Source organism: Erythrolamprus reginae, chromosome 2, assembly GCF_031021105.1.
Source record: "Erythrolamprus reginae isolate rEryReg1 chromosome 2, rEryReg1.hap1, whole genome shotgun sequence".
Taxonomy (NCBI): Eukaryota; Metazoa; Chordata; class Lepidosauria; order Squamata; family Dipsadidae; genus Erythrolamprus; species Erythrolamprus reginae.
In genome coordinates this window covers 226,478,134-226,766,491 of record NC_091951.1, presented here as the reverse complement: position 1 = coordinate 226,766,491, position 288,358 = coordinate 226,478,134, and the positions used below count along the sequence as shown (strand labels likewise).

At 41.7% G+C, this 288,358-nt stretch overlaps 6 protein-coding genes and 1 long non-coding RNA gene across 12 annotated transcripts; 3 read left to right on the top strand and 4 right to left on the bottom strand.

Moving 5' to 3' along the window:
• Positions 1-54,768: 54,768 nt before the first annotated feature.
• Positions 54,769-61,180, top strand: LOC139162100 (uncharacterized). The gene is made up of 4 exons (XR_011558228.1): positions 54,769-54,915; positions 55,231-55,271; positions 59,886-59,998; positions 61,014-61,180. It is a non-coding gene; the product is annotated as an uncharacterized lncRNA (long non-coding RNA).
• Positions 61,181-104,467: 43,287 nt separating this feature from the next.
• HOPX (HOP homeobox) lies at positions 104,468-144,964 on the top strand. Its single transcript, XM_070736181.1, has 3 exons — positions 104,468-104,520; positions 141,944-142,116; positions 144,707-144,964. The coding sequence occupies exons 2-3, from the start codon at positions 141,979-141,981 to the stop codon at positions 144,782-144,784; spliced, it is 216 nt and encodes a 71-aa protein (XP_070592282.1). The 5' UTR covers positions 104,468-104,520; positions 141,944-141,978; the 3' UTR covers positions 144,785-144,964.
• A 9,025-nt stretch (positions 144,965-153,989) lies between these two features.
• Positions 153,990-196,753, bottom strand: SPMAP2L (sperm microtubule associated protein 2 like). 5 transcript variants are annotated; one of them, XM_070742123.1, is made up of 9 exons: positions 191,999-196,753; positions 188,983-189,013; positions 186,140-186,193; positions 174,652-174,777; positions 173,618-173,755; positions 170,561-170,681; positions 161,068-161,199; positions 157,492-157,667; positions 153,990-154,164 (listed from the first exon to the last, which is right to left on the bottom strand). In XM_070742123.1, exons 1-9 carry the CDS (start codon positions 192,015-192,017, stop codon positions 154,050-154,052), a joined length of 912 nt encoding a protein of 303 aa, XP_070598224.1. In that variant the 5' UTR covers positions 192,018-196,753; the 3' UTR covers positions 153,990-154,049. The 5 variants fall into 5 exon arrangements, with proteins under 5 accessions (XP_070598224.1, XP_070598223.1, XP_070598228.1 ...); XM_070742126.1 differs by lacking the exon at positions 153,990-154,164 and adding an exon at positions 155,623-156,063; XM_070742122.1 differs by lacking the exons at positions 188,983-189,013; positions 191,999-196,753 and adding an exon at positions 186,484-186,692.
• Positions 196,754-196,848: 95 nt separating this feature from the next.
• ARL9 (ARF like GTPase 9) lies at positions 196,849-210,888 on the bottom strand. Of its 2 annotated transcripts, none has more exons than XM_070742128.1 (4): positions 210,598-210,888; positions 203,726-203,894; positions 202,570-202,745; positions 196,849-197,308 (listed from the first exon to the last, which is right to left on the bottom strand). In XM_070742128.1, exons 1-4 carry the CDS (start codon positions 210,790-210,792, stop codon positions 197,129-197,131), a joined length of 720 nt encoding a protein of 239 aa, XP_070598229.1. In that variant the 5' UTR covers positions 210,793-210,888; the 3' UTR covers positions 196,849-197,128. The 2 variants fall into 2 exon arrangements, with proteins under 2 accessions (XP_070598229.1, XP_070598230.1); XM_070742129.1 differs by having other exon boundaries at positions 210,613-210,888.
• A 1,858-nt stretch (positions 210,889-212,746) lies between these two features.
• SRP72 (signal recognition particle 72) lies at positions 212,747-233,156 on the bottom strand. The gene is made up of 19 exons (XM_070742121.1): positions 232,891-233,156; positions 231,375-231,495; positions 229,966-230,089; positions 228,967-229,110; positions 226,759-226,870; positions 225,823-225,854; positions 224,668-224,792; positions 224,523-224,580; positions 224,209-224,340; positions 222,945-223,073; positions 221,859-221,931; positions 220,689-220,753; positions 219,979-220,074; positions 217,767-217,870; positions 216,036-216,113; positions 215,696-215,833; positions 215,444-215,481; positions 214,120-214,279; positions 212,747-213,021 (listed from the first exon to the last, which is right to left on the bottom strand). Exons 1-19 carry the CDS (start codon positions 233,021-233,023, stop codon positions 212,841-212,843), a joined length of 2,043 nt encoding a protein of 680 aa, XP_070598222.1. The 5' UTR covers positions 233,024-233,156; the 3' UTR covers positions 212,747-212,840.
• A 3,285-nt stretch (positions 233,157-236,441) lies between these two features.
• LEPROTL1 (leptin receptor overlapping transcript like 1) lies at positions 236,442-245,535 on the bottom strand. The gene is made up of 4 exons (XM_070742120.1): positions 245,375-245,535; positions 241,357-241,432; positions 240,079-240,265; positions 236,442-239,108 (listed from the first exon to the last, which is right to left on the bottom strand). Exons 1-4 carry the CDS (start codon positions 245,388-245,390, stop codon positions 238,992-238,994), a joined length of 396 nt encoding a protein of 131 aa, XP_070598221.1. The 5' UTR covers positions 245,391-245,535; the 3' UTR covers positions 236,442-238,991.
• A 6,375-nt stretch (positions 245,536-251,910) lies between these two features.
• Positions 251,911-265,358, top strand: SARAF (store-operated calcium entry associated regulatory factor). Its single transcript, XM_070742119.1, has 7 exons — positions 251,911-252,158; positions 254,507-254,685; positions 255,108-255,489; positions 256,039-256,138; positions 258,592-258,728; positions 263,936-264,710; positions 264,945-265,358. Exons 1-6 carry the CDS (start codon positions 252,074-252,076, stop codon positions 263,959-263,961), a joined length of 909 nt encoding a protein of 302 aa, XP_070598220.1. The 5' UTR covers positions 251,911-252,073; the 3' UTR covers positions 263,962-264,710; positions 264,945-265,358.
• Positions 265,359-288,358: the final 23,000 nt, after the last annotated feature.

The following is a 288,358-nucleotide window of genomic DNA, read 5'->3' as shown; positions in this document are numbered from 1 at the left end:
AATGGCAACTAAACAAACAACAATTAGATCAAAAGAGATCTCCATTCACAATCCCTGAGCTAATATTATCAGTCAGTTCATTTCAAAAATAACATTCCTCACAACTAAGTTTCCAAGAAATTTTAGCTAGTAGTCACTTTATTCCTCAAATAAATCCCCCTTGATTAAGCTTTGGGGAAATCTGAGCTATACTTCGAATAACTAAAAAAAAAGAAAAAAGATTTCAACCCCTCTCCCTCATTGTTAATAATATTTCATTGGGGAAGTGACGGGATTAAAGGGGTAGAAAGGCCCATGCCTTTCATTTGGGTTAGGTGACAATAAGTTTTCAACAGTCTCCACAACAGAGGAGAAATAACAGATGCTCTTTTCACCTAAGTCTTCCACCTAATCTTTGCATATGTCTTAAAATCAGCTGTAGCAAGGAGGATCAGCTGGAAAGAGGATCAATAGAGGGATTTGGAAGAAAAATTATAAGATGATAAGCCTGTACTTTGATTTGCTAAAATGTGACCCGTTTTTTAAAAAAGTAAAATTGGTTCTATTCAGGAGCTTAAGAATTGGATGCCTAGATTTGATGCTTAGAATACTTTATTCTCTAATAACGTACATTTAGCCACGCCTCTAGTTTTCCTAGTTCATTTCTATACAGCTGACTGAGAGCACCCGCCTTCTCTTACATATATGGTCTCCTCCTCTGTCTATTCCTGTGATGGCAAAGCTATGGAGCGCATGCCACAGGTGGCACACAGAGCCATAGCTGAGGGCACATGAGGCCCTCCATGAACTGACAAACTGGAAGTTCATTTATCTGAACTTCTAGTTTGTCCATTGGGTGCATGGGGTGGTGATGGTGGGGCACAATTAGAAAAAGGTTCGCCATCACTGATCTATTTCATGTCAATGCTGCACACTGCATATCCTTTGGCACAAAGATCTATCTTTTTCTGGAAATGTTAAGTCATGGATGATCGAATATAGTTTGTTTAATAAGCCACAATTACTGGCTCATCATATCAGTTGGGTCTTTCAGATTTCGCAACATTCACTGACAAGCAAGAGCTCTCTAGGCAAGAGATTTTCCCTATCAGAATTAACAGGTCTCAATTTTAAGAAAAATGAGCTACAAAATATTAGATTCCATGCTTTTTAAAAATAACTAATCTAATCTGTTTAGCATACCTAAGTCCCTGGAGAAGGGTGGCATACAAGTCTAATAAATAATAATAATAATAATAATAATAATACCTCCCAATGCTTACTTCTGACATATTTTCAATATTGTATATCTTTACTAGGCCAGCATATGCATTCTTGGTCTACTTTTCCTAGCTAATGCCTTTCAGATGTTTTAAACTTTACTCAAATGAAGAAGTTTTTAAAATGGAATGAATGAAAAAATAAATGCTGTTAGCTGGTTAACTATCTCAGCTATTGTATACATTTATTTTTGGATTAAAAAAATAACTGTTTACAGTTTTAGAATTATATGCCATCCAGAGTCACTTGCCAGAGAGAGATATCTGTAGAAATAAAATAAGTAAATAAATTTAGAGGTCAAACTTATTAAAATGTGGATAATCAAGAGAGGGAACCGCATAGTCTTACAAAATTCCTCATCCGTGATTGGCAGAAAGTGCTCTAATAAGTCATCCGATTTGAAGATAATCTTGTCAACACTACTGGCCATCATCTGTGCCATGTCGATATCCATAATGGTGTCCACAGCAGTCCTCGCTGAACACAACGTTACTTCCACGCTCTCCGCGGCAGCTTCGATGCTTATATCTAGCATGGTATCCATAATGTCCTTTACTTCAGTTAATTTGGTATAAATAGATTCAATGGCATTTGTCATGATCTGGCAGTGAAAATCCAAAAATAGAACAGTGAAGAATGATAAAAATCGACAGAATTAAGCTCCAGCACGTATATACTGTAACTTCCTCTCTAAATTTGGGTTACTGTGTTTCCCCGAAAATAAGACCCTGTCTTATATTGTTTTGAACCCTGAAATAAGCGTTTGGCCTTATTGCCAATCACTCAAAAGCCCGACTATCAGGGGATGTCTTATTTTGGGGGAAACAGGGTATGTGTCATTTTTGCATCCAATTAGAATTTTATTTGTTCAGTTTGCTTTTAGTGCAGCAATTACCTTTAAAAACCAACAATAACAAATATACAGATAGTCCTCAACCTACAACCACAATTGAGCCCAAATTTCCATTAGCTAAGCAAGGCAGTTAAGTGAGTTTTGTCCCATTTTACATCTTTTGCCATAAAAGTTAAGCAAATTATGTAGTTGTTAAGTGAAACTGACAATGACATTGTCAGATGTCAGCTGGTTAGATTAGAAATTGTGATCACACAAGACACAGACAGTGTAACTGTCATCTATACATGCCAATTGCCAAACACCCAAATTTTGATCATGCAATCATGGGGATGTTGTAATGGTCATTAAGTGTGAAAACCACTTAAGCTATTTTTTCAGTGCCATTAACTTGGAATGGTCACTAAATGAATAGTTGTTAAGTAGAGGACTATCTGTGCACAAACCAAATTTATCTATCTATCTATCTATCTATCTATCTATCTATCTATCTATCTATCTATCTCTATCTATCTATCTATCTATCTATCTATCTATCTATCTATCTATCTATCTATCTATCTATCTATCTATCTATCTATCTATCTATTGGATTTGTATGCCGCCCCTCTCCGTAGACTCGCGGCGGCTAACAACAATGATAAAAACAGCATGTAACAATCCAATTAATAAAACAACTAAAATGTACTCTGGTCCAATGTTTCTCAGCACATCTTTGTGAGCTTAAAAACAGTACAATGTAAGAATGTATACTGCTAAAAAAATAATAATGGGAACACTCAAACAACACACCCTAGATGAATGAAATATTCTCACTGACTACTTTGTTCTGTACAAAGTTGAATGTGCACAACAGCATGTGAAATTGTCAGTGTTGCTTCCTAAGTGGACAGTTTGATTTCACAGAGGTTTGATTTACTTAGAGTTATATTGTGTTGTTTAAGTGTTCCCTTTATTTTTTTGAGCAGTGTATTTAAGCAGTACAAAAGTTTTCCTCTGCATTTTGTTAAGTTCTTTGATAGTTTTACTGTGATTAAACTAGGAGTCTATGGGCCTGCAGCTCTTTATAAATCTATGAAATAGATTAGAAAACCCAGGCTGGGTTCTATCCTTGTTACACACAGTTTGATCCTTAAATGGTATCCTTGCTTCTTCAATGTTTGTTCATTTACCTGGTGATCATCTGCAATTCTTGTAGGGATTAACTCTGCTCCAGGAGAAGACATGATGATAATAATAATGAGAACAAGCGGGCAGCACTATAGAGAGACAAGATCCAATACAGTTACCACAGTAATATAGCAAATTACATTACACACAATTTTAGCAGCTTTTGCAGGAGGAGGAAGGCCAATTAAATAAGCAAACAAATAAACCCTACTCTATACCTCTAATTAAGAAGTATTTATTCCAAAGCTGATCTATTTTCACCACAAGAACATCTGGAGATCTCAGATTTAGCTTCAGCTTTAGTGGTGAGGTCAAAAGATTCCTCACCATGAATACAGTAGAACCTCGACATATGAGCTGCTCTATATACGAGCATTTCGAGATGCGAGCTAGGAGGGGAGGGATATTTCTGTTCTACTTACGAGCCCAAATTCGGGATATGAGCGCTCACCGCCTGTCCCTGTCAGCGGCCCAGCCACCTTCACCCGCCCGGACAACCGCCAGAGGGGCTCCTCTGAAGGGGCGCACGGGGAAGGGCTTGAGCCGCCGCCTTCTCCCTTCCCCTTGGGAGCGCTGCACCTCTTGTCTGCCCGGCCTGAGAGGCACGAAACTGCTGCTTATGCCGGGCAGCCCGCCTGGAACGCCAGCAATGCCGCCGGGCCGAGTCGTGGAGGGAGGGGGGGGGACGAACTTCGATCGTTCAGACATCGGCTGTACCAGAAAGAATGGAAAATTGGCAGCCAAGCTCTGCCTAGGCAAAGTTTTTAAAAGCGCCGTTGCACGCAAGCTCTCTTCCCAGGATCGAGGCACGGAGCTTAGTTGGGATCCGGGTCCGTGTTCTAATATCATCCTCCTAAGCTTAACCCCCCAGCGGCGATTAAGATCCGAGCAATCAAGTCTCCCTCTCGGAGCTAAAATCCTCCCGGCTCCTGGAGGGCTTTTTCCTCCCACACCCACCTGCTTTTAAGGGCAGGATTTTGCTCTCCCTTCAGGGGAACGGCAAAAAGCCCGACTTTTCTCAAACCGACTCGCCTCTCTGGGACAGCTTCATTTGGAGCGCGCTGGGCCACGAAAAGGAGGCAAAGCCAAAACCTCAGGAAGCGCTGGAAGTTGAAGGCAAGGGGTGCGAGTGGGCTCAGGACCCCTGCCTGATCCCACACTTTCCACCCGCAAAGATCAGCCTAGAGGCTTCGCCCTTCCTGTCCACTCCCCCGGGAAAGAAAAAGCAGCCTGGCTCCCTTTTCCCTGGCCCTTATCTTCACAGCTCAGGCAGCGCTGGACTCCCCGCAGCCGCAGCCGCCACTACCGCCGCCTCAGCCCTTGGCATGACCGGAGAGCTACTACAAGGAGGCGCCTCCCAGGCCCGACTCAACCCCGGGCCCCCGTGCGCCCCTCCAGAGGAGCCCCATCCCGGGCGGAGCGGCCTGAGGGGTCCGATGCAGCGTTGCCTCCTTCTGCACCCCGTCCCCGCTCGGCAATCGGCCCGGCGGCATTGCTGGCATTCCAGGCGGGCCGCCCGGCATAAGCAGCGGTTTCGTGCCTCACGCATTAATCGCTTTTCCATTGTTTCCTATGGGAAACAATGTTTCGTCATACGAGCTTTTCGACTTACGAGCCTCCTTCCGGCACCAATTAAATTCGTAAGTCGAGGTTCTACTGTATTTGATTCCATACATTTAGCTTACTGTAATGTGATTTGTTTGGTTTAGGCCAGCAGTCCCCAAACTACGGCCCGCTGAGGCCATTTATCTGGCCCGCGGGTGAATCTGTCGCCTGGAGAAACCCCCGTGGGCTCTGAGCCCCGCTCGGCTTCTCCGGCTGTGTCTGGGGACCACGCCAATGTCCCCTGTAATGTGTGCTGCCATGCACACAAAAACAACCCCCCGTGAAGTCTTTTCCAAGGCCGCACTGGGGAGCTGGGCATTGGAGTTGGGGTGGGGAGTGACAAGGAAAGTGCAGGGAAGTTTTGCACCAGTGAAGGTTCGCACGCGCCTATGTGCGCGAGCTCCCCATTCCACTGCCAGCCTGCCATGCACCTGGGGGGGTGGGGAGGCTGAGCACTCCACCGCGAACTTCAAAGAGGCTCAGCGGCTCCCTCTCCTTCCCCACATCCTGACTAGCAAATGATCAAGTATAGATAGTTCACAGCAGTAGTATCGTTATCATTTCAAAGTAGGTCGGTAAGTAAAGCAAATCGTAAATCTTAATAATCTTAATAATTTTATATATTCAAGTAATAGCAGGAAAAGAAATTAAAGGTTGTATTAGCCTATGTAAATATGTAATTATAAGTATGACTAAATATGAATTTAACTTAACTAAGTGAAATATATAAGTGAGAATATTTATATAATACAATACAGTTAATTACTATTATTTAGCTCAGTTAAATTCATCCAGAGTTGTAAAATAGTTATCATCACTAGCTGGAAATTTTGAAAAGCATAAAATAAACTTATTTATTTGTATAGTAAATAATTATTTAGTACTAATTAATTTTTTACTTCTAGATGTTTATATATTTTAAAAATATTTCATTAAGCAAAAAAGAAAAGAAATATTTCATTAGACAAAGGAAAAGGAGAAGAAATCTAGTAGAAAATATATAGTTACTGTGATTGGTATTGTCACAGTTCTTTCACTTTACAGTTCATTGATTCCTTTGTAATACAATATTTTTTTTTATTAAAGATGAGTTGATAGAAGGCAAGGTTTTCCTCTGGCTATCCTGAAATCGTTAACACAGTCAGAAAGAGGATTTGATGTATATATATATATACATATTATTTTTAAAGTTTGCTTCTTTAACTGAGCAAAGTTTGAATCTGTTCCTTTAAACAAATATAGTTGTCACAGTCAATGTTCGAGGGATCAATCCAAGAGAAAAAAACAAATCCTGATGAATCCTGATGAATATTTCGCACCTCTCCGTTCTGTACAATCGTCTCGCCAGTATAAGTATAGGAATCTCCAGCCGGGAGTCCCTCAGGCCGCCATATAGCTCCTGATTTTAAGTGCACGATCTTCTTTCAGGAAATTCCTGATCCGCCGTCTCGGGCCACTGCCCGAAAAGAAAACCGGCTAAGAGAGCTCCCCACTGGTCAGATACCTCCTCATGTATTCTGTGGTCAAAGAAGGACCGACCGAACACCTCAATAGTGGAGGAATAACCGGAGCTCTCCTCCTCACCGTCCATTCGGCTCCGCAGCTGGCTCCACCCCTCTGCTCGCGTTGAAGAGCTCAGGATGCTGCAAAGTTAATAAGTATATTGATAAGAATTAAGTTGTTGCATGAAGCTGCAAAAGTACCTACACTGGTTTGCATTTTCTGTTTTGATCCAGCATACAGTCGTCAGCCAATGGGCATCACGTAGCACCAGGGGTGGGCCATCATTCCTGTCCCTACCAAAAATGCCCAACCCAAGCCATGCCACACTGTGAGCTGCCAGCCCAGCCCTTACCTTGCTCCGGTGTGTGACAACCTGCAGGGGGGCTGAGAGCATGGCCTGGGGACCAGGCCGGGTGGCCCCGAGCTCCGGCCACGTGGCCTGCTCTGTGCTGTCCTGTGCCACAGGCATCTCTCTCCTGCGGTGTGTGAGAGCAGGCATGTGGCTGGAAGTCAGGCAGGCTGCTTTCGCCAGCTGCCACTCTAGGCGCCGCTGTGAGATTCTGGATGCTGCGCATGTGCAGCAACCGTAATCTCGTGCACAGACGTTCTTCCGGCAGCAAAAATTCTACGCACGCATGGAAGCAAAACCCCAATGATTTTAGCTGCCAGAATCGCTTAGGTTGTGCGTGCATGTCACATGCAAGACCGGCGGCAATGGAGCGAGACTACGCGCTCTATTGCCGCTGCTAGAATAGCGTTTCCACCCATTCTGGGTCCTGGCCATCCCTGCGTAGCCCAGTCTCCTAGAGTTCCACATTCCCTGCAGGCTTTTCACAGCCACCTATCAACTCACCTCTGGAGGTTCATGGAGATTATTCTTCCTCCTTCTGTTGCAGCTCCTGGGGAAGGAAGGAAAGGCTGTTATTAGTACCAGTTTGCTCTTTCTGTACTTGCCCTCTGCTCTTCCCACGTCGCATATTCGACTCCTTCCTATCTGAGGGGCTCATCTTCTGGCATTGTTTTGATGCTTTTCTTGGGGTTTTCTTACTAAGGATACTGGAGAAGGCTGCCATTTCCTTCTCCAGTAGACCACATTGTGCCACCATCCCCCACTAGGACCTGTCTGATTGGGTGGCCCTGCACAGCATAGCTCATTGCTTCATTGAGCTTCGCAAGGCAAAACATTGATCCCTGAAGAGGGTAAAAGGGGTAAAATACATACCTCTAATTCCTGGAGGAGACGCTCGAAGCTGTCTATGCTGTCCTACTCCAGGCTGCCCAAATCGGCCAAACTGTCCTGAGAATCCTGTGGACGACAATGATCCCATTCTCCATTAAGAACACCAGTCCCTGCTGATTTGTGGCAAAGGAGCCATTGCACCAGAGCTTGGGGGCATGTGGCTAACCTAAGTACCTTCTCCCAAGGGCCGGGTGTCCTCCTGCTCCGCTGCCCAGAGCGCTCCAGCAGGAGAACTAACTAGGGGGACTCCACCCCTCCCCAACTGAGAAGACTTTGTCTTACTTACCCAAGGGCTGGAGGATCCCAACAATGAGGCCAGGTCCAGGCTGCTCCCTGACCTCACTTCAGCTGACATTGAATCCTGCAAATGAAGATACTGTTATGTTTGCATGCTGTTATGAAGAGAGATCCCTGATTGGATCAGACACAGATCCCTGATTGGATCAGACACAGATCCCTGATTGGATCAGACACAGATCCCTGATTGGATCAAACACAGCCAATAGGAGCCCGCAGGCTAACCAATAGGAAGCCTGCAAAGACTACCAATCAGGAGCTTCAGCACGAGGACTGGATACAATGCCACCAATCCCAGCGCTGGCAACAAAGTATATAAGTGTGGGTTTTTGCCAGGGTTTCTCAATCTCTCGCTAGATTCTTTCCAGCCTGCGAGCTGGGCTCTCTGGATGCTCCTGCTGATCAAATAAAGAGCTGTTGTCACTTTCCTTTTGCCTCTGCCTCTGATTTAACAGTGGTGACGAGGGGCTTCGAACCTCCGCGGAAGAACCAGAGATGGCTACACCGATACCCCACGCTCTACCTTTCTTCAACCCTGAAGAGGACACCTGGACAGCATACATGTCCAAATTTCGACTCTTCCTTCAAGCAAACAACCTCGACGATGCCACAGACAACAGAAAACGAGCGATCTTCCTCCTCTACTGCGGCCCCATGGTCTACAACCTGGCCACCACGCTTGCAGACCAAGAATCCATAGAGGACATCTCCTGGGCAGCGCTACAAGAGAAACTCGCAACCCATTTCCAACCAACAACTCCTGTCCGCCTCAGCCGCCACCAATTCTCTCTGCTAAAACAGGCTGAAGGCGAATCCATAAATGACTTTGTCACCCGACTGCGTGCCCTGCTAACAAAATGCAAGTACAAAGAACCAGAGGAACACCTGGTGGACCGTTTAATCTTCGGGATGAGCAACCTAGCCTTACAAAAAAAGTACCTCATCGAAGATGAAACGTCCTTACAAGACATCATGAAAGCTGTCAAAGTAAGCTTTCTGCATCCCAGTAAGATTGAGAAAGGACAGGGTGCATCAGGCCCTATGGGCCAACAGCAAGCCTTAAGGTTAGGGCGATGCCTTCAGTCCTGATGGGAGGGGGAGAAAGTTTTTGCAAGCCTTAAGCTTAGAAGGATATCTACCATAATTTCTCCCCCTCCCATCAGGAGTCAAGGCATCGCCCTAACCCTAACGCTCACCCTCTGCCCCCCTGCCAAAGGTTTCTTACTTCCGAGGGCTCTCGACCCCAGATGGTATGGATCGTCACTCTGGGGGAAGAAAACAAAGGGGACAAAGATCAAAAGCAGCCATGGCCCATTTTGCAAAAGTGGCCATGTGGAGGCTCCCAGAGCCCTTCCAGCTGGCCTGCCAAGGGGTTTGGCCTGCCAGTGGGACTGCCCTCTATCACCTGTCCTTTGACACAAGCAGCAGCAGCAGCAGAAGCAGAGACGCCTCCCCTCTGCACGTTTTTTTACCTACCCTGAACCCTGGCTGTTTTGTCCATCTTGTGGCTCCTGAAATGAGAATGCAAATTTCTTGGCAGGATGTTTGCCATTACAGTGGGGGAGTGGGTCTTACCAGTGGCCTTACCAGTTCCTCAATGGACTCCACAATAGGGGAGAGCCCTGGACTCCAGCTTCTGGGGATCTCCATCCTGGGGAGAGAACGAAGGGCCTGAGTCATTCTTCTGTTAGCCAAAGTAGAGGCAGAGGGTAGAGATGCCTCCCCTCTTGTAAACTTTACTCCTAGCCACCTTCTTGGGGGCTTCAGAGTCCCTCGGATGAGAGGACACTCACCCCATGAAGGGCAGGTCCCTGCCGGACTTTATTCCATTTGGGGTCCTGGCAGCCCCAGCCATCAATACCTGCAAGTAAAAAAAATCCAAAGAGCTCTTCTTCTGTTTTCTTGTTGGCAAATTCCCCCCAGTGGGATTTCCACCCTTCCCCCACCCAGATTTGAGGAATGGCCACCCACTGGCCACGTTGCAAAAGCGTACTTACCTCAGGAAGTGTCTTTTTTCCTCCTCCTTCAGTCCTGCCCAAAAGAAGAAGGTGGCATGTCAAAAACATCCATCTCTAGCTGAGCCTCTCCTTTCTCAGCCTGGCCTGTCAGCCTGCCCATCATTTTGCCCCTGAAGGCCCCTCTGCATGAAAGCCATTTTGGGGAGAGGATCTTACAGACTCTGCAGACCTCCAGTGGTGCCTAGGGATGGGCATCAACCACCACGGGGTGGAACGCCGTTCTACCAGTAAAAATGAATCTGCGTGCACGTCTTCAGCTGACCAGCAGCAGTCACTTCTGGGATTACGGATCCGGTAATCCTGGAACTGACTTTATATTTTTTCCATTTAATTTAATTTTTACTTTTTAAAAATATGTGTGAGCTTGCTCTGGGAGTGATTGATGAGCCAGCAGTTAGCTGTTTTGCTGGTTCTCCAATCAACCTGCGCATTTCGTCTCTCCCTATATAGAGAGTGGAGGTCTCACAGAATCATCTATGAGGAAGCTTTGATTGTGGTGGTTCCTATCTTAGCTTGCCTTGCTTCAGATTCTTCTGTGGCTCCCCTGTGGCCTTGGCTTTCCCATTTTTACGAAACTTTATTTTTACAGTTTCGAGGATTTTGAGCTCGAGGACGCTGGATGCCAGTAGGTAATCGTGGGCCTTTGGATGGGTGTGTGAGGGGGATGGCTGTTGCTTTGCCATTCTCTGCAGCTGGAAAACTCCCTCATTGTCCAGGTTTACTGCCTTATAAATAAAGCCCATTCAAACGGAGATGCTGCCATTGTCCAAGTTTAGTTCCCTCCTGACCCTCCTCTGCCACCGCCGGTCTCCTACAGCCGCTCATGGACAACTGCGCTCGGCGAGCCGCCGGGGATTTGGAACCACCAGGGATTTGGTGGCGCCTTTTAAATAAAGTAAATAAAGTCCTGATTTTCCCTTCTCTCAACTGCCCAGAGTGAATAAAACGTTTCGCTTCTCAGGGTGCTGGGACGAGGATTCTTCTCCTACTGCCCAGAGAAACGTAATACTGTATTTGGTTTACTAATAGTCTGACAATTGCATTAATAGGAAGACAAAAGTACCTGGTTCTAGAGCTCCCAGGGCACTTTCCCCCCCCCATTATCTTTCATGGGAGGGAAATTTTAAAAAAAACGATTAGGAAGGGAAAGATAATGTGCTCCTTGTATTCTGATTCGCATAAGCCTATGAAACTTGTCTGTCACAAATAATTCATTTCATCCCTCCCTGAAACCCAACCTTCATCAGTTTGAAGAAATCATATAGAACAGTGATGGCAAACCTTTTTTCCCTTGGGTGCCAAAAGTGCATGCAAAAAAACACTATCGCACCTGTGTGAGTGCCCACACCCATAATTCACTGCCTGGTGAGTTCGGACATTGCCTTCCCTGCCCCCCTGGAGGCCCTTTGGAGGCCCATTTCCCAACTTCTGGTGGGCCCGGTAGGCCCGTTTTTTACCCTCCCCAGGTTCCAGATTCTTTCCCGGAGCCTGGGGAGGGCAATTTTGCCCTAACCCATTCCCTTCTGAAGCCGTCCAGAAGCCAAAAATGTCCTCCCAGAGCCTCCGTATGAGGCAAAAATCAGCTGGCCGATGCGCACATGTGTGCTGGAGCTGAGCTAGGGCAAGGGCTCGTGTGCCAGCAGATATGGCTCTGTGTGCCACCTGTGCCACCTGTGCCATAAGTTCGCCATCACTGGTATAGAATGTTTGAAATGAGATAATACAGCTTTTATCCCTGACATGAGCGAGAGAGGAAAATATTTTTTAAAAAAATTCTGTAAAATTGGTAACTGTTTGCATGTTCTTTAAGAATGATTACCTCAGTAGCTTTTGTATTGTGTACATTTGTGTGTGTGTGTGTTTGTGTGTGATCTGAATAAAATTGAGCAGAACAGCAAACTAGATGTGCTTGGAAATATACTTTTTTCCATCTCTTTGCCAATCAGATATTTAACAATTGCTACTAATCCATTTGAACACTTTGAAATATTCAATTTTTCTAGTTTTTTCTTACAATGCTTATAAACTCTTAGTTCTCTTTATAATTCGTAGAACTATTTCTTTTTTTAATGGTAATTTCATTTAATGGTAATTTCATTTAAGATTACAATTTACAACAAAGTAACACTTTACAAAGTAATGTATCTGTAGAGGAACAAACTCTTAAAGTTAATTTCTAGGTACATTGTTCAAAATATTTTTAGTATGTGCAATGTTAAAATATTTTGCTTCATTCTATATTTATAATTTGAGGGTGAGTGATTTTTTATAATTGTAATATTTCATCTATTTTCCTTTAATGCCCAAATTTTAGACTTTTTAATTTTTTAATTTTTTAAATAATTCAAAATTATATTTTCCTATGAGAATGGGTCTTTATAATTAACTCCAAAATGTTATTTCAAATTTATCTGAACCCATAGCCATTTGAAACTTTTTAAAATCAAAAATTTAATTACTCTTTCGCTATTTATTCCTTAATTTTTGTCCTTAGTAACTTCTTTCGATAAAGATTGAAGGAAAGTTCTTCAGTTCTGTAAAACATATTGATTCAAAGATTCCTAACAACTGAAAAACTCTTAACAGGGAATTTTGAAAAGTGATTAAAAAGAAAGTACACAAACTCAAGTGTCGTTTCAAAGGTGCTGACTCTGGTTTGATCAAGATGGTTATTCCCTCATCTCCCAGAGCTCTAAACTTACAGATCATTGGAGTGGCCAACTGTTCAAGACCATCAGTGGAGACCAGCAGGATGTTCGTCTTCCTTTTATAAGTGGCTTGTTTATTGTTTTGTGTACTTATGTTATTCTTAAGTAAGTGCACAAAATAATTACCTTTTTATATGTATCTGTGGAACCTCGTGGGATGGCCCAGCTAGGTCTGAAGACAAGACGGGACTCGGTTCCTGTTCGATCCTTGGTGACTCCAACTCTTCAGAGATGTCCCCCGTTTCCCTTGGAGTAGAAATTATCTCTCAGCATTTAGGTTCCATAAACCTTTCCATGTGTTGTCCCACAAAATCCCACCATGCTTAGGGTTTAAGGAGAAGGGGGAGGTGGTACCTGGCAATCTCTTCTTCTTCTCCTACACAGCAACAAATCCTTTGGAAAAATTTCCAAATTCTCTGTGAAGAAAAATAGACATGTTAGAAGAGTTGGGAAGCATGAACTTCCTCCCCTACTGCGAGATTCCTCCCATTTGAGATACCCACACTTACCCTGCAGCACTTTCTGAAAGAGCAAGAGAGAAAGAGAGAAAGAAAGAAAAAGAAACAAAAGAAAGAAAGAAGGAAGGAAAGAAAGAAGGAAAGAAGGAAAGAGAAAAGAAAGAAAGAAAGAGAATGAATGAGAAATGAAAATAGAGAGGGGAATGAAAGAAATGGAAGGAGGGAAGGAAGGAGAGAAAGGAAGAGAAAGAAAAAAAGAATGAAAGAGCAAGAGAGAAAGAGGAGAAATGAAAGAAATGGAAGGCGGGAAGGAAGGAGAGAAAGCAAGAGAAAGAAAGAAAGCAAGAGAAAGAAAAAAAGAATGAAAGAGCAAGAGAGAAAGAGAGAAAGAAAGAAAAAGAAACAAAAGAAAGAAAGAAGGAAAGAAAGAAGGAAAGAAAGAAAGAGAAAAGAAAGAAAGAGAATGAATGAGAAATAAAAATAGAGAGGGGGAATGAAAGAAATGGAAGGAGGGAAGGAAGGAGAGGCTCACTGAGAGGATGCATGAAAAGAGGGATCTTGCCTCCCCGTCGCGCCTCACCCTTCCCACCCGGCCGGCCGCGTGCACTTACTTGCTCCCAGCGCCAGCAGCAGGAAGGTGAGCGAGTAAGCTAGCGCCCGCCCAAAAGAAGCCATCGAAACCGCGGAAGCGCCGCCAGTGGATCTCCGGGCTGAACGAAGCGCCCTCCATCCCGGGAGACCCCGGTGCCTGGACGGCTTCCCTGCTCGAGGGGGGGGAGGCGAAACAGGCCTAAGGGAGTCCGAGGTGTCCCAAATAGCCACTCCGCCCCGACTGCCTTTTCCCCATAGCAATCTGGGTTGGGGAGTTTTTGGCGGGCGCCGCCCCCCCCCCCCATTTTCCAAATTCCCCGGGCCCGTGACGCCACTCCTAGTAGTACCGCCCTATCGGCGGCCCTGGCAAGAGGTAAACAATGGCCATTCTCTATGCCTACAGAAGGAGGGCAGCTCACCTGGGTCTAGGGGTGGCCAGTGGCTGACTCTTTTGGTGACCGTTGGCCTCTGCATTTCCTGTGGGTAGTTGTCTGTTCATGAACAACAGAGAAGCACCATCATTGTGGCACAAAGCACAGAGGGCATCATGGCATCCTAGGGCGGAAGTGACTTTTAGTCCAATTCTCTCTCTCCACTTATTTTATGAGTTATGGAGGCTGCGTATCCCTATCTCTATGGTTACATAATCGCAGTTGGATGCTCGGCGATTGCCTTACATTTGTCACTGTTTGCATCCTTCTGGAATCCATGTGATGCCTCAATTTAGGACTGCAACAACTTACAACTGTAATTCTGGCTTCGATTGCAGTCTTAAGTTGAGGACTACTGTTACTGATAATGTGACTTCACATTAGAGAGATTCTGTACTGAAATACATTCACTGCCCTAATATATATATAGACAGTTTGTTCCTCAGGAATGGGCTTGGTAGTAGCAAATATATTCTATTTTAAATTTCCAAATATACGCTAGGAACAAAATAAAAATAAAAATAGACACCCAATTCAAAGTAACCAGTTTCCCAACTTGTACAAAGTCAGATACAATGAAATATGAAACTACATGCTTCACAGAAACTGAACAATTTCTGAGTTTCTTCTAGATCTAATTTTGCATTTTTAGTTCTAAAATATCCATTGTTTCATGTAGTTATAGGGTTTTTTTTTTCCTGCAATGGGAGAATTCAAAATATTGGAAACAGGAGTAGGACAAGCAGTCATTGGGGTTAATTTTTAGAGTTCATTTAGTGACTGTTGAAAGTTACAATGGCACTGAAAATAGAAATTTTTGACCAATTTTCAAACTTATGACCTTTGTAGCAATCCCTTGATCATGTAATCAAATTCAGATGTTTGGCAATTGGTTCATACTTATGACCACTGCTGTGTCCCAAGGTCATATAAAGCCCTTCATGGCATAGGACCAGATTATCTCCAAGACCGCCTTCTGCCACATGAATCCCAGCGACCAGTGAGGTCCCACAGAGTTGGCCTCCTTAGGGTCCCGTTAACCAAACAATGTCAGCTGGCGGGACCTAGAGGAAGAGCCTTCTCTGTGGAAGCCCCGACCCTCTGGAATCAGCTCCCCCCAGAGATTCTCACTACCCCCACCCTCCTTGCCTTCCAAAAGAGCTTTAAAACTCATCTTTCCCACCAGGCTTGAGACTTTTAGATCTTCCCCCTGATCAATGAATGTTTCAAGTATGAGTGTTGAATGATTGGTTTGATAGGTTTTACTTTCTTTTAATATAATTTAATGGTTGTTTTTAATGTAGTATTAATTGGATTTATATGATTGTTCTGTTTTTTGTATATGCTGTGAGCTGCCCCGAGTCCTCAGAGAGGGGCGGCATACAAATCCAAATAAATAAACAAACAAACAAACAAATAAATAAATAAATCTGATCATCTATTGCAACAGTTTGAAAAGCAAAATCAATGCAGAAGCCAAATTCATTTAACAACCATGTTAATTACTTATCACCTACAGTTAACAACAATGACAAAAAAAGGTAGTAAAATGGGGCAAAACTCACTTAACAGATGTCTCACTGAACAGCTTAAAGTTTGGGATCAATCCTGGTTGTAAATCGAGAACCATTTTATAGCCCACGGACCGGCACTGACCAATCCGGTTTTGTGACATTATCGTAATGGCACCAGCGAGTGGCTACCGGTTCTTGTGAACCAGTCCGAATAGTTGGCGATAAAATACCAAGGCAAAACAAGGCAAGGCAACAAGAAGAAATGGTTACACCGGATATTTCCATTTGGGAGGAAATGTTATTTATTTAGCCTGCTGTATGTCATATACATGGCAAATACATGGACATTCTACTTTTTTGAGTCTCCGGAGAGGGGCGGCATACAAATCCAATCAATCAATCAATCAATCAATCAATCAATAAAATTAAATTAAATTAAATTAAATTAAATTAAATTAAATAAATAAATGTGAGAATTATCTCTAGAATCTAGGCATCTAAGGCCTAGATACAAAACACTCTTATTAGAATACTAAACTTCCGACCTTTTGGACAGCGGACCTTGCCAGAAAAGCAAAAATGTACAAAAACATGTTTACATCCTGTATGAGAGATGAAGAAATCCTATTTTTTAGGCTAAGAAACATTCATAAAGGCAGGACAACAACTTGCTGGATTAATCTAGAGAGTTCCGAGGAACTATGATGAAATTGGATGCAAGACAACTCCATATATGGACAGGAAGAAGGGGGTGTAAACCAGACATGAAAATTCTATATAAGATGATTCTTAAAGTTAGGTACTTTACCTTTTGAGGTTCACGGGCATTTTTCCCGTGACTTCTTTTGGTCCCTGTATGATACTGTATGATCATGCTGGCATCTTTAATATCTTTATGTTATGATTGATATATGTTTCTATGATATATATACATCATGTGGTTAATAAAGTTTTTTAGCTTTTATTCTCTTGGTCTGGAAGATTTTTCTCTGGGGATGATTCTTTGTTGGATCTCTGATGGGAGAGGCTTTTATTTTGGATTTGGTGGTTTTTTCTAGGTAGGTGGTAGGTTCTGTGTTTAGACGTTTGTAGGCAGGGTTTTGTAGTAGGATGGATAGTTTTTCCTTGTAGTCTGATGTGTTCATCACAACTGTGGAGTGTCCTTTGTCTGCTGAGAGGATGATTATATTGTTGTCTTTCTTCAAATTGATAAGTGCATTTTGTTCTTCTTTTTGTAAGTTGCTTCTGGGTGGTTTATTATTTATTTTATTTATTTATTTATTAGATTTGTATGCCGCCCATCTCCGTAGACTCGGGGCGGCTCACAACATACAATAGAACAATTCGCAACAAATCTAATAAATTTTTTAAAAAATGAAAAAAACCCCCCATTATTCACAGAGACATACCATACATAAATTGTATAGGCCCAGGGGAGGCGGGAATACCTCAATTCCCCCATGCCTGATGGCAGAGGTGAGTTTTAAGGAGTTTACGGAAGGCAAGGAGGCTGGGGGCAGTTCTAATCTCGGGGGAGCTGGTTCCAGAGAGTCGGGGCCACCACAGAGAAGGCTCTTCCCCTGGGACCCACCAGACGACATTGTTTAGTCGACGGGACCTGGAGAAGGCCAACTCTGTGGGACCTTATTGGTCACTGGGATTTGTGCTGCAGAAGGTGGTCCCGGAGATATTCTGGTCTGATGCCATGAAGGGCTTTATAGGTCATAACCAACACTTTGAATTGTGACTGGAAATTGATCAGCAACCAATGCAGACTGCGGAGTGTTGGTGTAACATGGACATACCTGGGGAAGCCCATGATTGCTCTCGCAGCTGCATTCTGCACGATCTGAAGTTTCTGAACACTTTTCAAAGGTAACCCCATGTAGAGAGTGTTACAGTAGTTGAATGTCGAGGTGATGAGGGCATGAGTGACTGAGCACTGAATCCCGCTCCAAATAGGGCCATAACTGGTGCACCAGGCGAACCTGGGCGAACGTCCCCCCTCGCCACAGCTGAAAGATGGTTCTCTAATGTGAGCAGTGGATCGAGGACGCCCAAGTTGTGGACCCTCTATGAGGGGGTCAATAATCCCCCCCAGGGTTATGGATGGACAGATGGAATTGTCCTTGGAAGGCAGAACCCACAGCCACTCCGTCTTATCCGGGTTGAGCTTGAGTCTGTTGACACCCATCCAGACCCCAACAGCCTCCAGGCACCGGCACATCACTTCCACTGCTTCGTTAACTGGACATGGGGTGGAGATGTACAGATGGCTATCATCTGCATACTGATGATACCTCACCCCATGCCTCTAGATGATCTCACCCAGCGGTTTCATGTAGATATTGAATAGCAGGGGGGGGAGGACCGACCCCTGAGGCACCCAAAAAGGAATAACCTCGAGGTCGACCTCTGACCCCCCACTAACACCGACTGTGACCAACCGGAGAGGTAGGAGGAGAACCACTGAAGAACAGTACCTCCCACTCCCAACCCCTCCAGCCGGCGCAGAAGGATACCATGGTCAATGGTATTGAAAGCTGCTGAGAGGTCAAGAAATACTAGGACAGAGGACAAGCCCCTGTCCCAGGCCCGCCAGAGATCATCCATCAACGTAACCAAAGCAGTTTCCGTGTTGTAGCTGAGCCTTAATCCTGACTGCTGAGAGCCTAGATAATCGGCTTCTTCCAAGGATCGTTGGAGTTGGAGCGCCACCACCTTTTCAACAACCTTCCCCATAAAGGGAAGGTTGGACACTGGTCGATAGTAGTTAAGAATGGCTGGGTCCAGGGAAGGCTTCTTGAGGAGGGGGTGCACAAGTGCCTCTTTATAGGGATCCGGAAAGGACCCCCTCCCCAAAGAAGCATTGACAATCTCCTGGACCCAGCTCTGTGTCACCTCCCTACTGGCAGAGACCAGCCAGGAGGGACACGGATCCAGTAAGCAGGTGGTGGAACTCACAGCTCCAGTGGCCTTGTCCACTTCATCAGATGTCACCAGATCAAACTCTTCCCAGACAGGTGGACAAGTATGGGCCCCAGTCACCTCGATTGACTTATTGTCAGTCGACTCTGTTATCTCTGTTATTCTCTGTTTGCTGGAGCAGAGAATATTGGTGACTTCAAGTCTGATTTTGTTGGCTTCATCTGGCTTGATTTTATTTAGGGTAGCTTCAACTCCACATATGATGTTTTCAGTGGGGATGAGTTTGGGGGCTATTGCAAAATTGAATCCTTTTGACAGGACACTGGTTTCTGCAGTGGTGAGGATCCTGTCTGATATGTTATGTACTGTTTTTGTCATAAGTTGTTGTGGAGGGATGGGTTTCTGCTGTTTTTCTAGTTTGTGGAGTTTCTTGTTATGTGTGTCTGTCTTGTACTGGGTTTCTGTTTCAGCTCTCCAGATTGATATTTGTTTGAATTTGTCCCAGAGTATTGGGTGCATTTTGTTGCTGAGTTTAAGGTGAAGAGAGAGTAGACTTTTGTTGATTTCGTCCAGTATGAATCTTTTCTTGTGGAGTTCATTTCTAATTATGGCTAATTCAGTTCTTTTTAGGATCCTCTCAGTGGCTGGGTTTTTTGGATGGAATTTTAGTTGGAAGTATTTGGGAATTATTCTTTTGTCCCTGCAGTTGTGTAGGACTGTGAGATCACATAAGATGGAGGCTTTTCTGACTTCAAGTTTTTCATAGGTCCCAGTCAGCAGGAAAGTATCCTCCCCATAGAGGTAAGATATTTGTTTTCGTAGATTTTCACGGGTATATGTATGTAGATTGTTCTGAGTTCGGGTTTTGCCCCGTGTAATATTTTGAATGTCTATGCGACATTTCGGTGAAATCACATTCACCATCATCATGCTGAAGTTGTAAGCTTCGTGCATAGTTTGTTTGCAACTACCATTTGTTCCTTATATACATACATACATACATACATACATACATACATACATACCTACATACTTCTATGCCGCCCAGTCTCAAAGGGACTGCTGCTCAGACACTATACTTTTCCGCCCACACCGAAAAAAAATTAGAGGGAACATTGATTATAAGATAAATTTATATTGTCAATACAACATTCTTTCAGAGATACTTAATATATACAATCAATTAATTATGATTCTTCAAATATGTGAAATTACAATTCATCAAAAGTACAAAACTTTGAAACATTACCATCAACAGAAGGGAGAAAAGATAATAAAAATTACAATAAAAAGAGAACAACTGACTAGCAAATGATCAAGTATAGATAGTTCACAGCAGTAGTATCGTTATCATTTAAAAGTAGGTCGGTAAGTAAAGCAAATCGTAAATCTTAATAATCTTAATAATTTTATATATTCAAGTAATTCAAGTAATTTTATATATTCAAGTAATAGCAGAAAAAGAAATTAAAGGTAGTATTAGCCTATGTAAATATGTAATTATAAGTATGACTAAATATGAATTTAACTTAACTAAGTGAAACATATAAGTGAGAATATTTATATAATACAATACAGTTAATTACTATTACTTAACTCAGTTAAATTCATCCAGAGTTGTAAAAAAGTTATCATCACTAGCTAGAAATTTTGAAAAGCATAAAATAAACTTATTTATTTGTATAGTAAATAATTATTTAGTACTAATTAATTTTTTACTTCTAGATGTTTATATATTTTAAAGATATTTCATTAAGCAAAAAAGAAAAGAAATATTTCATTAGACAAAGGAAAAGGAGAAGAAATCTAGTAGAAAATATATAGTTACTGTGATTGGTATTGTCACAGTTCTTTCACTTTACAGTTCATTGATTCCTTTGTAATACAATATTTTTTTTTATTAAAGATGAGTTGATAGAAGGCAAGGTTTTCCTCTGGCTATCCTGAAATCGTTAACACAGTCAGAAAGAGGATTTGATGTATATATATATATACATATTATTTTTAAAGTTTGTTTCTTTAATTGAGCACAGTCAGCTTCTTTAACTGAGCAAAGTTTGAATCTGTTCCTTTAAACAAGTATAGTTGTCACAGTCAATGTTCGAGGGATCAATCCAAGAGAAAAAAAACAAATCCTGATGAATCCTGATGAATATTTCGCACCTCTCCATTCTGTACAGTCGTCTCGCCAGTATAAGTATAGGAATCTCCAGCCGGGAGTCCCTCAGGCCGCCATATAGCTCCTGATTTTAAGTGCACGATCTTCTTTCGGGAAATTCCTGATCCGCCGTCTCGGGCCGCTGCCTGAAAAGAAAACTGGCTAACAGGGCTCCCCACTTGTCAGATACCTCCTCATGTAGTCTGTGGTCGAAGAAGGACCGACCGAACACCTCAAAAGTGGAGGAATAACCGGAGCTCTCCTCCTCACCGTCCATTCGGCTCCACAGCTGTCTCCGACCCCGCTCGCGTTGAGGCATGTTGCAGAGCTCAGGATGCTGCAAAGTTAATAAGTATATTGATAAGAATTAAGTTGTTGCATGATGCTTCAAAAGTATCTACACTGGTTTGCATTTCCTGTTTTGATCCAGCATACAGTCGTCAGCCAATGGGCATCACGTAGCACCAGGGGTGGGCCATCATTTCTGTCCCTACCAAAAATGCCCAACCCAAGCCATGCCACACTGAGCTGCCAGCCCAGCCCTTACCTTGCTCCGGTGTGTGACAACCTGCAGGGGGGCTGAGAGCATGGCCTGGGGACCAGGCCAGGTGGCCCCGAGCTCCGGCCACGTGGCCTGCTCTGTGCTGTCGTGTGCCACAGGCATCTCCTGTGGTGTGTGAGAGCAGGCATGTGGCTGGAGGTCAGGCAGGCTGCTTTTGCCAGCTGCCGCTCTAGGCGCCGCTGTGAGATTCTGGATGCTGCGCATGTGCAGCAACCGTAATCTCGTGCACAGACGTTCTTCCGGCAGCAAAAATTCTACGCACGCATGGAAGCAAAACCCCAATGATTTTAGCTGCCAGAATCGCTTAGGTTGTGCGTGCATGTCACATGCAAGACCGGCGGCAATGGAGCGAGTCTACGCGCTCTATTGCCGCTGCTAGAATAGCGTTTCCACCCATTCTGGGTCCTGGCCATCCCTGCGTAGCCCAGTCTCCTAGAGTTCCACATTCCCTGCAGGCTTTTCACAGCCACCTATCAACTCACCTCTGGAGGTTCATGGAGATTATTCTTCCTCCTTCTGTTGCAGCTCCTGGGGAAGGAAGGAAAGGCTGTTTTAGTACCAGTTTGCTCTTTCTGTACTTGCCCTCTGCTCTTCCCACGTCGCATATTCGACTCCTTCCTATCTGAGGGGCTCATCTTCTGGCATTGTTTTGATGCTTTTCTTGGGGTTTTCTTACTAAGGATACTGGAGAAGGCTGCCATTTCCTTCTCCAGTAGACCACATTGTGCCACCATCCCCCACTAGGAGCTGTCTGATTGGGTGGCCCTGCACAGCATAGCTCATTGCTTCATTGAGCTTCGCAAGGCAAAACATTGATCCCTGAAGAGGGTAAAAGGGGTAAAATACATACCTCTAATTCCTGGAGGAGGCGCTCCAAGCTGTCCGGGGTGTCCTCCTCCAGGCTGGCCAAAGCAGCCAAACTGTCCTGGGAAGAATCCTGCGGACGACAATGATCACATTCTCCATTAAGGACACCAGTCCCTGCTGATTTGTGGGAAAAGAGCCATTGCACCAGAACTTGGGGGCATGTGGCTAACCTAAGTACCTTCTCCCAAGGGCCTGGTGTCCCCCTGCTCCACTGCCCAGAGCGCTCCAGCACAGCTCATTCAGGTGAGAAGAACTAACTAGGGGGACTCCACCCCTCCCCAACTGAGAAGACTTTGTCTTACTTACCCAAGGGCTGGAGGATTCCTCCAATGAGGCCAGGTCCAGGCTGCTCCCTGACCTCATTTCAGTTGACATCGAATCCTGCAAATGAAGATACGGAGGCTAAATGCTAAGCTTTCTGCATCCCAGTAAGATTGAGAAAGGAGAGGGTGCATCAGGCCCTATGGGCCAACAGCAAGCCTTAAGGTTAGGGAGATGCCTTCAGTCCTGATGGGAGGGGGAGAAAGCTTTTGCAAGCCTTAAGCTTAGGAGGATATCTACCATAATTTCTCCCCCTCCCATCAGGAGTCAAGGCATCGCCGAAACCCTAACGCTCACCCTCTGCCCCCCTGCCAAAGGTTTCTTACCTCCGAGGGCTCTCGACCCCAGATGGTATGGATCGTCACTCTGGGGGAAGAAAACAAAGGGGACAAAGATCAAAAGCAGCCATGGCCCATTTTGCAAAAGTGGCCATGTGGAGGCTCCCAGAGCCCTTCCAGCTGGCCTGCCAAGGGGTTTGGCCTGCCAGTGGGGCTGCCCTGTGTCACCTGTCCTTTGACACAAGCAGCAGCAGCAGAAGCAGAGACCCCTCCCCTCTGCACGTTTTTTCACCTACCCTGAACCCTGGCTGCTTTGTCCATCCTGTGGGTCCTGAAATGAGAAGGCAAATATATCTATTGGCATAATTTCTTGGCAGGATGTCTGCCATTACAGTGGGGAGGGGGTCTTACCAGTGGCCTTACCAGTTCCTCAATGGACTCCACAATAGGGGAGAGCCCTGGAGTCCACCTGCTGGGGATATCCATCCTGGGGAGAGAACGAAGGGCCTGAGTCATTCTTCCATTGGCCAAAGTAGAGGCAGAGGGTAGAGATGCCTCCCCTCTTGTAAACTTTACTCCTAGCCACCTTCTTGGGGGCTTCAGAGTCCCTCGGCTGAGAGAACACTCACCCCACGAAGGGCAGGTCCCTGCCGGACTTTAATCCATTTGGGGTCCTGGCAGCCCCAGCCATCGACACCTGCAAGTAAAAAAAATCCAAAGAGCTCTTCTTCAGTTTTCTAGGCTGGCCTAGTTCCCCCCAGTGGGATTTCTACCCTTCCCCCACCCAGATTTGAGGAATGGCCACCCACTGGCCACGTTGCGGTACCGTACTTACCCCAGGAAATATGTTATCTCCTCCTCCTTCAGTCCTGCCCAAAAGAAGAAGGTGGCATGTCAAAAACATCCATCTCTAGCTGAGCCTCTCTTTCTCAGCCTGGCCTGTCAGCCTGCCCATCTTTTTGCCCCTGAAGGCCCCTCTGCACAGAAAGTCATTTTGGGGAGAGGATCTTACAGACTCTGCAGACCTCCAGTGGTGCCTAGGGATGGGCATCAACCACCACGGGGTGGAACGCCGTTCTACCAGTAAAAATGAATCTGCGTGCACGGCTTCAGCTGACCAGCAGCAGTCACTTCTGGGATTACGGATCCGGTAATCCTGGAAGTGACTTTACATTTTTAAATTTTAATTTAATGTTTATTTTTTTCAAAAAAAGATATCGACATGCTCTGGGAGTGATTGACGAGCCAGCAGTTTGCTGTTTTGCTGGTTCTACAATCAACCTGCCCACTTCGTCTCTCCCTATATAGAGAGTGGAGGTCTCACAGAATCGTCTATGGGGAAGCTTTGATTGTGGTGGTTCCTATCTTAGCTTGCCTTGCTTCAGATTCTTCTGTGGCTGCCCTTGTGGCCTTGGCTTGCCCCTTTTTACGAAACTTTATTTTTACAGTTTCGAGGATTTCGAACTCGAGGAGCACTGGAGGCCAGTAAGTAATCGTGGGCCTTTGTATGGGCGTGTGAGGGGGATGGCTATTGCTTTGCAATTCTCTGCAGCTGGAAAACTCCCTCATTGTCCAGGTTTACTGTCTTATAAATAAAGTACAGGCTGGAGTGGGAGCGCTGGAGGTGATCGCTTCTTTTCCGCAGTTGTCCATGAGCGGCAGAGAATTGCAAAGCCACAGCCATCCCCCTCACAGGCCCATCCAAACAGAGATGCTGCCATTGTCCAAGTTTAGTTCCCTCCTGACCCTCGTCTGCCACCGCCGCTCTCCTACAGCCGCTCATGGACAACTGCGCTTGGCGAGCCGCCGGGCATTTGGAACCACCAGGGATTTGGTGGCGCCTTTTAAATAAAGTAAATAAAGTCCTTATTTTCCTTTCTCTCGACTGCCCAGAGTGAATAAAATGTTTCGCTTCTCAGGGTGCTGGGAGGAGGATTCTTCTCCCACTGCCCAGAGAAAGGGATGAAGAAAGGAAAGGCTTTATTCTCTCTGGGTGGCTCAGAGCGAATAAAGCGTTTCGCTTCTCTGGGCACGTGGACAAAGAAGCTTCTCCCACCGCCCAGAGAAAGGAAAGGCTTTATTCACTCTGGGCAGTACAGAGCGAATAAAGTCCAGGCTACAGGCTGCTTTGTGCATGCCCAACAGCGAGGAAGCAAGCAGCAGGGAGAAAGGGAAGGGCTAGGCAGGAAACATAATATTGAATTTGGTTTACTTATTGTCTGACAATTGCATTAATAGGAAGACAAAAGTACCCGGTTCTAGAGCTCCCAGGGCACTTTCCTCCCCCCCCCATTATCTTTCATGGGAGGGATTTTTAAAAAAAAAAAAACTATTAGGAAGGAAAAGATAATGTGCTCCTTGTATTCTGATTAGCATAAGCCTATGAAACTTGTCTGTCAGAAATAATTCATTTCATCCCTTCCTGAAACCCAAACTTCATCAGTTTGAAGAAATCATATAGAACAGTGATGGCAAACCACAAAATCCATATGTCACCATGGGGCCTGGGTTGTTTCCATTCACAAATGGGATTTTGGAGGGGCAGGCCTAGACTCCTGGTAAGGAGTGCATGTCCCTTTCCTCCACTTGTTTTTCCCAACATGTAACTTTGGTTTTCATCCTGACCATCTGCCCCCTCACGCAATGCCCTTAGAACAGTGGTTCCCAACCTTTCTTTGACCATATCCCACCTAAGCATCTCTAAAATTGTGACCCCCCCTGACATATAATTGTTACTATTCAAAAGTGAACTCCTCAGCCAAAGAAAGCCTAAAAGGCCATTAACTTGGTTTAAACAAGGTTCCAATCGCTCCCATTAAAAATCAAATTGCCCCCCTGTAGGGCGTGGGCCCCACGTTGGGAACCATGGCCTTAGTAAAAATTTTGGCTGCCCTATCCTGGTGTTGTCCCACCATGGACAGGGTTTAAGGAGAATGGGGAGGTGGTACCTGGCAAGCTCTTCATTGCCTCCTCCTACACAACAGCAAAAGCTCTGGAAAAGTTTCCAAACTCTCTGTGAAAAAAAATAGACATGTTAGAAGAGTTGGGAAGCATGAACTTCCTCCCCTACTGCCAGATTCCTCCCATTTGAGATATCAACACTTACCCTGCAGTACTTTCTCACCGCCATCCTTAGATTTCACCCAGTGAGAATGCTCTGGGGAGGGGCTTGGTTTAAACAAGGTTCCAATCGCTCCCATTAAAAATCAAATTGCCCCCCTGTAGGGCGTGGGCCCCACGTTGGGAACCATGGCCTTAGTAAAAATTTTGGCTGCCCTATCCTGGTGTTGTCCCACCATGGACAGGGTTTAAGGAGAAGGGGGAGGTGGTACCTGGGAATGACTCCCTCTTCTCCTGTGCAGCAGCAAAATCTCCGGAAAAATTTCCAAATTCTCTGTGAAGAAAAATAGACATGTTAGAAGAGTTGGGAAGCATGAACTTCCTCCCCTACTGCCAGATTCCTCGCATTTGAGATACCCACACTTACCCTCCAGCACTTTCTCACCGCCATCCTTAGATTTCACCCAGTGAGAATGCTCTGGGGAGGGGCTTGGTTTAAACAAGATTCCAATCACTCCCATTAAAAATCAAATTGCCCCCCTGTAGGGCTTGGGCCCCACGTTGGGAACCATGGCCTTAGTAAAAATTTTGGCTGCCCTATCCTGGTGTTGTCCCACCATGGACAGGGTTTAAGGAGAAGGGGGAGGTGGTACCTGGCAAGCTCTTCTTTTTCTCCTCCTACACAACAACAAATCGTTTGGAAAAATTTCCAAACTCTCTGTGAAAAAAAATAGACATGTTAGAAGAGTTGGGAAGCACGAACTTCCTCCCCTACTGCCAGATTCCTCCCATTTGAGATATCAACACTTACCCTGCAGTACTTTCTCACTGCCATTCTCCTACTTCCCCCAGTCAGAATGCTCTGGGCAGGGGCTTGGTTTAAACAAGATTCCAATCACTCCCATTAAAAATCAAATTGCCCCCCTGTAGGGCTTGGGCCCCACGTTGGGAACCATGGCCTTAGTAAAAATTTTGGCTGCCCTATACTGGTAGTGTCCCACCATGGACAGGGTTTAAGGAGAAGGGGGAGGTGGTACCTGGGAATGTCTTCCTGTTTTCTGGCACAGCAGAAAAGTATTTGGAAATATTTCCAAATTCTCTGTGAAATAAAATAGACATGTTAAAAGAGTTGGGAAGCATGAACTTCCTCCCCTACTGCGAGATTCCTCCCATTTGAGATACCCACACTTACCCTGCAGCACTTCCTGACTGCCATTCTCCTACTTACCCCAGTCAGAATGCTCTGGGGAGGGGCTTTTCAGGGCAACTGACAATCTCGTTCCCTTGGCAACAGGTAATCAATAGCCATTGTCTATGCCTACAGAAGGAGGGCAGCTCACCTGGGTCTAGGGTTGGTCAGTGGCTGACTCTTTTGGTGACCTTTGGCCTCTGCATTTCCTGTGGGTAGTTGTCTGTTCATGAACAACAGAGAAGCACCATCATTGTGGCACAAAGCACAAGGGCATCATGGCATCCTAGGGCGGAATCGACTTTTAGTCCAACTCTCTCTCTCCACTTATATTATGAGTTATGGCGGCTGCGTATCCCTACCTCTATGGTTAGATAATCGCAATTGGATGCTCGGCAATTGCCTTACATTTGTCACTGTGATGCCTCGATTTAGGACTGCAACAACTTACAATTGTAATTCTGGCTTCAATTGCAGTCTTAAGTTGAGGACTACTGTTACTGATAATGTGACTACACATTAGAGAGATGCTGTACTGAAATATCTTCTAAATAATTTTTGAAGCATTCACTGCCCTAAAATATATATAGACAGTTCTTCTTTCCCCAGGAATGGGCTAGGTAGTAGCAAATATATTCTATTTTAAATTTCCAAATATACACTAGGAATAGAATAAAAATAAAAATAGACACCCAGTTCAAAGTAACCAGTTTCACAACTTGTACAAAGTCAGATACAATGAAATATGAAACCACACGCTTCACGGAAACTGAACAATTTCTGACTTTCTTCTAAATCTAATTTTGCATTTTTAGTTCTAAAATATCCATTGTTTCATGTAGCTATAGGGTGTTTTTTTTCCTGCAATGGGAGAATTCAAAATATTGGAAACAGGATTAGGACAAGCAGTCATTGGGGTTAATTTAGAGTTCATTTAGTGACTGTTGAAAGTTAGAATGGCACTGAAAATAGGAACTTATGACCACTTTTCAAACTTATGACCTTTGTAGCAATCCCTTGATCATGTAATCAAATTCAGATGTTTGGCAATTGGTTCATACTTATGACCACTGTTGTGTCCCAAGGTCATATAAAGCCCTTCATGGCATAGGACCAGATTATCTCCGAGACTGCCTTCTGCCGCATGAATCCCAGCGACCGGTGAGGTCCCACAGAGTTGGCCTCCTTAGGATCTCGTTAACCAAACAATGTTGGCTGCGGGACCTAGGGGAAGAGCCTTCTCTGTGTGAGCCCCGACCCTCTGGAACCATCTCCCCCAGAGATTCGCACTGCCTCCACCCTCCTTGCCTTCCGAAAGAGCTTAAAATCTCATCTTTCCCGCCAGGCTTGGGACTTTTAGATCTTCCCCCTGATCAATGAATGTTTCAAGTATGAGTGTTGAATGATTGGTTTGATAGGTTTTACTTTCTTTTAACAGAATTTAATGGTTGTTTTTAATGTAGTATTAATTGGATATATATGATTGTTCTGTTTTTTTAATATATGCTGTGAGCGGCCCGTGTCCTCGGAGAGGGGCGGCATGCAAACCCAATTAATTAATTAATTAATTAAATAAATAAATAAATCTGATCATTTTGAAAAGCAAAATCAGTGCAGTAGCCAAATTCATTTAATGACCATGTTAATAACTTATCACCTACAATTAACAAAAATGACCAAAAAAAGGTAGCAAAATGGTGGATTGATGGACTGATTTATATGTATTGCCTTTTTGGTTTTATACCGTAGTTGGGAAGGATGCATTTTTGTTATACTCATGTTCATTTCTATAGAAATGAAAAATTAGAGCAGCTGCACAGTGGAGTTGTTCCTTCTGCAGTACTCCTCTGACACACACAACACATGCACGCACACATTCAGATACATATTTATATATATATACTTTACACATGCAGCCAATTGGGTGACTTTGGATGAGCCACTCTTTCTCATGCCTAGGAGCAGGTAGAGGTAAACCACTTCCAAAATCCTTCAAGCCAGGTAACCTGCAGGGACTAGTCTAGGAAGTAGCCGGGAGTCAACATTGACTTGAAGGATCCAATATATAACCAATATATTTGTGTGTGTGTATGTCTATACAGGTAGTCCTCAATTTACAACAGTTCATTTAGTGACTGGTCAAAGTTACAACAACAACAACACTGAAAAAAAGTGACTTAGGATATGACTCTTTTTTCACGCACACTTGGCCACTGCAGGATCTCCACAATCATATGATCAAAATTCAGACGCTTGGCAACTAGCTGATATTTATGATGGCTGCAGTGTCCCATCCTCATGTTTGCAACTTTATAAGAAGAAAAGTCAATTGGGAAGACCGATTCACTTAGCAACCCTATTTACTAACAACTCCCATAATTCACTTAACAACTATGGCAAGAAAGGTCATAAAATGGGGCAAAAATCACTTCACCGTCTCATTTAGCAACAGAAATGCTGGGCTCAATTTGGTCATAGGTTGAGGTCAACATGTATTGACTTTGTGTCTAAGGTGGGGCTAGAACTCACAGTCTCCCGATTTCTAGCCCAACGCCTTAATCATGACACTAATCTGCTTACCATTCTATTGAACAGGGAATCCAGTGCGGGAAATCCTTCCTCAGCTTTGATTTCCCTGATTCTATTCACGCTTGGCCCTGCACATCTAGAGCCAGATTGGAAAAACGTGGGAGATGTGGTGGGAGCCTGGGAAACGTCAGCTGATCCGCTAGCTTCCTCAGGACCAGCGCAGCGAGACTCTCTTAGGCCTCCCATAGAACGGCTCAAATGCAGGTGGCCTTTACTTTGGGGGAGGGGGATCGTTGTTTAAAATCTTCTGACTCAGCAACCGTTTGAAGGGATGACGTTGCTGAACACGGGGGATTTTACAAGCCACAACCAATGGGCCCCGATTGGTTGTGGTTCTCACAATCCCCCAGGGATCACGTGAACATGATTGGGACCCTTGGCAATTGGTGATGCATTTTAAAAACATTTAAACCTTCTTGCTACTAAACTCTTAAAATTACATGCTTAAATCCATCCATGTATGTGGACCTATTTCTTGGGGAGGGCTCATCGCTGGGAGAGAAGAGAGCATATTGAGTGCATTTGATGCAAACCATGATTTTTATTTACAATCCCTGTTGATTACCGGTTCAATGTGTGCCTATTTTATAAGGGCCACTTGTGTTTGTGCCAACGATGTTAATACCTTGCTCTCAATCACCTGGAATCAATCATTTTGCTGAGTCTTGACCATCAAGTTTCGGCTGTGGCCAGGGGGACCTTTGTCCAGATTCGCCTGGTTCACTAGTTGTGGCCATTCTTGGACTAGGAGGTTCTGTGTACAGTCGCTCAGGCCCTCATCGCCTCCCCTCTCGATTACTGCAATTCACTCTGTGTGGGGCTACCCTTGAAAAGTGTTCGGAGACTGCAAATAGTCCAGAATGCAGCCGCAAGCTGCTCTGGCTTCCTATTAGTCTCCAGGCACAATTCAAGGTGTTGGTTATTACCTATAAAGCCAGGGCAAGGCTATCCACGGGACCTCCTCCTGCCACATACCCCCCAGAAACCAATAAGAGCACACAGAGTTGGCCTCCTCCAGGTCTTGTCGACTAAACAATGTAGGTAGCCTTCTTTGTGGCTGCTCCAGCTCTATGGAACCAATTATCCCCCGAGGTCCGTACTGCTCCCACCCTACTGGCCTTTCCCAAAGCACAAAGACTGGACTTTGCCAGCAGGCCTGGGGGCCATGAATTGTCCATCTTTCATGGCCAAATTTTATTTTATGAATGGTGTGCATGCATAAGATTGATTGGTTTTTATGTAAATGGGTTTTATCGGGGTTAGTTTTTTAGAGATCGTATTTGATTTCTTTTTATTGCTTATATCTTTTTGTATTGTATTATATTATGCGGAGAGGGGCGGCATACAAATCTAATTAATAATAATAATAATAATAATAATAATAATAATAATAATAATAAGTTGTTATTGTTGTTGTTGTTGTTGTTGTAAGCCATCCTGAGTCCTTCGGGATTGGGTGGCATAGAGGTCAAATAAATAAATTTTTTCCTATTAAGGATTCAAATTGACTTCCAGCTGAACTTTTAATCCTAAATGATGCTATCATGATCACAAATTGCCTCATAGTACAGAGTCATAATCACAAAGTTCTTCCACTATTGCCTGTGGTGTTGAAGTTAGAAATAAAGTGTTCCTGTTCAGAACTTTGTCTCGCCTCCATTCCTGTCAGCCCGGGTGCCTCTGATTTAACACCAGGGTATTAGGATATCTAGGTCAATGTTTCCCAACCTTGGCAACTTGAAGATATTTGGACTTCAACTCCCAGAATTCCCCAGCCAGAAAATGCTGGCTGGGGAATCCTGGGAGTTGAAGTCCAGATATCTTCAAGTTGCCAAGGTTGGGAAACACTGATCTAGGTATTCTTCCAAGTATTAACATTTTGTAATGAACAACTGAAGGCCATTATTGCTGAAGTTAGAGGCTACCAAAGGCCATCTTTCACTTTGCTCATCACAACGAAATAGTCCAGTAGTCCTTGCTTAATGACTGGCTCATGCAGTGACCATTCAAAATTACTTTTTGACCAAGCCTTACATTTATAACCACTGGACCATCCCGCAGTCATGTAGTCACCATTTGTGTGTTTCAGAACTATCTTAGAAATAGTGGAAATAAATGGTAAATCAGTTTTTTTTAATTTAGGTAGCTGCTCATACTTAGCTATTCCATTGCTTTGTTTAACAACCAAAGTAAGATAATAATCCCCGTGGAGATGTGATTTTCTACTTAGCAACTACTTCACTTAGCAACTGAGTTCTCAATCCCAATGGTGGTTGCTAAGTGAGGCCGACCTGTAACCATATTTCATGAAGCCATAAAAATCTTTACAACTAAGTCAATAGCTATCTATGAAATGGGATAGACAGTTGACATTATCATTTAAAATAATCAAAACTTACAGAGACAGTTCAACTCTCTACAGGTATTGCACTGAACGCCTTACTGTCTCTGCTGGTATGTGAACTAATTCTTCTGGATATTCAATATGTAAGTCAGTCAGTTGAAATTCTGAATTAAATTACATTTCTGTACCATAATCTGGCCTCTCTGACCTCATCCACATGGAAGGAAGGAAGTCTGTTTGATCTAGAACATTACAGTTATCTAGTTCAGTTCATTGACCATTTCAGGAGGAGCATTTACTGTGGCCCAATATAATCTCCTGCTTTCCTTCCTTTTAGAAGGAATATTTCAAACTGTTCCAGTCCAAAAATGTCTTTCTCCATGCTCCCTCGAGAGAACGGAGTCAGTTTCACAAGTCTTCTTACAGGTCCTGTTTAGATGACATGGTGCATTGAATTAATTATTCTTTTCCTGATCCACAGTTGCGTAAAGTCAGCTGAGGACTTTACTCATTTCTTTCTTTTTAGCTTACAGCTCAAGAACATTTGACGAATTTCTTGCAATTGTTGCTTGCAGGTTTATTCATTGTTTAGTTAGAACTCATCTTTTATAAGTTGATTAGTCTTTTCTCCCTTTCTTTTTACGTTCTTTACATGTTCCTTCTGTAAATTGCATTTAAAACCATTCTAATTCTTTTAATTTTCTCTTTTCCTTCTTAACTTTGCTGATTAAATTGAAATGTATTGTATTGTCTTATTTAATACTTGTTCTGACCACAAATAAATGCCCTGTAGCTGAATAGCCCTCCACCCTTCCTAAGGCCTTCACATGTTTAGTCACACGCAAAAATGCATTTTCTCCCATATGGGGGAAAAGGAGAAAGTATGAATAATCAATGCTTTCTTCTTCCCATCTTTGCCTCTCCAATTTCTTTTCTTGCATGCTTAAAACATTTTCCAGATCTGTTACTAACTCTGATTAATCAGATCATGACTCTAGGGTTAATTCACAGGTCCAGCTGATTAACCAACCACCCAACCAGCAGAAACACTCCATGAATCATTGAGTAAAATTCTGTTACTACGTGTCTTATCCCTTTAGAAAAGCCCTCTTAAAAAACAGTGCTAATTACAATATATAAAGGATACCACTTGGAACTGCAGTGAAATATTAATTTTCTTTCTGGAATAAAGCTGAACACTGCTCACTTAACATTAAGCTCCGTATTTGCATGCTGTTATTTGATGCTATTTTGGGGAGGTTCTTGCAAAACCAAAAGTCACTTTCCTTTTCTTTCTTTTTAAAACTCTGCTGAAAATGAAGAGCATGCTATTTTGAAAGTAGGCAGCCCACTTTGCAAATTTTTGGCAGACGTGACGTACCTAGCGTCCAATATCTAATTTCTTCAGAATTGAGCACGCAACAACATTTATTTATTTATAGAATGTATGTGGCTAGCCAGCCCGTATACATGGCTCTGGCTAACAATAGTTAAAAACTGAATAAAAACAAGGTATTCAATGATTTAAAGCCAGAAAGGTAAGGATTTAATGTTTGCCTTCCCATTAATTAAAGCAGCTGATCAGCACCAGGGTCAGTTCCAAAACAACTGATAGTGATGCTGCCAGAAGCCTTACTGTTCTGTATAGTGATTGAAAATGATTGTGGGCAGTAAGTATGGCAGAGTCAGGACAAAAGGATTTTGCAATGCTCTCTCTCTCCTTCTCCCCCCATTTAGAGAAAACATTTTCTAGACCTACAAATGTGACAGACAGACAGCAACTCTTTTTAAGGGGACCTAGTTCTTTGGCTGAGGAATGGGATTAACACAAAACACATCAAGCGTGTTGGACTGCCATTTGTCCGAAATGGTGTAGGGAATCCTGCTTGAGGGAGGGCAGTTGGATTAGATCAGGTGTAGGCAAAATTGCCTCTTCTATGACTTGTGGACTTCAACTCCCAGAATTACTCAGCCAAACTTCCCCAGGCCTATACTGTTTATGTATGGTATGTTGTATGCATGTTTTTTAAATTATGGGTTTTTAGTTTTTTTAATTATTAGATTTGTATTATATATTGTTTTCTATTGCTGTTGTGAGCCGCCCCGAGTCTACGGAGAGGGGCGGCATACAAATTTAATAAATAAATTTAATAAATAAAATAATGCTAGCTCAGGAATTCTGGGAGTTGAAGTCCACATGTCATAGAAGAGCCAACTTTGCCTACCCCGGACTAGATGACCTACAAGGTGCCTTCCAAGATAGATAGATAGATAGATAGATAGATAGATAGATAGATAGATAGATAGATAGATAGATAGATAGATAGAGAGGTAGATAGGTAGATAAGTAGATAGATGATAGATAGATGATACATAGATAGATGGATAGATAGATAGATGATACATAGATAGATAGATAGATAGATAGATGATAGATAGATGATAGATAGATAGATGATAGATAGATAGATAGATAGATAGATAGATAGATAGATAGATAGATAGATAAATGTTGTGCAGCTGAGAAGCATGACAAACATTGAATATATTAGTAGTATCATAGCAGGAGCTATATTTGAACAAATCTCACAATATTGCAGGGCATATCTTTATTAAATGTCTAACGTCACAATGTATTTTGGATTATGTACCACATGCAAGATACAATATTGCTAGAGCTACTTTATCAATTAGACAAAATTCTAACATCTTTCCCCTACCCAATTACTCCATAATTGAATTACTCTGTGCCAAACCCCCTCTTCCTTTCGGACTGTGAGTTGTTCTTTGATGCATGTTAGCAAAAACAAACTCCTCAGAGTCAGGAAGGTATTTATGGCATGCCTCATGGGCCCGGTGAAATAAATTCCTAATTACTACACTGTGCTTTTCAATGAAAGCTGGTTTATTATTTGCACTACATGGACAGCCAATTCATTATCAGTTGCTATAGCGACTGTTGCCATGTGCCATAAATCTTCCCAGGATTAATGATTTATCTTCTATGGCTTCAGCTTTTCCCAGCCTGATGCTCCTCAGATATGGTTCCCCCCACCCTACCAGCCCCAGCACTGATGGGAGATGTAGTCCACTGCACTTGGAAAAGGTTGTAAAGGACCAGTGTACCTGAATTAACATATGAATATATATGAACCTAAGGCTTCACTTGAGTGAATCAGATAAAATCTCTATATAGCCCAGCCATTCAAATATTAAACAGGGCAAGAGGAAGATAAACACCTTCCTTGATTATCTCTCTCACCTGCCTCTGAATATTGGAGATCTATTTAACTCCCATTTTCACTCTCCACGATTTTGCTTATCTTTTTAAAAAATCTGCTTTGTCTGGAGTCCAGCCTATATCTTTTAGTAGTTTAATTCATTGATTTATAATAATAACAGAGTTGGAAGGGACCTTGGAGGTCTTCTAGTCCAACCCCCTACTTAGGCAGGAAACCCTACACTACTTCAAACAGATGGTTATCCAACATCTGATTAAAAACTTCCAGTGTTGGGGCATTCACAATTTCTGGAGGAAAGCTGTTCCACTGATCCACCATTCTGACTATCAGAAAATTTCTCCTTAATTCTAAGTTACTTCTCTCCTTTTTTAGTTTCCCCCCATTGCTTCTTGTTCTACCCCCTTTGTGGCAACCCCTGAAATACTGGAACACTGCTATCATGTCTCCTCTGGTTTTTCTTTTCATTAAACTAGCCATGCCCAGTTCCTGCAACCATTCTTCATATGTTTTAGCCTCCAGTCCCCTAATCATCTTTGTTGCTCTTCTCTGCACTTTTTCTAGTCTCAATATCCTTTTTGCATCGTGGCAACTAAAGCTCAATGCAGTATTCCAAGTGTAGTCTTATCAAGGTCTTATAAACTGGTATTAACACATCACCTGATTTTGATTCTATTCCTCTGTTTATGCAGCCTAGAACTGTGTTGGCTTTTTCGGCAGCCGCTGCACACTGCTGGCTCATATTTAAATGATTGTCCACTATGACTCCAAGATCCCTCTCACAGTTACTACTGTTGAGCAATGTACCACATATAATGTACCTGTGTGTTTTGTTTTTCTTGCCTAAATGTAGAACCTTACTTTTTTCACCATTGAATTTCATTGTGTTAAATAGCGCCCATTGCTCAAGTTTGTCAGGATCCTTCAAGTATTTTGCACCTATCTTCTGGAGTGTTGGCTATTCCTGCCAGTTTAGTTTCATCTGCAAATTTGATAAGTTCCCCATCTATCCCCCTTGTTTGTTTGTTTGTTTGTTTGTTTGTTTGTTCGTTCATGTCAGTATTTTAATATCCATTTCCATGCCCTAAAAAACAGTTTACAAAAAGAAAGAGAATACACATTAAGGCTGGAGGAATGGGGTGATTTTGTCCTCGGGTATGGCCCCATCAATACAAGAGCTCTTATTTAAATAGTAAAATGTTTTTCCTGGTTAGCTGTTGTAAAAGGGCCATCAGTTGCAGTTTCTATTCACACCAATCAGGTTTTGCCTAATCTGTACTTGTACCTTTGAGCTTTCCTGCCTTTTGTCCACATTAAATTTCATGTTGTTGGATAGGGGCCATTGTTCAAGTCAAGATCTTTTTGGATCCTGAGCTTGTTTTCTGGGGTGTTGGCTATCCCTGCCAGTTTAGTGGCATCTGCAAATTTGATGGGTTCCCCTTCTAATCCCTCATCTAAGTCATTTATTAAGATATTGAAGAGTACTGGGCCTAAGACAGGACCTTGTGGTATCCCACTGCTTACTCCCCTCCATATAGATTACCATTAAGGGCTACTCATAGAGTATGGTTTGTCAGCCAGTTACAAATCCATCTAGTAGTGATGCTGTCTATCTCACTTTTTCCTAGTTTACCAAGAAGTAGGTTGTGGTCTACTTTGTTGAATGCCTTGCTGAAGTCCAAGTATGCTACCGGTATGTCCACAGCAAATTTACCATATTACATGTACTTGTGAATGGCTCCTTTTTCTTTCCATTTCCATTTCATGGCTGACAAATAATGATAAGGGGAATGAGGAAAACTGTTCCGTACTAATGGATCAAAGGAGATGAAAAGCATTGCTGTTATAAATATTTGAATATTGTTGGGTTTTTTAGGAAGAAAACTTCAAGGGAAAATAACTATTTCATGGGCTAATTTAGAGTTTATCTATCCTTACTCAGTACAGAATCAACTAGACCAGGGGTAGGCAAAGTTGGCTCTTCTATAACATGTGGACTTCAACTCCCAGAATTCCTGAGCCAATCATGCTAGCTTAGGAATTCTGGGAGTTGAAGTCCACATGTCATAGAACAGCCAACTTTGCCTACCCCTGCACTAGACTATCTTGGATTCACCCTGTGTCCTGAGGGGAAAAAATGTTTTCCTGTGGGGAAACCTTTACTTTAAGGCAGGATCCGTGAGTTGTAATATCACAATTGTGTTAAAACATCAAGGAGGACAGATTTTACACTGCTATAATTATGGCAGGATAAAGCAAGAAAATCCTACAAGTTTCCTATTGTACCTAATGGGATAGAATAAATAATACTGAGCTAGAGGTACCAATGGAAAGAATCAGCATAAGGTTGGTTTTTATGCTGCTAATTAAACTTAGACCAAATGCCAGAGGTTGATAAACCTTTTTCATACTGTTAATAGACGTGGGCTGACCCTCAGATGAGAAGCACTTCCCAAATCATTCAGGGAAAGTCATGGAGCCAGGCCATAAAAATACTTCATGAAACAGAAAAAGAGGAATTTGTCAAAAGAAACTTCTCAGAGCTGGTGACCTATTTCAGAACGGTGAATAATCTGCTTCAGCAGAGGAAAAGAGGGGGACATCAATTTATTCCTCAGGCAAGCTCCAGTTCTCTCCTCTGAGTCATTCAGAAAATTACTTACCAAAAAAAAAAATCTCTACGTGGGTTAGATATTTTTTCCTTTACATGGAATTTTAAGTACTATTCCCACGCTGATAAAACATTTTGAGAAAGGGAGCTCTTGTCTCTAGGACCTTCTCCTCAAGAGCCACGAGAAAGGCCAAATTCATGTCTGAGGAAATGCGAAAAGAAATGAGACTCCTACCTCTTTTTCCCCATTTATTTATAAGTGGCTTGAGCAGATGGTGAACTTCAGCCTCCGTTTGAAACCCTGACTATAAGAACAACATACCGGTCTGCTAGCTAAAGTGCAAAGTCAAAAGTAAGATCAGCCACAGGGAAATATGACTCAGGAAGAGGATGGGGCGAGTGGGAGCACCAGGAAGTAACTTAGAAGGCTTAGGGACTAGCTTGTCCCTTGTGGCTCCTAAGCTTTGAGTCATTTGTCATTCTCAGTTTTGGTTCGCAGCTGCTGTGATAAAGCCCAGAAATAGCATTCAAAACAACATTCTAAAATGCTCCTACCAACCCATTCCGGAATCCACAATACCCCACTCAAAGTAATGCAGTCCAGAGTACAGGAAACACTGTAGGCTTCTTTGATTTTTGCCTGCAGCTTTGTCTCCGTATCTGGGTGAGATCATCCAGGGGCATGGGGTGAGGTATCATCAGTACGCAGATGATACCCAGCTTTACATCTCCACCCCATGTCCAGTCAGCGAAGCAGTGGAAGTGATGTGCCGGTGCCTGGAGGCTGTTGGGGTCTGGATGGGTGTCAACAGACTCAAACTCAACCCTGATAAGATGGAGTGGCTGTGGGTTTTACCTCCCAAGGACAATTCCATCTGTCCGTCCATCACCCGGGGGGGGGAATTATTGACCCCCTCAGAGAGGATTCGCAACTTGGGCGTCCTCTGTGATCCACAGCTAACATTAGAAAACCACTTTTCAGCTGTGGCGAGGGGGGCGTTTGCCCAGGTTCGTCTGGTGTACTGGTTGCGGCCCTATTTGGACCGGGAGTCACTGCTCACAGTCACTCATGCCCTCATCACCTCGAGGTTCGACTACTGTAACAGCTCTCTACATGGGTCTACCTTTGAAGGGTTTTCGGAAACTTCAGATCGTGCAAAATGCAGCTGCGGGAGCAATCATGGGCTTACCTAGGTATGCCCATGTTACACCAACACTCCGCAGTCTGCATTGGTTGCTGATCAGTTTCCGGTCATAATTCAAAGTGTTGGTCATGACCTATAAAGCCCTTCATGGCATCGGGCCAGAATATCTCTGGGACCACCTTCTGCTGCATGAATCCCAGCGACCGGTTAGGTCCCACAGATTTGGCCTTCTCCGGGTCCTGTCGACTAAACAATGTCGTCTGGTGGGACCCAGGGGAAGAGCCTTCTCTGTGGTGGCCCCGACCCTCTGGAACCAGCTCCCCGTGGAGATTAGAAATGCCCCCACCCTCCTTGCCTTTCGTAAACTTCTTAAAACCCACCTCTGCCGCCAGGCATGGGGAAACTGAGACATTTCCCCCGGGCCTATACAGTTTATGCATGGTATGTTTGTGTGTATGTTTCTTTTTAAATAAGGGGTTTTTAGTGACTTTTAATTATTAGATTTGTTATATATTGTGCTATTACTGTTGTGAGCCACCCCGAGTCTACGGAGAGGGGCGGCATACAAATCTAATAAATAATAATATTAATAATAATAATAATAATAATTCTTTTTAATATGTTTGTGAGTGACATAGGGGAAGGTTTGGTAGGGAAAGTTTGCCTATTTGCCGATGACTCTAAAGTGTGCAATAGGGTTGATATTCCTGGAGGGGTCTGTAATATGGTAAATGATTTAGCTTTACTAGATAAATGGTCAAAGCAATGGAAACTGCAGTTTAATGTTTCCAAATGTAAAATAATGCACTTGGGGAAAAGGAATCCTCAGTCTGAGTATTGTATTGGCAGTTCTGTGTTAGCAAATACTTCAAAAGAAAAGGATTTAGGGGTAATGATTTCTGACAGTCTCAAAATGGGTGAACAGTGCAGTCAGGCGGTAGGGAAAGCAAGTAGGATGCTTGGCTGCATAGCTAGAGGTATAACAAGCAGGAAGAGGGAGATTATGATCCCGCTATATAGAATGCTGGTGAGACCACATTTGGAATACTGTGTTCAGTTCTGGAGACCTCACCTACAAAAAGATATTGACAAAATTGAACGGGTCCAAAGACGGGCTACAAGAATGGTGGAAGGTCTTAAGCATAAAACGTATCAGGAAAGACTTAATGAACTCAATCTGTATAGTCTGGAGGACAGAAGGAAAAGGGGGGACATGATCGAAACATTTAAATATATTAAAGGGTTAAATAAGGTTCAGGAGGGAAGTGTTTTTAATAGGAAAGTGAACACAAGAACAAGGGGACACAATCTGAAGTTAGTTGGGGGAAAGATCAAAAGCAACGTGAGAAAATATTATTTCACTGAAAGAGTAGTAGATCCTTGGAACAAACTTCCAGCAGACGTGGTAGATAAATCCACAGTAACTGAATTTAAACATGCCTGGGATAAACATATATCCATTGTAAGATAAAATACAGGAAATAGTATAAGGGCAGACTAGATGGACCATGAGGTCTTTTTCTGCCGTCAGACTTCTATGTTTCTATGTTTCTAATAATAATAATAATAATCTGGCTTTGCATGCCTGATCTTTTTTTTTTTGGCTACTTCTCCAGCTTGATCAACACACATGAAATAGATACGAAACTGATGCAAGAAAGAGAAAATAAGCCGTTTTTGAAGCCAAAGGACAAAACGTGTATTATAATGAGAAGAAACATAACAGAATAGGATTATTATAAGAGCCATTTATTCTACCAGACAGAGATTTTAATTCATTACTTCACTCAGAAATTAATTCCAGATATGCACATATAAAAATATTATTTAAATATACCTTTGACACCAGTGAAAAGACAGTACCTTCTGCAGAGCCACAGCAAAGGTATGGCAGATGTTGGCTTACCTTTAGGCAAAATGAAACGTTTAACTGTAAAGTTAATTTAAATGTAAAGCAAAGAAGCTTTATTTGATCACAAATGGAAACGGAGATTCAATTACTATGCCATCCCCTAGCACAGAACTGGCAAATTGTTTCTTTATAATCTGAACTAACTAATAATAACATATCAGGAGAAAAATGGGGGGGGGGGGGCGATTAGAGCCTGGCAAATAAGGAAGAAAGACATTGCAATCCATAAGAGGAATTGATCTTCAGAGGCCAAAGCTAAGAGTGACAGATCAAATTACCAGGAATCAAGACATGAAATTCTATGATCCAGAACTGGCTAAGGACAGCTTCAACGCTCCCTCAAATTGTCTTTTAAACTGTGACAATATGCCATAGCAAGTTTGAACAAATCCCAGCGACTGATAAGGTCCCACAGAGTTGGCCTTCTCCGGGTCCCGTCGACTAAACGATGTCGTTTGGCTGACCCCAGGGGAAGAGCCTTCTCTGTGGCGACCCCGGCCCTCTGGAATCAACTCCCTGTGGAGATTAGAACTGCCCCCACCCTCCTTGTCTTTCGTAAATTACTCAAGACCCACCTATATCGCCAGGCATGGGGGAACTGAGACACCTTCCCCAGGCTTTTATATTTTATGTTTGGTATGTATGTGTTGTTTGGTTTTAAATGATAGGGTTTTATATGCTTTCTTTTTTAATATTAGATTTGTTCCACTGTAACATTGTTTTTATTATTGTTGTGAGCCGCCCCGAGTCTTCGAAGAGGGGCAACATACAAATCTAATTAATAATAATAATAATAATAATAATAATAATAATAATAATAATAATAATAATAATTATTATTATTATTATTATTATTATTATTATTATTATTATTAATGAAAACCTTGATTGATTAAATGGCCAGAATCCAACACTTTCAGGTTATGAAACCAGAGTCAACGCAAAACTTTGTATGTTAATTGAGTGAAGGGCGCATACAGTGATCCCTCGATTTTCGCGATCTCGATCTTCGCGAAACGCTATATCGCGATTTTTCCCACCCGATGACGTCACTCTCTTCCTTCCTTTCTCATCTTTCTTTCTCTTTCTCTATCTTGCTTCTTCCTCTCTCACACTCTCTTCCTCCCTCTCTCATCTCTTTCTTTCCTTCTCTCTCTTTCTCTATCTCTCCCCCTCTTGCTGGCGGGCGGCGGGCGAGCGGGCGGGCGAGCGGGGGCATCAGCGAGGAGCCGGGGTTTCCCCTTTGCGTGGGCGGCGGGGAAACCCTGATCTTTCCCCGCCGCCCACGCAAAGGGGAAAGCCCGATTCGGCTCCTCGCTGCTGCCGCCGAGCAGATCAGCTGCTGGGCGGCCGCAGCAGCAGCGAGCAGACGAAGATCCGGGTTTCCCCGCCGCCCACGCAAAGGGGAAAGCCCGATTCGGCTCCTCGCTGCTGCTGCCGAGCCGATCAGCTGCTGGGCGGCGGCAGCAGCAGCGAGCAGACGAAGATCCAGGTTTCCCCGCCGCCCACGCAAACTCCACCATCTGCGCATGCGCGGCCATGGAAAAAGGGCGCGCATGCGCAGATGGTGTTTTTACTTCCGCAACCCTACATCGCGAAAAATCGATTATCGCGAGGGGTCTTGGAACGGAACCCTCGCGATAATCGAGGGATCACTGTATAGGCCTATGTGTGTAAGACCTCCTCATAGGTTACAATTTTATTTCCTACTCTTTGCCTGATACTTTTCTTGTTACCTTTTATATACCAGGGAATGATTCTAGAATTATTAAGGCACTAGCTTTGGCTAATGAATCCATTCAATTGTTGCATTGTACAGATATGTTGTTGCTTTTATATTCTGTATTGTTTGTGCCTCCTGGGACAAAGATTGTGGGAAGACAGAGAAAAGGTTGTGGGTGCTTTTCTCTTGCCAAGATGGTATGCTTTGCCCGCTGATCTTACCTCCTCCATACATGACATACTGTTTCCTTCTCCATGGCAAGGCCTTAGATAGCAGTGTGAGATTAGCTATTCCCGAACTGAGAGAGGAAAAATAACCATTATGGCTGTTTTCTCCAATGTAAATCACAGCCTGAAATATGCTTTCCTTGTTAAAGGAACTGACAAGAATAAAAGAACCTGGGGATATTTGTTCATTGTGTTTCAGTCAATGTGGTTAACATTCCATCTTCCTCCCATAACCTCAATACAGCATATAGGTGAACCGTCACAATCGCCCCCTCTAAATGTTATCATTACCTGCTAATCTGTGTGGTGGTTTACGCAGAGATTGGCAATTGACCCAAAGACACAGAAGAAATTAAGTGAATTTGAAATTGAAATTTGAAATTAAACCTTCCTTATCTTAACCTAGCATTGATCAGCTCCATCACACTAGCTCTAATAATAGTTCTAATATAGTAATGCTTTCTGGCCTACCTGGATGCCTGGCAAATAAGGAAGATAGAGATTGCAAGCCAGAAGAAGTTCTTATTTTCAAAGACCAAAGATAAGTGACCAAATTTTTACTTCAGTAAAGTAGGACACCATTGACTGGGGGGGGGGGGGGGTGACTGAAAAATCTCTTCAGATTTTTACCTCAGATGAGATCCTGTTGCGCTCAGCAGCTATTTGAAACCTTCATTTTTTTTCTTTCCCCACCTCTCCACTTTGCTGCCCGGGCTGAAGGGGATGGGTCATTTTGCCTCCGCCAGTTGGATGAAGCTCTTTCCTTCACAGCAGCTGATCAGCTGCTGCCTTCTCTCCCTCACCCAAAGGCCCCTAGCTCTTCGCCCCAGCCCTTTCGTCACAAAAATACACATTCAGCCACAGCCTTTTGGCCACATGGGACACTTCGCCACCATCCAATCAGAACGGTTGTTACAAAATGCTACTTTTGGAAGGAAAGAATGGGACAGTTTGCTCTTTTATACACACACACACACGTTGAATGATAGAGATGGAAGGGACCTCAGTGGCCATCTAGTCTGACCCCCTTCTCATTCAGGAGACTTACAGAATGATAGAGAGGGAAGTTACCTCAGTGGCCATCTAGTCTGACCCCCCTTCTCATTCAGGAGACTTAAAGAATGATAGAGAGGGAAGGTCCCTCAGTGGCCATCTAGTCTGACCCCCCTTCTCATTCAGGAGACTTAAAGAATGATAGAGAGGGAAGGGACCTTAGTGGCCATCTAGTCTGACCCCCCTTCTCATTCAGGAGACTTAAAGAATGATAGAGGGGGAAGGGACCTCAGTGGCCATCTAGTCTGACCTCCATTCTCATTCAGGAGACTTGCAGAATGATAGAGAGGGAAGGGACCTCAATGGCCATCTAGTCTGACCCCCCTTCTCATTCAGGAGACTTGCAGAATGATAGAGGGGGAAGTGACCTCAGTGGCCATCTAGTCTGACCCCCCCTTCTCATTCAGGAGACTTGCAGAATGATAGAGAGGGAAGGGACCTCAGTGGCCATCTAGTCTGACCCCCCTTCTCATTCGGGAGACGGGCTGAAGGAAGCTTTGTTCCGTGCACTGCAGCTCGGTTTGTTGTTCTTCGTGGCTTCCAAGTTTTTTCCCGACGCTGGTGAGTAGAATCTGCCAGGGGGAAAACTTGGAAACTGCATCCTTCTGGCTCCAAAGTAATCTCCAGCCAGCATTCAAGCCACCGACTGGTATTTCTTTGAAAAATAGGGACTTTTTAAGAACGCTGTGGGACACAGGACAAATAGCTTAAAATTGGGACTGTCCCACCAAAATCGGGAAGTCTGGTCACCTTAGCAAAAGGGCAAGGAGGAAACTGATTTTCAGTGGCACAAGGGAGACCCTTGAAAAAAATGAATCAGTCCTGTGCTATATGTAACAGAATAGAAGTTGGAGTAGTTTATAGGCAGTCCTTGACTTATGTCCACAATTGAGCCCAATATTTCATTTGCTAAGTGCGACATTTGTTAAGTGGGTTTCGCCCCAATTTACATTTTCTTGCCACAGTTGTTAAGTTAGTAACATGTTTGTTAAGTTAATCTGGCTTCCCCCTTGACTTCGCTTGCTAGAAGGTCACAAAAGGAGATCACATGACCCCAGGACATTGCAACCGTCATGAATATGAGTCCGTAACCAAGTGTCCAAGTTTTGATCAGGTGACCATGGGGATGCTGCAATGCAGTGTGGGAAATGGTCATAATAAGTCACTTTTTTCAATGGGCATTGAATGGACGTTATGACTTTGATTGGTGGCTAACCAAAACTAAGAAAAAGGAGCCGGGGTGCTGCAGCAGGTAGAGTACTGTACTGCAGGCCACTGAAGCTGACTGTAGATCTGTAGGTCAGTGGTTCAAATCTCACTACTGGCTCAAGGTTGACTCATCCTTCCATCCTTCCAAGGTGGGTAAAATGACCCGGATTGTGGGGGGCAATATGCTGGCTCTGTTAAAAAGTGCTATTGTTAACATGTTGTAAGCCGCCCTGAGTCTAAAGAGAAGGGCAGCATAAAAATTGAATAAATAAAATAAATAAAACTGTTGTATGTTGAGGATACCTGTATTTTCCTACTTTGGAGGAAGGAACACGTCTCCAATTCCTGGAGGCAAACTATGAACCACCTCTGGCCCAGGAAGCCTCTTGTGGTTTGTTCAGCTGTAAGGTCAGGATGCATCACCGACTTTACAGGTAAAGATCTTTAATAGATACAGCACTTATGAGCCTCCAAGCATCTAGGAGTGATGCATAAAGGCTCAGCGGGTTCAATATTGCCTTGGTGTATTTCAGCTCATAGTTACTACTGGGCAGCACAGTACTCGAATGGAGTTGTGGATGTGATACAGTAGTTGATCATGCAAAATAACCTAAAGGTGTAAAAATTCAGCTGTCTTCTCTGGATTTGGATCAGACCATTTTTTTTTTTGCCATGGCTGGAGATTAAAATATTAAGGAATTAGTCTACATAACCTGTTTTGTTTCACTGGACATACAGTACTTTCCCAAGGATGGTAAAACAAGTTTTACACTGGTATTTCTCTCACAGTATACTAGGGTGCCCTAAAAGATACTATCAGTATTTTGAATGCAGAATAAGAGAGAGTCATAGTTCAAGTAGCCTGAAGAATTATAGCCTGTAGCCTGAAGCCCTGCCAAAGAGTTAGGCTACAACACCCATAATTCCCAGCCAGTATGGTTTTGTTCAGTTTGTCTGGAAGATAGCAGGCTGGTGCAGGCTTGCTGCAAGATGTGAAGTGGGTTTGTCAGGGCTTTCCGAAGCAGTGGAAGGGATGTGCCGGTGCCTGGAGGCTGTTAGGGTCTGGATGGGTGTCAACAGGCTCAAACTCAGCCGGATAAGACGGAGTGACTGTGGGTTTTGCCTCCCAGGGACAATTCCATCTGTCCGTCCATCACCCTGGGGGGGGGGGGGAATTATTGACCCCCTCAGAGAGGGTCCGCAACTTGGGCATCCTCCTCGATCCACAGCTCACATTAGAGAACCATCTTTCAGCTGTGGCGAGGGGGGCGTTTGCCCAGGTTCGCCTGGTGCACCAGTTGCGGCCCTACCTGGACCAGGAGTCACTGCTCACAGTCACTCATGCCCTCATCACCTCAAGATTCGACTACTGTAATGCTCTCTACATGGGGCTACCCCTGAAAAGTGTTTGGAAACTTCAGATCGTGCAGAATGCAGCTGCGAGAGCAATCATGGGCTTTCCCAAATATGCCCATGTTACACCAACACTCCGCAGTCTGCATTGGTTGCCGATCAATTTCCGGTCACAATTCAAAGTGTTGGTTATGACCTATAAAGCCCTTCATGGCACCGGACCAGATTATCTCAGGGACCGCCTTCTGCCGCACGAATCCCAGCAACCAGTTAGGTCCCACAGAGTTGGCCTTCTCCGGGTCCTGTCGATTAAACAATGTCGTTTGGCGGGCCCCAGGGGAAGAGCCTTATCTGTGGCGGCCCTGACCCTCTGAAACCAGCTCCCTCCAGAGATTAGAACTGCCCCCACCCTCCCTGCCTTTCGTAAACTTCTTAAAACCCATCTTTGCCATCAGGCATGGGGGAATTGAGATATCTCCCCCGGGCCTATATAATTTAAGTATGGTATGTCTGTGTGTATGTCTGCATTAATAACGGGGATTTTAATGTTTTCTTTTTTAATCGTTTAAATTATTAGATTTGTTATGAACTGTTTTCTGTGCCTCAAGTCTATGGCATACAAATCTAATAAATAAATAAATAAATATCTTCAAAACAGATGCAGTAGAGTTCTGATCCTATCATTACAGTTGCCAATTTGACTTTTGGATCATGTCCTGCAGAACCAAACTTCCTTCCTTCCTTCCTTCCTTCCTTCCTTCCTTCCTTCCTTCCTTCCTTCCTTCCTTCCTTCCTTCCTTCCTTCCCTCCCTCCCTCCCTCCCTCCCTCCCATCTAATTTCTGGGGCACTACAATCCTCCTATCATCAATTTTGTTACCCTTTGGCGAACTCTAGTGGTTAAAACTAGAAGTCAAGCTGACTGGTGCTTGAAGCCTATCAAAAACTGAATGACCAATTAATCAGCTTTTATGGTCTTGGCAGAGTGGGCTTTAGAGATTTACTGGCTGGGCTAAATCAGTAACAGGTCCAATCATTTGTCCAAATCAAAGTGCAAACAAATAATGTCTCCCTTGATTCAATCCTGTTGAATGCTTATCCATGAGGTTTATTTGGTAGATAATACAGAAGTAATCTTGCGGACTCAAGATGCTGAACAACAATAAAAACCCCATAACAAAAACATTCATCTTGCAATCATACAACAGTCAGATTGGAACAAGGTGTCAGTGCCCAACGGTCTTCCCAGGCCTGCCGGCAAACCTGTTTTTAGGGCCTTTCGAAAGGCCAGGAGAGTGAACGGTACTAATCTCCAGGATAAGCTGGTTCCAGAGTGCTGGAGCCACCACAGAGAAGGCCCTCCGCATGGTCCTGCCAGCCGATATTGTTTGGCTAAGGGGACCCAGAGGTGGCCGACTCTGTGGGATTTGATCTGTCGCTGGGTTCCTCATAGAACAGTTTTATTATGAGATATCATCTGGCGCAAACTGGTGAAAAGCCAACTGGAGTTTCCCATACTTTCCACCACATTAAATGTAAGAGTTTCCTGTTTTCTCAAAACAATAAGTCACATTGTCTAATCTGGATACTTACTGGCTGCTTGGTGACTTCTCTCCTCCTCCTCCTCTGGCCAGCCCCATCTATCTCTACTTCCCCCTTCAACTCCAGCTGTATCAACCTGAAGCCACGAGAAAAGAAACCCCCATAGAAACAGACCCCCGCCGCCACCACCAAAAAAGGACACAGCCACGTCAGCTTCAGGCTTGACACTGTGTTACTAACTTAACGGCAGTGATTCGTTTAACAACTTGTCAAGAAAGATTGCAAAATGGAGCAAAATTCATTTAACAACTATTTTGCTTAGCAACAGAAATTTGGGGCTCATCTGTGGTCATAAGTTGAGGACTACCAGTAGATATAATTTTTAGTTCTAGAAGATGCAGTGGGTTAAATTTGTGTCAATTTAGCTTACAATTGCTGGATCTTATCAAATTTCAGAGTACTTTTTCAACAGGAAGGCTCTCCTTTTATGTTTACTAATTAAATATCCCTAATGAAATTACTCCAATTTATCACTGATGATCCCCATTTCATTGTGAGCAGGTATGTTCAGTTGTTATATCTCTTGCTTGCGATCATCTCTCAGACCTTTAACTGATGATTACTACTCATCTTAGAGATCCAGAACAGCCAGTTCTTGACATCCATAGACATGATTTAAAATAAAAATCGATGCCCTATGAAAAGAAAACAAATTGTTTTAAAATGAGAGAGATCTAATCTAAGTATTTTAAAAGTTATTTTTAAAAATCATGCAGCTGAATTTGAACTCAAAGCTCAAGCCTTATTGACTCCCTGCCTCCTCCTTTAGGCCTTCCACAAACAGAACTCTACATCCAGGAGTTCAATCAAATTTTCATCCTGAAGAGTACATTCAACTGTCCATCCTCTAGGCCAGTGTTTCCCAACCTTGGAAACTTGAAGATATTTGGACTTCAACTCCCAGAATTACCCAGCCAGCAATTGAAATCCAGATATCTTCAAGTTGCTAAGGTTGGGAAGCACTACTCTATAGGCTAGTGTATGAAAACATCTGCATAGCAGTATACATACATAAAGAAGTTTAGCCAAACTTCAGGAAAGACACATTCTCTACATATAGGTAGTCCTTGACTTATGATCACAATTGAGCCCAAAATTTATGTTGCAAAGTGAAGCATTTTAAGTGAATTTGTCCCATTTTATGACTTTCCTTGCCACAGTTGTTAAGCGAATCATTGCATTTGTTCAGTGAATCTGGTTTCTCCATTGACTTGGTTTGTCAGAGGTTTGCAAAAGGAGATCACATAATCCAGAGACACTGCAACCATCATAAATATGAGTCAGTTGCCAAGCATCTGAATTTTGATCAGGGGTATGCTACAACACTTGTAAGTGCGAAAAAGTCTCTTAAGTCACTTTTTTTCCAATGCTGTTGTAACTTTGAGCGGTCGCTAAATGCACTGTTGTAAGTTGAGGACTACCTGTACTACATCTCACACAGCAGTGCAAAATACAAACAGAGCAGTGTGGTCCTAGGATCTCTGGGAGTCCTCCAAGACCCTCCCAGGAGTCTGTAAAACAATATATTGTTTGCCAGTGCATGTTGAAAAATAAGACAATATTAAAATCCCAACAAATAATTGTGAAAAGTGGTAGTAGCAGCAAATGCATCCATTTTAATTTTTAATGTGGTAAATACCAATTAATAAAACTCATACAAATAAAAACTGTTTTGGGGTCATCCATAATTTGTAAAAGTGAGACAGGGTCCCGAGAGAAAAAAGTTTACGAAACCAGTATGGTTTCTAAAGTCTATGTTTATAAATGCTGCAAATAAGTTGGAGTGCCAAGTGGGGAGAGTTAGAAACCAAATATTTGTCTATATAATTTTAGTTGATCATATACGGTATATATTATATTTAGTGTCCTGTGAATTTTGTTGCATGGGTATACTCTGTATACACATACAATGACAATAAAGTATTTATTTATTATTTATTTATATTTCCCCTCTACTTAATCTTTTTATCCTTTGTTTAGCATTAACAAATAACAATACAATGGAGGTTTTGGCAGAAAGTTCCAAGATTTCTATTATTTTTATATCATAATAAGTCAATGCACGTTGTCTGGTATGGTTAATCTTTTATTAATGTTAAATTGCACATCGATTGTGTAAGTTTGGTAACTTGTCTACATTGATATATCTTTTCATTTAAAGTAAGTGAATAAGAAACACCTGTCAACTGTAGCCTTCTCCTATCAGCCTAGGGAAGAAAAGTCATACATTTGCAAAAATAAAATAAATTAAAATAACAAAAAGACCCAAATTTAAAGATTAGAGATGTCAACCTTCAGTAACTAGGGCAAGAACATTTCAAACTCCCAGGATAGTCTGCTGCTGTGAAAACTTTAATCCTTTAACAAAGGAATTACAAAAAGGAAATTATAGCATAAAATTAAAAAAGAATTTAACACGGAAGTCCAATTTGATTTATTTAGGTTTGCATTGTTTCCTGTCCAACAGCAGGTGCTTATTACCTGAGCAATGCTTAATTGCATTCTATAGATGTAAATAATGACTCTTACAACTTGTTTCTTTGCTTCTCTGAGGTTCTTTCTCATGAAAATACAATTGTTTCCCTACGTCTTATGTACCAGTGGATGACAACAGCTGCCCATGGTTTTTATTTATTAATTGGATTTGTATGCCGCCCCTCTCCATGGACTTTTGCATATATTTGAAGCAAGTCCTCAGCAGGCATGAGATCTGTGACCTGCCATAAGCTGGATAATTATAATTCCCAGCAGTCCCACCAAGCTTGGGCTAGAAACCTCCAAGATCCCCTCCAATCCTGATTCCATGAAATTTGGTGGGATTAATGGCCCAGCGAAATAAGCTGTCTGCAAGAAATCCTCTGAGGGTTTCTGCCCAAAATGGTTGGAATCGGGAGTGAATAGGTAACCACACGATGGAAATTAACCTTGATCATTTTATCGCCTAGATAAGTGCTGGATTTGGAACTCTCCAGACAAGTGTAAACAATTGATCAGGAATGACATTTTTATCTTCTCCCCCATCCAACTCCACCCCAAAAATATACCAAAACAGTGAAACTTGTACAGCTGTCTCATTCACACTGACTGTTTACTAAAGTTTCTTAGATCTCCTGTGATCTTTTCCTGCTGGCAGTCGAGGCCACATGCCAATGAAATGTAAACTGAAATTTATTTACCGACTTTATTAAAGAAATAGCCATATGGAATTCAGAAATAGGCTAAGCAGTGGGATGCATACCTCATTGGCAGAGTATAAAAGTCACAGTGACTGTATTTCTAAGCTGCTGAAGCTGCCAGTCCATACTATCCTTCCAATTTAGTCTGTATCTCCAATCCAACTGATCAACCTATTTTGATCTATTACCAATTTTAATCCGAGGTTGGTGATGTTACCATTCCGTCTGGTGCAACTGCAGAAAATCAGGTCACGTAAGCCTTGCAGCAGTGGTGAAATCTACTTACCATCCCTACTGGTTCGGAAGTGCACACTTTTTCACCCTTTGTGCATGCACAGGCTTTGCACATAGGGTTAAAAAGAAAGAAAATAGTGATGTCCGGGTGGGGGGGCCGAGCCTCGCGGCTCTCTGGTTCTCCAAACCACTGGCAGCGGCTGCTACCAATACACCTGAATTGGGCCAAACTGGTAGCATTTTACCCCTGCCTTGCGGTATTCTGAATAATCAAATTATCACAGGTAATCCCCACTTGGTTAAAGACCTTGGTATACCAATAAAAAAAGATCTAAGTGCCAAAGCCCACTGCAACAACACAGCCAAGAAGGCTTCAAGAGTTGTAAACCTAATCCTACGTAGCTTCTGCTCTGGCAATCTCACACTACTTACCAGAGCTTACAAAACTTTTGCCAGACCTATCCTCGAATACAGCTCATCTGTTTGGAACCCATATCGCATCTCAGACGTTAACACCCTTGAAAATGTCTAAAGATACTTCACCAGAAGAGCCCTTCACTCCTCCACTCAAAACAGAATACCCTATGAGACTAGACTTTCAATCCTGGGCCTAGAAAGCCTAGAACTAAGACGCCTTAAACAAGATCTAAGTATTGCCAACAAGATCATATGCTGCAACGTCCTGCCTGTTGGCGACTACTTCAGCTTCAACCACAACAACACAAGAGCACACAACAGATTTAAACTTAATATTAATCGCTCCAAACTTGACTGTAAAAAATATGACTTCAGTAACCGAGTTGTCGAAGCGTGGAACTCATTACCGGACTCCACAGTGTCATCCCCAAACCCCCAACACTTTACCCTTAGATTATCCACGGTTGACCTATCCAGATTCCTAAGGGGCGAGTACAAGTGCACTAGAGTGCCTTCCAACCCGTCCTATTGCTCTCCTATATCTCCTATACCTTTCCTCTATTCCTATATCTCTTCTTCTATTCTTTCATTGATATGTTTTTACTATACCTTCTTTTCTATTATTTCTTAGATATATTTTACTATGAGTATCTCCTCTATAACCTTCATCATGTATTTTACTATGTGTATATAGATATATACTCACTAAAACCCTCATTGTGTATTGGACAAAATAAATAAATAAATAAAAAATAAAAACCCAGCCTTAGCTTAGACACTGAGGTCTCCTATGTCCCTTGAAAAACTATACAGATAGTGTCAGGCCGAAGCCATAATTTGAGTTGGACACTTTTGGCCTGCCACATATTACAATGTAGAACGTATTAGTGCTGTGAGAATTTGGCAGGTGTTAGATGTTGCATGCAGAATTGTAGCCACAGCAAATTCCTTCTAGATGCTCAAGGTCATCTTTTGTTCAGCACCTGCCCAGAAGTTGATTGGAGGATTGGACACGTTGGCAGAACCGGACTGGGCTCTGTGATGAACTTGTGGGTGTGGGAACAAGGGGAAGAACTTTAAAATGTGTGTAGAAACCCATGGGACTTCGGGTTTCTCCCAGATGTGCCAACATGGCTCTGCTAATAAATTGGAACTTGGAGGAAGGCCATGCCTCAAGCTCTGATTTAATTTTGGATGCTATTTGGAACGCTGATAGATAGTCCCCAGTTTATTTAGCGATTGTTCAAAGTTACAATGGACTGAAAAAAGTGACTTATGACATTTTTTTTCACACTGATGATCATTGCTGCATCTGCTTGGTCACATGATATATATTCAGATGTTTGACAATTGGCTCACATTTATGACGGTTGCAATGTCCCGTGGTCAGGTGAATCCCTTTTTGTGTCCTTCTGATAAGCAAAGTCAATGGGGAAACAAGGTTCACTTAGCAGCTGTGTTATTAATTTAAGAACTGCAGTGATTTACTTAACAAACATGGTGAGAAAAGCAAAACTCACTTAATAAATTTCTCAAACAACAAAAAGTTTGGGTTTAATTGTGTTCCTAAGTTAAGGACTACCTGTAGTGAAAACCTCATGAACTAGTTTTCTGTTCCGCTGGGTGCAAAGCTGGAATTTCCCCCATCCACCCATTTGCAACACAGGCACAGGAAGGTGTGGTAGGTGCTTTTGGAGGAAAAAAACTCCCATTATTTCGACATTTGATCAGCCCGGTTTGAATTTGTATAGCCATTTCTGTCCTTTGAAAATGAACTCCAGCATTCTTGGATAATGATATACGTCACTGGAATCATTGGGACTTTCTCTAGTAACACTTTATAAATCCTTAATAAGACCACACCTGGAGTATTGCAACCAGTTTTGGTCACCATATTACAAAAAAAGATGTTGATACTTTGGAGGAAATTTCCCGGAGACTAAAACAGATGAAGAACGGTTGCAGGATTTGGGTTTGGCTAGTCTAAAGGAAAGAAAAACTACTGGTTACATGATTTCAGTAATTCAGCATTTGAGGGGCTGCTACAAAGAAGAGGGAGCCAGTATATTTTCCAAAGCATCCGAAGGCAGGACAAGAAGCAATGGATGGAAACTAACCAAGGAGAGAAGCAAACTGGAATTAAAGAGAAACTTCTTTACAGTGAGAATTTATCAGTGGAGAAGTTTGCCTCTAATAATTGTGGGTGCCCCAGCATTGGAGGCTTTTAAGAAGAGCATAGACCAGTGATGGCAAACCTATGCCACAGGTGGCACGTGGAGCCATATCTGCTGGCACACGAGCTGTTGCCCTAGCTTAATTCCCACATGCACGTGTGTGCCAGCCAGCTAATTTTTGGCTCAGACAGAGGCTCTGGGAGGGCGTTTTTGGCTTCCAGAGAGCCTCTGGAGAGGATGGGGGAGGATGTTTTGACCCTCCTCTGGCGCCAGAGAAGCCTTTGGAGCCTGGGGAGGGAAAAACAAGAACTTATTGGGCCCAGCAGAAGTTGGGAAACAGGCCGTTTCCGTCCCGCAGAGGGCCTCCAGGGGGTGAGAGAAACTGTTTCACCCTCCTCAGGCATTGAATTATGGGTGTGGGCACTCATGTGTGCACAATAGCGCATGCACACACTCTTTTGGCACCTGAAGAAAATAAGGTTCGCCACCACTGGTATAGGCGATCACTTATCTAATTTGATATAGGTTCTCCTCCTTGGGCAGGGGGCTGGACTAGAAGATCTCCAAGGTCCCTTCCAGCTTATTCTATTCTATTCTATATTTCTACACTCCCCTTTCCTACTATACTTTAATCCTACCCTACCCTTGCAACTCGACAGCACATTGAACCACTGGTATTAGGTCCCCCCCCACAGGCAACTCACTGCGCACGCGCACAGAAGCGGCCAGGCGCTCGGCCGAGCAGGTGGGCGGAACCGTCGTTGTGCCGACGGCAGGGGGCGTGGCCTCTGCCAGCGCACGCTAATAATCGGAGCGGCGAGCGCCTTTCGCCAATTTCTCTCTCTCTTCCCCCCCATCATGAAGAAGCTGATGGTGCGGCTGCTGTGGGCGCTGGCAGGTACCTCCGCGAGTCCCTTTCCCTCCACGCGGGGAAGCGGAGTGGCCGGCCGCTCTGCTTCTAGCGAACCCCGGCCGCGTTTGAAACGCTTTCATCCCTTTGCGCTTCCCGCGATGCTTTCCTTTGCATCGGAGGTCGCTGTCCGAGGACACGGCGGGGAAATCCTCGTCGGTGCTCTCCATGTGGGTCAATTGGCAACCCCGAGTTGGGGGGGGGGGGAGGCTCCAGGGTAATCACGGCAAATATATTGTGAGAAACTCTGGTCTCCCCTAGTAACCTCTCCATCCTTTTCCCTCCTCTCCATTCGCACCCGAGGACTCCTGTTGATGCTTTCTCTGGCGACAAGTAGCACGGAGGTGAGTGTTGAGAAGAGTCCAAGGAGTAAGCAAGCTTCTTCTCGTCTCAGGGTTACTTTGTAATTTTATTTATTTATATTTATTTATTTTTGTCAAGTACATATTGGTAGCATACATAGATATAACACTGTTTATATACAAGCTTGTATACTATACCGCTGGGGTGATGTAGGCTGGTGTAGGGTCTCCTGCTAGAGCAAGGGGGTTGACTAGGTCAGTGTTCCTTCCGAGGTGGGTAAAATGAGGACCCGGATTGTGGGGGCAATATGCTGGCTCTGTTAAAAAGTGCTATTGCTAACATGTTGTAAGCCTCCCTGAGTCTAAGCAGAAGGGCAGCATAAAAAATTGAATAAATAAACAAATAAATTATATTTAATCAATTTTCTTTGAATGAAAAATATTAAAACATCTGATTATTTCAAATCGTGAATTCTGTGGGTTCTCCTCCACACGAGAGTCTGGGCAATTGCTCTTCTTCTTCTTCTCCCCATGTCTGGCTTGAAGGTCTGAGATGTTTGCAGGAATAATGATGGCCTTAACTTCGGGAAAGGATATCGCGCTTAAATGAAAGCCATAGATTAGATGAGATGGCTTTGAATCAATTTCATACAAATCTAGATTCAAGTTGCTTCCAATCGTGAGAAGAGAAGCTGCAGCTGCTCAACCCTGAAGAAAACTACCATTTGCAAAATCAGCTGGTGGGGGAAGCAAGGAATTTAGTAATAACAAATGTGGCTTTTCATACTCATTCCCTGTTTCCAAATAGTGTCATTCTGTAGGCACAATTATAGCAATGAATTAATTTTGCATGATGCAGAAGGGAAAGGAATATGTTTGAATGTGATGATGTCATAACAACTATTACAAAAGACCTCTTATTAGATAAAGAGGCTCATATTAGTGGGTAACCCTGGGCACTTCAAAAGTAAATCTAAAGTACTGCTGAGGTATGTTTTTCTTTGCAAGAACTAGGAATTAAATCAGAAGTTCCATCTTGCTAGAATATGTTACTGTGTTGTGCAAGAATTACAGAGCATTCCCCTGTTTACTCATTACTAAACCTTGTTCAACAAATAATTTTTCCAAGAAAAAAAAAATATAATCAAGAAATTGCTATTACTGATTTCTTTCCATGAGATGTCTGTGCAGCTCTTTCTCATGTAACTACCACCACCCTCACAACAAAAAAGACAGAAAACCAGTGATTAAAATTCTACAAACTTCTGTTCATTTCAAAAATTCTAATTACTGTATTTTTCAGAGTACAAGACGCACCTTTTTCCACCAAAAAATACATTTTGTTAAATGTATTAGATTTGTTTACATTGTTGTTATTGTTGTGAGCCGCTCCGAGTCTCTGGAGAGGGGCGGCATACAAATCTAATAAATGAAATTAAATTTAAAAAGAGGGTGAAAATCTGGGTGCGTCTTATACTTCAAATGTAGCCCCGCCCACACACTCCGCGTGTTGCATTTTTGGGTAGTTCCAGGTGGCGGGGATTCTCACTTCCACATGGAGCCTGATTCCCGAAGCATCCTGGGAAAGTGCATTGAAAGCCGGGCTTCCTCTCAGAAAATCCCAATAGAGAGGCAGCATATCAGTCCTCCTGGACCTGTCATTTCATAAACATGCTACTGGGCTACTGGCCAAAAACAGAGGGGAATCTGCCCCTGGTATCTCTTTCCTTCAGATCCTCGCATTTCAGGCACCTTTTCTGCAATCGAGAGGGGAATCTGCCACCTGAAAACGCTCCCGTTTAAACGGCTCTCAATGCAGGCTCCATCTAAGGCAGTGTTTTTCAACCAGCACTAGTGTGCCGCGAGGACATGGTCAGGTGTGCCGCGAAGGTCAGAGAGAAAGAAAGCAAGTGAGAGAGAAAGAAAGAGAAGAAAGCAAGAGAGAGAGAGAAAGAAGAAAGCAAGAGAGAGAAAGAGCGGACCGAGAGAGAAAGAGAACAAGAGAGAGAAAGAAAGCAAGAGAGAGAAAGAAAGCAAGAGAGAGAAAGAGAACAAGAGAGAGAGAGAAAGAGGGAGGGAAGGAGAGAGAAAGGACATAGAGGGAGGGAGGGAGAGAGAGAGAGAGAGAAAGAGCAAAAAAGAGAGGAAGGAAGAGAAAGAAAGAGGGATGGGGAGAGAGAGAAAGAAGAGAAGGAAGGGAGAGAAAGAGGGAGAGAGAAATAGAGCGAAAGGGAGGAAGAGAGAGAGATTTTTTTTGTCCAAACTTTTTTTAGCCCACCCCACCCCGCTCAATGTGCCCCAGGGTTTCATAAATGTAAAAAAATGTGCCGCGGCTCAAAAAAGGTTGAAAATCACTGATCTAAGGCAACCAAGCCGTAAGTTGCCAAGGTTGTGAAACACTGGACTAGATGACCTGCAAGGTCCCTTCCAACTCTAATAATAAAATTTTAAAAATACATGATATGGTACTAATAAGAGGGAAACATTAGGACAGGGATGGTAGGCACGCTGGTCTACTTATGCACACCCCTTATTGACATGAGGTCAACAGTGGATAAGTCTAAGGGTAAAGTTTGCAAATTTGAAAAGTTCATCAAAAAGTTAATTTTGAAGTTAGGGTTGCTGTTTCTTTTTCAACCTGCGGGAAACCCAAGGGTGGGGGGGGGGGGTTGCTGTTTGATCTACCTGGGTGGCAATGGACAGGCTTTTTGTGCTCGGACCTATCAGGGAGTCAAAATAGAAGTCAGAGCTCAGATGAGAAGCTTCCCTCTTTTGGACCAGAAAGTTGTGTCCCCATAATTAGGACCTTCACGGAACTACTGGTGGAAAGCTCTTCATCTGAGAAAGGAAATCATCTGTTTACTTTATGCCCAAAGGTGATGTTGACGTTCTGGGCTATTTTTATAAAAACAAACCTGATTAAGCAAAAAATTAGATATTTAACATATTTATGTATGTATGTATTTATTTATTTATTTTATTTAACTTCGTGCGAGGCATTCGATGTAAAAGTTCACTGTGAAATTATTAACAAAGAACTATATTAGAAGGTTATTAACAAGAGTGATAAAATTCCTTTTATCACAGCTGAGAGTAAGCATGAACGAAAATGTTTCTGGTGTATGTTAGCTGCACAGAAGGGGGGGGGGGAACACATTTTGGAGATAAAACCTAACAGAAATAAAAAGCATTTTAGGCAGTGTGTTTCGTCCTTTAAAATGAATGCTTAGCCCTCCGCACACCAATCTTCAAGTTTTAATTGTCATATGGAGTTGTGCATTTTGCTGCGAAGATTACTGGGTTAGAAAATTATGGTTTGCCATGAAGGGCAGATATATGGCATGTTTTCGCTATGCTTGGCTGTAGAGGTAGTATTCTATATAAATATTAGACTTCAAGCTTGCATTACCAACTAGTTTTTGTTTAGAATCTCATCCAAACAAGACACAAGGTTTGGACTTTCTAGTTTTCTCCTTTTTTTCCTCTCTGTTTTCTTCAACATAAAATTTTATTCTTCAACATAAAATTTTAAAATATCATTTGATGAAATGTTAATTAGAAATCTAAGATGATCATTTCACTGAAATACAAGAAAAAAATGTAAAAAGAAGGAAAAATGTGATTTTCATAGCCAAAGTATAGGGAATTGAATAATGAAGGGGAAGTTGTTTGCCCAGTTCTTAACTTCTTACACTCATAAAGGAATTTTATCATTGTTAATAACCTTCTAATATAGTTCTTTTCTTAATAATTTCACAGTGAACTTTTACATTGAATGGCTCTCGAGCATTTTAATATGTTAAATATCTATTTTGTTTTTACTTAATCAGGTTTGTTTTATAGAAATGTCACTAGTTAAATGTGTTATTTATTTATATCTATCCCATTTCTGTTATTTTTATAAATAACTCGCAGAGATGAACATATTTGATACTCCTTCCTCCTATTTCTCACCCTGAACAACAACCTTGTGAGGTGGGTTTGGGTTGAGAGTGGGATTGATTTGCCCAAACTCACCAGGCTTTGGGGTCTAAGGCAGAGCTAGAACTCACAGTTTTCCTGCTTTCTGAAGTTCTTTTATTTCAGCGATTGTATTTCAAAAGCTTGTACAAGATTGTATTTGAAAGACTTTTTACCAGAAGTGAGTGGGTTATAATTATAGTAAATGAAATGTATTTCCAAAGTGTATATTTTAATTGATGCTTTTTTTCCTCAATGGGAGAATCTAAAATATTTTACACTGCAAGTAAAATACCCACTTATTTCAATTTATTGCAAAAGTGTCAGATTGTATGAATTAAAAACCAATGAATATATTTTAAAGAATGACATATATCAGCTTCATTTAAATAACATGAATCTGTTCTATTTTAAACAAGTTGAACACAAAGGTGTTAGACTTCTTTGAACTTTTAAAGATGTTTTAAAGGGGATTTGCAATCTGAACTGGATGAAATGGATGAAATTCTTTGTGATATAACATTTCTTTTAAATCTTTTTTTAAGTCTTCACATATTGAACTAATAGATTCCATCACTAAAGTGTCCAGATCTGGATCAAATATAATACACTAATTAGATTGTGAAATGTTGACAGTATTTGCTGTGTTTAAAATATGAAATGGAGTAATATATTGGTATATCTGTCTACTTTCAGCCCCAGTGTAACTTGTACCTTCTGCCTGGATTGCCCAAGGAATTTTAATCCAATTTGTGGAACTGATGGAGAAAACATATGCAAATGAAATGTATGCTTTGTATGATGAACAGGTAATTTGAAATTAGAAGATACCTTAATTCTCTATGTAAGGTGGCATGAGCTTTATATAATTCACTTGAAACATTGGTTTTAATTACTTACTTCATCTCAGCTTCCTATCTCTCAGCCCCTCTGAAAACCTATTGAGAAATGAATTATTCTTCCAATCTGGAAGAATATAACATCTGACCAACACTTATAGACAGGAGAGAGTCACAATATTGTGAAACCAGCTATTTCTTGGATAGTATTCAGCATTGGCTGTTTCCAAGAGTTAGACAGTAGGATCACACACTTATTAGGTAATTTATATTAATTTCCAATCTGGTTTCTGCAATTCTAACTCCAGTGTTTCCATAGATTGTTGATCCCACTTGTCAAATTTATTCTGTTTTCCACATTCCCTCATAGTCTTTTCTGCTCCATAATTTTTGAACTGATTGAGCAATATAGTCACAGAAACAATTATGAAAGCACCTAACCTAAAGCACTTTTAAGAACAAATACAAATCTAATTTGAGGAGGGGGGGAATAATTGCCTTTTTTTTTTTGCTTTCTGAGGGAACATATAGAATATAGCAAAAATTTGATTGGAAAGCTAGTTTTATCTCCTATGAAGAGCCTATTCACATTCTCCTAATAGCAATGAAAGAAGAGAGATAACCACAGTAATACTTCTTTGCACTACCTACTCCAATACATGCTAGCCAGAGGTGGGTTCCTCCTGTTTTGGACTAGTTCTATAGAACCAGTAATGGGAATTTCTCTCCGCTCGCCGAACTGGGAGTGATGGCCACTTAGACACAACACCGAACTGGCTCACTTGGTGACACCGCCATCTTGTTTTTTTGCTTCTTCACACGCGCAGAAGCTATTTTTTGCTTATGCTTATGTGCAGAAGCTGAGCTTTCAGTACGGCGCATGCGTAGTTCACACCCATGGGAGGAAGCGAATCAGCAGGGAGGTAAATTAGAACCCACCCTGATAACCCAACAATTTATGTTTGATTTTTTTTTCCTCTTACAGAGAAAAGGACAAGGACATACAAATTGCCTATAGGAGTTCCTGTTCCTGAGAGGCGGCTCAAGGAACAGAAAAAGAAAACCCATAATCTGCTGACAAGTTGAAACAATCCTTACTGTTAAATGTGCCTTTAAAAGCTGTTAAAATAAATGCAAGCTTCCATGCTTTTATCCAGCTTTCCGCATCTGCTTACTTCAAATGTTTCGTTGAAAGAACTTTTTAAAAAAAATTTGTGCTGAGTTTTTGTTTTTAAGATTTCAACTTCATTTTTCAAAGAAATCATTCTCAAACAACAGAAGGAATAAGTACTGTACGATCAGTGGTGGGCTACGAGCCGGAACGCTAAATTGTGCTCGTTGCTGTGGCTTGTAAATTCTTCCGGGGCCAGTGCGATTTTGCTGCTGCACCTGTGGAGGCAGCAAAATAGTGCATGGAGTCGCAGGTGTGCCCATGTTTCGGTGAGGGTTTTTTTGCTTTCGTGCATGCTGAAAACACGGGCGCACCTGCGGCTCCATGCATGATTTTTGCTACCAAGGAGTGCCAAAAGACCAAAAGGCACTGCCTTTCAGGAACAATATCATAACAAGATGAAAAACTAAAACCGTTCCATTTCTGATCGGAGAAGGAGCAAATTCTCATTGCTACAAAGTACCGTACATTTGGGTCTAAGTATTGATTTCCTCAGTCTGAGAAAATTTAAAGTCCACAGATGCAGCAGCAAAATTGAGCTAGCCCTGCAAGAACTTAATAAGCCGCAGCGACGAGTGCAATTTAGCATTTTGGCCACATAGAGCCATATTGCTCAGACTTCTCATTACTTTGATAAATAATACATTCATAAACAATATGAAGTGAACCCTAGGAGACAGTGCCAGGGACCTCATAGCACCAGAAACCTCAGAAAACAGAGACTTCCCCCCTTTAAGAAAAATCAAGAAGCAACAGTTGAAAGAAAAGCATAGAGCAGCCCTGCTAACAGTTGACAATAGAAATACTTAAGTAGACCCATTAAGATAAGAGGAATCAGGCTAAAAACTCACCTGGAACTCCCCCTGTTTTCTTTCCTGGCAGAATTAACCCCCAGGATAGGGAAGACAGGAACAGGATTAACCGATTAAAGCAGGAAGACAGGATGGGGCAATCACTTTAACTAGAGGCATCCAAACCCATCAAAATGCAGGAGCTTCAAAGGGGAATTAAGAATAAAAGGCTTAGAGTCACACTTCCGAGTTTGCTTGCAACCCAGGAACCTTTGAGCTGTGTCACTACTCTTTTTGCCTTCCTGAATTATTGCCTCCCTTTTCTGGCACCTGCTTCCATGTCTATTTCTTCTCAGCATCGGTGACTGCAACCAAGGAAATTTCTTCCAACAATTGCCTGACCATTAACCCAAAATATTGTACACTGCTCAACACTGCTCATTATAAACTACTGTGGGGTTTTTTTCTCTACACTGTTGCTCAATAACACTGGTTTCTCTCCCTTTATAATAAATCCTTAGGTTTTGTATAGAGTTCACAATCGTACAATTTTTCAAGCTATACGATAACATCCAAAGCTATTTCAAATATACATCCCTTCCATTGTTTTAATATTCAATAGTAAAAATGTGTATATTTTCCAATATTTTTTCCCTAACAAAATAAAATTGTTTAAATTAATTAAAGGTGTACATTTTAATATCATCCAATAAACATGAACAATTAAGGAATTTATTTTACCTGAAATACTTATATATGATCATAGAACCGTACAGCTCATATCGAATAGAATAGAATAGAATTCTTCATTGGCCAAGCGTGATTGGACACACAAGGAATTTGTCTTGGTGCATATGCTCTCAGTGTACATAAAAGAAAAAGACAACATTTGTCAAGAATCATGTGGTACAACACTTAATGATTATCATAGGGGTCACATAAGCAATGAGGAAACAATATTAATAAAAATCTTAGGATACAAGCAACAAGTTACAGTCATACAGTCCTAAGTGGGAGGAAAAGGATAATAGCAATGATGAGAAAAACTAGTAGAAATTGAAGCGCAGACTTTTAAAAAGTTGACAGTGTTGAGGGAATTATTTGTTTATTAGAGTGATGGCGTTTGGGGAAAAACTGTTATTGTGTCTAGTTGTCTTGGTGTGCAGTGCTCTGTAGCAATGTTTTGAGAGTAGGAGTTGAAATAATTTGTGTCCAGGATGCGAGGGGTCTTTTTGACTCGTGCAGTATACAGATCCTCAATGGAAGGCCGGTTGGCAGCAATTGTTTTTTCACAGTTTTGATTATCCTCTGAAGTCTGTGTCGGTCTTGTTGGGTTGCAGAACCAAACCAGACAGTTTTAGAGGTGCAGATGACAGACACCGTTCCCTGAAAGCTTTGTGCGTGCATGCGCGGGCCCCCCAAAATACCCCCCCACACCCTTTTTCACGGCTGCGTGCTCCCCATCCCCCTGCCAGCCCGCCGGGGGGGCGGGGGGCGGGGAGGCACCGGCAGCAGAAGGGAAGGGAGCCGCGGCCGCCCCTGCCTCCCCACAGTGCCTCCGGCCCCCTCGGCCTTTTGGTGCTGCCTCCCGCCCGATCCGCCCCCTCTGCTCCTCCGCCACCTCCTGCCTTTGGGCACGGCTCCTCCCGCACCCGGAACACACACCCTGCCCGTCTCACAGTCCCTTTGCCGAGAGCACTTTTGTCGCAGGCTCTCAGCAAGGGGGTTGCAGGAGAGGTGGGGCAGGCGTTCTCTCAGCGGAGGCCAGCGAAGGTGATATTCAATGTCGGGGGCGCGCGGGTGGTTGCGCACGCTCCCTATCTCCATACCAGCCCACTCGGAACATTAAAAATAAGAAAAATCTTAGCCGGCGAAGGCTTTTCTTATTTTGAATGTTCTGAGTGGGCTGGTATGGAGATAGGGAGCGCGCGCAACCGCCCGCACGCCCCCGACATTGAATATCACCTTCGCCAGCCTCCGCTGAGAAGAACGGAGAGAGAATGAGAGTGAATGAGAGCAACAGACAGCAAGATAGAGAGAAAGTGAGAAAGAGAGAGAGAGAGAAGTGGGGAGAAAGAGATAGCAAGAGAGAGAACAAGAGAGAGAAAGTGTGAGAAAGAAAACAAGAAAGAGAGAGAGAGAGAAAGAGAGAAAGAAAGAAAACAAGAAAGAAAGAGAAAAAGAGAGAGAGCAAGAGGGGGAGAGAGAGAAAGAGAGAACGAAAGAGAGATGAGAGAGGAAGGAAGAGAGACAGAGGAAGAAAGCAAGAGAGAGAGAGAAAGCAAGAGAGAGAAGAGTGGAAGGAAGAGATAGAGAGAAATGATAGAAAAAAAGGGGAGAAAAGAGAAATGAGAAAATGATTGAGGCAGAGAATGACAGGAAAGAGAGAAACAGAGAGAGAAGTGACTTGATTTAAAGCATATGGTAAAAGCACTTAAATAATAACAGAGAAAAAAAACCCAGCCCCCTCACCTGTTTTTATTAATAGTTATGTTTTTGGTTTTGCTGGTTGATTTAGTTTTAATAGTAATGGATTTTGGGGTTTTTTAATTATTAATTTCTTTTAATAAAAAAGAAGGGATTTTTTTCTTATTTGTTTGTTTGTTTGTTTGTTTGTTTGTTCGATCGTTCGTTCGTTCGTTCGTTCGTTCATTCATTCATTCATTCATTCATTCATTCATTCATTCATTCATTTATTCTATGCCACCCAGTCCCAAAGGGACTGTCGCTCAGACACTATACTTTTCGCCCACACCGGAAAAAAATTAGAGGGTACATTGATGACAGACTCAATTATTACTCTGTAGAACTGTATCAGCAGCTCCTTGGGCAGTTTGAGCTTCCTGAGTTGGCGCAGAAAGAACATTCTTTGTTGTGCTTTTTTGTAGCTACAACTTATTACATATTCTTTAATGTCTCAAATCATTGGTTGTTAATATGGGATATTTCAAAGCTTCACAGATTGGCCTCAATTTATGTCTAATTGGGACGGTGGTAAATCTGGTTGAAAGTCAAGGCACACAGAAAACAGGAAGTAATTTTCTGCTTTTTTTCATGGTGGTGGATAAGCAAATACTGTGGTCATTAGGTCTAATTTGAATGGAACCAGAAAACATTCAAAAAACCCCACAAATAGCAGAATGCAGTTACATGACTGCAGAATGCTCAATGGGTACACTAAAGCTGAGCTGCCTGACATGAAGTCATCTGATGGGCTCTATGTCACCATTTATGTTACCTGGGGGTGCTTAATGGACTGTAAAGTACCTGTTCCATGTCTGTTGTAACTTTGAATGGTCATAGAATAGCCGGTTAATACCGGTAGTAACTATCAGATAGTTACTATTACTGATAGTAATTCATGAGTTATTAGCAACAAGTAGGAAATATAACATGGTTTTAATTGAACCCATATGCTAAATTCTTGTACTTACCTGTTTGAACTCTCAAGCTAACCCCAAGTATGCATTATACTGCAAAGTACAATGATCAAAGTTAGCTAAAATTGACTAACTTAAATAATGTGTAAAAAATATTTCAGGACCTGTAAAGAATTCTGTTTCTGTGGAATTGAACTTTCTCCACTGCACTGGGAAGGAGAGTCCAACATGGGTAATTACCAATCCTATTGGTAGAGACTGAGTTAATTTAAATATTTAAATGCGAGGTAGTCACCGCCCCTTAGCAGCCCCCAATACCTCAGTTTTAAAAACTCAGTCTAAGTGTAGAGACTTGAGTTTTGTTCCTCTGTAAAGAGTGAATAGTTTTAAGAGTTAAAATAAGAATTCTGTAAATAAAATAACCTGTTTAATGTTGTTTTTTCTTCTATTCCTGCAGATTACAGAATGAAGAAGAGGATTCTTGAAGGGGTCTCTGTCCTCCGTGGACACCACCCCCACCGTTATTCTCCCCGGGCTTCCCTTCCCTCAGCGGGTACCATGCCAATCGGGGAGCGACCCAGCCTGAGGTCACTGGCCTCAGTGGCCAAACCTGGCTGGCAGCCGAAGGTGAGGGGGTCCGTCCCCCTCACTGGGAGGCTTGTGAGAGGACTTCGCGGCGAAAAAAAGGTCTTGGCGAGGCGCCAGCGCCTCTCAGCTGTTCGGCGGCGAGGAATAAAGCCGCCGCCGCCGTGCCGCCGCCGGAATCGCCGCCTCCGGGAGCCTTGAAAGCCGCTGTGTTCGGCGAAGAAGGCCTTAAATGGAAGGACGGTGGGCTCTTCCCTCCAGTGGGGTCTCTGATAAGCCCCGAGGGGAATGGTTATGTTCGCGGGCCGCCATTTTGGGCGATTTTTCCCGCGCCCGCCATTGCTGTCAGGAGATATTTCTGCAGCCAATCAGCAGGCGGAGTGCAGGCTACAGGGCGCATGTGTGGCCTTTATGAGGTGATTAGTCACCATTTTGGAGAGAGTTCTTTGTAAGGAGAACGTTCTTTCTGTGACTCTCGAGGCCTTGTATTGCTTTAACTACTGTCAATTGTAAGTAGCATGGATAAAATGCCTGAAAAAGTATCTTCCCCCAGCACAGTGCCCAAGGATAAGGGCAAGCCAAAGCCCAAAGAAAAATCCAAGCCTTCATCTTCATCCCTTAAAGAGGCAGAGAGAAGGATTATGGCACTAGAGCAGAGGCTGGAGGCAGCCATCCTGACACCTAGGATTGCCTCGCCTCTCCCTGCGCAGTTGATGTTCCAGGCCAGGGATTTACAAGCTCCCCAGTTGGGTACAGTGGAGGCCTTATCAGAGAGGGATTGGTCCCCAGAAAGGCAGACTCCATTTCTGCCTCAACCTGTTTATTCTGCATCAGGCCTTAGTCAACCTAGGCCTGCTTCTGCTTCTGCTGCACATGCCTTTAAAAGTGGGCCTACAGCAACCTTTACTCCCACTGCAGCTGGACTCAGAGTAAACCCTGATACCTGGCAACAGATGTCTCCAGCCTTGCAGGAGCTTGTTACAGATGCTTATTCACAGGGGATGGCAACAAGAGTGCAGGATTCACGCCCTGGTCCATCCAGAAACCCTTGGTCAGTACCGCCCCTCTCGGGTATGGGGTCCTGGGTAGAGGAACCTCCCCAGTTGGAAGACACCGAGAAGGAGTATGACTTTTCTGATGACGAGACCGCTCCTGAGGCACCAGTTGTAGCAGGTCTCTTCAAGGCATCCTTCTTTAAGGTGTTGCTTCATAAGGCTAAACAAACAGCGGACCTGCCAGGTCCTAGCAAAACTACAGATTCCGTTGAGGACCCTAAACCATCTACAGTCCTCTTTAAAGAACCCCAGCCTGAGACTGACCATGTGCCATCTTCAGACATCTTCATACGAGGCATTAAGCGCCCCTGGCTTACTCCAGCAGCTGCTCAGGGACCTTCAGTCATGGAGCGTAAATTCTACACGCTGGATGACGATATGGAGAAGTTATTGGAGTTTCCGCCCATTGATCAGCCTGTAATGACTCTAATTTCAAAGGCTTTAGTTCCTTCTGAGACTGGCGACAGCCTAAAGCCAGAAGATAGAAAGGCGGAGATTTTATTGCGTAAGTCTCACTTAATGGCCAGTTGGGGGTTTCGGGCAGCTGCGGCGGCCTCTTTTTTCAACCGGGCCTCTATAATATGGCTACAAGAGGTTCAGGCCCGTCTAGGCCCAGATGATGGCCGTTTAAGACAGGACATCAGTAAGCTGTTAGCGGCAGCTGAATTTTCCGCCGATGCCACACTGCATGCAGCGAAGTTTTCGGCTCGGGGGATGGCGACCTCTCTGGCTTCCAGGCGACTCCTTTGGCTGAGGAACTGGCCAGCGGACCTCAAGTCCAAGTGGAACCTGGCTTCCTCCCCCTACCAAGGAGAGAAATTGTTTGGGGAGTCGCTGGATCCGGTCCTAATTGAAGATAAGGACAAACGGAAGTCCCTTCCCAGAGCGTACAGGCGGCAAGAGCGTCGTACTAATCCTTATAATCGTCGCCAGCCATTTCACTGGGATTCCTCCTCGTCGGTGGGTCAGAACGTCAGGCCATTTCAGCAGGGCCAGTATGGACAGTCATCCTTTCGAGGTGACCGTGCACCATTTCAAGACCGACCAAGGGGGTATCAGCAGGCTAGGCGGCCCTTCAGGGGAGACCAACGGGGCTTCAAACGCAACTCCAAGTGACTTTCATTCGCTAGCGCCCATAGGAGGCAAACTACAACTTTTCAGTGCCTCCTGGAGAAGTATCTCCACCGACAAGTGGGCGATAGCCACAATTGCTCAAGGGTTGCGTCTGGAGTTTCTTCAGCCCCCACCTCAACGTTATGTCCAGTGTCCATCGACCCGCGATCCGTTGAAAAATCTTCATTTGCAGCGGGAAATAGAGCATCTTTTGCACATCAAGGCGATAGAGAGAGTGCCCGAGCATGCCAAAGGAACAGGCTTTTATTCCATCGTTTTCCTTGTACCAAAAGCATCAGGAGGGTTCCGTATGATCCTCAATTTGAAATCTCTCAATGTCTTCATCCGGTATCGGAGATTTCGGATGCACTCTCTCCAGTCGATTCTCGCCTCTATTCGTCATCACGACTTTCTTTCGTCAATAGACCTGAAAGATGCTTACCTGCACATTCCTGTTTGGCCGGCTCATCGTCGTTTTCTCAGGTTCTGCCTCAACGGTACGCACTACCAGTACCGGGCAATGCCGTTCGGCCTGTCATCTGCGCCTCGGACATTTACAAAGCTGATGGACATATTGACGGCGCATGTCAGGGCCCGGTCTGTGCGGGTGATGGCATACTTGGACGACATCATTGTGATGTCCAAGTCACTGCCTCGAGCGCAGCAGGACTTGGCTCTCACACGGGAGGTCCTGGAGAGCCTCGGCTATACCATCAACGAGGCGAAGAGTCATCTTGTGCCTTCTACCAGCATCCAGCATCTGGGGTCTATTATAAATACCACCCAGGACACGGTCTCTTTGACACCGGAAAGGCTTCTCAAGATTCGGCGACTGGTCAGCGATCTGTGTCGACAACATCAGGTGTCGCTGGCCATGTTGTCCAAAGTACTCGGGACTCTGGTATCAGCTATTGGAATCGTGCCATGGGCTCGACATCACATCAGGAGGCTCCAGTGGTTCCTACTCCCGTACCAAAAGGTCAAGGTCAGTCATTCTCACCGGCAGGTGAGGATTCCAGCAAGCGTGAAGCAATCACTGAGATGGTGGTTGTCCCCAGCCTTGTTTCGGGGCTCCCCCCTCCACAGTCACGACCATCTGGTTCTGACCACGGACGCGAGTCTGTCGGGTTGGGGGGCTCACATGGGTCCCCATATGGCTCAGGGTTTATGGTCCCAGGACGACCTAGCTCCTATCAATATCAACTTTCTGGAGCTCAGGGCAGTGTTTCTGGCACTTCAGGCCTTTTCCTTCTGGGTTCAGGGCAGAGACATACTGGTTCTAACAGACAATGTAGCGACCAGGGCCCATCTCAATCATCAAGGGGGCACGAAGTCACAGCGTCTAATGCTCGAGACTACTGCTCTCTTCGATTGGGCCGAACGTCATCTGGCTTCATTGAGAGCGGAGCACATTGCGGGGACCAGCAACGTGCAGGCGGACTGGCTGAGCAGGGCGACCATCGATCCCTCGGAATGGAGACTCGCTCCGGCTCTTTTCAACAGCATAGTCCGCCGCTTCGGGGTACCATCAGTGGATCTATTTGCAACCCCGGACAACGCCCAATTGCCCAGGTTTTATTCCCGGTTCGCAACGCCAGGTGCGGAAGGGGTCAACGCACTGTTGTCTCCCTGGCCCAAAGGTCTCCTTTACGCTTTTCCACCTACATGCCTGATTCAAAGAACGTTGGACAAGATGGTGCAAGAAGGAGCGGAGTTGATATTGATGGCTCCCCATTGGCCGAGACGCCCTTGGTTTGCCGACCTGACAGCCTTTTCGGTGTCCTCCCCGTGGAGGATTCCAGACTGCGAAATATCGTTATGCCAGGGGTCAGTGTGTCATCCGAACCCGCAGTGGTTCCAGCTGACCGCCTGGCACTTGAGAGGCTCAGGTTGAGGAACCAGTGTATCCCGGACAATGTGGTTGATACCATGCAGGCTGCCCGTCGACCGTCTACGGTGCGGATTTACCAAGCTACATGGGCAGCCTTTTGTAGGTTTTGTTTAGAACAGCGTGCTAACCCTCAAGAAGCTTCGGTCATTTTGGTGTTACAGTTCCTGCAAGCAGGTGTTGACAGAGGTCTAGCGCCAAATACCTTGAAAAGACAAATAGCGGCTCTTGCAACCATTGTACATGTACCGTTTTCCCGTTCACTAGCTCAACACCCTTGGATACGGGAATTTGTTAAAGGAGCTGTCAACTCCCATTCACCTCCGGTACATAGGTTCCCGACCTGGGATTTGGCTCTCGTACTGAAAGCTCTGACTGCACCTCCCTTTGAGCCGCTCAGGTCTATTTCACTTCGACTGCTGACAATTAAGACTGCATTTCTTGTGGCGATCACTTCTGCGCGCCGAGTATCAGAATTGTCGGCTTTGTCTACTCGGTCAGATTTGTGTGTGTTCCACTCGGACAGAGTGGTACTGAGGCTGGATCCGGCCTTTATCCCCAAGGTCAATTCTGGGTTTCACAGATCGCAGGAGTTGGTCCTTCCTGATTTTTGTACTCATGGTCAACATCCGTTGGAGTTGAGGTGGCACAAGGTAGATGTTAGGAGGGCCTTAAAGATTTATATCAGGAGGACTGATCAGTTCAGGAAAACTGACAGGATGTTTGTATCATTTGCTCAAGGATCTATGGGTCTAGGGGTCTCATCTAAATCTATCAGTCGCTGGCTTAAGGATTGTATTGCAGAAGCGTACAAAGCTAGGTCTCAATCGCCTCCGGCGGGCATAACTGCGCATTCCACCAGAAGTGCGGCTGCGTCTGCCGCATGGAATACCCAAGCATCTATTGAAGACATTTGCAAGGCAGCGACTTGGGCTTCGCCTACAACCTTCATCCGTCATTATAGACTGGACTCGGTTGCTTCGGCTGAAGCTTCCTTTGGGAGGCGTGTGTTGCAGAGGGTTTGTTCCTCTCCGTCGACCGTGGCACAGCCTTTTCCCTCCCAAGGGATGTGAACTTTGGTATATCCCATGTTGGACTCTCCTTCCCAGTGCAGTGGAGAAGAACCGTTGTACATACCTGAACGGTCTTCTCGATGCACTGGAAGGAGAGTCCAAACCCACCCGGCGTAGTTGCCAGGTCGCCGGAGTATTTGGGTTGCGAGGTTTATAAGTTGATTGTTATATGGTTGAAGTTCAATAAATTGTGTTACCTCTATACTGTCTTCGTTTTTAAAACTGAGGTATTGGGGGCTGCTAAGGGGCGGTGACTACCTCGCATTTAAATATTTAAATTAACTCAGTCTCTACCAATAGGATTGGTAATTACCCATGTTGGACTCTCCTTCCAGTGCATCGAGAAGACCGTTCAGGTATGTACAACGGTTCTTCCACCCTGTTCAGACTAACTTTATTCACAAACCTGTGGCCATTTGCCATGTTGTCATGGTCACATGATTGTGATTTTTTGATACCGCCTGCAAGCTTCCCACAAACAAAGTTAATGGTGAAGCCAGGAGGAAGTTTGAAGCTGTTCCTGCTCCCACTGCTTTTTTGCCTACTTGTGGACATTCTCTTTAGCATAAAACTAAATACTGACTTTGATGAAGTTCATTTGCCACTACAATTATTTTCTCTATTTAGGATACATATTCTTCTTGGACCATCTCCCGATTCCTAAGAGGTCAGTAAGGGGCGTGCATAAGTGCACCAGCATGCCTACCACCCCTGTCCTAAAAGAGAGAAACTCTTATTAGTATCATGTATATAAACATTGTTATATCTTTGTAAACTAATAATAAATAAAATAAAATAACATAACATATAAAATAAAATAATAAAATAAAATATAAAATAAAATAAAATAATCATAGGACTATTCAGCATTGGACTAAAATAATGTCCACTCTGGTTACATGTGATTGCACCAATTTTCTCTCAAAAGGAGTCACCTATAGTTCACCTATAGTGAAATTTTCTTCATTATCAAATTTTGGAAGCAATGTGTACAAATTCTCAATGTTCTGTGGGCAAATTTGTTAAAACCAAAGCTGTTTAATTTTTATAACAAGTTGGCTTTAATTTTACAGCATCTGCTTAAAGTTTGAAACAGTCCATATATATATGATTCCATCACCAGGGGACGCCCTTTCTTTAATAAAATTAAGCAGAGTGAACAGGTAATGTATAATCCCAAATCCAAGAAGCCTCAATTTTTCCAGTCACCGCCCTCATGTTTTCACAGCTGTTGTTTTTAAAAAATCATTTATATTTGACCTTGCAGTCCCCAATACCATTATGTCAGTTTCGTATGATACAAATTAAAGTGAAAGAAAGTTTGCAGTGTACTTGCAAAATAGCAAATGGAGCATTTGTGAACATAAAGTATCTAAAATAAAATGGAATATAATTTACCAGTCTGAAATAGGATATTAATCAACTTCTGTTTTACAGTTTTAATATGGTTGCAAACAGTGATTATACTTAGAGGGCAAATCAAATGGAGCTGAAAAAAGACTGAGCTATAACAACATAGAGTGGAACCTCTGGTGGAGATGGAGGTAGAGGGAAGGGAGTGTAAAGATATGAGATAAAACAGACTGATAAATAGAGGCATATACAGGTGCAAAAATAGGACATTGATTTATGATAGACCGGATAAAAATGTATAATTATGTATGTTTTCATGTGTTTATTGGTATATGCATAGATGTGTACATGGAATTGTGGGGAAAAAAATTAAAAGAAAAATCTCTGGTCACAAACTCTTCTGGCCACGACCAAATCTGGTTGCGACCAAAGTTATGGAATGAATTATGGTCATTACCAAAGGTTCTAATTTAATTTAATTTAATTTATTGTATTTATATTTCATTTAATTTATAGTATTTAATTTAATTTAATTTATTTAATCTATGCCACTCAACTGCCGAAGGACTCTGGGCATCTTATTTATTCATTCATTCATTCATTCATTCATTCATTCATTCATTTATTTGATTGTATGTATGATTAATTGATTGATTTATTTGTATGCTGCCCCTGTTCGCAGACTCGGGGCAGCTAACAACAACAATAAAACAACATGAAACAAATCTAATATTAAAAATGACTAAAAACCCTTATTAAAACCAAACACACATACAAACATACCATGCATAAATTGCATAGGCCTGAGAGCGGGAAGGAATATCTCAGTTCCCCCATGCCTGACGACAAAGGTGGGTTTTAAGGAGTTTACGAAAGGCAAGGAGGGTGGGGGCAATTCTAATCTCTGGGGGGAGCTGGTTCCAGAGTGTTGGGGCCGCCACAGAGAAGGCTCTTCCCCTGGGTCCCGCCAACTGACATTGTTTGGTCGACGGGACCCGGAGAAGGCCAACTCTGTGGGACCTAATCGGTTGCCGGGATTCGTGCGGCAGAAGGTGGTTACAAAAGGATATAGAAAATACATTTAAAAGCATCATAAAAGATTAAAACAGTTAAAATGTTATATACATACATCTCATTCAGGCCAGACCTTGCAATTGCGAGATCAAGAGCCCCAAGCCAGGTCTTCAATGCTTTCCGGAAGGCCAATAGAATGGTGCAATCTAGGTCTCAGGGGGTAGTTGGTTCCAGAGAGCCGGGGCAGCCCAGAGAAGGCCCTTCCCTGCAGGCCCGCCATCCAACACTGTTTAACTGACGGGACCTGGTGAAGACCAACTCCATGGGATCTTACTGGTTGTTGGGAATTTATTTACTCTACCATATTTGTCAAGTATTTGACATCAAATAATTCCAGCTACCTGATCCACCCAAAGCCAACATTTTCCCACTTGGTATCTTCCAGATGTGTTATACTGTTAGTATAATAAATGGTAGCTGAGAATTCTAGGAATTGTAACTTAACTCAGAGGTGTTTTTTTTTTTTTAAAGGCAACTGGGCTTTGTTTTTCCTTGAAGACATTTTGCTACTCGTCCAAGAAGCTTCTTCAGTTCTGATGAAGAATCGAAGAAGCCTCTTGTACGAGAAATGAAACGTCTTCAAAGGAAAAACAAAACCCACTTGCCATTAGAAAAAGTACTTTTGGGACAACCATGAGCTGGGTGACCGAGAATCTTCATCGACAATTATAGCTTAATACACCTTACCAACAAATGGTGGAAATCGGTGATAACAATGCAAAATGTATAATGCTAGAAGCAAAATGTAAGCTTAAAAAATGCAGAAATCAAGAGATGAGCCCCACCAGTGATTAATCCTCAACTTCCAGAATTTCCTCCGCATCTTCAAGTTGCCAAGGTTGAGAAACGGAATGAAGCACATGAAAAAGCACAAAGAGATAGAATGTACAAGAGATGCAGACATATACAATAGCTTTCCCCCACTTGTATCATCATATACAAATATGCCCTATGAGGAAATTATTTTTATTCAGTCACCATGATCATGTCTTTGCCATGTCTGTAGACCAGAAATGTGCTGACTTTTTTTTTAGCTGTATCACCCCAACTGAAAATTTAATAATATATAAAATATATATTTGTGTGGAAATGGACAAAATTACTAACTCAATTAAGGGAAATAAAATCAACGAATCAAAAAGAACATGGCAAAAATGTCATGAATTGATTCAAAAGAGAATATAGAAATAATATAATAACAAGTAACAGTGCAATTGAAACGAACTACAGATACCTTGTAAATATTTTTATTTATCACTTAGGAATTGTAATAAATATTAGACAATAAATGTACTACTGAATGTAATAGGTTAAAAAATAATGTAACTCACTAACAAAGATGGTTTATGATCTGTAAAATGGAACAAAATGTGATTTGAATATTCTTCATTGTGAAAATTTAATAAAGAAACTTTTAAAAAAAATATTGCTTCATCCTTAAAATGTTACCAGCTGTGTGAAGGCTGAATTCAAAATTGGCAAGAGGATGAATTGGAGTATTGTTAACGAAGCCCTGCCCTTTTTTAAAAAAACATGCATTTGGTGAGGTTTGCATCATGATACCTCATCCAGCATTTTATCAATTTGGTCCTTGCCAAATACTGTGGCAAAACAAGGGAAAGAGGTGACCAACTTTCCCACTGGCTTGTGAGGAAAGCATGGAGTCTCATGGGAAGAAAAGAAAAAAAGGAATATGCATTTGATAAACTCAGAAATCCTAATTTAGTTTACTGTCATTGCACCTCGAACCATCTAAATGCCATCTTCAGTGTATATTATAGTTGTAAAAATAAAACACAAATACACATCTTTCACATTCTGTACAATTGAATTGAAACCCGATCTTGCATCAATATTGCGCTATACAGTAGAAATAATTGAAAGGGATTGTGGTTTGGTGTGGTGTGTTTTGGGATGTTTTTCTTTTCTTTAACTCTAGTCAACTATGGTTAAGACAAAATGGAATGTAAAACAGGACACCAGAAGGGGCATTGAGAGAGAGCCCTGTGTTCAGATCCACTCTACATCTGCTAGCAGTGGTTTTTCAACCTGGGGGTTGGGACCCCTTTGGGGGTCGAATGACTGTTTCACAGGGGTCGCCTAAGACCATGGGAAAAGACAAATTTCCCATGGTGTTAGGAACTAAAGCTTCTATTCTGGCACCTTAGAACATATTTTTACAATCCGACCAATCAGGGGTTTACAGTGGGGGTGTCCCTCTGACCTTCCTGCAAATCAGCTTAAAGCTCTGTTGGGAGAATTGGCGCTAGACTTATGGTTGGGTGTCACCACAACATGAGGAACTCTATTAAGGGGTAGAAAGGTTGAGAACCACTGTGCTATAGCATTGTGATTGGTAGATCCCCACCCCAAAAGCTAGAAAAATAGCAAAACTAGAGGAATCAGCCAATCACATTGCTTATTATGTCTGTGTATGCAAACTCTGGACAGTACCATTTGGCAGTGAGTCAAAACAACAGCATGAGTAATGAGCAGGGATCAGCAATGGCTGCTGTGGATTTTGTACGAGGAAGTTTTCTGCTGACTGAAGAAAGACTGGAGAGCATTTTAACTGGAGAGTTTTTTAACTCAGCAATGGGGAAAAAAGCATTAGTGGGGGAATGACGCAAAGGCTGAGAGTGAACCCATATTACTATTTATCAAAGTGAAGTGTTGTGTTTGTACAATCCTATTTTAAACTGATTGCATGTTCTGCCAAGTAGTGAGCATAAATTTTGTTGGTTGACTACAAGGGGAGCCATAATTATTTTTCATAAAAATAATTCAAAACCATTTGGTTCTCAAACATAAAATGATTGACTGGAACTGTACATGGGTACTTAGCCATCTGATTGACCATGTTTGTGTAGGGATTGTACCCAACTTTTGTGAATCTTAGGTTTTCCCCCTCTTGTTCACTTTGGTTGATGATGAATTTTAATTTAGGGTAATTTGAGTTTCCCACTTTGCTCAGAGTTCACTATATTTATAAGATGGATGAATATCTGGTTGGGCTTCAAATCACACCCATCACGTCTATAAGCGCCGCTACCATCAACTTCTCTGTGTCCTGAAGACTTGTCAGACCTGTTTGGGATTTTTAATTTTGTTTTCTTTTGGGGTTGGTCTGTTTCACTTTCAAATTGTTTGGCATTCAGCCATCAAAGTTCAGAACTAAATGAAATGATCTCATAAAATGACAAACAACAATCAGGCATAGAAATACAATATATGTTAAGCAGGGGTGGGTTCCACTTACATTCCCTACTGGTTCGCAGTGCGGTGAAAGTGTGCATTTTGCATGCACGCTCAAGCGAAGCAAGCACCCCCCCTCCAAAATTACATCATACAAAACACATAGAAGTGTTGTGGTTAGCTCTGGCCCAGCTCCTGCCCCATGGAATGTGCAGGTGGATGTGGGGAAAACATCCACATGCCGCAGACCTGTTTTGCTCCCGATGGAATCTGCCGACGAAGCCTCCTCTGACCAAGGAAGCGTGAGTGACAGGGAAGAGAGGAGTTTGGCAGACGGCCCAGGAGGAGATCAATCATCTGTATCATCCTTGGATTCTGAACAAAAATTAATGATACATCCACGCATGCGTAGAGTGATGCATAGGAGACAACAACTGAAGGATTATTACAAGAGAAAATGAGGCCACCTGTGGTTGGGTGGGGCTGCTGTAATTAGTGCTACAGATAAAAGTGCAACCTGGTGTTTTAGCCTCATGGCAGTTTATCTGATTCATTGTTTCGTCAAGATCGTGGTTTTTGTGCTGTTCAAGATTTTGTGGGGACTCTCTGGACTTTAGAATTGGACTCAATTTCCCAGTTATTGGGTGAGCAATTGGATTGCATTTCACCTGTGCCTTGTGGGTACCAGAAAATCCCTTTGACATTTAAAAAGGGAGCTGTATCTGTTTTTCTGTTTATAAAAACGTTTGGGTTTTCCTTTTATCGTGTGGAGTGTGTCTTCCTGGACTAATTACCCTGTAATTACAGGCGGTTGAAACATGCCGGCAGAACAAGAAGTGACCCTCTATGCATGCACAGAAGGTTTTTTTGCAAGCTGGGGTGACTGGAAGACTGGTTCGGAAGTGTGGACCACCAGTCATTGCTGCCAATTCAGTGAGTGACAGTAAATTTCCGCTACCAGTTCTAAAGCAGTGTTTCCCAACCGGTGTGCCGCGGCACACTGGTGTGCCGCGAGACATGGTCAGGTGTGCCGTGAAGAAATAAGCTCAGCTTCTGGTCTCGCAACTTTGCGAAGAGAAAAAAGTTGTGAGACCGGAAGCTGAGCTTGCTTCTTTGCGCCTTCCAAGTTTTCCAGCAGCTGCGGCGCCCCGCCCGGCTGGAGCTTCCCTGTCAGCAGGTGAGCTTTGGGGCTTGGTGGGAGGGCAGCGGCAGCGGGAGGGCGGCGCGCAGCGGGAGGATGATGGCGGCGGCGGCAGCGGGCAGGAGCCATGCTGTGGGGCGGTGGCAGGGTGGTCCCTCTCTCTCTCCCCCTCTCTTGCTTTCTCTTTCTCTCCCCCCCTCTCCCTCTCTCTTTCTCCCAGTAGCCGTGGGGCGACGTCAGGGTGATCAGCTGTGAGGTGGAGCTACGGAACAGAGGAACAGAGGCACCGACGGCGGCGGCTGGAAATGCTGGAATTGCGTGGCTGGCACTTGCCTGCTGGCTGGACCAGAATGGAGGCTCAAGCCCCACGTCCATGCCCAGCGCAACGCCAGAAATGTACGGCGTCTAGCCACCGCCGTCTGTGCCTCCGTTCTGGAGCTCCGCTTCACAGCTGATCACCCTGCCGTCGCCCCACGGCTACTGGGAGAAAGAGAGAGGGAGAGAGGGGGGAGAGAAAGAGAAAGCAAGAGAGGGAGAGAGAGAAAGAGAGAGGAAGAGAGGGGGAGAGAAAGAGAGAGAAAGATATAGCAAGAGAGGGAGAGAGAGAAAGAGAGGGAGAGAGGGGGGATAGAAAGAGAGAGAAAGAGATAGCAAGAGAGGGAGAGAGAGGAGAGAGGGAGAGAGGGGGGAGAGAAAGAGATAGCAAGAGAGGGAGAGAGAGAGGGAGAGAGGGGGGGAGAGAGAAAGAGATAGCAAGAGAGGGAGAGAGAGAAAGAGAGATGGAGAGAGGGGGGAGAGAAAGAAGGAGAGAGAGGAGGTAGAGAAAGAGAGAAAGCAAAAGAGAGAGAGAGAAAGAGGGGGGAAGGAGGGTGAGGGAAAGACAGAGAGAGGGAAGGAGGGCAAAAAAGAGAGGAGGGAAGGGAGAAACAAAGAGAGATGGAGAGAGAGGGGAAAGAAACAGGAGGGAAGGGAGAGAGAGAGAGAAAGAGGGAGAGAGAAAAATAGAGCAAAAGGGAGGAAGAGAGATATTTTTTGTCCAAACTTTTTTTTACACACACACACCCGCCCCCCGCCCCCGCTCAATGTTCCCCAGGATTTTGTAAATGTGAATAATGTGCCGCGGCTCAAAAAAGGTTGGGAAACACTGTTCTAAAGAACCGGTCTGAATTGGCAGCTTTCCACCACTGGGGCTAAGGCATGATTTTATGGGATTGGGAAAATAATAAGCTACATTCTTTTGTACATTCGATTAATCTATCTGTCACTATAGAAGAGTACTTGTTTTTCCTCCCACCTAATGGGAAAATTAATGGGCAGAAGCTGTTGCAGGCAGCAAGCCAGGCTAGAATGTTTGCGCTGGATGAACACTAGGCAAGGCACTGGTGCAAACCCTCCCCATGAGGCAGGAACATCAGCATGACTCCTGGTAATAGGCTGAGACTGCTGAAGCAAGAAGGATTATCTGTACCATGTCTGAGCTATGGATGGTCACTAGTTGGCAGCAAAGAGGTGCATCTAATGTAACCTTTGCTTCTATCCATGGGAATCTGGGGTTTTGCAGACTGGGTGTAGCAGCCTTAATCTTGAACCAATTGCAAACTTCCTCTTTTTTAGCTTCTGTTCCCACGTGACTGAAAATGCAGATAAAATAGGCAGGGACAGAGCATTTGTTGGGCAAAGAAGAGATAAACATCCAAAACGTGATAGACACCCTACCCTACCTCCTTTCATGTATTTTTGTAAAGTATTCTTTATTTTTTTTTAAGATAAAAAGTTTAAGATTAAGAAAAGATTAAGAGCTTTCCCCCCCTTTTTCTTTTCTTTTTTAAAATTTCTCAACCAAATGTTCTTCTCTCATATCTTTGGCCCAAGGAAGCATGCATACACAAAAACCCATTAATACTGAAGACTGACTGATGATTTGATTTGATTTGATTTGATTTGATTTGATTTATAACTCGCCCAACTCCAAATGGACTCTTATATCATCCCATAAGAGACCTACATACCAGAGCTGGGTTCTTCCCGGTTTGGACCAGTTCACCCAAACCAGTAGCAACCTGCTAGTGATGTCATGATGATATCATGGAACTGTTTTGGTTGGAGCCGTTCCATGGAGGTCACCATCATTTTTAGTTTTAAAAAATAAAAATACAAATAAAATAAATATTTTTTCATTAAAAAAAATTCTTTTGGCCTTTCCCCCCCTCTGCGCATGCGCAGAAACTGAGTTTCCAGCACTTTGTATGCATCTCCATCTTGTTTTTGGCTGTTTTTTAAATAAAAAATGCCACTGCACATGTGCGCGTGCTTTGTTTGCGCACGCCCACAAGGCACAGCCATGCGCCGCAGGAGAAAGCGAACCAGCTGCAAGGTAAGTTAGAACCCACCCCTGCTATATACTGTATACTTATATTTATCTAGAGCTCTTTCATGGTGTCTGTGATTACAAGAATGGCCTGATAAGAGTCTATAACCCCAACCAGAGCCCATTGGTTCATATTACGATCTGACCAATCATAAGTCACTTTTTTCAGTACCATTATAACTTAGTTACTAAACAAATTGTAATTCAAGAATTTGTATTTGTTGTAAGTCAAGAACTACCTGTATACAATCACTCAGTATATTAAACAGTAAGAGTTAAGAGTTGTATCCCTTCTTTGTTGAGTGTGCTATTGCTAGCAAATTCAGACCTTCCTTTACAACCCACTAAGAAGCTCAGCTACTGCCTTGGTGTATGTGGTAAAGTTAAGAATGTGGAAGGAAATCTGAGTTCCCAGATGATCTTCTGTGCTAGATTAGTACCAAGAATGGAGCTCAGGTTCTTCCCAAGTTAATGGAGCTGAGAAAAGTGTCTGAGGTTGACTGCTTAAGCTTGCCAACACATGCCCTCCTGAAAAAATAAACGTATGAGTACTCTGAGAAATGATCCTCTAGCGACTCATTTTTACCCTCAAGGCAGGCTCCCATTTTTACAACTCCTCAGGAATTAGTTAAGCATGGTTACAAATCTTCAGGGATTACAAGTCTTGGAGTTGACATTCACATGGCTTACTTAGACAGTTCCTGCCCAGAATTTATTACATAAATACTTTGCAGCTGGTATTAATGTCATACAATTCCCCCCCCACACACACCCAGTTTTTTGCCCTATCATTGGCATATAATAACTGGCTATATTTTATAATGTTTGAAGAGTGTTCGGAAACTTCAGATCGTGCAAACTGCAGCTGCGAGAGCAATCATGGGCTTCCCAAGGTATGCCCATGTCACACCAACACTCCGCAGTCGGCATTGGTTGCCGATCAGTTTATGACCTATAAAACCCTTCATGGCATCGGACCAGAATATCTCTGAGTCCACCTTCTGCCGCACGAATCCCAGCGACCAGTCAGGTCCCACAGAGTTGGCCTTCTCCAGGTCCCGTTGACTAAACAATGTCGTTTGGCGGGTCCCAGGGGAAGAGCCTTCTCTGTGGCGGCCCCAACCCTCTGGAACCAGCTCCCCCCTGAGATTAGAACTGCCCCCACCCTCCTTGTCTTTTGCAAACGCCTTAAAACCCATCTCTGCTGTCAGGCATGGGGGAACTGATTCCCCTGGGCTGTTCCGTTTAATGCATGGTATGTTTGGGATGTATGATTGTTTTTATATTAAGGTTTTTTAAACTGTTTTTTATAATTGGATTTGTACTGCGTTTTATTGTTGTGAGCCGCTCGAAGTCTTCGGAGAGGAGCGGCATACAAATCGAATAAATAAACAAATAAACAAACAAACAAACAAACAATAGTAATAGCAATAATAATAATAATAATAATAATAATAATAATAATAATAATAATAATAATAATAATAATAATGTTGTGTTAGAGGCATAAAAGCATCCAGAAGCTCCAGTAATGTCATTCGGTCTTATTAAGCTACTGAAATATAATATAGTATAGAGTTAGTAGGATTTTCATCTGCTTTCTTTAAAATGGTTGTGTCCCCTTTAAGGGAGAACTCTTGTATTATTCTATTATAGTTTAATATCAGAGTGGTTTACAAGCACTGATTTTCATCTGCATTTGGTTCCTCATTCGTCTCTTGGTGTTGCATTTAAACTGATCCCACCCTCATCCTTAAAGAGCAATAATAGGATAGTACGAATGTTAATTGTGGCTCTGTGTGGTCATTTTTAAAAGTGCTGGCTGGGTTAACAAAAGAGTAAATCCAAGATTATAGAAAATGACAAGAGGACCACCCAATTGGAGCAACAATTGCTGAGCAAGAGATTTATTTTTTAGATTATATAAAAGCATTTTATGTTCAGTGTCAAATATTAAAATCTACTTCTTAAATTCTGAGATTGTTTTATATATAGCATATTCCTTTTGTTCTTCACTTTACAAATTGCTTTAATGTGCATTACAACTGCATGAGAAATAAACATATCCAGAGGATAAGTTTATTTTTTAAAAATACAGACGGGATTAATAAGAGCCAACATGCAGTGTGTTGTGATTAAGATGTTGGACTAGGAAAGCCAAATCCCAGATTCTAATTCTTTCTTACAGGTGCACAAGTCAGTTGGTTGACCCTCAACCAGTCACTCTTTCTTAGCATAGTGTCAAGCACTGCAAACAACAATGTCGCTTGGCGGGACCCAGGGGAAGAGCCTTCTCTGTGGCAGCCCCGGCCCTGTGGAACCAACTCCCCCCAGAGATTAGAATTGCCCCCACCCTCCTTGCCTTTCATAAGCTGCTTAAAACCCACCTCTGCCGCCAGGCATGGGGGAACTGAGATACACTTCCCCCTAGGCCTTTAAAATTTTATGCATGGTATGTCTATATGTATGATTGGTTTTTATATAATAGGTTTTTAACTGTTTTTAGTATTGGATTATTGTTATATACTGTTTTATTACTGTTGTTAGCCGCCCCGAGTCTGCGGAGAGGGGCAGCATACAAATCCAATAAACAAATAAATAAATAAATTTGAAAAATATTCCTTGCCACATTGTGCGTTGGTAGCTTTAGTGGGAAAACTAGCTCAAACAAATGCACAAGTAAGGGCACACCACAGCCATGCAGGACAAACATTAAGAAAAACAGAAAACAAGACAGGCAAGGTTAAAATGAGTCATCACTCTCAAATTGTCAATCAGAAGAACAAACCATCGGAAGAAGGAAAGTATGGACTTTCAGCGAACAACGTCGATAAATCTTTTAGGAACTAATGAAGAAGAAAAGCTAATATTTTCCACAAATAAATGGACAATAAGTATTCACACTGCAGTGGTCACATGCCAAGGAATTGTATAACATAATGCCAAACAAAACATTACAGGTAGCACTTTACTTATGGCTGCAACTAGAGGTGGGCTGCTAAGGTGGAACAGTAATATCTCCGGGACCGCCTTCTGCCGCACGAATCCCAGCGACGGGTTAGGTCCCACAGAGTTGGCCTTCTCCGGGTCCCGTCGACAAAACAATGTCGCCTGGCGGGGCCCAGGGGAAGAGCCTTCTCTGTGGCGGCCCTGACCCTCTGGAATCAACTCTCCACAAAGATTAGGACTGCCTTCACCCTCCTTGCCTTTTGCAAACTCCTTAAAACCCACCTCTGTCGTCAGGCATGGGGAAATTGATTCCCCTAGGCCATTTCTGCTTTATGTATGGTTTGTATGAGATGTATGATTGTTTTTACATTAAGGGTTTTAAATCATTTTTAATCATTGGATTTATACTATTCTGTTGTTGTGAGCCGCTCCGAGCCTCCGGAGAGGGGCGGCATACAAATCTAATAAACAAACAAACAAACAAACAAACAAATAAATAAAAACAATAATAGATAGATAGATAGATAGATAGATAGATAGATAGATAGATAGATAGATAGATAGATAGATAGATAGATAGATAGATAGATAGATAAATGTGTGCTCGGCCCCGTGGCTCTGAGTGCTAGTGGAGTCCAGTGCAATTATGCTACTACACCTGGGCAGGTAACAAAATCACGCATGGACACATAGGCGCCCAGGTGCAGTAGCAGGATTGTGCTGGACTCCGCTAGCACTCAGAGGCACGGGGGCGAGCACACTCCCCCCCACACTCCCCCGTTCCACCTTAGCAGCCCACCTCCGACTGCAACCAAGCTCCAAATTTTCATAATAAGCAAGGTGGCGATTAAATGGGTTTTGCCCCATTTCACAACCATTTTTGTTACGGTTGTTGGTTGTGAATCTGGCCTGCAGCTGTTATGTGAATCATGCAGTCACTAAGCAAATATGGCTTCCCCAACTGGCTTTATTTGTTAGAAGTTAGCTGAGAAGGTTACACATGATCCCGGAACAGTACAACTGTCACAAATACTGTATATGCCAGTTGTTTAGTGTCTGAATATTTATCTTGTGGCCATAGGATTCGGCAAAGGCTTTAAGCATGAAAAATGGTCATGAAGGCATTTTTTTCAGTGCCTTATAACTTTGAACTGTCCCTAAATGAATGGTTATAAGTCGAGGACTACCTGTACTATCAATTTCAAGGCAGGTGCAGGTCAGCACCTGAATCTTCTACATCCCCAGGGAAAGCTCCAGCCACTTGGCCACGCGAGTGGAATTGTATCCCCCGTGACTGGTTTATCTCAAGATGCTCACTGTAGTGAAGCCTCACTAGCATGTTTGGCTTGTGGTGCTGCAAAGAATGTTCTCCACTGCACTGGGAAGGAGAGTCCAACATGGGTAATTACCAATCCTATTGGTAGAGACTGAGTTAATTTAAATATTTAAATACGAGGTAGTCACCGCCCCTTAGCAGCCCCCAATACCTCAGTTTTAAAAACTCAGTCTAAGAGTAGAGACTTGAGTTTGTTCCTCTACAAAAAGTAGTATTGATTATTGAATAAATAACCTGTTTAATGTTGTTTTTCTTCTCTTCCTTTCTACAGGTGACCAGATTGAAGAGGAATGTTGTGGAAGGGGTCTCTGTCCTCCGTGGACACCACCCCCACCGTTCTCCTCCCCGGGTTTCCCTTCCCTCAGCGGGTACAATTCTGAACGGGGAGCAACCCAGCCTGGGGTCACTGGCCTCAGTGGCCAAACCTGGCTGGCGGCCGAAGGTGAGGGGGTCCGTCCCCCTCACTGGGAGGCTTGTGGAGCGGCTTCTTTATGAGCTGAAAAGACTTGGCGCGGCGCCAGCGCCTCTCAGCTGTTCGGCGTTGAAAGAAGAAAGCCGCCACCGCCGCGCCGCCGCCGTGATCGCCGTCCCCGGGAGCCTTGAAAGCCGCTTTGCTCGGCGAAGAAGGCATTAAAAGGAAGGATGGTGGGTTCTTTCCCTCCAGTGGGGTCACTGATAAACCCTGAAGGGAATAGGCGGCGAGATCGCGGGGCCGCCATTTTGGGCGTCATTTCCCGCGCCCGCCATTGCTGTCAGGAGATGGTTGTTGCTGTCCAATCCGCAGGCGGAGTTCAGGCTGCAGGGCGCATGCGTGGCTTTCTGAGGTGATTAGTCACCATTTTGTGAGAGTTCCTTGTAAAGGATACGTCTTTTCCGTGACTCTCAAGGCCTTTGTTGCTCAATTTAACAACTGTCAATTGTAAGTAGCCATGGAGGATAAAATGCCTGAAAAAGTATCCTCCCCCTGCGTGGTGCCCAAGGATAAGGGCAAGCCAAAGCCCAAAGACAAATCCAAGCCTTCATCTTCATCCCTTAAAGAGGCAGAGAGAAGGATTAAGGCATTAGAGCAGAGGCTGGAGGCAGCCATTCTGACACCTAGAATTGCCTCGCCTCTCCCTGCGCAGTTGGTGTTCCAGGCCAGGGATTTACAAGCTCCTCATTCTGGGTTGGGACCAGCGGAGACCTTGTCAGAGAGGGATTGGTCCCCAGAAAGGCAGAGCCCATTCCTGTCTCAAGCTGTTCATTCAGCCTCAGGCCTCAATCAACCTAGGCCTGCTTCTGCTTCTGCTGCTCATTCCTTTAAAAGTGGGCCTACAGCAACCTTTACTCCCACTGCAGCTGGACTCAGAGTGAATCCTGACACCTGGCAACAGATGTCTCCAGCTTTACAGGAGCTTGTTACTGACGCTTATTCGCAGGGGATGGCAACAAGGGTGCAGAGCACGCAACACCCTTATCCAACAAGAAATCCTTGGTCAGTACCGCCCCTCTTGGGTATGGAGTCCTGGGTTGAAGAGCCTTCCCAGCTAGAGGACACTGAGAAAGAATATGATTTCTCAGATGACGAGACCGCTCCTGAACAACCAGTTGTGGCTGGTCTCTTCAAGACATCCTATTTTAAGGTTCTACTTCATAAGGCAAAGCAAACGGTGGATTTGCCAGGCCCTACTAAAGCTACAGATTCCACTGAGGATCCTAAACCATCTACAGTGCTCTTTAAAGAACCCCAGCCCGAGACTGACCATGTGCCATCTTCAGAGATCTTTAGACAAAGTATTAAGCGCCCCTGGCAGACTCCAGCAGCAGCTCAGGGACCTTCGGTCATGGAGAGGAAATTCTACACTCTGGATGAGGATATGGAGAAGCTGTTGGAGTTTCCGCCCATTGATCAGCCTGTAATGACTCTGATTTCAAAGGCTTTAGTTCCCTCTGAGACTGGCGATAGCTTAAAGCCAGAGGATAGGAAGGCGGAGATTTTATTGCGTAAGTCGCACCAAATGGCCAGTTGGGGGTTTCGGGCAGCTGCGGCTGCTTCCTTTTTCAATCGGGCCTCCATAATGTGGCTGCAAGAGGTGCAGGCCCGTCTAGGCCCAGAGGATGGCCGTTTAAGACAGGACATCAGTAAGCTATTAGCGGCAGCAGAATTCTCTGCCGATGCTACCCTGCATGCAGCGAAGTTTTCGGCTCGGGGGATGGCAACTTCACTGGCTTCCAGACGACTCCTTTGGCTGAGGAACTGGCTGGCGGACCTCAAGTCCAAATGGAACCTGGCTTTCTCCCCGTACCAAGGAGAAAAATTGTTTGGGGAAGCGTTGGATCCGGTCCTCATTGAGGACAAGGACAAACGGAAGTCCCTTCCCAGAGCGTACAGACGACAGGAGCGTCGGGCTAACCCCTATAATCGTCGCCAGCCATTTCGCTGGGACTCCTCGTCGGTGGGTCAGAATGTCAGGCCATTTCAACAAGGCCAGTATGGTCAGTCAGGCTTTCGGAGTGACCGTGCGGCCTTTCAAGACCGACCGAGGGGGTATCAACAGGCGAGACGGCCCTTCAGGGGAAACCAAAGGGGCTTCAAACGCAACTCCAAGTGACTTGCCTTCGCTAACGCCCATAGGAGGCAAACTACAACTTTTCAGTGCCTCCTGGAGAAGTATCTCCACCGACAAATGGGCGATAGCCACAATTTCTCACGGGTTGCGTCTGGAGTTTCTTCAGCCCCCACCACAACGGTTTGTTCATTGTCCATTAACACGAGATCTGTTGAAAAACCATCATTTGCAGCAGGAAATAGCCCATCTTTTGGAAATCAAGGCGATAGAGAGGGTGCCCGAGCATGCCAAGGGCACGGGGTTTATTCCATCGTTTTCCTTGTGCCAAAGGCATCCGGAGGGTTCCGCATGATCCTAAATCTAAGATCCCTGAATGTCTTCATCCGGTATCGGAGATTTCGAATGCACTCTCTCCAATCGATTCTCGCCTCTATTCGTCATCACGACTTTCTTACGTCAATAGACCTGAAAGACGCTTACCTGCATGTTCCTGTTTGGCCGGCCCATCGTCGCTTTCTCAGGTTCTGCCTAAACGGTACTCACTACCAGTACCGGGTGATGCCGTTCGGCCTGTCCTCTGCGCCTCGGACATTTACAAAGCTGATGGACATCTTGACGGCGCATATCAGGGCCCAGTCTGTGCAGGTGATGGCATACTTGGACGACATCATCGTTATGTCCAAGTCACTGCCCCAGGCACAACAGGATTTGACTCTTACACGGCAGGTCCTGGAGCGCCATGGCTATACCATCAACGAGGAAAAGAGTCATCTTTTTCCTTCTACCAGCATCCAGCATCTGGGGTCTATTATAAATACCACCCAGGACACGGTATCTTTGACACCGGAAAGGCTCCTCAACATTCGGCGACTGGTCAGCAATCTGTGTCGACAACATCAAGTATCACTGGCCATGTTGTCCAGGGTACTCGGGACTCTCATATCATCTATAGGAATCGTACCATGGGCTCGACATCACATCAGGAGTCTCCAGTGGTTCCTACGTCCGTACCAAAAGAACAAGGTCAGCCATTCTCACCGGCAGGTGAGGATTCCAGCATGCGTCAAACAATCACTGAGATGGTGGTTGTCCCCAGCCTTGTTTCGGGGTTCCCCTCTCCACAGTCACGAATGCTTGGTTCTGACTACGGATGCGAGCCTGTCGGGTTGGGGGGCTCACATGGGTCCTCATATGGCTCAAGGTCTATGGTCCCAGGACGACCTAACTCCTATCAATATCAACTTTCTGGAGCTCAGGGCAGTGTTTCTGGCACTTCGAGCCTTTACTTTCTGGGTTCAGGGCAGGGACATACTGGTCCTAACAGACAATGTAGCGACCAGGGCCCACCTCAATCATCAAGGGGGCATGAAGTCACAGCGTCTCATGCTCGAGACTACGGCTCTCTTCGATTGGGCCGAACTTCATCTGGCTTCATTGACGGCGGAGCACATTGCGGGGACCAGCAACGTGCAGGCGGACTGGTTGAGCAGGGCGACCCTAGATCCTTCAGAATGGCGACTCGCCCCGGCTCTTTTCAACAGCATAGTCCGCCGCTTCGGGGTTCCATCAGTGGATCTATTTGCAACCCTGGACAATGCCCAATTGCCCAGGTTCTATTCACGGTTCACAACACCAGGCGTGGAAAAGGTCAACGCTCTGTTGTCTCCCTGGCCCAAAGGTCTGCTTTACGCATTTCCACCAACATGCCTGATTCAAAGAACATTGGACAAGATGGTGCAAGAAGGAGCAGAATTGATATTGATGGCTCCCCATTGGCCGAGACGCCCTTGGTTTGCCGACCTGTCAGCCCTTTCTGTGTCTCCCCCGTGGAGGATTCCAGATTGCGAAATATCGTTGAGCCAGGGGTCAGTTTGCCATCCGAACCCTCAATGGTTCCAGCTGACCGCCTGGCACTTGAGAGGCTCAGGTTGAGAAACCAATGTATACCGGACAATGTTGTTTCTACTATGCAGGCTGCTCGTCGTCCGTCTACTGTACGGATTTACCAGGCTACATGGGCGGCTTTTTGTAAGTTTTGCTTAGAGCAGCGTTCTAACCCTCAACAAGCTTCGGTTATTCTGGTGTTACAGTTCCTGCAAGCAGGTGTTGATAGAGGTCTGGCGCCAAATACCTTGAAAAGGCAAATAGCTGCTCTCGCGACCATTGTACAGGTGCCTCAATCTCGTTCACTAGCACAACACCCTTGGATACGGGATTTTGTTAAAGGAGCAGTCAACTCTCACTCACCTCAGATACATAGGTTCCCGACTTGGGACTTGTCTCTCGTGTTGAAAGCTCTTACTGCACCTCCTTTTGAGCCGCTAAGGTCTATTCCACTTCGACTGCTGACAATTAAAACTGCATTTCTTGTGGCGATCACATCAGCGCACCGAGTGTCCGAATTGTCGGCTTTATCTACTCGATCGGAATTGTGCGTCTTCCACTCGGACAGAGTGGTGCTGAGACTGGACCCGGCCTTTATACCCAAGGTCAACTCTGCATTTCATAGATCACAGGAATTGGTCCTTCCTGACTTTTGCACTCATGGTCAACATCCTTTGGAGTTGAGGTGGCACAAGGTGGATGTTAGGAGGGCCTTAAAGATTTATATCAGAAGGACTGCTCAGTTTAGGAAAACTGACAGGATGTTTGTGTCATTTGCTCAAAGATCTATGGGACTTGGGGTCTCATCTAAATCCATTAGTCGCTGGCTTAGGGATTGTATTGCGGAAGCATACAAAGCTAGGTCTCAATCGCCTCCGGCTGGCATAACTGCACATTCCACCAGAAGTGCGTCTGCGTCTGCAGCGTGGAATACCCAAGCATCTATTGAGGATATTTGCAAGGCAGCGACTTGGGCTTCGCCTACAACCTTCATCCGTCATTATAAACTTGACTCCGTTGCTTCGGCTGAAGCTTCCTTTGGAAGGCGTGTGTTGCAGAGGGTGTGTTCCTCTCCGTCGACCGTGGCACAGCTTTTTCCCTCCCAAGGGATGTGAACTTTGGTATATCCCATGTTGGACTCTCCTTCCCAGTGCAGTGGAGAAGAACCGTTGTACATACCTGAACGGTCTTCTCGATGCACTGGAAGGAGAGTCCAAACCCACCCGGCGTAGTTGCCAGGTCGCCGGAGTAATTGGGTTTGCGAGGTTTAAAAGTTAATTGTTATATGGTTAAAGTTCAATAAATTGTGTTTCCTCTATACTGTCTTCGTTTTTAAAACTGAGGTATTGGGGGCTGCTAAGGGGCGGTGACTACCTCATATTTAAATATTTAAATTAACTCAGTCTCTACCAATAGGATTGGTAATTACCCATGTTGGACTCTCCTTCCAGTGCATCGAGAAGACCGTTCAGGTATGTACAACGGTTCTTTTGGTTGGCATGTTGCTAAGAGGGAGCAATGCGAAGGTATCAAGCCTTCGGAACGGAAGGCCTAAGATTGACACTGGTATTTGGTTCTTTTAGACCCAGCTGGGTGAGGTTTTGACCCTGCTGGTGAGGCTTATATTAGAAGGGGTTTGTTTTTGCTACACAAAGAGGATTAGTTCTGGCTCTGTAATATTGGCAGAAAGGGAACAGTCTCTATGCCTGCCAGGATGATAGAAAGAGCAAATCGGCCATTTTAGGGGCTTGTTTAGAAATGAAATAGTCAGCCCAGAACTAACTAAGATGTCCTGATTTGGGCTTACAAACTTAGCCTTGTTTGATCAGTCTACCACAAAGCACAGTTATTTCAGCCATAAGTCTCTCCAATTCAATCTAAGTACAGGATTGTTCTGAAGATAAACCACTGGGGAGTTCCTCCCAATTCAGACAAGATTGCCCGAACCGGTAGCAACCCACTGGTGATGTCACTGAACTGGATCGGCTGGTGTTGGTCCATGGGCACTACCATCTTTTTGTGAATTTTTTTTTACCGTTTTGAAGGTTTTTCCTGTTCTGCTGCTTGTAAAAGGGCCCTCCTGCCCACCCCTGGATTTAAACTGACCTATATTCCTTCACCCGAAGCACAGCTGATCGGCTCCCCAGCTGTGTTTCGGGAGGATTCCAGCTACTGAGCATGTGTGGAAACCAAATTATACGAAGGAACGCGCAAAACGTCACAAACGTGGCAAATAAACCTACCAATAAGTGCTTTACCTTCAGTTCCTTGAAATTGACCGACATGTTTTAGTACAACTGGCTAGAAATTCTGGGAGCTGGATTCTGGGAGCTGGATTTGATGAATGCCACTCTAAGAGAAGCTGAAATAAATAAAAAGTAGAAAAAATCATCTTCAGCTGACTGTAGGCAACACAAGAATAATTTTATTGGCTTACCTTTCATAGCTCTTTTTGAGGCTGTCTTAAGAAAAGTCTAACTAAATTGCAACACCACCTACCACAGACAAAAACATGCAATAATTACCATGCTAATTATGATAAAAAGATACGTAAGATGTTCATTTTTCTCAATGATATTATTTGATACAATACGACAGGAATCATGTTCTTGAACACTCCACCATAAAACTTCCATTTCTATAGATACAATATGATCCAGCAGTTTTCTTTGTACATTAAAGAAACGTTAACATTTCAAGGAAGAGGACTAAAATAACTCTTTTCTTTGACTTGTCACATTTCTAGCTACATATTTTTATCTGTGCAGCAGAATATGAAATATTTAATGTTTCATTGTTCATGGAAAGCTTTGCTATTTCATTCTGCTGATTGTATACACAATAATCAGAAGTTATTGCTCTATGAAGTTTGCCCAACCTCTGTATCTGCAACAGGACTTATAAAGATTTTCAAATTCCTTTTTGCAGAAGGTTTCTTCTTGCTACCATAGAAGGTAATGAAGAGCTGGATTAAGAAAAGTCTTTCTTACACTCAGTAGATCAGAGGCAAAGGCCTCTGGTTTTTTGTATTTTGGGAGATTATCTGTTTTCCCATAGCTTTCCTTCCCCTAGGCTTATAAAATTTATGCATGGTACGCTAGTGTGTATGATTGGTTTTAATTTGTGGTGTTTTTTAAAAAGTAATTTAAATATTGGATTTGTCGTACATTGTATTGCTATTGCTGTGAGCCGCCCCGAGTCTGCGGAGAGGGGCGGCATACAAATCTGATTAAACTTAAACTTAAACTTAAACTTTCAGAGTTCTAGTGGGTAGTAAAAAACCCCCCACACATTACAAAGAACATTATATCATGAAAAATAGTTCCATGTTTCTCCAACTTTATAGAATGTAATGTCTGACAAAAGCTAGAGATGTCAGAGGAATCTATCTTGGCTTTTTGTCAAGGGTCTGCTCTGGCGAAAAATGGCGGCTCTGAAAGGCAGCTGATGTCATCCTCATGCTTGGCTAAAAATAGTTGAAATGAATCAGTCCACCCCTGGGAAAGTTGTGCAAATATGACTGTATATTTAAGAAAGTGAAAGTTCAACATACTTTGAGGACACCCTGGTTCGTAAAATCATGTTCTAGCAGTGCATCAGCCATTTCTTTCAACAGCACTGTCTTGTCATCCTGTTTTAGGTGGCAAATTCTGGAAAATTCTGGAAGTCCACACATCTTTCAGTTGCCAAGTTTGCAAAACATTGCTTTGAAACAAGGAAGGTTTGCAGGGGAAAAGCAAAGTATTCCCACCCTCTACTCACTCCTAGTCCTAACTCAATGCTCCTTCAAACTAATTACTAGTCCTATGGTTGTGGCAGTTGAAAGCAAAGCGTACAGGCCTCTTTTAGCCTTTAAATCAGTATAGCAATCCATGCTCTATACCAGGTGTTCTGTTGAGCTCTCTGGTAGAATCCTCCCGAAAATTCACAGATACAAATTTCAGACACACACATGTTTGAAAATTCAAAACAATGTTCTTTATACCGAAAATTCAAATACACTAAGCACTCTTTTTGTATAGCAAAGAGCACTCGTCTCCAAACAAACTGATAATTTGTGCAAGTCCCTTATCAGTTCTGAGATACTTAGTTTGCAGCTGTGAGGCAATTCACAGTCCTTCTTCTTTCACAAAGTGAAACACACTTTGCTCTGGTTTAGTTTCAAAGTGGGGAAAAATCAGCACACAAAGGTTGAAGTCAGCACAAAACACAATGATCAGATAATCCTCCACAATGGCCAAACCCACAGGCTGCTATTTATAGCAGCCTCACTAATTACCACAGCCCCACCCAACCACAGGTGGACTCATTTTCTTTGATAATAATCTCTCAGTTGTTGCTGCCTATGCATCGCTCTCCGCATGCGTGGCTGTATCATTAACTCTTGTTCCGAATCCAAGGAGGAGCTAGATAATTGATCTCCTTCTGAGCTGTCTGCCACACTCTCCTCCTCCCTGTCACTCATGTCTTCTTGGTCAGAGGAGCCTTCATCATCAGATTCTACCGGGAGCAAAGCAGGCCTGCAGCATGTGGATGTCTCCCCCACATCCACAGTCCTTGGGGCAGGAGCTGGGCCAAAGCTTACCACAACTCCAGGGATGTCTAATCTTGGGCAATTTTAAGACCTATGGACTTCAGTTCCCAGAGTTCTTCATGAGCATGGCTTTGTGATCCAATTATCAGGACTTTCTTCTGTTAACTGTTTCTTTAAGTTCTACCCCTCCCTAGAAGTCAAAACAGCTGAACGCTAATAGCATAGGTTTTGCTATTAGTGTTTAGTTGTTTTGACTTCTAACCAGAAGTGGATTCCTAATGGTTCTAACACTTTCTTTAGAACCATTAGTAATTTGGTGATGATGTCACAGAGCTGGTTCTATCTGTGTCTCCACGAGTGTCACTCTTATGTCCTGAGAAGCTGTTAAGGTTTCATTCCAGTCCGACCAGGAATTCAAGCAGGTAAAATCTGATTGGCTCCTGAGTTAAAGTGCTCCATATTTAAACCCCTGCCTATAGGAGGACCTGGCTGATGTTTGCTCGCTATGATTAATAAAGAACTGAAGTCACTAAACTGTCTCCTGCCTCTTTAATAGCATTAACATTTGGCGATGAAGGTGGGATGCTGAAGGGAGCAATCCAGAAGGAAGTAACAAACCATGAGGTAACAAATTCAAAGACTGAACAAAGGAAACAAGTCATCTCCATGTCGCTTTATCATCTGCTGCCCCCAGTTGATGCAGAAAATGAGACCTGGGACAGCTATAGGGCAAGATTTCGTTGTTTCCTGGGGGCAAATGATATGAAAGATATTCCTGACAACCGGAATAGAGACATGTTCCTCAGCCACTGCAGATGAAAGGTTTTCAATAGGGCTGTCACCTTAAAGGAGCCTGAAACAATAGAAAAAGTCAATTGGAGGAAATTACAAGAGGGGCTCAAGAGGCACTATGATGCGGCACCATCAAAATTTGTAAGCTGGTACAAGTTTAGTGAATGTCTGCAACAAGATGGCGAAGGCATAAAATAAAATTCAAAGTGTTGGTTATGACCTATGAAGCCCTTCATGGCACCGGACCAGATTATCTCAGGGACTGCCTTCTGCTGCACGAATCCCAGCGACCAGTTAGGTCCCACAGAGTTGGCCTTCTCCAGGTCCCGTCAACTAAACAATGTCGTTTGGTGGGACCCAGGGGAAGAGCCTTCTCTGTGGCGGCCCCGGCCCTTTGGAACCAACTCCCCCCAGAGATGAGAATTGCCCCCACCCTCCTTGCCTTTCGTAAGCTTCTTAAAACCCACCTCTGCCGTCAGGCCTGGGGGAATTGAGATATTCTTTCCCCCTAGGCCATACAATTTACGCATGCTATGTTTGTATGTATGTTTGGTTTTATAATAAGGGTTTTTTTAGTTGTTTAGTATTGGATTGTTACATGCTGTTTTTTGCCACTGTTGTTAGCTGCCCCGAGTCTGCAGAGAGGGGCGGTATACAAATCCAATAAATAAATAATAAATAAATAAATAATTTCCTGGCTGAATTGAGAAAAGCTGCAATGCATTGTAAGTTTCAAAACCTCGATGAAGCGTTACTTTTCCAGCTTGTTAGAGGGGCGTGAGACATGGGATTACAGAAAAGGCTCCTGGCTAAGGGAGATGGTATAACTAGAGCATGATAGGAAGAGATATAACCAGAGATGATGGGAAGCCAGAGCAGCAGAAACATCTAACAAGGCTGCTGAAGCATTGCGCCGGAACGGGCCGCCGAGTCCCCCGAGTCCTAACACGAGAGGTGCCAAGATGTATGAGATCCAGAGTGGAAAAGTAAGACTGTTGCAGAACCAAGTGACCACAAAGAAGATGAGGGAGAGGTGTTCTAGACGTACCGGAAAAGAGAGGCATGAAAAGCAGGGCGAGGAGTTTGTAGCAGTTGTGGGGGACACCACCCCAGGAAAACTGAAAATTTTGTGATGCTGTGTGCTGTAGGTGCGGAATATATGGCCATATCATGAGGGTCTGCAGAGCACCGGGCAGGTAAGTCAATAACTATAAAAGTCTATAGAATGTTCAAATTTATTGGTTATTTGATTGGTTTGGTACTGTAAACTAATCACACCTTGATTAACTACTTTGTTAGACTGATTATTGATATTAGTTAGTTAATTTGTCAGACACTATTTGATTATTGACAATGCCAAGGAAAAACTCAAAAAAATCCACAAACACCTACAAATTGAAGATACCTCCTCTACCAATGATGACAAAATGCTATAAATGTAATAAAAACATCAAAGAGGATGAGGAATTCAAAAACTGTTGCCTATGCACAAAGTATGCCCTCCACAACAACCGACAACTTCAAATCCCAACCAACCATTCCTAAGAGGTCTGTAAGGGGTGGGCATATGCACATCATTGTGCCTACTGTCCCTGTCTTACCGTCCTATTGTCCTCCTTTACTTACTTTGCTTATGTTTACGTTTAGACCTATATTTATTTATTTATTAGATTTGTATGCCGCCCCTCTCCGGAGACTCGGAGCGGCTCACAACAGCAAAACACAGTACAAGTCTAATGATTTAAAAAACAGTTAAAACCCTTAATATCAAACATACATCCCAAACAAACCATACATAAAATGGAAGCTACCTTGTACATGTTTGACAAACAAACAAATAAATAAACTAACCCCTCAGAGTTTTTGGAAATGGAATGGCATATAAATCAAGGTACATAAATAACATCAAGTTGCCTAAGCATTTATACCATTTCTGAGTCCGACTCACTGATTTTGAAAAATATAGCAAAAGGATTGATGAAACAGGGCCTTTTCTGTTGTGGCACCCCCACAACTGAAACAGCTTCCCAGTGAAGATATCCTTCATTTTATGAGTGCTTACTTTTCAATGAACTGGAATGAAAATTTAATTTTGGTGGATTTTCGTCAACTATTGATCTAAATAAGGCTTTGACTATAGTCGCAATTCAATATGGCTCAACAGCTGCAGGTCAAAGGAGGCAATTGAACTCGTCTAAAACAATCACGTTTTGTGCTAAACAATGCACAGACCCACAGACACAGACCCACAGACACAGACCCACACACACAGTGCACACACACATCTTGGGCTTAGCTCACTGGTTTCACTCACGCAGCAACAATTTTCAGAGACTTTAGTGCTGACAAAACCTCAATGATCTATCTTATTGATAATGCAAGCAAAATGGGGGAGAATGGTCCTTTTGCCAAATTGGGTCTCCCTCCCTCTCCCCTTTCTCTTATACACACACACCTCTATGGGGCTAACAATGCAGCAGTCACAATTATTTATATTGCCTTCACACAAAACTGGTAATTATGTGGTAACAGCGTAAGAACAACACTTACTGGATCTTCCCAGAAACCATAGTTCATATGTGCAATACTTCCTCTCACCATTAAATGAGCCTCCCAAATATTTCTGAGGGAGGAGACTTGTTCTAGCTGTCCAGAATTACTCCTAGGTAAGAGTCATGGGACTGGAATTTTGCTAGAGGACTGAACCCCGTGTTACTTAAGAAGGCATGATGGCACATGCCCTCATCTAATTGTGCCTGCCAATTTAATAGGAAACATGGCAGCGCCTGCTGTTTTACTACGACAGCAAACATTCTATGAAACCCTGCCAAATTCAAAAAAAAGTAATTCTTTAAAAGGCTTTGGCTCTATAAGCACCTTCCCAAGGAAACAGAGGCATGTAATAAAACTGTGGATTGATTCAATGTCTGTACTGCAGTGTTTTATAACAGTCCAGTATTAAATGCTGTAAAAAATTCCTTGGTATGAAAGATCCCTTTAGACAATAGCAAAGCTAAGTACTGCAGCAGTTGACAATTTTAACATCGTTTTTGGAAGAAGGAAAAAGAAAAAAGAAAAGAAAAGGTAAAAAAAGAGATACATTTACTCTTAAAACATAGAAAGGAACAACCTCTCTCTCTCTCTCTCTCTCTCTCTCTCTCTCTCTCTCTCTCTCTCTCTCCCTCTCTCTCTCTCTCTCTGTTACAAAAAAACCGCAACCTAAATTGTAGGCTTAGATCCAGGTAGATTTATAGATTTCATATGCTAATTAAACATTAGCACACGAAAATTAGGGTGGAAAAAAAAACTCTTGCTGTGACTCAGGATTTGGGAGCAAAACGGGATAAAGTAAAATGAATCAAATATAAGTACAGAACAGTCTGCTAAATCAGTCTCTGAAAATTTTCAGCCCCAAGGGGCAGATCTCAAGATAGAAAAATGTTAGGAGGCTGGGAAAAGAGATTTTTACTGTTTCCCTGATATAAATTGCATACTTTGCTTCTTGCTGCTAAAATAACATAAATCCATTTGGCTGTCAGTAAATGAATCAAGTAGCACTACAGATGGCTTGTGATCAACTGCAAAGGCAAACTGGAGCTTTAACTTGGCCGAAGGGTTTGGTTCTTAGTTGCAGAATTAAGATTTATTCCCTTTCCCATTGTTTCAGCAAAATAAACATTTGAATTTTTAATAGTAGTGCTCCACTAATAGGGATGCAATGGAAGAGGTTTGCTATTCTGCCTGGTAAACTCATCCATTTTGGCATCTTAGCCATTCTTGAGAACAGTTTGTTATCTAGAAATACCCTGGAGTTTTCAACATCCCCAGGCTTTTTGTTTTCATTGCAAGAATGGTACAGCAATCATTCTGTTGATCTTTCTTTACACTCATAACCATGGATGTTACACAAGAATTTCCAGGACCTGCTTTGTATCTGTGACAAATCTCAGATGCTAGAACAGAGGTCTTCAAACTTGGCAACTTTAAGACTTGTGTATTTCAACTCCCAGAATTCTCCAGCCATCTATTCTGGCTGGAGAATTCTGGGAGTTGAAATACACAAGTTTTAAAGTTGCCAGGATTGGGGACTCCTATGCTAGAGTATTACTTATATAAGCATGTAGCCATCAGCAGGTGGGCAAAGGCCCAGTTCATCTACAGGAAGATTATTTGCTTCACTGGTAAGCACAATCCAAGTCTCGGGATGATGCTGGATCCGGAGTAGCATCTGTCCAATTTTATTTTCATTAGATACATCAGGCTAGAATTCAAAAATAGTGAGCCATAGAACAGAACAGGACAGAACAGAATACAGTGATCCCCCGCTCGTTGCGAGGGTTCCGTTCCAGGACCCCCCGCAACGAGCGGGTTTTCGCGAAGTAGCGCTGCGGAAGTAAAAACACCATCTGCGCATGTGCAGATGGTGTTTTTACTCCCACAGCGCTAGCGAGGAGCCGAAGATTGGGGGCGGCGCGGCTGTTTGCCGCCAGCATGGAGGGCTTCCTAGCAGCCCCCCAAACCCGGGTTGGGGGTCCGGGGGGCGCTGGCTCTCGGCGCTTTCGAGCTGAGTCCGGGAGCGAATTCGCTCCCGGACTCAGCTCAAAAGCGCCGATAGCAAGCGGCAAGGAACGGCTTGTCCACGCCGTTCATTCTCGCCGCTTTCGAGCTGAGTCCGGGAGCGAATTCGCTCCCGGACTCAGCTCGAAAGCGCCGAGAACGAACGGCGTGGACAAGCCGTTCCTTGCCGCTTGCTATCGGCGCTTTTGAGCTGAGTCCGGGAGCGAATTCACTCCCGGACTCAGCTCGAAAGCGCCGATAGCAAGCGGCAAGGAACGGCTTGTCCACGCCGTTCATTCTCGCCGCTTTCGAGCTGAGTCCGGGAGCGAATTCGCTCCCGGACTCAGCTCGAAAGCGGCGAGAATGAACGGCGTGGGCGGGCGAAGGGCGGGCGGCAGCGAGGAGTTTGCGTGGGCGGTGGGGAAAATCCTCGCTGACGCCAGCAAGAGGGGGAAGACTCAGGGAAGCCGCCCAGCAGCTGATCTCCCGGTTGCCATCTACGCATGCGTGCCCATAGAAAAAACGGGCACGCATGCGTAGATGGTATTTTGACTTCCGGGTTGAAAAATAGCGAACTACCCTGTTCGCAATGGTTGGGGACGCAATAAACGGGGGATCACTGTATGTTTGTTTGTTTGTTTGTTTGTTTGTTTGTTTGTTTGTTTATTGTTAGAGTTGGAAGGGACCATGCGGATCATCAAGTCCAACCCCCTGCCTAAGAGGAACCCTATAGCATCCTAGCCAAATGGCAGTCCAATTTCCTAATAGAATTCTTTATTGGCCAAGTGTGATTGGACACACAAGGAATTTGTCTTTGATGCATATGCACTCAGTGTACATAAAAGAAAAGATAACATTTGTCAAGAATCATGAGGTACAACACTAAATGATTGTCATAGGATACAAATAAGCAGTCAGAAAACAATGAATATTAATATAAATCATATGAATACAAGCAACAAGTTACAGTCATACAGTCATAAGTGGGAGAAGATGGGTGATAGGAATGATGAAAAGACGAATAGCAATGGTAATGCAGCCTTAGAGAATAGTTTGATGAGTTGAGGGAATTATTTGTTTAGCAGAGTGATGGGAGAAAACTGTTCTTGTGTGTAATTGTTCTGGTGTTCAGTGCTCTATAGTGTCGTTTTTGAGGATAGGAATTACAGCAGTTTGTGTCCAGAATGTGAGGTGTCTGTAAATATTTGAGTCTTTGGAGAGGGGCAGCATACAAATCTAATAAACTATAACTATAACTATTTTCACAGCGCTCTTTTTGACTCGTGCAGTATACAGGTCCTCAATGGAAGGCAGGTTGGTAGCAATTGTTTTTTCTATGGTTCTGATTATGCTCTGAAGTCTGTGCCGGTCTTGTTGGGTTTCAGAACCGAACTAGACAGTTATAGAGGTGCAGATGACAGACTCAATAATTCTTCTGTAGAATTGTATCATCAGCTCCTTGGGCAGTTTGAGCTCCCAGAATTGGCAAAGAAAGAACATTCTTTATTGTGCTTTTTTGAGAGATCCAAGGGTGCTTTATGAGAGGCTGGGAACTAGAATTAGGAAAATATTTATTTATCATGTAGAAAATACAGTAGTCCCTCACTATATCGCGCTTCACCCACCACGGCTTCACTTCATCGCGGGTTATGAAGTCAGCGTTGGCACAGATACGGCGCTTAGAAGTTTGGAAGGGCAGGACAAGCCAACCAGCCTGCGGCTGGGCGAATGATGAGCGGGGCGGGGACTAAGCTCCGGCGGAGGCCCGACCCCTCGTTCAACCCGCCTCGCCAGTGCCGAGAAGGCAGTCTTTGGAGGCGCGCTTAGTGGTTGGCGGCGGCGGCGGTGTGCTTGGGGTTGTAGAAAGAGCTGGGAAGGAGGAGAAATTCCCCATCGCGGATTTCACCTATCGCGGCCGGATCTGGAACGTAACACCAGCGATAGGTGAGGGACTACTGTACTGTCTTCTCCATTTCATCCAAAGCTGCACAGGGCTTTATCTCCTATTGCCTTGGGCTGTCTGCATCTCTAGCAAATACAGCAGCCGTTGCCGCCTGGCCTATGGTGATATCCACTTCAGTGCCATGGTTTCCTGTTTCCTTCTGAAGCCCTGTATGTTCTGTGTTGCTTCAAAAATACAGCAACATGCAGAAATGTTTGCAGCCTAACTGCACTGGAAAAGAAAAAGGCACCACCAACTCTTTAGAAGAAAACCAAGGCAAAGGGGTTCGTTTCTGCAGCCCTGGCGTGGGAAAACTGACAAAGTGAGGCCCATTTGATCATAATTTCCAGCCTTTGTGTTATTTATTTATTTTTATTTATTTATTTTGTCAAACATGTACAAGATATCAGGTATTGGTATAAACATAAACATTAGCAAAATAGCTACAGGTAAATTAGGCAATAGGATGGTAAGACAGGGCCGGTAGGCACAACGGTGCACTTTATACATATTTCCTTTAAAAAAAAAAAACCTATTAATTTTCATAAAAATGACAAACAAATATACACACATTTAACATATAATTGGGGTTACAATTACCCCACTTATCTTTAGAAGTCTATTTTAATACAGAAAAAGAATAAATTAACAATTCATCAAATCAACATACTAATTCAAGTGAAAAGAAGAATTTTGTTTTATGTAATTCAAGTGTTATAGCAAAAAAAATAAAAAGAGAAAAATTGTTCTAATATTTTTAAAGCTTTCCATATCATTTAAATTTTATTTTTCTTTTTGTTTATCCATAAATAAACTTTGTTCCATATAATATAAAATTCTGATTCTTCTTGATTGTTCAACCGTCTTTTCATCATATCAATTTCTGCACAATCTAAAAATTTATTTGTTACCTCATCTTCCTTGGGAACTTTATGCATATTTCCATATAATAATAGAGAACTTTTGACTGATTGGAACATATGGAAAAACAAATGATGTGGCATTGAAAGATCTGCTTGACCATTCTCCTGAGCCTGGACTTCAGCCTATCTCTGATAAATAAATAAATTAAATAATGATTTCTTTAAATAATACTTTCTAAGTGAAATAAGTGGCTTGAATATACTGAATATACACTGCTCAAAAAAATAAACAGAACACTTAAACAACATGATATAACTCCAAGTAAATCAAACTTTGTGAAATCAAACTGTCCACTTAGGAAGCAACACAGATTGACAATCAATTTCACATGTTGTCAGCACATTCAACTTTGTACAGAACAAAGTATTCAATGGGAATATTTCATTCATTCAGACCTAGGGTGTGTTATTTGAGTGTTTCCTTTATTTTTTCTTTTGAGCAGTGTATATTGACTATAATCTTTGGGCCTCCAGATACGTTATTCATTGTTCAGCAGCTGCCCAAACTCTCAGCTCTAAAAGCTGCAGCTCAGTTGGAAGTTCTTGTTTGCAGCAGGAGGTGGAGATTTAACACCTCACCATCTCTACGGAGGTCTTCCATGCCCGAAACCTTGAAGGACTTTCCCAGGCAACTTTGGAAAGTGGTGGAATGGAAACTGTGGCATAAAATAACGGAGTTTCCGGACGCCTAGCAAAGCTTCCAGACTCTGTATCAAAATTGTGTCCCGTCCCATCCCATCCCATGTGAAATGGAAGCCAGTGTTCTGAAGCAGCCTACTTTCCACCTTGCCTGTCCTTCCTCAACCTTGAGGGAGTGGGACCAGTTGGGAGTTGGGCCTTCCCCCTGCCCAACACAGAAGGGCCTCCAACCCCCAAGACTTTACCCTTAGAACTTTTTCTGACAACCGTTTATTTTTGGCGGCAATCTAAACCTAGCCGCGTCTTAACCAATCAGTGATTTTCCCTTTATTTCTTTTAAAGGAACATAACACACAGTATATAAGAATGTTTACCCATGTTGTGTGGCTGTATTACTATTATCCTTTTCATCTTTACTACTATATTACTATGTTGGCATCTTATGATTATATTATTTTATTGTGTTAATGTACACCGAGAGCTCATGCACAGAGACAAATTCCTTGTGTGTCCAATCACACTTGGCCAATAAAGTTCTTCTCTTCTCTTCTTGTGTAATTTAGTGTCTACATAGCCAAGAAGGCTTCAAGAGTTGTAAACCTAATCCTACGTAGCTTCTGCTCTGGCAATCTCACACTACTTACCAGAGCTTACAAAATGTTTGCCAGACCCATCCTCGAATACAGCTCATCCGTTTGGAACCCATATCGCATCTCAGACATCAACACCCTTGAAAATGTCCAAAGACATTTGGACACTCCTCCACTCAAAACAGAATTCCCTAGACTCTCAATCCTGGGTCTAGAAAGCCTAGAACTAAGACGCCTTAAACAAGATCTAAGTATTGCCCACAAGATCATATGCTGCAACGTCCTGCCTGTCGGCGACTACTTCAGCTTCAACCACAACAACACAAGAGCACACAACAGATTTAAACTTAATATTAACCGCTCCAAACTTGACTGTAAAAAATATTACTTCAGTAACCAAGTTGTCGAAGCGTGGAACTCATTACCGGACTCCACAGTGTCATCCCCAAACCCCCAGCACTTTACCCTTAGATTATCCACGGTTGACCTATCCAGATTCCTAAGAGGTCAGTAAGGGGCGAGTGCAAGTGCACTAGAGTGCCTTCCGTCCCCTGTCCTATTCCTCTCCTATATCTCCTATACCTTTCTTCTATTCCTATATCTCTTCTTCTATTTCTTCGTTGATATGTTCTATTACTATATCTTCTTTTCTATTATTTCTTAAATATATTTTACTATGAGTATCTCCTCTATAACCATCATCATGTATTTTACTATGTGTATATAGATATATACCCACTAAACCCCTCATTGTGTATTGGACTAAATAAATAAGTAAGTAAGTAAGTAAATAAGTAAATAAGTAAATAAGTAAATAAGTAAATAAGTAAATAAGTAAATAAGTAAATAAGTAAATAAGTAAACAAACAAACAAACAAACAAATAAATAAATTTAATAAATTCTGAGCAAACGACCCTGCCCAGATCCTGGGTGTAGACGAACTGAGTCCCTTTGCGTCTATCGGAATCGAAGTTGCAGCAGACATGTGCCTCCCTTCTCTCTGACTTTGGCAAGCGAACGTTCTATCCCCAAAGGGAAGTGACTTGTGGTTTCGTGGGGCAACTGGCAGGATGACACCGACAGTGGCAGAAGTCCAACTCCTGATAAGGATTTCAGCAGCAGCGAGAGACTCTTGGAAGGATTGCAGCATCTCTGCTTTCGGGGAGTGGAGCCCAAAATCTGTCCCTGCTCCTCCTCCCTCCCCCCTGCTTTATGCTTGCTCTTTCATCCGTTCCAAAGCGAGCCTGCTTCATTGCAGGGAAAGAGCGAGGGAACTGCAGCTCACTTCAGCAGACCGATTTGGAGATAGATAGATATTTTCCAGCACATGCAAGCTGACTGCCAAACCTGAATTGCCAGCAGGGAAAGGGACTAAGCAACTGCTTTAAGTTTCAGCCTGCCTGTGGTGCAGGTTTTTCAAGTCACACATATACACACACCTGCCTGTCACACGCGCGCACACACTTTCTCTCTCTCATTCACTCACTCACTCTCTCATTCATACACACTCTCACACATCTAGGGATAAAGGTGCTGCCTCCTGCCTCTGTAGGGAGCTTCCTCAAGAATCTTGACTGTCCAGAAGAAGATCTCCTGATCTGAGGACCAGGTAAGTACCAGACTGAGCAAAAGACCTTGGAGACCTGAACCCAGATTATCTCTGCTCCTGCTTCTCCAATGCAGCTGGTGCTTGGGCACCTTTATGTAGAAAGATCCAGGAAAGGAAGCAAGTTTAAAGGTTTCAAACCATGTGTCCTTAAGAGCAGGGATTGTCCACTTTTGCTGCTGCTGCTGTTGATCTTTTTTAAATGTAAAGGTCAACACCAGGCTTTTAAAACAAAGCCTGATGTTGTTGACCTTTTTAAAATAAAGCCTCCCAGAATAGCAAAAAGCCAAAGCAGATTTTATTCCAACATCTTTGCCAGTTCAATTTTTGGCAATGGGTGAAGAAGGAATGCAGGAAAAAGGAGAGCAAACAGCAGAGACAGGGAGAGGTATGGGACACACTTGTGGATGTTTTTATGGAAGTGAGGGTTTTGGGTAGGGCTTGCTCTATCGTGTGTGTGTGTTTAGTGTCTAATGTATTTTAGGATTGACATGAAAAGTATTCATGTGATTTTATATACTAGGAAATTGTGTATCTTTGATATTTGCAAGGCAAACTAGTTCAGACCTCAAAAAAGGAAATGCCTATTTCAAAATAGGGATTTTTATTTTTTAATTCAAAGATGTCAAGGGTCTTGTTTTCAACCAGTTATATTTGAGTGGTAAAATTAGAACTCGGACATTGCATTGTTCCAGAATTCCATTTATTGTTCTCTATTCTCCTGGCAACTTCAGGGGAGCCCTTCACCCTGAAGAAAAGAACCAGGGATGGGTTCTACCACTGAAGGGCTACCAAAATATTTACTACCACACTGTGGGCGTGGCTTATGCAGGACGCCCTGCATTTTCTTTCAACATCTTTCAGTGCACATTGGGTGCTCTGGGGTGGAGCTCCATTTTCGCTACTCCACTATGTTGTCCCCAGTGAAGGGCTACCAAAACTTTTACTACCACACTGTGGGCGTGGCTTATGCATTTTCTTTCAACATTTTTCAGTGTAAATTGGGTGTTCAGGGGTGGAGCTCCATTTTTGACACCACACTGCATTCCCTCCCCCGTCCAGGTAGTAGCCTACTCCTGGGTTCTGCTTACCTTCCCTACTGGTTTGCATTGTGATGGAAGTGCATATTTTGCACATGTACGTATCGCTTAGAAATGATCCTCTGCACATACACAGAAGCCTTTTTTCATGCACAAATGGTGTGTGTGTGTGTGTGTGTTTGTAATCTGCAGTGACTGGAGACTGGTTCAGGAGCGTGGACTGCCAGTCATTGCTGCCAGTTTGGCGAGCAGCACCAAATTTCTGCTACCGGTTCTAAAGTACCGACCCAAACCGGCAGCAATCCACCCCTGGAAAGAACCTGTAAACCTGGTGATGTCATTAGTCACAAAGGGTTCATTTATGAAGAATCCATTGAGATGGGTGGTGAGTTAGGAAAGCAAATGGGTAGGATTTTGTAGTACAGTGTTCCCTCGATTTTCGCAGGTTCGAACTTCGCAAATAGCCTATACCACAGGTTTTCAAAAAATATTAATTAAAAAATACTTCGCAGGTTTTTTTCTATACCACAGTTTTTCCCGCCCGATGATGTCATATGTCATCGCCAAACTAATAATTTTTGCAAACAAATAACAACAACAAAAATTGTTAATAAATAATTATGTTTATAAATATCAGGATCACTAAGTGTCTTATTCAATGGTGAGTACCAGTAATAACGGTGAGTAAATGGTTGTTAAGGGAATGGGAAATGGTAATTTAGGGGTTTAAAGTGTTAAGGGATGGCTTGTGATACTGTCCATAGCCAAAAATAGTGTATTTACTTCCTCATCTCTACTTCGTGGAAATTCGACTTTCGCGGGCGGTCTCGGAACGCATTCCCCGCAAAAATCGAGGGAACACTGTATAGGTTTTTTTTTGTTGGGGTACAGTTTGTCCTGACTCTGCTGACCTCCAGTTCTTCTGGATGGCTTTTTTTTTTTTGTAAACAAACTAGGGTAGTGCCATAAGGATCTTTAATTACTATCATTGCATTTTTCCAACACGAAAGTAATGAAGATCCTGTGTTATGATTGTCTTTTATTTTTAGTATATTTTTGTAAGGGCTAATTTATCTTGTACACTACATGATAATTGTAAGTTTGTTGGAACTTAAATCTCATATGAATCCTGCCCCATCCCTTCCACAATGCAGGAATTGTAATAATATTTGTAATAACAACAGAGTTGGAAGGGACTTTGGAGGATGTCTAGTCCAACTCCCTACTTAGGCAGGAAACCCTACACTACTTCAGTCAGATTGTAATCTAACATCATCTTAAAAACTTCCAGTGTTGGAGCATTCGCAACCTTTCCCTCTTTCAGGCTGTTCCATTGATTAATTGTTCTAACTTTCAGGAAATTTCTCCTTAGTTCTAAGTTATTTCTCTCCTTGTTTAGTTTCCACCCATTGTTTCTTGTTCTACCCTAAGGTGTTTTTGGTTGACTCTTTCTTCTTTGTGGTAACCCCTGAGATATTGGAACACTGCTATCACGTCTTCCTGGTCCTTCTTTTCATTAAACTAGCCATGCCCAGCTCCTGCAACCATTCTTCATATGTTTTAGCCTCCAGTTCTCTTATCATCTTTGTTGCTCTTCTCTGCACTCTTTCTAGAGTCTCAACATCCTTTTTGCATCGTGGTGACCAAAACTGAATGCAGTATTCCAAGGGTGGCCTTACCAAGACCTTATAAAGACACACATTTTACTTAGGATTAGCCACCAATCATCAAATGCCCTTAAGTAAGCAAGCACCTCCATGTTGTAGGTGATTCAAAACCTTCAGCATGCAGAAAGAACTGATTTTGCTATCCTTTTCAGTGCTTTCTGAAAGAAAAGAGGGAATCTCCCATAAATTGTACAGTAAGAAATGTCATGCAATAGTAATGTGGCAGAAATTGATGTATCTCTGTAATGCTTTTCATAATGATAATCTTGCCAGAAGTTTGGTCTGCGAAGACTGACAAAGCAAGAAATAAACAGAGGCTAAGAATAGCAATTGAAGCTATGAGTTACAGCCTGATCCACAGAGATTAAAATATTGTGATGATTGCTGTAAGAGGGCAGATGTTAGAGAAAGTGGCCTTATTCAGGCATGCCCAGGTCCACTCCTGATTCTGGGAAGAAGAAAAGAGAGGGCATCTCAGGACAGTTTTGCTTCCTATGTAAATTAGAATCCTCCCATTGTTTCTGCTGAATAGGAACGGGCTAAATACATGCCAGTCAAATGGGTTCTTTGACCAGCAATATTTGTTGAAGGCTCTAATCCCTGTCCCAAGCTGTGACCCAAAAGTGAAACTTAAGACAAGAATTACTAAGGAAAACAGTGGGCACCAGAGCAGTATACAGAGATTTCTGCAAATATAGTTGGAGAGGATTCAGAATAACAGAATGACTACTTCAGCTTCAACCGCAACAACACAAGAGCACGCAACAGATTCAAACTTAATATTAACCGCTCCAAACTTGACTGTAAAAAATATCACTTTAACAATCGAGTTGTCGAAGCATGGAACTCATTACCAGACTCAATAGTATCAACCCCTAACCCCCAACATTTCTCCCTTAGACTATCCACAATTGGCCTCTCCAGGTTCCTAAGAGGTCAGTAAGGGGCGTACATAAGTGCACTAGTGTGCCTTTCGTCCCCTGTCCAATTGTCTTTCCTTTATCTCATATCTCATATATATTTTTTTCCTTTCATATATCTTCTCTATTTTATATTTTTCTTTATATATATATTACCTCATGTCTATTCTCCTCTATATGTATTGTGTATTGGACAAAATAAGCAAATAAATAAATAAAAATAAGAATAACAGAATACAGAATAACGGAGTTGGAAGGGATCTTGGAGCTTTTCTAGTTCAATTCCCTTCTCAGGCAGGAGACCCTATGGCAGACCTATGGCACGCGTGCCAAAGCTGGCACACGGAGCCACATCTGAAGTCATGTGAGGTGTTGCCTGTGTCAGCTCCAGCGCTCAGGTGGTGCATTGGCCACCTAATTTTTTGCCTTCTTTTTGACCATTTTCACTCTCCCAGGTGAAAGCCTCCTGAAACCTGGGAATGGCGAAAAATGGTCCAATGTCCCAACCAAAAGTTCTACAGAGGAATCATTGAGTCTGTCATCTGCACCTCTATAACTGTCTGGTTTGGTTCTGCAACCCAACAAGACAGGGACAGACTTCAGAGGATAATCAGAACTGCAGAAAAAAACAATTGCTATCAACCTGACTTCTATCGAGAACCTGTATACTGCACGAGTCAAAAAGAGGGCTGTGGAAATATTTACAGACACCTCACATCCTGGACACAAACTGTTTCAACTCCTACCCTCAAAACGACGCTATAGAGCACTGCACACCAGAACAACTAGACACAAGAACTGCCAACACTCTGCTAAACAAATAATACACTCAATACTATCAAACCTATTTACTAAGGGTACACTACTATTAATCTTCTCATCATTCCCATCACGCATCTCCTCCCACAGTCATTACTGTATGACTGTAACTTTGTTGCTTGCATCCTTACGATTTATATTGACTGGTTCCTAATATGATTTCATTGCTTATTTGTACCAGGACTCTCATTAAGTGTTGTACCTTTGATTCTTGATGAATGTATCTTTTCTTTTATGTACACTGAGAGAATATGCACCAAGACAAATTCCTTGTGTGTCCAATCACACTTGGCCAATAAAAAATTATGTTCTGTTCTGTTCTTTAAAACCTCCAGTGATAGAGCACCAACATCTTTCAGCTGTGGCGAGGGGGACGTTTGCCCAGCTTCGCCTGGTGCACCAGTTGCGGCCCTATCTGGATCGGGAGTCACTGCTCACAGTCACTCATGCCCTCATGACCTCGAGGCTCGACTGCTGTAATGCTCTCTACATGGCGCTATCTTAGAAGAATGTTCGGAAACTTCAGATCGTGCAGAATGCAGCTGCGAGAGCAATCATGGGCTTCCCAAGGTATGCCCATGTTACTCCAGCACTCCACAGTCTGCATTGGTTGCCGATCAGTTTCCAGTCACAATTCACAAAGCCCTTCATGGCATCGGACCAGAATATCTCCGGGACCGCCTTCTGCCACACGAATCCCAGCGACCAGTTAGGTCCCACAGAGTTAGCCTCCTCTGTGTCCCGTCGACTAAACAATGTCGTCTGGTGGGACCCAGGGGAAGAGCCTTCTCTGTGGTGGCTCCGACCCTCTGGAACCAGCTCCCCCCAGAGATTAGGATTGCCCCCACCCTCCTTGCCTTTCGGAAACTCCTCAAAACCCACCTCTGCCATCAGGCATGGGGGAATTGAAACATCTCCCCCTTGCCCATGTAATTTTTGTGTATGATTCAATTGTGTGCTTGTTTTTTTATATATTGGGGTTTCTTTTGGATTTTTTAACCTAAAACTGTAATATTAGATTTGTTACTATGTATTTTTTTTTTACCATTGTTGTGAGCCGCCCCGAGTCTACGGAGAGGGGCGGCATATAAATCCAATAAATCTAATCTAATCTAATCTAACAACTTTTGGAAGCATGTTGTTCCACTGATTAATTGTTCTGTCAGGAAATTTTTCCTTAGTTTTAGGTTACTTCTCTCCTTGGTTAATTTCCATCCATTGCTTCTTGTGCTGCCTTCGGGTGATTTGGAGAATAGTCTGACCCCCTTCTTCTATGTGGCTTAGGTACTGGAACAATGCTACCCTGTCACCCCTAATCCTTCTTTTCATTGGACGAGACATACTTAATTCCTGTAACCATTCTTCATATATTTTATGAACTGAATGTCTTATTTCAAAATTGTCTTGCTGGGTGGATATGACAGGAGGCCAGACTGGAGCTGTAAAATTTCAGAAGACACTATCTGGCAACTCCCTAGTTATTATCCTAATTTTGGCAGCCCAGATCGGTGAGTTCTAGCCGGTGCTGATTGTAGCTGAAGATCCGGCTTCAGAGCCCCCTTCAGAGTTGTCACTAACATGTATATCAGAGAACTATATATAGTTTTCCTGATATACTCAGCCTTCCTTCTCCCTTTATCACAATCTTATATAACTGTTGATTGTAACCATGACTTTGCTAGAGCTGAAACACATTAGGGGGGGTGAATGTATAATGCTGAGAGTGTAGAGCACTTATAGGGCTGAAATCTATGGCTAATTCCAAGCCTTCTCCCGCAAACACGTACAGCCATAGGCTATTTTCTGCCACAGTTGCAAAAATAATAATATTGTACACTTATTTCAGGGGAGCTGGAGGATTGCCTTCCAACTTGTCTGCATTTCCTTTTAAGAGCCCTTGATTTCTTTTTCTTTTTTAAAATAATTTTTATTGAATATAAATATTTAAAAAGACATTTAAAACATTACAATGCAATACAATATTTGGGCTTCCCCAAATATGCCCATGTTACACCAACACTCCGCAGTCTGCATTGGTTGCCGATCAGTTTCTGGTCACAATTCAAAGTGTTGGTTATGACCTATAAAGCCCTTCATGGCACCGGACCAGATTATCTCAGGGACCGCGTTCTGCTGCACGAATCCCAGCGACCGGTTAGGTTCCGCAGAGTGGGCCTTCTCCGGGTCCCGTCAACTAAACAATGTCATTTGGCGGAACCCAGGGGAAGAGCCTTCTCTGTGGCAGCCCCGGCCCTTTGGAACCAACTCCCCCCAGAGATTAGAATTGCCCCCACCCTCCTCGCCTTTTGTAAGCTTCTTAAAACCCACCTCTGCCATCAGGCATGGGGGAACTGAGATATTCTTTCCCCCTAGGCCTTACAATTTACGCATGGTATGTTTGTATATATGTTTGGTTTTATAATAAGGGTTTTTTTAGTTGTTTAGTATTGTATTGTTACATGCTGTTTTTTTATCACTGTTGTTAGCCACCCCAAGTCTACGGAGAGGGGCGGCATACAAATCCAATAAATAAATAAATAAATAAATAAATAAATAAATAAATAAATAAAATAATACAAACTTAAGGCAGTACAACACAAATGGAAAAACATAAAACACATAAAAACGTTCATAACACTTTTTTGTACGGTAAATTGCTTTGATGCCACACTTCCATAAACTGTATATGCATGTATGTTAAACTGTATTTCTTTTACAGAACCCTTATTTCTTGTCCCCCGCCCCAATGCAGTAAACAAAAAGATCACCTTCTGGTCTAGATAATGTTGACCTTCAGTTGTTAGTGGTAATATCTTGGTTGGAGATTTGCTGGCTTTTCAGGAAGTTAATTTCGCATTTTCCAAAATACTTGTGTCTATGTGGGTGCTTGAGAAGATAGACAAAGAGAGACAGGGTGATATCTCCTCATGTTGTCTCATTGCGTGACCTCTCTGTCTATTATTAGCGTTAGAAGAGATATTATGCTGCCTGAACAGAACAGAATGATTTAAACCAGTTGTTATGTGTAGAGTCCTCAAACAAGACTCATATGGCTTATATAAGCTGTAGAGCAGATGTCTTCAAACTTGGCAGCTTTGAGACTTATGGACTTTAATTCATAGCTGGCTGGAGAATTCTGGGAGTTGAAGTCCACTAGTCCTAAAGTTGCCAAGGTTGGGGATCCCTGCTGTAGGGCAACTGCAGGAGGACAGCTGCATGCTGGAGGAAGGTTTTGGGTTGTCTAAACCAAATTGTTTCCTGCTGTACAGGTCGTCCTTGAATTCCGAACACAAGTGAGCCTAAGTAAATAGTTGTTAAGTTAATAACATGGTTGTTAAATGAATTTGGCTTCCCTCTTGGCTTTGTTTGTGAGAAGGTTTATCCTGAAACAATGCAACCATCATTGTCTCTCCTTATCTCATTTATCTTTTCTTCCTTTCAAATATGTTCACCTATACTTTTATATCTTTTCTTCGATTCTTTTCTTTACTTATATTATTACATATCTTTCTCTTCAATGTGTATTATGTATTGGACAAAATAAATAAATAAATAAATAAATAAATCACAAATCCATCCATCTACAGCAGTGTTTTTCAACCAGTGTGCCGTGGCACACTAGTGTGCCGTGAGACATGGTCAGGTGTGCCGCGAAGCTCAGAGAGAGAAAGAAAGCAAGAGAGAGAGAGAGAAAGCAGAGAAAGAGCGAGAGAGAGAAAGAGAACAAGAGAGAGAGAGAAAGCAAGAGAGAGAGAAAGAGAACAAGAGAAAGAAAGCAAGAGAGAGAGAAAGAGAGAAAGAAAGCAATAGAGAGAGAGAAAGAGGGAGGGAAGGAGAGAGAGAGAAAGATATAGAGAGAGGTACGGAGGGAGAGATAAAGAGAGCAAAAAAGAGGAAGGAAGAGAAAGAAAGAGGGATGGAGAGAGAAAGAAGGAAGAGAGAAATAGAGCGAAAGGAAGAGAGAGAGAGAATTTTTTTGTCCAAACTTTTTTTAGCCCCCACCCTCCCCCCGCTCAATGTGCCCCAGAGTTTCGTAAATGTAAAAAAATGTGCCGTGGCTCAAAAAAGTTTGAAAATCACTGATCTACAGGACCTCCTTCTGCTGCACGAATCCCAGTGACCAGTTAGGTCCCACAGAGTTGACCTTCTCTGGGTCCCATTGACTAAACAATGTCGTTTGGCGGGACCCAGGGGAAGAGTCTTCTCTGTGGTGGCCCCGACCCTCTGGAATCAGCTCCCCCCAAAGATCAGAATTGCCCCCACCCTCCTCGCCTTTCGTAAGCTCCTTAAAACCTACCTCTGTCGTCAGGCATGGGGGAATTGAGATATTCCTTCCCCCCAGGCCTATACAATTTATGCACGGTATATTTGTGTGTATGTTTGGTTTTTAATAAGGGTTTTTAGTTATTTGAAATATTAGATTTGTTATACAGTAGTCTCTCACCTATCGCTGGTGTTACGTTCCAGACCTGGCCGCGATAGGTGAAATCCGCGATGGGGAATTTATCGACTGATAGTACTTATTTAAGTATTTATATTGGAATTGTTTGGTAAGTTTTCATTGTTTTAAGTGTTTATAAACCCTTCCCACACAGTATTTATTTTAGATACAGTATTTAAATACAGTATTTACAATTTTAGATTTTTATTTTTTTTAAAAAAACCTGCTGATCGAGTTTGGCGGGCTGTTTAAATCTGCCGATCGACTTCCTCAGAAACCCGCGATGAAGTGAAGCCACAGTAGGTGAAGCGCGGTATAGCGAGGGACTACTGTATGTTGTTTTATTATTGTTGTTAGCCGCCCCCAGTCTACGGAGAGGGGTGGCATACAAATCTAATAAATAAATAAATAATAAATAAATGTCAGTTGCCAAGCGGCCAAATTTTGATCACATGACCATGGGGATGCTGTAACCATCAATGTCATTGTAACTTCAAATGGCCACTGAATGGGTTGTAAGTCGGGGACTGTCTGTACCATGATCCAACTCTTTCCCCAAAAGGGTGGTGGAAGACTGCCTGTTGACAGGATGAACTGTTTACTAGTCAAAATCCTCACCCACTGGCCTTAGCTATGGGGGTTCTTCATGGTTCATCCAGAGGTAGTGTTCAAAAATTTTAGCAAGAGGTTCTCTGCCCGGATGCTGAGTGGCTGGACCATGGTGGGCGTGGCCTAGTCAGCATCCTGCACCATGGTAGGGGGCAGTGAAGGGCTACAAAAAAATTTACTACCACACTGTGGGCGTGGCTCATTTTGTGGGTGTGACTTGCCTGCCATGTGACCAGGTGGGAGTGGCTTGACAATCATGTGATCAGGGGTGGCTTAAAGGTCATGTGACTGGCTTAAAGGTGGCCAACTTGATGTCACTCATGTCAAGAGTTTGGGTTAGGTTTAGGGTGCCTGGCCTCTCCCTATCTATTTATTATTACTGAACATCCAAAATATACTATTTAATTCTATGTATATATGCCATACATGTACATACATATTACAGGCACACAAAAATATACATTATCTACCATATAAACTGTATGTGTATGTACACACAAACACACACATGCCTAGCTATTCTAAAATTATGCACATTCAACCTCTTTTACTGCGATAGGAAAAACATACCCAGAGCCCAAGAAGGAAAAAAAGAAAAAAAAACATTTTTTTTCTACCGGTTCTGCCTACCTGACCATACCTATAGGAGCCCATCACTGGTAGGGGGTGTTTTTGCCCTCCCTGGGCTCTGGAGGCCTTCTGGAGGCTGGAAACAGGCCCATTTCCAGCATTCCTGGATTTACGATAGGCCCTTTTTCCGCCTTCCCTGAGCCTCCGTATTCACCCTGCACTTACCTGCATCCAAAACAGATCCCATGGGGACTCTTGGGAGGGGTGGAGTGGGCAAGGCCAGCCAGGAATGGGATTTGGGGGGTTCCCCAAGCTGCACAGAATCTTATTTATTTATTTCATTTATTTATTTAGTCCAGTACATAATACACATTGAATAGAATAGATTTTAGTAATATAACTAAAGAAACGAATAGAAGAAAAGATATAAAAGTACAGGTGAACAAATTTGAAAGGAAGAAAAGATAAATGAGATAAGGAGAGACAATTGGACAGGGGACGGAAGGCACACTGGTGCACTTATGCACGCCCCTTACTGACATCTAAGGAACCTGGAGAGGTCAATCGTGGATAGTCTAAGGGAAAAATGTTGGGGGTTAGGGGTTGACACTACTGTCAGGTAATGAGTTCCACGCTTCGACAACTTGGTTGCTGAAGTCATATTTTTTACAGTCAAGTTTGGAGCGGTTAATATTAAGTTTGAATCTGTTGCGTGCTCTTGTGTTGTTGCGGTTGAAGCTGAAGTAGTCATTGACAGGTAGAACGTTGCAGCATATGATCTTGTGGGCAATACTTAGATCGTGTTTTAGGCGTCGTAGTTCTAAGCTTTCAAGACCAAGGATTGATAGTCTGCTTTCGTAGGGTATTCTGTTTCGAGTGGAGGAGTGAATGGCTCTTCTGGTGAAGTATCTTTGGACATTTTCAAGGGTGTTGATTTCCGAGATGTGGTATGGGTTCCAGACAGATGAACTGTATTCAAGGATGGGTCTGGCAAAAGTTTTGTAGGCTCTGGTGAGTAGTGTGAGATTGCCAGAGCAGAAGCTGCGTAGGATCAGGTTAACAACTCTAGAAGCCTTTTTGGTGATATTGTTGCAGTGGGCTTTGGCACTTAGATCATTTGATATTAGTATTCCAAGGTCTTTTACTGAGTGGGGGTTGGCTGTGAGATTTTGTTTATTCAGTTTATAGCTAGAAGTTCTCCCTAACCCTTGTGAACCCCCAGCTGCCCCTGGATTCATTCCTAGCCACCTTTTAAGCAAGTAAACCCCTGTAGGAGCATCACACCCTGGAAAACAAGGAAGAGGATGAATTGCAGAAAACCAGATTGTTGAGATTCCTTTATGAGCAACTCAATCTGTTCTAATTACTCAGTTACAACCTTATTATCAAAACAAGCTTCCTTTATCTTAGTATAGTAAGTAGGAAAAGGTAACTTCTGCTTAACAAAAAGGGCCGAAGGCAGTCACACCATGTTTTCTTCTGGGGAAGCTAGTATTTTAATACCCCCCTTTTCCTATTTTGGTTTCTCTGAAAACCTCTGCATTTCTGATTATTTTGATTATTCATTGAACCAAAGTTATATAGCTGCCCATCTACCAAAATGAACTCTGGGAGGCAAATAGAATAGAAACACAATAGTACACGAAAACAGACTAGTAAAAAAAAAAAAACCCAAGCCTTAATAAAACTTGTATTCATCTACAACCATTCCATGCCAGTGCTGACATCCTGTCCCCAGTGCCTGAATGAAAACCCAGATCTTCACTATTTTCTTGAAGGTCAACAAGTTCAGAGCCATCTGTATCTCCATAAGATAGGTACCATAACAGAGAAAGCATGCTTCTGAAGCTCCACTGGGCCAACATTGTTTTACTGAGAGAACCCAAAACATGCCCACCCTACCAAATCAAGTAGGATGGGCTGGACAGCAATGTGCCCCTTTTCCAAACCCCTCAGCCAATGCAGAAGGAGATCATGATTTATGGTATTGAACGCTGCTAAGAAATCAAGTATGGCCAGGATGGGTAGAAACATAGAAGACTGACGGCAGAAAAAGACCTCATGGTCCATCTAGTCTGCCCTTATACTATTTTCTGTATTTTATCTTAGGATGGATATATGTTTATCCCAGGCATGTTTAAATTCAGTTACTGTGGATTTACCAACCACGTCTGCTGGAAGTTTGTTCCAAGGATCTACTACTCTTTCAGTAAAATAATATTTTCTCATGTTGCTTTTGATCTTTCCCCCAACTAACTTCAGATTGTGTCCCCTTCTTCTTGTGTTCACTTTCCTATTAAAACACTTCCCTTCTGGACCTTACTTAACCCTTTAACATATTTAAATGTTTCGATCATGTCCCCCCTTTTCCTTCTGTCCTCCAGACTATACAGATTGAGTTCATTAAGTCTTTCCTGATACGTTTTATGCTTAAGACCTTCCACCATTCTTGTAGCCCGTCTCTGGACCCGTTCAATTTTGTCAATATCTTTTTGTAAGTGAGGTCTCCAGAACTGAACACAGTATTCCAAATGTGGTCTCACCAGCGCTCTATATAGCGGGATCATAATCTCCCTCTTCCTGCTTGTTATACCTCTAACTATGCAGCCAAGCATCCTACTTGCTTTACATACATGGGTGGCCTATTCCATCCTGACCCTAGCAGAAGTCATCCACAAGTATCATCAATTCCATCTTAATACTAATATACAATGTTAGTACATGGTACATACAGTTATTTGGGATTGCCATGTTAAACTGCCTATTGCAGTTTATTACATTTACAGTTGTAATATCACTTTAAGGTTTTTGGCTGGTTAGCCATAAGAGGGCGCTAGTACTCCCTCCTGACAATGATGCTGGAGTGCTCTTTCACCTTTTGCCTTTACCTTGAGGGGGCAGTGTATTTTGCTTAGTGCTTGCTGTGTGCAGTTTGTAGATTATATTGCTTAGTGCTTGCTATGTGCAGTTTGTAGATTATTTCTGCTTTATGTATATGTAAATAGTACTTATTTGGTGTTGTGGTTAGCTCTGGCCCAGCTCCTGCCCCAAGGAATGTGGAGGTGGATGTGGGGGAGACATCCACATGCCGCAGGCCTGTTTTTCTCCCAGTAGAATCTGCTGACAAAGTCTCTTCTGACCAAGGAAGCGTGAGTGACAGGGAAGAGGGGAGTTTGGCAGACAGCCCAGGAGGAGATCAGTCATCTGTATCATCCCTGGATTCTAAACAAGAATTAATGACAAATCCACGCATGCATAGAGTGATGCATAGGAGACAACAACTGAAGGATTATTACAAGAGAAAATGAGGCCACCTGTGGTTGGGTGGGGCTGCTGTAATTAGTGCTACAGATAAAAGTGCAGCCTGGTGTTTTAGCCTCATGGCAGTTTATCTGATTCATTGTTTTATCAAGATTATGGTTTTTGCTCTTCAGGATTGTGTGTGTGGACACTCTGGACTTTAGAATTGGACTCAATTTCCCAGTTATTGGGTGAGCAATTGGACTGCATTTAACCTGTGCCTTGTGTGTACCAGAAAATCCCTTTGACATTTAAAAAGGGAGCTGTTTCTGTTTTTCTGTTTATAAAAACTTTTGGGTTTTTCTTTTATCATGTGGTGTGTGTCTTCCTGGACTAATTTCCCTGTAATTACGGGCGGTTGAGACACGCCAGCAGAACATTCAGCATACTGTGTCATTATTGGCTGTATCACACATCCACACTCTTCCTTAATCTCTGCTCAGCGTATGTCGAAGGTCTCGTAGCCTAGCTGCACCGAGACATGCCAACATATATCCTGGCCTGAAACTGACTAGGAAGGATGTAGAGAACCTTTTTCTTCTGAAACTTTGTGAAGATATAGGCCGTCCATCTTCTTAACTATTTTCCCCAAGAAGAAAACTGGACCACTATTTTCAGCATTCTACTCTCTTTTTTGTCCCGTTATTCTCCCCAATCACACCAGAAAGAAAATAATAATAATTTTGGACTAAGTTATGCATCATGTGTTGCTTTCAAGTATGGGCCACAAAATTGAAAGACCACAATATCAAACAAACAGCCATTTCAAAAGAGGGTGACTAGAAAGGAGGGAAGGTGTTTTTAGGCCAGCCTCATTCCAATCTATTTATTAATAATAAATAATAAATAAGATGTATTGTTCCAGAATTCTATATTTAAGTCAAGACCTTTTCAAATCAAGCTTGACTCACAGAAATATGTGCTCATCGATCTATGTAGGCACATTGATTTGGTACCGGTATCTTTTATAAAAATGGGAAGATTGTTATCACAGTTGTAAATATTATCGCTAGTATTGCAGTCTAAAGCTAGTAATCCAATCTAATGCTGGATTACTAATAATCCAATCTAGCATTGCCTGGAGAAACAATATTTCACTGCAGATGTGGCACCCTTGGGACACAAGGATTTTTATGGTTGATTGGGTTTTGTCTTGGCTGCATTACTGTCAGTCTTCTCATTGTTCCTATCACCCATCTCCTTCCACTTATGACTGTAATTTGTTGCTTGTATCCTTACGATTTATATATTGATTGTTTCCTAATTGTTTATTTGTACCCTAGGACAATCATTAAGTGTTGTACCTCATGATTCTTGACAAATGTATCTTGTCTTTTGTGTACACCGAGAGCATATGCACCAAGACAAATTCCTTGTGTGTCCAATCACATTTGGCCAATAAATAATTCTATTCTATTCTATTCTTTTTTTTATAAAATAATTTTTATTTACATATATACAATGAGACAATAACGACAAACAATACATTTACATAAAAAATGACAAAACAAGCAAGAGGTATGTTCTTCTCTCTTCCTGTAGTAGGGACGGTTGACGACGTCCTCTCTTTTTTTTTTTTAATTCTTGGCGGTGTTAAGACCAGTGGTTTAGGTTGTATATTGTTATAATTGGGTTCTTATGTTATAAATTCTTATCAAATAAACAAAACTAAAATTGTGTTAATTGTTTAAGAAAATTCGTTATTTAAATTATTTCTTTATCTTGCAGCACTTAAAGAGATGTTCTTTTATTTAACCAGATGTAAAATTCTTCCCATATTTGATAGTATTTTGTTTTTTCTTTTTCTTTTAGTTCCATTGTTAATTTATCTGCTTCAGCACAATCTAACATTTTTTTAATTAAATTCCATTCTTTTGGCATATTTTCATTTTTCCAAAAGTGTGCTATAGCTATTCTTGTTGATGTTATTAAATGTTGTATCAAGTAGTAATGTTCCTTATTCCTCTGATTTTCAACAATATCAAGCAAAAATATTTCAGGTTTCATTTCCAATTCTATCTTAATTATTTCTTTTATCCACTTTTGAAGTTTGAGCCAAATTACTTTAACTTGCCTGCAGGTCCACCACATATGGAAATATGAACCTTCTTTCTCACCACATTTCCAACAGTTGGGTTTGAGATTAGTGTACATTTTGGCTAGCCTTGCAGGGGGCAAGTGCCACCTGTAAAACATTTTTATTGCATTCTCTTTGTATGCGGTGGATTTCGTAATTTTGTGATTTGTATGCCACATTTTTCCCATTGATCTAATTGTATTGCGTGGCCTATATTCTTTGCCCAAGCAATCATATTCCCTTTTACAATTTCCTCCACGTTTTGACATTCTCGAAGTATTTTGTAAATGTTTGTCATTGATTTTTTATTTGGTCCTAGTAAGATTTTATCTAATCGGTGTAGTTTCTCTGTATTCCATATTCCATTCTATTCTATTCTATTCTATATAATAACAGGACTACCAAATCTGGGCTACAAAAATCAGAATGGTTTTTAGAAGTTAGTCAAAAGATAAAGAAAACCTAACCCTTTGCTGCAAAAGTCAGGATTTTTGCAACCCAGAATTGATAGTACTACCTTCTAATAGTAACACTGAAAACAACAGGTTCCTTCACTCTTCACATACGTCCCTGTCTTTCCTAAGCAGATCTCTAAACTAGATTTATGAGAAGAACCCTTCATCATTTCCAGGGCTTTTACCGTAGGCCACACTCCAGAAATTTAATATGCAGAGCCCAACTTGGCCTAGTCATATTTTTAAGTGGAGTTGAGGGGCGTTGTTGGTATTGCAAAGCACCCATTCTTTACCCAGGACACAGAGGCTGCCAACAAAGCAAACAAGAGCACGTCACTTGCTCTTGTTCTTTCCAAGACAAGATGAACGAGGTCTAGGATTATGTTTCTATTCAAAACTGGGACAGAGCAACCCCAAAACAGCATCTGGTGAATAGGCCTTGTGTACTTTCCCCCTCCATCCTTAGCAGTGCCAAGGCAACTGGTTTCTGTGACAGGGAGTGGAGGATCATTGGCTGGGACTCAGAACCCAACAAAACATTATGTAAGACCTTCAGCATTTTGATTGGCCTTTGCTAGAAAACAGATAGAGGCTAAATGGACTTTGCATTGTCCTTGATGAGCACTTTTGTTTTTGGGGCTTTTTGTGTTTTTTTAATTGCAAATACCACCAAGAGAAGGGTCACAAGGGGCAGGGAATGGATCTGTTTCCTTGCAGTCTTGGGAAAATCCATCTTTGTAAAGGGAGGGCATCTCTCCAAGTGCAAATAACAGTGTCTAACAGTTTTGGGCGTCATTAAATGGCAAAATACTAAGGCACCGGCAAGCTTCTTCAAGGTCAGCACAGCTACAGTATTTGCATGTTTTAAAATGGCAATACTTTGGTTTTGTGTCTTAAATGGAAAAATCATCCGGCTGATTATAACAGTGACGGCGAACCTTTTTTGGTTCGTGTGCAAAAAGGGGCGTGTCTGGGTGTGCTAGCATGCATGCACCTGCCCATAGCCCTTCTCTCTGCCCCCCATGTATGTGCACCACCCTCCTGTGCTGCCCCCTGCGCATGCGCACTGGCCTTTCTGAAGCCTGATAGGCAGAGGTGAGTTCATACCAGTGTGGTCCGGAGTGCCCCACTGGTATGAACCGGTCTCCGGGACTGCCTGCTGCCGTACGAATCTCAGCGACTGATTAGGTCCCACAGAGTTGGTCTTCTCCGGGTCCCATCGCTGAAACAATGCCACCTGGTGGGACCCAGGGGAAGAGCCTTCTCTGTGGCGGCCCCGGCCCTCTGGAATCAGCTCCCCCCCCGGAAATTAGGACTGCCCCCACCCTCCTTGCCTTTCGCAAACTTTTGAAAACTCATCTATGTCACCAGGCATGGAGGAATTGATATATCCTTAGCTGCCTTGGTATGGTATGTTTGGGTTGTATGACTGTTTTTAATAGGGGTCTTTTAAAACTGTTTTTAACATTGGATTTGTATATGATGTTTTATTTGTTGTGAACCACTCCGAGTCCTCGGAGGGGGTGGCATACAAATCTAATAAATAAATATTAGCAGAACGCGGCCGCGAGAGCCATTGTGGGGTTTCCCAGATTCGCCCACATTTCTGCAACACTCCGTGGCCTGCATTGGCTGCCGATCAGTTTCCGGTCACAATTCAAAGTGTTGGTTATGACCTTTAAAGCCTGCATGACATTGGACCAGAGTACTTCCGGAACCGCCTGCTACCGCACGAATCCGAGCGACCGATAAGGTCCCACAGAGTTGGCCTTCTCCAGGTCCCATCGACCAAACAATGTCGTTTGGCAGGCCCCAGGGGAAGAGCCTTCTCTGTGGCAGCCCTGACCCTCTGGAATCAACTCCCCCTGGAGATTAGAACTGCCCCCACCCTCATCTTTCCTAAATTACTCAAGACCTATCTATACCGCCAGGCATGGGGGAGTTGAGACACCTTTCCCCCAGGCTTTTTTATATTTATGTTTGGATATGTATGTGTTGTTTGCTTTTTAAAATATGATAGGGTTTTATGTGCTTTTTAATATTAGATTTGTTTTTCGCTGGAATATTGTTTTTATTATTGTTATGAGCTGCCCCGAGTCTTCGGAGAGGGGCGGCATACAAATCTAATAAATTGAATTGAAAAAAAATTGAATTGAAATAAATGAACACATTGGTGCAATTTTCGGCAATTTCTTTCTGGCGCCTCTATGTCAGAAGAAGCCCTTGTCTTGATGTCTTCATCTGAAGCTCCTTCTCAGGAGATGCCGATGAAAAAAATCACCAAAAATTGCGCCAGTGGGTTCATACTGAAGTGGCACTCTGGACCACACCGATATGAATGCATGACTGCTGGTAGGTGAAAAGAATGCCCAACCAGGCCCAACCAGGCAAACTGGAAGAGCATTTTTCTGAACTTCTGGTTTGTCCATTGGGTTTTTTTCCCCTCCGGGGTTTTAAGGAAGCTTCCTTGAAGCATCCAGAGGACAAAATAGCTTTTCCCTAGGCTGAAAATCAACTGCCAACATGCACATATACTGGAGCTGAAACATGGAAAAGTCTTGCGCACGTGCCATATGGTTGCACACGTGCCATAGGTTTACCATTACAGTATATGTTTTCTTAGAACCACATCCATGGCCATGACTTCATTGTGCCACATCCCAATTTCCCTGCTTCTTCTTCAAGTGGGGATGTTATTGTTTATCTGTATACTAGTGGTTGTGGAAAAAGGAGAAGAGAAAGGGTTAACCGAATAGACAGTATTCATAAGAAAAGGTTCCTTTTCGTCAAATTGGCTCCAAGTAGTTAAAAAAAATCCAAATAGCTTAAAAGCTTCTAAAAACGTTGTCAATTCAATTAAATATTTATTAGGGTTGTAGAACAGTGCAAAAATTAATCATTAAAATAAAGCAAAACTGAACAAAACAAGGCATGATAATATATTACATTTCATGCTGAAATCAATAGACGATTAAAGCCTTTCTAATTTTATAGACAATATAACAAATTTCAGCTGCATTCAAAGAAACTGAATCACTATGATCTGACAATAAATTTTATATTAAAAGTATCAGCGTTCCCCAGATATTTAATCAGGTAAAGGGTTAAGAGGATTCCGTGAGTCCTTATAGAGAGGGCAATACATAGGATCTGAGCTGTAGTTTCACTGACCCCCTGGTCCACAGGAGGACACTAAGTGTTCAGAAGCTTTTAAGCTATTAAACGAAGAAATGTCCTATCCCAGGTCATTTGTATAGAAGTTGGCACAGGAGGGGCATCTCAGCCCTCTTTTCTTCAAAAGTCATTTCAAAGGCACCCTGTGAATGGTTTCAGGATGCCACCTATATTGGGAGATTCTCAGCCCCCTGATTCTCCGTGGGCCAATGTTCTTGAATCTCCCTTTATTCAAATAGCTATCGCAATGAGAATCTGGAACTGTGATGAAACTATGTAGGAATTGTGATGCTTTGTTGGTCACAACCTCTTATCTGGTGAGATTCCAAACATTTTTCCGTTCTATAGATTTCTCATAGAGTTGCTTCCTGCAGAGGTTTTGGTGGAATGGGATAGGATGGGATGGGATCAGCAGTGGGTTGCTTAAGGTTCAGCCTGGTTCTTAGAACCGGTAGCACCGGAGGCTCCGCCCATCCACCCAGAATCCTTCTGCGCGTGTGCAGAAATATGCACATGCACAAGCATACACATGAACTGTTAGTAAAGTGTTTTAGAACCCATTATTGGATAGGATGGGTTGGGGCGGGGTGGGATAAACTAGACTAGACTAGATTATAGACTAGACTAGACTAGATTAGACTAGACTAGACTAGACTAGACTAGACTAGACTAGAAAAAATAGACACTAAATTAGACGAGAAGAGAAGAACTTTATTGGCCAAGTGTGATTGGACACACAAGGAATTTGTTTCTGTGCATGAGCTCTCGGTGTACATTAACACAATAAAATAATATAATCATAAGATGCCAACATAATAAGATAGTAGTAAAGATGAAAATGATAGTAATACAGCCACACAACACAGGTAAACATTCTTATATACTGTGTACAATTGTACTGTGGTAATTAGGTATTCACCAGAGTGATGGCACAAGGGAAGAAGGAATTACAGGAGATATAAACTGGTGATAGAAAATTATATTTAGAATGCATAATAGTTAAAATGCATTGATGTTGGTAGCCCTGCAAGGTAGTCCAGACAAAAAACACAACCAGGAATACAAGCTCTTTTTTTTTAATTATAAGGTTATATTAGCAGAATCTTGTATTTCTCCCCTCCTTTCCTTTTACTCTTCAGAAAACTAAGGAAGGGTCTTTTCTGAGATGCTCTCCACACCTTCCCTCCTTCCTGTGGATTGAAATATCTTTACTTGCTGGTTGCCCAGCCTGCCACTTTTTCTCCACTCCCTCAAGGTCATTCCCACATACTAATACAGATGAGTATCTGGATGGCCAATATCCTTCCTGGGCAGGTAGATTGCTGCAATAAATGAATGATATTATATAAAGTGAAGCATGAGAGGGTGGCTGGGGAGAGCCAAAGCTTTCCAGCTGGCAATTCTCCTTCTCAAATGGTTTTTAAAGAAGTATATATTTCTCCTGGTAGAAGAAGCAGTTAAAAACAAGTATAATAACAATTTATAGGTGAAAGACTCCAAATAAGATTGCTTTCTTAAAGAAGGGCAGGCATAGACAATTGCTGCTTGAAGTGTTTTAGGCTAGATGGTGCTTGTAAAGCAGATTTGCACAATACACTATTATCACTGCCATCACCACCACCAATTTGTAAACTAGTATGTTATGCAAACCCAGCCACTGGGGATTATTTTTGATTCCGTCTGTTGTTCAAATCTAGGAAAATGGGTTACTTGAATTCAGATCTGTATCGTACAGGACTTACATGTATGTGAAGGCAACACAGGATCAGTTGGAAATCCAGTCACCGCCCTCCTTTTGTAATCCCATTTAAAATTTCCCTGACAGAGATTTTAGGTGCACAATTCGTTTTACAATTCAGATTTTAATTTTTGAACAATTGCTTTGGGTTTGAAACAGCCTTCTGCCACCTTACCTTTTTTCAACTTTTATAAAGTTTAGTGCCCAGCAAAAAGTTCTTTGTCTTAAATTTGGAATGAGTAGTTCAATGTGAAACGAGTCTGTTTCGAGTTCGGAACATTGTCAGAATGGTTAAAACTTCACTAACCATTTTTAATAAAACCAGAATCTCTCTTCCAAATTTGAAATGTGTTCTTTCCAAATTGAAATGTTTTGAACTGAAGATGCTTTGCATATCTCTTCTGTCCCATCTCTGCTCAAAAGCATTCAGGCAAGGGAAACCAACAGGTTTCTCGGTGGTAGGATAGACAATAGAACCAGGAAGAACCATTATCTATACTCTTTCTATGGTACCCAACCAGGGGTGCGTTCCTTCTGGTTCAGACCAGATCCCCCAAACTTTCAGTGATATAACTTTGGTGTCATGGATCCAGCTTTATCTGTGCCAGTCTGTGCTCACCACCATCTTTTTTTACTGAATTCTTGGCCAATTTTCCTGTGTTTTGATGACTTATGCTCGATCTGTGCTTTGAAAAAAGCCCTCCTGCCCGCCCCCAGGTTAATACTGTCCTTTATTTCTTTGCCCGAAGCACAGCTGATCAGCTCCTCAGCTGTGTTTCAGGCTGAATCCACCTCTGAGCATGCACAGAAGTGAAATCACTCATGGGGATGCACGTGTGCGAATGAACCGTGCGCCCATGCACGAAATATCACAATGTGAACCAGTGGCGAACATGAGTGGAACCCACCCCTGCACCCAATATTTGTAATCTGGGCCAAAATGTAACTACACTAGCTAGACTGCAGCCTTGCACTAAATTTGACAGAAGAAGTCAGAGGTCAGCTATGTCCTCCTCTTGGGACATCCCACATTTCAAATGAGATGTAAGTCAACCAGTGCTAATATCAGATAATATGATCACTGATAATATCAGAGGGACACCACTGTTGACAGGAGCAGGCACTTCCTATTTTGACCACTTGTTGTCTGTTAGGCAAGAATGCAGTTAACCAAGCATGTAGAGGTCCAGAGATGCCATAGGATTTTGGTTTCAGAAGTAGTTTGTCATGTACTACTGAATCAAAGGCTTTACCAAAGTCTATGTAAATTGTATCTATTATTTTGCCCTGATCAAGCTGAGTGGTCCATATGTTTTGCTCTGTAAGAGTTGCAGATTACAGGATAGCTTTTTTCTGAAATCAAATTGTTTGTTGGAGAATATGTTATTAGTTTGTAAATGGAGTGTAATGGATTGGTTTATGATTGGTTCCATGACTTTGCAGGTGACACAACACAAAGAAATTGGTCTGTAATTTTCAACCTTACTTCGATCTATTTTTTGAAGCTAGGGATGACTGTGACCATAGTTTGGCTAAGGAGCTAGTCCTGAAGGATTTTTCAAAAATTATGTTTAGAGGTCCAGCCAAGGTTGGGGAGAGCTTTTTTAAGAAGTATGCACATAGTCATCAGGACTAAGAGACATGATTTTAAGTGTCCCTCAAGGTAATGTTCTAGGGCCAACATCTTCATACTCTATATAAAAGATCTTTTTGATCATATTATAACCAACTGCATTCTCTTTGCTGATGATGTTAAACTATTTAACATCACTGACAATGCTGCTACCCTTCAAAAATGATTTGATCATGTAGCAGAATGGCAACTTCAAACAAGTTGAACAAACAACTGGCAACTTCTGATCTCAACCAACAAGTACTCTATCTTACACATTGGCAAAAAGAATCTGAATAAAAAATACAAATTTGGAGGAAATGAACTTGTAGACCACCCTTACGCTGTCAAAGACCTTAAGGCAGTGTTTCCCAACCTTGGCCACTTGAAGATATCTGGACTTCAACTCCCATAATTCCCCAGCCAGCATTCGCTGGCTAGGGAATTCTGGGAGTTGAAGTCCAGATAGCTTCAAGTTGCCAAAGTTGGGAAACACTGCCTTAAGGTACTCATATCCAACAATCTAAATGCTAAAGCCCACTGTAACAACATTGCCAAAAACTCACTAAGAGTTCTTAAGCTAATCTTGCATAGTTTCCTCTCTGGCAACATTGCACTGCTAATCAGAGCATACAACACACCTGTCTGGAACCTGCACTGCATATCAGACATTAATACAATCGAGAGAGTCCAGAAATGGTGGAATAAGGTATTCTGTTGTGAGTAGAAGTGTGAAGGACTCTTCTTGTGAAGTAAGAAGAGTCCTTCACTCTTCTACTCGCAACAGAATACCTTATTCCACCAGACTTGAAATACTGGGATTAGACAATTTACAACTATGTCACCTCCGACCAGATCTAAATGTAGTTCATAAAATCATATACCAAAAGGTCCTTCCTGTTAATGATTACTTCAGCTTCAATCGCAGCCATACACAAGCACATAATAGATTCAAACTTAATGTAAACCGCTCCAAACTCGACTGAAGAAAATATGACTTCAGCAATAGAGTGATCAATGCCTAGAATGCAATACCTGACTCTGTGGTTTCTTCCCCAAACCCCCAAAACCTTAACCTTAGACTGTCAACAGTCAACCTCTCCCCATTTCTAAGAGGTCTGCAAGTGGCCTGAATAAGCGCACCACCGTAACTGCTGTCTCGGTCCTACTGTCCTATTGCTCTCTTTTATCATTACTTTGTACTTATGTTACATTTATACAAATGAATACTATTCCTATACATGTTTGACAAATAAACAAATAAACAAATAAACAAATAAACAAATAAGCAAATAAGCAAATAAGCAAATAAGCAAATAAGCAAATAAGCAAATAAGCAAATAAGCAAATAAACAAATAAACAAATGTCAGACAGATCTCTTCACCTGCAATAGCACCAACATTTCTGTGAGCATTATGCCACAAGGTACACTTATATTGGGCTCGAAGGTCAGTGGCATCCATAATAAACCATGTTGCTAAAGTGAGATCATATGCAAGATCAAGTCATCATGCAATGTCACAATTAAGTCTTTGCTATTTGACTTTTCATACAAGTATATAAGTTGTGACATTTGTATGATGATCTCATGCCATGTGAAGTCCCTTTTAGATACCACCAAAAAATTTCTATAGGGTTATTTTCATCATCATATTTCTGCAAAAGGTTGGATATTGTCGAGTTAAATTTGATTTAGATGGAGACAGCAGAAATCAATGATTTCTTTTTGTGGCTTTATTTTCTCTGAAAGTCTCTTTGTATTTCTGCAGTGTAATAGGGAGGCAGTCATTTATAACCACTTTTGAAGATTACGTATTGAGGAAGAGAAAGAGAGAAAGACAGACAGACAGACAGAGCCAGCCACTTCTACAGTCTTCTATTTTCCAGCTGCTGTTTGTAAAACAGACTGTTGGATAACTTTAGTGTTAAAAAGTGAATTCCCTTTGAAATCTGGTATTTAACCATGCTGAGCATGATACAAAAAACTAGACTATATTACTCCCCCCCTCCCCCAAAAAAGTATTTTTTAGTTTGGTTGGCTATAATCAATCCATCCATATAACAAGAACTGACGTCTCCTCCTGGAAGATTGTGCTAATGTTAGCAACAAGTCTAATTCAGTCACAGGCAATGTACCCTCTAATTTTTTTCCGGTGTGGGCGGAAAAGTATAGTGTCTGAGCGACAGTCCCTTTGGGACTGGGCGGCATAGAAGAATGAATGAATGAATGAATGAATGAATAAATAAATAAACAAATAAGAAAAAAATCCCTTCTTTTTTATTAAAAGAAATTAATAATTTAAAAAAACCAAAATCCATTACTATTAAAACTAAATCAACCAGCAAAACCAAAAACATAACTATAAAAACAGGTGAGGGCTGGGTTTTTTATCTGTTATTATTTAAGTGCTTTTACCATATGCTTTAAATTAAGAGTCACTTCTCTCTGTTTCTCTCTCTTTCCTGTCATTTTCTGCCTCAATCATTTTCTCATTTCTCTTTTCTCCCATTTTTTCTATCATTTCTCTCTATCTCTTCCTTCCACTCTTCTCTCTCTTGCTTTCTTCCTCTCTCTCACTCTTTCCTCTCTCATCTCTCTCTTGCTTTCTCTCTCTCCCCCCCTCTTTCTCTCTCTCTCTCTTTCTCTCTCTTGTTTTCTTTCTCTCTCTCTTGCTTTCTCTCTCTCACTCTTTCTCTCGTTTTCTTTCTCACACTGTTTCTCTCTCTTGTTCTCTCTCTCTTGTATCTCTTTCTCTCCCGCCTTTCTCTCTCTCTCTCTTTCTCACTTTCTCTCTATCTTGCTGTCTGTTGCTCTCACTCACTCTCGTTCTCTCTCCGTTCTTCTCAGCGGAGGCTGGCAAAGGTGATATTCAATGTCGGGGGGGGGGGCGCAGGCATTTGCGCGCGCTCCCTATCCCCCTGCTAGCCCGCTCGGAATATTCAAAATAAGAAAAGCCTTCGCCGGCATCCAGACTTAAGCCATCATCCGTTTCTCCAAACCGGCGCCCTTGCCAAGGATGAGAAGGAAATGTTGCTGTGGCCCGCGGATGATGGGAATCGGAGTCCCCCAAACTGCCCATCGGGGGGTTGTGCGATTGTGTGGCTGTGTGCGCGTGCACGGGCGCTCTAAGCTCTCTTTCTCCGCTTGCTTCTAGAGTAGAAGAGGGGAGTTCAACGTCCCCGCCTTGTTTGAAAAAAAAGAGGGGGTGTCCCTCTCCGTGGGGAGGGAGGGGGATTGCATGCCTCTCCCCCCTCCCCACGCTTGGATAGGCGGCAGTCTCTCTCTTTGGAGTCCCGGGAGGGAGGAGAGGGATTGCACGCCCTTTCCCGGGCTGGGAAAAAGGGGAAATCTCCCATTTTCAGAGTCCGGGAGGACAGAGGGAAGTGAAGGGGGGTCGCACGCCCCTCCCCATTTCTTTTTTACAGAATCCGGGGGGTGGGGGAGAAGAAGGATTGCATTCAAGCCACCCTAGCCCTTGTTAAAGGGGGGGGGAGAGGTCTTTCCCTTTTTGCAGAATCCAGGAAGGGAGGGGGATTGCACCCACGCCCCTCCTCGCCCCTTGTTAAAGGAACGGGGGTCTCTTTCCTTTTTCCAAAATCCGGGAAGAGAGGAGGGGGATTGCATCCCCTTTGCCCCTTCTTAAAAGGGTGTGTGTGTCTCTCTCCCTTTTTGCAGAAAACGGGCAGAGAGAGGGAGGGAGAGGGGCATTGCACGCCCACTCCCCGCTTGCAAAGGGAAGGAAAAGAAACTCCCGTTGGAAAGCAAAGCGGGGGCGCGCGCCTGCTCCCTCCTCCCTACCCCGCCCTCCCTGCCTCTCGGGCGTGTGCAGGGGTTGGAGGCAATGCGCGGGGATCCTGGGCGGGGGCGCACGGCGCGCTCTCGGGACTGGCTGGGCGTCTGGGGCTGCGACGGGTCAGGCGAGCGAGTGGAGGGAGCCGCGATGGCCACGGGCGGCCCCTGCAGCCTGGCGGAGGAGCGCTCCTATCACACGCGCGCAGCTTTCAGGGAACGGCGGTCACAGGCAATGCTTCTAATGTAAAGCAAAAGTTTCTCCCTTTTCTGAATGGTAGACTTCACTTCCTTTTTTGGTTTTTGAATGCATGCCCTCTGATAAGCTCTGATAAGTAGGGATGGGCATCTTTTTTGGGGGGGTTCTCAAAAAAGATTAAGAAGGTGACTGGTGTGCAAATGAAGCTGTGGATGCCCCATCCCTGGAGGCTTTCGAGAAGAGACTGGACAGCCACTACTAAATACGGTCTCCTGCTCAAACTCGGAAAGATTAACAAGCTCCCTTCCAATTCTGTTATTCTATGTTGTATGTTCAGCTACGCATTTGATAGACATTTTTGGTGCAGCTTTATGGAGAGTCAATAGCAGGGGTGAAATCTTTTTTTTATTTTTTATTTATTTATTATTTGTCCAATACACAATACATATGGAAGAGAATAGACATTGAGTAATATATATATGTAATATATATAATCACTTCCTGTTTTTTAAAAAAAAACTTTTAAAAACTCCCCCCCCCTGCCGGTTTGCCTGAAAAACAGAAAGAATGAGGGGGGAGGAAGGGGGGAGAGGAAGGAAGAGAAAGAAGAAAGAGAGAAAGAAAGAGGTAGATGTTAGAAGGAAAAAACTCAGGTTTCACTTTCTAGCTGGGAGATTGTTTGGCAAAGAAGAACAACAAATGCTGTCACTTTGGGGTGAGGTCAGGGGGCAGCATCCTCCCTGTTTGGATCGGTTTGCCTTAACAAGTAGCGGCCCGCTGGTATTTGTTTAAATTTTGATGCCACCTATCTCCCTATAAGATGACTCTAGACTGATGCCTATTTACTAATCAATCATAAAATCTCACTATATTTTAAATACAGTGGTACCTCTACTTAAGAACGCCTCTACTTACGAACTTTTCTAGATAAGAACTGGGTGTTCAAGATTTTTTTGCCTCTTCTCAAGAACCATTTTCCACTTATAAACCCAAGCCTCCGAAACTGTAACTGGAAAAGGCAGGGAGAAGCCTCCGTGAGGCCTCTCTAGGAATCTCCTGGGAGGAAACAGGACGTCCACCCCCCACCCCCCTGTGATTTCCCCAATCGCACACATTATTTGCTTTTGCATTGATTCCTATGGGGAAAATTGTTTCTTTTTTTTCTTTTCTTTTTTTCAATTTTTTATTAATTTTCATAAAACAAACAAATACACATACAAACAATAAACATAAAGTGGGGGTGTATTTCCCCCGCTTCTTTTGAAAGTATACATTCAAATATAAAAAAAGAATACATAATTAAATATATGTTAACTATTAAAAAATTTAGTAAATTTGAGTTAATGTTTTACAAATCTTAAATACAATGTAAATGTTAGATAAGGTTAGTATAACATAATCGTCAAAAAATACCTTTAATATAATCCTAATTACTATGGTAAAATAATATCAAACCATCAAACCAAACATTTAAACTAATTTCAAGTATTATACATCAAAAATCTTAATATGTTACTTATACTTATGCATACACTACTATGTCATAATCATCAAAAAGTACATTTGAACTAGTATTAATATTGTTATCACCTAGGTAAAAACAAATGCAGAAAATTAACTAGAAATGAATATGTATGTCTTATTTTTTCTTATCTATCCATTTATAAACATTGTTCCATGTTTCATAAAATTTAGTATCTTCTTGATCGTTTAATCTTCTTGTCATCATGTCCATTTCAGCGCAATCTAATATTTTGGCTATAACCTCTTCTTCCTTGGGGATTTCCTCCCCTTTCCAATGTTGCGCATATATTATTCTAGCCGCGGTTAATATATGTATAATTAAATAAAGAATTTCTTTCTTGTAGGTCTGATTTGTAACACCTAGTAAGTAAAATTCCGGGGTATTATCTATATCTTGCTTTATTATTTCTTTTAGTATTTTCTCAATCATCTTCCAGTATATTTTAGCTTTACCACATGTCCACCATTGATGGTAATAGGTTCCTATATCCTTCTTACATTTCCAGCATGTTGGGGATGTTTTGGGAAACATTTTTGCTATCCTATTTGGTGGGAGATGCCATCTATAAAACATTTTAATTTGATTTTCTTTTAGTGAAACTGATTTAGTCATTTTCCAGTTATTGATCCACACTTTCTCCCATGTATCTATGTCTATTTCCTTGCCAATATTTCTACACCATCTTATCATAGTATCTTTTAAAGTCAACTCTATATTTTTATGAGCGATGAGAAGTTTATATATTTTCCCTATCATTTTTATTGAATTGGTGGTAATTAAAGTACTTAAAGGATTCTTACTTTTATTAAAAATGTAAAGAGTTTTATCCTTTTGGTATCTAGATCGGATCTGGGCATAGTGCCACCAGTCTATTATTATCCCTTCTTCTTGTAATTCAATTCTAGATTTAAGCTTCATCTGATCATTTAGTAGTTCTTTATATCTATGAGTTATTTTCTTGTCCTTTATAGACTTTGGATGCGTTATTGCTTCTAGAGGAGCTAGCCATTCTGGGATATTTAAAAAGTGGTTTTTCTTTATGTCTTTCCAGACTTCTAGTAGATACTTCCTTAATGTGTGCCTTTTAAAATATGAATGGTTTTTGTCCTTATCATACCATATAAATGCGTGCCATCCAAGCATTAAATCGTGTCCTTCTAAGTTAAGTATTCTTTTGTTGTCTAGGATTATCCACTCTCTAAGCCATGTTAATGCAGCAGCCTGATAGTATAGTTTCCAATTTGGAAGGCCAAATCCTCCTCTTTCTTTAATATCTTCTAAGCAATTCATTTTTATCCTTGCTTTTTTCCCTTGCCATATGAATTTTTTAACTAGGTTTGTTAAAGTTTTTAAAAAGATTCCCCCTGGATTTATTGGTATTACCTGGAAAAGAAATAAAACCTTGGGTAAAATATTCATCTTAATTGTTGCAATTCTTCCTAAAAAAGATATTTTCAGATTATTCCACATTGCTAAATCTTTTTTAATTTCTGCTAATAATTTTATATAATTATCGTTTTTTAATGTTATTGTTTTCGCTGTTAAGTTTATTCCTAAGTATTTTACTTTTTTTACAGTCTTTATTCCAGAGATACTTTCTAATTTAGTTTCTTGTGTTTTATTCATATTTTTGGTCAAAAAATGTGTTTTACTTTTATTTATCTTTAAACCTGCTACCTTTCCATATTGTTCAATAGCTTGCAGTAAGGTAGGAACTGTTGTTGTCGGTTCTTCAATTATGAACATTAGATCATCTGCAAAGGCCTGGACTTTATAAGTTTCGTCTCCTACAGTTAAACCTTTTATTTTAGGGTCCGCTCTTATTTTAATTAATAAAGTTTCAAGAGTCATGATAAATAACAATGGTGATATAGGGCAACCTTGACGGACTCCCTTATTTATATCAAGTGTTGGTAATTGATTGTTATTCAATATTATGTTCGTTGTTTGTTTTGAGTATATAGTATCTATTAGGTTAACAAATTTTGGGCCAAATCTCATTTTATTTAATTGCATTTTTATGAATATCCAATTAACGTTATCAAAGGCCTTTTGAGCATCTAGAAACATTAAAGATGCCATCTTGTCTGAATGTTGTTCATAATACTCTAGTGTATTTATTACTGTTCTAAGATTAATTTTAATTTGTCTCCCTGGTAGAAACCCATTTTGGTCTTGGTGTATTATTCCATTTATAACTCTTTTGAGTCTCTCTGCATAAATGGCAATAAATATCTTGTAGTCTACATTTAATAATGATATAGGCCTATAGTTTTTAATTTTTTCTGGATCTGTGCCCTGTTTATGTATTAAAGTTGTCAGTGATTCTGACCAAGATTTGGGGATTTTACCCTCAAGTCTACATAAATTAAAGGTTTCTAACATGTGGTTTCTTATTGTTTCATTTTCTATCTTGTACCATTCTGCGGGTATGGCATCTGGGCCTGTGGCCTTGTTGCTTTTCTGTTTTTTAATTGTTGTTAGGAGTTCTTCCATTGTTATTGGTCCATCCATGGTGGCCTGTTGGTCTTCTGTTATTTGTGGTAATTTTGAAGCTTTTAAGTAGTTAAAAACTTCATCTTCGGTAACATGATCTTTAGCATATAACTCTTTATAAAAATTATACACAATGTCTGCCTTACCTTCTGTATCATATTTTATTATACCGTCTTTATCTTCTAATTTTTGGATTAATTTTGATTGGCTCTGTTTTCTAAGTTTATATGCTAACCATCTGCCAGGTTTATTTGCGTGTTCAAAATATTGTTGCTTTGCTCTTTTGATCTTTTCAGTTAATTGGTTTTGTTCTATGACTCTAATTTTATGTTTAATTACATTTATTTCTGTCTTTAAATCTCTGTTCTTAATGTGGTGCTGCGATAAGGATTCTAATTGTTTTAATTCATTTATTAATTGTAAATACTCTGATTTCTTTTCCTTGTTATATTTTGCTGTATAAGATATTGTTAAGCCTCTTATATACGCTTTAACTGTGTCCCATAGATTCTGTGGAGTAGTGTCTGAGATTTTATTAATTTCAAAAAATATTTTTAGTTCCTTTTCAATCCAATCCTTGTATTTCTTATCATTTAATATATATCTATTCATCCGCCAGTTGTTCTGTTTATTATTCATCGTCATAGAGACCACTATTGGGTTGTGATCAGCCCATGTATTAGCGTCTATCTCGACCTCTCTTATTTGTTCTGCAACCATTTTTTGGTGCCCATAACATGTCAATTCTCGTCCAAATTTTATGAGGGTTGGAGTAGAAGGTATATTGTCTTTTGTGGGGGTGTCTTTCCCTCCAAATGTCATTTAGTAATAATTCCGCTTTCATTTTTTGGAAAGTACTAGGTAGCAAATTCCTACTTGTTTTTTTACCTTTTTCCCTTTTTTTATTACCTCCCCCTCCTGAATGGTCTAATTGTCTATTCGCAATAGCATTGAAGTCACCTATTATCAATACATTGTCAATAGCTAGATCTATTATTATTTGATGTAAATTTTTATAAAATGTCATTTGGTCCTCATTGGGGGCGTAGATAGAAACAACCACTAGAGGTCTAGGTTCAATATCAACTTGTACAATCAATATCCTACCCTCTTTATCCTTATATATTTGTTTGGAATTTATAGAATTCTTAACATACATCACTACTCCTCTTTTTTTTTGGTCTGCTAATGCAGCGTACATTTTTCCAATTTTGGGATTCAACAGTAATTTTTGGTTATTTTTTTTAATATGAACTTCTTGTAATATTGCAATCTGAACATTTTGATTTCTAATTTTAGAAAAGATTTGTTTCCTTTTTCTTGGTTCATTAAGTCCATTAACATTTACGGAAAGAATTTTTAAGTCTTTATTTGTTGTCATTTAGTAGGTTTTTTGGTTTCTCGCTGAGGTTGAACTCTTCTAGCACCTTGGTCCTGCTCTATTACTTGAGCAGTAGCCCCCAGATCTTCTTCTTGCTGAGTTGGTAATTTTTCCCCTGGTTGGTATTGAGCTGGTTGTAGTTGGACCACTTGTTGCTTACTTGTGTGATCAAAGTGGCTGATGCCACTCTTTTCCAAAAAGTACATAGCTTGTTCTACGTTTTCCAGTTTGTATCTTGTAGAACACCATGTCAGAGAAAGTCCTTGTGGAATAAGCCAACGGTAAATGATGTTTTCTTTGATCAAAATTTTAGTTAAAAAGTGATAGTCTCTTCTGCTTTCTCTGACGCTTCTTGGAACTTGTTTTAGTATCTTTATATCTACTCCATGATGTTGAGGCTGGGAATTTCTTGAGTAATGAAGTATCTCATCTCGCAACGCTTTTCTTGTAAACTTAATGTGTATCTCTCTTGGGAGGTTGTGTCGACGGATATAGCTATTCGAGATTCTGTATACTTCATCGATTTCTTTCAGTAAAGCTGTAGGATCCTCTTGGAGTATACCTCCAATAGTTTCCGCCATAGTCATTTTTAAATCTTCATCTTTTTCCTCTTTTATATTCTGAAATTGAAGTCCGTACGAAGCTCGTTGCATCTCCAGCTGAATAATTGATTCATCATATCTTCTGTATCTTTCATCAGCTCTCCCTTCAAGGTAGTCCATTCTTTTCTCATTTTTGTCAGATTGCTCTTCAACTTTTTTGACTCGTTCATCACTTTCTTGGAGTGTTTGTTGAATCTGCTTTATCTGATCTTTCATCTCACCCATGTCAGCTTTCAATTGGGCCATCTCCACTTTGAATTCTGCCAAGTCGGCTTTTATAGCTTCTCTTTGTTGTGTTGCATCCTCTTTTATAGCCTCTCTTTGTTGAGTGGCGTCTTCTTGTGATTTAAACATAAAGTCCTTCAGAGTATTTAAAGTCTCATGTAAAGTTGCAAAATTGGACTGCATTATTTTGTCTTTGTCTTTATCTTTGGTGGACATAGTTAACACCTGGTGCGAGGGGGAAGAATGCGGTGACACTTGTGGAGAGAGAGTAGTTGGTGTAGTTTGTTTTTTTGCTGTTTTAACAAAGGTTGAGGTACTGGACATTGTCAAATTAGAATCCACTATTTCAAATTTAGATTAGTTTCAATTTATATGTAGTAAAAAAGAAAAGAATTGCTATAAATTCCAAATCTGTTCAATGTATGTTGTTAAAAAAAAGTTCCCTTATAATATAACTATACCAATTCAGTACCAATTCAATTAATAACAGAATTCAAAATGTATTATTATTATTATTATTTTTGAAAATTAAAATATTCAATGCCACAGAAAAAAGAAACAAGAATTAACTTTTGAGAATAAGAGAGAAGTAAAAGTTAAAAATAAGTAATGTGATGGGAAGGCAAGAAATAAAGAAAGGAAAAAAAAATATCAGCTATATATAGAAAACAGAAAGAAAAGCATGAGAGGAAAAAAATTGAGAGGAGAGAAGGAAAGGGAGAGAGGAAAAAAGTAAAAGTTATTAAAAAAAAGTAAAAGGAATTGTTCAAAGGGGAAAGAGAAAAAAAGAGGAGGTAATGTTTTAATTCAACTAATTAGAATAGAGCAGGAACCCAAGGCTTGTTAACAATGCATATGGTTCAAACTAAACTTCTTTTAATAATAACAACACACAAGGAATAGAGAAAAAAAGAAAGTCAAAGGAAAGTCAGGAAAAGAAAAATAGTTATTCAAAAGACACAATATCAATATTATATACTTATATTCTTCTTATAGATCCTGTAGTTTTGCTAGAGAATAAAGATGAAAATCCAAGTCTCTGAGGATGAAGTTGTGTTTAATTTCAATTCCAAGTTCAAAGGGAAAGACAAATCAAAATCTTTCTTGTATTCAAAATGAAGTCAGTTTATTTTCCAAGTTCAAGGCAGGAACAAAGAGACAAATCCCAAGATGGAGTCAAGTTAAGTTCCGTGCAGCAGAGCAGATGTTAAAAAAAAATTCTCAACAAATAATCCAAAAGGGGTCAGCAGATAATCCAAAAAGGCTCAGCAAGTAATCCAAATATGTTAATCCAGTAGTAGGTAATCCAAAAAAAAAAAGATTTCAATCTCTTCTAAATTCCATTTATTTCACAGTTATTGAATTATTTCATGTTGTGAAAAAGAACAACAAGAAAGGAAAAAAGGCAGCAAGACTGTGTTCCTCCGCTTTCAGAATCTAAGCTCAGAACATTATGATTTCAACAGTCTATCAGAAACAAATTCTAATCATCTCTAGTAATTTCCTTTAGCAGTTAGGATTTTCTAAATAGTCATATCAAATTTAAGTTGTTTTATTAAACCATGAAGTCAAGAAATTATTTTGTAGATTCCAAAGTTCAAGTTCAAGATGGAAAAGTAAAAGTGTGAAAAAATTAGATCCGGCTGTTATTTGCGGATGAGTTCAAACAGGGAAAAACTTTCACTTTCGCCCTGAAGAAAAAAACTTTTACTTAAAGCTTTCACGATCTTCTGCTATTAAACACGAAACAAAGAGGAAATTTTTTACCTTAGGTCCTTTCTCTACTGTATTCTTTTTCAGTCAGATAGTTTATACTTTCACTTCTTAAACTTTTTTCTTCTTCCCGCTGGGTGAGGGGAGAAAGCGCTGGCCGGTCCTCTTATGCAAAGAGGAGCGGTTCTCCCGTCTCCGAAGCTGCGGGGCAAACCGCTGCCTCCGGAGTCCTGGCGATGGGTCCTCGGGCAGAGGGGAGCCCCCTGTTCTTGGATCGGGCCATCCGAGCCCGATCCGATCGCAAATGCGACCTTCGGAGGGGGTAGAAGGGATCGCTTGGCAGAGCCCTGCCAGAAACGTCCCGCCGCGATCTCCTCCAAACCGGAAGTTCGGAAAATTGTTTCTTCTTACAAACATTTCTACTTAAGAACCTGGTCATGGAACGAATTAAGTTCGTAAGTAGAGGTACCACTGTATTCACAAAGCACCAATATTACTGTTTGCATTGAGTTGTGCCTATTTTCAACATGTAATTTTTGAGAATTTGAATATGGTAGCATTAGATAGATGGCACTAAAACTAATTAGCTTATGACAGACATGCGATCTTATTTAGCAGTTCACTCCATTTGATCATTGGCATAAAATGATGGATTGCATTTCACAATGGGAAGCTTGTCAGGGTTCACATTTGACCATCGTCAAAAGAAAACTCTCTTGGTGTCAGTTTTTGATGACAAATCCCTGTGGTTTTTTAACAAGATTTTCATAAGTATTTTACTCTTGCCTGCTTTCCTAGGGCCGAGATCCTAGGGCTGCTTTCCTATAATCCAGTGCTTCCCAATTATTTTCTGTTACACCCACCCTAGGGAGAAGTAACCCCCCCCAAAAATTCTCCGATCTGGGCTCTAATGGAATTTTAGTGTTAATATTTATTATTTTACTTATTATACGTTGCAAGCAAACTATTAGCTGGGGAAGGCTGTTCTACCCATTTACCTGAGAGTAAGTCACACTGAACTCAATGGAGCCTGTTTTTGGTTAGGCAGACATAAGCTACCATGGTTAGGGCCTTCTTTTGACACAGGGCCTGGCCATCTTAATCAAGCTGATGTTTTGGGATTGCTGACCTGGCCCATAACTGTCGCCTCTGCTGGGCACTCACAGCGAATGGTGTGGAAGGAGGCTTTAGGGTGCCGTTCAAAGCTTTTGCCCAGCTGTAAAGGATGCTCCTCCTTGTCCAGCAGCAGGTTTGCCATGTTGTTCATGGTCACCGCGGCATCCACTGAGAACAACAAGAACCCTTGCAGCCGTCCTGCCTCGCCTGGTCGCCTTCTTTTCTGGGCTCGGAGCAGTGTGCAACTGGGGAAACACTCCCTGTCTAGGGAAATCAATCAAGAGGGACCATGAATGTTCCCTGAGGTCAAATATGCCCCCCTAGGGGGGCACACACCTAGGGGTGGGCAGCAGACAGGAAGGGGTAGAACGCAGTTTCACCGGCGGAAATTTGTATTTGTATTTATTAGATTTGTATGCCGCCCCTCTCCGCAGACTCGGGGCGGCTCACAACAGTGACAAGAACAATATATATTGACAAATCTAATAATTAAAATCTAAGGTAACAATTACACATTTAAAAAATCTAAAAGCAAGGAACCCCGGTATAAAAAACATACATACAGTCATATCATGCACTATAACTACATAGGCAGGGGGAAATGTCTCAGTTCCCCCATGCTTGATGACAGAGGTGGGTTTTAAGGAGTTTACGAAAGGCAAGGAGGGTGGGGGCAATTCTAATTTCCGGGGGGAGTTGGTTCCAGAGGGCCGGGGCTGCCACAGAGAAGGCTCTTCCCCTGGGCCATGCCAAACAACATTGTTTTGTTGACGGGACCCGGAGAAGGCCCACTCTGTGGGACCTAACCGGTCGCTGGGATTCGTGCGGCAGAAGGCGGACTCGTAGATACCCTGGTCCGGTGCCATGAAGATGCGTGCACAGCTCCAGCTGATCGGTGGCTGTCACTTCCTGGATTACTGGTCTCGGCTCAGCTCTCCTTTTTTGCCCTGCTGCTGCTGCTACATCTGCGCTCCTTGCTTTTTTCCTCTTTCCTCCTTCCTGGCCTCAGACGAGCTTCGCTCTCTCCTGCCTGGCTCCCCTCCAACCTCACATGACCACCTCCTGCCTGAGGTTCAAGCAGAAGGCATGGATGGATGCGGCGCTGGCAGAATTTATACTTCTGGCAGCACCCGTTTGCTTAGCTACCCAGCCTGAGGCGGGGGGGCGGCCCAGGAAGGAGAGTGCGGGAAACACGAAGCAAATTGTCACCCCAGCGAGCGACACTGGTAAGGTTGTAAGTCGAGGACTTAACAGTTCACTTGAATGATGATGATCATTCAAGCCACTCCCACCTGGTCACATGACCATTAAGCCACACCCACAAAATAAGCCACACCCACAGCGTGGTAATAAAAATTTTGGCTGCCCATTACTGCACACACCCCACTATTTGAAAAACACTGCTATAACCTAAGATCACCAGCTGGCTTTGTACTTAAGGTGGGACTAGAACTCACATCACCCAGTTTCTGGCCTAGTGCCTTAATTACTACATCAACACTGTCAAACGTTTTACTAAGTCCTTTTCCTCCCACTTAGGACTGTAGGACTGTAACTTGTTGCTTGTGTCCTATGATTTTTATTAATATTGATTGTTTCTTCATTGCTTATTTGACCCCTATGACAATTATTAAGTGTTGTGCCACATGATTCTCGACAAATGTATCTTTTTCTTTTATGTACACTGAGAGCATATGCACCAAAGACAAATTCCTTGTGTGTCCAATCACACTTGGCCAATAAAATTCTATCCTATCCTATCCTATACTATTCTATTCTTTTCTTTTCTATTATATTCTAAGATTGTGCTGCACAGAAACTGTAGAGTGATGATTGTGTATTTAAAATACAAATGTAACTCTTGGCAAAAATATTTGCTGTGATTGAATCCAAGTGGTCAGGCGAATAGCAACCTCTGCGCAGAATCTAATTCTTTGTGTTCATATGCCTTCCCAGCTCTCTGTTCGCTACCAAACGCGTGCAAAGTGAAAATGTCCACGGAAAAGGCTATCCGAGAAGACCAAGTGGAGATTTTGGAGTACAACTTCACCAGAATCAGCAAGAACCCTGATCGCGCCACCCTTGACCTCATCGCTGCTGAGGCGGGGCTATCAGTAGAAGAGGTTCTAGTGAGTAGCCAAGTCTTTAACTTCAGATACAGTCATTTGCATCTTGAGGTGATCCGCTCATTTCTGGATCAACTTTCTATCATGTGTCTCTTCCCAATAATTTATTCCCTCTAAGCTCCTCCAAGCATTTGTCAGGGCTAAAGGTGCCTCACCTTCTGGAACATATGGGAGGGGAATGAGACTCATCCTATAATCAGAATCTTCCTACTGATGGAAGGGGACCACCTCCCTCTGGGATGTTTATGGTGGGACCAACCCTTTATGCCGTTTGACTCTCCTGTTCCACAGTGACTCAGGAATGGAGTGGTAGAATTCTGTTGAGGTGATGGAATGAATCACAGCACATTTGGCTACAGATAAGAGACCTCAGTCTTCTTGGTTGTTGTTTTTTTAAACTAATTCATCCTCTCTCAATACATAAAACAAACAAGAGGGAATGGACTGAGGAAGATTTTTTCTCTTTGATGGAAAACTTTCCCCCCTTTTTTGTAGGGATTCAAAACTTGTTTCTTTGACTAATAGGTCAAAATGATAATTTATTTATTTATTTATTTTATTAAATTTGTATGCCGCCCCTCTCCGTAGACTCGGGGCGGCTCACAACAGTAGTAGAAAACAATATATAATACAAATCTAATAATTAAAACTAAAAACCCATAATTTTAAAAAAACATGCACACAACATACCATATATAAATTGTATAGGCCCAGGGGAGATGTCTCAATTTCCCCATGCCTGATGGCAGAGGTGGGTTTTAAGGAGTTTACGAAAGGCAAGGAGGGTGGGGGCAGTTCTAATCTCCGGGGGGAGCTGGTTCCAGAGGGTCGGGGCCGCCACAGAGAAAGCTCTTCCCCTGGGACCCGCCAAACGACATTGTTTAGTCGATGGGACCCGGAGAAGGCCAACTCTGTGGGACCTAATCGGTTGCTGGGATTCATGCGGCAGAAGGCGGTCCCGGAGATATTCTGGTCCGATGCCATGAAGGGCTTTATAGGTCATAACCAACACTTTGAATTGTGACCGGAAATTGATCGGCAACCAATGCAGACTGCGGAGTGTTGGTGTGACATGGGCATACCTGGGGAAACCCATGATTGCTCTCGCAGCTGCATTCTGCGTGATCTGAAGTTTCCGAACACTTTTCAAAGGTAGCCCCATGTAGAGAGCATTACAGTCCATAATGTCCATTCCATACCTATATTTTCCCAGATGGAATGGCCATTCATTTTTTCTCCTTTCAAAACATAGACCAGTGATGGTGAACCTATGGCATGTGTGCCACAGGTGGCACGAGGAGCCATATCTGAGGGCACCCAAGGCATTGCCCTATGTCAGCTTCACTGTACATGCACACACTGGGCAGCTGATTTTCAGCCTTTTTTTCAGCCATTTTCACTCTCCCCAGGCTTCAGGAAAGCCTCCTGAAGCCTGGGCTGGCAAAAAATGGCCCACCCAGAAATTTATTTTCAAACTTCTGGTTGGGCTGTTGGGCTGTTTTTTGCCATCCCCAGGTTTCAGGAGGCTTTCCTGAATCCTGAGGAGAGAAAAAGCAGCCCAATGGCCTACCGGAAGTCCGAAGGCTTCAGTGAGGCCTGTGTGCATGCGCTGAGGGGAGGGCATTGCATTACGGGTGTGGGCATGCGCTATCACCCATGCATACACCCTTTTGGCGCCTGAACCAGAAAAGGTTCACCATCACTAACCTACTCATTTTATCATGACTTTCCAAACTCTCATTGTCTTGGGCCTAGTACGGGTAGTTCTACTGTCAGGGCTCCAAGTAACATACCCACAGCAAATAAAACTCTGAGGCAGGTAGATTCCTCAAAGAATAATTTTATTGGCTATTTCATATTGGCACAGGCTGGTGAAAACTGGCTCTTATTCTGTGGTTTTCACTTAGTTAAAAGTTTAAAAAAATCACTTTCTCAAAACAAAGTAACCTGGTCCAATCAGGATACTGTCCAGTTGCTAGGTGACTCCAGTCCCATCCTTCCAAGCACCTGCAACAATGTCCTTGGTTTCCAAGAGAAAGTATTTTGTTTTGACTACAACACTCCAACTATCTCTATTCCTCACTCGTTATCCATCTTCTCCAGTGTGTTAGTGCTGAAATCTTAAAATGGCTTCACAGGCTGGCTTCAGGGTTGATACCTCTACTTACAACCATTCATTTAATGACCATTCAAAGTTACAACAGCACTCGGGAAAGTGACATGACTGTTTTTCACGGTTACGACCTTTCCAGTATCCCCATAATCATCTGATCAAAATTCAGATGCTTGGCAACTGGTTCATATTTATGACTGTTGCTGGGTTCAAGGGCCAAGTGATCATCCTTGGTGACCTTCTAACAAAGCAAAGTTAATAGGGAAGCCAGATTCACTTAGCTACCGAGTTACTACCTTAACAATTGCAGTGATTCACTTAACAACTGAGGCACGGAAGGTCATAAAATGGGGCAAAACGCCTTAACAATAGTCTCGCTTAACAACAGGAATGTTAGGTTCAATTGTGATTGTAAGCTGAGGACTACCTCTATCCCACTGTCCTGTTTACTCATTGAGCAACATTCCTCTGTTTCTCCAGGAATGGTTCAAGAAGCGGCTGGGAGAGTGGAGGAAATCAGAAGGGCTTCCTTCAGAATCTAGGTCGGTCAGAGATTGACTAAAACATCCCTGGAGACATCCCTGGAAAATGGACAGCAGCTCAGTTATTGCTTTCCCCGTGGAATATTACTGTCAATAATATTTTTTCCTATTATTTAACCTACTGCTTATTTAAAATGTATATACTAGAGGTGGGAAATAAGTATATGAAATTATGCATACTGATTGTAATGTAGACGTGACAAGGAAAAAGCTACAAACTGTGCCTTTTGCAAATACAGTAATAACGTAATGGAGTGGATCTGGTTTAATATTTCTATTAACTGCAACAAAATTAATAGGAAGGAGCAATAGACTGAAATGTGCTTTTCTTGTCTACTGGACTATGAGGAATAACTTCAGCACCAGAGTCCAGGAAAGCAATATCCAGAATCAACTGCATCTGTTAACATCTTATAGAACAGTGTTTCCCAACCTTGGCAACTTGAAGATACCTGGACTTCAACTCCCAGAATTCCCCAGCCAGCGTTCGCTGGCTGGGGACTTCTGGGTGTTGAAGTCCAAATATCTTCAAGTTGCCAAAGTTGGGAAACACTGTTATAGAAAGTAGATTTTTTTTTAAAAAAAGAAAGAAAGAAAGTTGGGCATGATCCATCATGTGGTGTTTGTGAAGTCCTTCATGTGTACACAAGCCAGAGAACGTGCTCCATCTTGCCTGAGTCCATATTCAGCTCCTATGTACACACAAAACTTAAAATCCATTGTGAATTTAGGGCAGACATACCAATGAACAACATGAAACAATCTTCTACAATCTTGAGCAGCGTATACTATCTTGCGTCCTGCTAATGCAGCTTGGTTACTGTCAGATCTTGTAAAGACCCAGCTAGTCAGCAGGTGAAGTACAGGTAGCTCTTGACTAACAATCTTTCATTTAGTGGTTGTTCAAAGTTATAACGGCAAAGAAAAAAAGTGATTTATCACCGTTTTTCACATTTATGAATGTTGCAGCACTCTATGGACACTTGGCAACCGGCTCATATTTATGAAAGTTGCAGTGATCTTCTGACCAACAAAGTCAAAGGGGAAGGCCAATTCAACTTTGCAACCATATTAATAACTTAACAACTGCTGGAATTCACTTAACAACGGTGGCAAGAAAGATGGTAAAGTAGGGAAAACCCTATACAGTGTTCCCTTGATTTTCGCGGGTTCGAATTTCGCGGAAAGTCTATACCACGTTTTTTCAAAAATATTAATTAAAAAATACTTTGCGGGTTTTTTCCCTATACCACGGTTTTTCTCACCCGATGATGTCATACGTCATCCCCAAACTTTCGTCTGCCTTTAATAAATATTTTTTTTAATAAACTTTAATAAATAAACATGGTGAGTAATAATCTGAATGGTTGCTAAGGGAATGGGAAATTGCAATTTAGGGCTTTAATGTGTTAAGGGAAGGCTTGTGATACTGTTCATAGCCAAAAATAGTGTATTTACTTCCGCATCTCTACTTTGCGGAAATTCGACTTTCGCGGGCGGTTTCGGAACGCATCCCCCGCAAAAAGTGAGGGAACACTGTATTACAACTTCCTCACTTAGCAACAGAAATTTCCACTGTGGTTGTCACCTTTGTACAAAATGATAGGAATAAAAACATGCCAATGCACTTTGCTTCTTTCTCCTTACCTTTCCTCTATCTCAGAGGTCTTCAAATTTGGCAACTTTAAGACTTGTGGACATCAACTCCCAGAATTCTCCAGCCAGCAGAGCTAGCTGGAAAATTCTGGGAGTTGACGTCCACAAGTCTTAAAGTTGCCAAGTTTGGAGACTCCTACTCTATCTCATCCCCATCTTGGGTTACATTGGTTATTTACAGACTAGCCAAATCCACCAAAAGTCTTGGCTTATGTGCATAGTTCATTAGATGTCAACATAATTAAATTAATACACGAAGCATGTTTCTAATCATTCTAATGTTGTACATGAAGAAGTGTATTTTTCTCTGGTTGTGTTAACACATCCACATTGTGCACTGACTTGACATGTGCCTCTGACTTATTTCACACTCTATTATCTCTTGAAAAAGCCACTTCTGAGAAAAGGCCTATGCAAAATCTATAGAGATCAGAATTTATTTCTTCATCACGGTTGAACAATGCATTCAATTTTATGTACCAGATCTGTCACAACTACGTGTAGCAAACAGGGCCTTTTTTCAAGTGGAGCCTGGAAGTAAATGTCTCACATTCTACACCTGGAGGGCTGCTTCAAAGTATATAGGTCAATAGATGAAGTGTTCCTAGGAATTAGCCATTAATCATGCTTTATCATTCAAAGCACCAAAACAAACCCGTTAAAATAGAAGCTCAAGGTTTTAGCAATCTGTTCATCTACCTACTTACATTACTGAATGATTGATTTCAGTGGGCAACACAATGGGGAGAAAGGGGGGAAGGTAAAGCAAGAAGTGGGTACCCAGAGAAGTATTCTGCCCTGACAGCAAATATATCATTACACTTATAATTCTCCGAGAAGTCAATGAAGTTCAAAAGCATTCACAGGTGCACAACAGGAATTCTGGTGATTTCAAACCTGGAATGTTGAAATGGGTGGAGTGAGGTTTTGACCCATCCTGCCAGCCAAAATGAGAACAATGTGCAATAAATTATTTCAGCAAGTGTATTGAAGAAGGATCTAAGTTTAGAAGCACGCATTTTAACTGTGAATTATTTTGGAAAAAAGAATCCAAAGGGGGCAGCATTATGTCCATCGGTTATGGAAAACTAACAAGTCGTGTTAACAAAGAACAAAATCAAACAATGCTTATTGGAGGTCTATAGTTCAGCAGAGGTCTCTGTGTACCCCCAAAATCTCTCAGGTTGAAAGGCTGCTGACATCTCCAAGTGAATCCCTGTTTGCCATTTAGGGGGATTGCTGCTATTTTGTTTTATTTTGTTATAGACAGGAAACGGCTAGATAAATCAGACTGAATGTACATGCCCACTTGCTATTTTGCAAAAAAACAGGAAAAACGTGGAACGGTTTTGACATTTCTTGACAACTGTGGTTTTTTATAAGCAGGCGATGTTTTACCCACATAAAGAAATTTGTTGGGACATTATGAAACTCTTGATGAAACAATGCAATTCAGGGAAGAAATGCTCGCTGTCTGAATGTAATAGAGTTGCTCTATTACATTAGATTACATCTATTGCATTAGATTACATCTAATATTGCTCGCTGTCTGAATGTAATAGAGTTCAGTGGATCGAAAGTTCAGAAGTAGCCTCCTTTTAGTTGAAATCATTTGTGACCTAAAGGGCGTATCTCTGCAGATTCTCTGACATCGTCTTTATTCAAGAACTCTTTTGACCTCCAAATCTAATCTACAGCCTGAGGATTCCTGACCTTTCACAAGACCATGTATGTGATCATCATATAATTTCCAGTTACAAATAGACCTACTTAGGCATTGGAGATCAGTCAAGGATAGTGAGCATTTAGATTTATTTTTGTAAGCTCATCTTTCATAGTCAGGTGTTGGCCATCTGCATTACATTATAATTCTCATAGTTTGGATATTCCCAAGAGAATATGAATATTATTCATAAGGCATTGCTTCATTCATATAACAAGGACTATGCACTAATAAAGTCTTAGGAAATGGTGTCGTTGGGCCATAAGATGGTATTCTTGCCTTCATCATGGCTAGTTCCTTCAGGGGAGTCAGATAAGAGCTGGCTTTTTTCCTCCAGGCCTTGGATTTGAGTGGTGTATGTCTACTATGGGATTGGTTTTGCACATTTATGGTCTATGTATGTTCTTCATTAGGAACATCTTTTTGAGGGATGGGAATGTTAACTCTATTGGATTGGATTGTTGTTTTAAACCTTGTATGTCACCCAGAGTCAGTGATTAATTGGACAATCATGAGCTGGGCCATTTATAAAGAAGCTAATAAATAAATAAATAAATAAATAACAATGCAACCTTCAGTGTTGTTGTTTGATCTTACGGCAGGCACTCAATAGTGCATGTTTTGTTCTTCCAGGTTTATTTATTTATTGTTTGTTTGTTTGTTTGTTTATTGTTTGTTTCTTTGTTTATTTATTTATTTATTTGTGTGTGTGTCTGTCTGTCTGTCTGTCTGTCTATCTATCTATCTATCTATCTATCTATTTATTGGATTTGTATGCCGCCCCTCTCCGTGGACTCGGGGCGTCTAACAACAGTGATAAAAACAATATGTAGCAATCCAATAATAAAACAACTAAAAACCCTTATTATAAAAAAACCAGACATACATACTGACATGCCATGCATAAACTGTAGAGGCCTAGGGGGACTCATCCCAAGGTCCTGAGTTATTGCCAGCCCTATTATTATTAGAATTACAATACTGTAATGGAATTTTACACCTCTGAAAGTGCTTCACCTCTCTCTGTCTCTCTCCTAAAAAGAACTAGGAAGGGTCAAGCTTTCTCAAATCCCATTTCTACCCTGACTCATTCAATGGGCATTAGCTTGGCTGCAGCTCTTCCATGTGTTCCACTTTCCATTCACCAGTGCAAACCTGGAAATTATTCAGACTTGATCATTATGACTTCAGTCTATCATAAGCTACATTTCCACAGCACTTGAGAAATTGTTAATAGTGTTGCAAACCCTGGAGGATGTGAGAAATGTAGATAAACAAACTCCATTTCATGTATGAAAGTGATGGATGAGATGGAAAGGGGAGATATTTTCTATACTGCTGCTGTTACTATATCCAGAGGCAATTCAGCAAGGATGGATGAGAGGGCATCTTTATAATAATACATTCCAGACTACTGGGTAACATTACCAGCATGCTAAATCACTATTCCAAACCAGGAGATTGCAGGGTGAGAGAATATGAAATGTCCAACCTGCTTTGTGTCTTCCAGATTGGGGTATATGTATGTGTGTGTGTAATTGCCTAATAAACACTTGAGAGTGATGTAGGCAAGGACTTTCCAAAGGTTGTGTATTATTTCAATTGCATCATACAGATGTAACACAGATACCAGGCATTTCATGCAGCTGCTGTAGTAAGATTATAGGCGTGCATTCTTACTCCTACGAATGCAAATAATATTAAACATAATGTGTTACTGGAGGAGAAAATCAACAGTTTGGTTTGTCGAGTTCAGTAGCAATAAAATCATGTGGAAAATGGCAGAGCACCATTAAGAACTTTGGAGATGCCTGGAATATTTTGGTTCTACACAAGAGACAGTTTTGCTTCTTCAGTGCACACATTTAGTAATGGCCCTCTTTTTGTAGGGAGGAAACAGAATCACACACAATTTACAATTATTTCATTGCCTGATGGTTTATCCAGGGGTTGGCAGCCTTAAACACTCAAAGAACCATTTGCATCCATTTCCCAGGGAAAACAAAACACTGGGAACCACAAAACCTGGCTGGGCGTGGCCAACTCCGTCAATCACCCCAACCAATCACAGGACTCCCTCCAGCACACATACGCAGATTTTGTGGCTGTTTTCCTTTCTATGGGAAATATGTATCTCTCTTTTCCCTCTCTCTTTCTCTCCATCTCTTCCTCTCTCTCCCATCTCTCTCCCTCCCTTCTATCTTTCCCTCCCCCCCATCTCTCTCTCTCCCTCCCCCCCCCATCTCTCTTTTGGCTGGAGCTCATCCGGAGAGCTGTGGGGGGACAGACACACCGCAAGGCGATCGCCAGATCCTTAGGGCAGGAGAGAAGTCCAAAGACCCTCCTTAAGTGAGCAGCCGGCTTCCGCGCACCTTTGCTGCATTTTGGTGCTTGCTTGAGGATACTAGATGTACCCAAGCATGCACACCCTCCTAGTCTAAGGTGACCAGATTTTCACATTGGTAAAGTTGGACACCATTGACCAGCTTCAGTACACATGTGCGCAATGGCCAGCTGATTTTTGGCTTGCAGAGGCTTTGGGAGGGCACTTTTGGCTTCTGGAGGGCCTCCGGGAGGACCGTGGAGGGTGTTTTTGCCCTCCCCAGGCTCCAGGGAACCCTCTGGAGCATGAGGAGGGTAAAAAATGGACCTACTGGGCCCACCAGAAGTTTAAAAATGAGCTGTTTCTGGCCTCCAGAGGGGCTTTGGGGGGGGAAGCAATGTTTGTCTTTCCCAGGTATTGAATTATGTGTGTGGGCGTGATAGTGTGTGTGTGTGTGTGTGTGTGTGTGCAAGCACTTTTGGCACCCATGGGAAAAAAGGTTCCCCATCACTGCTCTAGGACTTTCAGCTGACTTGCACCTTAAGGAGGTTGTTTCTTCAGGCGGGGAGAAACGGCGCCCGACTCCAATCCCGGGGCAGGAGAGGCAAACAGCAGCATACCATACTTCTGAACTAAATCTTAACACTTTTTTCATCCTCATGGTGAATTATATTGCGGATACTTTCAGGAACTAGTACTATCCAGATCCCTTCAATTGTGAATGTTGCCTCATTGGTTGAAAACTATCTCTAGATCAGGAGTCTCCAACCTTGGCAACATTAAGCCTGGAGGACATCAAATCCCAGAACTCCCCAGCCAGATTTGCTGGATATTGAAGTCCGCTAGACCAGTGTTTCCCAACCGGTGTGCCGCGGCACACTGGTGTGCCGCGAGACATGGTCAGGTGTGCCGCGAAGAAATAAGCTCAGCTTCTGGTCTCGCAACTTTTTGCGAAGAGAAAAAAGTTGTGAGACCGGAAGCTGAGCTTGCTTCTTTGCGCCTTCCAAGTTTTCCAGCAGCTGCGGCGCCCCGCCCGGCTGGAGCTTCCCTGTCAGCAGGTGAGCTTTGGGGCTTGGTGGGAGGGCAGCGGCAGCGGGAGGGCGGCGCGCAGCGGGAGGGTGATGGCGGCGGCGGCAGCGGGCAGAAGCCATGCCGTGGGGCGGTGGCAGGGTGGTCCCTCTCTCTCTCCCCCTCTCTTGCTTTCTCTTTCTCTCCCCCCCTCTCCCTCTCTCTTTCTCCCAGTAGCCGTGGGGCGACGTCAGGGTGATCAGCTGTGAGGCGGAGCTACGGAACAGAGGAACAGAGGCACCGACGGAGGCGGCTGGAAATGCTGGAATTGTGTGGCTGGCACTTGCCTGCTGGCTGGACCAGGACGGAGGCTCAAGCCCCATGTCCATGACCAGCGCAACGCCAGAAATGTACGGCGTCTAGCCACCGCCGTCTGTGCCTCCATTCTGGAGCTCCGCTTCACAGCTGATCACCCTGCCGTCGCCCCACGGCTACTGGGAGAAAGAGAGAGGGAGAGAGGGGGGAGAGAAAGAGAAAGCAAGAGAGGGAGAGAGAGAAAGAGAGAGGAAGAGGGGGGAGAGAGAAAGATATAGCAAGAGAGGGAGAGAGAGAGAGGGAGAGAGGGGGAGAGAAAGAGAGAGAAAGAGATAGCAAGAGAGGTAGAGAGAGGAAGAGAGGGGGGGATAGAAAGAGAGAGAAAGAGATAGCAAGAGAGGGAGAGAGAGAAGGAGAGAGGGAGAGAGGGGGGAGAGAAAGAGATAGCAAGAGAGGGAGAGAGAGAGGGAGAGAGGGGGGAGAGAGAGAAAGAGATAGCAAGAGAGGGAGAGAGAGAAAGAGAGAGGGAGAGAGGGGGGAGAGAAAGAAGGAGAGAGGGGGGGAGAGAAAGAGAGAAAGCAAAAGAGAGTGAGAAAGAGAGATAGCAAGAGAGAGGGAGAGAGAGGGGGGACAGAAAGAGAGAAAGCAAAAGAGAGAGAGAGAAAGAGAGAGGGAGAGAGAGGGGGAAGAGAGAAAGAGAGAAAGACAGCAAGAGAGAGAAAGCAAGAGAGAGAGAAAGAGGGGGGAAGGAGGGTGAGGGAAAGACAGAGAGAGGGAAGGAGGGCAAAAAAGAGAGGAAGGAAGGGAGAAACAAAGAGAGAAGGAGAGAGAGGGGAAAGAAAGAGGAGGGAAGGGAGAGAGAGAGAGAAAGAGGGAGAGAGAAAAATAGAGCGAAAGGGAGGAAGAGAGATATTTTTTGTCCAAACTTTTTTTTACACACACACACCCGCCCCCCGCCTCCGCTCAATGTTCCCCAGGATTTTGTAAATGTGAATAATGTGCCGTGGCTCAAAAAAGGTTGGGAAACACTGCGCTAGACCCCTCACATCCTGGACACAAACTGTTTCAACTCCTACCCTCAAAACGTCGCTACAGAGCACTGCACACCAAGACAACTAGACACAAGAACAGTTTTTTTCCGAACACCATCACTCTACTAAACAAATAATTCCCTCAACACTGTCAGACTTTCTACTAAATCTGCACTTCTATTCTACTAGTTTTTCTCATCATTCCTATCACCCATTTCCTCCCATGTTGACTGTATGACTGTAACTAGTGGCTTATATCCTAAGATTTTTATTAATATTGCTTCTTCATTGCTTATTTGACCCCTATGACAATCATTAAGTGTCGTACCACACGATTCTTGACAAATGTATATTTTATTTTATGTACGCTGAGAGCATATGCACCAAGACAAATTCCTTGTGTGTCCAATCACACGGCCAATAAAATTCTATTCTATTCTATGCTTAAAGCTGTCAAAGTTAGAGGTGTCTCCACAATAGGCCCCCTACCCTTATTTCTTGAGAAGCAGAAAATTTAGTTCCACACAAGCCCAAAGCAAAGGAAAGCTTTTTTGAGTTTCTGGTTTCAGGCTCTAGATGTCTGGGTTTAACTTTTTATTATACTGTTTTATTATTTCTGTTCTCAGGATATTAACATTTTATTTATGCACTGTTTTATAGCAATAGCAGTTAAACTTATATGCCGCTTCAGTGCTTTTACAGCCCTCTCTAAGCAGTTTACAGAAACAGCATATTGCCCCAGCAATCTGGGTCCTCATTTTACCCATCTTGGAAAGATGGAAGGCTGAGTCAACTTTGAGCCGGTGGTGACATTTGAACCGCTGAACTACAGCTAGCAGGTAGCTGAAGAAGCCTACATTGCTGCATTCTTAACCACAGTGCCACCCTGGCTCTTAACACTATAGCATTATTTTTAATTCTGTTTTCTTTTAGTGTTGCTTTGCTTTTGGCTGTATATTGATTTTTATCTAGACTTCAATTCTATTGTTAGCTGTGAGATGACATTGAATCAGGAGACAAAGCAAACATTAATATTTAAAAGCCAGGCTCCTGCTTATACATGAGTAATTGTGATGTCAGTTCAGCTGACATTATTTTTCAGATGTTACTAAGCCCTTGTGGAAGTCAAAACGCAACAGTACAAGAAGTAGACAAAGCACATCACTATAGTTCGTTTAATTTATTGAAAATGCCACGTAGAGTTAGATGTGGGTGATCAGTGTGATCAACGAGTAATTGGTTTTGCTAAGTTCTTGATTCTTTCTGTACAAATTGCATTCTTAGCAGACTCCTTTACAATAAAGGCATCTGGGTTAAACTGCACGAGGTTGGTTGGGGCTCTGGCAAAAGAAATAGGAAAAGAGTCATTAGCATCAATGCTGCTTCTCTTTATAAAGCTCCCCAGAGTTTCATATGCTGGATAGGGGGGGGCACTACTAAGATCTGTTCTGTTTTCTTGTCAGACAGTTGTTAGTAGGATAATAAACTTCCTTGGATTGGTTCTACATTTCTATTAACCAGTAAACAAAACATATGTTATGCTTTCACAATACAAATCTTTTTGTACTTGTGTCCTGAAGTTATATGCAAGTCCAGAGGTTTTTTCTGTCATACATCATCATGTCAGCATTCCATTTAAAAAATACTTTATTGAATATATACATTAAAACAGAAAAAAGTATGAAAAGAGACATAACAACAATATATACATATAACATACAACAAAAAAAATAAAGCATCTTGCTTTATACATGAATTATTTAATATCATAGCTTAGTGTTGACACCTGCTAAGTAGCAGTGTAATTGGTTTGCAGCTCATTCATTTATATTAATATTTTCCTTTTATTAGTTATTATACATATATACATTTTGTCAATGGTATAGTAATGCTTTATATTAATAGTATTTCCTCTTAATATCAGTTTGATTTTTCTCTCTAAATTTAATCTTTTATTCCCATTTTTCTTTTCTTTTATTTTCTTTTTTGCAATCCAGATATACCACCTGCCCCAAGTTTTGTAAAAATCCTCCATGTCTTTGTCCTGTAATTCGTATGTGAGTTTTGACATTTCTACGACTTCGTAAATTTTAGCTATTAGGTTAAACATTGTTGGGATAGTTTCCTGTTTCCAAGCTTATGCGTAGATTATTCTTGCCGCAGTCGTTATGTGTAATATTAAGTGTCTATCGTTTTTTGTAAGTTTATATCTAAATATTCCAAGGAGGAAGAGTTCCGGTTTTAAAGGTATTTTTTTTCCTGTAATTTCCTCCATCATGTTTTTGATTTTTTCCAAAAAATTTTAACCATTGAGCACGTCCACCACATGGGATAGTATGTACCCGTTTTCTTTTGGCACTTCCAACAAATCGGGGATAGTTTTGGGTACATCTTTGTTAATCGTGCTGGAGGCAGATGCCACCTATAGAACATTTTGTAAATGTTTTCTCTATAGGGGACTGATAGCATTATTTTATAGTTGGATGTCCATAATTTTTCCCATTCCTGCAAATTTATGGTATAACTGAAATTTTGACCCCACGCTATCATGGGTCGCTTTACTTCTTCCTCCGCTAATTTTTGATATAACAAATGCTTATATTTTTTCGAAATTAGTTTTTTGTCTGGTCCAAATAAGATTTTGTCTAATATGCCTATTTTTTGAAATCCCTGTCTATCTTTGTCTTCCTTGTATCTAATTTGGTAATATTGGATCCAATCTATCTCAATCCCTTTTTGCTGCAAATCTTGTTTAGAAATTAATATATTATTTTCATCTAAAATTTGATCATATGTTATTTTATTTTTTAAGTTCATTATTTTAGGATATATTATAGCCTCGTTTGGGGATATCCATCTTGGTATTTGCAGGTACTGGGATTTTTGTACTATTGACCATGATTCTATTAGACTTTTCCTTATAAGGTGTTGCTTAAAATGTGTATATGATTTATTTCCCCCCCCCCCAAATAGATAGGAATGCCATCCAAATTCAAGAATGAAACCTTCTACTGCTAGTACTCTCTTCCCCCTAAGAGTTATCCAGTCCTTTATCCAGCACATTGAGGCGGCTGTGTAATATAATTTCCAATCAGGAACTCCCATCCCCCCTCTATTCTTATGGTCTTGTAAATTTTTGTATTTGAGTCTAGCTTTTTTTTTTGCTCCATATGAATTGGTGTGTTCATCACATGATTATGCCAACATGTCTGGTCCTCCCATCAACTTCCGGGCAGGTGCTGAAAAAAAGGATGACCTTGAGAATCTAGAATGAATTTGTTATGGCTACAACTCTACAACCCTCATGCAGCAGCCCCTTCCAAATTCCCACTGCACTAATACATTCTACATTCTAATATGTGGTAGGCCAAAGCCTCCAAATCAAACGATGGCTTCGGCCTGTCACATAACATATGTTTTGTTTCTTGCCCCTATTATTATGATACCACTGTGATAACACCAAAGTTTTCTGCTCCTTTTTAAAATCCCACTGGCCTCAGCAGAAGAAAAAAAAATAACAGAAAAAAAATCTGATATTCTGCGATAAAACAGTGAAAAAGTAGTCTATCTCTCTGTGTTTATATACAGTGAGGTTAATATCTTTCCACCAACAATCCAATTCAGGAGGGCTCTTTGCTCTCAGCAAACTCAATGGCTCCCACTGAAGTCATTGAGATGAATGTTATTTAGTCACCTGCCAAGCAAATAACTGGAGAGAATAAAGTTTGCAAAAAGATACGGTATATCTAGCGCAGGCAGCTGTGGATGAGATACTGAAAAAAGGCACTTAGAAACATAGAAGATTGACGGCAGAAAAAGACCTCATGGTCCATCTGCCCACTTTGGGCATTTATGAAAGGCGAGTAATAGCACCAATTGCCATGGACTCCATATACAGAGAGAGATCCATTTCAAAGGATTGCCAAGTTCTTCAAATGACAACAGATTTAAACTTAATATTAACCGCTCCAAACTTGACTGTAAAAAATATGACTTCAGTAACCGAGTTGTCGAAGCGTGGAACTCATTACCGGACTCCATAGTGTCATCCCCAAACCCCCCAACACTTTACCCTTAGATTATCTACGATTGACCTATCCAGATTCCTAAGAGGTCAGTAAGGGGCGAGTACAAGTGCACTAGAGTGCCTTCCATCCCCTGTCCTATTGCTCTCCTATATCTCCTATACCTTTCTTCTATTCCTATATCTCTTATTTTATTCTTTCATTGATATGTTCTATTACTATATCTTCTTTTCTATTCTTTCTTAGATATATTTTACTATGAGTATCTCCTCTATAACCTTCATCACGCATTTTACTATGTGTATATAGATATATACCCACTAAAACCCTCATTGTGTAGTGGACAAAATAAATAAGTAAGTAAGTAAGTATGTATGTATGTGTGTGTGTTTGTGTGTGTGTGTGTGTATATATATATTTTCTCACAACTTTCTTCAAACATTCTTCTTGACTAATTTTAGTGGACAAAAGCAATGGAAAGAAGATGATGTTGGCATGTGATGTAGTGCATGCTCAGAGGATCCTTCTGCCCGTAGGTTTCTAAGGGCCTTCAAAAGTTATCTACAGGCCAAGACCATTTCCCTCAACTGGAGAGTTGGTGGGACCATCAACAGGCCATCAGTTCATCTACGAAACCCTCACCTGTTGGGAGGTTGAGAGAGTTCCGCAAGTCGAGGAGAGGCTACCGCTAGCTTGGCTGCCGCTGTCACAGGCCACTCAGCGGAGCGATCCATGGTGCTCTCACAAGGGGGTGGTTTTGGTTTAGATAATTCAAGTATCCTTGGAGTTGGGACTGCTTGCAGAGCAGTCTGGGGTATCTGGAGAAGAACAGAAATGCTGATTTTTGAACATGATATTTATTCTAAAACATTTCTGAAAAAAATCTAAGATACACGATAAACCCAGCTGCTGTGGCCTAGAGATGGAGTTCTTGCCTCACAAGCAAGAGATTGAGAGTTCGATCCTAGGTAGAAGCTGAAGCAGAGTGTCCCGCTTGGGCAGAGGGTTGGACTAGATGACCTTTAAGGTCCCTTCCAACTATGTTAATCTATTATATACACCCCCAAAGGATTACGAGTTATGGACTCTCCCCTTCTCTCAATAATCCTTGAAATGAAAGTAGAAGCAAAGCTACAGACGAACCTTCTGACAGGATTCTGAAGGTGACAGAATGAGTGTGACAGGTCCCAATAAGAGCTGAATATGGGATTCTGTCAACCTCTGAGATGAATAAGACCACTTCAGAAGGATCTGCTGACCTCCCAAAAATAAATATTTTTAAGTCACATTCCACAGAGGAAGGAATTAAGTCAAGACTGCCTAGGTAACAGGGTGGAAGACCTTGGTGGTGATCCATCTTATGGGCATGGCAGGAGAATAGCAGAGTAGGAAGGGGCCTTGGAGGTCTTCTAGGCCAACCCCCTGCTCAAGCAGGAGGTCCTATATCTGTCAAACACCGAGGCAATTGAGAGATTCAGGCAGTATAATGATTTATTGTAAGCTTAAGTTCTCTACAAGAATCTGAACTACTAACAGTCAAGGAAAATTTGGGGGAGATAAGGAATTCAAAGTAAGCTGGACTTAGATCTCTTGTGGCTGTGCAGCAACACCTCTAGATTCGATTACTGCAATGCTCTCTACATGGGGCTAACTTTGAAAAGTGTTCGGAAACTTCAGATCGTGCAGAATGCGGCCGCGAGAGCTATCGTGGGGCTTCCTAGATTCGCCCGCGTTTCTACAACACTCCGTGGCCTGCACTGGCTGCCGATCAGTTTCCGGTCACAATTCAAAGTGTTGGTAATGACCTTTAAAGCCCTACATGGCATTGGACCAGAATACCTCCGGAACTGACTTCTACCGCACGAATCCCAGCGGCCGATAAGGTCCCACAGAGTTGGCCTTCTCCGGGTCCCCTCGACCAAACAATGTCGTTTGGTGGGCCCCAGGGGAAGAGCCTTCTCTGTGGCGGCACTGGCCCTCTGGAATCAACTCCCCCTAGAGATTAGAACGGCCCCCACCCTCCTTGTCTTTCACAAGTTACTCAAGACCCACCTATATCGCCAGGCATGGGGGAATTAAGACATCTCCCCCAGGCTTTCTTATATTTTATATTTGGTATGTATGTGTTGTATGGTTTTTAAATTGTTGGGGTTTTTTAATGTCATTTTATTATTAGATTTGTTCCATTGTTATACTGTTTTTATTGTTGTTGTGAGCCGCCCCGAGTCTTCGGAGAGGGGCGGCATACAAATCTAATAAATTGAATTGAATTGAATTATAAGTCACAAGTCACTGCACAGCCACAAGAGATCTAATCTCTCAGGCTCAGCCTGACCATCTCCTACAATATCAATTCAGACAAGTGGTATAGTGTCCCACATAAAAAGTGCTCACTCCAATGCTGCTTATTGAGCATTTGCAGGAGCAGCATTAATCAGGGGACGGTGCCACCAGCATGACAAACACCACTCAGAGGTGATCTCAATAGGAAGGCATTGACAATGACACTGAACTGGGCATGGAAGGAGGAGGAACTGATTGTGTAGCTACTTCTTACCTTCTATGGTAGCAGCAGCCAGTGAGAAGTGGGAAAGAACAGAGGATTTAGTCAGACATAGGATGATTGGAAATTTGGAGCATTCTATTGAGGTGTATTATACTGAGGTTTTTAAACAAATCTATCCTATGCATACAATGATAAACATTCATCCCTGGCTTACTCCAATATTAAAGATTAGATTAGATTTAGATTTATTGGATTTATATGCCGCCCCTCTCCGAAAACTCGGGGCGGCTCACAACAAGATAAAAACAATACATAATAACAAATCCAATACCCACCAATCCAATTACAATTTTAAGCTAAAAATTCATAAAAACAACTCCAGAATATTTAAACACGCATACAATCAATCTAACACCAAAACAACATGGGCAACGGGAGATGTTTCAGTTCCCCCATGCCTGACAGCAGAGGTGGGTTTTAAGGAGTTTGCGAAAGGCAAGGAGGGTGGGAGCAATCCTAATCTCAGGGGGGAGCTGGTTCCAGAGGGTCGGAGCCGCCACAGAGAAGGCTCTTCCCCTGGGTCCCGCCAGACGACATTGTTTAGTCGACGGGACCGGGAGAAGGCCAACTCTGTGGGACCGAACCGGTCGCTGGGATTCGTGCGGCAGAAGGCGGTCCCGGAGATATTCTGGTCCGGTGCCATGAAGGGCTTTATAGGTCATAACCAACACTTTGAATTGTGACCGGAAACTGATCGGCAACCAATGCAGACTGCGGAGTGTTGGAGTGATATGGGCATAATTAGAGAAGCCCATAATTGCTCTTGCAGCTGCATTCTGCACGATCTGAAGTTTCCGAACACTTTTCAAAGGTAGCCCCATGTAGAGAGCATTACAGTAGTCGAGCCTCAAGGTGATGAGGGCATGAGTGACTGTGAGCAATGACTCCCTGTCCAAGTAGGGCCGCAACTGGCGCACCAGGCGAACCTGGGCAAACGCCCCCCTCGCCACAGCTGAAAGGTGTTTCTCTAATGTGAGCTGTGGATCGAGGAGGACGCCCAAGTTGCGGACTCTCTCTGAGGGGGTCAATAATCCCCCCCCCCCCAGGGTAATGGATGGACAGATCGAATTGTCCTTGGGAGGCAGAACCCACAGCCACTCCGTCTTGTCTGGATTGAGTTTGAGTTTGTTGACACCCATCCAGGCCCCAACAGCCTCCAGGCACCGGCACATCACTTCCACTGCTTTGTTGACTGGACATGGGGTGGAGATGTATAACTGGGTATCATCGGCGTATTGATGATACCTCACCCCATGTCCTTGGATGTCAAGCTTCACACTTGAGCTCAGTAGTAAATCATAACTTTGACCCTTGGACTGACTTGATAGAAGATTGCCAAGCAAAATTCCGAGAAATTAAAATATTCCATTGCAAACAAGAATAAGCCTTAGACAAAATACATTGCTTACTACAGTACCAAGAAACAGAAATCAGATCCTTTATATATGATATGTATGATCACATCAGATCTATGCTCTGATCTTTAAATAGTGCTTCCGTTCAACAAATGCTACCAAGTCTCCTGATGGCTTGGGAAGTTGTTGAGATCCATTTATATAATGGTTCATTTCCTCTGGATAATTGCTTGATTCTACCTTGCAATCTTATCCCTTATATCAGCATAGAGGTATCAAAGTAAAAAAAAAAATTACTTGGCGGATTGGGGCCTCCATTCTTGCATTGTCATAGAATTTAATTGGTTTCCTATATACTGGCTGGGCAAGTTGGTGTAATCTTGGGGTAGCCTCAGCGCTTCTTGCAGCCCTTGAAATCTCTTTTTCAGACTAGATAGGAAACATAAACCAACAATAACAAAGTAAATTTGATTACAAAACCAACCAACCAAACAAATGAAATATGGTCAGATGCCAAGAAAAACACATTTTCTTTCTCCTGCAGTAGTATTTCCCAAGGATCCTTTAGAAGAGGAAAAAGCAGACTGGATATATACTTATTTAGTTTCAACTCTTGAGTTGAATGCATCTTTAATCTATACACAGTAGACCAGAAAGGACCTGCATAGAGAAGTATCGCGCCAATAGTTATGATACACAAGAAAATCTTCTTATTTGCTCACTCCAATTTCGGGACAGCATTATGGCAATGTATTATTATCAGAGACAGCATTTCCTCTTCAGTACATGAGGAGATAAACTCTCATGCTCATATGAGGGTGCAGATAAGTCCATCCCAGGGGTGGGTACCAAAAATTTCAACAATGGGTTCTCTGCTTGGTTGCTGGGTAGGTGTGGTCACAGCCTAGTCGGACTCCTGCACCATAGCGGGTGGGTGGGTGGGATTTTCATCTTCCCCAGGTTCCGTAGGTTTTCCTTGAGCCTCTGAGAGGGCAAAAACTGCCTCCTCTGTGCTCCGGAGGCCCTCTGGAGCTTCTATCTATCTATCTATCTATCTATCTATCTATCTATCTATCTATCTATCTATCTATCTATCTATCTAATCAATCTATCTATCTATCTATCTATCTATCTATCTATCTATCTATCTATCTATCTATCTATCTATCTATCTATCTATCTATCTATCTATCTATCTATTAGATTTGTATGCCGCCCCTCTCTGTAGACTCGGGGCAGCTAACAACAATAATAAAAACAGCATGTAACAAATCTAATATTTAAAACCACTAAAAAACCCTTATTAAAAACCAAACATACACACAAACATACCATGCATAAATTGTATAGGCCTAGGGGGAAGGAATATCTCAGTTCCCCCATGCCTGATGGCAGAGGTGGGTTTTAAGGAGCTTACGAAAAGCGAGGAGGGTGGGGGCAATTCTGATCTCTGGGGGGAGCTGATTCCAGAGGGCTGGGGTCGCCACAGAGAAGGCTCTTCCCCTGGGTCCCGCCAAATGACATTGTTTAGTTGACGGGACTCGGAGAAGGCCCACTCTGTGGGGCCTAATTGGTCGCTGGGATTCGTGCGGCAGAAGGCGGTCCTGGAGATTCTGGGAGATATGAGCATCGATGTGGGCTCTGCCGTTAGCTCACATCTAAAACAGGGCATGTGGAGATTCCTGAGAGGGAAGGGGAGGGGTGGGCAGGACCACCCAGGGGTGGGATTTGGAGGTTCTCCAAACCAGCTCTAATGTTAGCTACGGGTTCTCCCGAACCCAAGTGAACCTGTAGCAGCCCACTCTTGGTCCATCCTCAGGAACCTAGACTTTGAAATCCAGATGTCAAAACTGTACAGTGCTGTTTCATTGCTCCAGCTCTGAAAATGGAAATTTACAGATCAGCAAATTTTTATTTTACCTCAAAGCTGCGCATATGATACACAGCCCATCTGGAAAACACATAATGCTTGTGTACAGCCCAAAACTAGAAGATCATAGGCAAATGTAGCTACATACTTGATATAAATGTATTTCCAAGAGTGATAGTTGTGTCAGAGTTTAGGGGCAAAGATTGCCTTCAGTTTTCTTCCCTCCTCTCTCCCAGTCTTATGATCACTTTTGCAATTCAAAGTTATGTGAAATCCATGTGGTGTGGCTTTCACACCCTTGGTGCTTCAGGCATTGCCAACTCTCAACAGATGACATCCCGGAAGATCCTACTTCCTTCCTTCTTGCAAACCAGAATAACTGCATAGAAAATTTTATTGAATTTTCCATCAGGTTAAAAAAAAAAATTCCCACTAGATTGGGGTCTCCAACCTTGGCAATTTTACGACTTGTGGACCAACTCCCAGAATTCCGGAGAGTTGAAGTCCACAAGTCGTAAAACTGCCAAGGCTGGAGACCCATGCGCTAGATCACTTTGATCCAGGCACTGAAATGGAAACTTGGTTGTGATGTTTAGCGGGTTGCCTTATACTGGGGCAAAAAAGAAGGTTGTAATCTCAGCATGCTTGAAATGGAAAGAATGTGTTCTGTCGGGCTCTCTGGTAGACTCCTCCCACAAATTCACAGGTACAAATTTCAGACACACACACGTTTGAAAATTCAAAACAATGTTCTTTATAATGAAAATTCACTTAAACCAAGCCCTCTTTTGGTATAGCAAAGAGCACTCGTCTCCAAACAAACTGGTAATTTGTACAAGTCCCTTATCAGTTCTGTGATACTTAGCTTGCAGCTGTGAGGCAATTCACAGTCCTTCCTCTTTCACAACGTAAAACACACTTTGCCCTGGTTTAGTTTCAAAGCAGGGAAAAATCAGCACACAAAAGGTCAAAGTCAGTAAAGCAGTCAGGAAACACAACGATCAGATAATCCTCCACAATGGCCAAACCCACAGGCTGCTCTTTATAGCAGCCTCACTAATTACCACAGCCCCACCCAACCACAGGTGCCCTCATTTTCTTTGATAATAATCTCTCAGTTGTTGTTGCCTATGCATCGCTCTCCTCATGGGTGGCTGTATCATTAACTCTTGTTCTGAATCCAAGGAGGAGCTAGATAATTGATCTCCTTCTGAGCTGTCTGCCACACTCTCTTCCTCCCTGTCACTCATGTCTTCTTGGTTAGAGGAGCCTTCATCAGCAGATTCCACCGGGGGCAAAACAGGTCTGCAGCATGTGGATGTCTCCCCCACATCCACAGTCCTTGGGGCAGGAGCTGGGCCAGAGCTAACCACAACAGAATGGAAGCTGGTTTTTTTTTTTAAAACATGAGTGTATATAAATAAAAAATCCATCTTCAGCTAAAGCAGTATCAAGGAAGTGTCATAAACATTACCTAATGGTCCAACTGACAGGATGCTAGTCATTATATTACAGAATAGGCAATGAGTCAGTGAACAAAAAGTGGGACGTTTTACGAACCTTCTGTTCAAAACAGGTCATATAACCTTGTTTGATGCTGAAAACAGATTTAAAAAGGAAGTTCCATACAACATTCAGCACAACAACACATGGTGATGGGCGTTAGTGCAGGAAAGGGGAAGGAATACATAATTTTGAAACATAATGATGGTGAGGTAGATGGGAAGATCAAAGTTTCAATGCAATTCTGTTTTCATACACCAGTTCAAAGTTGGAAGCAGAAACATTAGCAGCAAGAAGAAGAAGATGTGAAGCTGGGCACAGAAATTATCAGCACAGCTTCTAAGCTTCTTCATACTTAAGGGCCAATTGAAGCAATGTTCTATAAACCTCCAGTTGGCTTAATAAATACCCTAATTATGGATTTTTCTTTTTTTTCTAATGGCTGCTATTTTGTGTATGTATGGGTGTGTGTAAAAATGGTTAGTGTTCATGGGCACAATAAATTCACCAGGGAGGAAGGAAGATACAGCAGGCCAATAGATCAAACTTTTTGTGAATGGAAACCAGAAAACAAAAAATGTGGCAGATTCTATTTTATTGTTTCCTATTTTTCCCCTTCCTTTCTTCTCTCCATCCACATTTTTACATTAGAGAGGGGTTACTTCTCAATCATCTATATACAGTAGTACGATGGTTAAGAATAGAATAGAATGGAATGGAATGGAATGGAATGGAATAGAATAGAATAGAATACTTTATTGGCCAAGTGTGATTGGACACACAAGGTATTTGCCTTGGTGCATATGCTCTCAGAATGTGCTGTTTTTATTGTCTTGGAACAATTTTTCAAATGTCCAAAGATCTGAAAGAATAAGCTGCTCTTAGACATTTAAAAGGAATAGAAGCATTAATATTTAAAACTAGATTTTCTGCCTATGCTGGTAAAATCTAAAGTAATTCATAATCACATTATAAGCCAAAGAAGAAAAAGTTGCACAGGACAGTCCACAACTGAATATGGGATAGATTCATACATCTGCTGCATTTTGAATAACCTCTTTTGTATACACAGACAAATCTCTAGCAATATAAATGGTAATTTCTGTGTATTGCTTCAAAAAGATATGTGCTTCATCTCTTCTTCCTCCCAAGAGGTGATATGAATAAGCCATGGGTTGTTGTTGTTGTTGTTTAAAAAAAGCACAAACAACCCAATGTTCCAATAGCCACAACCGCCTTTCAATGCTCAGGATCCGTAACCAGCTGCGCAGGACATGGACGGGCCACAGCAACTCTACTCTCTTAAGTGAAAACGATTGATTCCTGTAGAGACGTGATGGTGAGCCTATGGCACACGTGCCACAGGTGACATGCGGAGCCATATCAGAGGGCACGCCAAGCGTTGCCCTATGTCAGCTCCAACACACATTCGCATGCTAGCCAGCTGATTTTCGGCCTTGAAGCCCCAAAGCCCTGGAGTGCAAAAAACTGCCCAATAGGTGTTGTGGTTAGCTCTGGCCCAGCTCCTGCCCCAAGGACTGTGGATGTGGGGGAGACATCCACATGCCACAGGCCTGTTTTGCCCCCGGTGGAATCTGATGATGAAGGCTCCTCTGACCAAGAAGACATGAGTGACAGGGAGGAGGAGAGTGGGGCAGACAGCTCAGAAGGAGATCAATTATTTAGCTCCTCCTTGGATTCAGAACAAGAGTTAATGATACAGCCACCCATGCGGAGAGCGATGCATAGGCAACAACAACGGAGAGATTATTATCAAAGAAAATGAGGCCACCTGTGGTTGGGTGGGGCTGTGGTGATTAGTGAGGCTGCTATAAATAGCAGCCTGTGGGTTTGGCCATTGTGGAGGATTATCTGATCATTGTGTTTTGTAACTGCTTTACTGACTTTGACTTTTGTGTGCTGATTTTTCCCTGCTTTGAAACTAAACCAGGGCAAAGTGTGTTTCACTTTGTGAAAGAAGGACTGTGAATTGCCTCACAGCTGCAAGCTAAGTATCACAGAACTGATAAGGGACTTGTACAAATTACCAGTTTGTTTGGAGACAAGTGCTCTTTGCTATCCCAAAAGAGGGCTAGGTTTAAGTGAATTTTCATTATAAAGAACATTGTTTTGAATTTTCAAACGTGTGTGTGTCTGAAATTGTATCTGTGCATTTTTGGGAGGATTCTACCAGAGAGCTCGACAGAACAATAGGCAAACCGGACGTTTGGAAAAGCGGACTTCTGATTTCCCTGTTGTGCTGTTTTTCACACTCTGGGGCATCAGGAAGCTTCCCTGAAGGTTCTGGAGTGCAAAAAACAGCACAACCCGCAAACCAGAAGTCTGTTTTCCCGAACTTCCAGTTTTCCCATTTGGCCATTTTTTTAACCATCCCAGGCTTCAGTGAGGCCTGTGCGCATGCGTTGGGATGGGGGGTTGTGCGCAAGCACAGGGCAGCATGGGAAGGGGTGAGGGAATGGATGTGGGCACGTGCGCATGTGCTAGCACACGTACACACACCCTTTTGGCTCATGAACCAAAAAAGCTTCGCCATCACTGCTATAGAGTAGTGTTTCCCAACCTTGGCAACTTGAAGATATTTGGATTTCAACTTCCAGAATTCCCCAGCCAGCAAATGCTGGCTGGGGAATTGTGGGAGTTGAAGTCCAGATATCTTCAAGTTGCCAAGGTTGGGAAACACTGCTATAGAGTGATGGCTTTTTAAAAAAAAGATTGCATTTGTACCCGTGCCTCCAATAATGCTCCCACTCATGAGTTAAATAACATTCTAACAATAAAACACTCTTAACATTCCCTTATAACTTCCCAGACTGTAATAACCTTTTGAATCAATTAATAATTGCTTCTGTAAAAATGAACGTTGTGAAGAAAATATTGATTCCTGACTAGGGCAGTGGTTGAATTGGAAGAACTCCAAGGTCTTTTCCAATTCTATGATTTTATGGTTCTATGATTTAATACCCACAATGGATCCTTTTGACAGAACAGAAAGCACATCATCTTTCTGATTCTCAGAAAGAGACTTTACTAATTTATAAGCAGGCTGAAAACAGTAATTATTGTGCTCCTTTATTTTAGATAACAAAATACCCTCTGCTCTCACATACTAACATACATAGCTAGTTCTCTCAGTTCTTAATGAAATCATCAATGCAAGAAAATGGGGTTCTACAGCCTCTGATGGTTTTTCTCTAAGCCATCTACTTCATTGATAGTTGCTTATTGCTGACCTTGTTCATATTGTCTGACTGGAAAAAGGATTCGGTGGTTCTTCAGTAATTCAATAACACCATACACATTCCTAAAAATGAAGAACTTCCTGAATGCTTTGGAATATTCTGCATTCAGATATTTATTGATCAAAGCATGAGACTCTCCTAAAAAATGTTACACAAACTCTCACGCTGCAATATGGTATGCTTAATTCAGACAACTCTCAAACTTAACTTATCATCTCAGTCTTTAACTGCAGGAAAATTCACGAAATAGCCTTCCAGAATAAGACCACCGCTTGCTTCTTTTGAAAGTAAACTAACTCTTAAAGCAGATTGGCTAAAGTTGAAAGTCAGGGGTCTGTTCCAAAATTGAAGGCCTTGGAAAGTGGTGATCTTGAACCAAGAGGAAGCAAAGACCCTTGCTGCATGAATATATTTTAATGAAATCTAATTTAATTTATTCATTCAGTATACCTAAATTACTAAATTAAAGAAATGGCCAGACATCAATGGCATTGTGACTTCATTGATGAGAGATAATCTAGATATCTGGATGGACAGCAAAAATTCTGTCACTATACTGTACCAAGCTACTGTAGTTCTTGACAAAGATATTACATAAATTAAAGTTTAAAATGAATGAAATGTCAATGGAGAGAAACAAGCAAAACAAACAAAAAACTCCAATGCAGGAAATTATTAGCCTTAATAGGCTTATAAATTTAATAAATTAAGTTAAATAAAAATAGAAGAAGTTCATCCACCAGCACTCCCCAAAAGAAAAGAAACCAAATAAACCATCCACTGTATTGTGGAAGTATAACTGGCATTGAATCCAGTATCTGCTCATCTTTGAGGAAAGAAATTACCTCATTGTTGCTTGAGATGGCAGAGATTTGGGAAACTCCACCCCAAAATCTTTAGAAATGAATACAAGAAAAAACAATTTGGCTAAGCTATATCCTGGATCAAGCTGTTTTCTCAAAGGCACCACAGAAGATTGTGAAGATTCATGAAGATTTGGAACCTGTGATTCTTGAGCTTCAGACAATTCACATGCTTTCTTGACAAGCAAGTCTCAGTTGGTTAGTTTTGCAAACTTAATGAGAGAAGTGCAATTCCTGCAATATTTAATTCAAGTGCCTCTCATATCTCTACATCACAATCACAAGAAAGCACAAGAGACACTTATAGGCATTATTCTAAACAATCAGACTAGAGATTTGAGCCTTCAGTATGATAAGGTAAATCAATTATTTTTCAAAAGCTTATACTAGCTTAAATATTATATTTTTTATAAGCACTTCCTTATTTATATCAATACTTTTGCATAATTGTGCATTTTAGATTTAGATGTTCTTCTGACTCATAAATGTACTATGGTAAGATCCTGGAATCTAAGACTCAACCTTCATTTCAGAGTGCTGCCATTTTTCTCCACAGTGTAGTTTTTATATTTTAGTCAATTAGTTTTAAGTATTCAGATGGGGGGTTTTGCATATTCTACAGATAGTGTTTTAGTATGAACCACTTTCTTTCTATTAGCCATCTAATTTTAGTCTTGTAACATTTCTATATACCTTATATAAAATTGCTGGTCAATGAGTGTAAAAAAAAAGTAGGAAAAAGACAGAAATTTTTCCTGAATATTTTGTAGAACATAGGAGTACAATATGACCCGCTTATATCTACTTTATCTAAGATAGGCCTATGATTGTGATCAATCAGGTTATTATTCTGTAACCCAACAAAACTGACGCAGACTTCAGAGGATAATCAGAACTGCAGAAAAAACAATTGTTGCCAACCTGCCTACCATTGAGGACCTGTATACTGCACAAGTCAAAAAGAGGGCAGTGAAAATATTTACGGACCTCTCACATCCAAATTGTTTCAACTCCTACCCTCAAAACATCGCTACAGAGCACTGTAGACACCAAGACAACTAGACACAAGAACAATTTTTCTCTGAACGCCATCACTCTATTAAACAAATAATTCCCTCAACACTGTCAAACTTTTCACTAAGTCTACACTTCTATTTTTACTAGTTTTTTCTCATCATTCCTATCACCCTTTTCCTCCCACTTAGGACTGTATGACTGTAACTTGTTGCTTGTATCTTAAGATTTATTAATATTGATTGCTTCCTCACTGCTTATTTGACCCATATGGCAATCATTAAGTATTGTACCTCAAGATTCTTGACAAATATATCTTTTTTTTAATGTACAGCATATGCAGCAAGACAAATTCCTTGTGTGTCCAATCACACTTGGCCAATAAAGAATTCTATTCTATTCTATTCTATTCTATTCTATTCTATTACCTAATTTCCCCTTCAGTGGGGCTAAAGCACTGAACTACCAGCAATGGCACTGGCCCTCAACCAACGCATGCAATCCCCAACTCCATCCAACACTCCCTATGATTCTCGCCTCACCAATGATCACAAAACCCATCACAAGACCTCCATCTGATATAACCCACACCTGACCCATCAAGGACCCTCACTTGACGTGACCCCCCCATCACAAGACCTACTAAGCAGAAGCCCTTATAAGCAGAACACTGACACTGACATCCCTTACACTCTGCTGAAGCCACTACCTAGTCTGGTAACCACAGTTGCCACTCCCACAATTGTGGTTGCTGAACAAGGACTGCTCGTAGAGGTCTTCAGTGCACACACTTCTTAAAGAAGTGAAGAACTGACTAAACAATAAACTTTGACAGTATACTAAGACAATTAAACAAAAGGTCTATGAACATACAAACATACAAAAGAAAGAAAAAAAGGAAAGGAAAGAGTAAAAGAAAGAAAGGATTGGGCGGGTGTACGTTAGATCTGTATTCAGATTGTGACCTTTTGTTTAATTGTCTTAGTATACTGTCAAAGTTTATTGTTTAGACTATAATCTGACATGATTATTATCTTCTGTAACTTGGAATGTTTCTATTGTCTATCGCAACTATATGTATTCATTGTATATTTGTAAATAAAATATTTTATATAAATAAAAAAATAAAAAAGAAGTGAAGAACTAAAAAAAGAACTTCCTTCATTTGGTCCCCCCCCCCCGATGAATTAAAAGCATTAAATTAAAATAACATGATCTGTCTGCATAATACATACAGAAAGATGTCCTCAAATTATTGTTTGATTTTATTTCGTAATTACCTGTTCTGGAAAACAAAAGTTTGGATCGATCATTCTTGCTTGAGCAAGGCTCAAAATCCGGTGGGAAGCTTTGCAACTAAGTGCCGAGGTGGTGATAGGCCACACAGGGGACATTCGTGGCCTGTAAATGAAGATGGGGCAAGTATGACTTTGAAGTGGGATAATTCAACTTTAGTCAGGAAGCTCTTGCTGTGGTTTTTTTTATCTCTCCATAATTTCCATTCTACATCAATGTATATATGTCACCTTAAAACATGTCAATAACATACATAATTCTGATTTTTTAAATCCCATCAGTCCTGAATTAAAATAACGTGTTCTTTATTTTTTAAAAATGCTACTTATTGAAGAAAGAATCACTTTTACTGCACTTGTATCAAGGGTGCAGGGCAGAAATCGCAGGCTGCCCACAAACAGTTGAGGACATTTTTACAATCCTTATATGAAGAGACACCAAGATTAAAGATGAGAGTCTGCTCTTTCTAATGGTAATAAATTGAAGAGGATTGAAGCTGTCCCACAGGATCAAACAGGGCATCAAAGATAGCCAAAATTCGGCAAAAACCCGTTAAATGCCAACTTTGAACTCTTATATTTTTCCAACAACTTAAAGGAAAGTGCAGCAAAAACAGAGCTGTACGTGCCCCCCCCCCATGCTCCATTTGTGATTTATTGTGACTGATGTTGTAATCTCTGTGTATTCGATGGTAGTTTAATGTATTTGTGAGCTGTAATGTATGTTTGATATGTAAGACAAAGACAGGCTTGTAATATCATTATAGTATTGAAAGATATTGACTGATTTGAATGGGAACGACTGGACTATTTAACTTGATTGTGCTATTTCTAAAGTAAACACTATGTTATACACTTTAATGTATCTGTCTTGTATGACTGAATAATTACTCATATCTCCTGAATATCTGCTGAAATCCCACATTTCGTCTGTCCATGTCCTTGATAACTCAAGGATTCTGCACACTCCATAGCAAATATAGCTTCTGTGATTATATTGATTCTGTGCTTCTGACATGATTTCTGGTTCTGGCTTCTACTGTATGTATTCAATATCCATGCATCGGGCTTTATATTGTTGTATATAAACAAGTTTCTTTTATCAATGAATCCTGCCGAATTGTTTACTTGTGTGCTGGTGTACATCCATCAGTAAACGGATGGATGTAAGTCAGGAGTGTCAAACTCTATTTTGACACTCCTGACTTACATCCATTTGTTTACTGAAGTTACAATTTATTTTATTTATTTATATTTATTTATTTTATTTGTCAAACATGTATAGGATAGTAGTTTGTATAAATATAACATACATAAGTAAAAAGTAATGATAAAAGAGGACAATAGGACAGTAGGACAGGGATGGTAGGCACAATGCTGCGCTTATGCATGCTCCTTACAGACCTCTAAGACAGTGTTTCCCAACCTTGGCAACTTGAAGATATTTGGACTCCAACTCCCAGAATTCCCCAGCCAGCGAATGCTGGCTGGGGAATTCTGGGAGTTGAAGTCCAGATATCTTCAAGTTGCCAAGGTTGGGAAACACTGCTCTAAGAAACGGGGAGAGGTCAACTGTAGACAACCTAAGGTTAAACTTTTTGGGGTTTGGGGAAGAAACCAGAGTCAGGTACGGCATTCCAGGCATTGCTGAAGTCGTATTTTCTGCAGTCGAGTTTAGAGCAGTTTACATTTAGTTTGAATCTATTACGTGCTTGTGTATTGCTGCGGTTGAAGGTGAAGTAGTCATTAACAGGAAAGACATTTTGGTGTATGATTTTATGAACTACAGTTAGATCAGATTGGAGGTGACAGAGTTGTAAATTGTCTAACTGCAGTATTTCAAGTCTGGTGGAATAAGGTATTTTGTGGCGAGCGGAGGACTGAAGAACTCTTCTTGTAAAATATTTCTGGACTATTTCAATTGTATTAATGTCTGTTATGCAATGGGTGTTCCAGACAGGTGAACTGTATTCTGGAACTGGTGTAACAAATATTTTGTATGCTCTGGTTAGCAATGCAATGTTGCCAGAGAGAAGGCTATGCAAGATTAGATTAAGATAGAACTCTTAGTGCTTGCAGCGCCGCTGCGGTGTCCTTTCACGTAAAAATAAACATTGTTATTTTTACCAAAAAGGATGCCACAGCGGCGCTGCAAGCAAAGGGCGGTCCTTTCGCGTAAAAATAAACATGTTTATTTTTACGTGAAAGGACCGCCCTTTGCTTGCAGCGCCGCTGCGGTGTCCTTTCACGTAAAAATAACAATGTTTATTTTTACGTGAAGACCTCCCTTTGAAGGAGCTGGGGAATCCCTCCCATGAAGAGATTCCAGGGGCGGAGCCTTGACGTCACCGGCAGGTTGCTAAGGACGCCAAGGTGATCACTTCCTGGATTCCATGGAATCCAGGAAGTGATCACCTTGGCGTCCTTAGCAACCTGCCGGTGACATCAAAGCTCCGAACGCCGAACGTGACCCCGAACTTTGCCCGAAGTTTCAAAAAATTTCGGGTTCGGGTTCGGCATACTGAACACCGCAAAATTCGGTACGGACCTGAATTGTGTGGGTTCGGTTCGCCCATCACTAATCACCATTTGTCACTTTCCCAGCTGGCTTTCCACAAGCAAACTTAAAAGAGTGAAGTCAGGTTTGCTTCAGGATTGCATGATTCACTTAACAATTGCAATGATTTGTATAACAATTGTGGCCAAAAGAGGCAAAACTTTGCAAAGTTCACTTAACAACTCTTTTGATTAGCTACATACATTTTGTGTCCTATTGTGGCCGTAAGTCAAGTCTAAACTGTAAACTTTAACTGTACACTATTGAAGAGATGAATTGGGCAGAAATTTTCTGGATTGCATTTTTAAAAGATCTTTTAAAACATTGGAACTGTTACTGACAAAGACCTGACCTCAGGAATAGGGAGGTCTGAACTCATTCTATGTTAAGGATACCAGCCTATTTTTCAAAGGGTTTCTTGCCTGAATTCTACACTGAAAACCTCACTGGCCTGCGGCAATTAGAAAAACCCACTAGTGCTTCACCTTAGTTTCAGGTAAGTTGCAGAAATTGCCCTGGGTTCTGCTAGCTTCAGCAATCTCTTCGATGGCAATGCAGAATACACTTTTGAAGAACGTTCCCAAATCTCTGACATTTGTCCACAGCTGTACAAGTAGAGGGGTCTACGGCAAAAACCACAAGGATAAGTGAGATAGTAGAAACAGGGTAAGTCTAATGTAGAAAAGCCATTTATGGTCTTCTTTGTTCTACTGCTATCTTCTTCTAGATCAGTGTTTCTCAACCTTGGCCGTTTGAAGATGTGCAGACGTCAACTCCCAGAATCCCCCAGCCAGCAACGCTGGCTGGGGAATTCTGGGAGTTGAAGTCCGCATATCTTCAAACGGCCAAGGTTGAGAAACACTGTTCTAGATGCTTCAACTCAGAGATGGGTGGCTTCCATTTCAAACTAGTTCTATAGAACCAGTAGTGGGAATTCTCCCCTACTTGCTGAACCAGGAGTGATCGTCAATTGACCTCGGCTGTGAACTGGCTTTAATGGTGGCGCCAATGGCACCTCCATCTTTTTTTGGCTTCTGCGCCTGTGCAGAAGCTTGGTTTTTGACACTGCACATGCACATGCGCAGTGCACAGTGCACAAGTGCCCGTGCGGCACAGGAACCAGCGGCGAGGTCAGTTAGAACTGACCCCTCTTTCAACTGCAACTTCAATTATTCAAGGTCATCTCTATAGCTTCAGCTTATAGAAAGTTGTGATTTCATTAGTTGAAAACATCAATTACAGTAGTCTATAGCCCTAGAAGGGAAAACCACAACCCTTAAATATTTGACTTTTGTGTCAAATATTCTATTCCATAAGCTGCATTTGAGGAACTTTCCTTGGACAAACACCTTTCCATCCTAAACCAAAGATTCTATTTTCTTGGTTTCAAAAGAAATTTGCTTCGTACTATAAGGAGTTACTTTTTAAGACATTTGGTTAAAACATTTTGACCTAAGTGGCATGGAATGAGGAAGATCAAGACAGAAGGAGAAACATTTTTTTTAAAAAAAGGACAAACCTCTTTTTCTGTTTATCAATTATTTCCTTTGGCATTGCTAGAGACAGGATTCTTGAGCTGGGCTGTCTCAGCAAAATCTTTGAAGTGAGGGGCCATATTGGTTCTTGATTTCCCCAGATTAACTTTCTGTTATAAATATAAGATGCAAAATGCCAGTCAAAATGAGTGCACAACCACATACCCTGATAATATATAAATAATGTTATATTTATTATATGAGAGCCAGTTTGGTGTAACGGTTAAGGCATTAGACTAGAAACCAAGACAGTGTATGTTCTAATCCTACCTTAGATCTGTTCTGTCGGGCTCTCTGGTAGAATCCTCCCAAAAATTCACAGGTACAAATTTCAGACACACACACGTTTGAAAATTCAAAACAATGTTCTTTATAATGAAAAGTCACTTAAACCAAGTACACTTTTGGTATAGCAAAGAGCACTCATCTCCAAACAAACTGGTAATTTGTACAAGTCCCTTATCAGTTCTGTGATACTTAGCTTGCAGCTGTGAGGCAATTCACAGTCCTTCTTTCACAAAGTGAAACACAATTTGCTCTGGTTTAGTTTCAAAGCGGGGGAAAATCAGCACACAAAAGTCAAAGTCAGTAAAGCAGTCACGAAGCACAACGATCAGATAATCCTCCACAATGGTCAAACCCACAGGCTACTATTTATGGCAGCCTCACTAATTACCACAGCCCCACCCAACCACAGGTGGCCTCTTGTTCTGAATCCAAGGAGGAGCTAGATAATTGATCTCCTTCCGAGCTGTCTACCCCACTCTCCTCCTCCCTGTCACCTCATGTCTTCTTGGTCAGAGGAGCCTTCATCAGCAGATTCCCCCGGGGGCAAAACAGGCCTGCAGCATGTGGATGTCTCCCCCACATCCACAATCCTTGGGGCAGGAGCTGGGCCACAGCTAACCACAACAAGATCCAAAGCCAGCTGGGGGGGGGGCACTTTGACTAGTAATTTTCCTTCAGCCTTAGGAAGGTCACAATGGACAAGACACTTTTGGAAAACTTTGCCAAGAAAAGGCATTTTTCAATTAACAATTGAAATAACAATTAAATTTTGAAGGCACCAGATTAGAAACTAGGAGACTGTGAATTCTAGTTCCACCTTAGATCTGAAATCCAGCTGAGTGACTTTGGACCACTCACTCTCTCATTCCAAATTATCTCACAGAAATGTTACTGTGGAGAAAAAAAGAGTACAATAGTACCTCTACTTACAAACTTAATTCGTTCTGCGACCAGGTTCATAAGTAAAAAAATTTGTAAGAAGCAGCATTTTTTCCCGTAAAAGCAAATAATGCGTGCGACTGGGGAAATCACAGGGAGGGTGGAGGCCCTGTTTCCTCCCAGGAGATTCCTAGAGAGGCCTCATTGAGGCTTCTCCCTGCCTTTTCCGTCCCTGTTTCCTCCCAGGAGATTCCAAGAGAGATCCCACGGAGGCTTCTCCCTGCCTTTTCTGGTTACATTTTCAGAGGCTCAGGTTTGAAAGTAGAAAATTGTTCTTGAGAAGAGGCAAAAAAAATCTTGAACACCTGGTTCTTATCTAGAAAAGTTTGTAAGTAAGTAGAGGTACTACTGTATTAATTATGTTTGGTGCCTTCAGTTATTTATAAAAATAATAAAGGCAAAATAACAATAGACCATACAGGATTGAACCATAAGATCTATGCTTGACTCCACAATATTTAAAAAATTGATCTTTAGATCAGCAGTCACCAACTGGTGGTCTGCAGATCACTGGTGGTCTGCGAGAAAATTTTGGTGGTCTGTAGAAAAATTATTTGCATTTTTATATTTCACTAAGTACTACTTATCTTTTTTAAAAAAATCATATTAGTGGTCCACAGAATTTAAAATTATAAATTTACTGGTCCCTGAGGTCTGAAAGGTTGGTGAATCCTGCTTTAGATTGTGCTTATACTATTTAAACCCAGTAGTAATTGTAACTAAAGTGGTACCTCTATTTAAGAACTTTTCTAGATAAGAACTGGGTGTTCAAGATTTTTTTGCCTCTTCTTAAGAACCATTTTCTACTTAAGAACCCGAGCCCGGAAAAATTTCCCAGGAAATTTGAGAGCGGCACGAAGTCCAGGCAGTTTCCTGTTATTCTAACCTTTAATCCAGGCCATCTTGGGCTTTTCTGGGCTGCTAGAGGAGCCTTTTGGTGGCGTTTAAGGAGGCTTTGGCAGTCCAGAGCGAACGAAGCATTCCCCTTTCTCTGGGTGCCTAGAGAGGGAATAAACCCTCTGCCAGCACCCAGAGAAAAGAAACGCTCCTTTTGCTCTGGGCAGCCCAGAGTGAATGGAGCATTTTCCTTTCTCAGGGCACTTGGAGAGGGAATAAACCACTTTGCTGTGGTGACTCCCTCGCACTGCCTCCCACACACCCGGCGTGAGGTTGCCTCCTGGAATGTCTGGGCGCAAAAGGCAAAAGGGGGTGCTTCACACCGGCTGAATCAACTCGGCTTCAGCCATACCGAGGAGTCACCACAGTGAAGGAAAAGCGCCGGTTACAAAGCCAGCGAGCGAGAAAAGAAGGGAGCCCTTCAGCATGGGAAGGAAGAGGGAGCAGGGAGCAGCAGCAGCAGCCTTTCAGTCAAAGGAGCAGGAGGTTCCCTCTTCTCGCCCGCCTGGGCTTCTCTCTCCGGTGCAGTGTATGGGAGGCAGCCTCGCACCGGGTGTACGGGAGGCGCATGTTCCTCCTCGCCGCCTCAGAGTCCCTCTTTTTTTTTTTTAAGTCTTAAAGTTTTGGATTTTTAAATTCCCCTCACCTCATCTTCTTCGTTCGGCAGCGACTGTCCTCCTCCTCTTCTTCCTCCTCCTCCCACCCAAATTCTGAGCTTTTATTTCTTTCCTAATATGTTTGCATGCATTATTTGCTTTTACATTGATTCCTATGAGAAAAAATTGCTTCTACTTACAAACTTTTCTACTTAAGAACCTGGTCACGCAACAAATTAAGTTCTTAGGTAGAGGTACCACTTTATTACTCTTCAAACTATCAGTAAATTGAAACTATTTGGGCAGAGAAAATGCCACATGTACAATTATGAGATTGATTTTTTTTTTTAGTCATGTAAATTCGTGAACACAGCTCACAATTCATGTAAATTTGCTCATACATTTTATCTCATGGAACTGCTGTCCCCAAGTATCAGCAAATTGAAAACAGACAAAATATCATTTTAAGGCAGAAACAGAAATTTGGCCTCAAGGCAAAAAATCCCCACAAAATTAGGCTGGCTAGGAAATTCTGGAAGTTAAAATCCACATATCTTAAAGTTGCCAAGGTTGGAGAAAGATAGCAATAAATGCTACCACAGCAGCAGAGACCCATAAATTGGGAGTTGTTAAATTCTGCCCCGACTTTGCAAGAGCAGACCTGTAACTGTTGTTGCCATCATACAAAATGAAAAGGACTACAGTACAGGAAGAACAACAGTTGCCAATAGCGCTGCATGATTCATCTCCACATACTAATAAATTAAGCAGTTCTTGGTACGGTATATTTACACAGGAATAATCTACCTGAACTGATCTTGAAGATGTACTAAAAAGGGTGGAGTGTCACTAAGTTAAATTTTAATACAGTGAAACCATAATTTTCTTTTTCTTTTTTTATATTAAAAGAAGCCATCTTTCTCCATTTTTTATACTAAAAGAAGCCATTGCAAGGTGGCAGGGGTTTTGAAAGAGAGTTCAACACCAAAGTTTGGTGGGTCTTACATTCAGCACTAAGAGGGCAGCTTGCCAGGAGAAGTAGCTAGTAACCCATTCTCTACTCGTGCTCGGTATTATTAATGCAAATAGCCTTTTGTGTCTAAAAAGTTAATTTAGCAGGGAGGAAGTCAACTGGATAAAGTCTGAATTGTTCTGTATAAGTACTGTACCTGCTAAAGAAGTGTGAGGCAAGTTGGTAACTATAGTCACCCAGTGCTCTGGTATATTCTTTTGATGCCTATGTAGCTTTTTACTTTATGTGTCTGTGTCTGTATATTTGGACCGGGAGTCACTGCTCACAGTCACTCATGCCCTCATCACCTCGAGGCTCGACTACTGTAACGCTCTCTACATGGGGCTACCTTTGAAGAGTGTTCGGAAACTTCAGATCGTGCAGAATGCAGCTGCGAGAGCAATCATGGGCTTTCCCAAATATGCCCATGTTACTCCAACACTCCGCAGTCTGCATTGGTTGCCGATCAGTTTCCGGTCACAATTCAAAGTGTTGGTCATCACCTATAAAGCCCTTCATGGCACCGGACCAGGGTACCTACGAGACCGCCTTCTGCCGCATGAATCCCAGCAACCGGTTAGGTCCCACAGAGTTGGTCTCCTCCGGGTCCCGTCAACTAAACAATGTCGTTTGGCGGGACCCAGGGGAAGAGCCTTCTCTGTGGCGGCTCCGACCCTCTGGAATCAGCTCCCTCCAGAGATTAGAACTGCCCCCACCCTCCTTGCCTTTCATAAACTCCTTAAAACCCACCTCTGTTGTCAAGCGTGGGGGAACTGAAACATCTCCCCCTGCCTATGTAGTTTTTTGTATATGATATGACTGTATGTATGTTTTTATATATTGGGGTTTCTTGTATTTTAGACTTTTTAAATGTATTATTGTTATTTTAGATTCTAACTATTAGATTTGTCATTATATATTGTTGTTATCATTGCTGTAAGCCGCCCCGAGTCTACGGAGAGGGGCGGCACACAAATCTAATAAATAATAATAATAATAATAATAATAATAATAATAATAATAATAATAATAATAATATTTTAATTAAAACAAAACAGACTGTAATCGTGCTGCAAAATCAAGTCCCAACCCCTAGTACTATATGAACTCCATTCAAACTTGGAAACTTTAAGATGTGTGAACTTCAACATATTGGCTGGTTAGCTAGGGAATTCTGAGAGTTGAAATCATAAACTTAAACATCTTAAACTTGTCAATTTTGAAATACACTAATATAAAGTCTAAATTCTTTTTGAAAAATGGTAATATTGAATGATAGAGCTCAATGCTTTCTTTGTCCTTTCAAAAAAGACAGAAGTAAAGTGGGGTTGTAAGGCGTAACCTAGGAAGTTAAGAAGCATGACAAACAATCAGTCGCCTTATTGATTTGACTGAAAATAAACAGGGCGTTCTGTCAAGGCCTCACCTACCCAGTGAATAGGCAAGACCCTATGACAGGGGTGTCAAATTCAAGGCTCAGGGGCTGGATCCAGCCCATAGGGTACTTAGATCAGGCTCGTGGGGCCACCCTGGAAACAAAGGTTGCACCCCCAAATGCTTCTGCCAGAGAAAATGGGCTCCCAAGGTGCTATCGCTTCCTGCAACCCTCTGCCAGTGAAAACGGAGCTTGGGAAGTCTGCACGCAGGTCGCCACAGGTACCCCCAAAATGAGTGATATTGAGCTGGCCACACCCCCTACTCCCCCCCCCCAACGTCAAACACAACCCTGATGTGGACCTCAATGAAACTGAGTTTGACACTCCTTCCCTATGACAACCACTTCATCAATGTGCTTACAACATATGCCGGTAAATGTCAAATGTTCTGGCCACCACACCCAAAACACACTTTAAAGACCACAAGCATAGTTCCCTCTAAGCTGAGCAGTGATCGCTCACTTAAAAATCATCATCAACTCAGAGTTTTCCAAACCTGCCCAGAAGCCGAGAGGGAAAGAGTGAGAGGGAAGGAGAGAGAGAGGAAGAGAGGAAGAGAGAGAAACAGATAGAAAAAAGAGAGGAAGGAAAAGAGAAAGAGAAAGAAAAAGAATGGGAGTAAGGAAGAGAGAAAGAAAATCAAAATCTAGTTTGAAACTAGCTCAACTATTTAAGTGGCATTTTGATATTGATAGAGTTGCCCTATTATGAGCTCACTGTTATAGACACACTGTTGTATCCTGAAATGGCTACCTTGTAACGCTGTAAATAGTTTGTTCCTCTTTTCCAGCGCTGTCTGAGCCCAAGCAGGAAGTCGCTCCTGATTGGCTCAGACGCGGCCGGCTCTCGCTTTGGCGGGAACCGCAAAAGTATAAAAGAAGCGGCTTCTCCCTGCAGAGCCAGTCGGTACTCGCTGAATCGTCACTTTACCTTGCTGAGCTGTCACTTATTCTCTGAGCTGAATAAAAGTACCGATTGCTCAAACCCTGTCTCTGGGTCTACTTCACTGGCGACGAACGAACGGAAGAACTTCGCGTGCAACATGGACAAAATCCAGATCGGCCAGGCTCCAGAACTTTTCGATGCCGAGAAAATGACTTGGGACGAGTACATGGCCACCTTCGAGATATTCCTCGAGGCGGCGGGAATGCAGGACGCCGGAGCCGATCGCAGACGGGCTATTTTTCTAAACTACTGCGGCGCAGAGATCCGTAGACTTGCCCAAACTCTCACCGAACCAGAACAAGCAAGAGCCACAGCGTGGGACGTCCTTCAACAGAAACTAGCGAGCCATTTTAAACCAACCAGACCAGCCGTGGTTTACCGGCATCAATTTCACATGATGGCTCAGAGAGAAACCGAGTCGATAAGCCAATTCACAACGCGGCTTCGAACGGTACTCGCTCAATGCAAGTTTCAAGATCCGGAAGCTCGCCTCACCGACGCCTTGATTTTCGGCATGAAGAACCACACGGTGAGAAGTAAACTCCTCACCGAAGATGAGCCGACTCTACAAACCGTAATCAAATTAGCGCAAACCGCGGAAGCAGCCGACGCAGCGGCAAGAGAATTAAAAGAGCACGGAAGGCGAGAAACCATTGCCAAAATCGACGCCGAGTCTCCCAGCGCCATGGGAACAGACGTCCGCGGCCAGCTAACTAGCAACGGGGACGACTGCCTCCTCCTGCAAGACCAACCGAGACACCCTAGAGCTACTCATCCAGCCCCCTGCGCGGGCTGCCGGGGAAATCACCAGCGCCATCGATGCCCGTTCCGCGACACCACTTGCCGCCGTTGCAACCGGAGAGGCCACATCGCCATCGCATGCAGGGCAACGGCACCAGAAGAAACTTTTGCCACACAACAATACCAGCGACCCCAAAACCACCCCCCCCAATCGCGAGAAAGGAGACCGTTCCGCAACTCGGGTCAAAGGAATTACCCCACCGCTAACCGAGACTACAATAGAGGTAACTCTCAATATTCCGTGAATAACACGGCAACCAAAAAGGGGGCTAAAATTGTTATCTCGTTGTTGCTAAATAACCAGCCTTGCTCAATGGAGCTAGATACGGGTTCGAGATATACCATCATGCCCTGGGAAAAATTTAAGCTATATATGCCTAATGTGTCTGAGGCTGACCTAATTCAAACCTCTTTGGTGATCAGAGACTTCCAAGGGGGGGTAATCTCGGTCCTGGGAACTGCAAATGTACCTATTGTATTTAAGAATGTCAAATGTACCCTTCCCATGCTTATTGTGACGGGGGCCAAACACTCCCTGCTAGGGCTAGCATGGATGGAACCGTTGGGGATTGAAATTTCGGGTGTGTGTAATGTAAACTGTGATATTATGCCTAACTTTGTGGAAGAATTCCCTGAAGTGTTCAGCCCCACCTTAGGATTGTATAAGGGAACCCCCATATCTTTCTCTATTGACCCCAAGGTCCCACCAGTTAGACTGAAACCTCGCAGGGTTCCCCTCCCGCTTCTCCCCAAGCTAGACTTACAGCTGGACAAACTCATTAGTCAAGGTATCTTGGTCCCTGTGGAACAGGGGCCATGGGAAACTCCCATAGTGACACCCCTGAAGCCAGATGGCTCCTTAAGAGTTTGCGCTGATTACAAATCAACCCTGAATAAGGCACTCCAACACCACCCCTACCCCATTCCGGTTGTGCAACAACTCTTACACTCCCTGGGGGAGGGGAAAAGGTTCGCAAAGATCGACCTGGCGCAGGCTTACCAGCAACTTCCGGTCGATGAACAAACAGCAAACGCTCAAACAATTGTAACGCACAGGGGGGCTTTCAAATGCACGAGGTTACAGTTTGGGGTGAGCATAGCCCCAGGGATATTCCAGAGCATCATGGAACGCCTATTGTCAGGGGTAAATGGGGCCATCCCATATTTTGATGACATCTTAATTGCAGGGGAAAACCAGGAACAAGTGAACAAAAGAATAAGGGAAGTACTTAAGAGGCTACAGGACAAAGGGTTACGAATCAAGCCTGATAAATGTGTCTGGGGAACTAACAGTATTGAATTCCTAGGATATAAAATAGATAAGGAAGGTATCCACCCCACAACTGAGAAGCTGAGAGCAATTAGAGAAGCCCCAGAGCCACGAGATAAGAGTGAGTTGCAAGCATTTTTGGGCCTCCTTAATTTTTATTCCGTTTTTTTAAAGCAGAAGGCAACAGTAGCAGAGCCTCTCCATCGTTTACTCCAGAAGGAAGCCCGCTGGACATGGGGGAAAATTGAACGTGAAGCCTTTGCTCAAATAAAAAATTTACTAACTTCTAAAAGTGTAGTAGTCCAATATAGTGCCTCACTACCCATTAGGCTCACGTGCGACGCTTCGCCGTACGGCATAGGAGGAGTCCTAGCTCACGTTCTACCTAATCAGACAGAGGCCCCAATAGCATTTTTTTCAAGAACCATGACCAGCACGGAGAGAAATTATAGCCAGTTAGACAAGGAGGCTCTGGCATTAGTGGCAGGGGTAAAGAAGTTTCACAATTACATTTTTGGAAGAAATTTTGAGCTAGTCACTGACCACAAACCCCTACTAGGCCTGCTAGCCCCCAACAAGCCCACTCCACCTTTTATGTCTCCAAGACTAATCAGATGGGCCCTTTTCCTCTCTGGGTATCAGTATGAGCTCACCCACAAGGGGGGGAAGGAAATCAATCATGCAGACGGCCTCAGCAGATGCCCCATAGCAGACTTGGTAGAAGACCCTGTTCCAACCACAGACGTGCTAATGATAGAACTCGAGGAAAACCCACTAACCACAGCAAAAGAGGTAGCTGCACACACGCAGCAAGACCAAATCCTGAAACAAGTAGTGAACTGTGTTCTAAAGGGATGGCAAAATGATATTGTTAAACCTGAATTGTGTGATTTTAAGAACAAAAGGCTTGAATTGTCATATGTAAAAGGTTGTTTGCTGTGGGGGGATAGAGTGATCATCCCCAAACGCCTAAGGGAAAAGGTACTCAGAATGTTACACGTGGGCCATCCTGGGATTGTCAGGATGAAGAGCCTAGCAAGGGGGCATTTATGGTGGCCAGGGCTTGATGCTGATATTGAAAGTTGGGTTTCAAAGTGTGACCCGTGCCAAGAGTCTAGGCCCAATCCCCCCAAAACAACTCCGGCTGAGTGGGAACAGCCTGCTGGCCCTTGGTCTAGGATCCACATTGATTTTGCTGGCCCAGTGGGGTCTCAGTATTTCCTAATAGTGGTTGATGCTTTCTCCAAATGGTTGGAAATAATAGCAATGAACAACATAACCACAAGTGCCACTATCAAGGTATTGAGCAGACTGTTTGCATCCCATGGTTGCCCTGATCTATTGGTGTCTGACAATGGACCACAACTAACAGCCAGGCAATTCGAATTATTCCTAGATGGCCTGGGGGTCAGACATGCCCTCATCTCGCCTTACTCGCCCTGGGCTAACGGGTTGGCAGAACGTTACGTAAGGGTGGCAAAAGAGGCATTGCACAGGTCAGGCCCTGGAGATGTGCAACAGAACTTGGACCAATTCTTATTAACCCAGCACATTACCCCTAACTCGCACACACATGTAAGCCCTGCAGAGTTATTGATGGGGAGAAAGTTGAGGTCACCACTAGACAGGTTAAACCCAAGGTTCTGTTTGAATAATAACCAAATGTGCATAAAACCAGAAAGAGAAATGTATTTGGGTCAAAATGTATATGTAAAATGCTTTGATGGAAATGTAAACTGGATGAAGGGAATTATTGTTAAGCAAAATGCACCCAAGACTTATATTGTTAAACTGGAGGATGGTCGTTTGTGGAAACGACACATAGACCACATTCGGAAACGAACTGAAAACCAATTACAACAACCCGCTGACTCGGACTCTCCCCCCTCAACAGACTTTTATACATTGCCCGAACTAAGAAACACGCAGAGAGACTTATCGGGCCAGGGGGAACCATCCAGCGACGCCGAGCCATCCTCGTCCTCCGAGGCCTTCGTTGGGCCCGCCAGGCCTAGTCCGCCGCACCGGGAGAACAGCGGCGAGCCATCCTCCACAGTCAGTGGCGAAGGAGAAAATGGACTGCGCAGGTCAGCGCGAGAGTCTCGAAGGCCTCACCGATTGGACGACTTCGTCACGTGGCTTTCTTGATGGATGGGTCCAACTATGAGGGGAGGGGTGTTGTATCCTGAAATGGCTACCTTGTAACGCTGTAAATAGTTTGTTCCTCTTTTCCAGCGCTGTCTGAGCCCAAGCAGGAAGTCGCTCCTGATTGGCTCAGACGCGGCCGGCTCTCGCTTTGGCGGGAACCGCAAAAGTATAAAAGAAGCGGCTTCTCCCTGCAGAGCCAGTCGGTACTCGCTGAATCGTCACTTTACCTTGCTGAGCTGTCACTTATTCTCTGAGCTGAATAAAAGTACCGATTGCTCAAACCCTGTCTCTGGGTCTACTTCACACACAGTACAGTATTTTATTTTGAAATTCTCTGAGGCAAAACAGGGTGGGTTTTTTATTTATTTGTTTGTTTATTTGTTTGTTTGTTTGTTTGTTTATTTAATATTTCTGTGCCGCCCAGTCCCGAAGGGACTGCCGCTCAGACACTATACTTTTCCGCCCACCCCAAAAAAAAATTAGAGGGAACACTGACCACAAGTAGTCCATGATTTAGGACTAGAATTTCCATTGCTAAGCAAGCTAGTTAAATGCCTCATGACCAATTTTACAACCTTTTTTTGCCATGATTGTTAAGTTAATTGCTACAGCGGCTAAGCAAATCATGCAGTCTTTAAGTGAATCCATCTTTCCTCAATGGCATTTCTGACAATTTTCTTTTCAGAAGTCAACTGGGAAGATTGCAAATGGTGATCACATGACCCCAGGATGCTGCAACCATCACAGGCACATGCTGGTTGCCAGCCGCCAAATGTTGATCATGTGACCTTGGGAATGCTGCAGTAGTCATAAATGTGAGGACCAGTTATGTCACTTTTTTCAGTGCCACTGTAACCTTGAATATACTGCTCAAAAAAAAAATGGAACACTCAAATAACACATCCTAGATCTGAATGAATGAAATATTCTCATTGAATACTTTGTTCTGTAAAACCAGCACAACAGCATGTGAAATTGATTGGCAATCAGTGTTACTTCCTAAGTATACAGTTTTTCACAGAAGTTTGATTTACTTGTGTTGTTTAAGCGTTCCCTTTATTTTTTTTTAGCAGTGTAGTTGCTAAACAAATGGTTGTAACTTGAGGACTATGTGAATCTATACCTTGATGTCCAGCTCACCTATGAAAATTCCATACGTCTTTGGTTGGCTTTGGCTTTGCAAGCTCTTGTAACCTGGAAAATGAAAAATTCTAAAACATTACATGGTGATGGGTTAGAAAGTCAATTCTCTAAAATTTTACAGCCTAACAAACCTTCCCAATTCCATTGAGCAACTTCCAAGTATACATTGCATTTAATTATATCAAGTGCAAATACCAGAGCTGCCTCCAGATCTTTAACTTCCATTACTACTGCTCTATAATCTGACAAGGAGATTATATATTATTATTGCAAGTTCATTTGATACACAAACCCGGATAACACATTTAGTTGATTACACTTAATCTCCAATAGTATTTTACCATGTATAAAACTTGCTTGTAGGCAAAAGCTTCATTGAGAGGCACTGATGCATTAGAGTTATAGGCCTTATGTTCAGGCTGAGACTTGTTCAAGGAGAAACATTCCTTGCCAGCCAAACACCACCCTCAAGTTCATAATGGTGTTAACATAGAGGAGCTTGAGAACAGCTACCATGGAAGGAGGAAGAATCTTTCTCCCAGGCAGTGATAGACACTCTGAAAGAGACAGAAAGATCTTCCTCCTTCAGCCATTAGCAACACAGGCAATAAATTAGGGCAAGGGATGGCTAGTTGCTAAGGATGTCTCTCTGTTGACACAACAGCACAAAAGTATGCACTATGCATCTCAGGTCTAGCCAAGCATGTAGTTCCAGATTGTATAACACAGTGTTTCCCAACCTTGGCAACATGTATTTGGACTTCAACTCCCAGAATTCCCCAGCCAGCAAATGCTGGCTGGGGAATTCTGGGAGTTGAAGTCCAGATATCTTCAAGTTGTCAAGGTTGGGAAACACTGGTATAACAAATAGAGTGTACAATGTGGGATCACACCAGTGCATGAAGGAATGGTAAGATTAGAGCTCTTTTGGACACCCACTTTGCTGGAGTCAACAGCAAAGTATAGCGACCTCAACCTACTTCGCCCAAGTTTATTATTCAAGCCAAAAAGCTAAGTGGTGTTGCATTATCCCAAATTTTAATATGGGGCAGCTTCAGATCAGCTACTAGCATGTTCCTTGCTGCCCTTCCCTCTCCCAACATGCATCATTCCCAAGAGGGAAAAATAACCATCAGTTGTAGAAAATGTGTGGTAGGACAGAATTTAGGGGCCTCTGGGTACTGTTGTACATACTCCTGGTCAGTTGGAGGATGATGAAGAGCTAGAGGACTCTGATGCAGATAGTGTTTATGAATTAGTGGTAGGCTCTGGGTTACAGGTATTAGAACAGGTGGGTGGCCAGCCACAGGATGTGGCTATGAGTCCAGAATCTAGCGAGGAAGAGACAAACATTCGCTGGGTTAATCCTCAATTCAGAAGGGTCCAAAAACGCAAGGAACAGGTGTTAGGAAAAAGATATTAAGGGGAGGAATGGGTTAAATACTGGAGTGATGTATTTGGCACATCAGGGGGCCAATGGGGAAGAAGGGTGGAGTTTCAATGTTGTAGTTCTACAATGAAACTTGTTTCAGTTTGGCTCAGGAGCGAGTAAGTTTATTCTGTGTTATTTTGCAGTCATTCCTGCTGTTTTTGAATCATGCTGTAAGTACATAAATCTTGGGAGACGGAGGAGGCTTGAAGGAATGCATGTGGAATGTAATTAAGAGAGATAATGGGAGAAAGGAATGTGCCAGTCTGTATTGCATTTTGAATACGGAAGTGAAGAGAATAAAAATGGAGTTTCTTTGTTTATGAAATACTGCATTCAGTAAGCGTTATTTTTTAATAACTAAAGTTCTACCAGAAACCAGAACAGGTACCACCTCCCAGAGGTGGGCTGCTAAGGTGGAACGGTGACATGTGCTCACCCCTGTGGCTCTGAATGCTAGCAGAGTCCAGCGCAATAATGCTACTGCATCTGGGCAGGTAGCGAAATCGCACACGGAGACACAGGTTGCAGCTTATATAGATTTAATGGATGTTATATCACAAATAAAGACTAACGTTAAAACGGGTAGTATTTCTTTGTCCCTGACTCTTCTGTGCAATCTCCCTGCCCTACATGCATAAACTAGCTAAAAGAGAGATAGATATGGATAAGTTGACAATGAAGGAGAAAGAGAGTTAGCAGCTGTCTCTACAATCTAGCTCAGTGTTTCCCAACCTTGGCAACTTGAAGATATCTGGACTTCAACTCCCAGAATTCCCCATCCAGCATTCGCTGGCTGGGGAATTCTGGGAGTTGAAGTCCAAATATCTTCAAGTGCCAAGGTTGGGAAACACTGGTCTAGCTGATATGCATAATTAAGCCTGATTGACATCTATGAGCATTGTGTTGAGGAAGAAAAGATTGTGAAGTGATTAGCAACCTTCTTAGCCCATATAAATGTCATCAGTTTATGTACTAAAGGTAGAGATTATGTTTACTGGTAGTATAATATGTTATTATTTTCCTCATTATTAATTTATTATCATAGAATCAAGACAGTTTGCAGGCCAGCTACTGCAAAAAAAAATTGCAAATAATTATGACATCAGGCACACAGGAAGACTCACTGGTTACCCAAAAAAGACAAGATAAATAAATGTAGGATTTTTTCTCACAATTGATAATGGGAAAAGGTAAGATAGCTTTTCCCCTTTCTAGAATGCCTTCACATCCTCAAACTCAGTTCTGTAATCGTTCTGATTCAAATATTGTGGAGGAATTCAGAAAAGGAGAGGCAGGTCCTTTTTGTAAACTGAAGCCTGAGTGGATATTGGATATCACTCTGCTATTCCTCAATGTACCTGTATTTATATAACTACTCAGATATGGGAGCTTGATGATTTTATCTTACCGTTCATTTGAATATAACCCATGAGAAGTAGCTGCAAGAGAAGCAGAAAAGAACAAATGGATCTGAAAATGATGTCCATATTCTGTGGTTAATTGTATGTTAAAAGTAATTAAGTAATGTTTTGGGGTGGGATTAAATTAGCAAAACAATACATGAGTCCCATAATTCAATCCCTATACCTTTTCTTTTCATTGTCAAAATAGCACCAGCATATGCAGTCCTAGTAATGAAAATTCTTATTGATATAGTGCTAAAAATGCCAGGAATTACAACAAAAATGTGGCTTTGCTTTAATATACAGCTTTGTAAATGTTTAGAACTTAACTAGCATGGAATTTCTGGGTTTTTGAGGTCCAAAGGGCACAACCAGTTTTGCAGCTACAGTATTTTAACATCCAAGAGGCATGTAGCATCCTGAATGCCAATACTGTACTGTATATTCTTGAATTCATTAGTTCAGCTTTTGTAACTAATATTATCATTTGCTTTCAAGGTACCTATAATCTCTCCTATATCTTCTCTACTATATCATCTATAACGTTCATTGTGTATTATTGTGTATTGGACAAAATAAATAAATTAAATTAAATCAAATTAAATTAAAAAGACTTTTGTTTTGTGCTGCAAATATTAGCATGATTCCCTTATTCAGCACCTTAAACAGGATATTCCAGAGTACCTCCGGAAGCGCGTGCTACTGCACGAATCCCAGCGACCGATAAGGTCCCACAGAGTTGGCCTTCTCGGGGTCCCATCGACTAAACAATGTTGTTTGGCAGGCCCCAGGGAAAGAGCCTTCTCTGTGGTGGCCCCGGCCCTCTAGAACCAACTCACCCCCGGAGATTAGAACTGCCCCCACCCTCCCTGTCTTTCGTAAACTACTCAAGACTCACTTATACCGCCAGACATGGGGGAGTTGAGACACCTTTCCCCCAGACTTTTTTATACTTTGTTTTATGTTTGATGTGAATGTGCTGTTTGGTTTTTAAAATAATGATAGGGTTTTATATGTTTTTTAATATTAGATTTGTTCTACTACTATATTGTTTTTATTACTGTTGTGAGCCGCCCCGAGTCTTCGGAGAGGGGCGGCATACAAATCTAATAAATAATAATAATAAATAATAATAATATGCTTTATAGTGCAAAAAAAAGTATACTGTTCTCTATGGCAGTAGTTTCCAATCTTTTCTATGGCCCACACCCTTAGGAAATGTTTGGTTACAAAAGTAATTGTTATTTGTGACTCATCAAAAAAAGTCACAAGCCACACCTTGTTGTAGCCCTGAAATTCTATCCTGCACACCTTGTGAGTGGAGCACCCCAGATTGGGAGCCCTTGTTCTATGGATTCATATGGTCCTGAGAAGTGCTATGGAAGTCTGTCCCATGTAGTATGGCCCTATTTACAACTTTTCTGGCATCATTAATAGTTAAGATTATTTATTTTGGGGGCTGTCTACATGAATGTATAGGTTTGTAACACTGAATGATAATTGAAGAATTATCATCCCAAAATATCTGGAGCATCATTTGAGCTCCATTAGCATTAACAAAATCAGCAACAGTCAATTGCATAAGGCAACTTTACCTGGAGCAGCTTACACCCTGAGATGATACCATTAACAACAAATAATATCATCTGTCTGTTCCAGGACCTTGCAAAGGACTTGCTCTCTTGGTAAAAATGTCAAACCCAAATGCCAAACTCTGGAATGCTAGGAATTACGATTATTTTCTTTGCAGGTATCTCATATAATGCAGAGATAGGGGTTTTGTTCAATGATGTATTTTTCTTTTTTAGTTTTTATTGTTTTTGCTCTAATGATTTTGTAATGAACTGCGGTTCACAAAACTGCCTTTTAATAGCATTTGTTAAGTCAGAAAGGATGCTACCTACCAATCTCTGAGGTTTTGGATGCCACAAAACTATTTCCTTTGTTGGTTCTGAGATGTGAGGCCCAATAAATGGATTTTCTAGATGGCTGCCACATAGGGGCATGGGGGGGGGGTTATTTAGCTAATTACCAAATAGTGGTTAAGTGGCAAGGACAGTTCCATGTGAAATTCTAGCTATTGCAGCAATAAAAATAAATAAACAGTACCTGGGTACAAATAAAAGAAATAAAAGATTAGCTGCTTTTAAAAAAATTCTTTTATTTATAAAAGAAGATATGCTGACTATGGAGTTTAAAGAATTAAATAAACCAGAATACTATGAAACATGGAACAATTGGTACAACTGGACTAGAAAAAAAAGAAAGGACTGTGAAACAATGTGAAATGACTGAAGAAAACCCAAAACTTTGTAAAAATATAATGTAATGTATATTATTAAGTAGAAATAATGTAAGAAAAGGGGTGCAGGTCTGTGTTAAAATATTGTGATGTTCCAAAAATGAAAATCAATTTTAAAAAAAGACTAGCTGTTATTTCTTGATTTTAGAAGATAAGCCTTCTGAAGTATTAGCACTTCCTAAGTTCATAAGAATAAAAATAAATAAATAAATGAGCATTACATGGATTGATAAGCAAATTATTTATGGGATTTTCAGAAACTTACAAAACTGTTCTTTTTAAAGTACAGCATTTAAGTGCAGCATTAAATACATTTGTTACACCCTCCCCCCCATTTGTAAACAATGGGAAATGACAGCTACACTCAAATGGTAAAATAAAGGATGGGTAAAAGATAAAATAAAGTCCATTCCACTGTGCAAAGTGCTCCCTTGCGGTGGAATGAGTACAATCTTATTGTCTTTAAACAAAGAAGAAATAAGGGAGATGGATTCATTTAGCCACGATAGTGATGATAGCTTGCCCTTCAAGCCCCCCCTTTTTTTCTTAAATCAAGTTCTTTTTTTTATAAAGTATCTTTGCTTTCGCTTCCCGCGAAAATCCATTCTGCGCATAGATGGGTCTCATTCTGCGAGGCGTCACAATTGCACTGCCCCACAGAGGGCGGGTTCTACCCGGAAAGACGGTGGCCCTTTTAAACGGGGGTTCCCTTTACTGACCCGCTCGTGGCTCGATCATCCTGCGCGATATGAATAGATCCGCTTCTGCTAGCTCACGCCGCAGCTTGCAGTTGTGGAAAAGCGGGCGCTCGGGACCGCAACCGTGCGGCCTTCTTTGTTGCCGTCGCCACGGCAACCTGGGGAATCCCTATTGTTTCTTTCTCTGAACTAAACTTTCTGTGCCGCGGGAGGGCGCTTCGGATCCGCAGGTGCTATTCTTAACAGTGCAAACAGCCCAGTCACTTCGGCTCGGCCTTCGATTCAATTGCTTTTCTGTGCAATTATTAACATTTCCTTCCCTTTGTTACTACGTCTAATATTCCCTATCCTCTGTTTGCAGTGCTAACTTCAGCAGCTTTAAGCCATATGGGCTTCCAACTCCCACAATTCCTCAGTACAACCACGGAGTTGAAATCCACAAAATAGAATTTTTTATTGAAAATAGAATTTTTTATTGGCCAAGTGTGATGAAAACACTGCTCTTAAAAATCCTGAAACCAAGGCAAGGAAGTCAAGACATTTCTATCACCTTCTTGAGGAGCCATTCGACTTATTTTTTTAAAAAGAAGTGATCATTACAGGGAACATGGTGCAATGCTTTTGTGTCAGTAAAATGGACAATTAAAGAAAAACATTCTGATTTAGAATTTTAAAAAATCACATTCAAGCAGGAAATGTTTCTAGGAAAGTTTGGTATAATTTTTATTCTTACAAAATTTTAGAAGTTTTTTTATCTTGTTTTAAAAGCAAAAGCAATTGTCTTCTGCTACACTTTCTTGCCAATGTCCATGTAATCTGGCACTACTATCACCACCAAATATTTCTTTAAAGAAACGTATTGTGTTGATGAAAGTCCCTTTATGCTAAAAATTGCTACAATGCTGAATGGGATTAGATTCATAGGAGCCACCAGGTGTCAGGCAAAGCCAACAAAAGTTGTGAAAGATAATAATAGTATCACACAGTGAAGCAAAGCATGAGAAGATAACGCCACCCTTTCTCCACAGGAAACATTTCCCATTAATTGTCCCTGCCCCCAATTCATAGGGGCACATTTTTACACTGAAATATTATTATTATTATTATTATTATTATTATTATTAATTAATTAATTAAATTTGTATGCCGCCCTTCTCCGTAGACTCCAAGCTTGCAGCCTTAAGACAGAAAACTGGGTGGAGGAACTGTTTTAAAATATTACCATGCTATTTTAAAAGATGACAACAACCCATTTGTAAAGATCGGGTTGTGACCTCTTGGATCATTCTGGCTGATGCTTTAAAAGTGACAGCTGATTATGTGAAAATTGTCAAAAGAAGGTGCTTGGTATTGCATCTGAATTGGCTGAGACCTTGTAAGCACAAAGCCAAATTCATCTTTTTACAAGCAGCTTTGATCATAACTTTTCTGAGTGGACTATAAAGTTATTACAATAAAAACAAGATATATACATGTGAGAAAAATAAAGACACTATCCCAATGTTATATGGGGTGCTTAAACTTTTCAAGACACTGTCAATTCTTCAAGGAATTTATATTAAGAGTAGACTACCGTTATTATTAAATGACCAATCAATGTAACAAACATAAATAAAAGCCATGAGACAACATGGCAAATTATATAATACCACTGCCCAAGGAGCTGCTGATAGTTTTACAGAGGAATCATTGAGTCTGTCATCTGCACCTCTATAACTGTCTAGGTTGGTGCTGCAACCCAACAGGATCGACACAGACTTCAGAGAATGATCAGAACTGCAGAAAAAACAATTGCTGCCAACCTGCCTTCCATTGAGGACCTGTATACTGCACGAGTCAAAAAGAGGGCGGGGAAAATATTTACTGACCCCTCACATCCTGGACACAAATTGTTTCAACTCCTACCCTCAAAACGTCGCTACAGAGCACTGCACACCAAAACAACTAGACATAAGAAGTTTTTTTCCTAACGCCATTACTCTACTAAACAAATAATTCCCTCAACACTGTCAGACTTTCTACTAAATCTGCACTTCTATTCTACTAGTTTTTCTCATCATTCCTTTCACCCATTTCCTCCCATGTTGACTGTATGACTGTAACTTGTTGCTTATATCCTAAGATTTTTATTAATATTGTTTCTTCATTGCTTATTTGACCCCTATGACAATCATTAAGTGTTGTACCACATGATTCTTGATAAATGTATATTTTATGTACGCTGAGAGCATATGCACCAAGACAAATTCCTTGTGTGTCCAATCACACTTGGCCAATAAAAATTCTATTCCATTCTATTCTAAAAATGGGAGAGAAGAGCCATATGAGGTATCTAAAATATATCAATCAGCTAAGCCTAAAATCAAATCAAAACAGTACTTTTCCAAAACTAAGTCACTGTGAGCTTATAGCTTGCGGAACCAAGCTATGTTTGTTACAAATTGAACCAAGTGGCATAATTGGCAGTTTAATGCCTGTTTAACGTGCTTCCTGTTTAACAACCATTCATTTAGCAACTGTTTGAACAGTGGTACTTTTGCCTAGTCCTGGAATTCCTACCATTTTACCATACTCAGGCAGTCACCGCTTGCAACTTTATTTGCTGATTTCCAACAAAGGCAATGGAGACCTGGCAGAAGGTTGCAAATGGAAACCATGTTATGTCCTTGCTTAATGACCACAATGATTTCCTTAACCATAGCAACGGGAGTGCCAGAACTGTCCTTGTTAATCAAAGGTTAGATTTGTATAACCCTATATAGATTTGGTGACTGCCCATTTATTGATGTCAGGCCAGAGCAGATTTTCATACTGTAGTTCAGTGGCAAATAGCTTCAAGTTGCCAAGGTTGGGAAACACTGCTGTAGTTAACAGAACAAAATGTAGCTATTGGGTAACATTGGTACCAGAGCTCAGATATGAGATGCTTATCTTGTCTACCTGATGCAGTACTTCTCAAATAGTGAGGTGCCCCCCCCCCTGGGCAGGGGGGCAAAGTGATGCCAAGGAGGGGCGCGTGACCCAGGGAACATGCCTTTTTCCCCCCAACAGGAGGTGGGGGGGGGGGTTGCACTGAACAATAACACACAGCACAGAGCAGGAGATATGAAGTGCAGATAACAAACCCATGGAAAAATATTTAAGAGGGATGAAAAGACTGTTTCACCCTTTGAGAAACACTGTACTAGACTGTACTGACTGATATGTATCAGATAAGGGACAAAGAAGACAGGATCAAGATTGAGGGGCACTTGTCTGCATTTTGTAGACTCAAGGAAAAGACGTCTATTAATGATAAGTGATTATAGTCAAGGTGGAAGTTAATACTAAAATTTAAACAATAAGCGACTGGATCTTCAGAAATCAGCATGAACTCTACAACAGACATTCCTCTGGAGCCCCAAAGGTGAGTTTACCTTATCACCTGGAGTAGCTCCATTGAAGACCTTCAGGGCAAATTTTACCAATTGAAGCAAACTCCACTCTACTCATTCTCATATCAATTCTCACTCATTCTCCATAGCAATGAACCAACTTAATTAAGCAGAGGTCTGGGATGTTAAAATGCTGGAGCAAAGCCCATAATTGGCTTCTATGCCACCATTAAAATCTCCTATTAATACTGGATTTGGAATTTGGTCATTTGATTGAAAAGCCAGTTTCAAAGGTCTCATTTCTCTTGACTTCAGAAATATGACTTTGAGGGATTAAACAGTAAATAAACATTTATGAAGAATTTGGTAGAACCAAATTTTAAAGGAGATGCTAATTGAACACACCCTAAAGCTGATGAAACGTGAGCATGCAGGTTAGTGGAGAATAAGATGTTTATATCTCCTAGTGATGGCAAACCTTTTTTTCCTTGGGTGCCAAAAGAGCGTGCACACGTATCACGTATGCGTGAGTGCCCACACCCATAATTCAATGTCTGGGGAGGGCGAAAACAGCTTCCACCCTGCTCCAGAAGCCTTCTGCGGGCTGGAAATGGGTTTCCCAACTTCTGATGGGCCCAGTAGGCTCATGTTTTGCCCTCTCTAGGCTCCAAAGGCTTCCCTGGAGCCAGGGAGAGGGTAAAATCGCCCTCCCCCGTCCCTCCAAAGGCTCTCTGGAAGCCAAAAATGCCCTCCCAGAGCCTCTGTGCGAGCCAAAAATCAGCTGGCTGGCACACACATGCACGTTGGAGCTGAGCTAGGGCAACGGCTCACGTGCCAGCAGATATGGCTCCATGTGCCACCTGTGGCACCCGTGCCATAGGTTCGCCATCACTGTCCCAGACGTCCTCCAGGATATTTTCTGTCCCTTCCAATGGTGCCCGATCACGTCTGTAATTAAGTCCATCGTCTTTGCTGTCAATTATCCTCTTCTTTTTTTCTTCAACATTTTCCAGTGTTATAAACTTCTCAATCTCTTTATGTTTAAAATATAATTTGAACTTGGTCATTTGTGCCTCAAGTGAGGGCTCTAGATTTTTTCTGTAATCCATAGGTTTGTTTTCTTGTCTAATCGTATTTCCGGAAGTGGTCTCAAACATCAAAGTCCAAAGTATCAATACTATATCATATTTCTTTAAATTCTAGGATTGATAATAATACTGTGTAGTTCTGCTTAATTATTCTTCCTTGGAATATCCCAAGTAAAGATCAGGAATAGCTATACCTCTCTCTATATGTTTTCCATTAATTTTTAAAGTAAATTTATAATCTCTAGTGTTATTCGAATATGAAATTTCTAGTCCCTAAACACTCATAAAGTATAATCTTTTCTCTATGTCCTGTATATAAGAGAAAATCAGTATTTAGCCAGGCTAGCAACTTTGGCCTCCTCTGAAATGCTACACAACAGTATTTTTTAAAACAGGAAAGAAAGAAAGCTGACACAGAAATATGCATTTAAATTGAAGGAGATCAAATCTGAAACAACCTAGAAAAGGAAAGAAGTTTCAGGGACATACATATTGCATGTAGAAATGTTGGCTCTCAAGAGCATACTGGCCTTCTTTTTTGATAAAGCACTTCTAAGCAAAACATTTCTTTCCAGTTCAAAACCATTTTCACGGCAATTCTATATCTGGGGTTTGATTGCCATCAAGATTAGAAGAGGCATTTCTCATAGTTGCTACTGAATGTCCAGTTATGGCATTCCGTCTCATTATCACAGAATTTCTGACACCAGCTGTGCAATCAGTTCCCGGGTATCTTTCAAGCCAGAAGGTATCTCTAAGCCCTCCTTTGCCACATGTGTCCCAATCAGAAAGATCTTCCTTTCATCTCCAATTTCAGATAAAGCCAAAGCATCATGAATGTCTGTGATACAGTATGCGCCTGCAAGATCCTGTCCGACAAAAGAAAGAAACACATTCATCTATTCAGTTTGGCTTTTTCAAAGCAGGATTGCAATAATCTCCCTCACAGACCTGTCCAAACACCCAGTAAAACTGAAGGAACAATATTCCTAGGGGGAAATAATTTATTATTATTTAATAATAATAATAATAATAATAATAATAATAATAATAATAATAATAATAATTTATTGGATTTGTATGCCACCCCTCTCCGTAGACTCGGGGCGGCTAACAACAATGATAAAAACAGCATGTGACAATCCAATAATAAAACAACTAAAAACCCTTATTATAAAACCAAACATACACACAGACATACCATGCATAACTTGTAATGGCCTAGGGGGAAGGAATATCTCAACTCCCCCATGCCTGGCAGTATAAATGAGTCTTGATTAGTTTACGAAAGACAGGGAGGGTGGGGGCAGTCCTAATCTCCGGGGGGAGTTGGTTCCAGAGGGTCGGGGCCGCCACAGAGAAGGCTCTTCCCCTGGGGCCCGCCAAATGACATTGTTTAGTTGACGGGACCCGGAGAAGGCCAACTCTGTGGGACCTTATTGGTTGCTGGGATTCGTGCAGTAGCAGGCGGTTCCGGATATATAAGCTTTTCATGAGATGGGTCCTTCACATTAGATCAGTGGTTCTCAACCTGAGGGTCGGGACCCCTTTGGGGGTCGAATGACCATTTCACAGGGGTCGCCCAAGACCCTGGGAAAAGACAAATTTCCCATGGTGTTAGGAACTAAAGCTTCTATTCTGGCACCTTGGAACATATTTTTACAATCTTATCAATCAGACATTTACAGTGGGGGCGTCCCTCTGACCTTACTGCCAATCAGCTTAAAGGTCTGTTGAGAGAACTGTTGCTAGACTTATGGTTGGGGGTCACCACAACAGAAGGAACTGTATTAAGGGGTCACGGCATTAGAAAGGTTGAGAACCACTGCATTAGATAGAAGTAAACTACATAAATTTAAATATAGGCATTCAAAACAGGCCAAATTTACAGCTGACATTTGGGCCATTCTTGTTATCATGTCCCCAAAGTAGCATTTCTCTGTTGTTCAAGCACTGAGGAAGATCTGTAGGAGAGTAGTCAATGCATAAGGAATCCAACAAATCTATAGGAAGTCTGCTCCAAATCTTAGCTATCATATCTGTTTCTTATTTAAGATACAGATGCAGTATGGAAACCCTTGTCTTCTTCCATTATTTCTTTTCAATCCACATTGCTGCAATTTCTTGAGAGTATCTCATCCACGTTTTAAACAGACCTGACTCTGTATAACTTTTCCATATAAGATCAATGTTCCTTACGTGGAATCTTTTTCTGAATGGAATCTTCCCCATTTCCCAATGGATTTTTATGGGAATGAAATTAATGGGGGCGGGTGGGAGGGGGATAGTGAATGGAATGGGTTGGGTGGGTGGGATTACAGTATGTATGAATTAAATGGTTATGATTTAAATGATACCCTTGGCAAACCTGACGCTGGAGAGGCAGGAGGGGAGGGGGCACCTATCTCTGGGGTGGCGAGGGTCAAAATATTCCGGTCTTGCTGGGGAAAGGCAGATATGGTGGGAGCCTTGGAGCTAGCCGTTCCAGGGGAAGGAGAGATCGCTGCTTAGTAGCGATCCCTTCTTCCGGCTCCTTGAGCTCAACCCAAGATACTGGTGACGAGTGTAATTCTGGCCCTGGGCTCAAGTTGCTGCTGCTCAATGCCAGGTCGGTGGTAAATAAAGCTCTCCTCATCCGGGATTTGATCCTGGATGAGGAGGCCTACCTCGCTTGTGTGACCGAAACCTGGCTGGGCCCGGAGGGAGGAGTTCCTCTCTCGGAAATCTGTCCAGCTGGGTTTCGGGTATGGCACCAACCTCGACCCCAGGGAAGGGGAGGAGGAGTGGCTATTATAGCCAGGGAGAGTCTTGGCCTGCGTAGGCTCATTGCTCCAGAGGTTGCGGGTTGCGAGTCCCTTCTGGTGAAGTTGGACTTAGGGGTTCAGGTGGGCTTGTTACTCACGTACCTGCCTCCCAGCTGCGTGTCAACAGCCCTGCCTGTGCTGCTCGAGGAGGTGGCCGGGTTGGCGGTGGAGTTCCCCGGACTTATTGTCCTGGGGGACTTCAATCTGCCGTCACTTGGCGGTTCCTCTGGACTGGCACAGGAGTTCATGGCCACCATGACAGCCATGGACCTGACTCAAGTAGTTCAGGGTCCGACTCACGAGGGTGGGCACGCGCCCGATATGATATTCCTCTCTGAGCAATTGAGTAATGGTCTGAGACTAAGGGGCTTAGAAGTGTTGCCTTTGTCATGGTCAGATAATTTCCTACTGTGGCTTAACTTCCTGGCTCCAATCCTTCCCCGCAGGGAGGCGGAACTGATTAAGTTGTTCCGCCCCAGACGCCTGATGGATCCAGAAGGTTTTCAGAGGGCGCTTGGGGTTATTCCAGATACACTCGTTCACAGTTCGGCAGAGTCTCTTGCTGAGGCCTGGAACAAGGCTGCAGTAGGGGCTCTTGACCGGATTGCGCCGTTGCGACCTCTCCGTGGCACTAGACCCCGTAGAGCTCCATGGTACAACGAGGAGCTCCGGGAGTTGAAGCGCCAGAAGAGACGTCTAGAGAAGCGATGGAGGAAAAGTAAGTTGAGTATCCGATCGAACACTTGTAAGAGCTCATATTAAGACTTACAAAGTGGCGCTCAAGGCGGCAAGATGCGTGTATCATGCCGCTTTGATTGCATCAGCGGAATCCCGCCCGGCTGCTGTTTAGGGTAACCCGCTCCCTTCTTAATCAGGGGGGAGTTGGGGAGCCCTTGCAGAGCAGTGCTGAGGATTTTAACACGTTTTTCGCTGATAAAATCGCTCGGATCCGGGCGGACCTCGACTCCAATTGTAAAACAGAATCGACTGACAACGAGTCAGTCGAGGTGACTGGGGCTAAACGTCTGGGAGGAGTTTGACTTGGTGTCACCTGATGAAGTGGACAAGGCCATTGAAGCTGTGAGTTCCGCCACCTGTTTACTGGATCCGTGTCCCTCTTGTCTGGTTTCGGCCAGTCGGGAGGTGACACGGAGCTGGGTCCAGGAGATTGTCAACGCCTCCTTGGGGAGGGGGTCCTTTCCGGCCCTTTATAAGGAGGCACTTGTGCGCCCCCTCCTCAAGAAGCCTTCCCTGGACCCAGCCGTGCTTAATAACTACCGTCCAGTCTCCAACCTTCCCTTTATGGGGAAGGTTGTTGAGAAGGTGGTGGCTCTTCAACTCCAGCGGTCCTTGGAAGAAGCCGGTTATCTAGGTCCTCAACAGTCTGGATTCAGGCCCGGCTACAGCACGGAAACTGCTTTGGTCGCGTTGATGGATGATCTCTGGTGGGCCTGGGACAGGGGCTTGTCCTCTGTCCTGGTGCTCCTTGACCTCTCAGTGGCTTTCGATACCATCGACCATGGTATCCTTCTGCACCGGCTGGAGTGGTTGGGAGTGGGAGGCACTGTTCTCCAGTGGTTCTCCTCCTACCTCTCCGGTCGGTCGCAGTCGGTGTTAGTGGGGGGTCAGAGGTCGACCTCGAGGTCTCTCCCTTGTGGTGTGCCTCAGGGGTCGGTCCTCTCCCCCCTGCTATTTAATATCTACATGAAAGCGCTGGGCGAGATCATCCAAGGACATGGGGTGAGGTATCATCAATACGCCGATGATACCCAGTTATACATCTCCACCCCATGTCCAATCAACGAAGCAGTGGAAGTGATGTGCCGGTGCCTGGAGGCTGTTGGGGCCTGGATGGGTGTCAACAAACTCAAGCTCAATCCAGACAAGACGGAGTGGCTGTGGGTCTTGCCTCCCAAGGACAATTCTATCTGTCCATCCATTACCCTGGGGGGGGAATTATTGACCCCCTCAGAGAGGGTCCGCAACTTGGGCGTCCTCCTCGACCTACAGCTCACATTAGAGAAACATCTTTCAGCTGTGGCGAGGGGGGCGTTTGCCCAGGTTCGCCTGGTGCGCCAGTTGCGGCCCTATTTGGACCGGGAGTCATTGCTCACAGTCACTCATGCCCTCATCACCTCGAGGCTCGACTACTGTAACGCTCTCTACATGGGGCTACCTTTGAAAAGTGTTCGGAAACTTCAGATCGTGCAGAATGCAGCTGCGAGAGCAATTATGGGCTTCTCTAAATATGCCCATATCACCCCAACACTCCGCAGTCTGCATTGGTTGCCGATCAGTTTCCGGTCACAATTCAAAGTGTTGGTTATGACCTATAAAGCTCTTCATGGCACCGGACCAGAATATCTCCGGGACCGCCTTCTGCCACACGAATCCCAGCGACCGGTTCGGTCCCACAGAGTTGGCCTTCTCCGGGTCCCACCGACTAAACAATGCCGTCTGGCAGGACGCAGGGGAAGAGCCTTCTCTGTGGCGGCTCCGACCTTCTGGAACCAGCTCCCCCCTGAGATTAGGATTGCCCCCACCCTCCTTGCCTTTCGCAAACTTGTTAAAACTCACCTCTGCCGTCAGGCATGGGGGAACTGAAAGATCTCCCCCTTGCCCATGTTGTTTTGGTGTTAGATTGATTGTGTACTTGTTTTTTTAATATTCTGGGGTTGTTTTTTATGAATTTTTTAGCTTAAATTGTAATTGGATTGGTGGGTATTGGATTTGTTATTATGTATTGTTTTTACCTTGTTGTGAGCCGCCCTGAGTGTGCGGAGAGGGGCGGCATATAAATCCAATAAATCTAATCTAATCTAATTGTTTTTTCTCCACTGAACTTGTAAGAGAGGTTACATACTGAAGTATTTCTCAGAATGATATTTAAATTTACTAGCTTTATTCCTGAATGAATAAAAACCAGGAAGTAATATCAAACTAGTTCCAAAAGATTTGCAAAGAAAACTGCAAGGACTAATTCAGGCATTAATCAGCAATTAACAATGACTGAAGGTGTGTGTTCAAGATTACAAACTCATTGTGTTTGTTAAGATTCTCTGAGATAGCCTTTTGTTGGATATGAATTCAGCAGTCTCTTGCTGTATGATGCTGGAGAAATTTGATTGCTTTAAGATAGCAATTTAAAATTCAGTAATAAAATATCTTAACGGATTAAAATGCTGTAATGTTACTTTGTCCTCTGTTGAACAGTATCAGATCATTTCAATTACTATTATAGAAATGATTGTTATAGAATTAAGGTCTTCTTACACACTCACTAGAAAGCTATCATTTCTGCTCTGGGTTGTACAGCTTATATTTACCTGCTTATTGGCTAGAATCATTACTGGCAGCGTAGAATTATTCTGGAGCAACTGATGAAGAAGTGTTTTTGCAACTGGAAAGCGTTCATGATCTGCTGAGTCTACAACATAGATCAGTATCAAGACTCTCGGCATATACATCTTCCAATACTCTCTTAAAGACTCACTGCCCCCAACTGTAAATCAATAATATAGGAAAAGAATCAGCAATTATCAATTAAAACTCCCATCAGCATAGTAAAACTTTCAACAAGAGGCAGCTGCACTTCAAGCTCATTTCTGAGAAATGAGCTTGAAGTGCATGATAGAAAATCTTTCCAAAAGTTATCAAGCATAATTCAAAATATAGCAGAAAAACACTAAGGTTAAAGCACGCCCATGCTATTGGAATTAAGATACAGCATAGAATAAAAATTGATAATATGACTTCCATTTAATGACCAATAGATAGGATGAATCTTATGACATAGTCGTTTTTAAATTGAATGTATGCATGTGTGTGTGTGTATAAAAATAAAACATTGTCTTTTGCTGTTGACCCAAATCATATTCTTCTAAACTTTCCCCCTCATTCCATAGTTTAGCCCATTAAAAGTGAAAACCAAGTTTTCACTTTTCCTAAACCTAGGAATCAAGACACCACAAGATATAATCTACTGAGTTTTATAATTTCTATCTTGATTAGATTGCCTTTATTGTAATAATTATACAAAGACAACATAATTATTATAACACATTTATAGTATTCCTAGTATTTTAGCTCTATGAAGAAAATAGCTACTCTTTATTAGACTTACTTGTTTGTTTGTTTGTTTGTTTGTTTGTTTACTTACTTACTTACTTACTTACTTACTTACTTACTTACTTACTTACTTACTTACTTACTTACTTACTTACTTACTTACTTACTTACTTACTTACTAAATTTGTATGCCGCCCCTCTCCGTAGACTCGGGGCGGCTCACAGCAATAGTAAAAAACAATGTACAATACAAAAAAACATAAAGCAATTATATTTATTGGAAATAAAACTTTAACACACCCAATATTTTATCAGCAAAATGGAGGGGGAGATTTTTACAGCAACTGTTTCATTGAAATGACATAAAATAGATGATTTTTCAAAAAATGTTTCTTATAAGATAGATATGCTTACTTTCTAGGAATTCCATCTTTGTTTCTTCTGTGTTGACACACACTGCATTGAAACCGTTGGTGGGAACTGTGTTGCGCTTTACATGGTTAGTTGCTAGTGAATAGAGAACACTGGTTTTTCCAGCCCCATCTAAGCCTAGAACCAAGATTTGCTTGCTGGATGGTTTATCCTACAAAATACAAGACCAAACAATTATCAGAAAAAACAGATAGACATTTGAATACATAAAATAATGGAGTTATGATTATTTGGTCAACTTCACTTACTAGTGACAGACCATACACATTAAACTGACTACATATACATTGGGTTGGAATTCCAGGTCAGCATAGTTACATTATTCAATGTAAGTACTATACCTATCAAATGTTTTAATTAGATTTGTTTTGGCTAATTCAGAATAAAAATTATACATGTTGCAAAAGGTGCTTAGAAACTGAAATAGATAATTTTCCAAATGTTATTATAGCAATTATTGAATGGTGGTTCACTGTTTCTGATTTTACTTGGAATAGTTAGGTGGGTTGACAGATACCGTATTTTTTGGAGTATAAGCCGCACCTAGATTTTAGAGGTGGAAAACAAGGAAAAAGTATTCTGAACCAAATGGTGCAGTAATATTATTTAATAAAATACCAGTGTAGCAGAATACTTTTTACAACCATGTACACTTTTTACAAACTTCAAACTTGACAGCTTTACGACTTGTGGACTTCAACTCCTAGAATTCCTCCTCTGGTCATGCTAGCTCAGGAATGGGAGTTGAAGTTCATTTGAAGACCCTTGCACCTAGGTCTTCAAACTTGACAACTTTAAGAGTATGGACTTCAACTCCCAGAATTCCTCCTCCAGTCATGCTAGATTGGGTAATTAGAAGGCAAAAACAGCCCCATTTTTGCAAAAAAAAAACCCAGGCTGTTTCTCACCCGTTTTTTTTTCCCAAAAATTGGGTGGGCAAAGGGTCTAGGAGGATGGCAAAAATGTTCCCATTTTTATGAAAAATGAGACATTTTTCACCCACTTTTTCACAAAAATGGAGGCATTTTTGCCTTCCCACAGTCCTCAGAAGCGCGCTGCAGGCTCCCCAAACCTTTTCCCCACCTAATTTTTGCAAAAAAAAAACCTGCCGAAAAACTACCTGTTTTTCGCACAGTGGCATTTTTGCCATTTCCCAGCACCCAAGAGTGCTCTGCAGGCAGGGAGGCAGTGCTTTGGAACAGCAAAAATGACTGCATTTGGTGTATAAGACACACTGACATTTCCACCCTCTTTTTTTGGGGGGGGGGGGGGATGCGTCTTATACTCTGAAAGATATGGTACTTAGATTTCTCAGCAGTCAAGTAAAACAAAGAAAAGTTCTCCTAGAAATCTAGACATTAGAAAGCTATAATTACAGACAAGCCTATAAACAGCTATCCAAAATATGCGTATTACTCTGAAAATTATACTGATATATACAGCTGGGATAAACATCTGGTGATCTTCTGGTGCAGGAGTCTCCAACCTTAGCAACTTTAAGACTTGTGGACTTCAACTTCCAGAGTTGGAGTTGAAGTCCACAAGCCTTAGTTGCCAAGATTGGAGACCCCAGTTCTACTGCACATGTGTCAAACTCACCACATCACATTGTTGTCACATGATGTTTTGAAATGTTTCCCCTATTTGCAAAGCTAGAGTGGGCATGGCTCGCAGGCCGCCAGTTTGATACTCCTGCTCTAGTGGTTACTAAACTTCAAGTCATTGCAGCCAATATAACCAAGGATGCTTTGAGTTATACCTCTACAAATCCAGTCTTCTTGGAATTTGGGCTGACTTAACTAATCAAACGTATAATAATAACAAAATCCAGAGGGTCAAATGTCCCCCCCCTCCCAAAAAAAATATAATTCTTATTAAATCAACAGTAACATATCAAAACAGACAAATCAGTCTTCTCAATCTAAAATCTTTCATCTATCTTTAAATCAAAATCCCATAGGCCCCAGCCAATAAGGGCAAATATTATAAAGGTATGCAGAATGGATGTGCAAAAGATATTAGGATATTGGAAAGGCAACGAAAAAAATTGGCCTCATTCATTATTTTATTTCCATTACTGACTTTAAAAGGACAAAAATGCTAGGGTTGTTAAAAAATACCTTAAAGAGGACTGGGATCTTGTTCATATGATGCTTTTTAATCATACAATATATGTGATAAATGATGATATAGCTACCAAGTTTAATCCTCTGTAGTTTCATTTCACTGGGACAGATCTTAAGAGGTTGAACATTGCTAAGAACATTAATTATTAAGCAAAGAAAGTGATATGGGTACATAACAACAACGAAACAAACAATTCCAAATGGCTCACTACTTAATTGGTCTGGCATTCAAAGTGCTAAGATACCAAGGTAAAGCAAAGGTGGGCTAGGCCCTCTGGAAGGTTTCTATTCTTCTCTCTTTCCACTCTGCATTATTAGGATTCTACCTGACTGACTTTATCTAAGCCTTTCATGATCTCAAAGCGATAAAATAAACCCATAATGGTTAGGATCTATGACTGCCTTCAGATAATTAAAAAGTACCAAGAGCTTACAAAATCTAAATTACAGTTTGAGCCACTTTTCTCCCTCAGTGTATTTGTTCCAAAAGCTACAGTAATTTTACTTAAGAGTAGAAAAACTACTAGTTGATGTATAACTTTTTAGGAGCTTTCTTCAAAAAAAATATTTGAATGCAATCAGGTTGTAATCAAGCCTGCAAACAAAAGATTATCATTGAAAAACAAAGCACTATGACCATGCTTGGTGAAATATTGAGATGGAAGAATTGTTTTTGTTTCCTATGCTTGAAGCAAAACCCAAACAATTCCCAAACAGATAAGGATCCAGTAACAATAAAAATGAATGTTCCCATTGGAAAAAATAATGGGAAACCAGAGTTGAAATGTAACTTCTTGCTATACTTTTCAACACGTGTTCTTCTAATGCTGGACCTAACTAGCAGATACCCTGAACACCAATTATCCTTTTAGACTAGTGGTATGCCGGCACATTTAAACTAACACATTTAAAGGAAATAGAGCCCCTCCTTTATGATACCAGGTTACAACGCCTTGGTCTCTTCAGCCTTGAAAGGCGGCGTTTAAGGGGTGACTTGATCAAAGTGTATAAAATCATGCATGGGATAGAAAAAGGTGGATAAAGAAAAAATATTGTCTCTATCACACAATACTAGGACAAGGGGGCACTCCCTAAAGCTCATAGGTAAGAAAGTGAGGACAAATCAAGGGAACTATTTCTTCACACAGAGGGTCGTTGGTTTATGGAATTCACTTCCAAAAGAGGTTGTGACAGCTGTCAGCCTTGATAGTTTCAAGGCAGGATTAGACAGATTCATGGATGCCAAGCATATAGATGGTTATTAAAACATGACCAAGTGCTGCCTCTATGTTGGTTGAGGTAGGCAGGATTCCCTTGAGTACCACTTGTTGGGGGTCAAAAGAAAGGGAGGGTCTCAGCTGCCCCAAGTCTTCAGAGAGGGGCAGCATACAAATCTAATAAATTATGATTATGATTATTAATTATTATTATTATTATTGCCTTCTCTTTCTGCTCAAGATCCCCATGGACAATTGGTGGGCCACTGTGTGACACAGAATGCTGGACTCGATAGACTATGGCCTGATTCAGCATGGCTCTTATGTTTTTGTGTTCTTAACTCCCCAATTGTGGATGCTGTCAAAGTCCCTGATGAAGACAATGTCTTCATTGGGACTAAGTGCAACCCAGCCGTGTGGGGTCACTCACAAACGCGAATCCTAGAAAGAAGACTTGGACACATTCTCTCTCTGGGTGAAATGACACGGTATAGAGCCATGTACCTCTTTTTATTTGGGAACATAAGGAAATGGGGATAATTACACATACATGTCAAGTGATACATCACTTCAAACATATCTTTGAGTTCTTCCTATTCCCACAGATATCATAAAACAATTTCCTAGAAACTCTTCCTCAAAGCAGATGTTTCTCACACCTAATTTCTCTGAAGCCTTCTTCCTTATCACAACTAATCTTCCTTAATCACCCTCTTGTCCTGTGTATGCTTCAGGCAATGTAAATCTCCCCCTTTGATCCTATAATGTCCTGTCCAGAGTGATGTAAACTTTGTTTATCAGTGAAATGTTTATTGAGCCCTTTTGTTTCCCTTCACCAGTAATTACCAAGGATACAGATTAGGCAAGTTAGTGCCCTCCTATCCTGGCTTATAGAATCAGGGTAAGCAGAGTATTTTTATGCTAGAGATCCAGATATATAAATCCTATTCTAACATTTATGCCATACTGCAACACAAAATTAATCTAATTAATTAAAATTTTAAATCATTTTAATCTAATGTAATTCCCCAATTAAATCTAACTAAAAATCCTTACAAATTATACCTTGAAAAAATTTGCTGTATAAAAACTTCTATAGATTATTTGCTTCGAGTGACTGTGGAACCAAAATCCACTGACATAGCCCAGGCGATTGAAGAAGGCGAGGAGTAAAACCAGAGGTGATCCACTACTGCCATCTTGAAAAGCACGTAACAACTGTCTTCTGCAGTCCAGACCCTTCGGCAAAAACCAGGAGATTGACAGAAGTGAGGAGAGAGATCTGAAGAGACCTAACGTGAGTCCACCACATTTGTGCTTCACTACTACTCTTGTACTTCATCTGTAAGATGTCCTCTGTACGTAGCCCTTCCAAGTATATCACTGAGCCTACCACTCCAAACAATTCCCAACAAGGCTATTGCAACTGACCACATTGATTCATCTATAATAATTTCCTAATTAATTATTAATGTTTAACTTGTTAATATATTGATTGTAATAGTTAAAATTAAGTTCTTATGGCATTTCCGGATCCTTGCACAAATGGATAGCTGCATTCCTATCAAACAAGCAACAGATAGTTAAAATAAATGCTATTTCAAACCAGCACCAGTTAATAGCAGGGTTCTCCGAGACAGAGTTCTAGGACCAATACTCTTTCTGCTATATATAAAAGACCTTTGTGATCATATTGTAAGCATCTCCATTCTTCTTGCCAATGATGTCAAATTATTTAATACCACAGACAATTCTAGTACCCTACAAAATGACATAGATTACCGGTATGTATCTGAATGGTCAAACAATTGGCAACTCCAAATCTCTGCTAACAAATGCTCAGTCCTGCATATTGGCAATAAAAATCAGAATATCAAATACAAGCTGGACAGAAACTATCTAAAAGATACCCTACACTCTGTCAAGGACCTTGGTGCACTCATTTCAAAAGATCTAAGTCCCTGAGCTCTCTGTGTAACAACATAGTTTAAAAGGCATTAAGAGTTGTAACCTTATTTTACAAAGTTTTCTCTCTGGTAATGTTACACTTCTAAACTAGGGCATACAAAACCTTTGCCAGACCTATCCTTGAATACTGCCTGGAACCCACAGTGTATTTCAGACATTAATACATTAGAGGAGATCCAGAGGTTTTTTACAAGAGTATTCAACTCCTCTGCTTGCAATAAAATTCCTTCATCCAGCAGATTTAAAATTTTAGGCCTGGATAACCTTCAACCAGGCTGCCCACATTCTGACCTAAGCTTAGTACACAAGATCATCTACCTTAATGTCCTGTTAACAACTACTTTACTTTCAACCTCAGTAACACTAGGGCTATTAATAGATACAAACTACCGGTAAATGTAATCCGCTCTAATCTTGATTCCAGAAAATACGACTTCTGCAATAGAGTAATAAATGTCTGGAACACTTTACCTGATCCTGTTGTTCCTCTAACCCAATGTTTCCCAACTTTGGCAACTTGAAGCTATTTGGACTTCAACTCCCAGAATTCCCCAGCCAGCGCTGGCTGGGGAATTCTGGGAATTGAAGTCCAAATATCTTCAAGTTGCCACGGTTGGGAAACACTGCTCTAACCCCGCATACCTTTTTCCTTAAACTCTCTACTTGTGGACCCTACACATTTTTAAAGAGGTCCTTAAGGGGGTAAGCACGCATAAGCACACCAGCACGCCTACTATCCCTGTCTTACTGTACCCGTTTGTATGTACTCATTTTATGGCTATGTTTTGTTTCTTTGTATCCATTTATTTGTGCCATTTTTTCATGTGTCCTGTTTCTTTACACTTGTTGACAAAATAAAATAAAATAAAAGAATAGAATAAAATAAACAAAATAAAATGGGCAGATTCTAAGAGGATGGGATGAAGCAAGATTTGTTTCTATTTATTCTTTTATAACCTCCCATCCACTATGTGGTCTGAGCCCACCTGCACTTACCCAGGAGCCTCAGTGTCCTCGGAGAGGGGAGGCATACAATTCAATTCAATTCATTAGATTTGTATGCCGCCCCTCTCTGAAGACTAATAAATATTATTATTATTATTATTATTATTATTATTATTATTATTATTATTATTATTATTATTATTATTATTATATGTTTTGACTTCCATATTTCAACCCAGCACCTAATTTTAAACCAACAACCATCTTCTTCTTCTTAAAAAAAGAAGGGAAAAAACACACTTTTGCAAGGTTTTCAAAAAAAGCAGATGTTGAATTAGTTTTGTTCCCACAGCTTTCCTTCTTTCCGACCAATACTGAGATTAGGAAAACGTGTCCCAGAAACACAGTTCCCACCAGAACCATTCTTCCTTAACTCCCATTTGTGAGAAGGGAGCAGCAGCAGCAAACACTTTATAATTTTTTTAAAAGAAAAAAAAATTACAAGTCATTAAGAGTTTTGCCCGTTCGACTTCTACCGACAAGAACCGTGTCTAAATGCACGAGGTTCGCTACTTTGCAGCCTTGAAAGTTAATTCACCTCGCGTTCAACTACCTGTCCCGCCGGCGGCTCCATGCTTCCTTCTTGCATCCCAAGCCGGAGCAGACGTGGCTGATCTTCGCCTCCCGCAGGCTCTGGGGTGGAGAGGTAATTGCGCCAAAGAGCGTAGGCGACCCCACCGGTGATGGCAACTGCCGTGCCCACGAAGGCGAATTGCCGCAGGCCGCCCTCCATGATCTCTCTTGGAGGAAACCGCGCGCGCGGGGCGGGGCGGAAAAGGGACGCCACAAGATCGGCGCCGTTTACTCCGCTCCCCGCCCCCCCCGTGCGGAGGCGGAGCCCAATTCCAAGGCCCGCCTACTTCTCGTTGGAGCTCCGCCCCCGCTGCGTTCACAATAGCTTGCCGCCGGAAGAAGGTTCGCGCGGTTTCTTTCAAGCGGATGCGTCTTCGTATAGTGTGAAGAGGCACGGAGGAATCGGGGCCTTTTAAAGGACGATCCTGTCAGCTTGTTTACGGAGCTGTTATTTCCGCTTGAAGCAAGGGTAGGCAAAGTTGGCTCTTCATTGACGTGTGGACTTCGACTCCCTGAATTCCTGAGCTGGCATGATTGACTCAGGAATTCTGGGAGTTGAAGTCCACAAGTCATAGAAGAGCCAACTTTGCCTACCCTGCGCCGAAGCGAGCGAGGGCTTAAGTGATAAAATATGTGAGATAAAATCTCTGTCTCTATGATTTTATCAGGATTTCTTCGGGCAGCTGAAAAAAGGATGGCTTCACTTGGGCAAGACACGGGGGTTGGTTTTCAGTCTGTGCGCTAATATGTAGTTCAGTCAAGAGCTCCAGCAATGCTGAACGAGAATGCATATCATAGATCTAACCTCTTTTCTTTCTGAACACATTCAATGTGTATATATTTCTACCCACCAAGAAAAAAAAGTCATTACCAATTAGACATTTAAAAAAAGTTTAAATGCTTCTGCAACATTCATCGTTGTTTTACTTATGACATAGCAATTGCAAGGTGCATTGGTGCTTAAAATCATCTGTCTCTTCTGCCCCCCCCACCTTTCTTTAAATTTTTTTAAAACTTTATTGTTGTAAACTACAGTCCTACTGGAGTTGGGCAACAGATAAATCCAATTAAATAAATAAATAAATAATAAACTGAATGGGTACCTTATTCAAACATACAACTGTTGATTTAACCCTTGGTGAACCCTTTTAGTGAGGGTTTAAAGTTACAACAGGTCTCAAAAAAGTGATGATAATTTTTCAGACAATTACAGCATCCACATTGTCATATCATTTACATTTGGATGCTTGGCAACTGGACCACTGCAGTGTTCCAGGATCATGTGATCATCTTTTGCAACCTGACAAGCAAAGTCAATGGAGAAGCCAGATTCACTTAACCGTGTTACTAACTTAACTAGTGATTGACTTAACAATTGTGTGTGTGGGCGGGCGGGGGGGGGGGAGTTGTTATATGGTGCAAAACTCACAACATTTTTTTCACTTAGCAATATAAATTCTGGCCTCAATTGTGGTCATAAGTTGAGGATTACTTGTACTCTTAATAGTCTATGAAAGGAAAATTAGGGAATATAGAAACTGATAAAATAAAAATGCATAATGTAGCATTTTAAAATGTTACTGCAGAGTAAAATATTGGATGACAGTATTATAGCTAAAATCTATTGGGGGGTTCCCCCCCATTTTGGAGTTAAATATTGAGCATTTGTCCTCTGTTCAATTTTGATTCCCTTTTATACTATCAATACACGAGTTTTGTTAGGATATTCTAAGTTGGGTGCATTTTAGTAAAATAAAAGTTGGCAAAAGTCAGAGATATAATTAGAACAAACTCAAGTTATAGAAAAGAATGAAACCTCAGTAGGAGTTCCAGGCTTTTTATTTTTCATCCAGTGTCATAAACTGCCTATCTAGTGATCTGTGCTAGTTGCTACTAACCAGTCAACATATGGAAAAATCAGCTAAAGACTATTTTTAAAACGTTGTCAAGTAAAATAAATAACTCAATTCCTTCTTAGCATTGCTATTCAGTCCCAAATTAGTTAAACGTCTTCTTGAAATGTTCTGTTAATTCAAAAATAAATAATGCCCCCAGCAATGGAGTCTAATACAAAAACAAGCTTTTTGTATAAAAAAATTAGAGACCAAACACAATTTTGAAAAATTCATCTTGTTTTTGTTTGACCTTTATTAAGCTCATAGTTCTCATACCAAGAAAAAATATAGCAATTTCAGCTCCTTGCCCTGATCACCAGCCTCCCTTCCCACCTTTCTTTTTTTTCTGTTGCTGTTTCTTTTTTGTTGCTGCTGCACCAGGAGGCTTTTGGTGCCTGGGGGGTATCATGTTGCTTGTTGATGCTGATGGAATAGCCGTTACAGTACCAGGCCGTGGGGATGTAGGTGGGCTACTAGCAGTTTTACTAGCATCCCTGCAAAAAAAGAATAATATAAAAGTTGATTTTAGTTTATAGCATATGAAAAGACCAAAACCCATTACATATAAAGAAATTACAATATTCACATATTTAAGACCAATAAACTACATATAAATGTTAACTTTTGCTTGCAAAGAACTGAAGAGGCCTTTGAAAATGGCTTTAGAGGACAGCTGGAAGAACTGCTACCAGGGCAACAATCAGACAAGTGGGATCAGAGTCCTTTCCCAGAAACTATGGTAACTTGAGAAAACACTTCAGAAAGTTCCCCTCCCCAATTCATACAAAGATAAGGAGGAAACACATTAAGATTTGAAATATTATTTCACTAAATCTATTGTAATAAAAAAAGTTTTAGACCAAAATGGCATCGGTTTCTTTCTCTAGAAAGCTTTGTAAGGTTGACAAGCATTTAAATAGTATATATGGCTATTTCCACTAACAACTGTCAACTTACTATCTTTGACAATCTGTACTAAGTTCCAAATCTAATCAAAGACCTTCTAAACAATTTTGGTAATAAGCTGTAGAGTATTTATCTCAAAGACACACAGCAATATATAGTTGACTAATAACACCCACTAAATACTGGGAAAGTAAACAAGATAGTTGTGATGGCTTGCTGCTTGATATGCCAAATTTATTACAGATCGTTTGTTTCAAAACCAATTATGTAGCAGCTTTTGTCCCATAATTAGAGGTGGCTAAAGATGAAGATTAGTTCATAATATTATGCTACTATTCGATGTTACCACAAAACTTTTCAAGCCTTTTAAAAAGCAAAACTTCCCATGGAATTTCCCAACTGTAAAAAGTAAAATTACTATTTCTCCAGAGGCTTCATTCAGTGTATAAGATGCCCCCAAGTTTTCATTCTCTTTTGGGGAGTAAAAAGGTGCGTCTTATACTCTGAAAAATACGGTCGTTGTTAAGTGAATCTGGCTTTCAGTTGTCAAGTAGCCATAAGTATAAAAAACAGACAAAAGTCACTTTTCCCAGTGCTGTTGTAACTTTGAATGGTCACTAAATGAATGTTTGTAGGTTAAGGACTACCTATGACATCCACACAAGTTTAAATAACTAGTTACTCACAATTCAGAGGAAGCTGCCATCATTGCTCCCTGAGTTCCTTTCCCAACTTGGTCCTTCTTCTTGCCTTTCTTTCTTCCACGATAGTAAGTACGTTCTCGCATTGGAAGCCACCGTTCAGGATCAGGTGTCATTTTAGGATCATAATTCTTCGGCAGTTTTCCTACATATTATTTGGAATAGAATGATTACTTGTATGCTCTGTTTAAGGATAGCTTCATGGCAAAACTCATATAGCCCAACATTTTATTACACTGCACAACTCATATAATCCAAGTTTTATATATGGACAATGACTTTTTATTAATTGTAGGCTATATATCCTTTTTCAAAGTCCCTTTTTGCAGTAATACTATATCACCACAAATAGCATATTATGCAAAGATGAAACTCTGGCTTGTGAAAATTGGATTTGTTTCAAGCATGGCAGGGTTTTTTTAAATTTAGAAGAGGCATTAAAAAATTAATAAAATCTATCTAATCTTGCATCCAGTTGTGACTAAATTGCTTTTGGGAAGCAGGATAGTAGGTTTTCCTTGTTTCATCCAGCAATTAGATATCAGAAATGTATTACCTTCTAAATAATAATTTAGTCAGAGAGGCTACAGCTAATGCTGCATTATAAAGTCAAATCAAATCTACATTTTTAAATTGTTATTTTTAGCTGGGAAGTGTATAGATTCTAATAGCCAAGTTCCCCAACATATGCAGCTGCGAGAGCAATCATGGGCTTCCCCAGGTATGCCCATGTCACACCAACACCCTGCAGTCTGCATTGGTCACAATTCAAAGTGTTGGTTATGACCTATAAAGCCCTTCATGGCATCGGACCAGAATATCTCTGAGACCATCTTCTGCCGCACGAATCCCAGCAACCAGTTAGGTCCCACACAGTTGGCCTTCTCCAGGTCCCGTCGACTAAACAATGTCGTCTGGGGGGACCCAGGGGAAGAGCCTTCGCTGTGGCGGCCCCGACCCTCTGGAACCAGCTCCTCCTGGAGATTAGGATTGACCCCACCCTCCTTGCCTTTCGCAAACTCCTTAAAACCCACCTCTGCCATCAGGCATGGGGGAATTGAGACATCTCCCCCAGGCTTATATAGTTTTATATATGATATGCTTGTGTTGTATGTTTTTAAAATAATGGAGTTTTAGATATTTTTTAAATATTAGATTTGTTCATTGTATGCTGCTTTACTATTGTTGTGAGCTGCCCCGAGTCTGCAGAGAGGGGCGGCATACAAATCTAAATAATAATAATAATAATAATAATAATAATAACAACAGCAACAACAACAAGCTAGTACTGTAGCAATAAGAAACTCACCCTTCTTTTTCTTCTTCTTTTTCTTAACATCCCCTTGTCTAAAAAAAAGGAAGGAAATGTTTGAAATGAAGTGCATGAGAAGGTTTGAAGTTGATGGTTGCCAAAGAAGAATTTTTCAAGACTTTAGATTTAGTATTAAAAAGGGAGAGAGAGAAATATATAACCAGTATATTTGTTTTGTTTATGGAACTGGTCTTCCTTTTGCCTGAGATTATAATTTATTCTACAATAATTTTAGAAATCTTATTTTACCCTTGTTCTTTTTGTTGATTTTCGATTGTGGGTTTCCCGCCTTTTTTCCGAATGTATGTTGCTCCATGTGAGTTTTCCAGTGCGTCTATATCTACCTTCAAAGACATTGAGTCTGAAGAAGGCAAATGTTTGCTAAGACTATTGCAAGGAAAGAGCTTAGGAATAACAACACAGATAAAATAAATAAAAGCAAAAGGTTGATTTAAATCTTGAAACAAAAAAACATGAAGGTGAATAAAAAGATAACTTGATGTACAAGTTTACTTGGCACACAGGCCCACTTGATGGAATGACAAACACTGCCGGTAGACTCATCTCCTCAACCTCATAGAAAGGATACACTTTGGCTTTCTCAGCATCAACCAGTGAGTAGGCAGAAATCAGCTGAGCCAAGGTATGGACATCATCTGGATTCTGTCTATGAAAATAAAGAGCTGAATTAATTAGATATCTTTTCCACTAACACCAGAGAAATGATTTCTGGATATCAGCAACCATGAAGTATCCCAGTGCTAAAAGCCATGGGAATTACAAGTAGTATTTCAAGAACTATGTAGCCTCTTTACTTCTTGCTTGAAGCATAGCTGCAGCTCACAGCTGCTCTAGTCACCTACCTCCACATATCAGGAAAGAGACAGGAAAATCCAGCTGGATTTAAAAGATGATTTATATGTTGTTTTATTAACCCAACGCTCACTTACTTTAGGGCTTGGTCAGCATGGCTACAAACCTAAGTTTTTGCTGGATGGAATAAATTTATCCAAGCTACAGCTAGAAAAGACCTTGAGAAAAGTCTATATAGTACAAGTAGTAGCTTGGTACTCAACTGCTTTGAAACTCATCGAATTTGGTAGCCAATGCATTTTGATGTGAACATTTTGTCCCAGCACTCATTGTTTGTTTAGTATTCAACACACAAGCTAGAACTTGTCAGTGTCAACTGCCTCATGATTCACTACCTTATTCCTTATGGGAAAAACCTGTGTGGTATTAATCATTTTTGCTATTGTTTTGCATCCCAGAACCAATTAAAGATGAGTACTAAAGTACCACTATACCTGAATTAACTGAGGTTGAATACTGACTCAGATTTAAAACTACCAACTACTATGGAAAGCACTGCCTAAGCTCTACCCAATCTGCCAAAATACTTCAACAGGGACTAGCTTCACAGGATTATTACAAAGATCAGATATAGTAATTTCTCTCAACAACAATAGATCAGTTAATATAACAAAACGCAGTACTGTATAGAAAAATAGTAAGTTAGAAAATATAAAATGCATCCAAAAATTTATTTTTATTAGAGAGCACTTAGTGCAGTGGCAGTACTCTAAGTCAGATTTTATATATTGAATGCTTACAAACTAGAAAGAATCACAGGGCAGCTAATACATTATCCAAGAGGAAAATTAAAAGTTTGCCCATTCTTAAAGGTTTAGTCCAACAACAATTTTTTAAAAATCTAATGAACAGTGTTGTAAATAATGTTCCAATTTTAAATTCAATAGACTATCCCTTGATCTACCAAAATAAAGATAGGGAGCAAGGATCCATGGAACTTTGTGTTTAACTGAAAAGATAGTGTACAATCTTCTCTAACAAGAGTGAAATTGCTCTTTGGGAAGACGGAAAGTGTGGAATTTTGATCATGAAATATCAAAAGCAATGAAACTTTATTTGAATGTTGGCTAAGAGGTTTATATATTTGATATTTGTAAAATTGCTTTTTAAAAGCCTATTAACAAACACAAAGGCTAAATCCACATTTGTAGTGAATTTTTCTTTCACTATTTACCAAGGGATCCTTGAGATTTGTTTTCTGAGGGATCTCTCAAAATATTGGCTGAAGTGCAAAGAAAATCATTATTTTTCTCCATTGCTTCAAAGCTATGAACTGTGAAATTAGACCATGTCTAATTCTGATCCATGCTCTAACTACTACCATGTTTGGATTTAACATACCAGGATTTAGTTTATGTTGTTTTTAATATATTTGCTCAGGAGCATACTTGTGAATGTCTTTCTCACTTCCTGTAAGCCTCTCTTTTTTAAGGATTCTCAGACTTACTTCCACAGTTCCTCAAGGTCACTGATGGCTTCCTTCTTTCGGCCATGCTTTAGCTTGAAGTTAGCAGCTTCTCTTATTAATGACAAAAGTATTGGAGACTTGGGCTGAAAAAATACAGTATTTGTTTACAATTAATTAATGCTGGTGTGAGATGCCTGCTCTGGCTTTCAGAATGTTAGCCTCCAAAGTCAATTATGTATCAATCTGAGTAGCAAATCTATATCCCGATTTGAAGCTCATGTATAAACTTGTTCAGTTATTTTTATATTTAACTTTTCATTAGATGTCACAAATTGGCAAGGATTTACAAAGCATGTATAATTTTTGTTATACATAAATATTTATTGTAGGATAGTATACAGTGTTCCCTCGATTTTCGCGGGGGTTACGTTCCAAGACCTCCCGCGAAAATCGATTTTCCGCGAAGTAGCGGTGCGGAAGTAAAAACACCATTTTTGGCTATGGACAGCCAAAAACTACCCCTCTCACCGGCTTTCTTCGGACATGGGTCCTCCTGCAGCAGCGCTGCCGGCCACCGTTCCCCGTAGGCACCCGCCCGCCCGCCGTTCGCCCGCCGTTCGCTCGCCCGCTCACTCGCCGCTTGCCCATTCGCCCGGCCGCCCGCCGTTCGCCCACCCGCTCGCTCGCCCGACCGGCCACCCGCCCGCCCGCCGTTCGTCCGGCCACCCGCCATTTGCCCGGCCGCTCGCTCGCCGCTCGCCCGCCGCCCGCTCCACCTCTCTTTCTCCTCTGCTGCAAGAGAGGCGGCGCACTCTTCCCATCTCCCTGCCTGCGCACCCGCCCGGAACAGAGCGAAGGGTTTTCTTATTTTGAATGTTCCGGGCGGGCGGGCTGGCAGAGAAAGTGAGAAAGAGAGTGACAGAGAAAGAGGGGGGAGAGCAAGAGATAGCAAGAGAGAGAGAAAGAGTGAGAGAAAGAAAACAAGAGAGGGAAAGTGAGAAAAAGAGAGAGAGCAAGAGGGGGAGAGATAGAGAAAGAGAGAGAAGGAAAGAAAGAAAGAGATGAGAGAGGGAGGAAGAGAGTGTGAGAGAGGAAGAAAGCAAGATAGAGAAAGAGAGAAAGAAAGAAAGATGAGAAAGGAAGGAAGAGAGTGAGAGAGGAAGAAAGAGAGAGAGAGAAGAGTGGAAGGAAGAGAGAGAGAAATGATAGAAAAAAGGGGAGAAAAAAAGAGAAATGAGAAAATGATTGAAGCAGAGAATGACAGGAAAGAAAGAGAAAGAGACAGAGAAGTGATTCTTGGTGATGACGTATGACGTCATCAGGTGGGAAAAACCGTGGTATAGAAAAAAAACCGTGGAGTATTTTTTAATTAATATTTTTTGAAAAACCATGGTATAGCGTTTCGCGAAGTTTGAAGCCGCGAAAATCGAGGGATCACTGTACTACAGAACACTGAAAAAATTTACACCTTTGAAACTCAAGATTTTTTTAATACTGAAATTCAAGAAATAATTTGAAGTAGTAATGGCTAAGATAGATGATATAGTTTTTAGTTTTTAATTTTTTTAAAAAAACAATAAATTGGTTTCAGTACCTCCCAATTATCAATCATTCTTTCCCTGAATACACATTTCTATATGTATTCTACACATTTGGTTCCTTACCAATTCTGTTTCAAATCAACAAAGCTACAGCTATTTAAAAAATCACTTATTGTTGTGAAATTACTTTAACACCTATCCATTGAGATGGGGTTAGTGCATAATTCCAGGCCATAGAACGTCTCAGATCACTGATAACTGGGGGATATTTTATTATTAATTATAATTGGAGGCATACTTTATCTATCTATGCAATTGAAAGAACAACTGCTTATTTCTGATGGTATTTCTTCAACTCTGCTGTTTCCCAGAATTTTCCAAATGACACATTCTATTCAACCTGCCCCAAAACGTGATGCAATAGCCATGGCATTGCAGATGTTTTTGAAAGTTAGAAGGGAAGAAACCATTCAAATATAATTATGGTGGAGGGTTTTGTTTATTGTTTTCATTGTTGTTTTATTTATTTGTTTTTATGGTAGTTGTAAACCACCCAAAGTTGCTTAAGAAGTCACAGAAATCTTTTAAGAAAATGAACACTTGGGGACTTACTATTCTAGAGAAAGTTGCATTTAATTCAAAAACAAGATCTTCACTCCTACAACTATACATTACCACCTCTTGAATCACATCTACATTCTATAACTTACCTGGCATTCTTGATACCATTCAATGGCTTGTGCCAAGACTTCTATTGCACTGTCAATATCTTCTTCGTGGCTATACATTGTCACCAATGCTGATACCTATAGCCATTCAGAAATGGATGATCGATAGAAGAAAAACAACATTTATTTAAATAATAGATGCTGAAAAGAAAGACTATAATTGTGCTTTAATTGTAACTTTCTCACTGGGCAAATTGTGTGTAAAAATGAATAGAATCAAGAGTAATGGAATCACTACTCAAGAAATAAATTATCTTTCAGAACTAAAAAAAAAATCAAACAAATAAATGTTATACATTTTAGAAACAAAAAAATGTTTTCTTGCCAATAATATACCAAGGAAGGAGTAGTCCTATTCTTTTGGCCTTCCAGAGGCTCATAAAACCTGATCCAGAAGACTTTTGGAAGTAGACTGCTATAAAATGTCCCGCACAAGGATTATTGTAATCATAATTTTTACTGAAATTGTTTATACTTCTTTATTATTGGTGTTATTGCATTGGCTGCAATTCTTATTCTTATGCACAACTAAATAAATAAATATAACACAGTGGTTGTGATTCAATGTCACAATTTGTACTAATTAGTTGTTAGTTGTGCTAGAATGACTTCAAAAGCAAATTCTAAATTTCTTGTTTTATCACGGAATTTATAACTATGTTCATATATGCTTTAATATTTCTATAACTCACCATGCCAGGTTTATGCCTTAATTCATCTATGCTCCTTAGGATGATGCATGCTTTTGTCACGCTGCCTTTGATAAGAGAACAAATGACATAATTATCAATATTCTTATCCAGTCCTTTAACAGACATTAGATTTACCATTTAAACAAAAGGAAAGAGGCAACAGCAAACAAATCTTCAGTTAGAGCTGCGGGTGTATCACAATATTTAATTATTTATTATTAAACCTGTGTGCTACCTATCTTGCTAGAAGCGACTCCAGCCGGCCTGTAGACATACAATATTACATAAACCAGCTTTGTCAGAATATTGGTTATTATTTAAGCAGAAAAGAGTTACCTTATTTTTCAAAGTATAAGACACGCCTTTTTCTCCCCTAAAAGAGGCTGTAAATTTGGATGTGTCTTATACTCTGAATGTAGCTTTTTCAATGCTTCCCCCCCCCCCCCCCCCAACAAGGTGCTAACAATCTTCCCAGCTGTTACCACCGCCTTGCAGGCTTTTTCATTGCTACTTGCTCTGAGTAAGGTTTTTTTTTTAGCCATAACCAGGGGATGAAATAATGCATTGAAGCTGATCAAGGATGCTAGCCAGATGAATATCTAGTAGGTAGATTTCCCCCCCACCCCATTTTCATCCCCCAAAACTAAGGTGCATCTTATATTTTGAAAAATACAGTAATAGAAAAAATTAGAAGGCTTCTGCCTCTGATGAATACAGAAATATCCTTACAAACATGTAGGAAATGCTTGAAATCTTAGAAGGACAAGAAATGATGGAATACAAATGCTATACATCACAGTTAAGTTTTTATCTATTTATCAAATTTGTATGTGATTCTAGTCACAGCATTATTTATATAATTCCCTTGAAAATCAAAACCAATTTTATACAACATATTTAAAAATGCATAACTATAAATTATATTCAATTTATATTTTTATAAATAATTCATCTCACCCTTAAGCACCAAAGGAAGCAATTCTTAAGTACTTGTCTCCCAACAACAGATGCTCAATTAACTATTTTCTTCTAATGCTAATTTATTCTCACAAGAAAACAGCAATATGTTCCACAGAAATAATAATTGAACAAAAACGACACATGAGTGTAATGGTGCTACTATCAGCATATGAAAGTTCTTTAAAGAATTGGTGAGTGGGGGCAGAGTACCTTGTGCAACTTTCAATTGTGCCATGGTCAATTTAATCTCAGATGCTTTCTCAGGATGTTGATCCGCAAACTCCTACAGGGCAAAAGAAAAAAGACTTTGTTTGCTTCAAAATCTACAAAATAGGAACTTTATTATGAGTGACTATGACATAGGGGGATATTTACCTCCCAATAATGAACTCTTAGATGTGAATATACAAAATCTAAGACAGAAGTTCTGCTGAATCAAGCTGATTGAATAAATGAGTGAAGCATTTGGCCAATCAGAAGTATAGAAGATTATTCATAATTCCAATGTTTCTCCTAGCAGCAGTATCCAAGGCATGGAGCCTACGATCTGGGAGGTTGCAAGGCCTAATAGCCACTAATAGCAAATAGTAGACTTTATAGCATAAATTATAGCTTAACTATGAATTATACAAAAACTGCTTCTTCTTTGAACTTTCCTCAAAATTCAAATACTGTATTTCAATCTCTATTTTCTATAACAGAAGTAATGTTATAAATTTTCCTCGTATCTTCCTTTATTGTCTATGCTGCAAGATAAAAAAAACAAAAACAAATATACTATATTTTTCTTAGAAGCTGTAGTGCAGTATTATATTTCTACTAACGTTATTGTCAACTAACATTAATCAAAACTGTAAATCCTCTTCTAACTAGCAATTGCTACCAGTCACAGTTTAAAGATGTTCGTGAATTTTAAAAACCACAAGAAAAATAGTTCTGGCTCATTCACAAAAATATAAAAAGGAATTCAATTTTAATTCAATTCAATTTATTAGATTTGTATGCCGCCCCTCTCCAAAGACTAGGAGAAAGATATTGATTGATAAATTTAACAGCATTAAAACTTTGATTCTTTTTAACCTCTACCAGAAATAAGACTACAAATACAGTTAGTGATAACAGTTTACCATACGCCATGATTATTAGAGAATGAAATGATTTTCAGTGATATACAGAAATATCAAAATAAAAGAATCTTTAAAAGGAAGCCATTAGGGAAAATTATATCAGAGCATTAACTTGCCCCTTAGAGGAAATTTATAGTACTTTTCTTTTCTAGCAGCCAACCAACTATACCTGAAGGAGCTCTATTGCCTTAGTATGTTGTTTTTCTCGACACAACTGAGCTGCATGGATTAAAACAGGAAGGAGGTGTTCAGGGCTTTGTGACTGTAAAGTTGATGCCAGTTTGCGGCACTGATCTGCCTAAGAGGTAAGATTAAAACATTGTCAAGTTCAGAAAACTAATTCAACAAAAAGAAAGCTAGACATATATGTTACAAGCAATAGTATATGTAACAAGGAAACATCTTGAATACTACATCAATAAGATATCCAGTTTGTAGTGACTTTGCTCAAAAGAGAATATAATATATGTAAAAGAATTATAATAAAGAATCTAAAGATTTTATGTAGACTCCACATTATTGAAGAGCCCTGGTGGCACAGGATTACAGGCTAACACTGCCCGCATCTGGAGTTCGATTCTGACCAGCTCAAGGTTTTCTCACCCTTCCATCCTTCCAGGGTCAGTAAAATGAGAATCTAGATTGTTGGGGGCAATATGTTGACATTGGTAAGAGTGTGCTGTAAAGAACTATGGGGTAGTATATAAGTTTAAGTGCTACTGCTACTGTAATTTTCCAAAATAGTATACATACAGTTGTTAAGGGAGTTTTGACCCATTGTACCACCTTTTTTGCTATAGCTGTACAGCAAATTATTGCAGTTATTAAGTGAATCATACCGTTCTTAAGCAAATTTAGCTTTCCTCATTGGCTTTGCTTGTTGAAAGCAACTGAGAAACCTACAAATGGTGATCATATGCTCCTGGGACAGTGCAACTGTTATAAATAATGTGACCCACAGCCCTTTACAATACATGAAATTGTACGGTAGATTTTACAAAGCTTTTTTGGAGAAAGAAAAGCCACTGAGAGCATAATTTTTTACAGACAGGACTTTTGTATTATAAGCTTCCTTCTAACATAAGCTTTCTGCTTTTTAGGAAATTGCTGATCTACTTTTTCTTTAGCAAGTTAAGATTCTTATATGCATGGATGTTTATTTTCTTATGTGAGGAAGTCACTTCCTATATTTTTAAGCTATGTATTTCAAGCCATGTGACATAATAAATGGGTTGACTCCTTGTGCTTACTTGGATAAACCCAGACAAAAGGTTTGAAGTTTTGTTGGCAAGATTTCAGAAATGATTTACCAACGTTTCCTTCCAAAGATTGAGACAGACTGACTCACCCTGGCTTTGTACCCAAGACATGCCTAGAATTCAGAGAATCCTGAGTTCTAACCTGATGCCTTAGCTTAACAAACTCAACATTACCTGATTAGTATACATGGCCAACAAAGCTTTATTGAATTCTATTGCTTGGAGTTGTTTCTTGGACAGTTTATGTTCAACACCTTCAGCATTGGTCAGTTTCACTTTTTTCTTTGAATCAAAGACATTTTGGTCCTGTAAAAGGTGCAAAATGAAATGCTTCATTAACATAAAGGTGGTATTTCATAAGTCCCTTATGACAATCTGTTCATCTACTGCTTTGCGAGCAGAAGGCAGAGCTTTACAAAAATATAGTGTAATTCAAAACATGATAATATTACAAATACTTCTCAGGTATTGTGGCAAACATTCTATACCTTGTTAGTAGTGATGATGTTATTGGCAATGACAGCAAGCAATCCTACATCTGTGGGTCTGCAAAAATAAAATACATCAACTTCTGAAAGTATGTCATTTTTTAAAAGTGTTAAAAACACTATCAAAATACACAGAAATACTTACTTTAGTTTGATTATCTGATTGTAAAGTTGTAGTGCTTCCTCTGAATGACCCTGGAGTTGCAAAATGTAAGCCATTTGACCATGAATAATGGCCAATTCTGCCTCAATGTCTTCTTCAGTCACATCCTAAAACAAATAATACAACATACATGATTTATGATAACTGAACTCTATTAGTTTAAATTACAAACACAATAAATATATTTTGCTACAAATCAGTAACTACAAGTATTTTAAACTTTTAAACGCTTTTTAAAAACAATAACAGCTGTCAATTTTTACTATTTATCTTTTAAAGACCTTGCTACCAAGTCTATAGCTAGATTTTCACTACTACATGTTAGTGAAGGAGTCAGAAAAAAGATATGGTGTTGCTTAAAGGCACAATAGACAGAGTGCTGTTTACGAATCTCCCAGAAAGGATTCTTATGAATTACTTATCTGTTTATTTATTACATTTCAGACTACATTTTACTGTGGTTTATAATTCTAAACTAAAATTCAGAATAAGTACAAAATATGCAAAGACAACATTAAAATGTCAGGTTCCAAATAATGCATCCATCACAAATTGAACTTCGAGGCATTTATTTAGATGCACCATATTGGTGCTAACTGGAAAAGCCAGTACTGAAATTCCCGGGCTTTTCACCCCAATATAGGTTTTAGATTCTTAAGTTTCCAAAACAAACTATCACATTATCCAATCAGGATGGGAGCTCGTTGCTTGCCAACTTCTCTCCTCCGGTCACCCAGCCGCTGGTAAGTGCTTGACTCATCAGCTAGCTATGATGTTATGACTGAAGACTCTATCCTTCCTTAGCTCCAAACTGTGTCAAACTGAATTCGTGTTAAAATAACCAAAGATACAAGCAATCCCACATCAGAATCAAATTCAGGCTTGACAGGGTTTGGAGCTGAAGAAAGATAGAGCCTTCAGTCATAACATCATAGCTAGCTGATGAGTCAAACACATTCCAACAGCTGGTTGACCGGAGGAGAGAAGCAACCAGCTCCCATGTTACAAAATACAAACCACAAATAACCTCCCACAATTTAATAAACATTAAAACCTTTGGATAGCAAATATCAGCTGCAACAAGCTAAACATATCAGAAACAAAAATGATATTGTTCAATTGAACTGAAACTCTTACCGAGTCTTCGGAGAGAGACTGGCGACACAAATCTATAGGGAAAGTGTAACAAATTAATTTTGGAAGATACAAAACCACAAATCAAACATTGAGGCAGTGACAGAATAATAGCAAGTCAAAATGTTATACTCTCCCCAACATAAACATTCGGGTTGCAAGATTTATAAGAAATAGATTTATATGAAATGTGTTTATATAATTTTTATGTTATAAACAAAAAAATAGAGAGAGAGAACTAGATTCTGGATATGTGAAAAGATATTGCTGATTTTGCAGTGTTTCTAGGGACAAGAATGAAGAACTAATCAGAAAGCAAGCCATTTATAATATTAGAATGCAATTCACTCATGATGAGCCGTGATTATACAGATTTCCCCAACCTGGTGCTCACTGTATTCTTTGGTCTACACCAGCAACACAGAAGTAGCAATATCAACATGAACATTCAACCCAGTAGTCCAGAAAAATGGAATTATATTAGAAAACATTTGTGAGTACTGGACTGTGAAAGGTGATATTATTCTCTGCCTAATTATCAGCTTGCTCTGAATTTGAAGTGTGTGCATGTATAAGTGGTTCTAATAAGTATATTAAAACACCTGGTGAAGTTCTGTAATTTCCTAGTTTTGACTAGCCAGATATTATCCAGGTTTATTTTTGTGAGCTGCCCCGAGTCTTCGGAGACGGGCGGCATACAAATCTAATAAATTGAATTGAATTGAATTCAATCTATTTTGAGTCTGGCTATGTACTACCATCTAACTAGGCAGATGGATTAAGCAATTAATTGGGGACATACGAAAGAACTTTTTTATGTACTTTCTAAAATTTATTTTTCTACAGAAATTGAATACCACTGCTTATAAACACAAAATCCAGGGGAAATATTTTTTTTTCTAAATATGGAAATGCTAAATTAAATTTACTACTCATTACCTTCAGCTTTCTGTAGCATTTTCTTCGCCTCGTTCAACTTGCCTTGTCCAATCAAAGCACAGGCAGCATTGTAACACAGCTCATAGGTACCTTCCTGAAGGCCCAGGTCTTCCTGAGCAGAGCAAAATTAATTAATAAGAAATTTAGTTTGAGTAAGTTTAAATAGCTTCTGCTTTATTTAAACTATTCCAATATGAATGGGTAGTTTCAAAACATTACTTTTTGATCATCTGAAGGAAAGGGTAAAATCTCCGTGTAGCTAGAGGATAGTACTTCTTCCCGTCTCATGAAGGAAAAATCTTTCCTTCAACAGCATGAATATACTTAAGCTAATGGTGATTCAACTCCTTCTTTATTGTGCATCCTCTTGCACAGTATTATAACTAGTAAGTTAAATGAACAATGTCTAACAGTTAGCATAATGCACTTAAGTGTCTAAGGACCTCAACTTTGGCGTCATATGGATAGTTTATGAGACAATAGGCTATAGGTCCATCTTCCAGTGACAGAAAAATGCAGCAATATTTCAAGTGTACATCCTTGTAAGCATACGTATCTACAAAAGAAGCATCCTTATTTTTTATGGAAACATACAATGGAATATTAGAACTGCGTTACAAATGTATATTAATAGGACTCTTGCTTTTATACCTATTAGTGTAGTGGTCCCCTACAGAAAGCATTGTAATCTTCTGACTATGAAGACAAGATAATGTATTCATCTATCAATTGCAGAATGGAAAACTTGTCTCCTCTGATTTTTTTGTTCATAAGAGACAAGTAATTCACCAGGGCTTTGCTTCTCTAATATACATATGGCACAGATCTTCAAAATCTAATGCACATTGTTTGAGCTACATGTCTTTCTAATGAGGAACCCAGGAAGAGCTTGAGAAATGTGCTTGAAGGAATTAGATAATTGACTATGGGCAAGTATCAGAGATATGGACAATGTTAATATATATTGCTAGGCCATGTATGATATGCCATATGTTAAATAAATAGGGATATGGACTTGAAACAATTCATTGTAGGCAAGCATATATACCTTTGCCTCTTAAATGACTTGTAAATTCCATCCTCACCTCAATGAATACTTTTGCTACTGATATCAGGTTGAAGGACAATACTCTAAACTGAAATTGATCATTATTGGATCCAAACCTGAGAGACATCTGATAAGAGAGATGCAACTTGTCTGGTGGGCCTCTATCACATCCACCAAACCTAGGAAGTTATCCACAGGAAGGCTTCTATTAATAAGACCATTATAAACTTTAATGCCTGGCAAATATATTTTGAAGCCTCAGGATCCGGATGGCTCTCCAATCTCTATCTTTCTTCATCACCATGAAAAGATGCTACCTGTCCAGCATGGTATCTTTCCAGCTATGGTGCAATTTCTCAACTTGTGTGCCTGCTGAACAGATAACGGTGCCCTACTTGCCTTAGCTCTTTGCTTGACTATTGGAGGGGTACTTGTGATTAAATTAAATTGATAACTCCCAACTCTGCTTGTCTGCTTCCTATCTAAAAGAAGGCAGCGTATGAAATAGAATATGAAAAAACAATGCAGTGCTTAAAACATGTGCTCATATCTTGATGCTGTTGAAGGTAGAAAAAGATTGCAACCCTTATATTCAGAGTGCACACCTAGTAAAACTCTTATTTCATCGCTGGATTCTGTAAGTATGATTCTCCACCTTCTACTGATTCTGAAAGGCAGCATTATTGTTGGGTCACAGATGACTATAATTTGCCATTGCACAATTCTCTTGGGCAAGATGTACAACTTGTTCCATACTATTGTAGGAACTTTGTTCTTGGCTGGCTTTGTTGCTCCCTTTTGACTATAGAGAACTGAGATCCATGGATACTACAGTTGAGGGGAAAGTCTTGCTACCCCTTAGGGTACTGTAGACACTTGACACTTTTGCGTAGCAAAAGGATGTGCTGGTGATCTTTTTTTTCTCTCTCTATTTAATTTGCTGCCAAGTTAGAACGTAAGCCTATGGCTCAGGAACAATTCTTAATCCCTCCATTTTCATTAGTCATTTTATAACAATGCTGCTGAGTAAGGATCCTGTATTATTACATGCTTTATATAATTAAATGCTTCATGGAATTAATCTATTGCAGAGTGACAGAACTGAGGTGTGAAAGTAATGATTCACATATTCTGCATATCGTTACTACAAACTTACTTACTGGCACCACTTTCTCCCAGGTGCTCTGTGCAGCAACTACTGCAGAAAGATTGGTTTTCCGTTCTTCTTCATAGTCATCCTGTGAATTACGGATAAGATCCCGATACACAGCCAAGCAGTCATCATAACGCTCTAATCTGTACAACTGAAAAGAAAAAATTAATATTGTGGTAAATCAGATACAGAATAAACACGCATAAAATCAACTCCCTGGATAAACATGCAGTTACTGCAGTTCATTTTATTTAGAATCACATTTTAGCAGTTCCAAAAAACAACAGAGAAAGCTTCTATACATTTTAGGATAAAGCTGGTTCCTCACTCAATCTGACCCAGGATACTTCTAACCGATAGTATAATGACACATAATGTCCAACAATCTTTTTAGTTTACACTTTAATATGATAGAAGGAAAAATAATGAGTCCCAGGAACCTGGAGAGCTGACCTTCTCCAGGTTCCATCAACTAGACAATGCTGCTTAGTGGGGCCTAGGGAAAGAGCCTTCTGTGGGGGCTCCGGCCCTCTAGAATCAGTTCTCCCCAGAGATTCGCACTGCCTCCACCCTCCTTGCCTTCTGCAAGAGTCTCAAGACTCATCTATGTCGGCAGGCTTGGGGCCCTTAGACCTTAGGCCAACAAATGTATGTATGTCTATTGTGTGAATAGTAATGATTGATTTTTAACATTATTGGAGTTTTTAGACTAATTAGTTTTAAAATTAATTGGATTAGGATGTTCTCATTGTTTCTTTTATATGTTGTAAACTGCCCCGAGTCCTCGGAGAGGGGCGGTATATAAATCCAATGAATGAATGAATGAATGAATGAATGAATGAATGAATAAATAAATAAAAAATAAAAATAAAAAATCAAGTTATTTCATAATTAATGCTACATTTGGGGCAATAATGGTTGACTTCCAGGTTTTTTACTTGCAAAATCACTAAATGTACATCAAACCAACAGATGACTTTTGCATTTGAAATAAAAGATTAATTACCACTTGTCCATAGAGCTCCTTTAATTTGTTTGTCTGGTGGGTGGCTCCCTGAATGGTCTTCAGAGCACTTTCAATCCTGTTCAACCTGTACTCGCAATAAGCCTTCTCAAAAGCTATTGAGTCACTGCAACATATAAATGAAATAGGTACATTATTTCTCTCTATTCATCTTCCTCAAAACATTGATAGATATTATATATACATATTGTGTCACTTAACATTTTACCTGGGGCGGTACTTTCTTACACTGTACAATGGAGAATATAGTTTAAATTCTAGGGACATATTATGGAATTGCTCAAAGTTGCAGCATGTAATAATAATTAATTATAATTGACGCAATGAACATCTGAACCTAATATGATAAAAATATTCTATGTTGAGGATATTAATGTAATGAAATATGATCACAACATCCTGGAATTTAATGCACGGTAAGTATTTAAAAATTAACAAAACCTGACTGTTTTTCCCTGAAGAGTAAATATGTACATTTCCCTGAAGGGTAAATATATGAATCCTTGAAAACGATGTTAGCAGAGATTTAATGAATAGAGAAAACTGTCAGTTCCAAGATTAACGTAGGTGCATATGTAATACAGCTAAGGTTTAGCATTTACCTTCTAACCTAAGTGCTAATGGACAACTGACAGTTATTAAACTAGAAAATAAAGGATTTAAGAGAATGAGCTCATCATTCCTAAGGCTTCTATTATTACATCTGGTCTTTAACCAATCTACAGCTTAGAGAACAGGGATTACCATGGACGTAATAAAAAAAATATCTAAAACAATGAATACTATACCAATGGGAGAAACAAACGAAAGGTATAAAAATATTATTATTTGTGTACCCACGGACACTTAAGTATTTATAAAGCTGAAATTCTGAAATATTTAGCACACTGACTAATTGAATACAATACATTGTTGGATTGATATTACTAGTATTGTAAAATCATTTTATATGAGCAGATTTACTTCGATGCAACTGGATACCAAGTTTAGGAGGGATAATATACTGTATATATCAGCATATATCATTGCAGCTATATCCTGAATCATATTACCTTATAAGAGAATACAGCTCTCTGTCCATTGATAATTAGATCTGAGCAAGCCTGAAAAAAGGCTTCAACAATCTCATCAGTGGAGTTATTAAGACAGCATTTCTTTTTTTCAGGCACACAAAACTGAGAAAGACTGGGTTGCTTTAATAAGTATCAGAGGTATGGTAATTGTATGAGTTCTGAAAAACTTCCTTCAAATGTGTTTTGAAATAAGTGCATCCCTATGTTTTCTATAAACATGTTTTACTTTTACATATCTATGTAATTTTTCATACTTCAAAAAAAATTACAGAAAACATAGCAGAGATAGGCTGTCTAATAATATTTAATAATACTTACCTACTTAATACTTTGACATGGGTGTGAATCACACTCAAGGCTTCTTTAAAGCTTCCATTTTGTATAAGACATACCACTTTGCAGTGTAAAGCAGTCACATCATCCTTACTGATTTGTAGTACTAGAAGCAAATTCAGTGCATTGAATGAATGAACATATACTAAAAAAGTTTTCCCCTGTTAGCTCTTCATACCTCTGATTTTGTAAACTTAGCTGGATTTATAAACTGAACATTCTGAAGACTATATACTTGTGTACAGGTCAATTTTATTTTTGGAAAGCAAATTATCTGGTGGAAAGTTTCCATTTTGGTCTAAAATCATTACCAGCATAATTACTGTCTTTCCTGAACTACTGTATCCAATTGAAAGGATGTTTACTTAGATTTTCTCCAAATAATTTAAAATGGAACTGGGTTTTAAATTCACATAGTATGACAAGGAGACAAATAATACGCTGTTACTACTACTAGGGAATGAGATCATCATAAATATTAGGGGGTTTTTTTTGTCTCATTACAGTTAGGCTGTGCCTGGAAACATTAAAAAGATATGGCTGTGGTGAGGAAAGGCCAGTACGACTGCACTTTCCATGAAAGGCTGCAACTTTCCATTTTCCCTATGTTTTTAAAAACTATATAACAAGGGGCCATTCAGCAAAGGAAGCATTTTCCTAATGCAGTAACTAGAAAGACATACAATGAATTCCTACCTGTCACACAGCTGTTAAAAGCCATCAGAACTCACATATAGAACATATAGAAAAGTGTTTGTGCAATGCACATGAAACATATTTTGCAGAGCATGTTAATAGAAATAAAGCATAACCGTTGAAGCATTACAGTAATAGCAGCTTTCAGAAGCTTGTTTTACCCCATAAAAGAATATAATTGTATTTATAATATATAACATATATTATATTAATTTTCAAATTCAGGAAAAAAAAAGTGATATATATATGTGTGTGTGTGTGTGTGTGTGTATTAATATATATTAGAATCACAATTATAGTATAAATAAATAGTACGGGTCATTCTGTCACACTATTTTTATAGGATCCCAGAAAATAAACATCGGCATGACTACCATTCCTATGTCACAGATCTTGGGGCAAAAAAGGCACATTAATCGGCTAAGTGAGGCAGAACCATTCTCAGAGACGAGTCCCCCCCACCCTTCCATTGCGATATCAGCGTGAAAGCAGCTATATTGTATCTTTAATTTTAAAAAAGCGGAGCACCCCAGAAAAACAAGCTCTAGTTGAATTTCACCTCAGGCAAGACCAGCTGTTACTCCTTTGCCGCTGCTTTACCTACGGCAAGAGAAAGGCAGGTAAGCTATCTGCCTCATAAAGTCGGGAAAACTCCGCTGAAGACAAATGCATCGTCACTTATGCTGCCGCAGCTCTCTACACCAGAGGGCTGCCGGTCCACACTGACACCCCCCCCCCCCCAACCAGACCACCTCAAAAGAATAGAGAATAATACGCCGGTCGGGCGGCGGCAACACTCGCTCACTTTTATTGACGGACTTCAGCGCGCGCCCGAAATCCCCATTCTGGCCGCAGCGATTTACTTCGCTCCAGAGCGAGGCTACGGAGGCAGCTCCAGCCGCGCCGGAGCCACTTCCGCTGCCCGCGCCCGCCGCCATCTTGACAGAGGTAGTCGACGAACTTTACAAGCAGAGGAAACAGCTGAACGTGTCCCTTTGACACAGGAAGTGAATCGGGATCCGTGTTCTGTCGTCGTGTACAACTCTCTATGGTGCTTCGCGATTTCTCTCTATGGCGGAAGCGTGCCCCAGCGAGAGGCTAAGTGACGACAAGTTGGCTTTTTGATTGTTGAGGGAGGTCTTCCGCCTCGAAAATTTTCTGAGTGTTTTTGGTCACGGGTTGTGGTGGGTTTTTTGATGGGTTTTTTTTTATGGCCACTGTAATCTGGAAACCTTTGAAAGTTGTCAATAGAACTTAAACCTTGAAAGTTTTGCTCCTGGAAGATCCTTTAAGGGAATTGAAACAATAATGGGAAAACTAAAGTAATTGGTGCATTTATCTGGTTTCAAGAGTAAATGTGAGAAGACAAGAGATGTTAACAAAAAATATGAATATAGAAGATCTAATAGAATTGCTTAAAACAGGTTTTGTAACCAAAGAGCTGGATTTATACAGTACTTGGATTATTACTGTAAAGATCAGAAGTTGCAGCTTGGTATGTTTTCCTTTTCCTTTTATTTCCTTTTATTTTCCTTTTTGTTACTTGCACTTTTAACTTTCTCTTTGGTTTATTTTTCTTAGCTTATGTTAGTTTGTATTAGTTTTATCTAATTATCTGTCTGTCTGTCTGTCTGTCTCAAATTTATGTATTTATTAGATTTGTATGACACCCCTCTCCATACTATACACCAGGGATCCCCAAACTTGGCAAGTTTAAGACTTGTGGACTTCAACTCCCAGAATTCTACAGCCAGCTATGATGGCTGGAGAATCCTGGGAGTTGAAGTCCACAAGTCTTAAACTTGCCAAGTTTGAAGACCGCTGCTATACACACTATGCCACCCCTCTCCACACTATACAGTCCCCGTCCCTCCCATCACTGAAATAATAAAATAAACCTAACTTAATTCAAGACTGCAGACCTATGTAGTTGTATTCTCCTACTGCTATGTTACAGTAATAAGCAAAATGAATAGAGTGAACTAAGCCAGATGAATTTCCCAGCCCTTTAGAATTTGGTCATCACATGAAAATGTGATGAAAGGAATTAGAAAAACATAACATATCCAGTCACGAGCTTAATCGCTTTCTTTTTAACCTAAATTGCAGGATCCACATTGCATTTTCCAAAAAAGAAAAAAATACTAAAACCTGGAATCTGCAGCCTAGTGTTTTTGCAGAACACTAGTTGCAAAACAGTGGCAGGGAACAAACAAAGCATGCTTTGTAAACCATTCTGACCCCTAATCATTTTGGATATTTGATATTAGCTTTTTTAGTATTCATTACAATAATAGAGTCCATTTCCAACTGGGTTCCAATCTGGGTTCAGTCCAATAGATTAGTACTTTAATTATTGTCCTGTGTCATTACTCCCAAGTAACCCAAGCAACAAATCTGGTTTTCTACAGCAGTGTTTCCCAACCGGTGTGCCGCGGCACACTGGTGTGCCGCGAGACATGGTCAGGTGTGCCGCGAAGAAATAAGCTCAGCTTCTGGTCTCGCAACTTTTTGCGAAGAGAAAAAAGTTATGAGACCGGAAGCTGAGCTTGCTTCTTTGCGCCTTCCAAGTTTTCCAGCAGCTGCGGCGCCCCGCCCGGCTGGAGCTTCCCTGTCAGCAGGTGAGCTTTGGGGCTTGGTGGGAGGGCAGCGGCAGCGGGGCGCGCAGCAGGAGGGTGATGGCGGCGGCAGCGGGCAGGAGCCATGCCGTGGGGCGGTGGCAGGGTGGTCCCTCTCTCTCTCCCCCTCTCTTGCTTTCTCTTTCTCTCCCCCCTCTCCCTTTCTCCCAGTAGCCATGGGGCGACGTCAGGGTGATCAGCTGTGAGGCGGAACAGAGGAACAGAGGCACCGACAGCGGTGGCTGGAAATGCTGGAATTGCGTGGCTGGCACTTGCCTGCTGGCTGGACCAGGATGGAGGCTCAAGCCCCACGTCCATGCCCAGCGCAACGCCAGAAATGTACGGCGTCTAGCCGCCGTCTGTGCCTCCGTTCTGGAGCTCCGCCTCACAGCTGATCACCCTGCCGTCGCCCCATGGCTACTGGGAGAAAGAGAGAGGGAGAGAGGGGGGAGAGAAAGATAAAGCAAGAGAGGGAGAGAGAGAAAGAGAGAGGAAGAGAGGGGGGGAGAAAGATATAGCAAGAGAGGGAGAGAGAGGGAGAGAGGGGGGAGAGAAAGAGATAGCAAGAGAGGGAGAGAGAGAAAGAGAGGGGGGGATAGAAAGAGATAGCAAGAGAGGGAGAGAGAGAGAGGGGGAGAGAGGGGGGAGAGAAAGAAGGAGAGAGGGGGTAGAGAAAGAGAAAGCAAAAGAGAGATAGCAAGAGAGAGGGAGAGAGAGGGGGAGAGAAAGAAAGCAAAAGAGAGAGAGAGATAGCAAGAGAGAGAAAGAGAGAGGGAGAGAGAAAGAGGGGGGAAGGAGGGTGAGGGAAAGACAGAGAGAGGGAAGGAGGGCAAAAAAGAGAGGAAGGAAGGGAGAAACAAAGAGAGATGGAGAGAGAGGGGAAAGAAAGAGGAGGGAAGGGAGAGAGAGAAAGAGGGATAGAGAAAAATAGAGCGAAAGGGAGGAAGAGAGATATTTTTTGTCCAAACTTTTTTTTTACACACACACACACACACCCCGCTCAATGTTCCCCAGGATTTTGTAAATGTGAATAATGTGCCGCGGCTCAAAAAAGGTTGGGAAACACTGTTCTACAGTATGTAAGGGTCTTTTCATCCAACAGGACTTAAGTGCTCACTTTTAGCACTTAGCCTGATATACAGCTTCATAGTGCTTTTACAGCCCTTTCTAAGCTGTTTACAGAATCAGCATATTCACCCCAACAATCTGGGTCTTCATTTTACCCACCTTGGAAAGATGGAAGGCTGAGTCAATCTTGAGCTGGTGGTGAGATTTGAACTGTCAAACTGCAGTCAGTTGACATAGCCTGCAGTACTGCACTCTAACCAATGCGCCATCTCAGCTTTACTTTTGGTAAGAATGCTATGGAATTTCAAAAGCAATTTAAATTTTCAGAAGCAATTTGCACTGCATAATTGTATATCAGTTCCCACTTAAAACACATCAGTGTTTTCTGTTTCTGTTTTGCTTTCAAAAATTTAAGTTTAAAGGAAATGCTAATGGTCTTTACAAATGCTATTTCAAATCTGACTAATTTGCCAGTGATAGCAGAATTTGAATAACTGAATGTAGCGTAATATTTACAGGTACATGTAATAAAAAGCATAGAATATATAAAAAGCCACATATATGACCAATAGTAATCTTAAATAAATTCCTTTCTGCTAAAGAATAAAGCAGTTTTTTCTTATTAAAAAACTTATTGCTAAGGGATGTTCATTAAAAATACAAAACAATCTGATATTTAAATCATTTATTGTTTCTTCATCAAAATTTCTACCTGTAGGATGGCAATGCTTCAGTGCATATTACATGGGGAAAGACATGTCTCAAATATCTTAACATCAAGATAATTGGAGGCAGCAGTATGTCTAGTAGGCTTTGTAGTCACTGCCCAGTGCTGCCCAAAATTATTAAGACGACAAACATTACTATAAAATATAATAGATAGGCACTCTCAAAGAGTAGCCTGTCATCATAAAGCAAGATTATTACAGGAAAAATGAGAACCCATCTTGATACAATATAGGATTGGGGGGGGGGGTCACAAAATGAGTTCACATCTGTCTATATGATGGCTAAAACTAGTCCACCATCAGTGCAGTGCAGGGAGTTTCTAAAGGAGTTTCAGGGATGTGATTGGATCAATCTTAGTATCATGCAGCAAAAGTTGCACATGGGTCCTAAGAACTCCTGTGGTTCAGACAATTAAAAGTTGGACTAGGATGTAAATAATTGCAGGTTTTGCAAAGTACACTTGTACTTGCCCATTTTCTGTCTTTAACTCTCAGGATTTTTTTTTTTTTGAAGATTCAATACAGTACAGATAAAACTGTAATAATTATCGGGCTTTAGAAATCATTCTCTATCTGAAATCTGTATCATACAGTTTTAAAAGAGTGGCACAGAAATCCTTGCTTTTTAATATAATGCTGCACTGATAACTTCTACAGTCTGTGTAACATTCATTTTATCTTATGATATCTGCAAACTTAGGCCATGATGCAACTCCTCTGGTTGGCGTTGTCAGTAAAAAGAAATCAGCAAATTGTCTTTTTCCCTCCTTTCTCTTCAAGCCAAGTATTGCTGTGCCCCAAGCACTATTTGTAATTGGACACCTGTGCCCAGTACCTTTATTCTCTTATACCATGGATCTGAAACACTGAAACATACATCTACTGAGCAGCCGAGGAGACAAGGCACTCTGGATTGGGCTGATAGTGGAGAGAACTATGTCAATAGCATTGTTTTAAAAAAGGGACTATGTTTAAATGATTATATCAAATCTTGCCTAGTTTGCATAAAATAAACTTCAGTATCTTATTAAGGAGTTACCAGGAAAGCATGACTACAAAAGAATTATATCTACAAAACATGGTAATTTATGGTTAATAGAAAAAAAACCCAAACAAGTGGCATGGAACAGATACTCAATATTGCAAATTACATGTTATATTTTAACAGAACTACACTTTTGATCTAACATTTAATACATTAGTGCATAAACTAAAACATTAACAGAATTACTATAAAAATGTTCATAGTCAAAAGATTTGCAGTGCAGCCAAGCTCTGACTGTATGTGTATGCAGTAATTAGTCTTCCAGGTAAATGGTTATCTACAGCGGAAATGTCTATCTACATTTGAAAAAACTTTTTATACCATGTACAAAGTAAAAAAAACAGGGGAACAGAAATTATCTTTTTATACTTTGTGGTAATAAGTACAAGTGACTGGTAAAGGAGCAGGACCACTTATTTCCACACACTTGGTGCAGGGCTTCCTTCTGGTTATAACTATACTCAGTAGTTTCATTACACTTTCCTTTGGTAAAAAACAATTGATATAGAATGTTACATCGCACAATACATAAACACAGAGTTTTCAGAAAAGGCTTTAAAAATCAACATTAAATGTCCTGTCTTCTACTCCTCAAGAAAAATTAAAATTCCATCTCCCCCACCCCCCACTTCAGATAGTCAAAAATAAAAACTCAAAATATTTGTACACTGGACAAACCTTTAAAGTAACGAATACTTACTTAGATACTCCATTATCATTGAAAGTTTGCTCATTCTCATTTAAATTGAATTAATGGAAATGGAACATTTTCAGCCGCACACATACTGGTAATAATAAAAACCTACCAGCTAACTGCTGCGAATGCTTTTCAGTTCTTTTCCAAAATCCCACAACAAAATGCTTAACTGTTCTTGAAGAGCACACTTCAGCTTTCCAGAATCATACTTATTTTTAGAAAAGAATTAAAGTACTCTACACGTGCTTAATTCTCTAATTAAAATCAACAGGCTATATGCACAATTCTCTGCACAATCATAATCTTTGCTGAATTTGGAACTACTTCCAAACCTGTGCCTATGACCCAGCCAAAAAATTCATACTTTTGACTGGATTGGACCATTCATAGTTTTTTCTTTCTTACTTGGTTTCATAACCACAGATTAGTTTTAAAATAATCAATGGTGAAAAGTTTGACTTTAGATTTAAACACCGCTATTATGTTCCTTTAAAAAGATACATTTTAAACATCACATTTAAACATTCATATCCAAATAAAGTATTAAAATAAAACAGTATCAACCTGATAAAAAATATTTAAAGCAAAATGTTAATGTTGGTTGTGAAAAGAGAAGAAAAGCGGCTACCGAGTGTCCTACCCCAGGTCCCCTCTGTGAAAACAGTACATTCACTTTATTGCCCATTCTTTCTTGAGTATGGATGGCCACAGAATGACATGAGATGTTGATAGTTCTCACTTCAACTCTTTTCACCATTGTTGCCAGCTGAAATCATCACTGCTGCCGAAAACTAAGAAAAACCCTAGGATGGTAGCAAATATGACTGTGTTTCCTGTGAGGACAAGCGCGCAGGCGCCCCATTGAATCTATGGAAAAAAGAAAATACAAGTTTTTACAAAAAAAAAAATACAACATGCATTAATTGCTCTGTGAATGGGGAAAACGCCATCCTTTCACAAAGTGCCGTATATTTCACTCTCTCCAAAACAGAGTGGAAAATTGGTGCGTCTTATACACCGAATACAGCCATTTTTGACCTGCAGAAACCCTGCCCCACGAGTCCCGTTTTCACCAAAAGCAGACAAGTTTTTCGCCTCCCAAACCCCACTCACATCGTGTTTTGCCCTCTCCAGTCCCCAGGAGCACTCTTTTTTCACAAAAAACGGGATGCACAGACGGTTTGGGAGGCCTGTAGAGTGCTCCTGGGGGCCGGGGAAGGCAAAAACTTTTCTTTTCTTGATTACCTCTTTGAAATCTTGATACATTTTATACTTCAGTGTGTCTTATAGTCCAAAAATACAGTAGTTCTATTTAATACAATTTTTAAATTACAGTATTAGTTAACAGACTTAGTTGCCTAGTGAGAAGGCAAACAACTTGGTATCCTCTGAATTTCAATACCCTCAAATTACTTTTACCAGGTGGTGCCAACATCCACTGACTGAATGTTAAGTATCAACGGTATATAAAATGTTAATCTGGGGAAACTTCAAGTTTGTATATGTTAACAAAATCTTGTTAACTTGTGCTTTGCATCTTGCCTCAAAAGATTTTTTTTTTTTTCAAAAGGCAACTGGACTCATTTTGTCCTTGAGAAAGACAATTTGTTTCTCATCCAAGAAGCTTCATCGGTTCTGGATTAATGAAGCATCTTCAATGAGAAATGAAACATCTTTCTCAAGGAAAAAAACATCCCAGCTGCTTTTTTGAGGGGGAAAACACCTTTGAGACAACTGTGACCTTGATGACTGAGAACCTCCATAGACTTCTCTATCTTATTCTGAAAGCAAGAATCAAACATTACAGGAAAACTGTTAAAAAGAAGGAATTACTAACCAGTGCTGCTCTGGCAAATACAATTGGAAGTCCAAACGCTGAAACAACAATGCCTGTTGTAAGAAATATGGCAAGTTCCTTGCAAGCATTACTTGTAGCATCTGTATCTTCAACAACTCTTCTTGCTATGCAATATGGAATTGGAGAGAGCGTGTAGAAGAACAAAACGAACAGTGGCCAATATTTGCTGAAAGTAAATAATAATAGTAATAATTTATTAGATTTCTGTGCCGCCCCTCTCCAAAGCCGTGTTTTATTTTACAGATATACTTTTGCTTATATTTGCTTTAAAAATCACACTACTCTTAAGTAAAAAATTTTATTTTATCTATTTTCCCATTGGGTGTGCATGTGTAGATGTGGAGAAACCTATCTTGTTTTGTCTAATTTTAAACATACTTTTTCTTATGATAATCAAAAATACCACACAAAGACAATACATAGTACAAGGAATGTAACAGATGGCTATGGACAGGATTCTTCACCTATATTGCTAATCAAGTTGTAGTAGCTTTTTGGAATGGGTTCTCCGGAGTTGAAGAATCCCTAAGTAATACTGTGCAGAGAAAACAAATAAGAAATTGAAGAGACAGGTTTTGGCAAGCAAGTTTACACATTGTATTAGCCCAAAATCTAATCAGAACATTTATCCTTTAAGTGTCCCTCAAACAGAATAGAAGTAATTAATTAAAGGTAGTAGGAATAAAATATGTACCTCCAAATACTTCCACTTGCATATCATTAAAATCAGACTGAAAATTATAAAACAGACTGAAATTCTGTTGTCACTTTTACTATAAGTCTTGAAAAGATGTGTTTATTGCATGTCAACTTGGAAGATACAGTGGTACCTTGATACTCAACTGTTTTGAAACTTAATGAATTTGATATTCAATGTATTTTGATGTGAACATTTTGTCCTGTTACTCATCATGTTTGGTACTCAGTGCACAAGCTACAATTTTTGGTGTCACCTGCCTTGTAATTCACTACATTATTCCTTATAGGAAAAGTTTTGTAATCATGGGGCCTCCCACAGCCAATCAACAATTAGTACCAAGGTACTTCTTTAGGCTGAAAAGTAGTCAACGCAAGCAAAACAAAACAATAATTTCATAGAATGTTTTAAATGGCTATTCTTAGCTTGGAAAAACTGCCTTCTTTTACTCTCTCCTAGCATAAAAGATCTGCTGGACCTTTACTTAAATCAGCACAGGTGTTCTCTATTTATTTAAATTTATAAACTGCAACAAAAAACAAGGAAATATTGTAGGATACCTGTAATCTGGAAGGGCACAACCAAGCATCAGGAACATTAGTCCAACAGCTCCTCCAAAAGATAAGCTGATTAAAGCTGTAAAGGCAGATGTAAACTCTTGTCAGTTACAAAACTGTATGGTTTTGCTTCAATAAACACTAAATATAGGAAAAAGAGAAATCAATATTTGATTTTTTTAATGCTTTACTAGTTGAACAATTGTGCATAATGAAAATACAGAACACTTATATTTTTACCATGAAAACTCCAATGAACTTGAAGGAAAAGTGAAACATTCAATGTAAAATACCCATATCTTGATATATAAATATTTATGTTATAAATTTTCTATATTACATTTATGTTCACATATGTAATGATTCCATAAAATGAAAAGAACTCATATATGCATGTTTATGTTTGCAACAATATGGCACTACTATTTATAACTGATTTTCTGACTATTTCTTTTTTAAATTAGTCTCTTTCTGCAAAGTTGCCACAGGATTTACGGTTATTTATATTATTGCTGAAGATTTTCAAGGGGAAAGTCAGGACATTAATAGTGTATTAATTGATACTGCATTAAGTATCGTGAACACAAGAAAATTTAAAAAACTTTTCACTGATGTTAAAAAAGACTTTTTAGGAAATACCCGAATCATCTTTGTATTGCTGTTTATAAAGATAAGAGGTCAAGGTTTATTGATAAAAACTGAATTGCCTTTATGAATTTATAGAGGAAACAAGATCCTGGAGCCACTACATTTATATGACTAAGAATTGTATTATGCTTTAGTCACATTTACTGTAACCTTGCTGATCGACAAACAAATATTTATGATCAGTTTTTCTTTAATATTTCTCCTTCCTCTTCCTATTTTCCCCTTAACAACCCTTTAAGTTGAGTTGGGCTGAGAGAGTCACTGGCTCAGTCACACAACCAGCTTACACAACAACCAATATAAGGCAGGACTAGAACACATGGTCACCTGGTTTCTAGGCTGGTGTCTTACCGTGATTACAATACTAGGCCAAACTGGTTCTCATATTGGTTGAAAAAAGAATTGTTTTGCCAAAGTATCTTCATTCAAATGTCTGATATACTGTATTTCCACTCTGCAGCAATTCCCAGCTTTGAAACTGGTCTCTAGAAAGTTTTGCCTGATACTATTATATCACTCCTGACTAAAGTTCTTTTGCTAAAACAGCTTTTTCCTCTTTGAACAATAAACATCTGACAGGATACATTGCGTGATACGTTGATTTTACAGGCATTACCTCAATAATCTTTATAATTCAGTGAAGTAGCCTATTAGTATTTAAATAATAATAAACAATATATGCTTATATAAGTCCTTGGGAAGGACTCATTCAATGTAAAATACCCATGAATAGAAATGAATAGAAATGCCAAATCCAGTCTAAATGTCTGGGTGACTGTGACAAACGATCATAATACTTTAATGGCATCAAACAGGTAGGTAGAAAGACAGATAGATTTGTCTATCCCAAATTCTTGAATAGGATCCAATAAAGTAGATAACAATCCCAAATCTAGCCTCAACATTTGGTTGACTGTGCAACCAACCATAATAATGATGTACAGTATATGAAAGCCTAGTTAAAAATTGGCAGCTGTGATTTCATGTTGTTGTGTATATATAATAATAGGCTCATAATACACCAGATATAACTGTTGTTGAAGAGGAAAATGTGGATAATTGATGTGGCAATACCAGAGGGTAGTATAAAACAAAGAACTGGAGGAGATCACAAAATATCAAGATCTGAAAATTGAAATATTATGGCATAAACTGGCCCTGGTGGTCCCAGTAGCTATCAATAGACTGGATGCCATATCAAAAATTTGGTAGTACTTGGTAAATGTGTGCAGTGTGCAGTAACAAAATTTCCATCTGTCAATTACAATAAGCCATGCTGCTTAGAACTGCACATATAGAATGCCAATACATTACAACATCCTAGGTTCTTGGGAAGAACTCAATGCATATGAAGATCAAAATCAGTTGAACAACTGGCAGCTTTCCCTGTATGTTTTATTATGGTTGACTGCACAGTCAGCCTGGTGTTTAGACTGGATTTAGCCTTTTTATCCACATATCAACAGTGGTACCTCTACTTACGAACTTAATTCATTCCGTGGCCAGGTTCTTAAATAGAAAAGTTTGTAAGAAGAAGCAATTTTTCCCATAGGAGTCAATGTAAAATCAAATAATGCGTGCGATTGGGGAAATCACAGGGAGGGTGGAGGCCCTGTTTCCTCCCAGAAGATTTCTAGAGAGGCCTCACGGAGGCTTCTCCCTGCCTTTTCCGGTAACAATTTCAGAGGCTCAGGTTTGTAAGTGGAAAATGGTTCTTGAAAAGAGGCAAAAAAATCTTGAACATCCGGTTCTTATCTAGAAAGGTTCGTAAGTAGAAGCGTTTGTAGGTAGTAGAGGTACCACTGTATTTCACTAGGGCCTGGGATACCCAGATGTTGATGTCTGATGATGTTAAAGGTATCATAGCAGGATGCAAGTTGTTTGAAAGCTGCCCTTTCAAATTGACCAATAGTTATTTTGTCAATGCTGACAATGCTCGACGGGTTCTCTGGTTGTTTTCGGATTTAATTACTATTATTATTGGAATTTTACTTTCTTTTGTCACAGTCATTTTATTTCGATTTGCAGGTTTCAGTATTTTGTGATTTTCTCTAATTCTTTTTGTTCTATTCTGCTATCTTCAGGTACACTAACCAAACATCATCATTGTTGTTGTTGTTGTTGTTTTATTCACAAAAACCAGTAATAAACAGCAAACAAGATTTATATGCTGAATTTTGAATCACGATATCACAAGTCCAGCATTTTTGTTGTTGTTGTTAGCATCTCAACTTGTCATACTGTTATTTTTATGATATTCTTTGTAATATTCCCCTAAAGTCCTACGGAGAACATATATTTCAGCCTTTTTCCATGCATACATGGGACATAAAAATATAAAATACCCACAAATAATACTGCTGTGAGCATTCATAGATATGGTTAATGATTGGAACAAATCAAGCGAAGCTAAAAGTTAGATAGGTAGGTAGGTAGGTAGGTAGGTAGAACAGTAGTGCTATCTTTTTAGTCTTATTTTTAATACTATAAACATTTCTATCAAACCGATCTATAAAAGATAGCTGTCCCAACATATACATACAGTACTTATTTAGAATTATTAGAGATTTCTGAATAGTGAAAAACTCCACAAGGATACTGGTATTGAGTCTATTTCGTAAATAGTATTATGCCTTACAGTGATCTGTGTCAGGACTTTATCAGACTGCATTCTCTTCCTGCCAGTCTTATTCCACTAAAAATCAGTTTTATCTTAAGAATGCTGCAAGAATGAGCACATCAGGATGTGCATGCAGACAGATGAAAAACAGGAACCACATTCGAATATTAGCTGGAGGGCATGAATTTGATGAAGTCTGGTGGAGCCTAAGATTTCATTCCTGCTCTAATTTTCTCCCATCAGCTAAGACTCCCTTCCTGTATGCCGCTATCTGGCACTCATAGATCTCTGCAGCCACAACTTTTATGCAAGGACTAATAATTATATATATTTCTTTATCTGCAACACAGCCATTTAGAGATGTCATCCTGGACCTAATAGCCTGAAAGTTGAGTCCAGGGAAAAGCACAGGCCTGTCCCACTGGGCTTTTCAAGACTAGCCCTGCTAGGGTTGCCTAGTCAAGCAGCGCCGAGCCCTGAGTCTGAGCGGGCAGAGGTAGGGAGAAAAAGACAATAGGGGGCTCTCCACAGGCCCTCTTTCAAACCTCAGCTGCTCAGCCATTGCACTGGGGCAGGCTGCGTTGTCATGGAAACGCAGCGCCCCCCCTTTTGAGGGCGTGCGTCATCGTCAGGGTGGGGGCGACGTCCCTCCCCTCCACAACGGCCCGATTGGGGGGGGATCCGGTCCCCAAGTAACTCCTCTCCTCCCCCCCCCCCCGCGCCCTTCCCCGAAATCAACACAAACAAGGCTACCTTTGATGCCGGCCATGGTGCTGCTACGGTATTACTTCGCCCAGGCCGCTCCCAACCAACACAGAGGAGGGGAAGGAACGCGGCTAGACAAGCCCCGGAAGTGCGCGCCGGAGACACGGGCGATACTTCCGACGAATCGCGATCTCCGACACGGCGGGCGTAACTTCGGGACATAAGGCGAAGCTTTGTACTTGCATCCTGTTTGCCTTCCCCTTTGGAAGATCTGTGTCCCGAAACGGAAGGAAAAATCTTGGGACAGCAACGGACGGGTTTAGTTGCTGCAGCCTTGGACTTGTCTAGAATAGAATATAATTCTTGTATTGTCTAAGTGTGATTGGACACGCAAGGAATTTGTGTTTGGTGCATAGGCTTTCGGTGTACATAAAAGAAAATATACATTTGTCAAGAATCATGTGGTAAAACACTTAAGGATTGTCATAGGGGTCAAATAAGCAAAGAAGAAACAATATTAGCTAGAGGTATAACAAGCAGGAAGAGGGAGATTATGATCCCGCTATATAGAATGCTGGTGAGACCACATTTGGAATGTACTGTGTTCAGTTCTGGAGACCTCACCTACAAAAAGATATTGACAAAATTGAACGGGTCCAAAGACGGGCTACAAGAATGGTGGAAGGTCTTAAGCATAAAACGTATCAGGAAAGACTTAATGAACTCAATCTGTATAGTCTGGAGGACAGAAGGAAAAGGGGGGACATGATCGAAACATTTAAATATATTAAAGGGTTAAATAAGGTCCAGGAGGGAAGTGTTTTTAATAGGAAAGTGAACACAAGAACAAGGGGACACAATCTGAAGTTAGTTGGGGGAAAGATCAAAAGCAACATGAGAAAATATTATTTTACTGAAAGAGTAGTAGATCCTTGGAACAAACTTCCAGCAGACGTGGTAGATAAATCCACAGTAACTGAATTTAAACATGCCTGGGATAAACACATATTCATCCTAAGATAAAATACAGAAAATAGTATAACGGCAGACTAGATGGACCAGGAGGTCTTTTTCTGCCGTCAGACTTCTATGTTTCTATATTAATAAAAATCTTAGGATACAAGCAACAAGTTATAGTCATACAGTCCTAAGTGGGAGGAAAAGGATGATAGGAATGATGAGAAAAAACTAGTAGAAATTGAAGTGCAGACTTACTAAAAAATTGACAGTGTTGAGGGAATTATTTGTTTAGTAGAGTGATGGCATTCGGAAAAACTGTTCTTGCATCCAGTTGTCTTGGTGTGCGGCCTAGTTCCCTCTAAGCTGAGCAGTGAGCAATGGCTCACTTAAAAATCATCATCAACTCAGAGTTTTTCAAACCTGCCCAGAAGCTGAGAGGGAAAGAGTGAGAGGGAAAGAGTGCCGCCCAGTCCCGAAGGGACTGCCGCTCAGACACTATACTTTTCCGCCCACCCCCCCAAAAAATTAGAGGGAACGCTGGTGTGCGGTGCTCTGTAGCGACATTTTGAGGGTAGGAGTTGAAACAATTTTGTCCAGGATGTGAGGGGTCAGTAAATATTTTCACAGCCTTCTTTTTAACTCGTGCAATACAGGTTCTCAATGGAAGGCAGGTTGGCAGCAATTGGTTTTTTCTGCAGTTCTGTTTATCCTCCAAAGTTTGTGTTGGTCTTATTGGGTTGCAAAACCATACCAGACAGTTATAGAGGTGCAGATGACCGACTCAATCATTTCTCTAGAACTGTATCATCAGCTATGGAACTTCTCAGTCCTGGTTGTCCCAATGGTGTTTTTTTCAAGAGGCAACCGGACTTTCTGGGGTTTTTTTTCCTTTGAAGATGTTTCATTTCTCATCCAAGGACAATGTTTGTTTATTTACTTGAACGATTAAAGATAAATAAGGCAATGGGTCCAGATGGCATCCACCCCAGAGTTCTTAAAGAACTCAGATCTGTCATTGCTACCCCCCTGACTGATTTGTTTAACCAATCCTTGTTAACAGGGGAAGTTCCTGAGGATTGGAGAATGGCCAGTGTTGTGCCTATCCACAAGAAGGGCAGTAGAGAAGAAGCTGGTAACTACAGGCCAGTTAGCTTGACATCAGTGGTAGTTAAAATGATGGAGACTCTACTCAAAAAGAGGATAAATCAGCACCTAAAAAACAATAACTTATTGGACCCAAATCAGCATGGCTTTACTGAAGGCAAATCATGTCAGACTAATCTCATTGATTTCTTTGACTATGTCACAAAGGTGTTGGATGAAGGTGGTGCCGTGGATATTGCCTACCTGGACTTCAGCAAAGCCTTTGATACGGTTCCACATAAAGAGCTGATAGATAAATTAGTGAAGATTGGACTTAATCCCTGGATAGTTCAATGGATTTGCAGCTGGCTGAAGCGTAGACATCAGAGAGTATTCTGAGCAGAGTCAGGTTACAAGCGGTGTGCCACAAGGGTCTGTTCTGGGTCCTATTCTTTTTAATATGTTTGTGAGTGACATAGGGGAAGGTTTGGTAGGGAAGGTTTGCCTATTTGCCGATGACTCTAAAGTGTGCAATAGGGTTGATATTCCTGGAGGCGTCGGTAATATGGTAAATGATTTAGCTTTACTAGATAAATGGTCAAAGCAATGGAAACTGCAGTTTAATGTTTCCAAATGTAAAATAATGCACTTGGGGAAAAGGAATCCTCAATCTGAGTATTGCATTGGCAGTTCTGTGTTAGCAAATACTACAGAAGAAAAGGATTTAGGGGTAGTGATTTCTGACAGTCTCAAAATGGGTGAACAGTGCAGTCAGGCGGTAGGGAAAGCAAGTAGGATGCTTGGCTGCATAGCTAGAGGTATAACAAGCAGGAAGAGGGAGATTATGATCCCGCTATATAGAATGCTGGTGAGATCCTTGGAACCTACTTCCAGCAGACGTGGTAGATAAATCCACAGTAACTGAATTTAAACATGCCTGGGATAAACACATATCCATCCTAAGATAAAATACAGAAAATAGTATAAGTGCAGACTAGATGGACCAGGAGGTCTTTTTCTGCCGTCAGACTTCTATGTTTCTATGTTTCTATTTTTTCAAATACATACTGGTGGTATGCAAAGATATAACAATATTTATATACATGATACTAGTAAAAGAAACATTAGGATGGGATGGAAGGCACTCTGGTGCACTTATGCATGTCCCTTAGACACTGTATGTAGCGATGGACATATTACAGATAGACACTGTAATAGAGTCCACCCACTACTGATTAGTCTTCTCTTTCTTTCCAGCTTTCTTAACACTAAAGACTTGATTTCAATAAAAAGTTAATTAGATGTTTAAATTTTACTGAATCTTGACTATAGAGACATATTGCTCCATTTTCTTTTAGCTTTTTTCAACTCTTGTTTTTTAAAAATCTTTTAGGACCTCAGGTTGTTGGACAAAATGTCCCAAAGTAGTTGTTATTTATTTACTATCATAGGATTGTAAGAGTGAATTCATCAGCGATTTTCTATTAATGCACTTGTATAGTTACAGTCATTTTATAAATGGCCTGAATGGTTAAAGGTTTTTTTCTGCTTCTTCATTGCAAAACAATGAATTAGCACAATTAAGCTAACAACCAGATATTGTTAAATAGAGGTTATGGTAGATGTACCAGCTTACCTTGTTTGCAGTCACAAGATGACACCAGATTTACTTTTAATAATTATTTCTGTTAATCTTCCCAACGTATTTTTTTAATCTGTTCTGAAAGCCTGATTAATTGTACAAGCACATATATCTATTTTATCTAGAAAGTTTCAGATTCAGCAATTATTTAGAATATTGCTTCTTCTCCCTTACTGATTCTAATTGGTCTAGAAAACACAAAATTTGGGGTGTTATCTATACAGATTCAGTATACAGAATTTTAATAAATTATTACGTTTCACGTCATAATAGTAGAATTTTCATGACACACAAATTAAAGTTTGGATAACTGTCATTTTATTCCAAATAGTTTCCATTTCAGCTTCAGAGGACACATCAAGCAGCAAAACTGGTTAAAATGCTATTTGCAAACTTATCTTTCTACCTTAAAAAACCCTTTTTAAAAAAAGTCCAAAATTTCAAAAAATTTACTAGGGCTAAGGTCTGAGATAGAAACGTTTAGATAATTAGATGTCCGCAAACAAATTCAGAAAATCCTAATTTGTTGCTTTTGTCCAATGATTATCCCAATTTTCAATCAAGCTAGGCTTACCTGGCCTAGCAGTTAAGGTACTAGGCTAAAAATCACATGACTGTGAGTTCTAATCCCACATTGTTATTCATGAAATCTGCCTTTGGATAGTCTTTCAATTCATGACATTAGGCCCTGATGATAAGTGCACCTGCATTTGTTGTTCTGTCCTCAGATATCTGGCAGACTTGGTATGGCAGCATGCACCATGTTGATCGATCTTGTGGCAGGGTTTCCCAGGAGGTGGTGTCGATATCAAGGGACTTGAAGGAGGTTTTCGACATGTCTTTGCATCGCTTCCTTCGTCCCCCATGCAATTGCTTTCCTTTAGACTAGAGGTAGGCCAGAAGTAGGCAAAGTTGGCCTTCTATGAATTGTGGACTTCAACTCCCAGAATTCCTGAGCCAATCATGCTAGCTCACCATAGAGGAGCAATTTGGGGATGTGATGGTGTGGCATCCTAGCAACATGGCCTGCCCAGGGTGTCTGGGCTTTCATCAGCAGGATGGGAATTGATGGCATTCTACAGAGGCAGATCCTGTGGAAGTCGTTCAATCTCCTGTATACAGTCCAAGTCTCACTGGCAGTCTATACTACATAACAAAGATAGGATTACTCTCTTACCCACCTCACCATATGGCACCTGGGAAGATTGCATCAGTCAGTTAAGGCTCAAGCAAACTTGGACTCAAGACACCCTACAGAGTTGCCCCCCCCCCCATCTCGGCTCCTGGGAGTTTGGCAACCAATGGGATACTTTTCTTACAGGAACAGGAAACTCTCAAGGTGGGGCCCAACAGAGGGTATAAACAATGGTGGGCTACTAGCCGGAACACGCATGCGCAGAAGCAAAAGCCTTGCTGGAACATGGGTGCACCTGTGTCTCCGTTCACGATTTCACTATCTGCACAGGTGCAGCAGCATAACTGATGAAACTCACAGGACCTTCAGAGCCGCGGAAGCGAGCCTGATTAGACGTTCTGGTTAGTAGCCCATCCCTGGGCATAAAGCAGGGCACTCTCAGCCCTTCTCTCCTTCAACATCCTCAAGGCACATGATCCTCCTTTTTCCCAGGCGCTCATTCATATGGCTCTGGCTGTCCACCATTAAACCATCATTCCAAGCATTCTCATGCTTCCAATGTCTTTTTCCCCACTTGGAACCGAACGTAGAAGGATATTCCTTACCACAGTTCTTTTATTCATGAGTAATTATTACTCAATTGGAAGCATTTCAAAGCATATAGCTTTTGTTTCTTCAACAAACTTAATCGAGCGGCTGTTTAAAAAGTATAAGACCCATTTTTTCCCCTATGTATTTAGCAATCTTAACATTGCAACCTTTCTAGAATTCATCCTTCCAAGATGGGTAAAGTGAGGGCCCAGATTGTTGGGGGCAGTATGCTTACTCTCTGTAAAGCACTGGGAATTAGTATATATGTCTAAATGCTATAAATGCTTTGGCTGCCAATTGGTTTCCGGCAACAATTCAAAGTGTTGGTTATGACCTATAAAGCCCTTACATGGCATCGGGCCAGAATGCCTACAGGACCGTCTTCTGCCGTATGAATCCCAGCGACTGGTTAGGCCCCACAGAGTCTGCCTTCTCCAGGTCCGGTCAACTGGACAATGTTGGTTGGTGGGGCCTAGGGGAAGAGCCTTCTCTGTGGGGGACCTGGCCCTCTGGAACCAACTCCCCTCAGAGATTTGTATTGCCCCCACCCTCCTTGCCTTCCGCAAGAGTATTAAGACTCATTTATGGCACCTGGCTTGGGGCCATTAGATTCTTGCCCCCTGGCTGATGGATGGGCTGAGAGAAATCGGGAGGGAGGGAGGAAGGATGGAAAATCTCACTCTTGACTCTGGTTGTGACTATTTTTGCTGCTATGAAGCATTTGATAATTTGTGTTCAGAGAACCACCTAGATACAGAGTCCTTAGGGAGTTGGGTGGCATACAAGTAGAAAGAAAGCAAAGAAAGAAAGACTATTAGAAAAACGAGCTTGTTTTCAGAAGCGCAACACCATTTATTTATTGAAACAATTTAATCCAACCGCCCACCGCACCAGAAGTGACTCTGAGCGGCGTACAATCTTTGAAGTCAAAACCATTCATTGCTGCCGACGCCACACCGGAAGAGGACAAACCGACGCTAAACATCCCTTTAATGACTCCATTGGTGGTTCAGAACGTACATAAGATTTTGTTGTAATGCTGATTTTCTCGGCGGCGCCCCCTGAGCCAATAGGATTCCTGCGTAAGAGAGCGACACTTTCCTACCTCATTGCCCTGAGATTTCCTTCCGCTTAAGTAATAATTCTAGCGCGGACCCAACCCCGCTTTCTCTGGAGATGGTGCCGCCGGGCCTCACCGCCAGCTGACGAAACGGCGGCTTGCCTGAGAAGAAAGACAATCCGAATAACCAATCAGGGTCGGCGGGGGGCGGAGCCTCGAGGCTGGTTGCTACAGGCTGGAGCGCTGGCGCTTCAGTTGTTCAGTCCAAGGAGTAAAATGGAGGTATCTGTGTGGCGGCTGCTGTTCCCGCTGTTGGTGGTGCTGACGGCAACGTCTTTAGCGAAGGGCTGGGAGCAGCCTGGTAAGTGGCGAGGAACGGGCTTCACCGGGCGGTCCTCTTTAGGAAACCTGCCGTCTCGGTTCATGACGGTCGGGCAGGAATCGTGGCTCTCCGCGTCGGTGAATTCACGTTGGTGTCTCCGGTTCAGAGGGTTTTCGTGCCGAAAACAGCCTCTTTTCTGGGGGAGTGAGGGCCATTTCCTGAGTCCCCGCGCAGTTTTTTTAATGGGGGAAGTGCGATGTATTGACGGGCGTCGGCCTTATTATTTAGGAAGACATTTTAGAAACTCTTGGTAGCCATTGTCAGTCGTAACCAAACGCTGCGCGACGACTGGTTGTGTTCAGAAGTCCAATTCATACGTAAACACCCACATACACACTGCAACGTGTGTTAAGAGAATTAAATGTTTCAGGTCACCATTTGAGGGGATGTTGATTCACTGATGTCTGCCTTTCCCCCCTATCTTATATGTCTGTCTGTCTATCCATCTATCTATTTACATTTATATGCCGCCCATCTCCTCCTGGACTCAGGGCGGCGAGCAGCAATGGAAAATACAATACAGTACAATAAAAAAGATACAAAACCTCACAATATACCCCATGGTTATTTGTACTCTGTTGTGTGCTCCCCAGAGTCGATGGGTTTATCGCAGGTTATAATAACAGGTGAATGATGAGAGCTTGACCCAGCGCTATGTGGAAATAGGGTCACTGGAATGTGTAAAATAGTGATTTAGGGTTTCGCCAATACAGTACTGTTATTGTGGATTATATTCTGTAAAATTGATTTGAAAGAAACCATAGTGTGTGGGAATTCAGTCACTATTGGAGATGTTTTTCCTAATTACGTAGGAAAATTGGACATTGGGGAGCAAATTGAAACTTTTCCCCCACAAATTCTTGAATATTATATACTAAAGAAATGGGGGGAGGTACCTATGTATTGTTTGTGAAAACTTCTTGACTGCTTGATAAAAAAACTAAAGTAAAACTAATTAATAAAGCATAGATGTTAACTTTGATCTTAGATATATTCTTTATTAAAGCACCTTTTGCAGGGTGTCCACCAAACCTAGAAAACAGGGAAATCAGGGAATTATCAGGGAAATCAGCAGTTCATGAAATATCAGGGAATTTGACAAAAAAATGGAATAAATCAGGCAAAAAACTGAACTGTATTAAAATGTTTAAAAGTCAGGGGAAAATCATGTTTAAAAAATCCACAGATTGCGCTGCCTGGCAAAGTCAAGCAAAAATGAGCCCAACTCTGGCAACAAATTGCTTGCTCAGGTACAGTGATCCCTCGAGTATCGCGAGGGTTCCGTTCCAAGACCCTTCGCGATAATCGATTTTTCGCGATGTAGGGTTGCGGAAGTAAAAACACCATCTGCGCATGCGTGCCCTTTTTTTCATGGCCGCACATGCTCAGATGGTGGAGTTTGCGTGGGCGGCGGGCGGCACCCAGGGAAGGTTCCTTCGGCCGCCCAGCAGCTGATCTGCTCCGCAGCGCGGCAGCAGCGAGGAGCCGAAGATGGGGTTTCCCCGTTGCCCAGGCAAAGGGGAAACCCCATCTTCGGCTCCTCGCTGCTGCCGCGCTGCGGAGCAGATCAGCTGTTGGGCGGCCGAAGGAACCTTTCCTGGGTCTTCCCGCCGCCCAGGCAAAGGGGAAACCCCAAGATCGCTTGCCGCTTGCCCGTCACCCGCCTGCCCGGCCACTCGCTTGCCCGTTCGCCCGCCCGGCTGCTCGCTTGCCGCTTGCCCGTTCGCCCGCCCGCCCGGCTGCTCGCTTGCCGCTTGCCCGTTTGCCCGCCCGCCCGGCTGCTCGCTTGCCGCTTGCCTGTTCACCCGCCCGCCCGGCTGCTCGCTTGCCGCTCGAGAGCAAGAGGGGGAGAGATAGAGAAAGAGAGAGAAGGAAAGAAAGAGATGAGAGAGGGAGGAAGAGAGTGTGAGAGAGGAAGAAGCAAGATAGAGAAAGAGAGAGAGAAAGAAAGATGAGAAAGGAAAGGAGTGACGTCATCGGGTGGAAAAATCGCGATATAGCGTTTCGCGAAGATTGAGATCGCGAAAATCGAGGGATCACTGTATTGATATTTCTCCACAGCTTAGATGTTTGGTATGATGTCATCTACAACTGCACCTTAACTAGATCGCAAATTACAGGGAAATTTCAGGGAATTTCAAAATGCTTTCTCCCTGGACACACTGCTTTTGAGATTACTGCTTCTCTGTAATCAAAATATACAACCTAAGAAAAATCATTCTGAGAATGTCTTTATTGGCATTAATAATATCACAAAATCCTTAAAATATGCATTTATTATTTTGCATAGTGTTTCTAAATCTACTACATAACTTATATTCTGTCAGATAGAGTCCTATTACGGGACATCCAAGCCCTGACACTCTACCGGGGAAAGAACACAAATTATCGGAGGACATCACCAGTGTCCCAGTTGCAATGTACCGGAGGCTCAGCTGGATGTACAGCATATACCCCTGAGGTTGTTCAGTGTTACAACAAAGGTTGGGATGGCTATGATGTGCAGGTATGTTTCTCTGTATAAAGGGAAATCTTGTGGAGTATATTTGCATAAATGTAAAATTAATTAAACGGCTGGCTTTTGAAGACAGAAGAACAATTCTATATATCAAGGCAAAACTGTCAAACTCCAGCAATGAGTCAAAAATTAAAAATGGGGCTCCAACATTGACAACAAGAGAAAAAAACAATTAAAGTAAATCCATATTCCTTCTAAATAACTGTAACAAGTTTGTCATTTAGCGTTCTTGTCTGGCAATATTTTCATATGCATTCTTTCAAGCTCTATTAGGAGTTTAATTAGAACTTTTTTGGGGGGGGAGGTTGTATTGTATTGTAATAAAATTACTAAAAACATATCAATGTTAAGTTAATGCTCAATTTTATTATATACTTTATTGTAGAAAAACAATTCTCTTTTATTTTCAGTGGGAATGTAAAGCTCACTTGGATGTTTCATATCGCTTTGGAAAAATTGAAGTAAGCTGTGAAGGCTACGATTACCCAGATGACCCTTACATTTTAAAAGGATCCTGTGGCTTGGAATACACCTTAGAGTTAACTAAAGGAGGACAGCAAAAAGCTAACACCTTTTCTGGGCCCTATTATTCTGCAACTTCTCATGAGTCATTTGGTTCTGGATTTGGAGTGATCCTGATAATATTATTTGTTGTTTTTGTTTTTGGCATCTACAAGCTATTCCTCTGTGATAATCGACAACATAATTTCCCTAATGATTATGTACATTCAGGATCCTATGGGCAAAGTTATCAAGGCCCACCTCCACCAGGATTTAAATCAAATTATACAGGTAAATATCTCATGTCACAGCAAAAACATTTATTAGTAACATTGATAAGCATGGTAATCTACTTTTCAAATTCTAGGAATCTATTCATTGTTAATTATTGTTAGTGGGGGTCACTGAAATTTCTACAGAATTTTGTGTTATGTCTAGCCTATGCTCTTGTTTATATAGTTGGCAGAAATTATAAGGCACAATTAAAATGATAATTCCTTGTGTTTCTGAATTGATCCTTTAGTCTAAAGTTTAGGAAATATACCTTTTAGAAAATAAAGGGATAAAAACTGCTAGCCTATAGTCTGTTTCTCCAGTAAAATCAATAGTTTCATAGCATGATACAACAATGTTTGATTTAAAACTTTGGAGAGCTTGTAAGACTAGAATTTTAATTAGATGTTGGATAATCATTTGTCTAAGGTTTCCTACCTAAGCAGGGGTTGGACTAGAAGACCTCCAAGGTCCCTTCCAACTTTGTTACTCTATTGTATTCTAATTATTTTAATTTGATCACAAAGATTATTTGATCTAAATCATTACAATTTTATTCAAATTAAGGAGCTGCTAGTGGTTCCAGCTATGATTCCAATTCAGGGCCAGGTTTCTGGACTGGATTAGGTGCCGGAGGACTTCTTGGATACCTGTTTGGCAACCGAAGGTAATCTTGTCTTCTTTTGCAACAATCCTAATTGACAGATAGGGAATTGCTTCTCCCAAGAAAAAAAAATTCTTTCACACTAGTAATACCATCAGTTATAAACATAGAATGTTTTGTTTACATGTTCATTTTTAAAATAACAATATATTATGAATGTTTTGAGAAATAGTTATCCTGCTCATCACTACTACAGTCAGAATGAATGAGTAAAGCCAGATACAAAGGTGAATAGGTGACCTAGCTGTCTACAGGATCCTTATATTAGGATAAGAATTTAATAGTTGTTCAATTGATAGGTATCTCTAGCAATTTTTTTAGTATAACTGGGAAACACTGAAGAAGCGGGTTGTTTGTCAGAATACTGTACATGGAATTCAGAACCCAGCAGTAAATGGTAGTAAATGGATTGATTTATAAAATAAAGAAAACAGCTGTCATTGACTCATGCAATACACTTTCACTGTAGTTGCTTAATATTGCATCATTAGGGAAGAAACTCCTGCAGTGGTATTAAAAATACTAGCTGCAGTTTCCAGAGAATAAAGATGTAAACAGTTGTCAATTTTAAGGTCACCATTTCAGTAGTATCTGTTTTTCAAATCACAGGTTTTTCTAAACCCTTGTGTGTTTGTTGTCTCCAAAATTTCTGTGTATTTCTTTCCTATTAATTATTAACTATTTCTTTTCCACATTGAATTTTGCTTTCATAACTTACTTTCAAAGTTGTCTCTAATTACATACACATTTTTCACTGATAATTCTCTTGTATATTCTTCCAAAACCACTAGAATCTGACTGTTTTATTTTTAATGGACTTTTAAAAAAGCATTTTTTAGCTTTTTGCATAAATTATGCAGCTTGTATGACTTTTGTACTGAATTTATATTACAGTCCAACCACATTTTTAAAAATTTGAAATCTTGTTACGTTTTTCCTAATAGCAATACATAATGGTAAATCAGTGTATTTCTTGCAAATATACCTTTTAAAATAGAAACAGAACTAAAAAATAATGAATTCTCAGTTTGTTGGAATAATTGAATATATTCCAATTATTTACATGTTTGTTCTGGGTCCTATTCTTTTTAATATGTTTGTGAGTGACATAGGGGAAGGTTTGGTAGGGAATGTTTGCCTATTTGCCGATGACTCTAAAGTGTGCAATAGGGTTGATAGTCCTGGAGGGGTCTGTAATATGGTAAATGATTTAGCTTTACTAGATAAGTAGTCAAAGCAGTGGAAACTGCAGTTTAATGTTTCCAAATGTAAAATAATGCACTTGGGGGAAAAGAATCCTCAATCTGAGTATTGTATTGGCAGTTCTATGTTAGCAAAAACTTCAGAAGAGAAGGATTTAGGGGTAGTGATTTCTGACAGTCTCAAAATGGCTGAACAGTGCGGTCAGGCGGTAGGGAAAGCAAGTAGAATACTTGGCTGCATAGCTAGAGGTATAACAAGCAGGAAGAGGAAGATTGTGATCTCACTGTATAGAGCGCTGGTGAGATCACATTTGGAATACTGTGTTCAGTTCTGGAGACCTCACCTACAAAAAGATATTGATAAAATTGAACGGATCCAAAGACGGGCTACAAAAATGGTGGAAGGTCTTAAGCATAAAACATATCAGGAAAGACTTAATGAACTCAATCTGTATAGTCTGGAGGACAGGAGGGACATGATCAAAAAATTTAAATATGTTAAAGCAGTGGTTCTCAACCTGGGGGTCGGGACCCCTTTGGGGGTCGAATGACCATTTCACAGGGGTCACCTAAGACCATTTGGGAAAAGACAAATTTCCCATGGTGCTAGGAACTAAAGCTTCTATTCTGGTGCCTTGGAACGTATTTTTACAATCCCACCAATCTGACGTCTACAGTGAGGGTGTCTTTCTGACCTTCCTGCCAATCAGCTTAAAGCTCTGTTGGGAGAATTGGCGCTAGTCTTATGGTTGGGGGTCACCACAACATGAGGAACTGTATGAAGGGGTCGCGGCATTAGAAAGGTTGAGAACCCGTGTGTTAAAGGGTTAAATAAAGTTCAGGAGGAAAATGTTTTTAATAGGAAAGTGAACACAAGAACAAGGGGGCACAATCTGAGGTTAGTTGGGGAAAAGATTAGAAGCAACGTGAGAAAATATTATTTTACTGAAAAAGTAATAGATGCTTGGAACAAACTTCCAGCCGGCGTGGTTGGTAAATTCACGGTAACTGAATTAAAACATGCTTGGGATAAACATATATCCATCCTAAGATAAAAATACAGGAAATAGAATAGGGGCAGACTAGATGGACCATGAGGTCCTTTTTTGCCGTCAATCTTCTATGTTTCTATGATTACTTGCTGATTGCTGTAGAGCAACTTTACCTTAAATGGCCTTCTATTTCATCTATTAAAAATTTAATTTTGTACACATGCAAAAACACTAAAACAAATTAATAATCATTTTCTTTTAGGTCAGCTTCAGATCAGAGGTATTCTCCTTATTATAGCACGTGGACTGGTTCATCTGCTCCACCTCCATTTTCTGGTTCATTTGGCAATTCAAATAGCTGTTCAACGTCTTACAGTTCAGAAACAAAACCCAGCTCTGGTAAGTTATAATCCATGTTGTCCTTAATTTTTGGGTTAACTGTGCCCAATATCAGCAACTTTCCAATTTAAAAAATTCTATTGAAAAGAGTTGGATTTCGATTAATAATAGCAAATTTTGGTTTTTAATCTTTTGGTAATTTTAATGCTTTTATATTTATGCTTTTATGCCATTGTAAGCTGCCCAGAGTTATTCTGGTTAAGTAGACAAGTGGCATATAAATTTAATAAATAAACAAACTTTCCCCACTGCTTTTAATCAGACTTATATCTAGTTCTCATTGTGGTAGGGGTTCTACATTTGGTCTGTATATCTTTTCTTTGTGTTGAAATTGAAATAAAGTATGAAATTGGGTTTAGTACTTCCATAAATATATTTTATTCCCATATATAGATGTTTTGAGTACAGCTGGAGTATAATATCAGTTTCAAAAAATATCTATATTTAGTTAATTGTTAAGAAAATCAATTAACAATGACTTTCTTCAGATGAAACTGCCATTAGTATGATCTGTTTCATTTTTGTTTTGTTTGCTGCTAAATTTTTTAGGCTTTGTTGAATTGCAACAGATGTTTCAAAAATGATGAGTAAAAGGGAGATCAGGATCTACTAATAGATCTTTGTGTAATTTTAAGTACATAATTGAATAATAATTAAGTAGTCTATCAGCAGAAAGATCTGAACTAAGCTTTACTGCAACTTTGATGTCTCAGAAGTAGATTTGCACGGATACACAAATCCTCCTGTAGACCAGGATTTTCCCAACTAACTTATATCTCCCTTGTGGGTGTGAGACAGTGTCCAAGGGAAGTGCGAGTAACCTTTCAATTGTACATTGTTGAATAAATTCACTTTTCGTTGTTCATTTGTGTTCATTGTAATGTTTGAAGTTTTAGGGGAGGTGTTTACATTAAGAATATACAAAGTAGATTTGATGGCAAAAAGTTTAGGAACTCCTAGTTAGAAAATGGAACTTGGTTCAGAAAGTAGTCATTGCTAAGAAGCAGTGATTGTTTGGAAGTTGATTTTGTGATTGGAACTTTGACAGAGGATCTAGAATATAGTATCTGAAATTTCCCGGTGCAAAATGTTTGACAGCTTGGGATGTATTAGTAGGACTTTGAGTGGCCAGTAAACAATTCATAATTGGAGGCTCTTAGATTTACTGCCAGCTACCTGGGAGATCTTTTAAGTGTTCTCTATCATTATCTCTTTCAATAAGAATGAAGAGGATGAGGTTCAAGGCAGGGAAACTAAGGAAATTATTTTGTTCTCAAAGGAGCAGTTATCTGAAGAAAAGGGACTTTATGCAGCTAGTTTCTGGATTCAAGCGTAAACTTAGAAAATTGTGGTAATATAAAGGCTTAATCATATGGAGGTTAGTTTTTATTACTGTTTAGTGCAGCTTGCTCAATTTCTCCAGTTTTGTATTTGCTTCAATCCACTATTATTCTTGTTTTGTTAGACTATTTATGGATTATTGAATGCTAGTTTTGGAATGCAGATCTCACTGTTGTGTAATTGTTACAGTTAAATTATTCTCTCAAATTTCTACTAAGTTTTAAAAAATCTTTTATTGAAATAAAATATTTTATTTTATTACTGTTGTGTTGCAGTGTTTTAATGATTCATAAAAATTTGGTTCTGCCTCCAGGCCCTAAGTTGGAATATGTGTTAGAGCCCTTGTGGAATTTTTCAGCTGTTAATTGATTATTTATTTTCTCTGGACTTTTTTTTAAATGGATTATATATTCTACATTTTTCTACTCCACTTTTCTACTAGAGTTCCTACTGTTGTATCTATTAAACCAACTAAAAACATGCAGATTGGGTCAAAATTGGTAAATAATAAGCAAATGCTTAGATCTGCTTGTGTTTATACTGCAACCATTTGTATAAAACTTACTGGAGGAGAGGGATTTCATATTCCGCCTCATTCACATTTGAACACATCTCCCCATTCAAGAAAGTCCTTGATTACGACTACAGTTAAGCTCAAAATTTCTATTGCTTGTCAAGAGAGTTGTTAAATGAATGAGTTGTGCCATATTTTACGACCTTTTTTACCACAGTTGTTGAGCAAATCACTCCAACTGTTAAGTGAATCATGAAGTTAACAGAATCTGGTCTCCCCCATTGACTTTGCTTGTTGGAATTCACCTGGGAAGGTTACAGATGGTGACCATATGACCCTGGGACAGTGCAACTGTCATAAATGCATGGCAGGTAAGCACCATGCATTTGGGCAAGTGCCCAAATTTTGATCACATGGCCATGGGAATGCTTCAGTTGTCATAAGTGTGAAAAGCAGATGTAAGTCATTTTTTTCAGTGTCGCCATCATAGTTCCCTCTAAGCTGAGCAGTGAGCAATCGCTCACTTAAAAATCATCATCAACTCAGAGTTTTCCAAACCTGCCCAGAAGCCGAGAGGGAAAGAGTGAGAGGGAAGGAGAGAGAGAGGAAGAGAGGAAGAGAGAGAAACAGATAGAAAAAAGAGAGGAAGGAAAAGAGAAAGAAAAAGAATGGGAGTAAGGAAGAGAGAAAAAAAATCAAAATGTAGTTTGAAACTAGCTCAACTATTTAAGTGGCATTTTGATATTGATACCGTGTTTCCCCGATAGTAAGACCCCCCCGATTGTAAGACATATGGGGGGTTTCGGGGGGGTCGGCTTATATAAGCCATACCCCGAAAGTAAGACATATGTCTTACTTTCGGGGAAACACGGTATAAACGGTATTGCGGGGGGGGGGGCGATGACATTGCTTCCAAGCTCCCCGCGCGCCCCTCGCCTTCGCTCGCCGCGGCCTCTTCCACCGCCTCTTCCCTTGCCGAAGCTCAGCTGCAAGCGGCCAGCGAGGCCGCTTGCAGCTTCGCTCGCCTTCCAAGCTCCCCGCGCGCCTTCGCATTCTCCCCGCGCGCCTTCGCCTTCCAAGCTCCCCGCGCGCATTGCTTCCAAGCTCCCCGCGCGCCTTCGCTCGCCTTCGCTCGCCACCGCCTCTTCCCCTGCCGAAGCTCAGCTGCAAGCGGCCAGCGAGGCCGATCGGCTCCGAGGCGAGCGGCCGGAGCTGCGCCCTCCTTCGCCCGCCTCCTTTCCGCTCGCCTCGGAGCCGAGCGGCCTCGCTGGCCGCTTGCAGCTGAGCCTCGGCAGGGGAAGAGGCGGTGGTGCCGCGGCGAGCGAAGGCGAGGGGCGCGCAGGGAGCTGCGCCCTCCTTCACCAGCCTCCTTTCCGGCAGCTCCCTGCGCGCCCCTCGCCTTCGCTCGCCGCGGCGCCACCGCCTCTTCCCCTGCCGAGGCTCAGCTGCAAGCGGCTCCGAGGCGAGCGGAAAGGAGGCGGGCGAAGGAGGGCGCAGCTCCGGCCGCTCGCCTCGGAGCCGAGCGGCCTCGCTGGCCGCTTGCAGCTGAGCCTCGGCAGGGGAAGAGGCGGTGGCGCCGCGGCGAGCGAAGGCGAGGGGCGCGCAGGGAGCTGCGCCCTCCTTCACCAGCCTCCTTTCCGGCAGCTCCCTGCGCGCCCCTCGCCTTCGCTCGCCGCGGCGCCACCGCCTCTTCCCCTGCCGAGGCTCAGCTGCAAGCGGCTCCGAGGCGAGCGGAAAGGAGGCGGGCGAAGGAGGGCGCAGCTCCGGCCGCTCGCCTCGGAGCCGAGCGGCCTCACTGGCCGCTTGCAGCTGAGCCTCGGCAGGGGAAGAGGCGGTGGCGCCGCGGCGAGCGCAGGCGAGGGGCGCGCAGGGAGCTGCGCCCTCCTTCACCAGCCTCCTTTCCGGCAGCTCCCTGCGCGCCCCTCGCCTTCGCTCGCCGCGGCGCCACCGCCTCTTCCCCTGCCGAGGCTCAGCTGCAAGCGGCCAGCGAGGCCGCTCGGCTCCGAGGCGAGCGGCCGGAGCTGCGCCCTCCTTCGCCCGCCTCCTTTCCGCTCGCCTCGGAGCCGCTTGCAGCTGAGCCTCGGCAGGGGAAGAGGCGGTGGCGCCGCGGCGAGCGAAGGCGAGGGGCGCGCAGGGAACTGCCGGAAAGGAGGCGGGCGAAGGAGGGCACAGCGGCGGCCGCTCACCCTTTTTGACTGCCCATCCACCCCTTGACCTGCCTTTAGCCAGCCAGCCGAGCGTCCGTGTCGCCGCGGAGTTGGCCTCCCCTGCCGAGAAACATTGCCGGGAGCGGCGAGGGGATGCTCCCCGCAACCCGCCGAACGTCGAGGTCGGCGCCCGCCTCCTTTCCGGCAGCTCCCCGCGCCCGAAGACGAGCCGGCCCCGGTGCCCGGGACAATGTAAGACATACCCCCAAAGTAAGACACAGTGGGGCTTTTGGGGGTAAAAAGATAGTAAGACACTGCCTTACTATCGGGGAAACACGGTAGAGTTGCCCTATTATGAGCTCACTGTTATAGACACACAGTACAGTATTTTATTTTGAAATTCTCTGAGGCAAAACAGGGTGGGTTTTTTGTTTGTTTGTTTGTTTGTTTGTTTGTTTGTTTGTTTGTTTGTTTGTTTATTATTTCTGTGCCGCCCAGTCCCGAAGGGACTGCCACTCAGACACTATACTTTTCCTCCCACCCACCCCAAAAATTAGAGGGAACACTGGTCGCCATTACTTCATACATTCACTAAATGAGTAACCTGAGATTACCTCTAATGGCAGATAACTGTTTTCTTAATGGAATTCTACTACCTGACATTATGATCAAACCAATATTCAGCTAGTAGGGAAATGTGTGTGTGTGTGGGGAGGGGTATAATGCTAAATAGGATTAGGGTCTGGATGATCTGATAAACTATATTGTGTTCTAAAGCAGTAATAGAATCTTTTGGTCGCATAGTCTAAAGGAGAGATTAGCAATGTACCCACCACATCCAAAATGCTTTAAGCAAGAATAATTTCCCGCTCCCAGATAAAATTCATAAATATTCTTACTTGAGAACTTCAAATATTTTGGGGCTAGGTGCTGAAATCTTGCAAGATTTAGCAATCTCATATTTCAGTTATTTTTATTTGAAGAATTGACCACTTGTGCCATCTTGCAAAACTATATTGCATTCCTTAGTGCTTGCGCAGGCTAACAAACATTACCATACAGAAATGAAGGCCCTGTCTGATGTGCTCTGCCCCTTCCTTGGTTAAATGCATTTATCTCCTTTATTATTTCACTATTCATATTATTTTAAAATTCGCTATTGATTAATAATAGCTTTTTTCTCTTTCTCTACCTCTTTTTCTTAGGTTTTGGAGGCACAAAAAGAAGATGAAGCTTGACTTTTGCTCTACCTAAGCTAGTGAATAAAGCAACATTTTGGCAATTCTGAAATGCGTCTTAGCCTGCTTGCTAGAATTATTAAAATTCTAACTGTATATATTTGCACATCTGCATCTCTAAAAATGTCGCTAAATTTATTTTGCAACAGTAGCTTTTAACAAAATGGGGAAGCTTCTCAAGTAATTTCTAACATGGAACTGGGTTCTATAGAAAAAGGAACATAGTAAGGTAGCCTTCTGCAACCTAGTGCCTTTCAGATCAATTGGAATCTCTCTCCTAGAAATAATAGCTTGCCATCATGTTGGGGACTAAAGATAGGAGTATCAGTAATAATTATATTTTTTTAAAGTTGGAAATGCCATTTTTCTAAGGCAGCAGCCCCAACCTTTCGGGCATCAGAGACCAGTTCTGTGGAGAGAGGTTTTTCTGCGCACCAGAGGGGGCATGGTTTCATGTGCTGCCTACGTCCTGCAGATTGGGCTTTGCTTGTTTGTGTGGACTGGTGCCAGTCCTTGGACCAAAGGTTGGAGACCCCTGTTATAAGGCCTCTCTGATGATGACTATTATACATTATAAAAACAAAGAAGGAAACTTAACAGACTGATTCACCAATAGAAGAGAAATTTAGGTCTGTTATTTTCTTTACAATAGTTCTTTAGAAAGACCTGAGATAGAGAGAAAACAGTCAACTACTGGACAGTAATTACACTAGATTTAATGGAATCTGCTTCATGTGTGTGTGTGTGTGTGTGTGTATACACACACACACACACACACACATGAAGCAGATTCCATGTCCCATGCTTATGTTTATGTCCCATGCCGAGAAAGCAATGTTTGATTTAATAAAGAATAATTTTGCACACAAACAAGTCTTCTATGTGAATACCTGAGATATATGAAAATGCATTCCAGGATATCAGTGCCATAGATTCCATCAAATGAGTTGTATGTAGTTAATAATAACCCAACTAGAAATATATAAAATATAAAAAATTATATATTTCTAGTTGGGTTATTAACTACATACAACTCATTTGATGGAATCTATGGCACTGATACCTTGGAATGCATTTTCAGATATCTTATATATTCACATAGAAGACTTGTTTGTGTGCAAAATTATTCTTTATTAAATCAAACATTGCTTTCTTGGCATGGGACATAAATGATACAAGGCACTATGAACTCATCTTGACTGGGCATCTTGTTTACTTCCAGTTAAATGCATTTCTTTTGTATGTGCCTCTTTTTAACCTTTCTTCCTAGCATTTTGTGAATATTTTCTTTGTTTCCATTCCTGGAAGAAATTAAATTGCTGAGGAAATTAACAGCAGTCCTGAAAGTTTGTATTTAAATTTCAAAATAAAGTAATGATGTCTGAAACTATGTCATGGCTGAATTTTAATGTTAATTCTTCATTAACACTTTTAAATATTTAAACAATGAGTGAATGAAACAGGCATGCAAAGAAATTGAAAAGATTATAATGCAAAGAAATCATAATTGTTCAACAAGGAAATTAATAAAATTCAAATGCATAAAATCACATTAAAGAATCAACACAGTGACAGAATTATAAGCATAACAATACAGTAATAAAAGACAGGGACATTTTGATAAACAGAAAAATTTCCCAAACAATGAAACTCTCATAACAGTTGGATTAATCAATCCAAAACTCTGTTATCTCTTGTATTACACTGACAATATTACTAGAGCTCCAGGAACTGGTTTTGGGTCTTGCTCTATAGTTGTCATATGCTGAAAACTAATCTATTTAAGGAAGGCAATGTAAACCTCTGGAATCTTCCTGCTGACAGCTTTTGTGGATGCTGTCAAAGTCCCTGATGACGACGATGTCTTCAATGGGGCTAAGAGCAACCCAGCCGTGTGGGGTCACTCACGAACGCGAATCCTAGAAAGAAGACTTGGACACATTCTCTCTCTGGGTGAAGTGACATGGTTATAGAGCCATGTACCTCTTTTTATTTGGGAGCATAAGGAAATGGGGATAATTACACGTACATGTCAAGTGATACATCCAATAACATAACTTCAAACATATATTTGAGTTCTTCCTATTCCCACAAATATCACAAAACAATTTCCTAGAAACTCTTCCTCAAAGCAGATGTTTCTCACACCTAATTTCTCTGAAGCCTTCTGCCTTATCTCAACTAATTAATCACCTTGTCCTGTGTATGCTTCAGGGAATGTAAATTTCCCCCTTTGATCCTATAAAGTCCTGTCCCGAGTGATGTAAACTTTGTTTATCAGTGAGATGTTTATTGAGCCCTTTGGTTTCCCTGTTGTAATTACCAGGAATGCAGACTAGGCAAGTTTAGTGCCCTCCTATCCTGGATTATAATCAGAGCATTTTTATGATAGAGGTCCAGATATATATAATTATAATACAATCCTATTCTAACATATTTATGCTATACTGCAACAAGCTTTGGCTCTAGCAGACATAATATTAACATGAAAGCTGCTCTTGAATGCTTTCTGAATGAGGAGAGAGGGAGAGAGAAATGCACACAGACACGTGCGCGCACACACTTATTTCAAGGTGATGCCCCTTGGGAACTGAACCTTATTAATTGTATTTAGGGGTTGAGATAACTGAGTCAATGATACAAATAATCATAATGGCATCTTGGGAGCAAACTCTAACAGCATTGAATTACTTTAGACCAGAGCTTGGATTAGAAAAACTAACAGATTGATATTCTGCTTAAGTACTGGGAGTTACATATCAGCCTGCTGGTTGCACTGAGCAATTCCTTCCATAGATTTGAGCAAAGCTTTGGCCCAGATGTTTGTTGGCATCAGGCAGATCAGGTTGGAGATTTTGGGAATTGCAGCAGTTTTAATTTGGGCTGCTGAAATATAGCCTTCAGAACAATGATCTGAGGAATGGTAGTGAGACGTTTGGGTGGTAGGAGTGGAGTCATGCCAAATAATAGGCTATTGGTTTGTACCATAACCAAGGGCGGTAGTTTCCAAATATAGATCATCTGCTTGAGTATTTTTGAAAATCACACTGGAGGATCTATATTAATGTATTAACAGCTACGTTTGGCTCTTGGATCACCTCCTTAGTTGTTAAATCTGGAACACACCCTGGAATGGGCTGGAGAATTGGGAGGTAGAAACAGAAGGTGGCTCTGATGCAAGCAGGATTGAAATAGATTTTAAGGAAATGACAATAGCTGGGTCTTCCCAAATAGTGCCCCCCCCCAAGGGGGGGTGTAGCTATTCCAAGGGGGGCTTGTGACCCCATGGAACCTGCTTTCTTTTTGCCACAGGTAGTAGGGATATTTTTGCACTGAACAATAGCACACAGAACAGAGCAGGAGATATGAAGTGCAAATAACAAACCCTTAAGAGACACCATGGAAAAATATTAACAGAGATGAAAAGAAAGGAGGAGAGAGACGGAGATAGTGAGACAAACAAAAATCTCCCAAAAGCTCAGATGAGGAAATATGATGAAGCATATATAGTGCTTGGCTTCACTGTGACTACCGTGGGAGATGAGGAAAGACCAGTATGTTTACTGTGTCTAAAAATGTTGCCAGCGGACAGCATGAAGCCCAATAAATTAAAGCATCGCTTAAACACATTACACTCCGATCACGCTGATAAAGTTTTTTTCAGTGAAAACGTGCCGAATATAGCAAACAATCATCCCAGTGGAGAGTTGGGGGGGGGGGCGCAAAAATGTTTACTTCTTCGGGGGGGGGGGGTGTAACAGAAAATAATTGAGAAGCACTGCCCTAGTGATACCTGAAGAGGAACCGCTTTGCTGTGCTGTGTTCTGTTGGAGATGGGGCGCACAATTTGGATGTTTAGTGAAAAGTGAAGTTGGGTGTATGCATCTCATGATTTGGGAGAAGGAGAGCAGAGTTTGGGAGAGATTTAGATGGACGGTAGGCAGACACCAACATCAGGGTAGTGAAAGATAGAAAGCAACTTCATAAGGATTTGTGCACGCTTCCCACCATGGGAAAACAATGTGATTTATCCTGGTTTCTGCCTCTAGGATTAACTTTCAAAGCTCCATCAGAGCTGTGGGGTAGAGTGCAGTACTGCAGCTTTCTTCTGCTGCCTGCTGGCTGCCTGGAATTTGGCAGTTCGAATCTCAGCAGGTTCAAGGTTGACTCAGCCTTCCATCCTTCCGAGGTGGGTAAAATGAGGATCCAGATTGTTGGATCATACTAGAGATGCTCAATTGGATTGACTATTCATCTTCCTCTACTAACACTTTAGATAACCCATCCCTAACCCATCCTCGAATACAGCTTACCCGTTTGGAACCCATATCGCATCTCAGACATCAACACCCTTGAAAATGTCCAAAGATACTTCACCAGAAGAGCCCTTCACTCCTCCACTCGAAACAGAATACCCTACAAGACTAGACTGGGCCTAGAAAGCCTAGAACTAAGACGCCTTAAACAAGATCTAAGTATTGCCCACAAGATCATATGCTGCAACATCCTGCTTGTCGGTGACTACTTCAGCTTCAACCACAACAACACAAGAGCATGCAACAGATTTAAATTTAAGATTTACAAGATATTAAAAATAGAGGGGGATTCGGAATGCCAGATTGGAAAATGTATTATAAAGCAGCTTCATTGATGTGGATAAAAGAATGGATCAATCTTGATAATAAACGAATTTTACAATTGGAAGGTCATGATTTGGATAAAGGTTGGCATGCCTACTTATGGGACATAGGAGATAAAATACCAAAATATTTTAATAGGCATCTAATCAGACAGTCTTTACTCAAAACATGGAAAGAGATAAGACATAAACATTATATAAAAATACCAAATTGGCTATCCACAATGGAAGCTCTAATATACCCAAATACAATAGAACTGACAAAAAAAATTAAATATAAAGAAATATTAGATACAAACTGTAAACTCAAAAGTAGGGAAGAATTAATAATACAAAATATAAATATAGATTGGTGGACATACCTATAAATTCAATCTAGATATAAAAAGGATATGGAATAATCAGGTATAGAAAGAATTACCCAACCACTAGATAAACTATTGACAGGCCCAGAAGAAAAAGCAATATATAAAATATATAAATATCTGATGGAATATGAAAGACCAGAGGAGATTGTTAAAGGTACAATGATTGCCTGGGCGAAAAACGTAGGCCATAATATATATAGAGAGGAATGGGAACAGATTTGGAAGAGAAATATTAAATTAACAAAATCCACAATATATAAAGTAAACCAATATAAAATGCTATACCGTTGGCATCTTCCACCCAAAAGACTAGCTAAAATGCACAAAAATTACAGCCCAATGTGTTGGAAATGTAAAAACATTCAAGGCACCTTCTTTCACCTATGGTGGTTATGTCCAGAGACAAGAAAATACTGGAAAAAAATAAATAATTGGTTGTGTCAAATAACAAATACAAAAATAGAATATACGCCAGAATTTTTTTTATTGGGTATTATGAGAGGTAACTTCTAAAAATGTAAAATATTTAAGCTTGCATATTACAACAGCTGCAAGGATTGTATTTGCACAGAACTGGAAAAATCCGCAAATACCTGAAGACAATGAGATTATCAAGAAAATATACGACTGTGCAGAGATGGACAGATTGACAATGGAACTTAATAATCGAAAAGAATCGGACTATTATGAAACCTGGACAAAATGGTACCAATGGACAAAAAAAAGGAACTTAAAAAGAAGCATTGGAATAAAACATCAAGAAATCTAAGAGTAATTAGAAGACAATGTCGAGAGGAATGTATATACGATATAGATTCATCTGTAAATATGACTATGTATTTTTTTTTTAAAAGGGAAAAATTAATAAATATATATTTTAAAAAAAAGAATAAATGACTTTTTTCTTTTCCATTCCTTCCTTTGAATTTGTCTACCTTAAATCTTACCTTGGTTTAGTCATGATAGTAAATTGAGATAAAATACGTTGTATTCTAAGATAACTAGAAGAAAATTTCCCAGGAGATCCCCTACAATTACTGTGTTCTCTCCTCTTCCCCAAAGCTTCTATGAGAATTAGGAAATTAGGATTTACTCTAATGGATTGGAATTTAACTTGCTTAACTGCAGTTCAGTTCTTACCAAATAGTCCAAAGTATTCCATCCCATTTTAAGTTCTCCAAGATAATCAACCTTTAATGGAGGGGGCACAGTAGATATAAATGATTGATTTGCAATCATCCACAATTTTTGTTTTCTAATAATTTATAAGACATGACTCGAAATAAATACAAGTTTGAAGCTGCTATTTAGCTTTGTAATACAGTGGAACCCCGACATACGAAATTAATTGGTTCCGGAAGGAACCTCGTATGTCAAAGAGCTCGTAGGTCGAAGCATTGTTTCCCATAGGAAACAATGGAAAAGTGATTAATGCGTGCAAGCCCGAGGGCTGAGGGGAAAAGACGTCGGCTGAGGGGTGCCCGGTGCTTCGGAGCCGGCATGGGGGGGCTTTCCATGCTGGCTCTGATCTTTTCAGATAGGCGCGCCGATTCTCCGCTCACTCCGGGTGAGCGGCGAATCGGCGCGTCTGTTTAAAAAGATCGTAGCCGGCATGGAAAATCCCCCCATGCCAGCTACGAGCTTTTCAGGCAGGCGCGCCGATTCTCCGCTCACTCCGGGTGAGCGGCGAATCGGCGCGTCTGTTTAAAAAGATCGTAGCCGGCATGGAAAATCCCCCCATGCCAGCTACGAGCTTTTCAGGCAGGCGCGCCGATTCTCCGCTCACTCCGGGTGAGCGGCGAATCGGCGCGTCTGTTTAAAAAGATCGTAGCCGGCATGGAAAATCCCCCCATGCCAGCTACGAGCTTTTCAGGCAGGCGCGCCGATTCTCCGCTCACTCCGGGTGAGCGGCGAATCGGCGCGTCTGTTTAAAAAGATCGTAGCCGGCATGGAACATCCCCCCATGCCAGCTACGAGCTTTTCAGGCAGGCGCGCCGATTCGCCGCTCACTCCGGGTGAGCGGCGAATCGGCGCATCTGTTTAAAAAGATCGTAGCCGGCATGGAACATCCCCCCATGCCAGCTACGAGCTTTTCAGGCAGGCGCGCCGATTCGCCGCTCACTCCGGGTGAGCGGCGAATCGGCGCATCTGTTTAAAAAGATCGTAGCCGGCATGGAACATCCCCCCATGCCAGCTACGAGCTTTTCAGGCAGGCGCGCCGATTCGCCGCTCACTCCGGGTGAGCGGCGAATCGGCGCGTCTGTTTAAAAAGATCGTAGCCGGCATGGAACATCCCCCCATGCCAGCTACGAGCTTTTCAGGCAGGCGCGCCGATTCGCCGCTCACTCCGGGTGAGCGGCGAATCGGCGCGTCTGTTTAAAAAGATCGTAGCCGGCATGGAACATCCCCCCATGCCAGCTACGAGCTTTTCAGGCAGGCGCGCCGATTCGCCGCTCACTCCGGGTGAGCGGCGAATCGGCGCGTCTGTTTAAAAAGATCGTAGCCGGCATGGAAAATCCCCCCATGCCAGCTACGAGCTTTTCAGGCAGGCGCGCCGATTCTCCGCTCACTCCGGGTGAGCGGCAAATCGGCGCGTCTGTTTAAAAAGATCGTAGCCGGCATGGAACATCCCCCCATGCCAGCTACGAGCTTTTCAGGCAGGCGCGCCGATTCGCCGCTCACTCCGGGTGAGCGGCGAATCGGCGCGTCTGTTTAAAAAGATCGTAGCCGGCATGGAAAATCCCCCCATGCCAGCTACGAGCTTTTCAGGCAGGCGCGCCGATTCGCCGCTCACTCCGGGTGAGCGGCGAATCGGCGCGTCTGTTTAAAAAGATCGTAGCCGGCATGGAAAATCCCCCCATGCCAGCTACGAGCTTTTCAGGCAGGCGCGCCGATTCTCCGCTCACTCCGGGTGAGCGGCGAATCGGCGCGTCTGTTTAAAAAGATCGTAGCCGGCATGGAACATCCCCCCATGCCAGCTACGAGCTTTTCAGGCAGGCGCGCCGATTCGCCGCTCACTCCGGGTGAGCGGCGAATCGGCGTGTCTGTTTAAAAAGATCGTAGCCGGCATGGAACATCCCCCCATGCCAGCTACGAGCTTTTCAGGCAGGCGCGCCGATTCTCCGCTCACTCCGGGTGAGCGGCGAATCGGCGCATCTGTTTAAAAAGATCGTAGCCGGCATGGAACATCCCCCCATGCCAGCTACGAGCTTTTCAGGCAGGCGCGCCGATTCGCCGCTCACTTCCGGGTGAGCGGCGAATCGGCGCATCTGTTTAAAAAGATCGTAGCCGGCATGGAAAATCCCCCCATGCCAGCTACGAGCTTTTCAGGCAGGCGCGCCGATTCGCCGCTCACTCCGGGTGAGCGGCGAATCGGTGCGTCTGTTTAAAAAGATCGTAGCTGGCATGGAAAATCCCCCCATGCCAGCTACGAGCTTTTCAGGCAGGCGCGCCGATTCTCCGCTCACTCCGGGTGAGCGGCGAATCGGCGCGTCTGTTTAAAAAGATCGTAGCCGGCATGGAACATCCCCCCATGCCAGCTACGAGCTTTTCAGGCAGGCGCGCCGATTCGCCGCTCACTCCGGGTGAGCGGCGAATCGGCGCGTCTGTTTAAAAAGATCGTAGCCGGCATGCAACATCCCCCCATGCCAGCTACGAGCTTTTCAGGCAGGCGCGCCGATTCTCCGCTCACTCCGGGTGAGCGGCGAATCGGCGCGTCTGTTTAAAAAGATCGTAGCCGGCATGGAAAATCCCCCCATGCCAGCTACGAGCTTTTCAGGCAGGCGCGCCGATTCTCCGCTCACTCCGGGTGAGCGGCGAATCGGCGCGTCTGTTTAAAAAGATCGTAGCCGGCATGGAAAATCCCCCCATGCCAGCTACGAGCTTTTCAGGCAGGCGCGCCGATTCTCCGCTCACTCCGGGTGAGCGGCGAATCGGCGCGTCTGTTTAAAAAGATCGTAGCCGGCATGGAACATCCCCCCATGCCAGCTACGAGCTTTTCAGGCAGGCGCGCCGATTCTCCGCTCACTCCGGGTGAGCGGCGAATCGGCGCGTCTGTTTAAAAAGATCGTAGCCGGCATGGAACATCCCCCCATGCCAGCTACGAGCTTTTCAGGCAGGCGCGCCGATTCTCCGCTCACTCCGGGTGAGCGGCGAATCGGCGCGTCTGTTTAAAAAGATCGTAGCCGGCATGGAACATCCCCCCCATGCCAGCTACGAGCTTTTCAGGCAGGCGCGCCGATTCTCCGCTCACTCCGGGTGAATCGGCGCGCCTGCCTGAAAAGCTCGTAGCTGGCATGGGGGGATGTTCCATGCCGGCTACGATCTTTTTAAACAGACGCGCCGATTCGCCGCTCACCCGGAGTGAGCGGAGAATCGGCGCGCCTGCCTGAAAAGCTCGTAGCTGGCATGGGGGGATGTTCCATGCCGGCTACGATCTTTTTAAACAGACGCGCCGATTCGCCGCTCACCCGGAGTGAGCGGAGAATCGGCGCGCCTGCCTGAAAAGCTCGTAGCTGGCATGGGGGGATTTTCCATGCCGGCTACGATCTTTTTAAACAGACGCGCCGATTCGCCGCTCACCCGGAGTGAGCGGAGAATCGGCGCGCCTGCCTGAAAAGCTCGGAGTGAGCGGAGAATCGGCGCGCCTGCCTTCAGGAGGTCTCCTGAAGCTGATGGTCCCCTGGAGGGGTCTCGAGTGTGCAAGGAAGGACAGCTGACGGGAGGAGAGAGCGTGCACCGAGAGGAAAGGAGAGAGGGGAGAAAGAGGGGCGACGTCTGAAATTGCCCTCCCCCCACTGCATAGACCCGAGACGCCAAGGAGCTGTATGGTGGGAGCACCCGGCGCCGGAGGGACTATGGAGGAATGAACTAGTGGGAGGAAGGAGAGGAAAGAAAGAGGAAAGAAAGAGGAAGGAGGAAAGAGGAACTGAGACTGAGGCTGTGCCTGAAGCTCGCCCCACTGAGCCCACATGGAGTTTCTATTAAGACCTCATAAGACTGCAGAGGGTCTGGAGACCTGGAAGCATTGTAAGAGCAGAGGAGAGGAAGTGACTGAGAACCCAGAGAAAGACCTGAGAGTGCCAGCCAGTGGCAGTGGCTGGCACCAAAAACTTAACAACAATATGCCAAGATTTCTCCCTCAACAACATTTTTCCCCTGATCAATTCTTTCCCCCCCCAGAACTCACCTTTAAGAACTGGTGTCAGTATTGCTGGCTTGATGGATAGTTGATTTTTAATTATTCCTATATTTTTAGCACTTTAGAACTTTGCACTTTACCAACTTTAATTAATAGCTAAGCTCTGATTTTATATTATTAACTATTAATCTATGAACTTTTTATTCCTATTTTATATTGTGATATATATTATTAGTATTTTAATTATTACTAATTTAATTCATTTTAATATCACTAGGGGGTTTTGTAATTAATGGATGATTGGGGTAAATATGGGACGAATGATTGGTATGAATGCAATGGTTGGGGCGGGTGGGATTATGGTATGAATGTGATAAATGGAAGCAGTATGAATGATAGACTTTGCCCACCTGACGCCGGAGAGGCGGGAGGGGAGGGGGCACTAATCTCTGGGGAGACAGAGGGTCAGAATATTCCTGTGTTGCTGGGGAGAGGCAGATATGGCGGGGGCCGCGGAGTTAGCCGTTCCAGGGGAACGAGGGACCGTTGCTTAATAACGATCCCTTGTTCTGGCTCCGTGAGCCCAATCTTGGGTACTGGTGATGAGTGTAACTCTGGCCCTGGGCTCAGGTTGCTGCTGCTTAATGCCAGGTCGGTGGTAAATAAAGCTCTCCTCATCCAGGATCTGATCCTGGATGAGGAGGCCGACCTGGCATGTATTACTGAAACCTGGCTGGGCCCAGAGGGAGGTGTTCCTCTCTCTGAAATCTGCCCAGCTGGGTTTCAGATATGGCATCAACCTCGACCCCAGGGAAGGGGGGGAGGAGTGGCTATTATAGCCAGGGAGAGCCTTTGCCTACGTGGACTCATTGCTCCGGAAATTGCGGGTTGCGAGTCACTCTTGATGAAGTTGGACTTAGGGGTTCAGGTGGGCTTATTTCTCACGTACCTGCCTCCCAGCTGCGTGTCAAAAGCCCTGCCTGTGCTACTCGAGGAGGTAGCCGGGTTGGCGGTGGAGTTCCCAAGACTTATTGTCTTGGGGGACTTCAACCTGCCGTCACTCGGCGAAACCTCTGGGCTGGCACAGGAGTTCATGGCCACCATGACAGCCATGGACCTGACTCAAGTAGTTCAGGGTCCGACTCACGAGGGAGGGCACGCACCTGACATGGTATTCCTTTCTGAGCAACTGAGTAATGGTCTGAGACTAAGGGGCTTAGATGCGTTGCCTTTGTCATGGTCAGACCATTTTCTACTACGGCTTGACTTCCTGGCTCCAATCCTTCCCCGCAGGGAGGCGGAACCAATTAAGATGTTCCGCCCCAGACGCCTGATGGACCCAGAGGGCTTTCAGACGGCGCTTGGGGTTATTCCAGAGGCACTTGTCCACAGTTCGGCAGAGTCTCTTGCGAAAGCCTGGAACGAGGCTGCAGCAGAGGCTCTTGACCGGATTGCGCCTTTGCGACCTCTCCGTGGCGCTAGACCCCGTAGAGCTCCATGGTTCAATGAGGAGCTCCGGGAGTTGAAACGCCAGAAGAGACGTCTAGAGAAGCGATGGAGGAAGAGTAGGTCTGAATCTGATCGAACACTTGTAAGAGCTTTTATTAAGACTTACAAAGTGGCGCTCAAGGCGGCAAGATGCGCGTACCATGCCGCCTTGATTGCATCAGCGGAATCCCGCCCGGCCGCTCTGTTTAGGGTGACCCGCTCCCTTCTTAATCAGGGGGGAGTTGGGGAGCCCTTGCAGAGTAGTGCCGAGGACTTTAACACGTTTTTCGCTGATAAAGTCGCTCGGATTCGGGCCGACCTCGACTCCAATTGTAAAACAGAGTCGACTGACAACGAGTCAGTCGAGGTGACTGGGGCACGTACTTGTCCACCTGTCTGGGAAGAGTTTGATCTGGTGACACCTGATGAAGTGGACAAGGCCATTGGAGCTGTGAGTTCCGCCGCCTGTTTACTGGATCCGTGTCCCTCCTGGTTGGTTTCGGCCAGCAGGGAGGTGACACGGAGCTGGGCCCAGGAGATTACCAACGCTTCCTTGGGGAGGGGAGTTTTTCCATCACTCTATAAAGAAGCGCTTGTGCGTCCCCTCCTCAAGAAGCCCTCCCTGGACCCAGCCGTACTTAACAACTATCGTCCAGTCTCCAACCTTCCCTTTATGGGGAAGGTTGTCGAGAAGGTGGTGGCACTCCAGCTCCAGCGGTCCTTGGAAGAAGCCGATTATCTAGGTCCCCAGCAGTCGGGTTTCAGGGCCGGTTACAGCACGGAAACCGCTTTGGTCGCGTTGATGGATGATCTCTGGCGGGCCCGGGACAGGGGTTTATCCTCTGTCCTGGTGCTCCTTGACCTCTCAGCGGCTTTCAATACCATCGACCATGGTATCCTTCTGCACCGGCTGGAGGGGTTGGGAGTGGGAGGCACTGTCCTTCAGTGGTTCTCCTCCTACCTCTCTGGCCGGTCGCAGTCGGTGTTAGTGGGGGGCCAGAGGTCGACTCCTAGGTTTCTCCCTTGTGGGGTGCCTCAGGGGTCGGTCCTCTCCCCCCTGCTATTCAACATCTACATGAAACCGCTGGGCGAGATCATCCAAGGACATGGGGTGAGGTATCATCAATATGCGGATGATACCCAGCTTTACATCTCCACCCCATGCCCAGTCAACGAAGCGGTGGAAGTGATGTGCCGGTGCCTGGAGGCTGTTGGGGCCTGGATGGGTGTCAACAGACTCAAGCTCAACCCGGATAAGACGGAGTGGCTGTGGGTTCTGCCTCCCAAGGACAATCCCATCTGTCCGTCCATCACCCTGGGGGGGGAATTATTGACCCCCTCAGAGAGGGTCCGCAACTTGGGCGTCCTCCTCGATCCACAGCTCACATTAGAACAACATCTTTCAGCTGTGGCGAGGAGGGCGTTTGCCCAGGTTCGCCTGGTGCACCAGTTGCGGCCCTATCTGGACCGGGACTCATTGCTCACAGTCACTCATGCCCTCATCACCTCGAGGTTCGACTACTGTAATGCTCTCTACATGGGGCTACCTTTGAAAAGTGTTCGGAAACTTCAGATCGTGCAAAATGCAGCTGCGAGAGCAGTCATGGGCCTACCTAGGTATGCCCATGTTTCACCATCACTCCGCAGTCTGCATTGGTTGCCGATCAATTTCCGGTCACAATTCAAAGTGTTGGTTATGACCTTTAAAGCCCTTCATGGCATCGGACCAGAATATCTCCGAGACCGCCTCCTGCCGCACGAATCCCAGCGACCGATTAGGTCCCACAGAGTGGGCCTTCTCCGGGTCCCGTCAACTAAACAATGTCGGTTGGCGGGCCCCAGGGGAAGAGCCTTCTCTGTGGCGGCCCCGGCCCTCTGGAACCAACTCCCCCCGGAGATTAGAACTGCCCCTACTCTTCCTGCCTTCCGTAAACTCCTTAAAACCCACCTTTGCCGTCAGGCATGGGGGAACTGAAACATCTCCCCCTGGGCACGTTTAATTTATGCATGGTATGTCTGTGTGTGTGACTGTTAGCATATGGGGTTTTTTAAATATTTAAATATTTTAAATTTGTCTGATTGCTTATGATTTGTTTTTACATGTTGTGAGCCGCCCCGAGTCTTCGGAGAGGGGCGGCATACAAATCTAAGTAATAAATAAATAATAATAATAAATAAAAGCTCGTAGCTGGCATGGGGGGATGTTCCATGCCAGCTACGAGCTTTTCAGACAGGCGCGCCGATTCTCCGCTCACTGCTAAAAGCGGAGAATCGGCACGCCTGTCTGAAAAGATCGCCGCCGGTCCGGTGGGGTTTTGCAGCAACCTCCGAGCCCAGGTTGCTCGGAGGTTGCTGCAAAATCCCACCAGACCGGCGGGGATCTTTTCAGACAGGCGCGCTTTCTCGAAAGGGCGGAGAAAGCCCTCTCTCGCAGCCTCCTGGCTGGGAGCACTTTCGCTGCGAGAGAGGGCTTTCTCCGTCCCTTTCGGGAAAGCCCTCTCTCGCAGCGAAAGTGCTCCCAGCCAGGGAGAGCGTTCAGATCCCCCCACCCCCAGCAGAAAGCGTTCAGATCCCCCCACCCCCAGCAGAAGCCAAGGACTCACCAAGCGCTGGATACGAACGGAGAAGAGCCAGGCTGGTTTGCTTTGCAGAGCCGAATAAAGCGTCACGCCCCCCTGACGCTTTTGGCGGCAAAAGAGCCCAGCATCGCTTCGGAAGCCGCCGAAAGCGTCAGAGGGGCGTGACGCTTTATTCGGCTCTGCATCAGCTCGGAAGCAAAGCAAGCCAGGCCGGCTCTTCTCGGCTCGTATCCCGAATGGAAGCTCGTGAGTCGAGCAAAAATTTCTCTACTCTCCCAGCTCGTATCTCGAGTAGCTCATAAGTAGAGCTGCTCGTATATCGGGGTTCCACTGTACAGTATATCATTTTCTCTAATAGAACCTAATGTAGTTTCCCACTCCAACGTCTGCAGCGTTTGGAGCATTTGAAGATTGCTCTGGGGAGCCAAATCTTCAGTTTTTGATGACATGAATTTTCAAATTTATCTTATAGTTGTTTTTGTTCTCCCAATTACCAACCAAGTCAGAAAATTGTTTGAGCATTTATGACTCAACCCCTTACTAGTGAAATTGCAGATATTTGAGTCCAAAATAATAGCAAAAAATTAAGTCTCCAGAACAAAAAATTGTGTCTTAACCTTGATTAATTATTAATAAAATAGACTGGTAGTGTAGACCAGTGTTTCCCAACCTTGGCAACTTGAAGATATTTGGATTTCAACTCCCAGACTTCCCCAGCCAGCATTCGCTGGCTGGGGAAGTCTGGGAGTTGAAGTCCAAATATCTTCAAGTTGCCAAGGTTGGGAAACACTGGTGTAGACAGAGCTCTGTAGCCATCAGAGGTTATATTAGTGTAGATTCTAACAGACCAACACCTATGACAAATATATAAATACCTTCTTTGATTTATGTGAAACTTCAGAAATAAAAGTGCAGTGCTTATTTTAAGGCTTTGTTGATTGCAACTCTCAAAGGTTATACAATTGAAAAGGCAAGCTACCTGTAGTGCCAAAAAAACTGTTGGGCTTTTCAACTGGTAATATGGATACTGCCATAAAATAAGTGGGAACAAAGAAACACTCTGCCACAGGATCAAAGGGAAAGCAAGTTAATTTTGGTGTACAAAAAAGCCAGTTCCTAAAAAAAGTTATTCAAACAATAGACTATATACTCTGTGTGTGTGTGTGTGTGTGTGTGTGTGTGTGTTTTCTGTCAGATGTCATCATCAAATCCCAGTGAGGGTATGGCTAGCTGATGAGGCCAGAAAAAGGCCGAAATAGATCTATCCTAGTCTCCCTTAATTTTCAAATTCAGCAAAAACATGACATATACAGAATATAGTTTGTCGGCTATGAACAAATTACTCCCTTGGAAATGGCCCTGGGTTGGGCCGAGAGGCAAAAAGGAAGCTGTGATGCTCCTTCAATATACCAGGGTGATTCGACACACAAAAGCATATAACCCTTCTCTGGTACAAAGATGAAGGGATTAGATAATATAGCCTAGAGGTTAATTCTCTGCCTCATAAGGCAAAGGCTGCAAGTTCAAATCCCAGTGATGGTATGGCTAGCTGATGAGGCCAGAACAAGGCCAAAATAGATCTATCCTAGTCTCCCTTAATTTTCAAATTCAGCAAAACATGACATATATATATGTCATGTTTTGATGAATTTGAACATTAAGGGAGACTAGGATATATATTCAGCAAAACATGTGATGTGATATTAATGTGATATATATATATATATATGTATCACATGTTTTTGCTGAATTTTTAAAATTAATTTGCTGAATTTTTAAATTAATTCAACAGAAAACACACACATACATACACATATATATGTATCACAATTAAGGGAGACTAGGATGGCCCTGGGATGGGCCTAGAGGCAAAAAGGAGCTGTGATGTTTCTTCAATATACCAGGGTGATCATATGTATGTATGTATGTATGTATAAATATATATATGTGTATCACATATTTTTGCTGAAATTTTAAAATTAAGGGAGACTAGGATGGCACCATTTCGGCCTTGCTCTGGCCTCATCAGCCAACCACACCCTTACTGGGATTTGATCTGGCAGCTTCTGCCTTGTGAATTAACCTCTAGGCCACCAGACCTGATCCCTTCAGCTCTGTACCAGGGAGGGGCTATATGTTTGTTATGTTGGATCACCCTGGTATATTGAAGGAACATCACAGCTCCTTTTTGCCTCTAGGCCCAACCCAGGGCCATTACAAGGCAGTTAATTTATACATAGCCAACAACTATATTCTGTATGATAACATATATATATATACTCTGATTATATATATATAATCTGACCAGTTCACCAACAACCTTGATAATTTCCATGACTTAATTTGCCTCTGCTGATCAATTATTTTGCAATCTAGACAAGCTTTCATGCGGATTACATTCAGAATCATGCAATTTCACAATAGAAGTCCAAACAAGAATAGTAACACCTCCATGAAGCTTAATTGAAATAACACAAAATTGAAAACCCACAGTTATGCATTAGAACTCTTCAGGCAGAATGCAAAATTTGGAAGGGTTAGAAAAGTTGGATTTAAGATAAAGGTGGTACTTTACATTTATAAACTATAGATATGTTATATGTTAGCCGCCCTGAGTCCTTCGGGATTGGGCAGCATAGAAGTCAAATAAATAAATAAGTAAGTAAGTAAGTAAGTAAGTAAGTAAGTAAGTAAGTAAGTAAGTAAGTAAGTAAGTAAGTAAGTAAGTAAGTAAATAAAAATAAAATAAAATAAAATAACAAAATAAAATAAAATAAAATAATAAAATAAAATAAAATAATAAATTAATTAATTAATAAATTTATAATCCTTAGATATAGATATTCATATTCAGGCTTAAGTACATTTATCAACCTGCTGGTATTCTACTGTTCAGAGGCTAGCACCACTTGCAATCCATCTTGAATTCATTTGATTAGAATATGCAAGATACTGAAGTAGCCAGCAGGATATTGAAGTACTGTATTTGGAAAGTATGTTTATGGATTACAAGATCAGAATGCTTAAAGTATTGCAAACTAGTGTATATTTGTTTCCTCATTAGTTAGGTATTGCTGAGTTCAAAGAGAAAACCTGGTAGATTATATATTAAATGTAAGAATGCATTCATTTGTGTTGTACTTAAAAATATCAGCCACAGGAAACAATTCAAGGTTGGGCCACAGCAAGTGTAGGGAGTAGCCTTACAATAATTAAATTAGATAATGACCAGATTTCCATGGCTACAGTGGCATGTTTTCCCCTTCCATTCCCATTCCACAGTTCTGTTTTATTACATTGTTTATTACATATTTAACTGCACAAGAAAGATTTTTGAAGAACCTCCATATTATAATATTCCTTTTTTCTAACGCTCAATTGGAATCTGCCTTCCTATAATTGGAATTATTATTTCATGCTCTGGAACAATGAAAAACAGGTCTTGACCTGTGTGACACCTTTCAAATATTTGAAGAATATTATCATACAGTTCACATCAGCCTTTTCTCTTATAAAGGTTGTGTGTTCTGTTAGAATTTCCTGATTATCGTCATTACTTTTTCTGATCTTGTTCCAGTTTATCTGAATCTTTCTTATACTGTTTCTGATAAATTCAAAACAAAGTGGATCTCTTACTAATTTTATGTTGTTATGCACACTCCAGTTTAGGGTTTTCAAAAACACTCAAATAGCTTATCAAAGTTTGGTAAAAGAAACGCCTTTCTGCTATTTCATCCCCCCTCCTGAATTTTAAAGAGTAGAAACAAAATATTTTATGAATAGCATTTCAAAGCCTGGGAGAGGGCCAACTCTTACATACAAAATGGTTGAGCTCATGGAAGTTATTCAGTCCCTTGCTACCTGTATATAATCTTTCTCGATGACTTGTTCTCCCTTCTACATATTCTACATCTTTTTGTTTCCAGATATCCACTAAAAGTTTTATATAGCTGCACTTTTTCTGCTAATTTCTATTTTCCTCACTGAATGTATTTGTACTTTGGCTCTTAGTATCTCCTCCTTTAGGAATTCTCACCCAACTTGATCTCTTTCTTTCTTTCTTTCTTTCTTTCTTTCTTTCTTTCTTTCTTTCTTTCTTTCTATTAGTTTCTCCTGCCATGGGATTCCACTTATCATTACTCTCAATATTTTAACATTATATTTTTTTAAAAAGTCTAAAACATAGAATTAACCACATTGGCTTAATTGTCTTTAAAATAAAATTTTAAAACCCATGTAAAGCAATCAATGGCTTAACAAACAAAACAACCAGAGTCATATACGGCCAGGCTTAAATGATCCTACTACCAACTTATATGCAAACACTTAATGCTTTGAAGGAGACTAATGCTGGGAAAGATAGAAGGAAAGAGGATAAGAGTAGCAATATAAATACACTCTGTTACAGTGGCAATGAGTGTACCATTGGAAGACCAAAAAGACCAGTTAGTAATAGATTGATGTGGTTGCTAAGAGTTGATAATGACTTGATGGTTCATAATCAGCCAGTAAAATTCCCACTCCATTTATGATTAACTTTTCCCTAATACTTAGCATCCAATCAGAAATAGCAGCTGTTGTTGTTGTTGTATTCTCCTCCATCCTTTAAAGGAGAAAGTTGTTAATTATACCTGTAGTTTCCTGGAAAAGTCATGCTTGACAGAATTTGTCAACAGGTCAGGAAATTAATATTGCCACTGGTATTATTTCATGCCACATTGAAAGACTGGAATTTGTTGCTAGAAACCTCATTCACATCTTCCTACCTTGGCAAGCTTAGAATGGTATTGCCTATTCCACTATGAATGTTTAATTTAGCTCATATAAATCCATTTGTTTATTTGAATTTCTGAGCAATTATAAACACCATAAAAATAAGTACCCTTCTGTCTCCACTTCTATTGTTTCTTTTTAGTTATGTGTGAAATCTACCGTTCTGGGAACAGAATATTCCAAATTAATGTCAAAATTCTATTTTTTTCTTCAAACAATGCCATCCCAGCTGTTCTGAAGGGATGTGGCCTTACTTTGTCTAGATTACAGTGTTTCTCAATCTTGGCAGTTTGAAGATGTATGAACTTCAATTGCCAGAATTCCCCAACTAGCGTTGTGAAACACTGGTCTAGAACATTATAATCTACTTCTGATTCTGAAGATTAACGCCCACAAATCCAAACCACCCTTAATACCCAGAAGGGCAGGATTGATATAGTCCAAAGGCAGAATGGAATATTCTTGTCCTGGAATAGTAGGGTTAGTGCATTCTTATTTCTGCTTCTTTTAAAAAATATTGTGTCTTTTGATTATGGGAGTATGGAGTATAGGAGTGTGGAGATGACCTTGAAGAAGATATTGATCAATTCTTAGCTAAATATCAACTTAAACCTGAAAAGCAGGAGGGAGGGAGGAAACTATTGCTTAACCTTGATTTTCTTTGGCATTCAATAGGAGGAAAAAGGATTTCTGTCAGGCTTTCAAGATCTGTTAATACATCCTGTAACAATATAATTCTATTTCATGGTACTTGTGATTTCCTGATCTGGCCTTCCTAGAAGGGTTGATATAATTCCCATTGGATTTATATTCTATTTTATGACCTTTTATTTGCCTTCCTGTTCAAGTGGTTGAGTTTATCTTGTTTATTTCTTATCCTCTGAGCATTAACAAATAGAAAAAGAGGGCTATGAACTTAATGAAAATGTCATTTTTTATTTTTACTGAGTGATTTATTAGGCCCTGCTCTCTCAATACTTCCAATGCTTTCTATAGCAAGGCTTTATTTCAGGCATTAACTTTAGATCTAAGTCAGTGATGGCAAACCTATGACACGCGTGGCACAGGTGGCATGCAGAACCATATCTGAAGGCATGTGAGGCCTGTGCATGGGGGGGCAGCATGTGTGTGTGTGAAAATGTGCGGGGCAGCTCAGAGGTTGTGTGTATGTGTAGGGGGAAAAGGCATTGCATTATGGGTGTGGTCACCTGAGCCGAAAAAGGTTTGCCATTACTGATCTAGATGGTTCATTTCTAGGATTCACTTTTAAATACTCCTCTTTTCTTCCTTTCTTCCTTTCTTTTTCTTTCTTTTCATCTTTCTTTCTCTTTCTCTTTTTTCCTTTCTTTCCTTTCTTTTGTTACTTTCTCTTTCTTCCTTTCCTTTCCTTTCTCCTTGAGGAAAGGAACTCCTTTCCTTAAATATTCTATTTTTAAATAAGCCTCTGCATAGGAACTATCATACTATTTGGGGAATTTTTGGTCAAATGTGAGAAAATTAATGCATTAAAGAGGTAATGAAAAAATGCATTTGTATATGGACTAAAACAAAGGTTTGGTGGAAGAAAGATTCCATACAACAACAATCAAAAGGTGTTTTGAACTCATAGCAATAGTCTTGCTCTGAAAAGGCAGAGTTGGATGAATAATCCACACACTGAAGAGGAATTTTAAGCCAGAGGTGAATAACTGTGCTCCAGAACATGGTTTTGTAGTCTCCAAATTTCCCAGGATTTCATCACTTAAAGATGACAGCAATTTTTTTTCCTTTTTAAAAACACTTTAAGAATAAAATGGGTGTATTATACCTCTTGTTCTCATAAAGTACCTATTTGCCATACATCTATATATAGTCATTTTTTAACCCTAAAAATATGACCCTATTGATCCCTTCTGATTATATCATTGTGTTATTGCAATGCTCTCATACACTCCTCAGAGGTGGAAAATAAGAGTGCAAGAAAAGAAGTTATACATCCTCCAGCTGAAATATTTGCCAACATCTGTTGAGTCATATTTATTCTGATCTGAAGCCAAGTTATAAAAATGCTATTGCGCAGAAGAGTAAGTCTCATCTGCACAACAGCTGTAGGCTGCCTATCTCCCATGCCAAAGCTGGCTGGCAACAAAGGTGGCTTAAGAAATTGCTGTCCTGATTTCAGTCTGCTCCTCAACTTTGGCATTGGTTATCATTGATTCAAATTGATAGATTATATACTAATTACATTCCTTTTTGGATCTTTGAAAACACACATAGAAGATTGATTGATAGCAGAAAAAGACCTCATGGTCCATCTAGTCTGCCCTTATACTATTTCCTGTATTTTATCTTAGAATGGATATATGTTTATCCCAGGCATGTTTAAATTCAGTTACTGTGGATTTACCAACCACACCTGCTGGAAGTTTGTTCCAAGCAGCTACTACTCTTTCAGTAAAATAATAATTTCTCAAGCATCTACTACTCTTTCAGTAAAATAATATTTTCTCATGTTGCTTTTGATCTTTCCCCCAACTAACTTCAGATTGTGTCCCCTTGTACTTGTGTTCACTTTCCTATTAAAAACACTTCCCTCCTGGACCTGGTTTAACCCTTTAACATATTTAAATGTTTCGATCATGTCCCCCCTTTTCCTTCTGTCCTCCAGACTATATAGATTGAGTTCATTAAGTCTTTCCTGATACGTTTTATCCTTAAGACCTTCCACCATCATTTCCTTTATCAACTTTTTCCGTGAATGTCCTTTTATGTTGAATGAAGGTGTTATCAAGCCTAATAAAGACTAGTTTACCATTCTTTCTGTGACTTGCATTAGAAACAATGTTATTATCAATTTCAAACCAGCATGTTACCACTTTGTTGGCGGGAAAAGGAGGAAGGCCATTTTAGAATCCCATTATTTGACTGGTTAACCAGTGGGATAAAGAAATTTGGAGGTGATCTTGGGAAAGGGATGGATCAACAGTTAAGAGAAATGGATACTTAGTACTGGGAAAAGGGGGAAAAATGAGAAACGAATTAAAAAACCTACCAAGGGCAAAGAAAAACTGTGAGAGTCTTGCAAGATTGTGTTATAATGCCCTACAATATATTCACTGGCTCATCAGTTTGTCAGAAATACACAAATATACACAGACAAACATTGCCTTATGAAGGATTGACGTATTTATAGCATTTTCAAGTGAATGCAAATTTCCAACACTTTCCAAGTGTTATAAAAGAATAAGCCACTGAAAGTTTCCTTACTTGTTGATTATCTAGGGCAGTGATGGTGAACCTATGGCACGGGTGCCACAGGTGGCACATGGAGTCACATCTGCTGGCACGCGAACTGTTGCCACTACCTCCGGAACCACCTGCTACCGCACAAATCCCAGCAACCGATAAGGTCCCACAGAGTTGGCCTTCTCCGGGTCCCGTCGAGTAAACAATGTCGTCTGGCGAGCCCCAGGGGAAGAGCCTTCTCTGTGGCAGCCCCGGCCCTCTGGAATCAACTCCCCCCGGAGATTAGAACTGCTCCCACCCTCCTTGTCTTTCGTAAACTACTCAAGACCCACCTTTACCGCCAGGCATGGGGGATTTGAGACACCTTTCTCTCAGGCTCTTTATATTTTATGTTTGGTATGTATGTGTTGCCTGTTTTTTAATATGATAGGGTTTTATATATTTCTTTTTAATATTAGATTTGTTTTACTATAATATTGTTTTTATCGTTGTTGCGAGCCGCCCCGAGTATTCGGAGAGGGGCGGCATAAAAATCTAATAAATTGAATTGAATTGAATTGAATTGACTTAGCTCCAACATGCATGCGTGTGCTAGCCAGCTGATTTTTGTCTTGCACAGAGACTCTGGGAGGATGGTTTTGGCTTCCAGAGAGCCTCCAGGAGGATGGAGGAGGGCGTTTTTACCCTCTCCAGGTTCAAGGGAGCCTGGGGAGGGCGAAACACAAGCCTATTGGGCGCCCCAGAAGTTGGGAAAGCAGCCTGTTCCTGACCTTCAAAGGGCCTCCAGAGGGCAGGGGAAGCTGTTTTTGCTCTCCCCGGGCATTGGATTATGGGTATGGGCACTCGTGCCTTCACGATAGTGCACGCCCACGCTTTTGCGGCATCCGAGGAAAAAAAGGTTCGCCATCACTGATCTAGGTTGATTATATTTGAGCAGCAAAAATTGAGTGCTCTATTAGATGACTGTCAAACAATAAGAAAACTCTTTGCTGCTACTAATGGCTGTTAAGAAGGCTCTAATGCTACCTTAGGAAAGAAGGAAGGAGAAATAAGACAATAATCATCAGTGAGAGTCAATTACTATGGCAATGAGTGCATTTTGGAGGCCTGAAAGTTTAGTTTGAAAGAGATCATTAGATCACTAGGAGTAAAAAAATGACTTGATGGCATAGAAACCATCAATCCACCTTTATATTGCTTTAGCATCCCACCCAGCAGTGGGTTGCTTCTGGTTTTGCTTCTGGTTTTGTCTTCAGAAAGGGGCAGCATACAAATCTAATAAATTATTATTATTATTAAATTATTATTCTGCTCCATTCACCCACCCACCCACCCAGGATGCTTCTGCGCATGTGCAACAGATTTTAGTACTGATCCCTTCAGACTAGTAGAATGAAACACTGAACAATTTAGACCAACTGCCAGCCCCTCTGCATTGTTCTTCTTCATATTTTCACTTCCTTGGCTGTCATAAAGAAACGGGGGGGGGGGCATTTGGGATTGGGAGGGGGAAGCAAGCTGGAGGAGCCCATAGGAGTTTTGATTTTGCATGAGAAAAAGGAAGGAGGGGGGAATTGCAGCCTAGCACAGATGCACAGAGCAGACCTGATTATCACCAATTCAAGGTTAACAAACTGTGCATTCCAAAAGCATGACACGCCAGCGAAGATGCACCCACCTGATGCTTATGATCATTTTGGATTGGGTGGACTACCAAAGGGGGGTGTTGGGGTTACTTTGAAATAGGCACCTTATGCGCCTTTTTCTTCAGACTTTGCTTTTCTTTCGTTGCATTCACTTCTGATTTAGTAAAAGTGACTTTTGAAGTTCAAAATGGACTCTGAATTTTACTTTCCTAAATTCTGAGCAAAGCAGACCGGACACCAACAAAATGGAAGCTCTTAAATTTCTACAACCTATATCCTTAAAATAGAATTATAGATTTTGTTTATTGTTGTTCCTTAAATAGCATAGTACTGGTTTATATATATTTAGTGCGCTGGAGCACAACTATGAAATATTAATTTATTTAAAATAAACATCTACTTCATTAAATAACTGACGTTACTTAAAGTGTTGATAGGCAAAGAATATATGGTAAAGACATTTAACACAAACAGCGCAAAGAGTTGCTTTGTCAATTGTGTGCAAAAGTTAAAACTCAGGTTAGACTGGTTT

Bases quoted from the DNA above. Each gene is read 5' to 3' on its own strand.
- SPMAP2L (XM_070742122.1), bottom strand. From the start codon at position 186,536: ATGCATCAGTGCCTCTCAATGAAGCTTTTGCCTACAAGCAAGTTTTAT. The intron at 170,682-173,617 runs GTGAAGCACTAG...CTTCATTTACAG, and splicing joins GCAACTTACCTGAAACTAAG to GCCACGAATGTCCCCTGTGT. The intron at 157,668-161,067 runs GTAATTTTTTTT...GTTCTTCTCCAG, and splicing joins TGGAGGCCCCAATCCGCCAA to ATACCCCAGACTGCTCTGCA.
- SARAF (XM_070742119.1), top strand. From the start codon at position 252,074: ATGGAGGTATCTGTGTGGCGGCTGCTGTTCCCGCTGTTGGTGGTGCTG. The intron at 252,159-254,506 runs GTAAGTGGCGAG...ATATTCTGTCAG, and splicing joins GAAGGGCTGGGAGCAGCCTG to ATAGAGTCCTATTACGGGAC. The intron at 255,490-256,038 runs GTAAATATCTCA...ATTCAAATTAAG, and splicing joins ATTTAAATCAAATTATACAG to GAGCTGCTAGTGGTTCCAGC.
- LEPROTL1 (XM_070742120.1), bottom strand. The intron at 240,266-241,356 runs GTATCCTACAAT...ATTTACTTTCAG, and splicing joins TGTGCCCTTCCAGATTACAG to CAAATATTGGCCACTGTTCG. The intron at 239,109-240,078 runs GTTAGTAATTCC...TTTTTTCCATAG, and splicing joins TATTTGCCAGAGCAGCACTG to ATTCAATGGGGCGCCTGCGC.
- ARL9 (XM_070742128.1), bottom strand. From the start codon at position 210,792: ATGGAGGGCGGCCTGCGGCAATTCGCCTTCGTGGGCACGGCAGTTGCC. The intron at 203,895-210,597 runs GTGAATTAACTT...TGTATTTTGTAG, and splicing joins GACAGGTAGTTGAACGCGAG to GATAAACCATCCAGCAAGCA. The intron at 202,746-203,725 runs GTAAGCATATCT...ATTGATTTACAG, and splicing joins AAAGATGGAATTCCTAGAAA to TTGGGGGCAGTGAGTCTTTA.
- HOPX (XM_070736181.1), top strand. From the start codon at position 141,979: ATGTCCACGGAAAAGGCTATCCGAGAAGACCAAGTGGAGATTTTGGAG. The intron at 142,117-144,706 runs GTGAGTAGCCAA...CTGTTTCTCCAG, and splicing joins TATCAGTAGAAGAGGTTCTA to GAATGGTTCAAGAAGCGGCT.
- SRP72 (XM_070742121.1), bottom strand. From the start codon at position 233,023: ATGGCGGCGGGCGCGGGCAGCGGAAGTGGCTCCGGCGCGGCTGGAGCT. The intron at 231,496-232,890 runs GTGAGCGAGTGT...ATTTGCTTCTAG, and splicing joins GCTGAAGTCCGTCAATAAAA to TACTACAAATCAGTAAGGAT. The intron at 225,855-226,758 runs GTAATGAGTAGT...CTTTCCCTATAG, and splicing joins AATGCTACAGAAAGCTGAAG to ATTTGTGTCGCCAGTCTCTC.